Raw genomic sequence first — 267,617 nt, forward strand, 5'->3', positions numbered from 1 at the left:
AATCCTACAGATTGTGTTGCATATTAAATCTTTTCCCTACTGCACCTGGAGTGGGCAGTGTGAGGGAGAACCTGCCAGCCGTGGTCTGTGACCCATCTCCTGTCTGCACAGGCCTGTGAGGGCTGCAGACTTCTCAGGCTCCCGTTTCAGACCTAAATGTTTTTGCACTGTTTAAACTTTAAATCACCACACAAAGGTAAAACTGACTGAATGCCACTGTGTGCCTGTAATTCCTGTCTCCCTAACCATATCTTTATTCATTTCCCGCAGAGCCCATAGGATTGGTAGGCCTTCCTCACACATGGTGGACAAGGACGGGTGTCAGGGGTGTCAGTCAGCAGCCAGAGCTCCTGTTTAGGTGCATATACTGATGGCGTCAGCCACCCTGCCTGTGTTAGTCACTTTGCTTGTCACTGGGATGCAATAAGTAGCACCCACATTTCAGCAGAGGAGAGGGTTAGCTGGGCTCCCACCTTCCTCCAGCTCGGAGGCTCCAAGGCAGGACAGCAAGGAGAGGGGCCTGGGGGAGGAGAGCTGTGCACAGCCAGGGACAGGAAGCAGAGAAGAAAGGAGGGACTGGGGGGCAGAGTGCAGCCCCAGGCTACGCCCACGGTGCCCACCTCTTCTGACCAGGCCCCTACCTAACAGCAGGTCAGCTAGGAGCCCCAGAATCCAGGCCCTCCCACAGCTCCCCCTATGAGCACAGGAGCATTTCTGTTCCCTCTGCCTTCACCCCAATATAGGTCTTCAGGCGCCAGAGAGCACAGAAGAGACCCTCACACCAGAGGCACAGGCGGGGACTGATTTCCAACTTGGCCCTTGTTATTTCCCTGCATTGTCGGGTTGCTTTGTCCTGGCCTTCCTGTGGAAACAGCGGTACCTCCCTTTAGGAACTTAACTGTTTTATGATTCTGGGCCAACATGGCTGCCCGTGTGTTTGTGCAGGGAACACGGGTGAGGTCCTCCCACCACATGTGCAGGGTGTGAGGGAAGGAGAACATTGCTGGATGCTTTTGTCGGCAAGCCAACTGGTCTATAAACAGAAATACTCCCAAACGGAGACATCACTGAAGTCCATTTCTCAGAGTTTCTCTAGGTTAGAAACTGGATCCACATTGCATTCCGGGCGCTAAGACTCTGGTCCCCCCTGTCTTTGTAGTGGTCCCCAAGCCTGTCTCACCTTGTCCTGCACCGCACACACAGCTGCTCTGGGGCCTCCTGACTGCTCACAGTGAGGGGCAGCTCACCTCGGCCTCGGGTGATAATCAAGATCCCTGTTTTAGCTCTAGCCAACACCTCAGGGAAAGTCCTGGGAAAACTGCAGAACTTCTAAGAGTTCCTCTGTCTTTGTTAATTATCTTTCTATGTCCATTAGAAGAAATATCTGTGCTGTTCTAGTCTACCCAATTGTTGGGAATTTTCCTCCAGCTTTTGCCAAACTCACAATGGCAGAGCTGGCCCTGGCCTCAGAAGAGGGTTCAGTCAGCCCCTGAGAGGTAGCTGTTCAGGGGCTTTTCGACAGGGCTGTCTCCTTGTGTCTGCAGCTGCCCTGGGAGTGTAGGATGGAGACCCACAGGTCCACAATGCTTCCTAAGACCAGAGCCAGCCGAGAGACACAGCCTGAGCCAGGCATCCCCAGCCCCAGAGCAGCCCCTGCAGAGCAGGCTTCATACACAGGAACAGCCCTCACCCTCTCCGTTTGGCTCCTGGCTTTCTCAGCCGGTCTCCTCAGAGCACTGTGTGTTTATCACCAAACCCCTGATTGTGGGGCTTCTTGTGAGCTCTGTGCCACTAATGCACCAGGGACCCTGGTGACCACTGTGGCCAGAGTGGACAGTGGGCACAGCTCTCCTCGAGGGGAAAGGCACGATGGGACAGGGGCATTGGCATCTTGTCTTTCTTCTCCCTGGGAGGACTGGAAACTCGCCTACTTGTCCCCAGTTCCCCTTAGGCCCTGAGAACCCATCTCCTGGGTGTGCTGGCTAGGTGACTGCCCGGAGGTCACCTGGAGCGAGATCCTGAATGACATCGTGGCCAAAGGGACGTCGCTTGGATGCCTCCTCCCACAGAATCCCTCCTCCCACAGCCTGACCCTGACAACATCCTGGAAGAAGGCTCAGTGTTTCGGGGCTTGAACATCTGCTCCAGGGTCCCTACACCTTCACCTCGAATGCAGGAACTGGCCTGGTAGACTAATCCCAGCTGCCTCTCTCCACCTTCTCTGGGATTTGCACTGAGAGAAAAGCTCCTAGTTATGCTTTGCAGAAACTGCTACAAATCTCCTTTCAGTTTCTAATTTAAACTAACAAAACAAGCACAGAATTAAGCAAATATTGTTTCTGGAGAGAGAAACTCACATTTTTTGGGTGCAACATCCGGACCTGCTGAAAACATGGGAGCCAAGCTTTGCCATTACTGTTGGACAAGGTTTCCGTATTCTATCTAAGCAGGAAAAGAACTCTAGATACTTCAGTGAAATTTCAGAATCACCACAGGAGACAGGTCACAGGGTCTCCATATCTGAAGTTGGTCTGAGACCAGGAAATTCAGTACTAACCCTTAGCTTGCTTTCTTCAGACAACGCCAACCTGTTAATGGTAATTTTGCACTTGATTATATATTAAGTTTGGCTTCCTGGGTTGTAACAGTGGCAGCCGTTGCGAAGCACATTTTGTGTTAATTGCAAGCCACAAACAAGAAATGCAAGGAAGAAAAATTTTAAACACCAGCTAACAGTTATTTTGAACAACTTGGGCATAGATTAACGCCCTGGGATTTTGGACGGTGAATCCTGTCCAAGTCACTTTCTTGATACTGCAAAAAAAAATAACTGACACTCCCAACTTAAAGGAGAAGAGGCGTTATCTGATTCTCAGCTGCTGGGACAACTGGGCTCAGAGGCCCACAGAGGGGGCTCTGTGTGCCCCCTGTAGCACACTTGCCATCGGTGCACCAGCCTCGGGCCAGGTCATCCCATACCAGGGGACAGCTATCCAGTCCCTGCCGTGATTCTCCACGTGTGCCCGGCATGTGTGTTTTGGGGTCAGCTGGGAGTGCTGCTCTATCCAGTCCTCAGATTCGGGCCCATGGGAAATCCACCACACAGGTGACAGAGGCAGTAGAAGAGGGACATCTGGATGGCTCAGTACTGACCGCTCAGGGCTCAGAGACAGAATTCGTGCAGAGGGCAGGTGAGGCAGCTCCAGCGTCTGCTGAGAAGCCGGAACCTGAGGTGTCTGGTGAGCAGCAGTCTAGTGACTGAAGGGAGCTACAGAGGAAGAGGGGGCCTGGAGATTCAATTCCCGAGGACCCGAGGCTCTGGGAGGGAGACACAGCTCTGTGGAAGGCGGTGAGGGAGCCCTCCGTGGGACCCTGACCAAGGGCAGCAGGGCCCCATCTTCCTGCTGGTCACTGGGTCCCCCCCCATACCCCTCTTCCAGCCTGTCCTGTCCACGCCGTCTTGGTCTCCCCTGTAGCTCTTCCCTCTCATTCCTGTTGTGTCTCCCTCAAAACACTGAACTTCTGTACCATTCAGCATGTGACCAGGATCGTAGGATTGTGGTGGGAATTAAACCAATGATACTTGTGAGACCCCCACTCAGTATGGGCCACGTTCTATCCTGAGAACATGAGAAATATTAGCTGCTCACGGTGGATGGACAACTGACTGCCGTGTGAAATGAAAGTATCTGATCAGACTGTTTCTAGGGACCTTCCCAGCTCTCCTGAGCATTGCAGGTCACAGTGGCTCCATCCTCTCTCAGACCCCGGGGTCAGCCCCGGAGAGTGGCATCCTCTACCTCCTTCCCACATCACTCTGGAGAAACTGAGTCCAGATACTGGCCCAGTGGTTTCAGCCTAGGACTCAGCCCTGCTCACTCTCAGATCCTGCCGGGGTCCAGGGAGTCCCCACTGCTGCTCCCCTCAAGTCAGCACAAAGCTGAGCCCAGGGGAACAACCCTGCGGCTGTCTCCTCACCGTTTGCTCTATTCCCACTGTGTTTTCTCAGGTCCCGTTTCATGCTAACGATAACCACTTCCCGGGGGCGTGTTGTAGCAGCAAAGCGCAGATCCCCGCAGATCTTTTGGGACAGCTGTCATAGGCATCTGGGACTGAAACAAAACAAAAACAAAAGATGAGTTTGTTGAGCTAACTCACGCCACAAATAAGGGACCTGAGGTTTATTCAGTGCTGGTGCCAGAAGGTCTCTACCGCTTTTCTATCATCTGATCAGAGCTGTCGGATGTCCTGAGATGTAAGACATTCTTCTTTCTACCAGCAAGTAAAAGAACCCAAAATTACACCGCAGCCCACATGCCTGCGTGACTACTGAGGGTCTTTTGTGGCCTGGTGCTCCAACTGGTGGAAGAGCGCAGAAGTTCCAGTCCTGCAAGGACACCAGCTTCTTCTGGGTTCTCTGGCAACCACAATAATAATTATGAACCCTTGTGGGCTACAGAGCTGCTCAGGGCACCCCTGTTCCTAGGCACCAAAGAGGAAACCCAAGCATGATGACTGAGTCTTCTTAATAAGCGACGTTATAATTCAGTAGTTCCTTGCAATGCTAGATTTGAAGCTGGCATCATTGTGGGAGCGCTTTTCCTTCCCTCTAGGATTTTGATGGCAGGGACCTATGAATTTGGAGTAGAGGACAGCGCTTAACTAGCTGCTCACCCAGGTAACTACACCGTGTGCTTGTCTGTGGCCTCTCTGTTGTCAGGTCTGACTATGGGAATTAGATGTGGACCTGTTGCAAGCCCTGGCTTTGCAGTGGACCCGAAGCCTGTCTCACCTTCTTGTGCACCACACACCCAGCTGCTCTGGGGCCTCCTGACTTCTCACAGTGAGGGGCAGCTCACCTCAACCTCGGGTGATAATCAAGACCCCCTGTTTCAGCTCTAGTTGACACCTCAGGGAAAGTCCCAGGGAAACTGCAGAATGTCTAAGAGCTCCTCTGCCTATGTTAATTATCTTTCTATGTCCATTAGAAGAAATACCTGTCCTTTCCTAGGCACTCAAATTGTTGGGAATTTCCCCCCTACTTTTGCCAAACTCACAAAGGCACAACTGAGTCTGGGTCCTGCAGAAGACAGCTCAGTCAGCCCTGAGAGATGGCTGTGCGCGGGCTTTTGGACAGGGCTGTCCCTTTGTGTCTGCAGCCGCCCAGGGAGTGCAGGACTGAGACACAGAGGTCCACAGTGCTTTCTAAGACCACAGCCAGCTGAAAGCCCCTGCCTGGGTCAGGCAGTCCACAACCCCAGAGCAGCACCTGCAGAACAAGCGTCAGCCCCGCGTCCTCCCCTCTCCCCTCTGCTTTGCCTCCTCTCTTTCTTGCTCAGTCTCCCCAGAGCACTGTGCTGCTCATCATCAAACCCCCAATCATAAGGTCCCTTGGGAGCTCTGTGCCCAGTGATGCACCAGGGACCCTGGGGACCACTGTGGGCAGAGTGGACAGTGGGCACAGCTTTCCTCGAGAGGAAAAGCACAGTGGGACAGAGGCATTGGCTTCTTCTCTTTCCCCATGGGAAACCTTCTCCCTGGGAGGACTGGAAACTGGCCCACCTGTCCCCAGTTCCCCTTAGGCCCTGAGAACCCATCTCCTGGGTGAACTCCCTAGGCCACCCCCAGAGGTCACCGGGAGGCTCGTCTTCTGTGCTGCATCTGTCTCTGACATCCTCTTAAGCTCTGAGCATCTTGATTTACGAAAGGCTTACTGTTCTTTTCCTGGAAATGTTTCTGTTGACCACAAATGTTGTTCTGGTCTTATATAAATACATGTGGAACAGCAGCATCCAGTGCCCAGGGTCAAAGGCAGAGGCTGCAGAGGTCTTTGCTTTTGTCTCTGACAGGGGGAAAAGTCTCACTGTTCAGAATGGCCTTGAACCCACTACATAGCCCAGGCTGGCCTCAAACTTGTGATCTTCCTGCCTCATCCTCCTGAATGCTGAGAATATAGGCATGCGCCAGCAAGGCAAACATAGCCTAGGTTTTAAAATAAAAAGAAAAGGGAAAGATATGTGTATTTTCTTAGTGACTTTTCTCATTCGTGAGAAAATTTTCTCATTGGTGAGAAAAAATACCCAAAACCCAAAGGAAGAAAGATATAATTGGCTCACAGAGTATAGAGGTTTTGGTCCACAGTCCCCAGGCTCCAAGTCAGGGTGACATGGCAGAGGGAATATAGTTCAGTGACAGAGTATGTGCTTAGCAGGTGTGACGCCCTGGCCTGGATCCCACCACCACCACCACCACCACCACCAAAAAAAAAGACATTTCATAATGACAAGAGAAGCAGCAGGGCAAACAGACACAGTGATTTTTGATGCATGTTCAATAAATAGAGTCTGAGAACACTAGAGCCAAAACGGTAAGACAGAAGAGTAAGTACAAGACTAGGAGGAAAAGAAAAAATAAAATTGGAATTATTATCAATGACAGAAACCAAATAGAGGTAATCCATAACATGAAAAGATTCTTGGAAAACAGCAATATAATGGATACGTCTTTAAATAGCCCTACGATCCCCTACCTTTGTAACCTTGACCGTCTGGGCCAGATGTGATCCGCTGGGGAGCACCGTCCACTCCAGGAGGGGCTGGAAGAATGTGTGGTCTCCGCCCGCCACAGGCCAGTAGTGTCCTGATACACTGGCCAGTGTCCACTGGGAGGAAATCAGCCCCATCCGAGAACCACTGAGGTTGATTCATCCAGATAATACCGAGAAACAAGTTACCGAGATCTGAAATTAAAAGTGGACATAATGAGAAATATCTTTTAAAAAACATTTGAAGGTATTTTGTTTTCCTCCTGCTGATGTAACAAACTACCACACACTTTCAGCCTCAGAAATATACAAATTTATTATCGGACAGTTCTGTCACCAAGAGTCTCACATGGCTGAAGTCATGGTGTCTCGAAGCACACTGCTTTCTGGAGACTCCTTTTCTCTAGTTTCTAGAAGGTTCTCACATCCTTGGTCCTCTTCTCAGTCCAGAATCAGCCAACTTGTGTTCTTGCGGTCACCCATCAGCAGGGACACCTCGCTCTGATTCTCTTTTTCTGCTTTCCTCTTCCGCTTTAAAAAACCTTTGTGACTCAACAGCACCGAATAGTAAATTCAGGATAATCTTCCTACTTTGAAGAAGGATATTATCAGTTTTCATTTCATCTGCAGCTTTCAGGTTCCCTTTGTACTGCAACCTCGCATACTTAACCTTTCTGGGAATTAGCGTGCTGCTGCCTACTGGGGAGTGTGGTATCGTGACTACCTCGAAGAAGAATAAGGAAATATCCACAAAGATGCATGCAGACAAGTTTGAAAATTTAAGTCAAATAGCTTATTCAACAAAAATACTCAAAAATGACCTCCAAAAATGAACTAGCTAAATAACCCTTTACGTCATACATAAATTCGGTCCCCAGTGATGCTCGTGTTGCAAAGGAAATTACAGGCTTAGGTGTGCAGACTGGTGGATTGTTGCGGACTTATGGAAAGAAGCATTTCCTGTCTCACGAAAGCTTGTCTTGCAGAGTTCCAGCTCCCAGCAGAAAGGCTCCTAAGTTTCTAAGTTTTGGTAGAGGATCACAGATCTTGGCCGGAATAGTTTTACATTCATTTTTTTAATTTCTTACCTAAGAAGCAGTGGTAGCTTCCTGATTTTCTAATCTCTAGATGTGTTTTCCTTCTTTTTGATATACTCAGACCACCCAACACCAGCATGGGAGTTGATGTGTAAAATAACTCAAGTGGATCTGTTTTCCAGACTCCATGGCTAATGGTATAGAATTTCAGTGTTTTGAGGCAGCTACGGGAGGGATGGGAGGGAAGAGCTACAGGGGAGACCAAGACGGCGTGGACAGGACAGGCTGGAAGTGAGGCCTGGGGGGGACCCAGTGACCAGCAGGAAGATGGGGCCCTGCTGCCCTTGGTCAGGGTCCCACGGAGGGCTCCCTCACCGCCTTCCACAGAGCTGTGTCTCCCTCCCAGAGCTCGGGTCCTCGGGAATTCAATCTCCAGGCCCCCTCTTCCTCTGCAACTCCCTTTAGTCACTAGACTGCTGCTCACCAGACACCTCAGGTTCCGGCTTCTCAGCAGATGCTGGAGCTGCCTCACCTGCCCTCTGCACTAATTCTGTCTCTGAGTGGGGACGGCAGTCCCAGCTGGAGCCCTGAGCGGTCAGTACTGAGCCATCCAGATGTCCCTCTTCTACTGCCTCTGTCACCTGTGTGGTGGATTTCCCATGGGCTCGAATCTGAGGACTGGATAGAGCAGCACTCCCAGCTGACCCCAAAACACACATGCCGGGCACACGTGGAGAATCACGGCAGGGACTGGATAGCTGTCCCCTGGTATGGGATGACCTGGCCCGAGGCTGGTGCACCTACGGCAAGTGTGCTACAGGGAGCACACAGAGCCACCTCTGTGGGCCTCTGAGCCCAGTTGTCCCAGCAGCTGAGAATCAGATAACGCCTCTTCTCCTTTAAGTTGGGGGTGTCCGTTATTTTTTTCCCAGTATCAAGAAAGTGACTTGGACAAGATTCACCGTCCAAAATCCCAGGGCGTTAATCTATGCCCAAGTTGTTCAAAAGTGTCGATGTCGCTCCCGGCCGGCAGGAAGGACACACGACAAAGTCTGGCAGTGGACAACCTTTTCTTTTATTTTCCTTCTCCGTACAGCCTGCCCTGGGATCGCTCCCAGCCGAAGCCTCCTTTGGTCCGCTCCCCGCGGCTCCTTCTAGGCTTCTACTTCCGGGCTTCTTCTTCCCCCCCAGGGGTGGCACCAGTATATATACGGATACAGTGTCCAATCATGTTAAAGTAAGCAAGGCAAGCTGATTGGCTAACATCATCAGTTGCCAGGCAGACTATATTGTTGAGCGGGTTGCTTACCCGGTAAGCAGGAAACTAACGTGCTCGATGGGAGGGGTAATCTACCTCAGGCTTTACTCTTTACTACAGGCCTCACGTCCGCCAAGTGAGGCGACCGGGCTCGGGGCTGCGGCTCCCAACATCTCCCCCTTTTTTATTTATTTTTATTTTTATTTTTTTTATAAATGTGCGCATCGTAGCCCTTCCTGGACTGGGTGCAGAGGCTTATGCCCTATGCGTAGGCCCACCGTAGGTCCTTGGCTTAGAACCTGGTCGGCCGTCCCATGGTCTGCCAAGGCCCTGAGGCCCTCGTCCTTTTTCTAGGGCCAGGCACAAACTGGACGGAACCTGGATGCACACAAGCTTGCACTCATTTCCTCTCCGTAAAGAAATCCCCTCGGAGAGAAATTTAGACCTGGGCAGCATCTAACAGTCCAGCGGCTTACGTGCAGGATGGGGTAGGGCCTGGCTTAGGTTGAGTCGCACCGGGGGAGTACGCTCTTACCCGTCATTGACTCTCCTACCCAGCTATGTCATAATTTTTTAGAGGAGGAGTGTGGGAAGCTCACCACCTCTAGACTCGGTCGTAGGCTAGGCGAGCGAGCCATGCATATGCCTGAGGATCTTCTTGTCCATTTCGGGCTATCGCTATTTTTATTCATCTTGTTGGTTGGTCTGTGATGGATCTCCGGTAGGGCAGGTCTGATCTTCAGTCGAGGGCTTTATCGCCCGTGTCAGTCTCTCCGGTACCCACAGTGGTTCTCGTCCCGATTCCTGTGGGAAAACACAAACCGCGCCTCGGTTCCAGCTGACCACTGGATCCGGGCCCATCCATTGTCCTGTCAGGACATCTTTCCACTTCACCCACCCTTTATGGTTGGGGGAAGGGTTGCAGTGCTCCACGGCTGGGGAGCAATTATCATTATTTAAATTTAAAAAATTGTGTGTGAATAGTGCCATGGATAATCGTGCCTTTGGGGCCAGGCCTTGGCCTACTCCCCCTTTTTGTTTTTGTAAAATTTCTTTGAGGCTTCTATGAGCCCTCTCAATGATTCCTTGACCTTGGGGATTGTATGGGATACCATGTTTTAATTGAACCTCCATCATTTTGCAGAACTCATTGAAGGCTTTGCCTATATAGGCTGGTCCATTATCAGTTTTTAATATTTTTGGTTTGCCCCATGCGGCCCAAGCCGCCAGGCAATGATTGATCACATTAGACACTTTTTCACCTGTTTCTGCTGTTGCGAATATGACGTGAGAACAGGTGTCTGTGGAAACATGAACATATTTAAGAGTCCCAAACTCCTGTATATGTGTGATGTCCATCTGCCAAACATCACCAGGGATCAAACCTCGAGGGTTTACTCCCATCGGTATGGCAGGTTTGCATGTGGCACAGGAGTCACATAGTCGCACGATATCTCGTGCATCTGCTCTGGAAACATGGAAATGGTTTGCTAGTGTCCTGGCATTGACATGAAACTTATCATGGAAGGCACGGGCTCGCTCGATTGGTGTTAGTAAGGTAAAAATCCATAACGGGCGAGTGGCAGTATCAGCAGCCGCATTCCCCTGTGCCATGGGCCCCGGCAGGGATGTATGTGCTCTTATGTGGGTGGTGAAGACCTTATGGTGTCTGTTCTGGAGCAATGTCTGGATAGACAGGAACAGCCCAGCCACTGTGGAAGTGGATCTAATTAAACCGGCAGTCTCAAGCACTTGCATAGCATTGACCACATACCTAGAATCGGAGACAATATTAATGGCTTCTGAGAACCGTTCAAGAATCATTTTAACGATCTGTAGTTCCACCACCTGAGGCTGATCAGGTTCAAATTGTATGGTAACCGGGGGCTTGCCTAGGATCACATAGGCGCCTATCCCCGTCTTAGAGCCATCTGTGTATATTGTAGTTGCTGGGACTAATGGCTCAGAGGCAGTAACCTTTGGAAAAATTATAGGGTGCTGAGTGACAAATGACAAGATAGGGTCTTTAGGGTATTGATTGTTTATATCCCCATGGAAAACACATCTCAGAATGGCCCATGTATCTATGCAGGCAGCCAGGGTCTTGATCTGGCTGGCGGTATAGGGTACTCGGATGGCTTGTGGTCCTGAGCCAAAATGTTGGACAGCTCTATCATGCGCTTAAAGGGCCAATGAAGCGACTGCCTCCGGGTAATGCTCTATGACTTTTGCAGGTGAGACCTTAGGGTGTATCCACAGTAATGGTCCTTTCTGCCAAATTACTGCTGTGGGCTGTAGACTAGTCTGTAGCAAACAGACATCAAAGGGTCGCCCTGGTTCAATTCTGTGTAAGGTAGCCCCACCTAAGGCTTTTTTCACTCTCTGTAAGGCAGCTCTTGCCTCAGGAGTGAGCCTCCTGTGGGAGGCTATATCTGGGTCTCCCTTTAGAAGGTCGAACAGGGGTTTGAGATCTGAATTTGGTATATGTAAATATGGCCTAATCCAATTAATGTCTCCCAATAGCTTTTGCATGTCATTTAGGGTCCTAACGCCATCCGTCCTAATGGTGACCTTCTGTGGAGAGACTAGCATAGGGGAGATTTTCGCGCCTAAGTAGGTCACCATTTCTCCTCCCTGAATCTTGTCGGGGGCAACATGCAGATTAGCTTGTCTCAGGGCCTCGACCAACTGGCCGAGCATATTATTTAGCATGTCTGGGTCCCTGCCGCTGAGCAAAAGGTCGTCCATGTAATGCACACATCTTATCTTGGGAAAGGATTTCCGTAGGGGGGCCAGTAGGGAATCAAGGTAAATCTGACACATAGTGGGACTGTTGGCCATACCTTGGGGCAGCGTTATCCACTCGTATCTGAGATCAGGGCTTTCTTGGTTAATGGTGGGTAAAGTAAAGGCGAACCTATGAGTGTCCTCTGGATGCAGGGGGATTGAGAAGAAACAGTCTCTAAGATCTATAACATAAACTGGCCAGGATTGAGGGATGGCTGAGAGAGCTGGCAGCCCCCTCTGGACCGCCCCCAGGGACTGCATCTGCGCGTTGACCGCCCTTAGATCATGGAGCAGCCTCCATTTGCCAGACTTTTTCTTAATTATAAAAATGGGGGTGTTCCATGGGGAGGTTGACGGCTTAATGTGTCCTAATCTAAGTTGTGTACTGACTATTTCTGACAAGGCTAATAGCTTCTCCTTAGGCAGGGGCCACTGAGGTACCCAAACCGGATCATTTGACCTCCAGGTGATTTTGATCGAAGTGGGTAGGAGAGCTTCTTCAGCGGCCCCTAAGAAAAACCCAGCCCTTGCCTACCTTTTTTGTTCTCTACTGGTATTGGGGATGTCCGACCCTGTAGGGCATTGCCCAAGCCTTTGCCGGGGGTATATCCCTGGTTCCTGAGTATATCCTTAGCCTGGGGGGAGCAGTTTGACGTAAGCGTGACATCCATCTGAGTGAGGATGTCCCTTCCCCATAGAGACACTGGCAACTGCAACACAAATGGTTGGAAATGGCCCTGATGACCCTCCTCATCGCACCAGAGCAGGGTTGAAGCACTAACCTGAGGAGCTGACACCATCCCCAGGCCCTGCAGCGTGTTATCTGCAGTGTTGGTGGGCCAGTTGGAAGGCCAAACCTTTTTGGAGATAATGGAACGGTCAGCTCCTGTATCTAGGAGCCCTGTTATATTCTTGCCATTGACCTTAAGTGAGAGCATGGGCCTTTTATCAAGTGTCATATGGAGTCCCTCGAAGACTTCCCCTGAGGAACCGAAACCTTGACTTTCTCTAATTTTCTGCTTTGAGGGAAATCTCTTGTGGAGACTGGGGAGCAGCAAGAGCTGCGCTATCTTGTCTCCTTTATTGATTACCATAGTACCCACAAGAGATTGAACCATAATTTTAATGTGTCCTGTGTAGTCTGAGTCTATGACCCCCGGGACTACTATGAGACCCCGAAGGGCCGTGGAGGATCTCCCGATCACCAGACCCACGGAATTTTCGGGTAACGGTCCCTTAAAGGTGGTTTCAACCACTCGAACACCCATATCAGGCACTAATATAAGTCTGGAGGCGACACTGAGGTCCACACCTGCTGACCCAGGGGTGGCCCTTGTTGAAGGCTGCCATCCTGAGCTGTCCTGTCTCTGGGGCGGGGGCCCGCCTGTGAAGGGGGCCCCCTCTGGCCGTTTTTTGGCCCTCTAGCATCTCGTCCACAAATACGGTTGCCCTGAGCATCAAAGACCGACCTACACTCCTCAGCTTTGTGTGGTCCCCTCTTGCATCGCCCACAAACATATGGTTCTTCATTCCTAGGACGAGGCCTAGCATCTGCATTGTTTGGGCAATGACGTTTAATGTGTCCTGGCTCCCCGCAGGCAAAACACCCTTTAGCCTTACATTCCCCTTCTAACCCGCGAGGTCCCCTCTGCTGTACAGCCGCGGCCAGGAGAGCAGCCACTCCCGAGTTGGACAGCGGCCCCCCTATCTCTCTACATATCCTAATCCAGGCGTTGAGGTCCTTGTTCTTATGAGGAGCTATCGCTGCCTTGCACTCCTTTGTACATTGCTCAAAAATCAGCTGCCTTACCAGTGGTCGAGCCACTCCCGGATCAGAAAATATCTTATCGGCAGCATCTTGCATTCGGGCCACAAAGTCAACAAATGGCTCTGTGGTACCCTGAATTATTTTTGAAAGACACAAGGAGGCTGTTCCGGCACCACTTACCTGCTTCCAGGCGCGGAGCCCTATGGCGTTGATTTGTTCATAGACAGCGCCGGGGAACTGAGTCTGATCATCAGCGTGCCGACCTTCTCCCATAAGCATTTCCTTGTTCCACCCCCGGTTTCCCCGACTGGCGTTTCTCTCAGCCTGCTCTGCAGAGAACTCTGCGTACCAGGCTCGCCAATCCAGGTAACTACCCGAGGGCAGACACGCCTTTGCCAGCTGAATCCAGTCCGCGGGGGTGAGGGGCCCAGAAGACAGGTTCTCCAGCATGGCAATGGTGTAAGGCGCAGTTGGCCCAAAGGTTGTAACTGCATTTTTAAGTTCTCTAATCTGCTTTATCTCAAAAGGCTCCCATGCATTACGTCCCTGGCCCATAGCTACTTGTACAGGAAATATCCCGTAGGGGCCACTATCTATCCCAGGTGGTGGATGTACCTCATGAGACAAACGTCCCCCTGCCAAAGCCGCCTGTAAAAATACCGACCCGCCGGTGGCGGAACATAAGACGGCGGCCATGATTGGGCGGAAAATGGGGGCCCGTGCATCACTTCCTGTTCTGGCGAAGGGGAAGGGAGCTCCCGGGCGGCCGCCTCGCGGCGAGGGATCGCCTCCGGGAACAGCCCCCAAGGTGGGGCGGAAGGCTTCGCCTCCCTCTCGCGCCGGGGAGCACTCAGGAGCTCTCTACTCCTCCGCAGACCAAGTTGAGCGGAGCGCAATTCACGGCGCAACGCTGGGAAAGAACCCTGCGACTCCTTATCGAGCGACTTAGGCTCCTGACAGCTGGTCTCTTTGGCCTCCTTGCCATTCAACTTTCCCTCGTCCTCGGAGTCAGACGACTCCGAGGCTAGAGCCCCGTCCTTCTCCTTAGCATCTTTGTTCCCCTTGACGGGCCCCTCTCGGGAGCTCCCCGACTGGGCCTGCTCAAATACCCTGCGTACTTTTGTAAGCTCTTGAGAGCTTTCTCCACAACCACCCTCGCTCTTAGTGTTGCTACCTAGCATGTTTCCCATCTTTTAATATGTTACTCACCGCGTGAGGCTCAAGGAATCCGCGACTTACGTGTGAGCCTGAGGGGAGTCTAAAAGCCCTGTAGGTGCGCGCCACCCAGAGCCCAGGCTTATCCCCAACTCACCTGTCTCGCAGCTCTGTACTGGAGCGTTGTCCGCTGTCACGTCTCGGGGGTGATCAGTCCCCGTGCGGGCCTCCAAATGTCGATGTCGCTCCCGGCCGGCAGGAAGGACACACGACAAAGTCTGGCAGTGGACAACCTTTTCTTTTATTTTCCTTCTCCGTACAGCCTGCCCTGGGATCGCTCCCAGCCGAAGCCTCCTTTGGTCCGCTCCCCGCGGCTCCTTCTAGGCTTCTACTTCCGGGCTTCTTCTTCCCCCCCAGGGGTGGCACCAGTATATATACGGATACAGTGTCCAATCATGTTAAAGTAAGCAAGGCAAGCTGATTGGCTAACATCATCAGTTGCCAGGCAGACTATATTGTTGAGCGGGTTGCTTACCCGGTAAGCAGGAAACTAACGTGCTCGATGGGAGGGGTAATCTACCTCAGGCTTTACTCTTTACTACAGGCCTCACGTCCGCCAAGTGAGGCGACCGGGCTCGGGGCTGCGGCTCCCAACACAAAAGAACTGTTAGCTGGTGTTTAAAATTTTTCTTCCTTGCATTTCTTGTTTGTGGCTTGCAATTTAATACAAAATGTGCTTCTCAACAGCTGCCACTGTTACAACCCAGGAAGCCAAATATATATAATATATTTAATATATATATAATCAAGATCTTAATATATAATCAAGATCTAAATTACCATTAACAGGTTGGCGTTCTCTGAAGAAAGCTAGCTAAGGGTTAGTACTGAATTTCCTGGTCTCAGACCAACTTCAGATATGGAGACCATCTGACCTGTCTCCTGTGGTGATTCTGAAATTTTACTGAAGTATCTAGAGTTGTTTTCCTGCCTAGATAGAATACGGAAACCTTGTCCAACAGTAATGGCAAAGCTTGGCTCCCATGTTTTCAGCAGGACCGGATGTTGCACCCAAAAAATGTGAGTTTCTTTCTCCAGAAACAATATTTGCTTAATTCTGTGCTTCTTTTTTTAGTTTAAATCACAGACTGAAAGAAGATTTGTAGCAGTTTGTGCAAAGCATAATTAGGAGCTTTGCTTTCAGTGATAATCCCAGAGAAGGTGGAGAAGGGCAGCTGGGATTAGTCTACCAGGTCAGATCCTGCATCTGGGATGAAGGTGCGAGTGACCCTGGAGCAAATGTTCACACCCAGAAACACTGAGCCTTCCTCCAGGAAGTGGTCAGGGGCAGGTGATGGGCAGAAGGCTTCTGTTCAGTGGGTGAGGCATCCATGCGACGTCCCCTTGGCTATGGTGTCATTCAGGACCTCGCTCCACACAATGGGGTCCAGATTTTAGCAGCTGCCTCTGCTGTGTGACTGAAAAGACTGCGTGTATTGTCACAGCTGAGTTGCTTTTTATTTTTATTTTATTTTTTGGTACCAGGGATGGAAGACAGGATCTCTTGATTACCATGGAAGTGCTTGAGCCACTGAACTAAATCCCTGGTCCCTCAACTGCTTTTAAACAAAACTTGTGGACCTTTCTGATTTTACTGAGGCATTTGCCTAATTACTCTGCAATTGTGAATGAAAATCTATTAAATTTTTAGCATTTATCAGAATTTTATGAGGATAAATTCTCACTTGGAAGATATCTAATATAGACATGCTTTGAAATTTCATTGTCAGCTTCTGTCTGGGGAGAACTCTCACTCATTAAACTAGAACTGACTTTCTGGCCTCCACCTTCCAGACGTCGGCACAGCTGAGCAAAATTCAGGCCAGAGCTCAGTGACTCTGCCAGTGGACTGGCCTGAGCCTTCCTGTCTTGTCTTTTACTGAAAGAGTGATTTTTAACCTTCAGGCGGGGACTGCCATGGATCCCAGTCTCACATTCAGGTTCCTGGTGAGGCTTGTATCAAAGACCCTGATTGGAGAGCTGCTGGCCTCAGGTTTCAATCTCAAGCTTTGGTTGTGCATTAGTGCAACTGGGACCTGGGAGTCTGCAGGCACTGTCTAAACCTGCCATTACCTCGTATTCCAAGCAGCCCAGAGCCACGCAGGCTCCCACTTTGAGGCCTCCTACCCAGGCCAGAGCATGTACTCCCTGATGAGAACAGAGCCCCAGGCCCCCAAGGCAGAGCCCTCACCCATGGGAACTGAATCCTTCCTGGCCATAGGACTTTCTGAAGCTACAAAACCAGACCTGAGACTCTGACCCAGCTGACTGCAGCCCAGTGCAGCTCTCCTTAGAACTGACCCCTTCTGAGGCTCCAGGATCAGCCAGTCTGAGCACTTTGCCCTGAGCTTCCTGGAGGGAAGTCCTTCCTGTTGGCTCTCACTCTCCTTTGTTAAGGCTGGGGGTGCCCCTTTACCAGCCCCTCAGGCTAAACACCATTGCACTTCTTCCTGGAAATCTGTGCTGATTCCCCCAAGGTTTGTACTGTTATGAATGAAGCAAGGCGTCTGCCCTAACTTGTGATATTAGGAGGAATTTGGGCGGCCTGAAAGGGAGGCAGGAAAAGTCATTCAGAGCAAACAGCCACAGCCCCACTGTGTGAGCTCCAGCTGCACTCTGGCCAAAACAGAACAAGGTCACTGGGAGGGCACAGCGTCCAGAGATGCAGGCAAGGAAATCCTTCTGGTTTGTCACCACCAAAAGGTGCCGATCACTGGCATTTCTGCCGTTTCTAAGGGAACCCAGGATGAAACTGATCTCTGCTAAAACTGTGAGCGCTGTTGGCCTCTGCTGTGAGCACTTTCCCTGAAAGTAATGTGCCCTTGCAGAGAACAGGACACAGCACCAGGCAGCTTAGCTCTGTCCACACACGCAGAGAGCGGGTTCCCTCACACCCAGTCTGTGTCCCCGCATTGGTGGGGCAGGGAGGGTGGAGGAGGCCTCGGCCTGCTCTGTGCCCTGCTGTGTGTGTCAGGGCCCCCAACTCTGGGGACAGCTTGCAGGACTAGGTGGGGCTCATGCACCCTGTCTGGCACTCATAGCTGTCACACGGGGCAGCGTCCCCCAGTGGTCAGAGGACAAAGACCCCATGCAGACTGTTACCATGACAGGAAGAGTGACAGTCCCTGAGCTTTGGGGAGGCCCCTTGGAGTTTTGCTGTGTCCCACGTCACAGGTGTGAGATAAAGAATTGCAGCAAGGTCAGAGCAGCTTCCCTTCTTCTGCCCGCGGGATTCAGCTTTGCCTTACAGACTCCCTGGTGGGTCACCCCTCGCCCCTCTGCTGAGCTTCACTTTCTACATTCCCCAGACTCCCGGCCACCCAGGGTAGAGGAATTCCCAGAAAGGAGACCTCGGGCTGGAATAAAGACAGCCAAGTCCATTTCTGTTTTGGAATCATATTTTATTTTATCAGTGTACATGCGCAGTGTGTGAAGGTTACATTCTTCTTGGGAGGAGGTGCATGGCAGGAGATGTCTTGGTTATTATCCTGCCCACCCCCCTTCCTCCCTGCACCTCCAGATCCCCTCTCCCTGCTTTCGTTACTGTCCTTACTGTTATTTGTACTATTGTCAATCTCATTATGATCCTTTATTTCATATTTACAGCGTACAATGGCTGCATGCATGGTGGGAGGTTAGCTCTGCACAGCACACATCTGAATCTGTTTACATCCCCTTCCCTGCGCCCCAGCTCAGCCCCTGTATCTCAGGCCCCTTCTCATTTGCAAAAGCTCTCTCTGCTGCATTTGTCTTTCTTTTATTTTGCTGTTTATTTGAACTTTGCATGACTCAAACGAGACAAACTGCGGGATTTAAGCTTGTGCGTCCCCTTCACTTCACATTACATTCTCCAGGGGAACCCGTTTCCCTCCCAAGTCTCAGATTGATCTTTCTTTGTTGCCAAATACTATTTTAGCCAATGCACATACCACGTGTTCATTGCATGTCCATCAAAGACACGTGTGGTATCAAGTCTTATTTTTCGCTGTATTTTCCAATGACACACATTTTACTAATCATTTTATAATGTTCCCATTTTGTAGAGAGCATTAACAGGGTGATTGAGAACACAGCCATAAAATCACAGTATATAACCTCGGCTGTGAGTGTCACAAAGTGTTACTGCCTGAGGAAATGGGGACTACCTGGGGACACTTGGAGAGCAGGGGCTGGGGCTGGAGCTCAGAGGCAGAGCCCCTGCCTACCATGCACAAGGCCCTCCCTGGGTTCAGTCCCTGCACCGCAAAGCAAACAAATAAACACACAAACAGAAACTTGGAGATTAGCTGAAGCAGAGGTTGAGATACTCTTGGGTTTTAATAAAAACAGGCCAAAGCATGCAGAAAGCAGGCTGTGGTCAAATCACCTATGCACAGCGTGAGTTACCATGGGAAGCTGTTGCCTGGTCTTGTGGGTCAGAGGTTTCTTCTACCTTAGGGACACTGGAACAGGGCTGATGAGACGAATCTCATCTCTGACTGTAGAAGCCCCGAGGTCCACTTTCCAGTCCATGAGGCCGGGCACAGTGCTTCTACCTCATTCTGTCAGAAGGGAGCACGGAGGGTTTTATGCAACAGGACCTTGGCATCTTGGGCCACTGCATCGAGAATTTTCAATCGTATAGAGTACGCTTTTACGAAGTGCATGGTAGAAGATATAGGACCTCCAGTCACCAAGCAGAACTTTTCAGCACAGTACATGGCCATTGCTGCTTTGCTGTCATCCTGCAGTAGGGCTGAGGAATCCAAGCACCTGAGTTCGCCCTTGATGTCTTGCACAGATGTGTGGAGCTTCTTGGCAATCTCTTCAATGGACTCATCATCCAAACCAAAATATTTTTGGTAAAGCTGCAAGCACTGTTCCTGTTCAGGCAAATCAAAGCCTTTAAAGATAGACCCAAAGGGGATGAAGGCCACAGCTGCCAACTTCAGAGCCTCCAGCCAGATCTTCTCCTTGAGGATACTTCTCTTCAGCTCAATGGAAGCATCCGACAGCGCAGGCAGCATGAGCGCAAAGACCTGGCGCTTGTGAGCAGGAAGCTCCCCCAGCAGCGTCCTCTGCAGACCTGGGAAGTCAAAGCCATGTAGCTCAAAGTTGGAGACCAAGAAGATGGGCGGGTCAGTCACTCCCATGTTCCTGAGGTTAGCCAGGCAGTAGTCTCGGATCTCCTGGAGAACTCTCTCCCTCTGGAAGGACTTGGGCTTGGCTCTCCGCTCATTGTCTAAGTCACAGTCCACCTTGCTTCTAACAAAGTAGAAGTTCTTCCCAGCTTCCTGGATTTTCTGGGCCAGGAGACCATCACTGCAAGTGAAGCGGGAGGAGGAAATGATGATGAAGAAGTCGAATGTGGCAAAGCCCACTGCTTCGAGGTAGGTGTCCGGGGCAAAGGTGGGTGTCCCAGTCCCAGGCAGGTCCCAGAAGGTAACGTTGGGGTATTGTGGATGTTTGTAGGGGGTTTTCTCCATGGTGGTCTCCACAACCCCAACCTCAGCTGCCCCTTCCTCCTCGTGACCAAGGCCCCTGAGGGCATTGATGAAACTGGACTTGCCTGTCCCTGACGCCCCGATCACAGCCACCTCCAGGGCAGCATTTTTAGCCCCACTGAGTATTTCTTCAATTATATCCACTGCAGCCTTTAGGTTGCCCTCACTGAAGGTCGCTTGAATGTTCTTCAGTTTCTCTGGGGAGATGATGCCTCTAGTCACACCAGTTAATTTAAGGTAATGAGACATGAACTCATCAGCCACTTTCTTAAAGTCCTTTTGATATAAATTTTTCAGAACGTCTGAGAGGAAATCACTCATGGCAGCTGTATCTGGAAGGTCTGCAGAAAGGGCGAGAACAGAGTTACAGAAAATGGAGCATCCAGACAGAAAGCTAGGGCTGGCCAAAGAGCAACGCAGGTCTGTGGGATCCCTGAGAGTCTACAATGAGCCCAGTTAATCTCCCTGCATGCTTCTCTGGGTGAGTTTAGTGTCCCTGGCTGCAGGACACCCCCCACACCTCATGTGGCTGGCATCTGTCTCGTAGGAGTCTGTGTGGTTTGTAAGACTGAGTGGCAGCCTGTAAAGGCAGAGAGAGGCATCCTGCACTCCTGACCCTAGGACCACAGCATCTCATACAGCACAGAGGGTGAGGTGATGTGAGCAAGGAAGGATCTTGAGACACTACAGTTTCCTAGGTTATCCTGGTGGGCTCAGTACCTGAGGGATCCTGGTCGGATTTCAGACAGGAGGAACAGAGATAAGAGGAGCGGAGAGAGAAGGAAGTGCTGGTGAGGTGGGAGCCCCGGGGCTGGAGAGAGGCTGGAGCTATGGCTTCAGGGAGCCTGGAGCCTCTGGAGGCCTGGGAAGCGCATGCACCCAGATCCTGCAGGAGCAAGCGTCCTACTGCTACATCTCAGGAACTTGTTCTTGATTACTGACCTCTAGAACAAGAAGAGACTACATTTGTTTTTTAAAAATCACAACACAGAATAATTGCACATACGTATGATTTGCAGGGTGATACTTCTACACATGTGTATAACACCGGTGAGGAGCTCAAAGCAACGAGCATCCACCCATCCACTCAAACACGTACATTGCCTGGCTGGGAAACCCTGAGAATCCTTTTTCCTGGCTGTTTCCGAAGTACCCTAAGTCCTGACTGTCCCCCTCTGTGCTTCTGCACAGCCACGCCACTCCCTGTCAACTGCATTGTCCACAAGAGCGCCCATCTTGTGTCCTGTTCCACCTGGAGCCTGAGGCTCCCTGGACCTCTCATGTTGCTGGCCTGGTCTTGCACTGTTGTCCTCCTGGGCAGCAGTGGGCCTGCAGGGAGGGGGCTGGATGGAAGTCAGGCTGCAGTGTGTCCTGGGGGAGATGCAGGGCGCTGCCCCTCCTGCTTTCCATCTTTGCACCAGAGCCAACAGGAGGTGCTCAGGGATCAACTTTTTTGCTTCTGCATGAATGAAAACGCAGAGATTTGTCTTCCTGGCCCATTTCACCGCGTCATTAGAGCTCATCCAGGGAGCCACACAGGACAGAATTCCATTTTTTCTACAGCTGAGTGGCACACACTGCACATGGAGACCACGTGGTCCTTTGCCATTCACTTGTTTAGGGACATCCACAGCTGACTGCATCCTGCCTCCATCCTCATCTCTGGTTGCTGCTACACCTGAAGCTGTGTTGTTTGAAGTCACGAAGTTTGTTGGCAAGTTGCTATAGCAGCAATGGGAACCAATTCACTGCTATTCTCAGAACTCAGCAGGGAACATTGCAGAGATTCATTCTGCACAAGGAACCCCACAAGCCAGGTCCTTCAGGTACAGAGGACTTCCAGACAGACTGCCACGCTGTGGGAAGTCCAGGCAGGCTGCATCTCCAGCCTAAGGCAGGTGCCCTATTTGAAAATTGAGCTAGACACTCACAGGAATCACTGTGGACCTAATGCACCGGCAGTTGGATTACAGTTTTCCTCACATCACACAGCACTTTCGAGTGGAAATTAGACACAGGACACCAGGTAACCTAGGAACTCAATAGAACCGCCAGCTTCCCACTAAGACCCAGCACAGTTCTTGAACATCAATATTTGACTGAACCAAGGCCACTGCAGCAATGATCAGTGCCCTGCTGTGGGCACTTGTAGTGATCACTGTGGCAAGGAGGTTTGTCTCACATGGCATTGGCTCTAGGTTGAAGAGACATCTTTCCAATATGGAATGTTCAGGGTCTTTTACATCCTCCAGGCCTTCAGGACAGTTTTCAAAGGAAGAAAAATCAGGACTTTGAAATATAAGATGAGCCAGGCATGACAGTGCATACCTCCAAGACCAGCTCTTAGGAGGCTGAGGCAGCAGGACTGCTGCTAGCTCAAGGCCAGCCTGGGCTACAGAGTGAGTTGAAGGCCAGCCTGAACTGCACAGTGAGACCCTTTCTTGATAAGAACAAAAAACCAAACGAACCAAAAAATCCCCAAACAAATAAATAAAAAACCCAAAATACAAAATAAACACATCCTTCCAGGTCATTTATTCTTAGAACCAGGCAGCCGGCCATGCAGCACCTCTGCTCCTGGTCCACTAACACTACTCACAAGAACACAAGTAACACTGTAAGACCCAGCCACCGGGCCTACGTTATCGTAGGACTTCAGTTAGGTGGAAACTTGATTCCTTAAATTTCTTTTTAAATACAGGACTAGATTCCCTGGGACAAGACAGTAACTTGACTGAGTGACAAGAACAAGAAAGACATTCTGCAATAAGTGATCTCCAGACATTCTAAGGTATAGTCCAAGATGCAGTACTGATAAACCTCATCACCATGGAAACAGTGATGGTAATCAGTATGGTCCCCAAAGCTCAGAGCGCTACTGTCCCACATGTATAAAAGGAAACCCAAACTGCCGCCTGTTCCCTGTGGACTGACTCTGTCCCTGCCCTGTTTTCTTTACAATCCATTCAGCCTTTCCTCTCACACACGTTTGGCTGTGTCTTGACCTAACTCTTTCATCAGGACACCGGGACCCAGGAAGCCTCCTGCCCACCAACTAACACAGTCACCGGGGACCGAGGAGTTTTCTCACTCACCAGATGCAAGAGCCTGGCGGGAGAAGAGCAGGTTCAGAGGAGAGAGGCTGAGCACGCAGCAGTGCAGCAGGAGATCCCTGCCCTCCCAGGTCCGCACAGGAGCAGGTGGAGAGCGGAGCTTCTGCTGAGCCTGAACCTGCTTCGCTGCTTGAGGCAGGAGAGTCCCCCGAAGGCCTGTGCCTTTCACCTGGGCACTGCATGCTGGTGTTCCTCATGTATTTATACAGCAAGAAAGTGAAACTACTTTAGCAAAACATTTCTGGTCAGTTAAAGCACTTCCAGGAAAAGGAAAGTAAGCCTTTTGTAATTTCAAGATGCCCAGAGCTTAAGAGGATGTCAGAGACAGGTGTAACTCAGAAGATAAGGCTCCCGGTGACTTCTGCGCAGTCACCTAACCAGCACACCCATGAGATGTGTTCTCAGGGCCTAAGGGGAACTGGGGACAAGTGGGTGAGTTTCCAGTCCTCCCAGGGAGAGGAAAGAGAAGACACCAATGCCTCTGTCCCATTGTGCCTTTCCCCTCGAGGAGAGCTGTGCCCACTGTCTACTCTGGCCACCGTGGTCACCAGCGTTGCTGGTGCATTAGTGGCACAGAGCTCACGAGAAGCCCCACAATCAGGTGTTTGGTGATGAACACACAGTGCTCTGAGGAGACCGGGTGAGAAAGCCAGGACCCAAACAGAGAGGGGGAGGGCTGCTCCTGTGCATGACGCCTGCTCTGCAGGGCTGCTCTGGGGCTTGGGATGCCTGGCCCAGGCTGGGTCTTTCGGCTGGCTCTGGTCTTAGGAAGCATTGTGGACCTGTGGGTCTCCGTCCTGCACTCCCAGGGCAGCTGCAGACACAAGGGGACAGCCCTGTCGAAAAGCCCCTGAACAGCCACCTCTCAGGGGCTGACTGAACCCTCTTCTGAGGCCAGGGCCAGCTCTGCCATTGTGAGTTTGGCAAAAGCAGGAGGAAAATTCCCAACAATTGGACAGTCTAGAAAAGCACAGGTATTTCTTCTAATGGACATAGAAAGATAATTAACAAAGACAGAGGAACTCTTAGAAATTCTGCAGTTTTCCCAGGACTTTCCCTGAGGTGTTGGCTAGAGCTGAAACAGGGGTCTTGATTATCACCCGAGGGCGAGGTGAGCTGCCCCTCACTGTGAGCAGTCAGGAGGCCCCAGAGCAGCTGTGTGTGCGGTGCAGGACAAGGTGAGACAGGCTTGGGGACCACTACAAAGCCAGGGGGACCAGAGTCTTAGTGCCCGGAATGCAATGTGGATCCAGTTTCTAACCTAGAGAAACTCTGAGAAATGGACTACAGTGATGTCTCCGTTTGGGAGTATTTCTGTTTATAGACCAGTTGGCTTGCCGACAAAAGCATCCAGCAATGTTCTGCTTCTGTCACACCCTGCACATGGGGTGAGAGGACCTCACCCGTGTTCCCTGCACAAACACACGGGCAGCCATGTTGGCCCAGAATCATAAAACAGTTAAGTTCCTAAAGGGAGGTACCGCTGTTTCCACAGGAAGGCCAGGACAAAGCAACCCGACAATGCAGGGAAATAACAAGGGCCAAGTTGGAAATCAGTCCCCACCTGTGCCTCCGGTGTGAGGGTGTCTTCTGTGCTCTCTGGCCACTGAAGACCTAGATTGGGGTGAAGGCAGAGGGAGCAGAAATGCTCCTGCGTTCATAGGGGGAGCTGTGGAAGGGCCTGGATTCTGGGGCTCCTAGCTGACCTGCTGTTAGGTAGGGGCCTGGTCAGAAGAGGTGGGCACCGTGGGCATAGCCTGGGGCTGCACTCTGCCCCCCAGTCCCTCCTTTCTTCTCTGCTTCTTGTCCCTGGCTGTGCACAGCTCTCCTCCCCCAGGCCCCTCTCCTTGCTGTCCTGCCTTGGAGCCTGCCAGCTGCAGGAAGGTGGGAGCCCAGCTAACCCTCTCCTCTGCTAAACTGTGGATGCTACTTACTGCATCCCAGTGACAAGCAAAGTGACTAACACAGTGACCTTGTTTGGCCCCGTTGCCAAATTTAAAGTGGCTGAGTGTGTTCGTAGTTGTGTCTGCATCTTCTGTTCTGTTCCTCTGATCCTCAGGTCTATTGTTCTTTTTGCAGTACCATGCTGATTTTACCACAGTAGCTTTGTAGCATAATTTCAAGTCTGGGATTGTGATGCCTCTTGCCTTTCCTTTGTAGCCCAACATTGCCTTTGCTATTTTAGGTCTCTTCTGGTTCCCGATGAATTTTAGATCTGTAAGGTATGCTAATGGTATTTTGATCAGGATTGCATTAGATCTATGTAACAGTTTGGGGACTATGGCCATTTTCACTACGTTGGGTCTTCCTATTCAAGAGCAAAGGATATATTTAGATTTTCTGATATCCCCTTCAATCTCCTTTTTCAGAGTACTACAGTTTTTAGTGTACTGATCTTTTACCTCCTTTGTTGGATTGATTGATAAATGTTTCATTATTTTGGATGCTAATACGAAAGGTGTCATTTTCAGAATTTTTCTCTCCGTGAGTTTGTTGTTTGTGTACAGGCATACTATTGATTTTTGAGTGCTGACTTTGTATCTAGCTACACTGCTGAATTTGATTACTAACTCTAGTAATCTTTTGGTGGAGTTTTTGGGGCCTTCTCTGTAGAGCATCATGTCATCTGCAAATAAGGATAATTCACTGGCTTCCTTTTCTATCTTTGTTCCTTTTACTTCTCTCTTGTCTAGTTGTTCTGGCTAACGCTTCCCAAACTCTATTGCATGGGAGCGGTGGTCGTGGACATCCTTGTTGCAGACGGGCTGGAGTTTGAGATTTCATGTGGCCTTTGCATTTTCACCTCGGGTTAATATTTAGGTCTTTCCAATCCCGCTAGTCTGGACTGTCCACTGCTTGTGATTTAAGGTCCTACTGTGTGGCTGATGTTCACCCACCCACTGTGCCCTGCAGTGCAGGGGCGGTGCAGTCACCTACACTACTCCCGTGGGTGAGTCCTGTGTTCTTTCGAGGCTGACTGGTTGGGAATATTGATGTGAACCAACCCTTAGCTCCTGTTGTTATTGTGGCCTCAGACTGTTCCAGGTCACCGGCCCTCTGTCCATGGTGTATGCTCTTACTGTGCCACAGGGGGTCTTGTAGTCCCTTTTGGGTTCCTCCGGTTGGGGGAGGCCTCCCTGGCACTCGCGCCAGCCCACCTGGGGTTCTCTGTAGGGAAGAAGGGGTTACTCGTGTTCTTGCCACCCTACCGAGCTCAGCCAGGTGGACGGAGAGTTTTCCAAGGCTCCTGCCAACCCACTGAGGTCCTCTTCTTGATGGAGGTGATGGGGACTCACCACACTCTTGCTGGTTCACTGAGGGCCTCTGTGTGGGGGAAACAAATAGCAGAGGCTCCTGCCAGCCTACTGAGGTACTCCAGGTGGTGGAAGGGTTGCTGATGCTCCTGTGGGCTGCTGAGGTCATCCATGTGAGGGGAAAGGTGGCCGAGGCTCCCCCGGCTGCTCAGCGGCATAAGCACCTGCCTTGCAAGCACAAAGTCGTGAGTTCGATCCCCAGTACCAAAAAATAAAAAGTAAAAAAATAAAATACAAGTCCTTCACATCTCTATTGAACACCCGCGTTACACACTGCTGACCTCACCATTTAGGTCGCTTTCCCTTGGGATGGCTGCAGTTCTCTTCAGCAGAGCTCTAGAGGGTCCTGATCTTGAGTGTCACTTCCTGGCTCCAGGGAAGATCCCTCAGCTGCTGGCACGATCCTTCCCCCTGCTAGTACAGACTTTCTAGCTTCCACCACTGACGTTTGGGCCTTCCCAGTGCAGATCCTTGACACAGACTTGCATGCCACCCTGCCATTGTGATAGCCTGGACACCGGAATAAAATCCAAGGAAGCAAGAAATTAAAATTTAGGGAGCAAAGGCTTTATTTTAGGCCAGTCCTGGCGACACAGCCTCCAGGAGCCAATATGGAAGACTGTGTACCTCACAGCTAAAGGATAGGGTTTTTATCTTATAAACAGCTGCTGGTCTCACAATGCAAGGAGCGGGGTGGGTTTGTGGCGCACTACAGACCAGGAACATGGTGATTACATTTCTTGGAAACAGCAAGGTTCAGGTAGGGGTTGGGCTATAAAAGCCGAAAACCACAGGAATGTTGTGAACTTTGACACAGTTTGATAGCATCTGGGCTTCTTGTTATCTCCTGTAATTTCCTTGTGCTTAAACATTTCTTAAGGAACAGCACGTTTTATTGCAGATAGGTGGAAGAGCTAGGCCACAACAGCCATGGGCTCTAGAGCTCCAGTTGGACTCAAGGGGGACACTACTGTGGGATCCAGGTGATCCACTGGATTCTTTGGGTCTCTAGTGTGTGAACAGACCTCCCACACTTTTTAAAAAACTTTTACTTTTTTATTTTAAAGAGAATAAAACAAAACAAGCCAATGACAATGATAATGAATTGCAAAAACAACAGTCACTATATTGCACTGTGTTATCCTCCACATAGTTGCTCAGACTTCCAGACACAGGCATGCAACATTAATCAAACAACATAAGCACGAAGTTGTTTCTTTACTTCAGTTGCTATCATTTCGGACGTCTCGGGTGTGTGTCTTCTAATCTCTTTGTGTCTGTTGTTATAACCTAAGCCCCCCTAATTATCCTAAGGTCTGTTCTAAGGTATAAGCCCACCTGCTGCTTCCCCTCCCCTTCTCCCTTCAAATCTAACTAGGTTAAGTTTTAACTTCCTAAAGGCTATAAAACAAAGGCCTGAGGTAATAGCTCCTGACAACCCAAGTCATCCCTACCCAAAAAGACCTGGTAGCCCGTCACAAATTGTGTTAATTGCATTAGATTGTATTAGATTGTACATTCTTCACAAAAATAGCTTCCTTTGTATCACAGTAATACCTGTAACTTGGCCTTACTGTAAATGTGTGTTTTCCTTTCCCTCTGGGCAAAGGATTGATATGTTAATCAATGCTCTCCTCTGTAAAGAATTGTAAAATCTTACCTAATTGATATGTTAACCATTGTTGCCCTCTACAAATAGAACAGTTGTGGTGCTAAAGTAAAGTAACTAAGGTAGTTAATTGCTGTTAGACCTCTCTATTCTTTGCTAAGAAAAACAAGATTTCTTCTTATCTAAACTTGCTAGTATGCAGGGAGACTTGCAATTGCCATTTCTGCTTTGTAGTGTGTCACGCCCCCATCCCCCTCCTTACATTGTGTGACCAGCAGCTGTTTGTGGATTTACAAGATAAAAAGTCCTGACTTTTAGCTGTGAGGTGCTCATTCTCCAAATTGGCTCCCGGAGACTAGTCACCAGGCCTGGATTTTACCTAATAAAGCCTTTGCTTCTCAAATTTTAATTTCTTGCTTTCTTGGATTTTATACCGGGATCCGAGTTATCACATCTGTGTGTCCTGGACTTGTTCTGGGTGGGCTGGGGGTCTCAGACTGCACCTGCTCCTTAGCCTCACACTTTCCTGTAATCCTCCGAATCAGCAGGTCGCTGAGTTCCCATCGTTTCCTGCAATGGCTGCCTGTCCTTCGATGCAGGGGATTCGGCTGCCTGGCTGGGCTCCTTCCATCCAAAGTTCCTGGGGTGGAAGAGAGGTGCGGGGTGTGGCTTCTCGTGTTGTACTGGGAATATGGTAATCCAAGTATTGTAATTGAAAGAGTTTTGGCCCAGACAGGACACTGTAGCAGATAAAGCCAAGGTGCTCCTATCTCCCCCACCCCTAGGAATTTACCTATGGCACCAAACAAAGACCAATGGGCTACCTGTGCATCCCCAATACCCCCTTGTGTTCCACCCCAAACCGAGACTACTTATGTGCCTCACTCCATGTGTTCAACGGAGAGATCACCAACCTCAGGGGAGATGCCGCACCCCAGCAGATCAGGGGTGTCTCTCCCCGCATTCTCAAAATAAAGGTCTTTTATATTTCATACTTCTTATCATTTTAGCCACCAATGGTCCCCCACAGTTCTATCAGTAATCCGTTTCTTAGTCTTCCTCACAATCCAAAAAGTTATGCTTCTAACCACATTGAAATGTTATTGGAATCCCAGCAAATTAATTCCAACCCACCACCTCCAGTGCAAACCACAGTGAGTGTAAATACACCGAGACAGACTCAAAGCTAAGGGCAACCACGAGGTCCTAAATCCAAGCTTGAGGAAGATACGAAGACCAAGGCCCTGATCCAAAGCCTCTCCCAGAATTTATTTTCTTGTGAAGAAGGCGTGGCCTGAGGATGAGTGACAGTGAGGACTAGGATGGCTGGAACTGCCATGTGAGTAACCCAGCTAGCTAGCTAAGTGGGGAGAAAACCTCTTTGCAAAATGAAGGGAGACTGACTGCACAAGGCTCAGTCTGCTAATTCAATGAAGGTAGCAACTGAATGGTTTTGGAGGCTGTTGCTCAGTTTCTGATATGTAAACATTTGTGCCCTAGGGACTCATAGCCTCTTTACTTTGAGGCTCTAGCCAGGTGACATTCCTGGAGCTGACTGGCTCTGCCATCCTGCTGTGCTTATCTGTTATAGAGAGAGCACTGTGGCAGGAAACGGGAGATGTTTAGAGAGGACAGTACCAGGACCTGGCTAACCTTATTACAATGCTTAGAGCCAGGGGAAGAGAGAAGGAAACACCAGCTCTGTTCATCTCAATGGATGGAAATAAGCCTCAGTACAATCAGTGTGGCAGCAGCTGTGCTGCATTCAAGGGGAGTCCCTCACACTGTCTCCTACTTCTCCTCCAGGCCCCAAGTGGCAGGCTCATGGCACGGGCGGGGCAGGGTTGGCTTCTTCCTGCCTCAGTCCTGTGCATTTGACTCTTGGGGTGAATATTATAAAATAATCCTACAGATTGTGTTGCATATTAAATCTTTTCCCTGCTGCACCTGGAGTAGACAGCATGAAGGAGAACCTGCCAGCTGTGGTCTGTGACCCATCTCCTCTCTGTGTAGGCCTGTGAGGGCTGCAGACTTCTCAGGCACCTGTTTCAGACTTAAATGCCTTTTCACTGTTTAAACTTTAAATCACCACACAAAGGTAAAACTGACTGAATACCACTGTGTGCCTGTAATTCCTGTCTCCCAAACCACAGTGCAGGCGTGACAATAGGCGCTTCATTCTTCATTTCCTGCAGAGCCCATAGGAGTGGCAGGCCTTCCTCACACATGGTGGACAAGGAGGGGTGTCGGGGTGTCAGTCAGCAGCCAGAGCTCCCGGTTACTTGTGTCTACTGAAGGCATCAGCCATCCTGCCTGTATTAGTCACTTTGCTTGTCACTGGGATGCAATAAATAGCACCCACAGTTTAGCAGAGGAGAGGGTTAGCTGGGCTCCCACCTTCCTGCAGCTGGCAGGCTCCAAGTCAGGACAACAAGGAGAGGGGCCTGGTGGAGGAGAGCTGTGCACAGCCAGGGACAGTAAGGAGAGAAGACAGGAGGGACTGGGGGGCAGAGTGCAGCCCCAGGCTACGCCCACGGTGACCATGTCTACTGACCAGGCCCCTACCTAAGAGCAGGTCAGCTAGGAGCCCCAGAATCCAGGCCCTTCCACAGCTCCCCCTATGAACGCAGGAGCATTTCTGCTCCCTCTGCCTTCACCCCAATCTAGGTCTTCAGGCGCCAGAGAGCACAGAAGAGACCCGTACCCCGGAGGCACAGGGGTGTCTTCATTTCTGACTTGGCCCTTGTTATTTCCCTGCGCTTTCTCTCCACTGGCCTTGTCCTGGCCTTCCTGTGGAAACATCTCCGTTTATGAACTTCACTCTTTTGTGATTCTGGGCGAACCTGGCTGCCTGTGTGTTTGTGCAGGGAACACAGATGCGTACTCTCACTCCATGTGCAGAACTTTACTCGATGCTTTTGTTGGCAAATCAACTTGTCTATCAACAGAAATACCCCCAAACAGAAACATCACTGTAGTCCCCTGCTCAGAGTTGCTCTAGGTTGAAACTCTGGATCCACATTGTATTCTGTGCACTAAGACTCTGGTCCTCCCTGGCTTTGCAGTGGTCCCCAAGCCTGTCTCACCTTGTCCTGCACTGCACACACAGCTGCTCTGGGGCCTCCTGACAGCTCACAGTTAGGGGCAGCTCACCTAGCTCTCGGGTGATAATCAAGACCCCTATTTTAGCTCTAGCCAACACCTCTGGGAAAGTCCCAGGAAAACTGCATAATTTCTATGAGTTCTTCTGTTTATGTTAATACCCTTTCTATGTCCACCAGAAGAAATATCTGTGCTTTTCTACACTGTCCAATTGTTGGGAATTTCCCTCCTGCTTTTGCCAAACTCACAATGGCAAAGCTGACTCTGGCCTCAGAAGAGGGTTCAGTCAGCCCCTGAGAGGTGGCTGTTTCACTGCTTTTGGACAAGGCTGTCCCCTTGTGTCTGCAGCTGCCCTGGCAGGGCAGGACTGAGACGCACAAGTCCACAATGCTTCCTAAGATGAGAGGCAGCCGAAAGACCCAGCCTGGGCCAGGCGTCCACAGCCCAGAGCAGCCCTGCAGAGCAGGCGTCACGCACAGGAGCAGCCCTCGCTTCTCTGCTGTCCCTCCTGCTTTCTCACCGGGTCTCCCCAGAGCACTGTGTGTTCATCACCAAACTCCTGATCGTGGTCCTTCTTGGGAGCTCTGTGCCCACTGATGCACCAGGGACCCTGGTGACCATTGAGGGCAGAGTGGAGAGTGGGCACATATACTGGGTGTACTGGCTAGGCAACGCCCCAGAGGTCACCAGGAGACTTGCCTTCTGGGCTGCACTTATCTCTGACATCCTTTTAATCTCTGGGTGTCTTGAAATTACAAAAGGCTTACTTCCTTTTTTTTTTTACTTACTTCCTTTTCCTGGAAGTGCTTTCACTGAGCAGAAATGTTTTGCTGAGGTAGTTTCACTTTCCTGCTGCATAAATCCATGAGGAACACCAGCATGCAGTGCCCAGGTGAAAGGCACAGGCCTTCGGGGGACTCTCCTGCCTGAAGCAGCGAAGCAGGCTTGGCCTCAGCAGAAGCTCCGCTCTCCACCTGCTCCTGTGCGGACCTGGGAGGGCAGGGATCTCCTGCTGCACTGCTGCGTGCTCAGCCTCTCTCCTCTGAACCTGCTCTTCTCCCGCCAGGCTCTTGCATCTGGTGAGTGAGAAAACTCCTCGGTCCCCGGTGACTGTGTTAGTTGGTGGGCAGGAGGCTTCCTGGATCCTGGTGTCCTGATGCAAGAGTTAGGTCAAGACACAGCCAAACGTGTGTGAGAGCAAAGGCAGAATGGATTGTAAACAGGGCAAGGACAGAGTCAGTCCACAGGGAACAGGCAGGCACAAGCTGAGGCGGCAGTTTGGGTTTCCTTTTATACATGTGGGACAGTAGCGCTCTGAGCTTTGGGGACCATACTGATTACCATCGCTGTTTCCATGGTGATGAAGTGTATCACTATTGCATCTTGGACTATACCTTAGAATGTCTGGAGATCACTTATTGCAAAATGTCTTTCTTGTTCTTGTCACTCAGTTAAGTTACTGTCTTGTCCCAGGGAATCTAGTCCTGTATTTTCAAAAGACACTTAAGAAATAAAATTGCCACCTAACTGAAGTCCTGCTGTGATGTAGGCTCAGTGGCTGGGTCTTACAAAGTTCCTCCTGCTGTTGTGCGTAGTGTTAGTAGACTAGGAGCAAAGGTGCTGCATGGCCGGCTGCCTGGTTCTAAGAATAAATGACCTTGAATGATGTGTTTATTTTGTACTTTGGAGGTTTTTCTTTGTTTCACTGGGGTTTTTTGTTTGTTTGTTTGTGTGTCTTTTTATTCTTATCAAGAAAGGATGTCACTGTGCAGGTCAGGCTGGCCTTCAACTCACTCGTAGCCCAGGCTGGCCTTGAGCTAGCAGCAGTCCTCCTGCCTCAGCCTCCTAAATGCTGAGCTTACAGGTGTGCACCACCATGCCTGGTTCATCTTATATTTCAAAATCCTGATTTTCCTGCCTTTGAAAACTGTCCTAAAGGACTGGAGGATGTGAAAGACACTGAACATTCCATATTGGAAAAGATGCCTCTTCATCCCAGATCCAATGCCATGTGAGACAAACCTCCTTGCCACAGTGAATCACTACAAGGGCCCACAGCAGGGCACTGAACATTGCCTGCAGTGGCCTTGATTAAGTCAAATGATGGATCAGAAATGTGCTGAATTTTAGAGGAAAACTTGGGTTCTATTGAGTTCCTAGGTTACCTGGTGTCCTGTGTCAAATTTTCACTCGAAACTCCTGTGTGATGTGAGGAAAACTGACTTTAATCCAGCTGCCTGGTGCATTAGGACCACAGTGATTCCTGTAAGTGTCCAGCTTTCTTCTCAAACGGGCACTTGCCTTGTCCTGGAGACGCAGCCTGCCTGGACTTCCCATGGCATGGCAATCTGACTGGAAGTCATCTGTACCTGTAGACCTGGCTTGTGGGGTTCCTTGTGCAGAATGAATCTCTGCCATGTTCCTTGCTGAGTTCTAAGAAAAGCAGTGAGTTGGTTCCCATTGTTGCTATAGCAACTTGCGAACAAACTTCCTGACTTCAAACAACACAGCTTCAGGCATAGCAGCAGCCAGAGCTGAGGAAGGAGACAGGATGCAGTCAGCTGTGGATGTCCCTCCACAAGTGAATGGCAAAGGACAACGCGGTCTCCATGTGTAGTGGGTGCCACTCAGCTGTGGAAAACAATGGAATTCTGTCCTGTGTGGCTCCGTGGATGAGCTCTGAGGACGCCATGAAATGGGCCAAGAAGACAAATCTGTGCGTTCTCATGTGCAGAAGCTAAAGTTGATCTCAACGAAATAGAGAATTGTTATAACTTGGGCCCCGGTATAAAATCCAAGGAGGCAAGAGACCGAAAATTTAGGTGGCAAAGGCTTTATTTCCAGGCCTGGCGACCAGTCTCCGGGAGGCAGTTTGGAAACTGTGTCCCAGAGACTGAAAGGAGGACTTTAAAAAGAGGCTGGAGGAAAAGGGTGGGGGGAGGAACAAAGAAACCTGCAGAGCCATCAAACTTGTTGACCCGAGTCTGGAAACTGTATTGCTGTCCACTTAGCTCTGACAATCTCGGGAGTTCCTGGTGTTTCTCAAGTTACTCCCATCTTACAGACTGACATTATCTCGGAGTGGCACGTCTGCAGCAATATTTGGAGAAGAAAGTGGGGAAGTTAATTATCCCAGGACAGCTCGTTTTCGCTAGTGGGTGCAAAGAGGTCAAGAGTTACAAGAAGCTGAAACTTAAGTTTTACAAAGATCTGATATCTAACTCACTTGATGCATACAGAACCAAAGGAAAGCACCGATTGGGGTTTGGGCCATAGTATTTCCCGGTAATTTCTTTGAAGCTAAACAGTTCTTAAAATTTGGGGCAGGCTCATTTTATGACAGATCATCACTGGGTTGGGAGGAGGTCACCAGAAACCCAAATTCTTTATGGCCTAGATAGATAGGTGAGGGGAGAGGGAGGCAATAAGGCGCCATACAGAACAGAAAACGGCGGTTATGTGTCAGGGTCAGGGTAAAGGGTTAAACTCATACGCAAATCTCTCTGCACACAAGCAGGTTACTTTAAACAAGTATAAATTAATGGGCCATTCTAGTTTTCTTTAGCTCTTTATCGGAGGATAGAGGCACCTAACAGTGATTAACAACCCTTGTTAGCTTGTTTTAGCACAGCTTCTGTAGTTTGTAGAGGGCAACAATGGTTAACATATCAATTAGGTGAGATTCTTGCAATTCTTTACAGAGGAGAGTATTGCTCAACATATCAATTAGGTCACTTAACATATCAGTTAAGGAAAAAGGATAAAAAAAAACATTTAGTAAGGCACTTTACAGGTTTGCTATAATCCACATATAACGAAGCTATTTTCTTAGAGTACAACAAGAATAAAACCCAGATGCTCCAGGCTGGAAGGAAGAGAGGTGAAAGCCATTGTGTCTCTCAGGTCTCCATGGTGACAAAATCATCAAGACAATGGAGTGCAGAGAGCAAAGCTTCGTGCATCCTGGCTCCAGCCCTGGACCATCCTCCTGCTGCTCTGCGCCTGTGCCGGGCCTCACACTGCCGGGAGCACACGGTACAGATACCTGAGCACCTCCTGTTGGCTCTGGTGCAAAGATGGAAAGCAGGAGGGGCAGCGCCCTGCATCTCCCCCAGGACACACTGCAGCCTGACTTCCATCCAGTCCCACTCCCTGCAGGCCCACTGCTGCCAGGAGGACAACAGTGCAGGACAAGGCCACCAACATGAGGGGTACAGGGAGCCTCAGGGTCCAGGTGGAACAGGACACAGGATGGGCGCTCCTGTGGACAAAGCAGTTGACATGGAGTGGCTGTGCAGTAGCACAGAGGGGAACAATGGGGACTCAGGTTGCCTCAGAAATAGCCACGAGAGAGGATTCCCAGCGAGGCACTGGTACGTGTTAGAGGTGATGGGTGGATGCTCATTGCTTTGAGCTCCTCACCGGCCTTATACACATGTGTAGAAGTATCACCCTGCAAATCATACATATGTGCAATTATTCTCTGTTGTCATTTTTTAAAAATCAACGTAGTCTCTTCTTGTTCTGGAGGTCAGTAATCAAGAACACGTTCCTGAGATGCAGCAGGAAGAGGGCTGGCTCCTGCAGGATCTGGGCGCATGTGCTTCCCAGGCCTCCAGAGGCTCCAGCCTCCCTGAGCCCTTAGCTCCAGCCTCTCTCCGACCCTGGGGCTCCCACCTCACCAGCACTTCCTCCTCTCTCAGGTCGTCTTGTCTCTGTTCCTCCTGTCTGAAATGCCACCAGGATTCCCTCTGACATTCAGCCCCCCCAGATAACCTAGGAATCTGTAGCATCTCAAGATCCTTCCTTGCTCACATCACGTCACCCCCTGTGCGGTGTGAGATGATGTGGTCCTGGATTCTCGAATGCAGGATGCCTCCACCTTTATAGGCTGCCACTCAGCCTTGCAAACCGCCCAGACGCCAGCCACATGAGGGGCTGGGAGGCTCTCCTGCAGCCAGAGACCCTAAACTCATCCGGGGAAGCATGCAGGGAGAATAACCAGGCTCAGTGTAGACTCTCGGGGATCCCATAGCCCTGCGCTGCTCTTTGCCCAGTCCCAGCTTTTGTCTGGATGCTCCACTGTCTGTAACTCTGTTCTCACCCTTTCTGCAGACCTTCCAGATCCAGCAGCCATGTGTGACTTCTTCTCAGATTACCTGAAAAATTTGAAAGAAAAGGACTTTAAGAAACTGACTGATGACTTCATGTCTCACTATGTTAAATTAACTGATAAGACCAAAGGCATCATCTCCCTGGAAAAACTCAAGAGAATTAAAGAGGCCTTCAGTGTGGGGAATCTACAGGCTGTAGTGGATGCAATTCAAGAAATACTAAGTGCAGCAGAAAATGCTGTCCTGGAGGTGGCTGTGATCGGGGAGTCGGGGACAGGCAAGTCCAGTTTCATCAATGCCCTCAGAGGCCTTGGTCATGAGGAAGAGGGGGCGGCAAAGGGTGGGGTTGTGGAGACCACCATGAAGAAAACCCCCTATAAACATCCACAGTACCCCAACGTGACCTTCTGGGACCTGCCTGGGGTGGGGACGCGCACCTTCGCCCCGGACACCTACCTCGAAGCAGTGGGCTTTGCCACATTCGACTTCTTCATCATCATTTCCTCCTCCCGCTTCACCTGCAACGATGCTCTCCTGGCCCGGAAAATCCAGGAAGCTGGGAAGAGCTTCTACTTTGTTAGAAGCAAGGTGGACAGTGATTTATATAACGAGCAGACAGCCAAGCCCCTGTCCTTCCAGAGGGAGAGAGTTCTCCAGGAGATCCAAGACTACTGCCTGGCTAACCTCTGTGACATAGGAGTGCCTGACCCGCGCATCTTCTTGGTCTCCAACTTTCATGTGCATGAGTTTGACTTCCCAGATCTGCAGAGGACGATGCTGGAGGAGCTTCCTGCTCACAAGCGCCACGTCTTTGTGCTCATGCTGCCCGCGCTGTCGGAGGCTTCCATTGAGCTGAAGAGAAGTATACTCAAAGAGATGATCTGGCTGGAGGCTCTGAAGTTGTCAGCTGTGGCCTTCATCCCCTTGGGGTCCATCTTCAAAAGCTTCGATTTGCCTGAACAGGAAGCGTGCTTGCAGCTTTACCGAAAGTATTTTGGTTTGGATGATGAGTCTATTGAAGTGATTGCCAAGAAGCTCCACACATCTGTGCAAGACATCAAGGGATACCTCAGGTGCTTGGATTCCTCAGCCCTACTGCAGGATGCCAGCAAAGCTGCAAAGGCCATATATTGTGCTGCAAAGATCTGCGCAGTGACTGGAGGTCCTATATCTTCTACCATGTACTTCCTGAAGGCCTACTTTATACGCTCGAAAATCCTCGATGCAGTGGCCCAAGATGCTAAGGTCCTGTTGCATAAAACCCTCCGTCCTCCCTTCTGACAGAATGAGGTAGAAGCACTGTGCCTGGCCTCATGGACTGGAAAGTGGACCTCGGGGCTTCTGCTGTCAGGGATGAGGGTCCTGCCCCAGTGTCCCTAAGGTAGAAGAAACCTCTGACCCACAGAGCCAGGCAACAGCTTCCCATGGTAACTCAGGCTGTGCATAGGTGATTTGACCACAGCCTGCCTTCTGCATGCTTTGGTATGTTTTTATTAAAACCCAACAGTATCTCAACCTCTGCTTCAGCTAATCTCCAAGTTTTTGTTTATCTGTTTATTTGTTTGCTTTACGGGGCAGGAACTGAACCCAGGGAGGGCCTTGTGCATGGTAGGCAGGGGCTCTGCCTCTGAGCTCCAGCCCCAGCCCTTGCTCTCCAAGTGTTCCCAAGGAGTCCCAATTTCCTCAGGCAGTAACACTTTGTGACACTCACAGCCGAGGTTATATACTGTCATTTTATGGCTCTGTTCTCAATCACCATGTTAATGCTCTCTACAAAATGGTAACATTTTCAAAAGATTAGTAAAATGTGTGGCATTGGAAAATACAGCCAGAAATAGACTTGATACCACACGTGTCTTTGATGGACATGCAATGAACACGTGGTATGTGCACATAGTGAAATATTATTTGGTAACAAAGAAAGATCAGTCTGGCATTGGGCAGGAAAATGGATTCCCCTGCAGAATGTAATGTGAAGTGAAGGGGACACACAAGCTTAAATCCCGTGGTTTCTCTCATTTGAGTAATGAAAAGTTCAAATAAACAGCAAAATAAAAGAAAGACAAATTCAGCAGAGAGAGCTTTTGCAAATGAAAAGGGGCCTGAGATACAGGGGCTGAGCTGGGGCGCAGGGAAGGGGATGTAAACAGATTCAGATGTGTGCTGTGCACAGCTAACCTCCCACCGTGCATGCGGCCATTGTACGCTGTAAATATGAAATACAGAATAATAATGAGATTGACATTAATACAAGTAACAGTAACCACAGTAAGGAAAGCAGGGAGAGGGGATCTGGAGGTGCAGGGAGGAGGTGGGTGGGCAGGATAATAACCAAGACGTCTCCTGCCATGCACCTCCTCCCAAGAGGAATGTAACCTTCACATACTGTGATGTGCACTGATAAAATAAAATACGATTCTAAAACAGAAATGGACTTGGCTGTCTTTATTCCAGCCCGAGGTCTCCTTTCTGGGAATTCCTCTACGCTGTGTGGCCGGGAGTCTGGGGAATGTATAAAGTGAAGCTCAGCAGAGGGGCGAGGGGTGACCCACCGGGGAGTTTGCAAGGCAAAGCTGAATCCCGTGGGCAGAAGAAGGGAAGCTGCTCTGACCTCGCTCAAATTCTTTATCTCACACCTGTGACGTGGGACACAGCAAAACTCCAAGGGACCTCCCCAAAGCTCAGGGACTGTCACTCTTCCTGTCATGGTAACAGTCTGCATGGGGTCTTTGTCCTCTGACCACTGGGGGACGCTGCCCCGTGTGACAGCTGTGAGTGCCAGGCAGGGTGCATGAGCCCCACCTAGTCCTGCAAGCTGTCCCCAGAGTTGGGGGCCCTGACACACACAGCAGGGCACAGAGCAGGCCGAGGCCTCCTCCACCCTCCCTGCCCACCACTGTGTGGACACAGACTGGGTGTGAGGGAACCCGCTCTCTGCGTGTGTGGACAGAGCTAAGCTGCCTGGTGCTGTGTCCTGTTCCCCGCACGTGCACGTTGCTACCAGGGAGAGAGCTCAGACCAGAGACCAAGAGTGCTCACAGTTTTCGCAGAGATCAGTTTCATCCCGGGTTCCCTTAGAAAGGGTACAAATGCCAATGACCTGCCCCTTTTGGGGGTGAGAGTCGAGAAGGATTTTGTTGCCTGTGTCTCTGGGCGCTGTGTCCTCCAGGTGACCTTGTTCTGTTTTGGCCAGAGTGCAGCTGGAGCTCACACAGTGGGGCTGTGGCTGTTGGCTCTGACTCACTTTTCCTGCCTCCCTTTCAGGCCGCCCAAATTCCTCCTAATATCACAAGTTAGGGCAGACTCCTTGCTTCATTCATAACAGTACAAACTTTGGGGGAATCAGCACAGATTTCCAGGGAGAAGTGCAATGGTGTTTAGCCTGAGGGGCTGGTAAAGGGGCAGCCCCAGCCTTAACAAAGGAGAGTGAGAGCCAAGAGGAAGGACTTCCCTCCAGGAAGCTCAGGGCAAAGTGCTCAGACTGGCTGATCCTGGAGCCTCAGAAGGGATCAGTTCTAAGGAGAGCTGCACTGGGCTGCGGTCAGCTGGGTCAGAGTCTCAGGTCTGGTTTTGTAGCTTCAGAAAGTCCTATGGCCAGGAAGGATTCAGTTCCCATGGGTGAGGGCTCTGCCTTGGGGGCCCGGGGTTCTGTTCTCATCAGGGAGTACATGCTCTGGCCTGGGTAGGAGGCCTCAGCGTGGGAGCCTGTGTGGCTCCGCGCTGCTTGGAATACGAGGTATTGGCAGGTTTAGACAGTGCCTGCAGACTCCCAGGTCCCAGTTGTACTAATGCACCATCAAAGCTTGAGATTGAAACCTGAGGCCAGCAGCTCTCCAATCAGGGTCTTTGATACAAGCGTTACCAGGAACCTGAATGTGAGACTGGGATCCATGGCAGTCCCCGCCTGAAGCTTACAAATCACTGTTTCAGTAAAAGACAAGACAGGAAGGCTCAGGCCAGTCCACTGGCAGAGTCACTGAGTGCTGGCCTTGGACATTTTGCTCAGCTGTGCCAATGTCTGTAAGGTGGAGGCCAGAAAGTCAGTTCTAGTTTAATGAGTGAGAGTTCTCCCCAGACAGAATCTGACAAAGAAATTTCAAAGCATGTCTATATTAGATATTTCCAAGTGAGAATTTATCCTCATAAAATTCTGATAAATGCTAAAAACTTAAGAGATTTTCATATACAATTGCGGAGTAATTAGGCAAATGCCTCAGTAAAATCAGAAAGGTCCACGAGTTTTGTTCAAAAGCAGTTGAGGGACCAGGGATTTAGTTCAGTGGCTCAAGCACTTCCATGGTAATTGAGAGATCCTGTCTTCCATCCCTGGTACCAAAAAATAAAATAAAAAGCACTTTAACTAGGAAAATACATGCAGTCCCTTCAGTCACACAGCACAGTCAGCCACTGAAATCTGGATCCCTGTGTGTGGAGCAAGGTCCTGAATCACACCGTGGCCAAGGGGTCGCCCCATGGACACCTCACGCACTGGACAGAATCCCTCCTCCACTGCCTGCCCCTGACTACATCCTTGAGGAAGGCTCAGTGTTTCTGTGCGTGAACATCTGCTCCAGGGTCCCCCACACCTTCACCCGGGATGCAGGATCTGGCCTGGTAGACTAATCCCAGCTGCCTCCTCCACCTTCTCTGGGATTTGCACAGAGAGCAAAGCTCCTAGTTATGTTTTGTAGAAACTGCTAAAAATCTTCTTTCAGGCTATAATTCAAACTAAAATAATAAGCATGGAGAATTAAGCAAATATTGTTTCTAGAGACAGAAACTTACTTTTTTGGGTGCAACATCCCGTCCTCCTGAAAACATGGGAGCCACGCTTTGCCATTACTGTTGGACAAGGTTTCCATATTCTGTGTAAGCAGGAAAACAACTCTAGATACTTTAGTGAAATTGCAGAAACACCACAGGAGACAGGTCATATGGTCTCCAGATCTGAAGTTGGTCTGAGACCAGGAAATCCAGTACAAACCTTTAGCTTGCTGTCTTCAGACCACACCAACCTTTTGATGCTAATTTGGATCGTGAATATATATTTAGTTCAGCTTCCTGGCTTGTATAGTGGCAGCCATTGTGAAGCACTTTTTGTGTTAAATTGCAAGCCACCAACAGGAAATGCAAGGAAGAGGAATTTTAAACACCAGCTAATCATAGCTTTAGAAGAACTTGAGCAAAGATTAACACCCTGGGATTTTGGATGGTGAATCCTGTCCTAGTCACTTTCTTGATACTGGGAAAAAAAAATAACTGATACCCCTAACTTAAAGGAGGAGGACAGGGATCGAAGACAGAATCTCTTGATTATCATGGAAGAGCTTGAGCAACTGAGCTAAATTCCGGGTCTTTCAACTCATTTTGAACAAAACTCATGGACCTTCCTGATTTTACTGTGGACATTTCCGTAATTACTCCACAATTGTGTGTCAAAATTTTTAAAATTTTTAAAATTTACCAGGATTTTATGAGGATAAATTTTCACTTGGAAGATATCTAATATAGACATGCTTTGTTTTTTCTTTGTCAGTATCTGCCTGGGGAGAACTCTGACTCATTAAAACTAGAACTGACTTTCTGGCCTCCACCCTCCAGACATTGGCACAGCTGAGCAAAATGTCCAAGGCCAGCACTCAGTGACTCTGCCAGTGGACTGGCCTGAGCCTTCCTGTCTTGTCTTTTACTGAAACGGTTGTTGTACTCTAGAATAATAGCTTTATTATATTTCTATCATAGCAATACCTGTAACTTGGCCTTACTGTATATGTGTTTTTCCCTTCCCCCTCTGGGTGACCTAATTGATATGTTAATCAATGCTCTCCTCTGTAAAAAATTGTAAAATCTTACCTAATTGATATGGTAACCATTGTTGCCCTCTACAAATAACAGTTGTGGTGCTAAAGTAAGGTAACTAAGGTTGTAAATTGCTGTTAGACTTCTCTATTCTTTGCTAAGGAAAACAAGATTTCTTCTTATCTAAACTTGCTTGTATGCAGGGAGACTTGCTTGTTAGCACAACCCTTATCTGATCTTGCTCTTCCCAAGACGTGTAATCGCCATTTCTGTTTTGTAGTGCGCCAGACCTCCATCCCCCTCCTTACATTGTGTGACCAGCGGCTGTTTGTGGATTTACAAGATAAAAGCCCTGACTTTTAGCTGTCAGGTGTGCAGTCTCCAAATTGGCTCCCAGAGACTGGTCATCAGGCCTGGCCTAATAAAGCCTTTACTCCCCAAATTTCAGTCTCTTGCTTCCTTGGATACCGGGGTCCAAGTTATCACATTTGGAGGCTCTCCCTGGATGGGAGCAAGACCCCAGACTCATTTATGAACATCTGAAAGTAAGTACTCTGGAGGGTTTGTTTGGGCCATGGTCAATTTGTAATTTTGAGGGGACGCCCTCAATTTAGGAGTGGGAACGTCCCGAGGACAGAGTCAATTGGTTTTTGGTTTTTTGGACAAATTCTGTCTGTTTGTGACTCTGCCCCAGGTGGGGAACCGCTCCGTTGGTTAATTTGTTAATTCCTCCAGATCCCAAAATTTGACCAATTTTTGAGCAAAGGCCATTTTCCTGCAGCTTGTCTTGTCTTGTATCTCTGTGTTTGTGTCCATTTGTTCTAATTGTTCTCCTTTTGGTTACCCCAAATCTAACAGAACATTATCTCCTAGGAACCCCTTCTATGAGCCCAAAATGGACAAAGGGATTTATATATTTATGTTCAGTGTTTTTGTACTTTAAAATTGTTTGCCTGTTTGAATTTGTTACTAACTTAGGGCTTGTTGCCCATTTCTGTTGCAGGATCCATGTGGCTTATTAGATTCAAGGTTCATAATAAGAAAGATGATTTCCTTTAGCTCACCAAACTGTGCACGAAACAACCTTTGTTTGTGTCTTTAATGTTGTAGCACCTTGTTTAATATTTTAGTCCTCAGTTTATTACCTGAAACCTCAGCATGCCTTTTAAAAAAGAGTATTTTTCTTTCTGGTTAAAATGTAAACATATGTGCACATATATGTATATGTATGGTTTTTAAGAATCATATCAACTTTACCAAGTAAAAACCAGGTCATACTGTAATTGAGCCAGTCAAAAGGTTATAGTTTCTTTAAAATACAGCATTTTAATGTGGTAAAAAAGACATAAAATATTTAAATATGTTGTAGACTACTAAAAGGTGACTTCAAGGGTTTTGTTGAGAGTTTTAATGTTGTCTGAGAAGCGAGAGAAAGGTAATTGACTGGTAATAGTAAAAAAGAGGGAAAAAGAAAGTGGTTTGTCTTCAAGTAAAAATGTCTGGCTGTGCCAGAATGTGAAAAGAAGATAAAACTTGGGGTTATAGTGTAAGTTATAAAAAGCTTGAGAAGATGTAAATTTTATTTGTCTTGGTTTATAGTACTGCAAATAACAGGTTTGACAAGAAGTAAATGTGTTCAGAATTTGACAGTATTAGATCAGTTCTGGTCGATTTATTTATAAGATTGGTAATCCTTTGCTGCAAAATGTTTCCATTAATATGAGATTATAGGTGATAATAGAGATAAGATGCAAGTTCTTGCATGTGCTGTGAACATCTGGGAGATTATACGGCACAATTTTGTTACCTGTGAAAAAGCCTCTTTTTGTTAAGTATGTAATTTCAGTAAAATGATGGCCTGCCATGTGGCACCTTGGGACAAAAGGTGGTGTGCCATCCAGATGAAGCCTGCTCTCTGATCCGGAATGCCAAAACCATGTTTTCCTTTTGTCCCACCCCGATTGGACATCCAGAGGTAAGGAGGTTTCCCCAGTATTGCCAGTTGTTCTCTTTGCAACTCAGTCGGCCCCACATGTTAGACAAAAATTACAAAGGTTTGAAAGTTTTGAAAAAATGCCCCTCAGCCAGTTAATAGAGATAGCACAAAAGGTCTTTTAAAACAGGAAAAAAATTACTGTCTACTGGGAAAATTGTCCGGCGTATCTGAGTCGTCACAAACTGACTTAGAGTTAAAATTGTTAAGTAAATAAAAACAGGAGATTCCAAAAGTCTGGGCAGAAGACAACCCTCCAGGGCTAGCAATTAACCAGGTTCCCCTTGTGGTGGAACTGTGGAACTCTTACCCCAAGTACGCCCCATCTGCTTGCGGCAATACCCAATAAGCCTGCAGGCCCAGAAAGAGATTAAAGTGCACATACAGAGGCTAAGAGACAATGGTATTCACATTCCTTGTGTCTCTCCCTGGAACAAGCCATTGATTCCAGTCCAGAAGCCAGGGACAAAATGACTATCGCCCTGTACAGGATCTCAGAGAAGTTAAGATGAGTTCTGACTTTGCACCCAACAGGGCCAAATCCTTACACCCTGCACACCTTACCTCCTCAATCCGGAGAACACCTGGTACTCTGTTCTGGACCTGAAAGCTTTCTTCACTTTGCCTCTTGCTCTGGTAAGTCAACCTCTTTTTTGCCTTCAAATGGACTGACCCAGATACAGGGATAAAAGAACAGCTGACCTGGACATGTTTACCTCAGGGTTACAAGAACTCTGCCACTCTTTTTGATGAAGCGTTAGCAAGAGATCTTTTGGAATTTAGGGAAGAACACCCTGACATAGTGCTCCTCTAGTTCATGGATGACTTGTTAATAGCCTCGACCCCCCCCCACCAGAAGCCTGTAAGCTTGTCGAGAGGCAACTGAGGAACTGTTAAGGACTTTGGTGCAATTGGGCTATAAAGTCTCGGCTGAAAAGGCCTGATTGTGCCATCAGGCTGTGACTTATCTGGGCTACAAATTGTAGGAAAAAAAGAGGACTTTGTCTAAAAAAAGAGTCCAGGCTATATTGCAGATCCCATCCCCAGAAACTAAGAAACAGGTGCGTGAATTTCTGGGAGTTGTTGAATACTGCAGGCTGTGGATTCTAAATTTCACTGAAACAGCTCACCCTCTATTTGACTCCCTTAAGGGAAAAACTCACTGAACTGGACTGATAAATATGAACGGAACTTGCAGCAGCTCAAGTGGGCCTTGACAGAGGCCCCAGCCCTGGGACTCCCTGATGTTACCAAGCCGTTCACCTTGTTCATTAATAAACTCGGGGGCATTGCCAAAGGAGTCCTAACCCAGGACATTGGCCCTTGGAAGAGGCCTATAGCCTATCTTTCCAAAAGGCTCGATCCAGTGACAGGAGGGTGGCTTCCATGCCTAAAAATTCTGGCCGCTGTGGCAATGCTACTAAAAGAGGCTAAGAGACTCACTTTTGGACAGAAGATTTCTGTAGTGACCTTCCACAGTTTAGAGACTCTTATCAAAACCCCTCCCGAAAAATGGCTTTCAAATGCTAGAATTTCACACTATTTGGCCCTGCTCCTAGACCCAGAGTCGGTAGTTTTCAAGACTTCTTCAGCTTTAAACCCAGCCACCCTTATGCCTGACATGGAAGCAGCTTCATCCAGAACGGCAGTTGAGTGGCCGGGGCAGCAGTGACCACCGAAAAGGAGGTACTCTGGGTTAAGCAGTTAGAGCCTGGCACCTCTGCCCAAAAGGTGGAGCTCATTGCTTTGACTGAGGTGCTAAAACTAGCCACGGGAAAGAGGGTAAACATCTATACTGATAGTAGATATGCTTTTGCTACTATACATGTACATGGAGCCATCTATTAGGAGCGAGGTCTCTTAACCTCGGCCAGGGCTAAAATAAAAAATGCTTCACAGATCCTAGACTTGCTGGCAGCCAGATGGTCACCCTGTCTGCGGTGATTTCCTCGGTGGCCCCCTCATAAAGGAGGCTTAAAAATTGACTTTTAGACAAAAACTCTTAATTGTTTCCTCCTATTCGCTGGAGACTATCAAGGCCCCACCAGACCGATGGATGTTTAACTCCCGAGCCATACATTATCAGGCACTATTTCTGGAAACAGCTGCTTCAAACTCCGCTACTTTGCTGCCTGAGGATGACCCCTTGTTGCCTCACCACAACTGTACTGAAGTCATCGATCACCTCACGGGACTTCGACCTGATCTAGCAGATAAGCCACTATCTGGAGTTCAATCCTACTTCTCCGATAGAAGTAGTTACGTGTCTATCAAGGTAAGCGGGTCGCAGGAGCTGCCATTATACACTCTCAGGTTCTATAGGAACAAATCTTAGAGCCAGAGACATCAGCCTAGTGGGCTAAACTCATTGCCACACTGAGGCCTCAAGTTGTCTTTATCAAAAATGGTGTTTATTGTCTTCTGGGGTCAAAAGATTGAAAATGCTCCCCAAATTTGGACTTGTTGGCTGCCATCTAAATGCCAAGGAGAGTGGCTATTATCTGCTGTATAACCCATTGGACAGAAGATGATTTTGTTATACAGGGAAATAATTTGGCAAAGGCCACCTTCCAAAAGATAGCCAGCCAGACAGCCCCAAAATCAGTGGGGATTGAGATAAACTTAACATTACTGCTGATCCCACCTGCTTTCTTTGTCAGAGCCTATTTGCACTTGAAAAGACCAGCATCTGGTAGCTCAACTTCCGAGAGATCCCGGTGGCTAATATCAAGCTAGCCCAGTCTGTGAGCTTCAGATGCCCTCAGTGCCAATTGGTAAATCCAAAAGAACTGCAAGAAATAGAAACCACTGGTTATCGTGGGACTATGCCTAGAAAACACTGGAAAATAGATTTTACAAAAATAAAAGGCCTGAACTTCAAGGATATAAGTGATTACTTATAATGGGTGATACTTTTACTAGATGGGTAAAAGCGTTTTCTACTTAGTCTGAGTCAGCTCTGATAACAGTTTCCCTGATTTGGCCTCCCTTTTTATTCGTGGGGTCCGACAATGGCCTGGCTTTTATAGCCTAGTAACTCAAACTAACCTAAGCTTTGCAGATCAATTAGAAAACTCCATTGGGCTTACCAGCCTTAGAGTTCAGGGGAGGTAAAAAGATAAGTCAGATTTTAAAGACCATAATTACTAATGGCCTTAAAAACTGGTGAAAACTGGGTGAGTCTCTTTCCTTTTCCCCTTTTGCATGTGCAATGCACCCCCCTATGTTGCAGATATTTCCTCTTTTGAGGTTTTATATGAGACCTTCCTCTTATACTTAAAGGTTTCTAAAAAATTAGCTGATTTAACTACTCAATTAGCTGACTTAACCTCCCCCCCCCCCCCGCCAAACTTTTCAGCTAGCTCTGACTTCCATCCACTGGTTATTTCCCTGCTGCCCACTGTGAGCTGGAGAGCCTAGACACCTGGACACCGGTCCTCATCAAGGCACCTCACTGTGAATCTCTTGAGCCACAATGGACTGTCAAAGTAGCCCAAAGCCTGCCTGATTCATTGTTCCCTCTGCAAGCTGGTCCCGGCTTCCAAAGGCAACCAGCCTGAGGATAAGTAACTGTCATTTCTTCCAAGGACTCTTTAAAGCTTAAGATTGCCAAATGTAACTGGTGATCTTGTGTTCTCCTTGTAAAGACCCCGAGGTGGCCTCTGTATGACTTAAAAAAATTGTTACATGTATGATAAAACAGAGTAAATTTAAATGTTGGTTTTCTTTCTCCTTTTGGTTAACAGTTTTAATAATGACAGATGAGAGACCTTTGTTAATCCTCTTATTGGGCCTTATATGGTAAACAAGTTGATAAACTATGTCAAAGATCTTAACAGCTTATGATTTTAAAGACACACACAAGGTAATAAACAGATACCTATGAGTCAATGATTTGACTGACTGACTAAAATCAGTGGGGAATGTTGTACTCTAAAAAAATAGCTTCGTTATATTGGCATCATAGCAATACCTGTAACTTGGCCTTACTGTATATGTGTTTTTCCCTTCCCCCTCTGGGTGACCTAATTGGTTTCCTCTGTAAAAAATTGTAAAATCTTAGCTAATTGATATGGTAACCATTGTTGCCCTCTACAAATAACAGTTGTGTTGCTAAAGTAAGGTAACTAAGGTTGTAAATTGCTGTTAGACTTCTCTATTCTATGCTAAGGAAAACAAGATTTCTTCTTATCTAAACTTCCTTGTTTGCAAGAAAACTTGCTTGTTACCTAAATCTTGCTCTTCCCATGAAATGTAATCGCGCTGTTTCTGTTCTGTAGTGCACGACACCCCTAGTCCCCTAATTACATTGTGTGACCAGCAGCTGTTTGTGGATTTACAAGATAAAAGCCCTGACTTTTAGCTGTCAGGTGCCCAGTCTCCAAATTGGCTCCTGGAGACTCATCACCAGGCCTGGCCTAATAAAGCCATTGCTCCCCAAATTTCAGTCTCTTGCTTCCTTGGATTTTATACTGGGGTCCGAGTTATTACACAGTGATTGTAAGCTTCAGGCAGCAACTGCCATGGATCCCAGTGTCACATTCAGGTTCCTCGTAACGCTTGTATCGAAGACCCTGATCCAAGAGCTGCTGGCCTCAGGTTTCAATCTCAAGCTTGATTGTGCGTTAGTGCAACTGGGACCTGGGAGTTTACAGGCACTGTCTAACCTGCCATCACCTCGTATTCCAAGCAGCGCAGAGCCACTGAGACTCCCAATTTGAGGCCTCCTACCTAGGCCACAGCCTGTACTCTGTGAAGAGAAAACAGCCCCGGCACCCAAGGGAGAGCCCTCACCCATGGGAACTGAATCCTTCCTGGCCATAGGACTTTCTGAAGCTACAAAACCAGACCTGAGACTCTGATCCAGCTGACCTAAGCCCAGTGCAGCTCTCCTTAGAACTGATCCCTTCTGAGGCTCCAGGATCAGCCAGTCTGAGCACTTTGCCCTGAGCTTCCTGGAGGGAAGTCCTTCCTGTTGGCTCTCACTCTCCTTTGTTAAGGCTGGGGCTACACCTTTACCAGCCCCTCAGGCTAAACACCATTGCACTTCTTCCTGAAATCTGTGCTGATTCCCCCAAAGTTTGTACTGTTATCAATGAAGCAAGGCCCCTGCTCTAACTTGTGATATTAGGAGGATTTTGGGCAGCCTGAAAGGGAGGCAGGAAAAGTCATTCAGAGCAAACAGCCACAGCCCCGCTGTGTGAGCTCCAGCTGCACTCTGGCCAAAACAGAACAAGGTCACTGGGAGGACACAGCGTCCAGAGACGCAGGCAACAAAATCCTTCCCCACTGTCACCCCCAAAAGGTGCAGGTCACTGGCATTTGTGCCGTTTCTAAGGGAACCTGGGATGAAACTGATCTCTGCTAAAACTGTGAGCGCTGTTGGCCTCTGGCCTGAGCACTCTCCCTGGTAGTAATGGGCACATGCGTAGAACAGGACACAGCACCAGGCAGCTTAGCTCTGTCCACACACGCAGAGAGCCGGTTCCCTTCTCACCCAGTCTGTGTCCACACAGTGGTGGGCAGGGAGGGTGGAGGAGGCCTCGGCCTGCTCTGTGCCCTGCTGTGTGTGTCAGGGCCCCCAACTCTGGGGACAGCTTGCAGGACTAGGTGGGGCTCATGCACCCTGTCTGGCACTCACAGCTGTCACACGGGGAAGCGTCCCCCAGTGCTCAGAAGACAAAGAGCCCATGCAGACTGTTACCATGACAGGAAGAGTGACAGTCCCTGAGCTTTGGGGAGGCCGCTTGGAGTTTTGCAGTGTCCCATGTCACAGGTGTGAGATAAAGAATTTGAGCGAGGTCAGAGCAGCTTCCCTTCTTCTGCCCACGGGATTCAGCTTTGCCTTGCAAACTCCCTGGTGGGTCACCCCTCGCCCCTCTGCTGAGCTTCACTTTATACATTCCCCAGACTCCCGGCCACACAGCGTAGAGGAATTCCCAGAAAGGAGACCTCGGGCTGGAATAAAGACAGCCAAGTCCATTTCTGTTTTAGAATCGTATTTTATTTTATCAGTGCACATCACAGTATGTGAAGGTTACATTCCTCTTGGGAGGAGGTGCATGGCAGGAGATGTCTTGGTTATTATCCTGCCCACCCCCCTTCCTCCCTGTACCTCCAGATCCCCTCTCCCTGCTTTCCTTACTGTGGTTACTGTTACTTGTACTATTGTCAATCTCATTATGATCCTTTATTTCATGTTACAGCGTACAATGTCTGTATGCACGGTGGGAGGTTAGCTCTGCACAGCACACATCTGAATCTGTTTCCACCCCCTTCCCTGCGCCCCAGCTCAGCCCCTGTATCTCAGGCCCCTTCTTAATTGCAAAAGCTCTCTCTGCTGCATTTGTCTTTCTTTTATTTTGCTCTTTATTTGAACTTTGCAAGACTCAAATGAGAGAAACCGCAGGATTTAAGCTTCTGAGTCCCTTTCACCTCACTTCACATTACATTCTCGGGGAACCCGTTTCTCTACTCAAGTCTCAGATTGATCTTTTTTTGTTGTCAAATAGTATTTCACTATGTGCATGTGTTCATTACATGTGCATCAAAAACACGAGTGTGGTATCAAAGTCTATTTCTGGCTGTATTTTCCAATGACACACATTTTACTAATCATTTTATAATGTTTCCATTTTGTAGAGAGCATTAACAGGGTGATTGAGAACACAGCCATAAAATGACAGTATATAACCTCGGCTGTGAGTGTCACAAAGTGCTACTGCCTGAGGAAATGGGGACTACCTGGGGACACTTGGAGAGCAGGGGCTGGGGCTGGAGCTCAGAGGCAGAGCCCTGCCTACCATGCACAAGGCCCTCTCTGGGTTCAGTCCCTGCACCGCAAAGCAAACAAATAAACACACGAACAAAAACTTGAAGATTAGCTGAAGCAGAGGTTGAGATACTGTTGGCTTTTAATCAAAACAGACTAAAGCATGCAGAAGGCAGGGTGTGGTCAAATCACCTATGCACAGCGTGAGTTACCATGGGAAGCTGTTGCCTGGCTCTGTGGATCAGAGGTTTTTTCTACCTTAGGGACACTGGGGCAGGGCTGCTGGGATGACCCTGATTCCTGACAGTATCAGCCCAGAGGTCCAATTTCCAGTACATGAGGGCAGGCACAGTGCTTCTACCTCATTCTGTCAGAAGGGAGCATGGAGGGTTTTATGCAATAGGACCTTAGCATCTTGGGCCACTGCATCGAGGATTTTCAAGCGTATAAAGTAGGCTTTCCTGATGTGGATGATAGAAGAAAAAGGACCTCCAGTCACTGCACAAAACTTTTCATCAAAGGACTTTGCTTCTGTGCTGTCATCCTGCAGTAGAGCTGAGGAATCCAAGCACCTGAGTTCGCCCTTGATGTCTTGCACAGATGTGTGGAGCTTCTTGGCATTCTCTTCAGTGGACTCATCATCCAAACCAAAGTATTTTTTGTAAAACTTCAAGCACTCTTCCTGTTCAGGCAAATCAAAAACTTTGAAGATGGACCCAAAGGAGATGAAGGCCACAGCGGCCAACTTCACAGAGTCCAGCCATATTATCTGCTTGAGGATAATTCTCTTCAGTTCAATGGAAGCTTCCGACACTGGAGGTATCATCAGCACAAACACCTGGCGCTTGTGAGCAATAAGCTCCTCCAGCATCGTCCTCTGCAGACCTGGAAAGTCAAAGTCATGCAGCTCAAAGTTGGAGACCAAGAAGACGCGCGGGTCCGGGACTCCTATGTTACTGAGGTTAGTCAGGCAGTTGTCTCGGATCTGCTGGAGAACTCTCTCCCTCTGGAAGGACTGGGGCTTGCCTCTCCGCTCACTATATAAATCATTGTCCACCTTGTTTCTCACAAAGTAGAAGTTCTTCCCAGCTTCCTGGATTTTCCGGGCCAGGAGAGCATCATTGCAGGTGAAGCGGGAGGCGGAAATGATGATGAAGAAGTCGAATGTGGCAAAGCCCACTGCTTCGAGGTAAGTGTCCGGGCCGAAGGTGGGTGTCCCAGTCCCAGGCAGGTCCCAGAAGGTCACGTTGGGGTATTGTGGATGTTTATAGGGGGTTTTCTCCCTGGTGGTCTCCACAACCCCAACCTCAGCCGCCCCCTCTTCCTCAGGACCAAGGCCTCTGAGGGCATTGATGAAACTGGACTTGCCTGTCCCCGACTCCCCGATCACAGCCACCTCCAGGGCAGCATTTTCTGCCGCACTGAGTATTTCTTGAATGGCATCCACCGCAGCCTGTAGATTCCCCACAAGGAGGGAGTCTTCAATTCTGTTGAGTTTTTCAGGAGAGATGATGCCTTTGGTCTTATCAAATTTAACATAGTGTGTTAATTTAACATAGTGTGACATGAAGTCATTAGTGAGTTTCAGGAAGTCCTTTTCATTCAAATTGTGCAGGAAGTGTGAGAAGAAGTCACTCATGGCAGCTGGCTCCAATATGTCTGCAAAAAGGGAGAGAACAGAGTTACAGACAGTGGAGCATCCAGACAGAAGCTGGGGCTGAGCAAAGAGCAGCTCATGTCTATGGGACCCCGAGAGTCTACACTGAGTCCGGTTATTCTCCCTGCATGCTTCCCTGGATGAGTTTGGTGTCCCTGGCTGCAGGAGAGCCTCCCCACACCTCATGTGGCTAGCTTCTGTCTCCTGGGAGTCTGGGTGGTTTGTAAGGCTGAGTGGCAGCCTGTAAAGGCAGAGGCGTCCTGCACTCCTGAACCTAGGACCACATCACCTCACACAGCACAGAGGGTGAGGTGATGTGAACAAGGAAGGATCTTGAGATGCTACAGCTTCCTAGGTTATCCGGGTGGGCTCAGTGCCAGAGGGAATCCTGCTGGGATTTCAGATGGGAGGAACAGAGACAAGAGGAGCGGAGAGAGGAGGAAGTACTGGTGGGGTTGGAGCCTCGGGGCTGGAGAGAGGCTGGAGCCAAGGCCTCAGGGACTGAAGCCTCTGGAGACCTTCGAAGCACATGGGCCCAGATCCTGCAGGAGCCAGCCCTCCTCCTGCTGCATCTCAGAAAGTTGTTCTTGATTGCTGACCTCCAGAACGAGAAAAGACAACATTGGTTTTTTAAAAATCACAACACTGAATAATTGCACACATGTATGATTTGCAGGGTGATACTTCTGCACATGTGTATAAGGCCGGTGATCAGGTCAAAGCAATGAGCATCCACAAATCACCTCAAACACGTTCCAGTGCCTGGCTGGGAAACCCCGAGAATCCTCTCTGATGGCTGTTTCTGATGGACCTTGAGTTCCAACAGTCTCCCTCTGTGCTACTGAAGAGCCACCCCACTCCCTGTCAACTGCGTTATCCACAGGAGCGCCCATCCTGTGTCCTGTTCCACCTGGAGCCTGAGGCTCCCTGGACCCCTCATGTTGGTGGCCTTGTCCTGCACTGTTGTCCTCCTGGGCAGTAGTGGGCCTGCAGGGAGGGGGCTGGATGGAAGTCAGGCTGCTGTGTGTCCTGGGGGAGATGCAGGGTGCTGCCCCTCCTCCTTTCCATCTTTGCATCAGAGGCAACATGAGGGGCTCAGGAATCTGCATTATGTGGTCCCCACAGTGAGAGGCCCCGCCACAAGCTCAGAGCAGCAGGCGGATGGGCCAGGGCTGGAGCCAGGATGCAGGAGTCCCCAGGGGGCTTTGCTCTCTGCACTTGGATCTTGATGATTTTGTCACCATGGAGAGCTGAGGGACACACTGGCCCTCCCCTCTCTCCTTCCCAGCCTGGAGCATCTGGGTTTTATTCTTTGTTTCTTTGATATCAACTTTTATCTTCTGCACGAAGGAGAACGCACAGATTTGTCTTCCTGGCCCATCTCATGGCGTCCTCAGAGCTCATCCACGGAGCCACACAGGACAGAATTCCATTGTTTTCTACAGCTGAGTGGCGCCCACTACACATGGAGACTGCGTTGTCCTTTGCCATTCTCTTGTTGAGGGACATCCACATCTGACTGCATCCTGCCTCCATCCTCAGCTCTGGTTGCTGCTACACCTGAAGCTGTGTTGTTCGAAGTCAGGAAGTTTGTTGGCAAGTTGCTATAGCAGCAATGGGAACCAATTCACTGCTTTTCTCAGAACTCAGCAGGGAACATGGCAGAGATTCATTCTGCACAAGGAACCCCACAAGCCAGGTCCTGCAGGTACAGAGGACTTCCAGACAGACTGCCACACCATGGGAAGTCTACGCAGGCTGGGTCTCTAGCACAAGGCAGGTGCCCGTTTGAGAAGAAAGCTGGACACTTACAGGAATCTCTGTGGTCCTAATGCACCAGGCAGCTGGATTAAAGTCAGTTTCCTCACATCACACGGGAGTTTCGAGTGAAAATAGACACAGGACACCAGGTAACCTAGGAACTCAATAGAACCCAAGTTTTCCTCTAAAATTCAGCACATTTCTGATCCATCAATATTTGACTTAATCAAGGCCACTGCAGGCAATGTTCAGTGCCCTGCTGTGGGCCCTTGTAGTGATTCACTGTGGCAAGGAGGTTTGTCTCACATGGCATTGGCTCTGGGATGAAGAGACATCTTTCCAATATGGAATGTTCAGTGTTTTTTACATCCTCCAGTCCTTTAGGACAGTTTTCAAAGGAAGAAAAATCAGGACTTTGAAATATAAGATGAACCAGGCATGGTGGTGCACACCTTTAAGCCCAGCGTTTAGGAGGCTGAGGCAGGAGGACTGCTGCTAGCTCAAGGCCAGCCTGGGCTACGAGTGAGTTGAAGGCCAGCCTGACCTGCACAGTGACATCCTTTCTTGATAAGAATAAAAAGACACACAAAGAAAAAAAAAAAACCAATGAAACAAATAAAAACCTCCAAAGTACAAAAGAAACACATCCTTCAAGGTCATTTATTCTTAAAACCAGGCAGCCAGCCATGCAGCACCTCTGCTCCTGGTCCACTAACACTACCCACAACAACAGGAGGAACTTTATAAGACCCAGCCACTGAACCTACATTACAGTAGGACTTCAGTTAGCTGACAATTTTATTCCTTAAGTTTCTTTTGAAAATATAGGACTAGATTCCCTGAGACAAGAGAGTAACCTGACTGGTGACAAGAACAAAAAAGACATTTTGCAATAAGTGATCAGTAGACATTCTATGGTATAGTACAAGATGCAATACTGATAAACTTCATCACCATGGAAACAGCAATGGTAATCAGTATGGTCCCCAAAGCTCAGAGCGCTACTGTCCCACATGTATAAAAGGAAACCCAAACTGCCGCCTGTTCCCTGTGGACTGACTCTGTCCCTGCCCTGTTTTCTTTACAATCCATTCAGCCTTTCCTCTCACACACGTTTGGCTGTGTCTTGACCTAACTCTTTCATCAGGACACCGGGACCCAGGAAGCCTCCTGCCCACCAACTAACACAGTCACCGGGGACCGAGGAGTTTTCTCACTCACCAGATGCAAGAGCCTGGCGGGAGAAGAGCAGGTTCAGAGGAGAGAGGCTGAGCACGCAGCAGTGCAGCAGGAGATCCCTGCCCTCCCAGGTCCGCACAGGAGCAGGTGGAGAGCGGAGCTTCTGCTGAGCCTGAACCTGCTTCGCTGCTTGAGGCAGGAGAGTCCCCCGAAGGCCTGTGCCTTTCACCTGGGCACTGCATGCTGGTGTTCCTCATGGATTTATGCAGCAGGAAAGTGAAACTACCTCAGCAAAACATTTCTGCTCAGTGAAAGCACTTCCAGAAAAAGGAAGTAAGTAAAAAAAAAAAAAAAAAAAGGAAGTAAGCCTTTTGTAATTTCAAGACACCCAGAGATTAAAAGGATGTCAGAGATAAGTGCAGCCCAGAAGGCAAGTCTCCTGGTGACCTCTGGGGCGTTGCCTAGCCAGTACACCCAGTATATGTGCCCACTCTCCACTCTGCCCTCAATGGTCACCAGGGTCCCTGGTGCATCAGTGGGCACAGAGCTCCCAAGAAGCACCACGATCAGGAGTTTTGTGATGAACACACAGTGCTCTGGGGAGACCCGGTGAGAAAGCAGGAGGGACAGCAGAGAAGCGAGGGCTGCTCCTGTGCGTGACGCCTGCTCTGCAGGGCTGCTCTGGGCTGTGGACGCCTGGCCCAGGCTGGGTCTTTCGGCTGCCTCTCATCTTAGGAAGCATTGTGGACCTGTGGGTCTCCGTCCTGCACTCCCAGGACAGCTGCAGACACAAGAGGACAGCCTTGTCCAAAAGCAGCGAAACAGCCACCTCTCAGGGGCTGACTGAGCCGTCTTCTGAGGCCAGGGCCAGCTTTGCCATTGTGAGTTTGGCAAAAGCAGGAGGAAAATTCCCAACAATTGGACAGTCTAGAAAAGCACAGATATTTCTTCTCATGGCCATAGAAAGAGTATTAACATAAACAGAAGAACTCTTAGAAGTTATGCAGTTTTCCTGGGACTTGCCCTGAGGTGTTGGCTAGAGCTGAAACAGGGGTCTTGATTATCATCCGAGGCCGAGGTGAGCTGCCCCTCACTGTGAGCAGTCAGGAGGCCCCAGAGCAGCTGTGTGTGGTGCAGGAGAAGGTGAGAGGCTTGGGGTACACTGCAAAGCCAGGGAGGACCAGAGTCTTAGCGCCCGGAATGCAATGTGGATCCAGAGTTTCAACCTAGAGCAACTCTGAGCAGGGGACAACAGTGATGTTTCCGTTTGGGGGTATTTCTGTTGATAGACAAGTTGATTTGGCAACAAAAGCTTCGAGTAAAGTTCTGCACATGGAGTGAGAGTATGCATCTGTGTTCCCTGCACAAACACACAGGCAGCCAGGTTCGCCCAGAATCACAAAAGAGTGAAGTTCATAAACGGAGATGTTTCCACAGGAAGGCCAGGACAAGGCCAGTGGAGAGAAAGCGCAGAGAAATAACAAGGGCCAAGTCAGAAATGAAGACACCCCTGTGCCTCCGGGGTACGGGTCTCTTCTGTGCTCTCTGGCGCCTGAAGACCTAGATTGGGGTGAAGGCAGAGGGAACAGAAATGCTCCTGCGCTCATAGGGGGAGCTGTGGAAGGGCCTGGATTCTGGGGCTCCTAGCTGACCTGCTGTTAGGTAGGGGCCTGGTCAGAAGAGGTGGGCACCGTGGGCGTAGCCTGGGGCTAAACTCTTCCCCCCAGTCCCTCCTTTCTTCTCTGCTTCCTGTCCCTGGCTGTGCACAGCTCTCCTCCACCAGGCCCCTCTTCTTGCTGTCCTGCCTTGGAGCCTGCCAGCTGCAGGAAGGTGGGAGTCCAGCTAACCCTCTCCTCTGCTAAACTGTGGGTGCTACTTATTGCATCCCAGTGACAAGCAAAGTGACTAAGACAGGCAGGGTGGCTGATGCCTTCAGTAGACACACCTAACCCGGAGCTCTGGCTGCTGACTGACACCCCGACACCCCTCCTTGTCCACCATGTGTGAGGAAGGCCTGCCACTCCTATGGGCTCTGCGGGAAATGAAGAATGCAGCGACTATTGTCACGCCTGCACTGTGGTTAGGGAGACAGGAATTACAGGCACACAGTGGCATTCAGTCAGTTTTACCTTTGTGTGGTGATTTAAAGTATAAACAGTGAAAAAGCATTTAAGTCTGAAACAGGTGCCTGAGAAGTCTGCAGCCCTCACAGGCCTGTGCAGAGTGGAGATGGGGCACAGACCATGGCGGGCAGGTTCTCCCTCACGCTGCCTACTCCAGGTACAGTAGGGAAAAGATTCAATATGCAACACAATTTGTAGGATTATTTTATAATATTCACCCAAATGTCAAATGCACAGGACTGAGGCAGGAAGAAGCCAACCCTGCCCCGCCCCTGCCGTGAGCCTGCCACTTGGGGCCTGGAGGAGAAGTAGGAGACAGTGTGAGGGACTCCCCTTGAATGCAGGACAGCTGCTGCCACACTGATTGTACTGAGGCTTATTTCCATCTATTGAGATGGAGTTTGCTTCTCTCTTCCAGTGGCTCTAAGCATTGTAATAAGGCTAGCCAGGTCCTGGTACTGTCCTCTCTAAACATCTCCCGTTTCCTGGCACAGTGCTCTCTCTATAACAGATAAGCACAGCAGGATGGCAGAGCCAGTCAGCTCCAGGAATGTCACCTGGCTAGAGCCTCAAAGTACAGAGGCCATGAGTCCCTAGGGCACAAACGTTTACATATCAGAAACTGAAGCAACAGCCTCCAAAACCATTCAGTTGCTACCTTCATTGAATTAGCAGACTGGGCCTTCTGCAGTCAGTCTCCCTGCATTTTGCAAAGAGGTTTTCTACCCACCTAGCTAGCTAGCTGGGTTACTCACATGGCAGTTCCAGCCGTCCTAGTCCTCACTGTCACTCATCCTCAGGCCACCCCTTTTTCACAAGATAATAAGTTCTGGGAGAGGCCTTGGATCAGGCCTTGGTCTTCGTATCTTCATCAATATTGGATTTAGGACCCCTTGGTTGCCCTTACCTTTGGTTTTACACTCACTGTGGGTTGCACTGGAGGTGGTGGGTTGGAATTAATTTGCTGGGATTCCAATAACGTTTCAATGGGGTGACAAGCATAACTTTTTGGATGGTGAGGAAGACTAAGAAAGGGATTACAATATTTGGATTACCATATTCCCAGTTCAACAGGAGAAACCACACCCCGCACCCCTCTTCCACCCCAGGAACTTTGGATGGAAGGGACCCAGGCAGGTAGCCCAATCCCCTGCACTGCAGGACAGGCAGCCGTTGCAGGAAACGATGGGGACTCAGCGACCAGCTGATTCGGAGGAGTACAGGAAAGTGTAGGACTAAGGAGCAGGTACAGTCTCAGACCCCCAGCAGACCCAGAACAAGTCCAGGACACACAGACACAAAAAAGATTAGAAGACACACACCCGACATTTCCGAAATGATAGCAACTGAAGTAAAGAAACTACTTGGTGCTTATGTTGTTTGATTAATGTTGCATGCCTGTGTCTGGTAGTCCGAGCAACTATGTGGAGGAAAACACTGTGCAACATAGTGACTGTTGTTTATTTCCTAATCTTGTTTTTGCAATTCAGTATCATTCTCATTGGCTTGATTTGTTTGCTGTTTTGTTTTAATCTCTTCAAAATAAAAAAGTAAAAGTTTAAAAAAAGTGTGGGAGGTCTGTCCACACACTAGAGACCCAAAGAATCCAGCCAAGCACCTGGATCCCACAGCAATATCCCCCGAAGTCAACTGGAGCCCTAGAGCCCATGGCAGTGCCTCATGCAAGTCTGTGTCAAGGGTCTGCACTGGGAAGGCCCAAAGGTCAGTGGTGGAAGCTAGAAGGTCTGCACCAGCAGGGGGAAGGGTCTGTGCCAGCAGCTGAGGGATCTGCCCTGGAGCCAGGAGGTGACACTCAAGGTCAGGACCCTCTAGAGCTCCACTGAAGAGAACTGCAGCCATCCTCACTGACAGCAGATTCCCAAGCTCTTCCCACAGTGTGAACAGCTGAGTTCCTATCAGGAAAACCAGTGTGACAAACTGCTTCAGGGGGATCACAGCACACCCTCTTACCCTCAGGTTCTTCTCTTATGCTGTTGACAACAATGCTCAAGTGGGCCTTCCACACCCAGCACCATGATGACTGAGTTCAGTTGGGTGTTACCAGGTGCCCACAGTTGCAAAAGCCGGCTTGACTGTCTCTTATGGTTCAGCTCAAGCACGACCCTCTAAATCACTCAGGCACTCTGAGGTGGGGCTTTTGGAAGCTGATTGGCTCACAGGGTGCTGTGGCTGACTTCCTGTTAGGAGGTGGGGCAGGGAGGAAGGGGCGGGTCCCTGGCGGCCTAACCCGGAAGGATTTATCTCTGCCCTGCTTGTCTCTCAGATCTGCTTCCTGGTTGCCAGGAGGTGAGCAGCTTTCCCCTGAAGCCAGCCCTTCCACCATGCAGTTTCTGCACCGTGCCTGCAGAGCATGGATGCAAACCTCCTAAAACTGTGAGCAAGGTGAACCGCTCCTCCTTTGTTCCTGGTGTCAGATATTGTGTCTCAGTGATGAGAAGGTGCCCAAGAAAGCACCCTTCTTTTTAAGTCATGCCTTCTTTTTAAGTCATGTGCTGTCTTGGGACTCTGCAGACTCCCTACCACTTAAGCCTTTTCCAGATGCAGCACCTTGGTCTTGGATCTCCGGAACTGTGAGGGGAATAAGCCCTTGTTCTTTGTAAATCACCCCTTCTGGGCTGTTCAGTTATAGCAAGGGAATGTAGGCTATGCCTGTCTTGCCTAGTTTTACAAAGCTCTGCTGACTGCCAAGCTTGCTGAGGTTACACAGCCAAGTAGGGAATACAGGCATTCCTGCTTTTATGACCAAGTGGCATTTCTGTACCGAGATTGTCAGATGAATTGGTTTTTAAATGAGGAATTGTAAGTAGTATGCACATTGCAGTATTCAGAACAAAAAATAGTCAATGGAAATGTCAATTTGATGACTCTGCTCTTATCTGCATGACTCTCACATGTAGTACTGTAATAAATAACAGCATGACATTACCCTACTGTATAATGCATTGAGTGAAAATGATACCACTGTATTAAAAAGGTGTGCTGTGTAAAAAAGAGATACTGAGGTTCTACAAATAAGGTGCACAACGCTGAATAAAAAGAGAGATGAGTCCTGAGTCTGAGGACAACTTTCCACCTGACCTTTGTTCCGGCGTCATAGCTTGCCCCCTCTCATTCTCAGCAGACGACTGTGTTCTGGGTTCACTGAGAATACAGAAGCGTCAGAACTTTCCTCCATAGCTGCTCCTCCTGCCTGCTTGCGGTGCCTGGGTGTGCTCCCAGCTTTCTGTCTGGGGCTGGAGCTGAGCCATGCTCCTGCTGTTTGGTCTCCTGGCCTTGTGCTCTGGTTCTCAGCACCTTTCATTCACTCTTCAAGAATTTAGCATCTTCTGTTGCTTCTTGACAAGTTTTCCCTGGAAAGGAGCTCCCCCACTTCCCTGAAACCCAACCTTTTTTCAAGCATGCGCAAATGCTCCTCCAATCAGCTGCCAACATGTGGTTTCGCCAGCCTCTTGAACCCCGCCCCCTGTCTAATTACAAATAAAGTCTGAGGTTCTTCCACAAACCTTCCAGAGGGTGCCTGCCTGTCTTCAGTAGGCCACTCGTGCCCTCAATGAAGGCCTTTTTCCTTCTGCTCTCTCTCTCTCTCTCTCTCTCTCTCTCTCTCTCTCTCTCTCTCTCTCTCTCTCTGTCTCTCTGTGTCTATCTCTCTGTTTCTCTGTGTCCCTCTTCCTCCCTCCCCGCTTCCCCGCACTCCCTGCTGGAGTGACAACTGCAACTCACCATTTTCCCTTCCTATTCAGAGGCCATGTATCCAAACTGTGTTGCCAGCCTGCAATAACCACTAAGTCCCGCCAGAGGGCGCCACACTCCCTGCCACCTTAGCAGTGACAGGCCTGAGATCCCAGGGTCCTGGCCTTCTTTGCTTTGGGGCAGTTCCTCCCTCCTTCAGGCATGTGGGGCAGCCCACGCCTTTTTGCCTCGCACCACATTGCCAACATCCACTCCATGTCCCGGGGGGGGGTTTCCTGCTCTCCATCACCATCTTCTGCCCCCTCAGCCCTTCTCCCTCCTGCTCCTCCTCTGCCCCTCTAGTGGCCGTGTTCCCGCCCGCCCATCATGCCCACTCTCTCCTCCCAGCCTCCACCAGGCTGTCTTTGCTTTAATAACTCTCTTTGCTGTCACAGGGATACAGGCTTTATTCCTTTGATTCTTACTTCAGGAGATCTCTGTTGAGTAACGTATAAAAGGTTCCCAGTAATCTATTTATACTCACAAATGTGAAAACTGTAACAGTTATTGTGATTCACATTGGCCAAATACATGTGAGTGCACTCTGATTGGATAAGGTGTGTGTCTGTTAAGCTATTGAGGTTTCTGTGTCCTATCTACACAGATCATCTATATATGTTTCTGTGTTTGTTGTATCCACAAACAGCTGTTCTTTATTTGACCTCAACAATTTTTTCCTTTCCCATTTTTGGATCATTCATTCAACATTTAATATGCGTTATGCGTCCAGAATCATACTTGCACCTAAGTTGCCAGTGGGTTAACCTGATGTTTTAACTGGTTTTGTGAGTTTAATACGTACTGCCAATTATGTCTCATGCCTTGAGAGTCTCTCATTGTTCAAAAACGATGTTAATGGTGGTAACTGGGTTTTTCATAAGTCATCCACATGATAAATATTAAAATTGTTCCAATAATTAACAAAATGCCTTGATGGCAGAAATCCCTGAGGCAGGAGAGAGTTTGGCGCCCGCTGGCGGGCCTTGCTTATTATTGCAGGCTGGCGACAGGGATTGGACAGGTTGCCACTGAAGTGGAAGCAGCCAAGGGGCAAAAATGGGGCAAGAATGTGGTGGAGCGGGATTACTGGGTAGGACTTCAACTGACGAATCAGAAAGCGGCCACCTGGTAACATCTCACCGGCTCTTACTCATTGATCAGCGGCCCCAATGATCTCCATAACCTATGGGGGACGCCCCAACCAGGCCCGGGAGGACCTCTCCTGTTCCTGAGTTTGCGGCTGTTATCACACTGCCTAAAGCACATGCGCAGAATTAGTGACTGTTCAGTAACTCTTCTTGGAAGATGCAGTCATCTTGGTCTGGTTTTGTTTGTTGAAATTTCCTAGAGTTGTAGATACCTGAAGTACTTTCCTGGCCTCTTTAGTAGAAGGGAAATAATAGTGTGCAAATAGTGTAATGACAGGAAATAATTATTTTCCTGCCCCAAATTGAGGTGAATAGAGAATGGGGCAGATTGTGACAAGCCAAGATGTCAGCTGCATAGCTCCTGTTGAGGGTTGCTTTGGGGGTGATTCTATGGTTTGCTCCAAAACTTATGCTGAAATCATGAGATATTGAGAGGTGAGCCCTTTAAGAGCTCACTTAAGCTGTACCCACCCTCTCGAATGGGTTGATCTACCCGTGCTGTCCGTGGATTGGTGGATGGATGGGTTAATGGACTGTCTTAAGAGTGAGCTTTGAGACTAAGGCCAGTCTAGCTCTAACTGTGTTTCCTGCCTTCCCTGCATAGAGCTCTGGGTTTTCTTGAGACTCTGCCCATGATAACAAGGTGGCCCCCCTCGAACTTGGACCAGAATTGTGGGTGCCCCACAGGAAACCTTGTTTTATTTTTAATAACCTATCCAGTCCGTGTTCTCATGCTGTCAGCTGCAGACATGGGCTCAGGTAAATGCTATGGGCTCCGTTTTGTCAAATTCTCTGTATTAAAATTGAGAACTAGGAAATATCCTGAGTTTTAAGTGTTTGATTCATTTTGTTCAAAGTCACAGTGACAAGAAAGGGAGAGCCGCAGGATCGTGCCTGGGCCTCTAGTGTTCCCTTCTGTGGAGCCGCAGGGACCCTGGCAGTCAATGGGAGGCTGATGGGATAACAGGAATAATCTCAGCTTGGCAGGTGGGGTTAGAAAGACAGCTCTGCAGAATGCCCACCTCCCGTCAGTCAGCTGAACCCTGGCGGAGGGACCTCTAGACACAAAGCTGACCGGGAGTGAGGAGACTGACCTGGAGGTTTGATTCAATGAACCCTGCAGAGGCAGCGCTTTCTGGGTTGAGCTGAAGGCGAAATCAGAGAAATCAGGTGCATGGAGTGTTCCATGGGTCACGGCTGGCCTGTGGGAAGCACAAGTGTCATCTCTAGGAGCCAAAGCCAAGAGCAGCCTGTGTCTCTGCCACTGCGCCCATGAAGTGGACTCTGCAAGCCCCTGCCCAAGCCTGGGAGATCCTCAGCCTACAGATAAGAGCGCACACTGCATGACGTTCTGATCGCAGCCTTCTGAGACCAAGCAGAGGCTCCAGTTAGAGCCACACCTGGACTTATGACTCTTAACCTACCCAGTGATAAACGTGTGTCGCTTTCAGCCACTGAGTGTGCGTCAGCTTGTCACTCAGCACTAGAAAGTGAGTGCATTCAGCCCGGTGCTGTGTGCTTCTGAGACTGCATCCAGTCTCTGTTTGTCAGAGTGTAGCACTGATGATGACCGCGACTACCGTGGAAGTGTGGCAGGCGAGCTGCCCGCTGGCCCTGCTGCTGAGAATGACAAGGCCCGAATGTCCGTGTCTGAAGATTCTTAACATCAGCAGGGAGGCAGGGGCACGGAATGCTGAGGTGTGGAGTCCCCTCGGCCCTGGAGACCAGGGGCCGGACGCAGGGCAGCCCTCCAGCTTTGCTCCCCCGGGATCCCCAAGTGCTGTGACCCTGGCCTCGGGGGGCCCCAGACTGAGAGACGGCAAACGATGCCACAGGACGGCGCCCTGCCTGCTGGTCAGTCCAGCTCTCCCTCACGTAGCAATGAAATAGAAATACATTCTCATCTGCCCTCTGCACCCCTGGGGCTCCCCAGTCTCCCAGCAGAGGCTTGTGAAGAAAACCGACTTCTCCAACCTACTGCTTAGAGACCCGAGTGATATCGCGTCTACAGTGTGGGATGAAAATTCAACCCTCAGCTCCGCAGCTAGAATTCGTCTACCAGGTGGCTCAGAATACCCCAAAAACTCAGAGGGAAAGCGCCTGGATGGGTGGTCACCAACAGCCCCCTGGGGCAAACACAGTTTTTTCCTAGGAGGGAGTCCACCTTCATGCTCCACCGAAAAACTTCCCTGAGTAAAATTCCCGAGAACTAAAAGGTAAATAAAGTTTAAATGGAAAAGAGCCAGGGGCGTGTAGCTGGCTGGTAAACTCTGACCTGCCAGCCACAGGGACCTGGATCGCATGCCCGGTACCACAGTAAAGGAGTTAATGAATAAAGAAAACTCAGTAGAACACGAGAATCCTGAAACATGGAAATGTTATGATAAAAACTACAAAGGGACGATTTGAGGTGTGTGGAGCAGGAACATGGAGATCTGGGCAGGCGCAGGGAACTGTGCAGAACGATCAGGGAGATTCGAAAGGAGTGAGCGAACTTCTAGAAAGGGGAAGCAGAACCCACATTTACAGCTCAGAGCTGAGGTCAACAGGAGGTTAGCCGCGGCCAGGAGAGACTCTGTGACTGGGAAGTTAGATCTGGGGAGATAATCAGGACGGAGCCCAGAGAGGCCAGGGGATGGGAAATCTGAGGGGACGTGTAGGAACACGAGAACAGTGTGGAAGGCCCACAGGCACGTGTCGGGGACAGTGAGTTTGTGTCCCTGACCTTCAGAGTGACAGCCTTAGGAGGGAGACCTTCAGGAGAGTGTAGGTCCTGGGGTGGGGCTTCCATTACTGGAACTGGTGTCATAAAAGAAACAGGGGAGCTCACCCTTCTCCACGCTGCTCCCCACCTGAGGACACCCAGGACCACCCTGTGGTCCAGGACGCAGGGCCTTCCCAGGGTGGCACCTGCCGGGCCTGGATCTTCACTTCCTGTCTCCTCTCCTGAGCTGGAGAAGGAGCGCTTGGTGCTTGAGCCGCCTAATCTAGGACAGTTTGTTATGGCAGCCGGTTCCCAGTGAGACAGCAGAGGCTTTTCCTAGAAGGAAAAAACAGAGCACAGCAGAATAAATACGGGAAGAGAGAAGAGCTGGGCATTTTCCAGAAATGGTGAACGTCACCAACCTACAGGTATGTGAATCCCAAGAGGATAAATAAAAGGCCACGCATATCAGGGCACTTTATAAAGAGACTGCAAAACATTAGACATATTAACATTAGCCTCTGTGTGTGTGTGTGTGAGTGTGTGTGTGTGTGTGTGTGTGTGTGTGTGAGTGTGTGTGTTAGGAGGATTAAATTCAAAAGTGTACCAAGAACATTTCAAAAGAAAAACAAAGCATTGTGCAAGGTTGTCAGCTGCAGTTTTTAATAGTGACTGAGGAAGCTGCAAGCTGGAGCAGATGATAACCTTGGAAAAAATGATAACCTCGCTATGCTGACAAAAGATAAAATACTGTTTAAGAAGGCAACGTGCAGTTTTGCACGCCTGTAATCCCAGCTCACAGGAGGCTGAGGCAGGAGGATCTCTGCAAATTCAAGACCGGCCTGAGCTATAAAGTGAGCCCAAAGCCAGCCTGAACTGCATAACGAGACCCTCTCAAAAAAGACAAAATACTCTTTAAGAAAGTATAAAAATGTCTGCAGACAAAGCTGGAGAGACACACGAGAGAAAGTTTTAGGGGCTTGCTTTGCTTTTTTGGGCTGCTGGGGATTGAATCCAGGACCTTTGCACCAGCCCTTTTTGTTTTTTGAGATAAGGTCTTGCTGCCCAGGTTGGCCTTGAAATTACAATCCTCCTGCCTCAGCCTCCCAAAGTGCTGAAATTACAAGCATGTGCCACCACAGCCGGCTGGAAATTTTAAAGAACATGTTCAAACAGAAACTCTGAGATGCAGAAGCAAAGCAAGAGCCAAGAGTGTAACATATGGGGGCAAATCTGGGCTCTAATAACATGTACGGAGCCCAAGGGAAAGCGCCCTAAATGGTGCGTCAGTAGTGTGTAACGCGGGTGTTCAATGGAGATGTGAAGGACTTGTATTTTATTTTTTGGTACTGGGGATCGAACTCAGGACTTCGTGCTTGCAAGGCAGGTGCTTATGCCGCTGAGCTAAGTCCCTGGCATTACTCACGTTTTCTGAAAGGGGAGTAAGGATGGTGCTTAACTTCTCATTAATACTTCACTGATTTACGTGTTAAAATACTAGGCTAACAGCTAGATACCAGAAATAAATAACTTTCAAAATAGCAGAGGATAAAACAATGAGGGAAAAAAGCTACAAACATAAAAGGAGAAAAATCAGCACATTAAGTGGAACATTTAGATGAAAAGAGGAAGGTGGGTGTGAGCGCAAAAATATTACTATAACTGATGGAAACAGAATATTGTCAAAATATCAAAATTAACCGGGTGTGGTGGCACAAGCCCATAATCCCAGCTCTCTGGAGGCTGAGGCAGGAGGGTCACTGTGAGTTCAGGGCCTGGACTGTACAGCAAGACCCTGGCTCAAAAATGGAATGAAAATACTGTTTACAGATGAGATCTAAAACATAAGAACATAGAAAGGTTGGAAGCAAAGAAGACAGAGAAGAGCTACCAGGAAAATGTCCCCCGAAGGCAGCTACCATGATAATATTAATATGAAAAGTCACAGCAGTGCCCTGCTGCCGATAGACTTGGAAAGAAGTATGAAATGTAAATGACCTTTACTTTAAGAATGTGGGGAGAGACCTCCCGACCCACTGGAGAGACCCCCTACCCCGGGGAGAGATTGCCAGACCCCAGAAACTATGCCAGACCCCGGTGGTCTCTCTGCATTTTTAAAATAAAGGTCATTTATATTTCATACTTCTTTCCAATTCTACAGGCGCGATGCACTGAGCATCTACTCCGTGTGAAGCGGTGCCTCAGCCTTTCTGAGCTGCTTCTGAAAGTTTTATTGTAGTTTACATATAATGAAAGGCACAGAATTTCCATACACAGCAGGAGGAGCTTGGAGGGGCGAATACTCTGCACAGCCCCCCAGAACTCTCCTCGGCCGCTCTGCAGGCCAGCACTGCCCTGGCCAGAGGCACAGCAGCCCGTCACCGCCCTGTGCGCTTCTCACCCGGGTCGGTCTCTCCCGGGTAGGCACTCCGTGTTGCGGTAGTGCTGTGTGTATTCGGTTCTTTCCTGCCTCGGCGGTCCTGGAGGCAGAGGGGGAGGAGGGAGCTTGAAGCCAGTGCTGAGGGCTGAGCCAGCATAGCCACCATTCTGTACTTCAGGAGGCCACAGTCCACATGAAGAAGGCTCACAGCTTCACGGCCAACCACAGAAGCCACCGTGACCAAAGAGCCCTGAGGTCCCAGCGAGGGGCCGCAGGAGAAGCTGCAGATTCTCATCCTCGTTACCAAGCGTGGCCTTGAACCTTTGCCCCTGACGCTCAGTTTCCCACGTTTCTGTGGACGAGAGGCAGGGGTCCGCCCCGAACTCTCAGCTCTGTTCTAGTGTGACTGCCTGTCACCCCAGGACCCAGCCTGTCACCTCTGCAGCAGGGAATGCAGCTGATGCAGGAGAGGGAGGACCCTCAGGGCAGGAAGACTTGAGGGATGAGCTTCCTTCTCTTTGGCAAGTCGGAGCCCAGACTGAAGGGCATTTGTTAACAGGTGGCAGAGCTGGAGGTGGCCTTCCTCTGGGCCCTGCTTTTCTGGTGGCAGCAGAAGCCTCTGCACCCCAGGCCCTTGGTTACCACTGTCAGCTGCAGGCCTGGCACTCCCGTGGGGATTTGCCGACATCTCTGACCTGCTTGGTGAGAGGCATCCTGGGCCTGGTCCCCGGGTGGCGCTGTCCCCTGCCCTGCTCACGTGGAAATACCAGTTGGCCAGGACTCATGCCAAGGCTGAGAGGGAGGAAGCTACATGAAGTGGAGAAGGGCTCCCGCGGGGGACAGCAGCTGTCAACACATTTCAGGTGAGATGAGGTAGAGTTTAGGAGAAGCAGGAAGCTTGGGCAGGTCCCCAGCACAATCTTAACTTTAAAATTAGTGCTCTTGTGTAAAAACACGTGCCCCTGGTTAAAGCGGGAATGGTTTTGCCCACGTGTTATGGCTCCTAGCTAAACGTCACCCCAAAGCCTCATTTGGTCACCGGTGGGGGGTTTTGAAGGCAGCTGGCAGGATGTGTGAGTGTGGAGGAGGGCACGATGCGGCATTAGGCATTACGGGTGTGGATAACGGGAGCCCAGCCCGCGTGGCTTGTAGCTGGGTGAATTAAAAGGGAAAGAGGGAAGGCAGGGCGCTGTGCCGTGAGCTGCTTCTCCTCCGCGATGCCCCGCTGCCTCGGGGCCAGCTGCCTGTGGACTGAAACCTCCACACACTGCGAGCCAGCAAACCTTTCTTCCTTTAACTTGGGGGTGTCAGGCATTTTGGCTCACTATGAAAAAAGTAACTAAGACCCCAAAGGATTTATAATAAGAAGCTGTGGTTGGCTCTTCTTGTCTCTAATGAAAGTTTCTTCTTCTGGAGCCACGCTTTTTTCGTTCTTTTAAAAACAAACAAACAAACAAAAAAGGGATAGAAAATATACAGAATTTTTAAAAATAGAAAACACTGATTAATATATTGCATATCATTATCTTGAATGTGGTTGTTCACATGATAACATTTAGACATGATAAAAATGATCACACAGTTAGGCAAGGAAAACACTTCTTTTTGATGAACTAACAGATAAGTTATACAGTCCTCTATCTTGTATATATTTACAGGCACACATATATGTATACATATGTATATATATAGTCGTTTCCCTTCTTTCTTTTCTCCTTTCCCCTATCCCAGTTGCTCTTTTCTTTTGAGAACTTTCTTTCCCTTTCATTTTCACAATATCTACATTTTGGATCTTATTAACTTTTTTTTACCTTACACTAGGTAGACAATGTGCTATTTACACCTGTGAGTCTAATTTATTTCACTTATGAGTGTGGTCTCTAGCTGCATCCATTTACCTCTAAAAGCCCTAAGTTTACCTCCTTTATTGCTGAGTAGTACTCCACTGTATTAAAATTCCACATTTTAAAAAATGTATTCTGTGGTTTATGGGCATTTGGTTTGTTTCCAAGATCTGGTTATTACAAGTTGTGCTGCTATAAACATGGGTGCACATATACCAGTGTGGAATGATGTTTTCAGTTCTTCTGGTAAAATACCTAGACATGCAATAACAGTCAAATAGGCCCTCCAGCCCTAGTGTTTCGAGGACTCTCCACACTGATTTCCACAGTGGCTGTACCAGTCTGCTCTCTCACCTGGAGAAGGGATCCTTTCTCCTCAAAAGCCCAGCAGCATTTGTTATTGGTTGATTTCTTTTTGTTCTCTTTCTTTTTGAGACATGGTCTCACCATGCAGCTCAGGCTGGCCTTGAGCTCACTTTGTAGCCCAGGCTGGTCTTGAGCTTGCAAGGATCCTCTTGCCTCAGCCTCCTGTGCTGGGATTACAGGTGTGAGCCACCACGCCCACCTAGTGGGTTAATTTCTTGGTGATAGTCATTCTTTGTGGAGTGAGATGGAATCTTAGTGTTGTTTTAACTTGCATTTTTAAGATGACCAGTGATGTTGAACATTGATGACCATGATGTTAAACATTTCTTCATATATTTATTGGCCATTTGTATTTCTTCATCTGAGAAGTGAGTGTGTGTCTCAGACGCTCATTTTTGGATTGAGTCTTTGAATCTGGGCGAGCCTGATTTTTTAAAATTCTTTATGTGTTCTAGATATGCCCATTATCTGAGGAACAGTTGGCTAAAACTTTTTTCCCATTCTGTGGGTTTTCTTTTCACTCTTTTGGTGATTTCTTTTGATTTTGTTTTTGTTTTTTTGTACCAGGGATCAAACTCATGGCCTTGCATTTGCCAAGCAGGTACTTACACTGCTGAGCTAAACCCCCAACCTGTTGGTGTTTTCTTTTGATGCGCAAAAGCTTTTTAATAAGATGAGATTCCTGTTGTTGATTCTTTGCAGTATTTCCCATGCAGTTTGCATTTTGCATGAACTCTGTATTTACCCCTATGTCTTCAAAATATCCACCTATCTTGTCTTCCAGTAGACTTGGTGTTTGTATTTTAATTTTAGATCTTTGATCCATTTTGACTTTAGTTTAGTGCATGGTGGTAGACATGGGCCTAGCTTTAGTCTTCGGCCTATTGAAAGCAGTTTTTCCAGTACCACTTATGAAAGAGACTAGCTTTCTTCCAGTGACCGTGTTTGGCCCCGTTGCCAAATGTAAAGTGGCTAAGTGTGTTCGTAGTTGTGTCCGCATCTTCTGTTCTGTTCCTCTGATCCTCAGGTCTATTTTTCTTTTTGCAGTACCATGCTGATTTTACCACAGTAGCTTTGAAGCATAATTTCAAGTCTGGGACTGTGATGCCTCCTGCCTTTCCTTTGTAGCCCAGCATTGCCTTTGCTATTTTAGGTCTCTTCTGGTTCCAGATAAATTTTAGATCTGTAAGGTATGCTGATGGTATTTTGATCAGGATTGCATTAGATCTATGTAACCAGTTTGGGGACTATGGCCATTTTCACTATGTTGGCCCTTCCTATTCAAGAGCAAAGGGTATATTTAGATTTTCTGATAGCTTCTTCAGTCTCCTAGTTTTCAGTGTACTGATCTTTTATCTCCTTTGTTGGATTAATTCATAAGTATTTCATTGTTTTGGATGCTATTGCGAAAGGTGTCATTTCCAGAATTTTTCTTTCCGTGAATTTGTTGTTTGTGTACAGAAATGCTATTGATTTTTGAGTGCTGACTTTGTATCTAGCTACATTGCTGAATTTGCTTACTAACTCTAGTAATCTTTTGGTGGAGTTTTTGGGGCCTTCTCTGTAGAGCATCGTGTCATCTGCAAATAAAGATAATTCACTGGCTTCCTTTTCTATCTTTGTTCCTTTTACTTCTCTCTTGTCCAGTTGTTCTGGCTAACGCTTCCCAAACTCTATTGCATGAGAGCGGTGGTCGTGGACATCCTTGTTGCAGACGGGCTGGAGTTTGAGATTTCATGTGGCCTTTGCATTTTGTCATTTTCACCTCGGGTTAATATTTAGGTCTTTGCAATCCCGCTAGTCTGGACTGTCCACTGCTTGTGATTTAAGGTCCTACTGTGTGGCTGATGTTCACCCACCCGCTGTGCCCTGCAGTGCAGGGGCGGTGCAGTCACCTACACTACTCCCGTGGGTGAGTCCTGTGTTCTTCCGAGGCTGACTAGTTAGGAATATTGATGTGAACCAACCCTTAGCTCCTGTTGTTATTGTGGCCTCAGACTGTCCCAGGTCACCAGCCCTCTGTCCATGGTGTACGCTCCTACTGTGCCACTGGGGGTCTCGTAGTCCCTTTTGGGTTCCTCCGGTTGGGGGAGGCCTCCCTGGCACTGGCACTGGCCCACCTGGGGTTCTCTATAGGGACGAAGGGCTTACTCGTGCTCTTGCCACCCTACCGAGCTCTGCCAGCTGGATGGAGAGTTTTCAGACAGAAAGTCAACAAACAAATAACAAAACTGAATCACACCTGTGAACAAATGGACTTGATAGACATATACAGAGTGTTCCATCCAACAACATCAAAATATACATTCTTCTCAGCAATACATGGGACATTCTCTAAAATAGATCATATACTAGCCCACAGAACATATTTAAATAAATAGAAAAATTGAAATTATCCCATGCATGTTATCAGATCATAGAGCCATGAAACTAGAAATTAATGATAAAAGAAACTGCAAAAATCCCACAAACACATGGAAATTGAATAACACATTCTTGAGCAATCAATGGGTCACAGGGCAAATTAAAGAAGAAATTAAACAATACCTACAAGCAAATGAAAATACAAATACAACCTACCGGAGTCTGTGGGATGCAATGAAAGTTGTCCTCAGAGGAAAATTTATTGCACTGAGTTCCCACATCAGGAAAGCAGAACGAATACAAGTAAATAACCTGATGCTACACCTCAGACCTCTAGAAAAAGCAGAGCAAGTCAATTCCAAAGGAAAGGAATGGAGGAAAATATAAAAATCAGAGCAGAAATTAATGCAATAGAGGCTAAGTAAAGAATCAATGAATCAGAGTTGGTTCTTAGAAAGAATAAATAAAATCGATAAGCCCCTAGTCACCCTTATTTAAAAAAGGGGAAAAAAAAGCTCAAATTCATGCAATAAGGAATGAAAACGGCGAAATCACTACAGACTCTGTACAAATACAGAAGATCATCAAAACCTATTTTGAAAACCTCTACTCTCATAGGTTTGATAACACAGAAGAAATAGATAGATTCCTAGAAACTTATGAAGTACCAAAGCTAGGTCAAGAAGACGTAAAACTGCTGAAAAACCCATTTTCTATTAATGAAATTGGAAATGTAATTAAGTCCTAACGTACAAAGAAGAGCCCAGGCCCAGATGGAATCACTGCAGAATTCTACAAGAAATACAAACAAGACCTAATGCCGACACTCCTCAACCTCTTCAATGAAACCAAAAGGGAAGCAATCCTTCCTAAGTCATTCCTGGAAGCAAATATTATTCTAGTAACAAAACCTGAGAAAGACCCAACTAAAAAAGAGAACTACAGGCCAATCTTCCTAATGAACACAGATGCAAAAATCCTCAATAAAATATTGGCAAATAGGATGCAGCAAATCATCAAGAAGATTATACACCATGACCAAGTGGGGTTCATCCCAGGCATGCAGGGATGGTTCAACATATGTAAATCAATAAATATAATCCACCATATAAATAAACCAAAAGTGAGAATCACATGATCCTTTCTATAGATGCAGAAAAAGCTTTTGATAAGGTCCAACATTTATTCATGATAACCTTACACAAAATTGGAATAGATGGTCTTTATCTCAATATGATAAAGGCCATCTAGGACAATCCAACAGCCAGTATCGTACTAAATGGCCAAAAACTGAAGGCCTTTACCTTAAAATCAGGCACAAGACAAGAATGTCTCTTATTACCACTCCTATTTACTATAGTACTGGAAATACTAGCCAGAGCAATTAGAGTATAGAGAGAAATAAATGGGATAAAGATAGGAAAAGAGGAAGTTAAATTATCATTATTTGTGCATGACATGATACTCTACATAGAAGATCCCCAAAACTCCATTGAAAGACTGCTAGATATAATAAATAAATTCAGCAATGTAGCTGGATACAAAATCAATACTCGAAAATCACTAGCATTCCTATACACAACAACAAAATCACAGAGAGAGAAATAAGAGAAGCCACACCCTTCACACTAGCAACCAAAAAAATGAAATATTTAGGGATGATTCTCACGAAAGAAGTGAAAGATCTATATAGGGAGAATTATAATACACTGAAAAAAATTGCAGAGGATCTCAGAAAATGGAAAGACATCCCTTGCTCACGGATAGGAATAATAAATATTGTGAAAATGGCCATCCTCCCAAAACTATTATACAGATTCAATGCAATCTCAATTAAAATACTATCACATACCTCATAAGTCTAAAGAAATCACTCCTAAAATTCATCTGGAACCAGAAGAGCCCTAGAATAGCAAAGACGGTTCTAAGCAGCAAAGGCAAGGCAGGAGGCATCATATCCTTGATAGAAGTTACACTACAAAGCAATCATAGTAAAATCAACATAGTACTGGAATAAAAACAGAACTGAAGATCAGTGGAATAGATTAAAAGATACAACCACAACTACAAACACACTCAACCACCTTATCTTTGAATTAGGGGCCAAACATGTTCATTGGAAGAAGAATAGTCTCTTTAATAAATGATGTTGGAAAAACTGGCTCTCCATATGCCGAAAACTAAAACTAGACCCATGCCTATCACCATGTACTAAATTAAAATCTAAATGGATCAAAGATCTGAATATTAAAACAGAAACACTAAATCTATTGGAAAACAAATTGGTAAAACCTTGAAGACATAGGGGTAGGTAGAGAATTCATGAAGAGGAATCAAACAGCATGGGAAATACTTCCCAGAATCAATAAATGGGATCACCTCTTATTAAAAAGTTTCTGCACATCAAAAGAAATCTTCAGCATAGTGAAAAGAAAACCCACAAACTGGGAAAAAATGTTAGTGAACTGTCCCTCAGACAAAGGACTTCTGTCTAAAACATATAAAGAATTAAAATCAGACCCCCAAAAGTCAAAGATCCAATCCAAAAATGGGCATCTGAGATGAATACATACTTCTCAGATGAAGAAATATAAATGGCAAATAAATACATGAAAAAATGTTCATCATCATTACTCATTAGAGAAATGCAAATTAAAACCACACTGAGATTTCATCTCACTTCAGAAAGAATGGCCAGGATCAAGAAAACTACCAACAACAAATGCTGGAGAGGCCGTGGGGAAAAAGGAACTCTCCTGCACTGCTGGTGGGAGTGTAGACTGATGCAACCTTTGTGGAGGTCAGTCTAGAGATTTCTCAAAAAGCTGGGATTGGAAGTCCCATTTCTTCCAGCTATTCCACTTCTAGGTATATTCCCAGTAGAACTGAAAAACATCATATCACAGTGATATATGTGCACCCATGTTTATAGCAGCAAATTTTTAATAGCCAGATCTTGGAAACAACATAAGTGTCCATCAGCTGAGGAATGAATAAAAAAGATGTAGTATTTTTATATAACACTTTTCAGAGATGTTTATAAATTAAAAACATTGAGATGTTTATAAATACATGGATGCATCTTGAGACCATACTCATAAGTGAAATAAATCAAACTCACATGTATAAATACTGAATGGTTTCCCTAGTGTCAGAAATGGTAAGAATACATAAAATATGTGATAATCATGAGTCCCCCATTATATTGCTTTGAAGCCTTATAATGTTTTCATTCATTAGTTGGGATGGTTTTATTCTGGGTTGTTTGACTTTATTGTCTGTTATGGTACAAACAGCTATTTTGAAGAAAACAAGACATTATAATAGCTAGCACTGCTTTAATAGCATCTAGTTTTGAAGTCCCATAAGCTTTTGTTCTTCTGTCTCTGTTGGTTTTTCATGTTGTATCTTACTGGATTTTATTATAGGTGATAGTATAAACAATATTTTTTATGAAAAGGAGATAATATAGTAACCATTGTTCGTTTTCTGTTAGTTTGTTGTGAATACCCTGTAATATTTCATTCTCTTGAATGGTTTCACACTGCCTTGTTATGTTTGATACTATAGTATATGAAGGTATACTCCAATATTTCAAGGAAAGAGACACTATGGTAGCTACTGTTATGTCAGGTTGTCTTGTGGTGAAACACTATGTTGCTTAAATTATTCTGTTATTACCTTTTTTATGTCTTCTTTTATCTTAATCTTTTTCTAAATAATAAAAAAAAACAGACACACTGATCCAGGAGTGCTGATCCAGGAGTGTCATTATGTGAAACCCAGCAATACTATTATTCTGTGCTCAGAGTGATTTTAGCCTGCTTGGGTTTGTTCATTCTCAACATAACCGAAGGTATGGAGAACTGTATGTATGTTTAAGTGTATAGGATTGATAACCATATCACTAAGTTTTTGTTGAACGGAACTGGTTGCAGTCGCGCTGTTTGAATCCCCACTTTACATGCTCCACTTCTGTATCTTGAATAACTATTTGTAAGAAGAGAGTATGTAAATATCAACTAGTGATTTCTTACTGTTTATTCTTTTTTTGTAAGTATGTTTTATTTCTACCCATTTTCTGTTTTGTTTAGTCTTTCTTTAAATAAAATTTTAAAAAAAGAATTATAAATGCTCATAGCAAGTAATTACTCAAACCAGCCTCAGAAGTTCCCCGAGTGAGAGCAGAGGCATTGCTCTCTGGAGATTGGTAAAGTGGGGAGAGGCAGGGTGGCCCGTGGCTGTAATCCTAGCTTTCTGGGAGGCTGAGGCAGGCAGATGGCCCGTTCAACTCTAACCTGGGCTGCTTAGTGACTTGGTGAGAGCTTCTCTCAAAATAAAAACTAAGGCAGGAGGCCTGGGGATGTCGCTCAATGTGAAGACCCTGGATTCATCCCTCAGTTCTGGGGATTATATTTGAGCTGAGTATGTGAGTACATATCAGGGCCTGCAGGAACACCTCTGGAGGGATTGAAGGTCTCAAGGTAGTTGCCGGATATTGAAGGCAAAGAAGAGGTAAGTGGGGAATATAATCAGGTGAGATGAGACCATTAAGTGTCACACTTTTTCTTGTCTGTTCTTCTAGAGATTCATTATGCATACAAGCAATAAAACACGCCCCTTCCTTTTTATCCAAAAGCTGTGCTGTGGTTCTGTTCATTTGGCCTACAGTGTAATTCGTGTCTAGTATGTCCGTATTAAGTGTTTATCTGGTTGACTTATCCATTAAAGAAGTGGTTTCTACTATGATTGTATCACATCTATTTCTTCCTTTATATCCATTAGTTCGCTGATGTGCTGAAGTGTTGGCAATTTGGCTTCACATATACACACATATAATTGCTATTATTGATGAGTTACTGTTATTAAATAATGACCTTTGTGTTTTTGGACGCGAGGTCTATTTTTTTCATAACTTTAAAGAAAAATCTGCAAAGCTGGAGATTTAGCTCAGTGGTATAAGCGCCTGCCTGGCAAGTGCAAGGTCATGAGTTCGATCCCCAGTACCAGTAATAGCCAAATCTGCAGAAAGAAAGAGAAGCTTTGATAATGCATACCACTCAAACATACTGCAATGTCATCTCTTTAAAAATCACTTATCCTTTGAGAATACATCGAAAGATCAGTGTGGCTCGACCCCAAATTCTCATTTCCAGTAATAACCATAGATGAGATTCGTTTTCCCGATTATAAAAGCAACATGTGCTCATGAAGCTATGTTACAGAAAACACAGCAAGTGCAGAGATTATGACTGTTTCAAAACCCACCCTCGGGGACTCCGCCCAAGCTCCCCTAGATTGCACAAGTAGGTTCCCACGAACGCGGTCCTTCCTGAAATCGCAGGATTAGGCCGTTAGGTGGTGCTGTGGAGCAGAGAACGGAGTGGCACTGGAGGTGGAGCGCGACACCACGTGACCCCGGTCGGGGCTCCAGTGTCACGTGACAGGGTCCGGAAGCGGCTGCAGGGCAGCCAAAAGGATGGTTAGGACCCCGCGCTGAGCCGACCAGCTGGGGTGTGCGGAGGCTGGACCCGGACCCGGAGCCGGAGTCCAGACGGTGAGTGCCAGCACTGCCCGCTGCCCGCTGCCCGCTGCCAGCGGTGGCCGGCTTGGCGGGTGCCCTGCTCGCCGTCCTCCCAGCGGAGCAGATACTCCGGGGCAGGCTCCCCGGGTTAGCGACCGGACCTGAGCGCGGCAGCGACCTTCCCAGTGACCCGGAGCGGGGCCGGATCCTGGGGCGGCCTCCCTGGACCCAGCGAGTTGGGGAGGCTTCCTGTCCTGTTTGACAGGTGAGGGATCAGCGGATCATTCACACCAGCAGCTCGGGCTTTATGCAAGCTCCGCAAGGGGGCTCGCTCGCTCTCCTGGGCGGGAGAGCCTGCCTCGCCGGCTGCGGGAGCGGTGCCCCAGAATGGCTAAAAATGGGACATCAGGTCTCAGTACAGACCTGCAAGACCCTGGGGAGTCAGGTGGTGCAGCGCCCTCCTCGAACCGCAAGAGAAACCGAGGCCTGGGAGGTGCTGGCTAGGAGCTTGCCCGAGGTCACCCAGAGTGGCTCGAAGCCCGGTGTCCCTGGGATTTAGCAGCTTTTTGCCTTCCCGCCTCCCGAGAGAAACCTGGCTGTGCAAGGCTTCAGCCGGGCTCCTCCTCCCCAGAGTCCTATTTGTTTAGCTCTGCCTTCTCCATGCCTGGGGTTAGATTGGCTCTGGGCGTGGCTCCCTGTTTGTACATGTTTTTTTTTTTTTTTTTTTTTTTTCCTGCAAACTCATCACTCTGTCGACTTGGTTGCTGAATGTCCTGCAATTTTGTGTGTCTTACGAAAAATAGGAAATATGGTTTGGAACATGTCCTTGGCTTGGCTGTGCCACAGGGGAGCCCAGGCATTAACCGGGGAATGGAAAGACCTCTGTTTTATTTTTTCTGTACCTTGGCCGATTTAAATGGATGTTTTGCAATTCTGTGACGCTTGTTGAAATAAGATAGCACGATCTATTGGAAAGAGAGGAGGTGCGGATTCAAGAGATTTTGTTGCCATTTGCCAGTCTTTCAGCCACCTTGGGTGACTCCCGTCCTTTCCTTGGTCCTCAATCTGTACAGTGGTAGGGTGACTCCCCTCGACTCTGATGGTCTCTGCATCGAGGTCTTTTCTTTTTTTATCCAGAGTAATTAATCTTTCTCCCTGTATCCATTAAGTACCAGCTGCAGTGCAACAAGACTTAATCTACTTGTCCAAAAAGTGGTTTCCTGTACTGTTTGACATGAGATTCTCCTCTTCTCTTCTCTGTATTATGTGAAAGCTAAATACTGACAGCCGACTGTAATGTGTCTTTTGCCATCAGGGCCCTTGTTGGATTTTTGTCTAGTTCCTAGTTTCTGGTATTCCTTGGCAAACTTTTCTTTAAAGATGTTCTCAAGAGGCTGTGTGCAGCAGATACTGCTCTAATGACAGTTAAGTTATTGTGCTCTTGTATTTTGGTTGTGTTTTTTAAAATTGCCTGCTCTTGAGTCCTTGCTTTCTCTTTGAACCATGTCACTGCTCGCGTAGCCTTATCTTCCTGGCCGTCAAATCGCTCAGAGCTGTCTTTCCCTGTTTGCAAGCTGTGTGAGCAGGAGGGTTCATTTGCTTTCTGACAGTCCAGAGACCACAACTAGGAACGTCCACAGAAATGCCAGAAAGGAAGTGGTTTTTGGGTGAGCATGAAGACTTTTAAAGAATTGTCTTCTGCAAGAGAACATAGAGGCTGCAGGTGCTGGTCACCATGGTCATAGTCACTGGGTAATTACCTTGGGAGATGCTGCAGATCAAAGAACTGTGTCAGGCAGAAGAGAGCCTGATAGTTTTAAGTTTTCCTCCCTTTGAGGCCCTCTTCACCTTGAAGGCCTCAGTTCTTTACATGTTTCATATCTCAAGGGTCAGGCGCTGAGGGCGTTATTGCTGTTAATGATACATTTCTTCTTCCTCCCTGATCTGAAGGCCGATCCTGCACCTGCTGGGTGAACAGTCTCTTGTTTATGCTTTTGCTGGCCTGGTGCTGATAACCTTCCAGAAGGGTGTTACTGATTAGTACTGCTAACGCTTAGAGCAGCGTTTCATTTTCCCATTAAGAAACCTTCATTGAGGCACAGTCCAGGGCTGGGAAAATCCTGTGCGGTCCTCATATGGCCAGACCTTGTGGAGGTGAGTTCCAAAATGGACATCTGTATAGTAAGTGTGGGGTTCCCGGGATGCGGCCTTCAGTGTGGGGTCCCTGGGATGAAGCCTTCGGACTGTGCCAGAATAGAAACCACAGGTTGCTGTGTTGGTGCTGTGCCCCCTCCAACATATTCCCCAACTCGACACCGGGCCAGCTTTCGGTGACCTTCTTTGGCGGGAAAGTCTTGTCTGTGCTTCTCTTTTCTTCAAAGCCAGGAATCTGCCCTTGTGGGCTCCTGAGATGCTCATGGCTCTCAGGTCACTGTTTCCAAGACAGGGCCCTGGCTCAGCTTCTGGAGTAATAACTGAGAAAGTACTGTAGCGTTTCTATAGTGAACCTCCTGGCTTTCCATCCCTGAATGTCTCTATAGTAATAATCACAGTCATCTCCATTAATGAGGGTCCATAGCCCAGACATCATAGCTAGTATTTATCTCCCTGGCGATATTGTGATGGAAATGTTGTTAATGATATCTTTCAGGTGAGGAAGTCAAGGCAAGAGAGTAACTTGGCTCAGAGTTGTACAGACAACTGCAGTCAAAGTTCCCCCATCCCAGGACTGAGGATTAAATGCAGGATCTTACACTGAGCTGTATCCTCAGTCTTTTTCTATTTTTAAGTTTTGAGATAGCATCTTGCTAAATTTCCCAGGCTGGAGATGAACTCATGGTCCTCCTGCATCAGCCTCCTGAGTATCTGGGATTACAGGCAGGTGTTACCAGGCAGGTGCCCTGCCAACTAGGGTGCCCTTTACTATGCAGAATACTAGCTTCTTAATCATGCCCCAGGCTCTAGGGCCAGTTTTCTTTGGAGACTTTAGAGACTTTAGAGACTTTTTCTTTGGAGACTTTAGGGTAGGTAATGTACAGTGTGGTGGAAAGAACTTTGGACTGGTTTGCTGGAATCTAATTTCCATTTTCCTTTCCCTAGCTGGGACCTGGGACTGACGGTCTCTCTTACCTTTAGTTAGGAAGCTACAGCAGAATCTTCAGAGGTTGATTTAGGTAAAAAGTGAGGTGTTTGCCTTCTCAGCAGCAGCTGGGCAGGAGCTGCTGAGGTCAGCACCGCCCTGGGGCTGGCTGGGGCAGGAGTCTTGATTCCTGGATTGCACGCTGGTGGGTTTGATGGACTCGGTGTGATGCTATTTGGAAACCACTGGTGTAGAAGGCCTGGCTTTCACTTCCTCCCGCAGACCACAGTTCGCCTGCCAGTCTGTGTCCTTGCTTCTGTCTGTAGGATTCCAGCGGTGGGGGAGAGAGCATGTGTGGACTGGACTTCAAAATCCACCTCAGGAGAATTACTTCAAAATAAAGGACAGCACTTTGAGTGTGAGGTATCACCCATGTGTGGCCTCTGGCAGGAGGTGAGGCTTGAGGTGTGCCCATCCTAATGAGATCATATATATATATATATATATATATATATATATATATATACACACATTTTATTGTATTGCTTTGTGTAAACCTGTCTACAGTTAATGTCACCCAAAAAGCTGTTAAAAATAAGATGCTCCTGCAAATGCAGCCTGGAATCAGGTTGGGTCCTGAAATCTCTTAACTTTTTTTCCTTTTCCTTTTAATCTATTTAATTTAATATATTCCAAGATAATATCATTTCAACGTATAAATAGCACAACATTATAAAGGCAAAAGCTATGTTGCAATTTTTTTTTGGTACCAAGTCATTGAAATCCAATGTGGAGGCATCTCAGATGTGATGGACCAGATTTCATGGTACAGCTTTAGAATATTTTAGCATCTCTTGAGTCCTCATCTGCTTTTATTTTGAACAAACTCAGTCATTAAAAAACTAAATTTCTGGAATTTCAGAAGTGTACTTAGCATCTTGTGCTGTCTCTTAATTCTATACCAAAATAAAATAATGATGGGCTTTGGGATGCAGGACTCTTGGGTGGGTCAATTATATTTTTCTGAACTCTGATAGCTGCTTTAAAATGAAAACGGCATTTGAATTTCAGAAAAGAGTTTCTTTCCTTAAAATATCACTACAGAATTCTACTTAAAAATTCCTCACCTCTATACATTTAACATGCGATTGTTTTTCCCCCCAAATTTAGTTTGTGGACACCTTTTCCGTGCTTCATGCAACACATAGTGTTTCCAGCTGCCCACTTTTAGTGCCAGGCTTCGGGTGTATTTTGTAGCCTAAAGAGAAACTCTTCCCTACTGAGGCGGCGTTTGAAAGGCAGTGCGTATAATGAAAAAGAGGGCAGTGCCTCGAGGTTCTCCAGATAGCTGCTGTTTCGGTGCGATTTTGGCTGACTCCTCACAGCACCACCCATCCCCACAGACTTCCTTTGCAGGTTAGTCTTCTGGGTCTGAAGGTTACAGGGATTGTAACGTCATGTAAGTGGACCACATACAACATCGCCTTTGTTCCTGGCCCCCAGGAACCTGAAGGACAAGCTTGTTTCCAACTTTCATGTTTTGCAGCCCTTGTGTTGACAGGTAACAGATCCTAATAAAACCTCCCACAGCACAGAACCAGCAGTTGGGGCAGTAGATTTGGAAACCAGGCTCCATCAAGGGCAGGGTGGCCCTGGAGGCCAGAGCTTCTGGCCTTGGTCACCAGAAGGGGCTGACTGCCCCTCCAGGGTTTAGGTGCCTGCAGGACAGTTCCAGCAAAGGGCTTGTGCTTTGACTTTGCCAGGGGCAAGAAATGCTTTCTCTCCTGGACCTGTCTGTTCCATTTGGACAGCTGCCTGTGGTCAAAGGTCCCTCCTTTTCTGTAGCCAAACAAAGAATTACAATCCTTCATTTCCACCCCAAAGAGCGTCTAATCCATATAATGACCTTTAAGGACAGTTTTTGTGTCTCCTGAATTACTGGGTTGAACCTGATTCTCAGTGCTCCAACCATTCCTCCTTTACTTGTCCCCCCAACCTTGCCGTCCCTCACTGATCCGGCCTAGAGCCCTGGTGCTGTCCTCATCCCTGTTACCTCGTGCTGCCCAGGGCAGAGTGTGGCGCGTGGGTAAACGGACCTGTGCTCACCTCACTGACTCTGTCACTTCCTAATGTAACCTAGGCTTTGACTGAGTGATTTGTATTCAATCTAGAGCAGCACAGAATATTAAAGAGAGGAGACAACTAGATAAGAGAAGAGTTTAATGAGGGGGCACAGAGGGAGTCCACAGAGAAGGCTGTGGGCTCTCTGCAGACAAAGGGCAGGCTCTGCCTGATACAGCCTCTGATGGGGAGAGGGCTCTGGGCACTGATGTGAGCTGATTTATTTCGTGAGAGTGCAGGGGACTGGGTGAACCTTTACATTCCTGGGCTTTGGCAGACTTTGGGGAGGGAGAAGCCATAGGGGCATCTGGGAAGGAGGTGTGCGTTATCAGGACACAGCTTGGAATTGTGGCCATGAGGGTTGTGCTGTCTCTCAGATGGGAGTGGGGGGACCTAACAGGCTTAAGTTTCCTTATTTGACATCTATTGCTATTGGCTTCTTTTAAGCTCATCACTAAACAAAGCCTTTTTTTTTCTTTTTTTCAATTGCCATGTGGTGGCTAAGTCACCTCGTCTATGATGTGCTGTTGCTTATTGCATTTCACACCGTAGATTTCAGGTTTTGCATTTTCTTAGCAACTTGCTCATGTGGGTAAGCTTAGTATTTATATACAGCATAAACAAGACTCTTTGCAGTGTTTGAAATGCATTCAGCTCCGTACTGAATGTGCATCCATGATTTCTTGATCGATGGGAGGAACTGGGCAACTTCAGTAGCATGCACAGCATTCACTTGGGAGATTCTCATCCTCATGATTTTGGTAGTCAGGAGAGACTAGACACTAGCTGCTGTTTGCATGAATGCACCCCTTGGTTCTGGAACATTAGAACTGGAGAGGAGCTGAGAGATACTTTAGTCCACACACTCCACCCCTTCCCCCCACCACACATTTGAAAACTAACATCCTACACGAAGGAAATTGTTCAAAGTTACAAAGCAGACTGGTGATGGAGGCAACCTTAGAACCCAGGCCTGCTGACAAGCATATGTATTAATTTCCTAGCTTCTGCCTGTATAGCAAGAGATTTTCAACTTATTATGTTGATACCTTATAGATTTGTCTTGCTGATTCCCTTCTAAATTTAATTTCCCCCAAGCTGGATGATATCCTTGAATTCCTCTAGAAGCTGAGGAAATGAAACCCTCTCCAGCAGTGAAGCAAGGCAGGATCCCCCTGCTGAGATTCTCAGGTCCTGCTGTGGTGTGAATATGGTTTGTCCTCACACTGGGGCTTGGTGTCCAATGCAATGGTGTTGAGAGGTGGTGGGGTCATGAGGGGTTTGCTTCACCCTCATGAAGGGGTTAATGTAACTTTCAAGAGAATGGGCTGATTATTGTGACAGTGGGTTGTTATGAAGTGATCCCCTTTTATCTCTCTCACCACGTGACCTGTCTTTCTCATGTACCCACTGGCTTTCCATTTTTCTGCAATGCAACCATGGGACCCTCAACAGAGGCCAAGTACATGCTGGTGCCACACTGTTGGACAGTCTTGGACCTTCAGGACAGTGGGCTCTTTTCTTAATGAATTATCCAGGTTCAGGCATTTTGTTATAGCAACAGGAAACAGACTAGGATCGGTTACTTTCTGTCAAGTACTTTCCTTGTAAGATTGTGTGGGGCCTTTCCTATGTTCCAGCTGGTGGGTATCTTAGTTACTTTTGCTTTGCTGGGGCAAAGTACCTGATATCAACAAGTTGAAAGTGGGGAAGGTTTACTTTGGCTCACATTTTGTAGTGGGTTCAGTCCGTAGTCAGCTAGCTCCAAGGCAGAGCAGCATGGCAGAGGAAAAAGAGTTCATGACATGGCAGCGGGAAGCAGGGAGGCATGAAGGAAGGAGGAAGGATGTATGCTGTTCTGGACAGCATCCTCAGGGACCCACCTCTTCTCACCAGACCTCGCTTCCTAACATCACACCCAGGGGAAACCCATCGGTAGACGAATCCAGTATCATATACCTGTGACTCAGTCCCACACACCCATCACCTCCCAAAAGCCCACCTATGAGTGTATGAGACTTTGGGAAACATCTAGATACAAGCCATAACATTCTGCTCTTGCCCCCAAAAGACACATGTGCATCTCTTTATGCAAGATGCATATAATCCATTTCTAAGGTTGCCGAAATCCCTGACAGTTTCAGCCCTGCTGAAAAGTCCAAGTCCAAAGTCTCATGTGAGATTTAGCATTCTTAGCTGTGAGCACCGGTAAGAACGAAGAGAAAGTTAAGCACTTACACTATTCAACTGCACAATAAAAACATTCCAAATCCAAAAGGTACAAATAGGGGGATAGAGATGAATGGCATCAAAGCAAGACCAAAGTTAACAGGCAAGCATTAAATCCCACAGTTGTATGTCCACCCTGCAGGGTCATTTATGGAAAGATGTGAACTGGAAAGGACTTGGGTGGCCCCACTGCTGTGGCGCTACCAGTGGTTGTGTCCCTCATGGCTTCTCTTTCAGACTGGCTTTGCTCAGACGATCCGTATTTCTGGCTTCTCCAGTCTTCTGGGGTCTACCCTGCATTTCCAGCTTCACACTCACAGCTTCACACATTGCCCTCTCAGGGACACACTGCCTGCCCTTTCAGGCCTTTTTCTGAAATTTGGGTAGAATTCTTGCATTCTATCTAAAACCAGCACTGTATGGATGATCCCAGGATCTGCTACCAGCTAGAGCCAGGCTTCCTTCAAGCCAGGGGTTGAAGCCTGGATTGCTGAGCCCTATGAGCCCAATCCTGAGGAACAAATTCCCTAGGCCCTACCATTCTGGACCATGGTGCCTCTCTTCTCAAAGCAAAGTCTTTTGCCTTTGCAGCTTTGACCCTGCAAAGAGTAGAGTCTTGCTGGCTCATGTAATACTTTCAGGCCATCTTTTCTCTTGTCCTGTTGCTTTTCAGGAACCAAGTCCTCCACTGCTCCATCTTTGTAGGCCACAACTTTACCAAAGTTTCTTTACCTAAACAGACTAAAACCTTTTTAAGTCATTTGGTTGGGACATTTGCTCTGATTTTGAAGGTATAGCTGGCTAATGGCCCCCAATGGTAACTGTGTCACTGCCTCAATATTATACTGCCTTGAAATTTCTTCCACTGGATCAATTAGCCTGGTTCCCTTAATCTCAGATTCCTACAATGTCTCTGGACATGAACAAAATGCAGATGAATGTTCTGCCAAACTATTAACACACATGGCTTGGAGTCCAACTTCCAGTGTAGTCCTTGTTCTGAATTGAAACCTCCTGAGCCTGGACTTTCTCAGCTGCACTTCTGTCAGCATTCTGGTCATCCGTGCTCTGACTACAATCTCCCATCAAGCTGTGCTTACAGAATTTATGGCTGCTTCTCCAACTGACATATCTCAAACCTTTTAAACTTTTCCCACAAACCACTTCCAAAGTCTTCAGAATCACCTGATCATGTATCATCCCAGCAACAACCCCACTTCTGGTACCAAAAGCTGTTTTAGTTATTTTCTCATTTCTGAGACAAAGTACCTACTACCCACAAGTTAAAAGGAGGACAGGGTTTTCTTGGGGGCTCACAGTTTATGGAGGTTTCAGTCCACAATCAGCTGGTTCCAAGGCAGAGCAGCATGGCAGAGGAGAAAGAGTTTATGATGTGGCAGCAGGAAGCAGGGAGAGAGAAAGGAAGGAGGAGGGATGTATACTGTTCTGGGTGGCACTCACAGTGACCTAGCTCTTCTCACCAGACCTCATTTCCCAGGATCATACCCAGATAAAACCCATCAGTGGACTAATCTGGTATCATATACCCATGACTCAGTACCACACACCCACATTCCAGTCACCTCCCCAAAGCCACTTATGAGTGCATGAGGTCTTAGGGAACATCTTGAGGCCATAGCAGTGGGTTGGAGTGCAGCTAGTTTTTAATAATTTCCAGGAACTGGCTCTCTTAGCAGAGAGCTGTCCTTTAGCACCTGGTGTTGGGAACTGAGGTGTGCTATGGTTTCAATCTCGAATGACCCCCCAGAGTTTGATGTAGTTAGAGGTAGGGTTTTGGGGAGGTGATTGGATAGTGGGAGTGCTGTGCTCATTGGTAGATTGGTTTATCGATGAGTTCATAGCTGAATGTGCTGTTTGTTAGGAGTTGGGGACTGGGGGAAGAAGTGTGTCCCTGGGGATGGGTCTTTGGAAGGTGCATCTCCTTCCCTGGCTCCCCTTCTCCTCTGCCTTCATGGATTCAGCATCTTTCCTCTTCATTGCCCTTCAGCCAGGCTCTTTCTGCCTTGGAGCCAGTGGAACTGTGAGCGGAATAATCCTACCCTCCTTGTAAGTTGCAGGTGTTGCGTGTTTTGCCCTTGTGATGGGAAAACGGTAATCCAGGGTGCTGGGCAATGATAGTTGGATGTCTGATCTCCTTGTTGGATTTTTGAGACTGCACATCAGGCTCAGGTGAGGTCCACCCACATTCTCCCAAGTGTCAGAATTTTTAGTTCTGATTTTGTTGTCAGCGTACCTTTCCCCTTTGCCGATTGTGTGTCACATCCCTCACAGCTCCCTGTGTTGCTTTCAGGAGCTGTTCCAAGTTCAGACTGAGCAACAGGACATACATTTTCTGCTATGCTGCTCCCTCCCTGCAGCAGGGCAGAGCCTCCATCTTTGGGGCCTGGTTGTTTATGTATAAGGTGAGGGGGTGGAGAGACCTCTGTAGATGATTTTAGCAGCATTCTCCAGGTCTCTGGGGCTTCTACAGCTCCCGGAGGGTTTCTCACCACATGTCTTAGAGCAGCCCTTGTTCCTGCTTTTCTGCAGCAGCATCAGAAGAGACTCCACCCTTACCAACCTTCACCCACACACAACAGGAAGGTTTGCTCCTCTCACCATCTTTTAAAATTGAGCAAACTCATAAAAATTAACAGGAAGATGGTATGGGGAGAAAAAGGGGTGTGAGGCCTTCCCTTCCCTTCGTAAAGATCACTGCTGACAGTCCTGTAAAAGACAGGTTAATAAGTCAAGGAAAACATTTGTTTAATCAAAGTTTTATATGACAGAGACTCCTTCAGAAATGGAGACGCGAGCAAGGCGTGGTGGTGGATGCCTGTAATCCCAGTACTCTGAGAACTGCAAGGCTGAGCCTGGCCTGGGCGGTTTAGAACCTAGTGAGACCTTGTCTCAAAAGTGTAAAAGAGGACCGGGGATGTAGCTCAGTAGGAAGGACCTGAGATTGTCCTGGAAGGGAAGCCCAGCAAGGCCTGAGTATTCAGATCCTTCCTGCCCTCTCTGTCGAGTTCCTTCTTCCTAGCCAGGGATAGACCCTCTGGAGTGAGGGTCTGCACAGGGGAAGGAGAAGAGAGAAAGTGGCCTTTCTAGGTTTGGTGGCAGCCTTGGGGGAAAGGAGAGGAGTTTGAGTATTAGGACCAGCCCTTGGGAAGCCCAGCTGGCCTGGAGTTTGTGCGTATCTTGCATTAGCTCCTCAGAGCGCTGGGATTGTAGACCTGAGTCACAGTGCCCAGCTCCTGACACCTGCTAAAGAGTGCAGGACAAGCCTGGGGTCATGGTAGGAAAGAGGGATCGACACTGGTGTTCCTTGAACCCAGTGGGGAGCTTGAGCAGAATCCAGTGGTCCAGAGGGTAGGCCTCCCACGCTCCCTCCTGCCCACATCCTTTCCTCTCTCTTCTCCCCTCCCCTTCTTCGCTCTCCTCTCTTCCCTCTCCTCCTCTGTTTTAAATGATCCTCAGGCCTGTGTGTGCTACCACAGGCAGCAAGGTCACATGCAATGAGATTTGTTAGTGAAGGCAAAGGAGAAAGAGGGTCCAGTGAGAAATACACATCCTCCGAGAGCTCGCCCTGGGGAAGGCGTGTGACACAGCTACTATTCGAGGTACAGGGAACCAGCTCCATGGAAGGAGTAGTTACCTGTGACAGAAGGAGCAGGAAGACTTCTGGAAGCGTTTGCATCAGCCCTGCCCTCCCTGGCATTGCCTCACCCCCTGTACCATGACAAATTTGAACATTTATGAGTGGGTACGCTCCGGGAGGGGTGGGAGCACAAGCCGAGCAAGCTTGGCCTGCCCCCGTGTACTTTGCACCTCTTGAATTTCCTTTGGTACCAGGCGCTCTGGTTGTACTTAATCCACGGTGTAGCTGGCACAGTGCGAGGCTGTGACTATGGCTGCCCCTGCCCCAGAGTCCACCCGGGGCTTGGAGCTCGAGGCCCCAGCTGCTGCAGGTGATAACGCCGGCCCTGTTCCTGCAGCTGCCATGTCCACGCAGAGGCTCCGGAACGAAGACTACCAGGACTACAGCTCCACTGACGCAAGCCCCGAGGAGAGCCCATCCGAGAGCCTGGGCAACTTCTCACCCGGCACCTACCAGCGTTTCGGGGAAAGCAACACGACGTGAGTAGCTGTGACCTTGTGTCCCCCTTTGTCAGTTCTGCACTTTTTTGTTTGTTTGTTTTTGTTGGGTATCAGGGATTGAACTCACGACCTCGCACTTACCAGGCAGGCACTCATGCTGCTGAGCTAAGTCCCTGGCCCCTTGTCAGTTCTACATGTTCGAGATGAAAGTAAGCAATAAAGAGACAGGGTAAGCCGCAGCGCTGAGTCACCCTGGTGGCCGCCACTCTTTCTTGCTCTTTGCTTCAGTTGTTCCTTGAAGAACGCTGGTGCCTGGACTTAATCTCATCTCAGAACCATGTGTTGTGTGCACTGGATTTCTAAATGCCTCCAAGCCCGGTTGGAAACCTCTTTGGCTGATCCCAGCCCCAGCTCCGCCCCCCCACTTCTGCCCTTTCGCTGAGGAGCCCTTTCCTCTGGCTGCAGAGGGGAGATGGGGGAAATCAGTCCTGAACCTGGACGGTCCAGCAGTTGGTAGAGCAGAGGGGAACACTTTGGTTTCATAGAGAGAGCTTCAGTCTCATCCCTGGAAACTGAAACCTAACACCTCTCTTCGCTGACTTTGGCCCTTTTCGGGCCTTGGTTTACCCAGATGGAAAAACAAATTTGAGAGGCCCAGTCTAAACTGTGCTGTGTGGTGATCACACTTGATTCAGAAGGTTCAGGGGAAGCTTTTCTACTCCCTGGAGTTTCCCTGCTGCTCCTGAACCCCACAGACTGCTGACGTTTCTTGGGATCCCAGAAATGTCTTGGAATCCTGTCCTTTGTAGCTCTTCTGCTTATCTTCAAGCTGAGTTCACCCTTCTGGGGTTCCCTTGTGGGTTGGGGTGCCTTGCCGAAGTGTCCTAGAGTGATGCAGCCCCCTGACCCTCCAAGGGACACGGAAGCTTGTCTTGAAGCCCGCTCTGTAGAAGCTCCTGCCCACGTGCTCTCCAGGGAGGGGCACTGTCTTTTGTGACCTGGAATGGGTGTGAAGAATTGGTCAGCTCCTGAGGACCACAAGCTGCTTTTTGTATACAAAGATTCTGGCTTGGCAGCTTCTTCCCCACGTGGTGTGTGCTTTGGTAGATTTCCCATTTGCAGGCAGTGTTAGCAAAAGATTGCTTCCAGCCAGCTGTCAGCAGTGAGGACCACCCTTCCCCTCTCCCCTTGAACCTCGTCCATGCCCTAAGGGTTCCCCAGGCAGAAGGAGCTCCACGCTTGGCCAGGGTCCTGTGTCAGCTTGTCTCTGGGAAGCTGTTATTGTGAAATAGTCCCTTCAGGCTTCTGTCTCTGTAGTTTCTGTTCCAGTTTTTGCTGCTTCTTATTCTGAGGCGTCAGCTTATCTATGCCTGCAGTAAGAGCTCTAGCTCTCCATTTTTATAGAGACTTGCAAAGTGCAAATCTCACCAGCAGGCGTTCTCAGCATAGGTGCCTGTGGGTTTTGCAATGTGAAGGATGCCTTCTGCGAATCTTTTGTCCACATAGGAAAATAACCAATAGCCAGGTCAAAATTATTTCCCCTCACTTGTTAAGACTTGAGTACATCAGAAGATACTTTCCTTGGGCTTAGATTGGGATATTTTCCCGAGTGTCCTGCTCTGACATTGCCATGTGATGTAGGGACCAGGATGCCCATCTGTAGCTGACACAGACCTCGCAGCCCCACCACAGCTGGTCCAGGTAGCAGGACAGCTCCCTGCAAGATTCGTTACTTCTGTCCAAGGGCACAGGAGCCGCACAAGCGTTTGTGCCCAGAGTGAGTGAGTTAGATTGATTTGGGGACCTTGTTAGCCTGGGTGAACCTCTGATATGGAAGACGTGGCAGGGACAGGTTTTGAGTTGGATTCCTTGGCTTTTTGTGCTTGCCCTACCCTGTTACATAGTTCGCTAAGGAACAGAGTGCCAGGAAATGCCCATTAACCTATCGTGTGTACCTAGGCTACCCATTGGCTCTTCTGGAAGTTAAAGGTTCAGTTCAGACCCCTAATTACAGGGTACAAAGGAGAACTCCTGACATCTCCACTATGATGAACTAGGAAGTGAGACTTTCCTAACATTTGATGTTATCAAGCCGTTGAATTTATTGACAGCAGCCTTGGTTTATACTGTCACGTATATTTTCCTTTTCCATGAGTCATATAATAGCAGCTAGAGATTGTGCCAGGCAGGCTGAGAGCCCAGCTGAGTAGACCTGGCCTTCCCTAGGGGATCTGGAGCAGCCCTCTGCCAAGCGTGGTCTGCAGTCTTTGGGGGCTCAGATCATGCCAACATGTCTAAAGAGCACAGAACCCCTTCAGCGTAGCTCTGACGCATTGGTGACGTTCATGCTGAGGCAACAGACACTGCCAGGTAAACAGCAGGCACCATGGCATGAACCAAGGCAGTGGCCACAGATGGTGCCAGTCCCATGCATTTCCACTGGCACACAGGAGGAAAAGAAAAAAAGCCAATTTCACTCAAGAGTGTTCAAAATAAAGTTAATCAGATCACTAACTTTATTAAATTGCAACCCCTTGGGACAGGTCTCATTACTACACTTAGGACAGAGACTGAAAATACCAACGTGAGTTCTGCAGCAGCTGTCTGGACGGGCTGCTTTATTTCTTTTAATACTATTTTTACTAGAAAAACAATGAACTGGGGCTGGGGATTTAGCTCACCAGCATAAATGCCTGCCTTGCAAGCAGGTAGTCGTGAGTTCGATCCCTGGTACCGATAAAAATGAAAAAAAGACAAAAAAAAAAAAAAAGAAAATAAAAGAAAAACAATGAACTATAGTTCAGTCAGAACTGAGTGGTTGGCGTTTTCTTGGTAATTAAAGAAGGGAATCTGTCCTCGTGGAAAGAAAAGAAAGGGACCTGTCAACTCAAGAAAAATGGTGTAAGCCGGGTGTGGTGGCACACGCCTGTAACCCCAGCACTCAGAGGCTGAGGTTGAGAATTAGAGACCAGCCTGGGCCACAAAGTGAGCTCAAGGCTGACGTGAACGGCATAGCGAGACCCTGTCCCAACAAAAGACAAAAAAAAAAAAAAAAAAAGAAAGAAAGAAAACAAAAAACAGTGTTTGTTGCCCACAGTGAAATTTGAGCTTTCAAGAAAAATTAGAAAAAATGAACAGCAAAAAAGAGAGGACCAGGATAGCTCAGCAGGACAGCGACTGCCTGGCAAATGTGAGGCCCTGAGTTTGGTTCCCAGTACCAAAAAGGAAAATAGTTTAAAAGAAAGAAAGAAAGAAAGAACAATACAACCTCCTTGTATCCCAGCTCTGTGAGCTTGACAGCTTCTCACTGCATAAAACTTTCCAGACGAGACCAGCAGTGATATTAATGAATGTGGTTTTTTCAGTGTTGTATTCTGAGAGATGTTAGCATTTGGAGGATTTGCATAACTCAGGGGACCAATATCCATCCAGTACCCTGAATGTGATGTTAGAGACTGTGCATGGGGGCGAGATCCACCAAAGGGCAGGACCACCAGTGGATGTGAGTGTAATAAAGTCCAAAAAGCTCACGCATTACACATTGCAGCCCAACTCTGAGAAATGATCATGTGTTCATTCCAAAGTTGTGGGAAACAAAAATTCCTGTAACTACTTCCTTACCCAGCCACATGTCTAAATTTTCTGTCTTCAGTTAATCAAGGCATATAAGACGTCAAAAAGACAGTCTCATTTTCACAATTTTCTTTTGAAAATGGAGTTGCTTTTTAAAAATGTTACTTGTATGAGCAGGTAATGAAATTATGAAATCGTTATTTTTAATGAAATGTTTTAAATTTTTCTGCTATAATTTTTAATATCTACCAACAAGATACAGTCTCTATAAACAACAACTATTGGGGGTCCTTCACTTATCAGAGAATAAAGAGATCATGAGACCAAAAAAGTAATAAGCACTACTGAAGGAATATAAACGGAGTTTTGCTGTTTTGCTGGGCTTTTCTCTTCCCTCTTTAGCTGCAAGGGCTCCCGGCCGGCTGCTAGGTTGCTTTTCTGATGCTCACGAAGTCTTGGGTGGTGTCTGCTCAGGACCGTTTTTTGCAAAGAGCTATTTGGATTAGTGGCCTGTTTGTTCTGAGCCAAAGGGAGCCCAGAAGCTGTCCTGGTCAGTTCCCTCACTCTATAGACGAAGCAGCAGCCCCCGGGGAGAACAGGGGTTTGTTGTGTGCGGGTGATGGCAGAGTGGGCCCGGAGGCTCCAGGCGGATGGGTTTGGGGCTGTTTCTTCACCCTTGCACCGAGTGGGTTAACTTCACCAGGCTAGAAGGTGAGTGGGCTCACTGTGCCCTGGTCACTGGCTGCTGCTGATGTCTCTGGACCCTGGGAACCCCCGTTTTTTTCTCGATCTTTCCTGGAAATTTGGAGCAGAGTGGGAAGATAACGAGCTGTTCTTCCTGAGGTCAGAGGACAGGGTAAAATCACTTTCCAAAAGGTGTGGCTAGGTCTTATTAACAGCCTTTATGAGTGACAATTATTACTTGGGAATGTCAGACCTGAAAACCATGTGTTTAAGTGACCGTGTTGAGAGATTCATGTTATTTGTGCAGGAGAATTTCCAGACACTGTCAGGGGCCCAATCCTGGGTGGCTTAGACCGAGTGATGCGTTTGACTTCCTTCCTTTTCCTTTGGAGGTAACAAAGGATGAGAAAAAAAAATACCAAGCCAAGTGTGCTCCTCCACTGCCTCTCCTTAGTGAGCCCCCTCTGCCTTAGCCAAGGGGGATCTCCCCGCATGCTCCCCTTCACTCTGGCCACGCCTCACTTTCTCTCTGGGGTCCTCTCACCTGGCTGCCCTCGTCCCCAGTGGCATCTTCTTCCTCAGCAGTTGCTGTTTGTACCGTGTGTGTCCTGCTGGACCCCACTCGAGTCCGTCTGCCCTACCAGGCTTACCTGGATCCCTTTTCCCTGGGCTCTGTTCCCGGGCTTCTCTCCAGACGTGGTCTTTCCACCATGCGTGGTTGTGAATGTGTTTGCTTATCTTCCGTGGATCATGATTTCCAGAAACTGAGCTGTTCATCTGATTCTTGCCTGTTTCCAGTGCCGCAGTTGATACCTAGTAGAACCGAGTAGATGATAAAGAATTGAATGAGGACGTGTAAGGGGTTGCAGCTTGAGGGAACACCAGTAGAGGCGCGAAAATTTGCCTCAAGTCAGAAGGCTGACCAGGTAACCATTGAGACCATCAGAGATGGCTGCTCCAGTGCCAGGATGAGCCAGCAGTTATTTTTTCCCCCCAGTTCACAATGCAGTGGGGACCTCCAGCCTCTCATGGGCTTTCCCGACTTTTATCTGGGCTTCTCCTCTCCCGCCAGTGTCTGTGCTTCACGTATCCCCTCTTGCTGTTTTTGGGAGTCAGCTTGGTGGTTAGAAGCAGAAGGACACGGTAGAAGGCCTAGAGCCTGCCTGTGCCCTGCTGCCTGGCGCCCGAGAGAGGCCTGGGCACAGCGGGTAAGCATGAGCTCTGGGTGGAATCCTGGTGCAGTGCTTTACCGGGTGTGTGACCTTTGAGCAAGTTGCTTCCTTATGCAGAAAATCAAATCTCATCAATCCAGCGGGAGAATGTGCTAGGCGCTTTGTGTGGTGCTGAGCACTTCCTAAGCCCTCACTTCCACCGTGGTTAACTTGCCTGTGTCTCCTTTCCTTCCGCTTCAGATGGTTCCAGACCTTGATCCACCTGTTAAAGGGCAACATTGGCACAGGACTCCTGGGATTGCCTCTGGCAGTGAAAAATGCAGGCATCTTGGTAAGGGTCTGTACGGTGCAGCAAAGTCTCATGCCAGGTTTTAGGAGGGAGTGTTTTAGTTTTTGATTATTTCACTTAAAACACTATATGTTAGAAAGCTGCTGCTTTTTTTTAAATTCAGCCAAAAAAGCAAACTGGAGCTGTCCATTCCCCTAAAGATGTTTAGTAAGGGCTGTCTGTGAGCCAGGCACTAACAGGCTGTCGGACCAAAGTCCCTGTCCCCTGCCCCCCCAAAAGTCCTTGTCCCCAGGGAGCTTGCTTTGTGGTGGAGAGCACACACTCGAAATGGGCCAGGCAGTTCTGTCGATAATGTGAACTGATGAGCTGACAGATAGCTGCCCATTTTCTCTGTCCCCTAGCCCTGCCCCTCAGTGAGACACGTGACCTCTCCTTAGGATTCATCTAGATGGCCTGCCCAAAGCTGTTCTGGTGCAGATATATGGCTGGTCCTCTGCTAAGTGGCTCTTCCCCCACATCCCTTCTCCCTAGAGCCCCGGGATCTTCAGTCCTGCCAAATGCAGCAGTCTCCGTAGGGACTTGCTTGCATCCCTGTCCCCCTTGGGGCTGCCTCCCTGGAAGCCAGCGAAGTCTGTGTGCACGCCCCCCTCCCAGAGCATGTCTCCATGATCGTGCTTCTCTCCTGTGGGCCAGGGGTCTAGCCCCGGACAGCACTGAGTAGCGTTTTAGTCACCTGTAGGTCGAGTTTCCTTTGGGCTTCCCTCTTAACCCCGCCTGTTTCTGTCTCCTCTCCTTTCTGCAACGCCTGTCCCAGCTGGGTCCCCTCAGCCTGCTGGTGATCGGCATTGTGGCCGTGCACTGCATGGGCCTCCTGGTGAAGTGTGCGCGCCACTTCTGTCACAGGTGAGTGCCCTGATCTGCCCCCCGGGGGACAGGCTGTTACCTTTGGCTTCTTTCCCAGCCCTGGAAGCAGGAATGCACGCAACTTGCGCTCCGTTCTTCTTCCCACGGTGGGAGGATGGCTGCTCAGTATTGAAGCCCAGTGCACATCGCTTAGTAAACTTCCCCAGGTCCAGTGCGTAGAGGCTGCGCTGGAAGTTCATGTGCTTTACAGGGCTCCTGCCACTGAAGTGGTTCTCTAGGTGGTTGTGAAAGGACCTGACCCATGGATCTGGATCTAGCTCTTGGGGTCCTGAGAGCACCACATGGGAGGCTCGGGAGTGGCACCCCCGGGGGCGAGCGGTGAGGAACTGGCCTAGGTCTCAGAGTCTCCGTTAGTTCTGTCACTGTCACTAACTGACACACTCTCCCTTCCTCTGTTTTTTCCCCCCTCCCAGACTGAACAAACCCTTTGTGGACTACGGTGACACCGTGATGTATGGTCTAGAATCCTGCCCCAGCCCCTGGCTCCGGAACCATGCCCACTGGGGAAGGTAACTGGTTTCCTGTTTCCTTTCAGCCGTGGCCTCCCAGAGTGGAGGCCTTCAGATAAGGGTGTGGGGACCAGGGCAGCAGAAGGGAGTGTTGTTTGGGTCAGCTCTGCTGCTGGAGAGCTGTGTGACCTTGGGCCGTGTGTCCCTTTTCTTCTCTGGCCTCAGTTTTGGGGCCTGGCCTAGAAGATCTCCCCTGACCATTCCAGCTTTGACAGTCTGTGGCCAGCGATCATGTGTGATTCCCTCATTTGCCCAGAAAATGTGTTTTATTTTATTGTATTTTTTTTGTGGTACTGGGGACAGAACTCACAACCTTATACTTGCCAGGCAGGGGCATATGCCACTGAGCTAAATCCCCAGCCCCAGCAAATGTATTTTAAACACAGCCTGTAAGTGGACCAACAGTTCTAGGTCGGGAAGAAAGATGGCCTGGGATAAAACAGTCCCACCCTCCCAGAGTTTCTGCCCAGGGTAGAGAGAAGCATCCACAGGTAAGGTCGTCTGTTAGGGGTGGGGAGCGTGAGGGATGGGACAGACATCTGGGGCCTCAGGGGAGGAGCGTCAGCGTTGCTCAGGCCTGGCCCGTGCTCAGGGGAGCACACAGAGAAGGGAGAGCAGGAGTGGGCAGGAGACAGCCTGGGAGCAGTGAGAGTGTCTGTTTCCTCCTCGCAGTGACTTTCCAGATGCCCGCAGGGACCTGCACTACTCTTGTTCCCTATAGCTCCACGTCGAGGACAGATGCCATTGAGGGCTGAATCTTTGTTCTGTTTTGTTCAACTGAACCACTTAAAGCCATGTTCTCTAGAGTGAAGTTCCTTTTGGGGGGTCAGAGAAGAAACGTAGCTTTCGTCTCTGAGTCAGCTTTGTCCTGTGATGCAGATTCTGTCACTGCTTTTTTTTGTACCGGGGATCGAACTCACAGCCTTGCGCTTGCCAGGCAGGCGCTTGTGCCGCTGAGCTACATCCCCGGCCCTCTGTCACTCTTTTGGCAGAGTCCTTTCCTGTTGATTGTGAGAAGCCAGACAGGCAGGTGCCCATTGTGAGTGAGCTGGTTGCTTGTTAATCCTTCCTGCCTCCTCCTCTGCCTGTGCTTCCAGTACCCTCCCTTTTCATAAAATGTGTTCTCATAGGAAAAGCATTTTTTTAACAAGACAGAAGGACATAAAGTTAAGAGTAAACACTTTTACACAGTTACATATGGGTACCCTTTTGGAACTTTCTGTATGTTTGTGAACATTCATATGTTCTGCAATGTTTTTTACGTTGGGAGATTTGCTTTTCCCCCTTATGTGTCTGAGATAGTTTTCTCTATCAGCGCATGTAGATTTAACCGTCTTCCCAGTGCCCCATTGAGGAATGGTCCATGGCTTAACTGCTTTCCTCTGGTGGCCCTGTAGGTTGTTGGCAGCTGTTGTGTAACTGTGCCCTCACCGGAGTTATCCAGGTGCCTTTATTTCTTTGTATTTAGATCGGTTTTGGATACAGGTTAGAGGAAGAGCCTATGAAGATTGTTCTTCTGGGTCTTTTATTTCAGAGTCTCCCTGTGGCTTTAAGAAGCAAAGGCCTGAGATGGGGCAGGTGGGCAGTGGGGAGAGAGGAGGCCAGGGGCTGTGACAATTCCCTGACCTCGTGCTGAGTTCTAGATAGGAAACTGGGAAAGGGACCTCGGGACCACACACGTAGAGCTTCTCTCCTTCCTCCCAGAGCTTCAGGCTGGTGGCGCAGACACAGGTCTTCCCCTTCTGGGACATGCTTGTCCTCGTCCTATTGGGGAGGACCCGTGATGACTTTAAGAGCACTTGGGAAGCACCCGTCTCCCTGCGAGGCCACCATCTGCATTGTGATGATCTTACCTGTTCCCTCCCCTCTCCAGGCGCATAGTGGACTTCTTCCTGATCGTCACCCAGCTGGGATTCTGCTGTGTCTATTTTGTGTTTCTGGCTGACAACTTTAAACAGGTAGGATCCTGATCAAAGAGAAAGAATAACAAGAGATATGTCAAATTTCTAGTTAGGATTCCTGCTAAGCTAATTTTGGTCCCCAGAAGAGTTAAAAGGTTTTAGACTTTATAGACTACAGTTCCTCTTATTTGACTCTCAAGTCTAGAGCACAGAGATACCCCAAAATGTCTTGTCTACCCTTCTGTCTTAGGTGAGATGCGCTCGAACCCGGGTGCTAACGAGAACCGTGGAGCTCTTCAGGGAAGATTCCCAGCCCACGGGTGTCGCAAGCCTTGTTTGTACCCTGGAGCCTTCATCAGGGCTTCTTCCCACCAGACACCATCGGCTTCGTTGGCAGGGTTTTTCTTTCTGCCCTTCGTTCTAGGTGATCGAAGCCGCCAACGGGACCACAAACAACTGCCACATCAACGAGACGGTGATCCTGACACCCACCATGGACTCGAGGCTCTACATGGTCACCTTCCTGCCCTTCCTGGTGCTGCTGGTCTTCATCCGGAACCTCCGGGTGCTGTCCATCTTCTCCCTGCTGGCCAACCTGAGCATGCTGGTCAGCCTGGTCATGATCTACCAGTTCATAGTCCAGGTATGAACCCGAGCCCTCCCTGGCCTGTGAAATACCTGAGAGACAAAACGAGGAAGTGGAATGTAAGCAGTTACCTGTTACCTGCCTGTGGCCTATTTAGATTAAGAGTTCTTAGTGTCAGCACTGTTGAGATTTTGGGCCAGGTAATTTTTTTTTTTTTTTTTTTTTGTAGGCAATAGAGGAAACTATTCCCCAAGTTGTGACAATCTGACATTCCCTAGATGTTGTCCAGTGTCCTGGGGAGATGCCTTTAGTCGCCCGTGTTGCAATCGCTGGTTTTGAATTTTTTGATTCAATTCTCAGTGCATGATTAGTGCACATGATTGGAAAACAGGGGGTGGGGGAAAAATGAAGATCAAAATAGAAATGGATTTTTCTAATCTGTGTTTCCATAAGGTAATTCTTTACCGACTCTAGTTTTGCATTTACTTCTCAAAATTACAAATCAGCTCGTGGTTTGCACCGCTTGCTCAGCCTGGCGAGCGGGTCTGCGGGCCAGTGGGGGAGGGAGGGCATCTGAACATCAGTGAGGGGACCAGGTGTGAGCAGGCCGCGCTGGATGGCTGGGGGAAAGATGATGCACTGCACCAAGATTCAAGAGAAGGAAAAGAAGTAAAGGTAGGCAAATAACAGCATAACGTAAAGGAAAGATACTTATATGTCACTTCCTGTGAACTCACATCAGTTCCTGTTCATTAACGTGCAGACCACACAAAGCTGCTGAATGCCCATCTGTGCGCTGATGGTCTCCTCAGATGCGCCTGCTGTGTGAGTGGCCGGATGGGTCCTAGAGCTCATGGAGACATTGTGTGATTATGGTGTACAGGCAACACATTAAACAAAAATATATTTTTAAAACAATATGTAGAAGTTACCTGTAGAGTTCATTTAAGTGTTTTCTCTGTCGCCAGTGCGTCACAGAACTCTCCGAGTCAGGCGCTGTGGTGCCAACCTGTAATTCCACTGCTCCGAGGCTGAGGCAGGAGGATCAAAAGTGTGAGACCAGCTGGGTGGCTTTGAGACCCTGTGTCAAGATAAAAAGGGCTGGGCTGCCGCGCAGTGTGAGAGCACTTGCTTAGCATGCACGTGGCTCTGAATCCAACCCCCAGTGCCGTGGGAAAAAAATCTCTCCAGGTTGACAAGCCTGGCTCTCCTCACTCTTCAGCTGCTCCCTAGAAACAGAGAACAGATGTGGAGCAGGTCATTTAACCGGACCACCAGTGGGCAGTGGGCTCCTCTCTGCGGCCGCGGAGATGTTTGTCTGAAGGCACAGTTGCGGAGGAGCGTGCACTTCTGCCTGCTTTCCACCGCCCACTGGCGCTCTCCAAGGCCGCCAGCTGCTTTCGTGTCCATGGCCTTCCACGCTGGGCACACCTCTGCTTTTCTACCCCAGCCAACTCTGGCTGCTCAGCCCAGTTAATCGTGATCATCCTGACAGTGAGCACTGCCTCGTTGTTACACAGTGACCCAGTCACTACCAGTGTGGCTCCTGAGGGATCAGCGGGTCCCAGGAAGCAGGGCCTCTGTGCCCTGAGGGAACTGTGTAATGAGTTCAGATTAAATTGTCCCCAGTGGACGTGCGCTGAGGCTTCCTTGCCACGGTTAGTCAGATGGGTGGCAGATACAGACCCTTCTGCAGAGGAGAACTCTGTCTTTTCTCTCCTGTGCCAGAGATAAACCATGTTTGAGAGTTTGTTGCCTAATGCCAAGCTCCTGGCTCCTGTGCGTGTGCCTCATAGGGGGCAGGTCATGGTCCCCCAGCTGAGTAGGTCGCCCCATCTTCATGGCTCGGTTCTGGGCCCAGAGCCTTGCCCACAAGTACGTCTCCTAATTCTGAGATGTGTTTTTGCACAGTTATGCTGATTTCAAAATTAGAATATATTTTCATCTATATGTATAGGTTATGGCATGTTCTTAAAAAGCTTTTTTAGAATTGATAGTGTAGTAGAATTGAGGAGATAACGCTAATAATGAGCTATTTTAATTTGCATGTTTTTTCCTATTTAGTTGGTTAGGTTGTGAATCAGTAGCAGCATTAAGTAGGTAGAGTTTATACATTGCTTCTGTATGTGTATGTGTGTCGTTCTGCAGTTCAGGCCAGCCGTGGGCTCACTTTGTAGCTCAGGCTGGTCTCCAACTTGCAGTGATTCTCCTGCCTCAGCCTCCCGAGTTCTGGGATTATAGGCTTGTACCACCAGGCCCAGCAACACTTTGCTTCTGTTGGTCCCATTCACACAGCGTCCTAGAAGATATGAGTCGTGAAACTCCCTCTCTGAACCCTCAGTCTGATCTGATGTACGAACCTGGACAGGTTCACCCCTCACCCACAGAAACACCTGTTTCCAGGAACTTCCGTTTCATTTGTGACTCAGGAATAATTAGAGGCAATCTCACTCTCGTGTGTCATTGTAGAGGAATAATACCTATTAGTCTGTCTTGGTTCTGGATGCTAAAGTGTGTGTTGTAAATAAACAAGTCTGATTTCTGAGCTGGGCCCCATAAAAAGCATGGCTTTTTCTTGTCCTTTTTTCCTCCCAGAGACTACAGTATAGTTGTTTTAAAGTCTTTTAGAGACTCTTGCCCCAGAGGTTAGTAACAGAGCTCCTTTTGTTCACCTACGGTTATTCCATCACGCTGTTAGAGCATGCCCCATCCATGTCTAAGGACCGGTGCAGAAGCAGTAGTTTTGTTTCCTGAAGTCCAATGTGGAAAGCAGGGCAGCTGCTTCTGGCACTGCTGGGAGGTGGAGCGTAGTGGGAGGAAATTAGACCTGGGGAAGTAATGTTGAAGAGCTGCTGGGACCCCAGCTCCTCCTCCTCCCTCTTTGCTTCCTGGCTGCCATGAGGTGAGCAGCTTTGCTCCCACGTGTGCTCTCACCATGGTTTGCTGCCTCACACCAGGCCCAAAACAACAGAAGCAAACAGCTGTGGACGGAAATCACTGAAACTGAGGTGAAATAAGGCTTTTTCCCTTATTTGTTGTTTGTTTCAGGTATTTTATCTCAGTGACTAATACAATAGTTCAGTCAGTTTTAAGCCAGGCGTGGTGGTGCACCCCTGTAATTCCAGCACTTGGGAGGCCGAGGCGGGAGTATTGTTACAGGTTTGAGACCAGCCTGGGCTACAAAGTGAGCTCAAGACCTGCTTGAATTACATAGTGAGACCCTGTCTCAAAAAGACACACAAAAAAAATCAGTTTTAAAACATGATGTCTTGGTCTGTTTCCTGTTATTGCAACAGAGTAACCACAACTGGACAGTTTATGAAGAAAGGGAGTTTGTTTAACTCATGGTTCTGGAATGTGAAAAGCCTGGATAGTGGTGAGGCCCTCGGCTGCTCCTGGCATGGTGGCAAAGTGGAAGGGCATGCCATTGTGTGTGCAGGAGACCAGACAGGGCACAGCGCACTTTCTAGTGCCCTCACAGTAGCTGACCTAGGTCCCTGAGAGTGAGGACTTATTTATTCCCTGATGAGAATGAGAAAGGAGGCATTCGTGCCTTCAAAGACCTCTCAAAGGGTGCGGTGTGATCACAGTGTCACTCAGGGTCCAGCCTGGGCTTTGGAGGGGACAGGTGCACACAGTGCACTGGGAAAAGCAGTTTTAAAGTCAGTTTTTCCTTTACTCTCCACAGAATGTGTGCACCGGTTTAAAAGCCATTTTCTAGTAGGACTGCAGCTCCTGAACCACTCCTACCCACTGGTCCTTTGCACGTCTGTTGTCAGTAACCACCGTTCAGTGTGAACCAAGCAGTGTCGCGGGCCTGTGGCTCCTTCTGCTGCAGCCCTTCAGCCCTCCTTTGTGCCTGCACTAACAGTTGCTCTCATTCCCCCTTTTTTCTAAGGACTGAACCCAGGGCCAATGCCCTGAGCTGTGCCCCAGCCCTTTTTATTTTGGGACAGGATCTCACTTAAGTTACCTGCACAGGCTTGAAGTTGCAATCGTCCTGCCTCAGGCTCCCAGAGTGCCAGCCTTGCAGGAATGCACCACCATGCCCAGCTACCAGTTGCCTTTTTATTTGTTTATATTTTAATGTTCTTTTTGCTGTGTTTCCCCCAGTGTTTCCCAACACACTTTTCATGTGCTTCTCAATATTTTCCAAATGTGCAGTAATAAGAACTGTAGAAGTAATAAAACCCAAAATGTGTAATTGTCATTGTACAAAAGAAAAGAAAAGAAGGTGCCCTAAAGGTTATAACTGCATATATGTTTGAGTGTATAAGATGGATAACCATATTACTGAGTTTTGTTGGATCATTGAACAAAACTGTTTGCACTCTCACTGTTTGAAAGTCCACTTTATATGCTTTAATTTTGTAACTTGAACAACTATTTCTAAGATGAGAATATGTAATCTATTAACTAGTGATTTCTTACTATTTATATTTTAAATTTTGCATTACTTGTACCCTTTCTCTGTTTTTTTCTTTTTCTCCTTAAATAAAAAAAAATTGGCAGACTGAAAAAAATATATATATTTTCCAAATGTGAAATCTCATTGCCAAGAAAAAAATAAGAAACACAAAGCCTGGCATGGTGGTGCACACCTGTGGTCGCAGCTGCTTGGGAGGCTGAGGCAGGAGGACGTACTTTGAGCCTAGCTTGGGTGACTTAGACTGTGTCTCCAAAAAATAAAAATAAAAATAAAAAAGACTGGGGTTGTAGTTCAGTGGAGAGCATGTCTAATGTGTGAGGCTGTGGTTCAACTCCTTGGACTACAAAACAGAAAGAGAAAGAGAGGAAGGAAGACAGAGAGGGTGAAAAAGGAGCAGAGCTGATCTTAAATTTTACCTGCTCTCCTTCCAGCTTTATTTACACGGGGCGTTTGTGTGCCAGAGCTGGATGATGATGTAAATTTAGCGGTATTTGTTCAATGTGATTTCCTAAGCAGTTTCCCACTTTCTACCTAGTTACCACTGTACCCTTTTAAAACACTATATACTGTTCTGTGATGCACTCAGTGTATGGTTATTTTCTTAGCTTTTGTTTGGGAATATTTAAAATGGAGGTTTTTTTCAGTTTGTCATTTTTAGGCAACTTTCACCATCTTTAGGTATTTTTGTTTGCATCCAATGGTAACAGTCTCTTGTCAGCTGTCGGGGCCTCTCCCTCGCTGGAAGCTTGGAGTTAGGGGAAGGTCTGGCCTCTTTCAGTAGCCCTTCACTTGTCCTGTTCATCTCTTCCAGGGGATCCCGAACCCCAGCAACCTCCCCTTGGTGGCGCCCTGGAAGACCTACCCGCTGTTCTTCGGCACGGCCATTTTCGCCTTCGAAGGCATCGGAGTGGTAAGAGCCGGGCCGCGCTGCGCTCCTGGGACGTGAGCCTGATGGCTGGTGGCTGTCGGGTTAGGGGAGGGAAAGTGCTTTGTCCACCCCGACCGTGGCAGTGTCCCACGGGGTTTGATTTATTAATAGTGTCACTGAGTTTGTTACTGAATCATGAACCAGTGAGTGGATGCCTCTACCCGGAACATGGGTGTGCTGTGCTTTCTCTGTGTAAATAGTATTTCACTCCTGGCCTGGCTTCTCGCCCTCACTGCTGCGACTTCCAAATTCTTTGCCTCCAGGGGGCCTCCGCTCAGCTTCAGTTATTTTGATTTTCACTTGTATTTTTCATAGTGGCTCAGATCGCTTTGATAGAAAGTTCTCTGCTGGCTAGCGGTTCTGAGAATGAGATAACTCTTCTCCTTTCCCGGCATTTCTTTCTCTCCTCATCTGATTTCACTAATACTTTATTTTACTCAAAAAAAAAAAAAAAAATCTGCTGGGTGTGGTCCTAGCACTCAGGAGGCCGAGGCAGGAGGGTTGCCATGAGTTCCAGGCCAGCCTCAGCTGCATAGTGAGACCCTGCCTCAAAAAAACCAAAACAATAGCAACAATAAAACAAAACCCCTAAAACCAAGACAAATTTCTTTTAGTCACATTGCCGAGAAATCAGGTGAGCATCGTCTGCGGGAGGTGTTAAGGCTGTGATTGTTTAGGGGAGGCTCTGCAGGAGATGGCGTCCCAATCCCTGGTCCTCCTGAGGTTTACCTTTCCCCTTGGGCATTCCGGGCACCCCTCGTAGCCTGTGAGGACTGCCTCACCTGACTCACCCTGGGTTTCTGCTCCTGGGTCAGAGGCTGCGTGGGCCCAGGAAGCCAGGACTGGAGCGAAGGGGTGGAGACGGGCGGGGAGGTGCCCGGGACCCTTTGTGAGCGGTGCTGCTCACGCTGGTATCAGTTTTCCCCTGTAGCCGCTGTTCCTGGCTTCATTTCCTCAGCCAAGCTTGGGTGCAGCATCGTTCCGTAAACATTCCTGATGCCTCCAGCCCTGCCTGTCTTTTCCACTGGGAGGACAGACAGCCCTGCTGTTCTGAGTCCTTTCCTAGGGTGAAGTCTGGGTGGAACACCGTCAGCCGGCCTGCTGTCCTGGGCCTGCTGTGGCAGGAGATGTGCCCCTGCCTGTCTGTGGCAGTTCTGGTGGGAAAGACGCTACCCCAGAGCTGAGAAGCTGTTTGTGCTTGCGTGAGGCTCAGCTGAGGCTTGAGATCCTGCAGCCGAGGAAGAGGCAGACACTGCAGACGTGAGGAACTGCAGAGCCTGCCATCCTTCGGTGGCAGTGCCGTGCATGGTGTGGGGTGAGGTGTAGACCACTACTCCTCCCAGCCACGGGCACCGCAGGACAGCACAGAGCCAGCAGGCCGAGTTGACTGTCACTGTGCCGTAGCCGGGCATGTGCTTTCACAGGGGCCATTGCTTTAGCCAGAATTGAAGATGCCCCCGGTGTGACCAAGAGGCAGAGGCATCTGGGAACCAGGCTCAGGGTAGCACCTGAGTGTCCTCTGGCCCTCGGTTAAGTCATGCTGTGACCACCACCTCAGTTTCTGACTTGGAGGTTGAACTCGTCACCACAGGAGGCCACCCCATGGGGGTTGGGGGTGGTTTCGGGGGGACAAGCGTGGCCATCTCTGCTGGCCTGTGTTTCGAATTTTGAGCTGGGTGAGTGGGAGCTGCTGGCTCAGGTTTGGCTGGAGGCCTGCAGTGAGGAGCCGGCTGGTGGGTTGTCACATGTACTGTCCCCCTAGTGACAGGAAGGCAGGGCTGGCCCAGGCCAGGGGCCCTGGGCTCTTGGCCAGCCCCTCCTGACCTCTCAGGGCTTCCTGGTGTGCCAGCCGAGTGCTGGGTCCCTTCTGGTCCTGAGAGTGTCATTTCTGATGCAGTAACTCAGTCTTGTTTGTTAGCCAGTCTAGGAAAGGAAGGTGACCTTTTGGAGGATTCTGGGGCTAAAGAAGTGACTCTTTTTAACCCCTTGACAATACTTCGTAGGCTGTTAATTTTCCTTTCCCTGTGTTTTCTCTCCTCTCTTCTCTCTCTCCCCAAGGTTCTGCCTCTTGAAAACAAAATGAAGGATCCACAGAAATTCCCGCTTATCCTGTACCTGGGCATGGCCATTGTCACCGCCCTCTACATCAGCCTGGGGTCCCTGGGCTACTTGCAGTTCGGAGCCAGTATCCAAGGCAGCATCACCCTCAACCTGCCCAACTGCTGGTATGTGGGAGGGCTGGAAGCGCGGAGCAAGGCTGTCTTAAACAGTGTGGGGGCCGGAGGTGGCGGACCCTTGCTCTTCAGCCAGCCCGCTCCCTTCTCGTGCTGGCCTTGGCTGCCCTGCTCCTGGACGGGCCCCCTGGGGACTCACGCCAGACCCCTGGGCTGATAGCACGTTTCTCCTGGGAAATCCTGAGCCCAGGCGGGCAAAGTCCTCCCCGCTTACCTTAAGCTGTTCCAGATCGCTGGTGAGAGAGGAGGGCAAGGCTGGTAACTTCTGAAGCATCCCTTCCTCAGCGGTCACAGGCAGACGAACAGGTGGCCCACACTGTGGGCGGGGCGCACCGGAAGTCCTTGGTCTCTAAGTGGTGATGATGTCCTGTGGGGCAGCGCTGAGGCATAGCGAAAGGCCTTCTGGAAAGGCAGATGTCAGCTGGGTCTGGTGGCGCATGACTGATCCCAGCTACTTGGGAAGCTAAGGCAAGAGGATGGCAGGTTTATTTACCAGTCTCAGACTCCATCTCAAAATTTAAGAAAACAAAAAACCCAAACGGGCCAGGAATATAGCTCAGTGTGAAATTCCTGGTTCTCATACAAGACAGACAGAAAGACAGATAGAGCTGGTGAAATATCATTGCCCAGCACTGTAAAAATAAAACAAGGAGAGGTGACACAGAGAGGGTGTTGGCTGCAATTCTCTCTGAAGATTAAAGTCTCACCATAGAGAGTGGCTGTTTAGGGAGAGTGAGAAGCTTGTCAGCGTCCAAAGAAATCAAAATAAGGTTTCAGGGCAGCCTGGCTGGTCTGCCCGTGCATGCTGGTCAGTCTTCGGTTGAGGAAGGAGAAGGCTGAGAACGTTTGTAGTCCTCAGTGCGTAGCCCGGGATGCCTCGTCAGCACCTGTGCCGAGGCGGGCCACTCCGAGATGAGGTGACCCTGCCGGCCCATGAGGCTGTGGTAGGACAGGGCTACAGTGCAGTGGGAAGATCCGCTCCTACCTGGGGGTCCTGCCTGGCTGCCATCTCATTCTAGGGAGCCCCTAATCAGACAGGAAGAATAGAAATAGGTGTGTTACATTTAATTGTATTTTTCATTTTGACTTTGAAAGTTTATCTGCCCTGGGGATTAGGACAGACTCCCAGGAGTTCAGCAGGTATGCAGGGAATATTTGGGTTTCGCTGCCCCCAGCAGAGGCAGCCATACTTCTGCCGCCTTATGGTTCCTGCTGAGCTGTGGAGCTCCTGTGTGCGGGTCCTGCGTGCACGCAGAGGGCGCATCCCTCTCCTGTGCTGAGACGAATCGTAGCACCCAGGAGACACGACTGCTACATGCTATGTTCACACGGTAGCACAATGTACAGACAGCTCTGTGTCAGTGCCTGGGTTTTGTGTCATACTTTATTTTTGTCTTTGAGACAGGGTCTTGCTGTGCAGTTCAGGCTGGCCTTGAGCTCATTTTGTAGCCCAAGCTGGTCTTGAACTTAGAAAGTTCATCCTGTCTCAGCCTCCAGAGTGCCCAGCCTTGCACTGCAGTTTTTAAGAGCCACATCGGGACACCATGATTTATTTAGCCGATGCCCCACTTTGTATCGTGTTTTTAATCCCTCCTCCTTCAATACTACTGCAAGTGCAATACTTTGAACCCGTGTTTTTGTGCACATGTGCAAGTGCCCCTGGGAGAGAAATTCCCAGCAGGAGTTGCAGGGTCCAGGACTGCCTGTGAGGGCCGTTCTCCCTACCCTCCACCCGGGGTCTGGGCCGTAGCTGGCTGCTGGAAGCTCCGCCCTCTCTGCAGGCTGTACCAGTCAGTGAAGCTGCTCTACTCCATTGGGATCTTCTTCACCTATGGGCTGCAGTTCTACGTCCCGGCTGAGATCATCGTCCCCTTCTTCGTGTCCCGGTCGCCGGAGAACTGCAGGCTGCTGGTGGAGCTGGTGGTGCGCACCTTGATGGTGTGTCTGACCTGTGAGTGCCGTGTCTCGCTTCCCTCAAAGGCTGCCCAGTGCCCAGGGGTCTCGGGAGGGCGGGTGGGTGGGTAGGTGAACCCCTTCATAGGGGAGGGGAGCCGCCCGTGCAGGGGGGCGGAACCCACACACGCTCCCTTCCCACGAGGCCTGTGCAGGTGGTGAAGCGAGGGCTCTCAGGGCGCGGGGAGGAGACAGAAATGTTTTCTAGGAAATGTTCCTTCACCTAGACGTTTCATTTATCTTTTGTGTCTTATTCCCTTTTCCCCAACCACATGCCCAGGGCTGTGAGTTAAAAAGAATGTCACCTTATTTACTCTTTGTTGAAAACTGATAGAAATTAGTTTAAAAAAAAAATAGCAATTTGTTCTTGTTGCTTCTATGATTTCTTGGATGAGGAAATCCCTGAAAAAAGGGTCCATAATACGTAATTTAAATACTCCAGGAGGTTCACAGTTGTTTTCCACATGAAGTGCTCGATGTATGTATGTATCATTTTGGGCATTCTTACTGTAGGTTTTATTCTTTTGGGGCAAGAACCTCTTGCTTGGTATGTTGAGACTCCCCTGGGAATTTCCTCACTCAGTCCCAGTCCCTTTGGGATAAAGATCGGTCTTTACGATTTCTGTTTGAACCTGAGATGAGTATTTTAGTGAAGGCTGATACAAATGCCCTCTATCATTTGCTCCCAGTCCGGGAAATCAGAAATGACTGTATTGGTTGTCAGCAGGTGAAAGGCAGGAAGGGGCTGCCTGTCCCTCTTACCCTGAGCAGGGTACCAACACTGTCCCCTGGAGAACCTGTTTGGGCCGTTCCGTTCTTAATTTGTACAGTTCCGTTCTTAGTTTGCTTCTAGCATAGTTGGGGGAACCATGGTGTCCTGGGTCTGTGTGTGGGAAGAACTCACCGGAACTAAGGAGGTGAAGGCTCCTGGGACCTCCACAGTTCAGTGTGCAATTTCCTCAGGGTCTCTTGTAGGGTGGGCAAAGGTGGGGATGGGGATGGTGTGGGCATAGCTCAGGACTCCTCCCTGGGGCTCTTATTTGGCCCACAAGGCAGCTAAGTCACGCTCATAGCGACTGGCAAAAGAAAGGAACACGGCATGTTGCTTCTGCAGGACTGTGTTAGTAAGAGAGGGTGTCTGCACTGTAGACTTCGCCTGTGCCAGCTGCTGCTGGTGCTTTGGTTCAGACGTGTGTATGTTCGCTTGTGTGCCACAGCTTCAGGGCCCGAGGGGACAGTGTCCATGTGGACAGCAGCTTGTGTCGCGATTCTAGAATTGAAAGGTGTTGGTAGTTCAAAGAATGTACTGTTCTTCAAAGTGGTTCCTATGGGAAAAGTAGGTCTGTCTAGCCAGCATGCTTCGATTGACCGAGCTTCACCTTCCCCTGCCTGAGGAGTGGTGCTGGGATGTGGGTGCCGGGCCGGACTCTCCTCCCTGCTCTGTTCCCTTTGCCCGCCTGGCTCAGCCTTCTGATGCATGCATTTGCTTATGTCATGCCCCGCAGGAGGCCGAGGTCCCTGCTGCAGCAGACCTCTGGCTGTCTTTAAACACCTCCTAGGCTTTTCCTTCATGGGGCTGGCATTCCCTGCAGTCTCGCCTCCCCTCTGCAGAGTGATGCGCACGAGGCAAGGCTGCTTTTGATCTTCAAGCCCAGGCGGCTGTCTTTCCTTCCTGTGATCTGCTATGACTGCATTAAAGAAGGCAGCCCTTCATCTCTGAGAGCTCCCTGGCCCCTGCTGCCTTCCCTGGAGACTTTGAAAGGATTGTGGCAGTCAGGCGGGGCCTTTCAGGCAGTGTCAGCTGAAATGTATGGGTGTGAGTTCATTTTGTCCTTGCTTCCCTGTTGTTCCAGGTCTTTTGGCACAAGGTCTGTGACAAATCTTTGATACAATGATTATGTTCAGTTACGCTCACGCATCCCAATGGCAGCTTGAGTGATTGCTGTTTCTGCCATTTGTCTTTTCCCCAGCCTTTTCTGTCTCCAAGGGGAACAGGAGGGCTTGGGTCCAGCCTCAGTCCCCCAGCCCTCTTCTTCCAGCTCAGCGCCCTCACTAGTCTCTTCAGCCCTCGGAGATTACTGTAGCCGATGCCGACTTTCTGTTGCTCAAGTTTGGTCGGTTGGAGAACAAAGGAGGGGAAAACATTCAGAGGATGGTGCTCATTGTGCAAGCAAACGGGACGGCTTTCTTTCGGCTCACAGGTGTGCCAATGCGGATGTAGCGGGTTGCCTAATGAGTGGAACTTGTGTAGGAAGAGACCCCAGGAGACGCCAGCCTCCCCGGGGGAGTCAGGAGGTGTCATATAAATACTTCCCACTGGATGCCATGTGGCACTGACCTGTCCTTCATTGGTCCTCAATTCTTGGTGGCATTTGCCGTGTGAAACCTTCTGCATCACATAGGTTTGAGATCAGGAGCCCATCATAGAAAATGTAACGTAAAGCCCTGTCTGCTTTGAGGCCTGTGCAGACCGGAATGCACAGCCTCAGAGCATTCTGAGCAGAGTCAGTGAGAGCAGGACTCTCCACACCGACAGGCTTCTCACCCAGTGATGGCCTCCCAGCTGCAGTGGTCAGAAGGAGCCTCATTAACCACCTGCACGACTCTGGGATGCTTCCCTGGGACCTGCAGGGGCCTCAGATCCCTCACTGTGAAACAGGAAGTACTGTGATCGCTGAGGTTGCCCCGGTGTCCAAGTTCTGGGGCTTGGTTTTAAATTTCTCCATAAAGTATTGCTGTAAGAAAGGAAAGCCCCTGGTACCGATTAAAAAAAGAAAAAAAAAAAAGAAAAAGGGCTGGGGATTTAGCTCAGTGGCATAAGTGCCTGCCTTGCAAGTGTGCGGGTCATGAATTCAATCCCTGGTACTGATAAAAAAGAAAAAGACAAAAATAAAGAAAGAAAGGAAAGCTAATGTAAAGACATTTGGGGCCCAAGCAGTTCTCAGTGCCCCACTGACCTAACAGAGTCATTTTTATTTTGCGTTTTATTTTTGTCTTAACCCTCACTGGCACATTGTAAAAGTATTTGCAGTCATGTGCTATGTGTAACTTTGATCTCATTTTATTTATTAGCACGAATATGTGCATATTCTTTAATATTTGCATGACTGCGTAACATTCCATTGTATTGGTGGACAATAGTTACCTCCTCCTTAATGGACAGCCAGGTTGTTTCTCTGGCTTTTTCCTGTCTGCAACCCTACCAAGTGAATTACATACCTATTCAAGACTGTTACTAATTCCAAAGGCGATAGACATTAGAAAGTAATGGTGTGGGCTCTACCGGCCTTGATCGAAGTGGAAGAGTAGCCAGCGCTCCCCCACATAGAGCAGGGCGGTGAGAGCCCGAGGTTCCTGCACACGTGTGCTTCTTCTTTTGAGGGCTTTGCTCTCCTCCTGTGCATGAGAAGTCAGCTCGTTCCGAGGCCGGGTCCGAAACCACAGACTCCGGCACGGCGGTCATTTCCCTTTCTGAACATGACCGTTTGTCTCCTGATGGCGAATCCTCAGTGTGTCTGGACCCAAAGGGAAGATGTTTCATAACACATGAAAGCCTCGTGACTCAGCATGTGGCCGGCAAAGATGCCCTCAGCCCCCTCCTGCTGCTGCGGGAGGGAATGCACTTCCGTCTTCCCGAGGCCAGTGGGAAGCATTTTGCATGGTGGCGAGATGCATATGCCTGCCGTGGCACCCCGGGGCTGTGAGGCCAGTTTGGTTGGGGCACCATGCCCTTCCCCTTCCCCAGTCATCGTAGCAGGGGGCCCATGCTTCATGCTTTCTCCCCGTTCTCCTCTCCGCTGTCAGGCCTGGCTTAGGGTCCCATCCTGCCATCTGTCCAGCCAGGACAGGAAGAGTCTTTCCTTTCGCAGCCATGGGAGAAGATGTGTTTGGCCCTTTATAAATCTCTGTTAGGGACAGTAGGAATGCTTCCCTCTCGTCGCCTCTGTAGTAAGAACAAGAACAAGTTTTAGATTGCCTGTAAAATACCACGACGTGGAGGATCTCTGTCTGACGTGAGAAAAGATTGTGACCCCGCAGGCTTCTATTTCTGTTTCCAGTGACCTCTTGTCTGGCACAGGGCAGGGCCATCTCTGGCTACACTCGCCTGCTGTTGCCAATTGTGTCTCTGTCCTTCCAGCTTAGCATGAGAGGGTAAGGTGACAGGTCCTCCAGGCTGGCAGGGGCAGGCCGTCCGACTGAGTCCTGCAGGGCTCTGTCCTCTGGGACTGAAGGCCTCCCTTCTCTCCGTGGGCTGGTGTCCCTGCAGATGCCCATGCAGCTGGCCCCTGAGTAATCGCCTGCACTCCCTTTGTGGGCAAAAAGCCGAGTGAGCTGGAGCTGGCTGGTCGGCACAGCCGCGGAAAGGAAGCCAGCACTTCGCCTGCCACTCTTGGGCAGTGCTTGCTGCTTCCCAGCTGCCCCTGAGCTGAGGGAAATACCCCGAACGTGTTCCATGTGACCCCACCTGGACCATGCAGTCTCTTCAGCTTGAGTTGGCTGCGACTTCAGGGGGTTGCTGGGGTCCCGAGTCCCGGTGCCACCTGCTTTCTTTTCTGCTTCTGCTTCTTCTTTCTTTTTTCTTCTTCTTCTTCTTCTTCTTCTTTTTTTTTTTCAAACCTTTCAGGGCAAGTTAAAAGTCTGCGCTTTTTGACTGGTTTCCAAAGGCTTAAATCAGTGCAGATGCTCACAGGAACTGGTGTTAGGCTGATGGAAGAAGGGAGAGATGAAGGCTGTCCCAGGGTGCAGAGCGGGATCTGTGGCACCACGTCCCTGCGCCCCCTTTGCAATCAGGCTGTGAAACCCTTGTCAGTCCCCTTGGGCAGTGCTGGGGCAGGTCTGGGCGGCTCGGTGCTATGTCATCACAGACACTTGTGCTGCATCTCTGGGAAGCTACCAAGTATCCTCTCCCCGCTTCTTCCCGGACAGGAACCTGCTGCCCACCCCCAGGCCCCTGCTCCCCTCCTGCTGCAGGAATCCTGTGCTTTCCAGCTCCTGGGGTCCCTGAGGGCTCTGTCCCAGGGACTTGGGGTCCTGGGTTTAGTCCTGGCTGTGTCCCTCAGCTGTTGACTTTCCTGGGCCTGTGTTTCCCCAGGGACAGGAGTGAGCACGGACAAGGGGACCTGAGCTCCACTGCCCTGCCGAGTAGGTGCTTAGCAGGGCCGTCGGCTGCGCAGTGCCAGTGATTTGCAGTGATGGAAATGTTTCACGTCTGCATTGTACAAGACAGGAACCCCTGGGCACTCGAGGCTGTTGAGACTTGGAGATGTGGTTGGTGTGAGCCAGGAGTCGATCTGATTCTAGTTCATTTAGAGTTTAACAGCTTGGGCTGGGAAATGGCTCACTGGTGCACAGCGCCTGTCTGCTGGGCAAGCCTGAGGTTGTGAGTTCAATACTGATAGTAAAAAACGTAACATAAAGAGCCAGCTGTGGCCAGTAGCTACTATCTTGGGCAGCAGAGCTGCAGAGCAGGCATGAGACGGGAGGCCCTAGTCTGACCTTCCCTGGCAGTGCTCTCAGAGAGTGCGATTGCCATCTGAATGAAGGTGAAGTATTTCTTGTGCCATTTGGTTTCCAAATGCCATCTGAGCCTTTCACCTGGTGCTCAGCCAGAGATCCAGTGACTGATGCAGACAGCAGCGGTGAAATCGGCCTCCTGGGACCGAGGTGTTCCGGCAGCAGCCGGGTGGGGGCGGGGACCTTCCTCAGAGTGACCTGATGACATTTTTGTGCTACAAAATGGACTTAGAACCAAACGCCTATGTAGAATGCAGCTCTCTTGGAGGAATCAGGGGTTACAGGTGTAAGAGAGGCGCTGGGTCGCTGTCTCCACACTCAGAATGGCTGGTTGCAGCCCAGTGTGGGGGAGCAAGGACCATCAGTCTTTATTTGGTGATTCACTAATCACTGTTTTCTCTAGCGAGCAGGTGAACTCGGGCGATGGCATTAACATGCGTTATGTCCCCGCTGTACACAGGGCCCTGCAGATCGTCATGAGTCAGTCATGGCAGCTGCGGAGAGGAGGGGCAGTTGGTCCTCCCTTTAGGCCGACAGGAAAACTGGAGCAAGTGGGTAACGGAACCCACCAGCGCCTGGGTGCAGGAGCCTCATTCCAGTGCCATGGTCCCCACTCAGCCTGTCACGTGGGTCTTTGCTTAGCTGTTGGAAAGATCAGTGACCCTGGAGCAAGGGTGCATGGTGGCCCTGGGCACCGGGCTGAGTGTGGCCTGTGCAGTCTCCTCTTTGCTTTAAATAATGCCATGGGTCTTGCCAGTGGCTGGCAAGGTTGTTTGGAAGCTTGGTGCAGCATGTAGTCCGTCTTCCCTCTCTACTTGGTAGAATCCAGCTGCGAAGCCTCTGCCTGCCCTGACACGGGGAGAGGGGCATCGTTCAGGGCCTCGGCCGTTGGTCTGCCTGTGTGAAAGCGCTCTGTCTAACGGACTGGTCATGGTGTCTTTTCCAGAAGACGGAAGATTTCTCCCCTTGGTTTGACTTGTGACATTTTTGGTGGTCCTGGGGATCTAACCGAGATGTGCTGTTCCCCTGAGCTACATCTCCAGGCCTTTTTATGTTTAATTTTGTGACAAGGTCTCACTAAGTTGCCTAGGCAGGGACTTGAACTTGAGATCCTCCTGCCTCAGCCTCCCTCAGGGCTGAGCTAAGAGCACCCATCCCCTCTCCCTACTCCATGTTTGCTGCTTGTCAGAGAATGAACACTTGCTGAGAAGTGCTCTGCCCTGTCTCCTGCCCACAGCCTCACTTGTTTGGTGGAGACCAGGTCACCCCAGAATGGAATTTGGTTCTTTTCTGTTGGACAGATGAAAGCCATGGTAGCCGGGTGACACTGGTGACTCTGCATCTCATCTGCGGAGTGGGAGGGGGGGCCAGGCTGGGCCCCCGGGTCCTCAGCACTTCGGTTCCATGGGAGGCACAGCTGCGGAGCTGGCGGAGGAGGAGGTGCTCCCTCCCAGCCTCGGCAGATCTGACAGGCCCTGTGCTCTCTCCTCAGGTATCCTGGCCGTGCTCATCCCGCGCCTGGACCTGGTCATCTCCCTGGTGGGCTCCGTGAGCAGCAGTGCCCTGGCCCTCATCATCCCACCGATCCTGGAGGTCACCACCTACGCATCTGAGGGCCTCAGCCCGCTCACCCTCGCCAAGGACGTCCTCATCAGCTTGCTGGGCTTTGTGGGCTTCGTGGTGGGGACATACGAGGCCCTCTCGGAGCTGATCCAGCCCAGCGCGGCCCCCGTCTCCAGCAATTCCACCGGTGCCTTTGCCTCCCGCGCCGGGTACATCCTCTGACGGGGGGCTCCCCAGCGCCCTGGGGAGCGGCTGTCTGGGTCCCATTCTGTCTCTCACCGGGTACCTGGGCTCCGGGGAAACTCGGGCTGCAGGGAGGGTAGGTCCACGGCACGCGGGGCGTCGCCACGCATCCGTACTTCATTCCAACCCGACCTCGTGCCCTGTTCCCCAGGAGCCTCCTCCTGTAGCGTGGCCTCCTGTGTGGGACCCCCGCCCCGAGTTGTCCCCCTCGCACAGCTCACTTTATGTAAACTCTTCAGCACCTCACGTTTTCCCCTTCCCTGGGCCAGACCTGGGTGGGCGTGGGGGCCTCGTCCTCATGCTCCCCAGACCCTGGACGTCGTTGAGTTCTCCCACCTGCCCAACCCTCCAGGGGCGTCCGGACCTACCTCACGGTTGAGAACTGGTCCCCGAAACTGGAGTTTTTAATCTTCCCTCTCCCTCGCTGTCCGTGACCCCTGGGCCACCTCCCCTCTGAGCTCCTCTGGGGTCACTGTTGTGTGCCCTGCCTTGCATTAGTTAGCTTGGACAAGACATGACGTGCTGCCAAAATGGGAAATATTTATATTACCTTATTTAAGACTAGGTTTTTGTTTCCAGGTTCTGAATCAGCCTGGGTTTTTAGGAATCGTTTCTTCCTCAGTAAACTTGGACTAGGCCTCGAGCCTTGACGCAGGAGGCACGTGCAGGTCTCAAAGGCCCCGCACCTGCCACCCTACCTGTCCTTTGCTGTGGTGCTGGGCAGACATCTGCTTGTGGCTGTGGGCGGGAAGCCGAGGTGAGGGTGCCCAGGTGCTGACATTCAGCCGATCCCACACTACGCACAGTACTTGGTCGTTTACAATCAGCGGGGCGAGGGCTGGAAGGGAACCGCAGAACACTAAGTGACCTTCCCCAGTGCCGCTCTGCCTGTAGCAGACACCTCTGGGTCCGCCTGCTGCCCATGGTAGGGAGCAGACTTCAGAGGGTGGAGGGAGATGCCAGCTGGCGCGGGGCTGCTGCCTCCTCTCTCTCAGGCTCACTGCCTCGGGGGGGCCCCCGGGGACTCACCTTCTCCTCGGCACAGTGTGTGTCCCTGTGCACAGCCGAGCAACCCCCAAGTCCCCTGCACCCATCCCAGGCCTTTGCTTGCCCAGAGATAGGATTTGCAAGAATACACCAGGGTTTTGTGTTTGTTTCATCTGCGCTTCGAGGGCGGTGGCTCCGCCTGGCAACCAGCTTTTTCTTTCTCTTCGTGCTTTGTTCCAGAGCCGGCCGGGCTGCCTTCCAGGTAGAGGGTGGGGAAGAAGAGACTCTCGCACCATGGTGACCGCCAGCCTGCCTGGCAGTGCGGTAAGCTAGGAAGCTGTCACCATCCTGTACTTGTGCTCCTCTGGGAGGGTGATCTTCTGCACCCATCTTGTGTGCTTTTGAGGTCTCTTAACAGGTGCTTAGGTGACCAGGGTCCCAGTTGGGATTAGCAAGGCACCGCCCTTACAGGTCTCAGGTTTAGCAGTGACCACAGTGGGCTCAGACATGGTCAGCTCCTGTCCCCAGCCCAGGCTCTGCAGCTGTCTTGTGGTAGCTGCCTGGAGAGTTGCTTTGGGTGTGAAAGGTCCCTCCTGTGGAAGGGGCCAGACTTGTGTCCTGCTGCTGGCTGCTTCAGTGGAGAGGGTGGCTCAGAGGCCCTAGTAGAGATGGATCAGCACAGTGTCTCCTCAGGGGTCCCTTCCCTGTGCGCTGATCTGGTCCCCTGGTGAGGATAAGTAGCAATCTCATCACCAGGTGACAGAGCCTGAGGTCTCTGGAATGCAGGCCTGCATCTGCTGGATGTCCTGAGGCCTAACCTTCTGGTCTGACCCTACTGTCCTGTGTCCCCGTGCAGCCCAGGTTCTGTGAGCCCACAGGGAGCTCCCCCAGAGCTCCTCCCAGTGCTGCCTTAGGGCATCGGATCACAGCTCCCAGCGGGCTTCCTCCATCCATTTCCACTTCCTGCTAGGGTGTGACCTGGCACACTGCCTAGGAACCATCACCACTGACAGGTGACATTACTGCCACCGCACTGCTGTCCCTTCCCCTGCACAGCTTCAGGCCAAATAGCTGTGGCCATGAGTTTGTGTTATCAGTAGTTAAACATTAACCACAAAAAACCTCCCAACTTTTTCTTCTCACATTTCTCCCTTCTCACAATGTAATTTGCCTTTAACACTACACAGTCCGCCTCATCTTTCTTCAAAGTGCAAAATCTCAGTTCGGGTCCATTTCCAGCACTCTCTCCCTGCCCAGCAGGGGCTCTATGTGGGCTTGGTGTTTGTGTCTCTCTGTCTCTTTCTCCATAGCTGGTTGGTGCTAAGGCAGGCCTCAGGGTCAGCACTGCCAGTAGGTGACAGTGCTGCTTCCTCTAGCAGGAGATAGCGGGAGGGGCAGGACGTGGCCCTGGGGAAGGCGGCTTCAAGTGGGCCTTAGAATTCAATTTATGGACCTCTGGGTCCATGGGGAGAAGTACCGTGATACGGGTTGTCTTTAAATCGTGGCCAGTGCTTTCTGACAGATGCTTGGGTGGGGTGGGAGGCGACCTTCCCTGGCGTCAGCCTGTTAGGTTTCTTCCCTTTCCTGTGTACCACTGCACCCTCCCAGCCGGTGGATGTAAGCAGCTCTCACAATAGGTGGTCGGAGGACAGGAGTTTGGAACGAGGGTGGGAAAGGCCTGTCCTTACCTGTGTTCTTTGGTTTAAATCAAGATGACGCTGGGAAAGCTGTTTGCTTTCAGTGCTCCGTAAAATCAGGTGGCTGTGTTACAAACCATCAATGGGTGTGTGGCCGTGAGGGGCAGAGTTGCCATTGGCAGGTCCTGATCCAGGACAGCACCGGGAATGTTGTGTGCCTCACAGACTAATATTCCCAGCGTGGTGCGTTAGAGATGTGGGTGGTGCCAGTGCTCATAGGTGGCATGTCGGGTTGTGCATTAAGCTTTTCTTTTTCAATAAATTAATTTTATTTTTTATTTTTGAGAAGTTGCGGTCTGTGTCATTATTTTCACACTTAAAAACAAAAGGTCACTCGTGCTCATTATCCCAGCAGTGTGCGAGGCTGAGGCAGAAGGATCACAAGTTAAGAGCCCAGCTGGGACAATTTAGCAAGTTAGTGAGACCCTGTTGCAAAAATAAAAAGTTAAAAGAGGGCCAAGGGCATCCAAAGACCCTGGCTGGGGTAAAACCTCAGCACCACAGAAAACTGAAAAAAGTACTGTAATTCAGATTTCTTTGCTAGATCTTTGGTTAAAATATTTCTGGCTTAAGCCAAGAGTTTATACAGGGGCAGGAGTGCAAATGATAGGACTGTCCGTGGAATCAAGAGGTACCAGGAAAAAGCCTGGGGAATGTTTTTCTGCTGTACAACGCTGCTGTCCTCTCCCCTCGAGGTCTTGAGTGGGGATTTTCAGCCCTCTGTGTGTCATAGGTTTGTGGTTACTTTCATGTGTCAGCTGGTTATTCCCAGTTGTCTAGTTATTGTTGAGAAGGTGGTCCCCCGCCCCCCCCCCCACACACAGGGTCTCACTGTGCAGTTCACGGCCAGCCGAAAGTTCAGGCTGGCCGTGAACTTGCAACGATTCCCTTGTCTCAGCCTCCGGATGCTGGGGTTATGGGGTGTGTGCCACCCCACCTGCTGTTGAGAGTTATTTTGGAAATGTGGTTCACATCCACAGTCATTTGCCTTTACATGAAAATTATCCTTCCCACTGTGAACGGGCTTCAGAATCCAACTGGCTGAAAGGCTTTAAACTGCGGTTTCTCTGTGACACAGGAAACCGGGTCTCAGGACTGTAGCATCAGCTCTGCCTGAGGTTCCAGGCTGTCAGTTGCCCTGTGAACTTCAGATTTGCTGTCCCTGCGTCATGGAAGCAGTTCTTTGAAATCTGTTTTGTCTTACACACGCACACACGGAGGCTGGGACTTGCAGAGTGCCATGGCTGTGTCGCTAGGGACCAGCACTTAGACCAGGGCGTTTACCATTGCTGGAGTTGGCTGAAGTGTGCATGACTCTGTGTGTGTGGGGCCCACTTTCGCCCGTCTGCAGCCTTGCGCTCCCTGGACTCGTGTCCCCGCCTGGGCTTTGGGCCTGTCTTCAGGCTTCTGCAGGCTCTGGTTTTTGGTAGAGCAGAAGGGGTCGGGGGAGCACACTCGGCCTCCTCCCCGGCCTCTCTCCCAGGTGCTGATCCTGCGCGCAGCCACGCCAGCCTCACCACGGTGGCCTCCGGCTCAGCCCGCGCCGGCTCTTGCTGCTCCACTGTTGGTCGTGGGGAGGCGCTGCCCGCCGCGTGGCAGGGATCAGGGCGCGTTCCAGGGGCTCCTCCCAGGAGCCGAGCTTTCCGGACGGCATCGCAGCTTTGAAACAGTCACGGTTGACAGGAAAGTACAGAAATGCACGGGAGGTGAGGTCCGTGTCCCCACCTCGTGACACAGTGCGTGGCCCTGGTCGGAATAGGACCTGGAGACTGATGCTGGGGCGCCCCCTACAGGCTGTTCCGGTTTCTGCAGTTACACGCGGACCCGTGTGTGTGTGTGTGTGTGTGTGTGTGTGTGTGTGTCGCTGTGCAGTTGAGTGCAGGTGTAGCTTTGTATGCACTGTAGTCTGACAGCTCCTGGCATCACCATGAGGCTCCTCAAAGCTGCTCCTTTGTACACTAATCTCGCTCTTTGCATCCTGACATTTTGACTTCACAGTGTTCAACGAATGGTGCATAAATTTAATTAGTGAATTATTCTGTTCATAACCTTTTGCAATTGGCTGCCCCGGGAAGCCTTTCAAATGCTGGGATAACAGGCGCGTTCCAGTTCATCCTGCCTAGAGTCAGTATAATTTCAGTTGGTTTAATTTCCTTGGGTTTATCTAAATCATTGCTTGTGTCAGTAGTTCTTTTTTATTGCTAACTAGTGTTCCACGGTACTGTTTTTCCTTTCTGTGAAAGGAAATCTGCAGTTTCTAGATTTGGCAGTTACAGACACAGCTATTGTATATACTTGTTCAAAACTTTCTTCATACAAATAAGTTTGCATTTCATCAGGATAGGCATGCAAAAGTGTAATGGCTGGGCTGTGATGCAGAGTTCCTTTTCAGTTTTGAAAGGAGCTTCCAAACCGTTTTTCCAGAGCAGCTGTCCCGTTCTCCACTTCTGCCGCTGCGTATGAGCGGCTGTTTGCTGTGCAGCCTTCTCAGTGTTTGGTGGTGTCGCTGTTTGCTGTTTTAGCCACTTATCAGATCTTAGGTAGGTTTCGTTGGATCTGTACCTTTAATATTCTTGGGAGCAGCTGTAAATGCAAATGTGCTTTTCTTTCAGGGTCAAATGTTTGGCGGCAGTGTCTGTGTGACCCCTCGGTGCTCGGTAATTATGTGAATTTTGGGGTAGATTTCTTGAGGTTTCCTCAGTGATCCTGGCATCTGCAAGCGAGAGGTTTGTGTTTGCTCCTTCTTTCCTCTTCCCCTCCCTTTGTTAGAGCTTTGAGTGTTCATAGCGTGGTAAGAGGGAGCAGCTTAGGATCACCTCTGGTCCCCAAGAACGCACTCGGCGTGTCACTGAAGTCCCATAAAAGAGGCAGGTTTTTATAACAGCTTCCTGCATTCCTGTGTTATTCTGAATAGGTATTGAATTTTACAGAGGCGGCAAACTTTTTGTCTCCTCTAGTCATAGTTTTTTTTTTTTTTTGCCCCTAGTATGGTTGCTTATATTGATTATTATTATTTTTTAAATATCAAAGTAGCTCTACTTATCTGGAATACATTCTGCTTGTCTAGGGTATAGTATATGTTTTATTTATTTATCTATTTTAGCATAACTCTTATATACATACATATATACATATAATGTTTCAGCTTCTCACACTAGTGAGACAGTACGATGTTTACACATGTGCATCTGATTTATTTCACTTATGAGCATGCTCTCAAGTTGCATCCATTTATTTATGCATATCTCAATGTGATCCTTCTTTATAGCTGAGTAGTATTCCATTGTATAAAAATACCACAACTTTTTTATCCATTTAGGTTGTTTCCAAGATCTGGCTATTACCAATTGTGGTGCTACGAACACGAGTGCACATATATTGCTATGGTATGATGTTTTTAATTCTTTTGGGAAGATATCCAGAAGGGAAACAGCTGGGTCGAATGGGAACTCTCATCCTAGTTTTTTGAGGCATCTCCACACTGGTTTCCACAGTTGTTGCACCAGCCTACACTCCCACCAACAGTATAGTATGTGTTTTAAATATATGGTTAAATTACATTTCATTATTTTATTCTCCCTGACATCTACTCTGTTAGATGTAGAATCCGGAGTGGAGCTGTTTATAAAAAGCAACCCAGTGTGCTGGGCCCCGGCTGTGCCTATGCTGTCTCGCTAGGTACTGAAATCCACTAAGGGAAAGGACCTCCAGCACCCCACTTTGTAAAGCCAGGCATGAGAGTTAAATAACTTACCCAGGCATGTTTCCCAAGTGGCCGGGCCTTTCTGACTCCCCACCTCCGTCTGCCCCTGGAATCTCCTTTCTGCCCCTGCTTCTGTCGCTTCTCACCTCACCTCTGTGGTGGACACAGAATCCCCAAGCCCGGGTGGTCCCGAGGCGTCCACACGGCCTTCTCCCTGCCTGGCTTGGTGATGGCCCCAAGCACTCCGCTGACATCCTGCAGGGCCCCCAGTGCTTTACCCTCGCCTGCCCTCTTCTCCGTGCTGGCTCTGAGGCTCAGCTTCTAGACCCAGAGGTCAGATGGCCGCTCCTCCCTCGCTCCCGCCTTGGCTGGCAGGATGTTCAACCCTGTCCTCCACCACCGGTGCTGCTGGGACCCACTAGCCCACTCTCCTGCCTTGGGTTCCACTGTTGCACCTGCAGGCACCTGCAGATGGAAAGATGCATCTGCATTGCACATGCGCAGGCCTTTCTCCTTTTTCTGTTCCCTAAATAATTTAGTAGACCAGCTGTCTGTCTTAGTGTTTTCGTTCCCTTGAGCACCATAAATGATCTAGCGTGGCTTAACATGTAGGAAGGATGTGTGTAAACCACGCAGCTTTACATGGTGCATCCTTCAGTTTGGACACGCATGAAGCCAGTCCCCTGTGGATCCCGAGGGCCGCTGGGTATGGCCCCTTTCCCTAGATCCTGAGCTGCCGGAGAGCCCCGGTCCTACAGGGGCTCATGTTCTACAGGTGTCGGTTGAGCACTGAATTCGGTGTGGTCTCCTCTAGCAGGGGATGGTGTTCTGGCTGGCAGGGAGTTGCTGTCATGTGCTTACTTTGAATTTGCTTCCATCTAGGCGAGCACTTGCCTGGATTGGCTCTTGAGGACTGATTGGGGAATCCTCGGAAAATTCCCAGACCGAAGTTGTCCGACCCACAGCCTGCTGCTTTGTCCAGTGGGCCAGTGTGTGGCCGTTCCACAGAGGCAGCAGGGAAAGGGCACCCGAGCTGGTCCTCAGAGTCGGTGCCGCGGGCTTTTAGCCAGCACTTGGGTGCTTCCTGTCCGGCAGTTAATCAGTCCCTTTTCCCCAAATCTAGACACACCAGCTCTACAGATGTCACTGCTGTCAGAGCAGTGTTCGTGGCTTGTTCTGAGCTCAGCTGCTGAGTACCGCTTGCTGCTGTGCTCGCCCCTCTGGGGTCCTAAAGCTGGCATTTGTCATGTGAATGTGTGTGGGCACAGCTGGTCAGGCTGACCCCACTTGGAAAGTGAGCCTTGCGACTTCCAGACATTGTGGCCTCATTTAAGTTCTTAATACCGAGCGTTCTGCTCGGTTTCTGTGCCTTGATTTTGCCACCCATAACCAAGGACTTAACGTGGGATCTTTGGAGGATTTGAGGTGAGGCAGAGGGCATGCAGGAGAGGTGGCTGGAGAGGTGCTGGCTGGTGCAGATGAGTGTTCCTCTGGCGGGCTGTGAACTCCACTTGCCATCTCAGACTTGGGATATTTGGAACCAGGTGGTCCAGTGGCTTGGAATGGGAAGAGTTCCCTGAAAGCCTGGGGCCTCCGGGAATTCTGTGCCCAGTATTGAGCTCAGAGAGCCCTCTAGTGGCTGACATGGGAAGGTGCAGGCTCAGAGATGCCTAGAGCAGGGGAATGGCTTGTGTGGGGTGCAGGGTTCAGCCTGGGTGTTGCCTTGCATTCCAGAGCAAAGTGCTGGCTCTGAGCCCCCTCTAGGAGCCCTGAGGTGAGGAGCCTGAGGTGAGGTAGTTCACTATTTTGCAGACCATTTGGGGCGCTGGACAGTTTCTTTTTTAGCTGAATCATTATATATCTTCATATATGTTAGAAAAAAATAGTAATTCTCAAATCCTTTGGTTTATGGATATTATCATTTTAAGGCAAATAAAAATTTTACTTGAGACCATAAATACATTTAAAGGAAAATATTAAGTTGCTACAGTAGAGATGGTATGCTTTCAGGGCAAAACCAACAACAACAAAAAACCATAAAAGTGGTAAAGAAAGCAATAATTTTGTCAACATGAAACTAGATTATTCATAGATTCCCACATGATGCTTTCTGAACCTGTTAACTGCTGGCATTATGTGCTTTCCTAACGGTGGGTGTGCTCTTGTGCTTCAGTGAGCTCTCTACATTTGCAGTTGTTTCTTACAACAAGATTAGCGGACAGCTGTTGTTTACTGTCTTCATTTTACGGAGAGAAATAAACTGAATTAAACTTTGACCAGCGAGCCAAGGGCAGGAGCAGTGGAGAAGTGGGCTTTTCCACAAATGGTGCTGGAACCACCAGAAATCACATAGGAAATTAATCCAGACACAGACCTTGCACACGTCATGAAAATGACCTCAGAATGGATATCAGGCCTCAAGATGAGTTACGCCACAGTGAAGCTCTTAGGAGCTAACATCAGAGAGGCGCTAGATGACCCACGGGGTGGTGGGGATCTCAGACACAACACCAAGGCACTGCCGGGAAGGAAGTAAGGCGGACCAAGATTAAAACTTTCAGTTCTGTAAAAGACTCGGATGAAAAGACATACAGACTAGGAGAAAATGTTTACCAAAAGATCTATTGGATAAAGAATTATTATCCAAAATACCCAAAGAACTCTTAAAATACATCCATGAGAAAACAACCAACCTGATTTTTAAGATGGGCTACTTCACTAAGGATATATAGATTCCCTTCAAATAAAAGATAGACATTGTATTTAGACTAATAAGACACTGCACAAGTCAAGGGCTAAAATCCAGGACAGTGCTATGCTGGTGAGGATATGAATCAAGAACTCCCATTCACTGCTGCCTGAAATGCAAGCTGTACAGATGCCTTAGTGGTTTCCTAGAAAACTAAACATACCCTTACCTTAGGGTCAGTTGTACTTTGTGGTATTCTCCTGAAGGAGTTGAAAACTTAGGTCTGTGCACAGATGTTTAGAGCCGTTTTAGCTGCACTTGCTCAAATTTAGAAATGAGCAAGATACCACCCTAGTTAAGAATAGGTAAACCATGATGCATCTCAACAATAGGTTATTATTTAGGGCTAAAAAGAAATAGGCTATTGAGCCATGAATGGACAGGGAGGGAATTTAAATGCATGTTAGTGAAAAAGAATCGATCTGGAAAGATTACATAAGGTGTGATGCTGCTAGATGACTTTCTGAAGGAGGACTCCGTGGAGATGCTGAGATGGTCAGGTATTAGGGGAGTGTGGTAAATGGGTAGATCGCAGGGGACCTTTAGGGCAGTACAGCAGCTCAGGGTGATACTGCAGTGCTGGATGCATCAGCACACACCTGTCCACACCCGCAGAATGTGCAGCACCAGAACGGACCCCGCTGTAAACTGTGGGCTTTGGATAATGATGTGCGAATCAGTCTGCTGATGAAACCCACTTACCACCGTGATGGGGCATGTGCATAGCCGAGGAGGTTATAGTCCTGTCCTGTTAACCTGGTTTGATTAACCTGTGGTTAGTGGCTGCCGGGCAATCAGACCCTCGGATTTTGCACCTGTAAGGAGTTTGAACCACTGCAGGCAGCTGAGCCAGAGTCAGCATGTTATGGCTGGTGTCTAGACGTCCCCCAAAGCCTCATGCAGTCATAGGTTTCAGACATGCTTGGGTCTAGAGTGTGTGACACTGGGATTGATGGTGCAGTGCCAGGCTCAAGGGTTAAGGGTGTGAGTGCTGCCCACCCAGAGTAGCCTGGGTAAGGTACAAGGGATAGAAAGAGCTGTGGTTGCCCCTTGTTGCTTTGCTGCCTTCTGCCTAGCATGAACTGTTTCTTCTCTGTGACACCATCCTGCCTCGGAGCCAGCAGATTATGGACTGAAACCTCTATACCCTGGGAGCTAAATTAACCTTTCTTCTCTAATTTGTGGGTGTTGGTTATTTGGTCTCAGCAAGAACAGTAGCTAAGACCCTGGAGTATTTTTTTCCTAAACAGTCTCCCCTGCCCACCCTCAGGGCTCGGTTTTGGGTAGGACTCGGGGGTCTGGCTAGCAATTGCAGCAGATATGAGAATCCCCACGCTTGTGACCTCAAAGAACTCATCCGGCTCCCAGATTGCTTCTATCTTGGCTTTAAGGGTTGTGTAACCCTCATGCGGTTCCCCTGATCTGAGCTTAAGGGGGCTAAGTGACACAGTAAATAACAGTAAAAAAGATACTTTATTGTTTAAAAAAAAGTACCAGGCACACATGCCACCACTCGTGCTCACAATCACACACAGCCGCGAGCCACTCACGCTGTATGCTGTCACCCACACCTGTCCTCCCGCGGTCAGCAGCAAGCCTGTGGGCAAGAGTGTCTCATTTCCTTTTCTCCACAGACAGCCCACTTGAAAAGGCAGTGGACCGGGCAGAGGAATGGCCAGGGGAGGGAGTGTTGAGGCTGCCGGAGGCCACGCTGGCTTCTGCCCCCTTCACTCCTGGCTGCATATACCCCACACGTGTACACGCAGACTGCACACAGGCGCCCACATTGACCCTCATGCATGGGGCGGAGTCAGTGCGGGTAATACTTGATTGGCAGGCAGCGGTGCTGGAGGGCAGGAAGGCTGGGGCCCAGCCTGGACAGTCTGCTGGTTGGCTCCCTGCCTTCACTTGCCCTGAATGGGAGTTCCAAGTTCCTTGTGTCTAGAGAAGAGAGATCCCTTTGGGAAAAGTCATCAGACAGCAAGGTTGAAAAGTGCCATAGAATTTTTTTTAACTGAATTATTTCCTTCTTGCCTTTGGCGAAAAGTGCCTGGACTGATGAACCCAGAGTCTCATGGGGTCCAAATTCTTCAACAAAGAAAGGCTGCTCAGAACCCTGGCAGCCCGAGCTGGGAAGCAAGTGGTGTGATTGTAAGAGCTGGAACAACTTTCTCCCATGTGGGGGCAGGAGCTGGACCAGGGGAGACCGAGCCCTGAGGGATGCTTCCTAGGAGCCCTCGATACCCAGCACTGTGCCTGGCTCAGTGCCTGAGACACTGGACAAGTATGCAGGAAACGCATGCACAAGGCGGTCTCTGGTGGCTCCGTACCTGCTCACCTTTCTGCTCCTGGGAGGACCTCGCGCAGGCCCTGGGCAGAAGACCCTCACCTCTGCAGCACAACCTGTGCTGACCTCTCAGGCACAACCCTGTCAGCCTCTGAAAGGGCGCCTCTGGGCAGGGCTGACCTCGTCATCCTGCCTCCTTCCTGGGACCGAGAGATGGCCGTCCACATGACCTGTCTCTGGCCCATCCCAGGGTCACTGCCCTGTGCATCCCTCTCTCCTGGGGCCATGGTGCTGTTTTAGGGGTGCTACCCTCAGCTTTCCTCTACCTCAGGAAGCAGCCGGGGGACAGGAAGAGCACCTTACAAGGGATGGCAGCCTGGCCTGGGTGTGCGGGCTTCTCTCCCTGTCCCGGCCATACTGACATGGGAAGGGGGCGCCAAGGTCTTGGCCCTGCACCTGTCCCCCTCTGAGCGCAGGAAGCTAGAACATGACCTCCTCGCAGCTCCCATAATCGCTCTCCACCAGGTCGGAGCCCTCGTAGTTAGGGGGTGCCCGGGGCTGGGCCCTGCCTGAGGGAGGGCTCCCCTCCCCCGCACAGTCTGCATAGGAGGGCCCAGCCCTGCTGAGACGCATGCTCACCCCCTTGTAGCCCCCCTCAGTCAGGCAGGGCCCGCCTTGCCGGAACTGGGAGTGGTAGTAGCTGATGGCCGTGTACTCGTTGAGGCAGGGGGCAAGCAGGTGCTCCCGGGGACTGGGGGGCTGTGGGGGCATCAGGTCTTCTAGGTTTTGGTTGCTGTAGCGGGGTGGGAGGGGAGCCCTCTTGTTTTCCAGCTCCAGGGGGAAGGGAAAGCCCCCATAGAGACCAGTGGGCTCTGGCATGCCTGCTGGGGCGGGCTGGCGATGAGGCGAGGGTGGCAGAGGCCCCTGAGTAACCTGCGAGTGGTGGGGGTATTCCCAGTGCTCCTTCCTGGAGTAGGAGGGGGGGCGGACTGCAGTGCCTCCAACACCAACACCGGGGTACACTGAAAAGGAAAAGCAGGAGAGGTGAGTGCTGGCTCTGCCTGGGAGCAGTTCCTATGGCTACTCTACATCACTGTGCTTGCCACCATGTCCAGCGAGCAGGCAGGTACGTGGCCCATTCACAGGCACTCGATATATCAAAGCCATTGAGGCAGGTGCAAGATTTAAACCAAAGCCATCCCACCTTGCGAATCTCTGCCACTGACCTGAGAGTGGATGGATAAGGGAGGAAAGTGGGCAGCTCCATGCAGGCCCCCCTGCCCCGCTGGACACCCCGAGAGCTATGGAGAGTTTCATTTCCCAAGGGAAGGAAGCCAGACACACAGTTTACACTTGGAGATTCGATGGCGTCTGTCATGGGCAGGGATGCAGTGAGAAGTGGCTTGGAAGAGACTGTCAGGCAGGGCTCCCTGGTCCTAGACTCGTCTCTGCTAGTGAAAAGCTGGGGGAATTAAAACAAGTCGCTTCATCTTGATGGGTGCCTACTGGCAAATAATGACAAATCTGTCTTGTAACTACGGGAGAATATGCCAGAAAAACAGAAAGTGCTTGACAAATTCATTTGTTTTTGCATCAAAAAGGAGAGTGAAGTTCCCTCCTCTAAGCCAGCCGAGTCTCACTCAAGGTGGTTGCGCCTGCAGACGAGGTGAGCAGAAACTTGGACCACTGTTTCCTTTTCCTCTCCCAGCAAAGCACCAGTGTGCAGACACCCCCACACCCCTTTTTCACCCTAGGGATTGTACTGAGACCTCTGGGCACCTGGCTGTACTGACCCATTTCCTCAGCTGACCAGGTCCTCTTGATGATGGACTCGTGGTCAGAGTGGGAAGTGACCGTCACTGGTGGGAGCCTGGGAGGGACGCTGCAGACCACCGGCCGCTGCTTTGAGCTGGGCCCAAAGGTGACGAGTTCATTCGGACCTGAGGTCTTGCTGGGCTCTGGCTGAGTTAAGTTGTTGCAGGAGCTGGTGCTCAGCGGGTCGAGCTCCATGGCAGGCGTGGCTTGGGTGTCCACACCAACACTCCTGGCCAGGAGGTCTGGGTCCTCCATGGCCACGGGCTTGTGAGGCCTGCAGTGGCGGCAGTAGAAGAGGAGTCCGACCGTGGTGATGATAATGAACAGTATGGCTGCGATGACAATCAGTAGCTCCTGCTGTCCCCAGTCCCCTGTTGTGATCTCAGGGGTGATGAGGCAGTGTCCTTGGGAGCAACCGATCGCCTCCATTTCACACCTACAGAGAGAGAGGTGAGCAGGGGCTGAGTCATACTGTATTTTCCACGTCCTCTCACAGAGTCTGTGATACAGAGACTCACCTCTGGGGCTGCCACTTTCCATCGGATAGATGGGTGGGATGGATGGATAGACAGACAGACAGCTATTATCAAACACATCAACATCAGAACATTGTATCCTTCCCCAGGAAAAGATAGACTTCAAGCCAGGTATGGTGGCTCAAGCCTTTAATCCCAGCACTAGGGAGGCTGAGGCAGGAGGATCGTTGCGAGTTCGAGACCAGCCTAGACTACAAAGTGAGCTCAAGGCCAGCCTGAACTGCACAGCAAGACCCTGTCTCAAAAAAAAAAAAAAAAAAAAAGAAAAGAAAAGAAAAGAAAAAGGATAGGCTTCAGCTGTATTCCCTTCATCACCTTTAGAATCTGGGCGTATTATTTTCCACCAATGAGATCGAGGCAGTGGAGTCTCTCCACCAATGAGGTATTTCCAATTAATGGACACACCCAGTTGTCCAGGGCCCCAGAAACAGGTCAGTGGTCACCTCATGATACTGACCAGGCATCAGTACTACCTGCTGTCCTTCACCAGCTGTCACAGGAGCCCAGCTGGCCTCGTACAGATCAGTCTTGCAGAGCATAAGCTGCTCTGGAAAAGCCCTGCAAACCACAGGACCGCTGAAATCCATTTCAGCTTGGCTTTTCATGGCGGAGGTCTCTTAGGGAAACTTCCGTGGCCAGGTCTACTCACTCTCGAGGGGTACGGTACTGAGAAAGGTTCCCCTACCTTGCCCAAGTCTAAAAACTCTCCCGCCTGAAATTCTACTGCAGTTTATTCTTTTGGGCAGCTTTGTCTGAAAGCTGCTGGCTGCAGATGCGGGGGTTCATTTGTGTCTTCTTCTGCCCTTTGGTCCGGATGATGTCACTGTGTGTTGTCCATTAGGGTCCTGAAGCATGTCTTGAAATCAGGGACTGCGTGGCCTCCAGCCTTGCTCTTTGTGATCAAGATCGTTTTGGCTATTCGGGGTCTTTTGTGCTTCTGTATGAATTCTGAGTTCTGTGAAGAATGTGGTTGGTATTCGGAAGGGAACTGCATTGTCTCTGCAGATCATTTTGAAGAGTATGGAATCTTAGTAATATTCTTCTGGCCTTTCCATCCCATTCCCCTCATGGGAGGTCTTCCCACCTGGGACTGTGTTCTTTTTCTTTCTTTCTTCAGCTTTCTGTAATTTCTAGTGTGTCAAGTCTTCCACTTTAGTTTATTATTAGCCTGGCCCCCTTTTCCCTCTCAGTGGCTATTGTGAATGGCGTTGCTTTCATGATTCGGTATCCTACTATTTTATTGGCTTTATCAGACCTAATTAGTCTTTTGGTGAAATCTAGTTTTTCTTTTTTTTTTTTTTAATCTCTCTTCACTATGCATTTCAGACTGACCTTGAACTCACTTTGTAGCCCAGAGTGGCCTTGAATTTACAGCAATCCTCCTGCCTCAGCCTCCTGAGTGCCGGGATTGTGAGCGAGGACCACCACGCGTGGCCAGTCTAGGTTTTCTATGTATAGAATCATCATCTGCAAACAGGGGTAATCAATAACCTCTTTTTCTATTGGTATGCCTTTTATTCTTTTGTCTTGCCTAATTTTTCTGGTTAAAATATCTAGCACTATATTGGACAAAAGCAGTTTAAGTAGGGATTTGATTTGTTCCTAATATTAGAGGAAATATTTTCAGTTTTTCTACATTTATTGAAATGATAATGATTTTTATTCTTTGTTCTACTTACATGGTGAACTAATGTATTGACGTTTGTATGGTGAATCATGCTTGCAGCTCTGCAGTGAAACCAGCTGGATCATGATACAGGATCTTTTTCACGTGCTGTTTGTTCATCATGGATCCTGGTCTAGATTGTTGTTTGTTTGTTGCTGTGTTCTTGTCAGGTTTTGGTGCCAGGCTGATGCTGACTGTGTAGAATAAGGCCCTCAGTTCTGTGGAATAGTTTAAGGAACATTGCTGCTAGTTCTTTAGATGTTTGGTAAAACTCAGCAGTGAAACCATTTGGCCCTGGGGTTTTCTTTGTCGAAAGGCTTTTAATTATTGATTTAATCTCATTATTTGTTATTAGTCTACTCAAGTTTATTTAATATCATTTTGGTTCAATTTTTGTATGTCATGTGTATTCAGAAATTGTTCTGTTCCTTATAGATTTTTCAATTTGTTAGCATACAGTTTCTCAAAATAACCCATAATGGGCTCGGGATGTAGCTCAGCAGCATAGTGCCTGCCTGGCAAGCATGAGGTCATGAGTTCGAATCCTGATATATTAAAAAAACAAAACCTAATGATCCCTTGTGTTTCTGTAGAATCAGTTGTAATGTTTCCTTTTTCAGCTCTTAATTTTATTTATCTGGATTTTCTCTCTGCCTATCTTTTGGTTAATCTAGTTACAGATTTGTCAGTGTGGCCTATTTTTTCGAAGAACCAACTGTTTGTATCATTGATACCTTTTATTGTTCTTCTAGACACTGTTTCCCTTATTTTGGCTTTTTATCTTTTTCTTTTAACTTTGGGCATGGTTAATTCTTGTTTTTCCAAGACTTTGAGGTTCATTATTAAGTTATTTTAAATCCTTCTTTTTTTTTTTTTCCTGGTACTGGGGATTGAACTCACAACCTCATAGCAGCCAGGCAGCACTGTGCTGCTGAGCTATACCCCCGGCCCAATGCTTCTGTGTTTAAGGAGTCACTTATTGCTATAAACTTTCAATACTGCTTTTGCTGACACCCCCCCCACAAGTTTTGGTATGTTGTTTCCATTTTCATTTGTTTCAAATAATTTTAAAATTTCTCTTTTGATTTCTTAAGTGACCTACTGTTCATTCAAAAGAGGATTATTTATTCTCCACGTACAATTTATAGTTTCTGTTGCTGTGGATTTCCACCTTCACTGCACTGTGATCAGAAAAGACACAAGATAGGATTTCAGTTCCTTCGAACTTGTTAAGACTTGTCTCATGGTCTAATACATGATCTGTTCAAGGTCCACGTGCTAATGAAAATGTGTATTCTGCAGTTGTTGGAGAGAATCTTCTGTAAAGGTCCATGATGTAGTTGAACTCTGGAGCACCTTTGTTGATATTTTGTCTACATTGCTCATTGGAGAGAGTGAGATATTAGTATTTCCCTTTATTGGGATTTATTTTCCCCTTTACATCTAATAGTGTTTTGCTTATAAAATTAGACTCCCTGCTATTAGGTATAGTTTTATAATCACCATATCTTTGTTTTTTAATCCTGAGGATTGAACTAGGGCCTCTGCACTGAGGTACATACCCAGCCTTTTTAATTCTGAAACAAGGTCTGGCTAAGCTGCTAAGTTGCCCAGGCTGGGCTCGAGCTTGCTATCCTGTTGTCTCAGCCTCTCGGAGTGCTGGAATGACAAGTGTGCACCTCCACGCCTGGCCCGCTGCATTTTCGTGATGAATTGATCCTTTGATCACTATGTAGTGACCTTGTCTCCACACAATTTTTACCTTAAAGTCTGTTTGTCAGATACAGCTATAGCTCTTCTTGCCTATTTCCAGATTCCACTTGGCTGAGTTGTTACTTCCCACCCGCTGACTCTAGCTCTCTGCGTGCCTTTATTCATGAGGTGTATTTCTTGCAGGCAGCATCTAGGTCTTGATTTTAATCTGTTCAGCCAGCCTGCACCTCTTAACTGAAGAAGTAAAATCCTTCACGTTCAGAATTCTGGTGAGATATACAGGCCTGTGTCTGTCACTTTATTTTCTTCTGATTGTTTTGAATATTTTCTGCTTGACTTACTCTTACTTACCTTTACAGTCTGATGGTTTGCTGCACTGATAATGTGATTCTCTCCCATGCGTTATTTTGTGTTCTTACAAAGAGACTGAGATTTTCACATGCTGTGATGATGGTAGTTACCTTCCTCCTTCTGAGTATAGGACTCTTAAGCATCTTTCATAAGGCCAGTTTGGCCATGGACTATGTTAGTTTTGCTTATCTTAAAAGGTCTTCAACCTGAAGGATAGATTCTGCAAAGTATAGTAATCTTGATTGAACAGTTATTTTCTTTTGGAACGTGAAATAGTACATTATTCCATACCCTCCTAGCTTGTATGATTTCTACAGAGAAATCTGTTGGTCTAATGGGTTTGTGCTTAAATTTGACTCGGTGACTTCTGTTGCAGATTTTTAAATTCTTTGTCTTGTACTGTTGACAGTTTACTGTTGTGATCAGGAAGTTTTCTGCTACTATTTTACTGACACCTTCAAGTTTTATTTCCCCTGCTATCTCATATGCTGCCATGAGGTAAATATCTGATCTTTTCATGGTGTCCCAAAGACCTCGAATGTTTTCTTTGTTATTTATTCTTTGTTTCTGTCTGAATGAGATACTGCAAAACACCTGTCTTCAAGCTGCAGGATTCCCTGTTCTCCTTGATCCAGTGCACTACTGAGGCTTTCAAGTTAATTTTTTGTTTGTTTGTTTGACTACAGACCTCTTCATTTACAAGATTTCTGATTGGTTCCTTTTAAACTATCTTTGCTCATTTATACCTTGCATTGCTTCACTAATTTCATTTAACTGTATATTCTCGTAGGTTTCAGTGAGCTTTTTAATAACCATTTAAATAATTCTTTATGAAGCATTTCACCCATTTCAATATTTTTGGAATCTGTTACTAGACCATTATGTTTAATTGGTACCTCCACCATGTTTATGGACTGGCCTTCCTAGTAAGTGGCTGCCTTCTGAAGTTACATCTTGGGGTGTCAGTTTCTCATCCAGTGCTGTTTTCTTCAGTCGGAGGCTGTGCGGGAGCTTCTTAGGCTCTGATTAGTGAGCTTGGGCAGAGTGTGTGCACCATATGAGTGTGGTGGGGAGCCCTCTCTCTGCAGGAGCAGGGACCCTCTAGCAGCTCAGGCCAGTGTGGTGTGTACCCTATGTGCTCACTTCTACACAGGGAGCGGTGCCCCCAGTAGGCCGATGGAGATTTCCAGGGCACAGCTGATCCTGACTCTCTTTAAAACTCTCATTTGTATTTGAGTATGTGTATGTTTGCTGGCTGTTACTTGAATTCGTCTCTGGCATGGTTACAGCAGTAGTGGTGAGAAGTCCAGGACGAGGGTCATAGCAGGCACCCTCTTTGGGGCCCTCATACCCAGTCTTGTCAGCAGCCTGTGATGAGATGAGGTGTGGGGGACAGGGCGGCTATGGCAGGAAAAGCTAGCTTATGTTCTTCTTTCCTGCTACTGGGGCCGCGCCTGCCTAGGACTGAGGTAGACACTAGGGGCTCTTCCCCCAATTTTTGTTTGAGTGCCTGCAGGTCACCTAGGGGTGAGAAAATTTCATCTCAGCTGAGGCACTCGCAGGACAGAAAGAAAGAGTGGGATGTGGTTGACTTCAGAAAGTTTCTCTGCCGATCTTTTCAAGCTTTGTTCCTGGGGCAGGACTCCAGCCGGGCCACCTTGGCGTGGCTCAGAACCCTGCCAGTGTGCCTCTACGGAGGCTGGGTTTTTCTGTGCCATGCCTAGCATTGGGACAGCAGTGGGAGGAAATGCGTGGGGGTGGTGGCCCCAGTCCCGACCCATGTGAGACAGCGGTCACCTGGCCATACTGCTCCCTGATTCCCCAGCCTCTGTGAATGGCACCCTGCTCTCCCTCCGTGTGACAACGCCTGCTCCCCACTCTGTAGCACCCTCAGTGGGTTTGTGTCACAGGAACTCTATCACCGAGGCAGCCCCCGCTGAGCCAGGGCAGCAGAAAGTCTCTGGGGTCCCAGAGGGGGGATGCATGTGGCCTCTGACCTCCAAAGCAGTGCAGATGCAAACTGAAGACAGCCCTCGGCACGCGCAGGGATTTCTGGGAGACGGCATGAACTCCTTTTCCAAAGTCGGCAGACTGTGTGGATCACTGACCTCTTAATCTATTTAGGCTGCAAGCACTGTGAAACTTTCCAGTAGCTAGGATCACGGGGATCTGTGCTGACAGTTTGCTGGGTCTCTCTCACCTTTACCCCTGCGAAGCAGAGTCTCCTCGTACTCCGGACATGGAGCCAGGGCAGCAGGTGCCTGTGTGTTTTGTTTTCTTGCTCTGATGCTGTCCCAGGTCACTGGGTTTTACCAGGTTTCTGTGTGCTGGCAGTTGAATTGCACTGTTTTCCCAAAGGTGCCCAGGCCAGGGGCAGCATCTGCATGTTACTTTGGTTCTTCTTTGGGGAGAAGCGAGTGAGTGCTGGGTGCCTGTGCTCAGCAGTGTCCAGTCCTCACCTCCGTGCACTTTGGAGAGATTCCTGGAGAGGCTTCCCCACCTAATGTGAGCCCAAAACATCTCCCAGAGCCTGAAATCTCTCCACAGACAAGTTTCTCCTTGAGGATTCAGTGTTGTGTTTTTTTTCCCAAGTTCCTCTTTGAAAATACAGACCCTGCTTTCTTGAAGTACTGTGCTGTGTCCCCACAGCATGTCTGATGGGTCACACTCCCTGTGGCAGGACAGGGAGCAGGGTGGGAAATGACAGTTCGAGTCCTTCTTCTCATCCGCATGTACGGTAATCTTGGGCAAAGCCTTTGTCTCTCTGCACCTCAGTTTCCCTATTTGTAAAATGGGCGAGTGGATCACATCATTGGCTGCACACAGGCTGATAGCATGGAGATCCCTTGGTAAAAATAAACCCAGGCCCATGTTTGGAGATTTGGATACAGCTGGTCTAGATGGGATCTGGGAAACTATTTTTCACAAGTTTCTCTCATGACTTCTTAAAGGATCCAAACAACAGGATGAGATTCTTGTCAAAATATCTTAACCTCTAGGATTCTAAGATCAATTTCTTTCCCTCACATTGCCCACTGCCAGGCACAGACAGCCTATAGTGCGTTTGAGATCGGGCAGCACCCGTATCAAGCAGATGTATTTTGCCTTGGCCACTTTCTGGAGAGTCACGGGGCAGAGAAAGCACAAATACTTATTTTCAGATTTCAGCAAAGATCGGAACCGAGGAGCTGGTGAGGAGCGTACAGTCCCAGGCCGTGCATCTGACTCAGTAGATTCAGAATAGGGAGTGGGGTATCTTGGGAGGCTGGAGGGGCTACTTCAAAGGACAGGGGTTTGGATACAGGATCAGAGGAGAGGGAAAAGCTAGAGGCCATGTCTCTGCAGTATGCAGTCCCTGGAATCCCAGCGGCATCTCCGGAGACATAGTGCCCCGCCTGAGTGCCGAGTGAAGAGCAGCCTGTCTGGACTTACCGGTCCCCCATGTAGGGGTGCGGGCAGGTGCAGGAAGCGCCTTCAGAGGAGGAGATGCAAGGACCCCCTTCGAGGCAGGGTGTGGAAGTACAGTTCTCGGCGCCTCTGCGTTCATCACAGTGCTTCCCAGAGAACGGAGGGGGACACTCGCAGACATAGCCTAGGAAAGACAGGAGAAGGTGGCGGCTGATGGAGTCACCAGCCAAGCAGGCGGGTGGGACTCGGCCGTGTGGTGGCCATTGTTCTTTATGCAGCCACCTGTGGCCAAATACCAGTGGTGCCCTGCTGAATAGGAACACTTGGTCCCTAGCCTTAACCTACCTACAGGCAAGGAGGGAAAACGGGCATCTGAAGAGTAGCTGGGGACAGAGGAGTTACAGTTACGGTAATAAACACTCACGCACGGTCACTGATCTAAGGGTCTTTGTGATTTAGCTCTTCTGATCCTGAATTCCTTGGTCTAGTAATCAGGTACCTGACATCAGCTGCGGTTCCCTGATCCTCTCTGGGCACAGGACCAGAAGTGGCCAAAGAGGGAGGGAGACACAGAGAATGTGTTCTATTTGCTCAAGGTCACACGGCTAGTAAATGGCAAAACCTGGAATTCAAATCTAGCTACTGGGCTATAATTATCTCCATAATTACGAAGAATTTAGTTTTATTAAAGGGAAACATTGAGGAGAGGGTAGTATAGTCTAGAAGCCCAGGAAATAGTTCATTTGAGACCTGAAAGATGAATGGAAATTAGGAGGAAAGAGAAAGCGGTTCAGGCAGAGGATTGTAAGGGCTCAGAGGAGAGGTTGTGGCGAGTTCAGAAAAGGAAAGGCCGTGAATGTGGCCCGCCCAGTGAGGAATGGGCACAGTGTGAGGTACAGGACAGCCCAGCGCACGGGGCAGCGGGGGCTGTGGGCACTGATTTACACTCCTCAGTAGAGGGGGGCGGGCCACCGGACAGTCCTTACAGGGCAGTGGCGTGCCCAGATCTGTGCTTCACTGAGGTCACTCTGGCTCCTGCAGGAGGTGGGATGTGTGGGGAGAAGCTGGAGAAATGGCAATGGGTCATCAGGGTAAAAGTGAGAAAACGGATGATGTCAGGGTGGGCAGGGGTGTGGGCACCCAGCAGCCTTGGCACAGCTGGTGAGGTAGAGACTGCAGTGGTCACGCTGTGAGCCACCAAGCTCTGGATAATCAAGACACTTCTTTGCGTACTCCAGGCACGTGAGTATGCAAATAGGAAACTCTCACACAGGTTCGTAAAGAGCTATGGATAAGATGGAGATGCCCATGTATGTATGGCTGGGAGGAGGGAAGGGAAAATGTTAGTTCATATGCACCATGGGGGACCGGGCCACAGTTAAAAGCAGTGAGTAAGAATTACTCATGATAGTACGAGCTGATCTGAAAAATCCGTCGCTGGGGCTGGGGCTATCAGCAGCATAAGCACTTGCCTGGCCAGTGCAAGGTCCTGAGTTCAAATGCTGATACCTTAAAAAAAATTGCTAAAGCTGGGTGTGATGGCATAAGTCTGTCGTCCCAGCTCTCTGGGAGGCTCAAGCAGGGATCCACAAATTTGAACCTAGGCTGGGCAACTTAGTGACTTAGGGAGACTGTGTCTCCAAACTTACAAATAAATAGAGGGCTGGGGATATAGCTCAGTGCAAAGCCCCTGGGTTCAATCCCCAGTATTGAAAACAAATAAGTGAACACGTAAAAAGTTACTTATTAATAACACATTCAAGTGTCAAGCTAGTCATATGCATTGTGTAAGGACCCGTTCAGAAACATTAACTGTTCCTGGTGGGGGCCAGAAGGGTGTAAAGGGTGGAGGACAGGTTAAAGGGGGAGAAGAGGTGGCCCAGACCACCAGTGACACTGAGATATGTGATTATATCAGCTCTGGGGACCCGGGGTCTTCTGCAACACCACAAAGACATGAGGAAGAGGAACAGCTCCTGACTCCCCCAGCATAGACCTAGCAGTTCCCACCCTGCTGCCCATAGCCTGGTGAGGGTAAGAGAGGGGTATACGGAGTTGGAAGGCACGAGTGTGCTGCCTGGCTCTGTACCCCGAACTCGCCTCTCCCACTGAGCATCCACCCTTGCCCTATGCAGCCCTTAGAGCCCTGCAGTTCCCTGAGCTGTGACATGGCACTGTGAATGCCTCTTTCTCCTCCTGCCCTCAGGGCCATGGGGAAGGCACTTGCTTTGTCCGCCTGCCAGTGACACGGGATTGCAAGCTCAATGCACCAAGGACCCTGAGGAGTCTGGGGTGAGCTCAGGCTGCCTGCTCTGGCTCTTACCTGCCCCAGGGGTCTGTGAGCACCTCCCACCGTTGAGGCACGGGTTCCGGCTGCAGTGGTCGCCATGCAAACAGCACTGGCTGAGGGCCCGTTTCTCCAGTAAACCTGCAGTCTTTTTGCCGTGGACCAGCAGCTCCAGCCCCTCTCTGTTGACCACAATGGCATCCAGGCAGCCCTCAAAGCCCTGGGAAACGTTGGAGGAAGAATTCGAGAGGACAAGGCCGCCCAGCACAAGGTGTCTTTTAGGCCGCAGAGCCCGGCACTTGTCGGGGACAGCGAGGGAGACGTTGCTCATGCCGTCCACTGACAGGCGAAGGGAGGTATCTGTCTCCTCCACCAGGATGGAGTGCCACTCGTGGTCATTCACGTGGCGCTGGGAGGAAAGGTTTCCATAGAAGCCACCTGGACAGCGGTATTCCAGCTGGGGCACTCCACGGGTCAGCTGCAAAGAAAACCCAAACAGCCATCAGCAAAGCCAGGAAGTCCTCATAAATCTGCCAACCCACTTCCAGTTCAAAGAGGGTTGCTTCCTGGGGACGAGCAGTAGTGTTTGGTGATTTTCAAGGGTGTTCTAGGCATTGCATTCGAGGGACAGAAAACCCCCCAGAGTCTCATTTGGCTTCACACATTGCATGGGACGATCTGAATGACAGTCATCTCCGTTTCAGGGCCGAGGAAACCGAGACCAGAGATGTCTTACTAGTCACGACCCTGTAGTTTGGAGTCTTCGTAGGCCTGTCCAGCTATCAGCTATTAAACCAAGCAGAAGAACCTTGAAAAATGTAAAACAGCCTTACTCTTGTCTCTTATTTAGATGTTAGAAAATGTAATTATTTTTCATAAAAATGTGGCATTTATATTAACATGTAGAGGCTTTCTTGTTAAAGGAGGTCAGAAATATTTTAAAATATTTTAAAATATTTTTAAAACAATGAAAAATAACAGTGCTGACAACCAAAGCCCATATAAGCAAAACTTCCCTCAAATCCTCAGCAATTTTTAAGAATGTGAAAAAGTTGTGAAATTGAGAAATCAGAGGCCTACTCTGGCGTACAACATTTTTGTTCACTCCCAGGAAGCAGGCTCGCCTGGGGCCGAATGCTTTTCTGTTCTCTCTGGGCTCGATCGTTTCCTCTGGGCTAACTCTGAAGGTCTAACCCACTTTCCTGGAAGCTTCCCACTTCCATGTCACCTTTTCTATTTGTCTGGGTGGACCCTAGCTATACCTTTATATAAGAAGGAAACCGTATTATTGCCACTTTCCGCTTAGACAAAGGATTAATGAAAATCAGTGCAACTCCGAGCACTGCGGTTACCTCGGTGGGAGCACAGGTCCATGCGCCTCACCGTCTCTCCTCTCGGTTGTGGCCTGGCTTTCCTGCTCACCCAACGCAAAACCACAATCATCATAAGCACCGCCTTCTCACACGCTCGCCTTCCTGTCTCTTCCTTCCTAGAACTCACACTCGGTTAGCTCCCAGCTCTGGAAAATCCAAGTCTGCCTTATTCTGCAGATGGCCAGAGAAGATGGGCTGCCTTCTGGCTGCCTTTCACTTCATGGCCAGCGGTCTCCAGGGAGCCTTTAATGCCGCCCGGTCACAGCTCTGCCTTAGGACTGTCGTGACCTCTCTCCTCTGACCCGGAGTGTCCTGCCCCATGCTCACTCCTTGCCTGGCCTTCCTACTGCAGCCTCAGTGGCATTTGGGGGCACTCTGCCACCCCATCTCTCCACCGTGGCTGGAGCCAGGATGCCCTAGATCCCCGCCTTGCTCCTCGAAGGCCAGGTTCTCCTGAGTCCTTGCTCTTGCCTACAACTGTTTCATTCATTCTAATCTCCAAATTATAGTCGCCTTGAACTTGATGATCCTCTTTGCAGCAGAATTGCATACACACGCCCCACCTCCACACTACGCTGAAGCCACTGGTGTCAGGGGACTCGGTGGCCTCCGTGATGCCATCGGGAATAAAACCTCTTCCATCTGCCTGGGCTCTGGGCGGCAAATCGCCCGGCTGATCACCACTTCCTCCTGGCGCGTGCTCTTCACGCGTGCACTGTCCTCACACGGGTTTTCCGCCCACTCTCTGGCTGCTTGTTTTTACTCCTTTCTTGGCCCCTCCCTTTGGGCCTGGCCCTTTCATGCTCATGTGTCTCATGGATTTCAATCCAGATGCCCACGTTCCCATCTGCAGCCCAGACCTCACAGCACTGTATGGGTTTGTCCACTTCTGATGGAGGTGTAACACACACGTGTGCAAAACAAGCCACTCCAGCACAGCCTCCCCCTACTCCGTTCGGGGCAACTCCGTCCTTCAGGTTGCTCAGGCCAAGATTTCACTCCTCACGTTCTTGCCTACCTACACGCAGGCTCTGAGAAATGCTGTCAGCGTCACCTGTGACATCTTTCCAGAACCAAACACTGCACCAGTTCCTCTGCCATCACCCTGGTCTCCATTGCTGACCGCTCTCACCCAAACTGCCGCCATCACCTTCTGATTAGATCTGGCTACTCTGGTCATTTTTCCTCTAAAGTCTGTTTTCAACACAGCAGCCACGAGGACCCCTGCCATGGTTTATACCTACATGTCCTGCAAAAGCTGCCTGCATTCCTAGGGAGGGCTTTTGGAAGGTGACTGGATCACTGGGGCATTGTAGCCGACTCTATTAGGAGGTGGCTTCTGGTCAGAAAAGGCAGGACACTGGGGCATGACTTGCAAAGGTTTACCTGCCACCACACCCGCCCCTCTGTGCACCATCCTACCTGGGAGCCAGCTGATTACACAAGGACCGAAACCTCTACAAACTGTGAACCATGCAAGCCTCTCTTCTAAGTTGCAGGTGGCAAGTATTTCGTCCGGCATGGGGAAAGCCACTAAACCAGACCCTTTACAATGCATCCGATTATGTGATTTGCTGCTCAACAAAACCTTCTCATACCTTCCTCTTTGCTCGTTATAGAATCCATAACCCTTCCGTGGCCCACAAGACCTGGATAGATGTGTCCCCATCCCACAATATCTCTGGCCTCAAATCCCACTGCTGCTACCCCTGGCCCCTGCTCTGGAGCCCTGGAGAACTCTGCACTGTTCTGAAACATGCTACAGGCTCTGTCAGAAGGCCTGTGCCTTGCTCTTCTGTCCACTGAGATGTCCTCACTGATGTCCACATCGCTGCCTCTCTCACCCCCTTCAAACTGTTGCCAAAATTGCAACTCCCCTCACCTGGCCCCTCTTAACCTTTTCTTTTGCCTCCTTACCTGTAACACTTGCATTCAAACTAGTCTATGACCTCCCCATTTGTTATGGGTCAGTCTCCCTCCTGTGGAATGAAAAGCTCTATCCCAGACGAGACTAGAACAGCACCTGTCACACAGTATAGATTAGATGCCCATTAAATGTGCTGAATGACTGAACACCTCCCACCCACAGAAGCCAGCTTTCTGTGTCACAGTGGGAGATCAGCCCATGTGACAGAAGTGTTAAAATCAGGCAGGGAGCCGAGACTTCCCACAGGACCTGATGGTGAGCGCTGAAAGACTGCTGAGAGGAAGTTAACTTTTCCTCATGTGGCTTTATGCTAGTCGTGTCACCGTGAGCAGTCCCAATGGTAGCCAACCCTTGGAAAACACCAGCCTTTTACTCAGCAAAGACAGGCACAATGCCAGGGTTGGGTCGACCCAGCCATCTCCGCCTGCCCTCTGGGGCTCCCTCTTATTACCCCACAGAGCCAGCAGCCCAGCACGGGGTTATCAATGGACTGTGGTACGCCTGTCCCATGTCCTGGCCCACTGGTCAGCCCAGGATTCCTGAAAGTGATTTCCTTGCCAGGAGTTGGCTTCTTGGACACATCATGCCCCCTCCAGCCCCTTGCCCTGGTGTGACATGCCCGAGGCAAGAGCGCCTTACCTTCAGGGAGATGGGGGCCGTCTCGTTGGTGAAGAGGAGGACGGCATGTGGCTGGAGCGTTTTCAGAGAGAAATGGATGTGCCAGTTCCGCCCCTCTGCAGGTCTGTACTGCACGTAGCTCTGCCCGTTGAACCGTGTGGCAGTACCTGCAAAAGCCACCAGAGGGATCAGTGCCACAGACTGACTTGTTTCATTCAGTTCTTAGGTGGGGGAGTCTCTTCCAGGGCCGCACAGCTGAAAGACCTGCACACCTCCCCCTGCCCGGGGACCACTGCCCAGTTAGGGGTCAGAACCCATGAGCCTACATCAGAAGAAAGCTAGAGTCGAGCCAGGAATCTAACCAAATGCATGCGTGGAAATCAACATTTCTAACTTACACCTTCCATGTTACAGGATTTCTGACGTCACTCGGGGGAGAGAGAACTGCAGAGGATTTTGCACATGTGCGGGATTTCCTGAGCACCAGGGTTTTTACCTGGTCCTTATATCAACAGGACTCTGTAATCATTAGGTAAGCGCTTCCACAGTGAACAACCCCCCCCTGGAGTTCAGGAATATTCCATGATAAAGGGGGTTGAAACAGATGGTTGGCCCAACTTTCTGTAAAGTCCAGCACCCCCACCTCCTCTTAGCCACTGCTAAAGCACAGGTGCACAGTAAAAGGTCTAAGAATTCACCTCTCCTCTGATTTTTCAAGTGCATCTGATGCTGGGACACGCTTACGTGGATACCCTTAGGAACAGCGAGCTGAGCTCCCTTTGAGAAGTGCTGTGTTAGTTAAGCACTGCCTTCTAGATGTGAGTTCAGCTATCAAATCATGCCTAAACACCCAGAGTTTGCCAGGGAAAGGATGAATAATGCGCCCCAGACACCTGAGGGAAGGAGAACTGTTGAAGAGCAGGAACCAAGGCCAAAAAAGAACAGAAGGGAGACCAGGCAGCCTGCGGCTGCAGGGGCCCAGCATCCAAGGAGCCCACCCACTTGAAGCCTAAAGCTCTCCGACCTGGCGATTCCCGCACAGCAGGGCATTGTTGCACGGGGTGGGGGGCTGAAGATGGGCAAGTCAAGAACCCCCAAATGTGGCTAAATATCAGGATCACCCAGAGAGCTACTTAAAACGCAGAGTCCCAGCTCTTCCTGTCGTGGATCTGGGGCAGTAGGTCTGGGTGGCACCTGGGAATCGGAGTATTAAAAGTCATCCTGGGATGAGTGTAGCTGGAAAAGAACCCGAGCGAGGCTTCTGAGATATGGGTCATCCCCTGGCTTTTTTCTTGGTGCTGGTTCCACAGATTTATCCAGGTCGTGAGAACGATTGAGCTTTACACTCATGGCACATGGATTGATTCTTGGAGTGTCACACTGCATTAAAATACATTTTTCAAACCCTCTCTCAAAGTGATTCTGTTATTCAGTGAGTCTGTCTAGCATTTATCAAAGCACAGCCCTGGGGTCACCTGCTTACAGTTAAATGTCAATTGTAAGATTCACCCAAGAGCTTCTAGAATGTGGAGGGTGCACCCATGAGCAGGCATCTTTAAAACGAAGGTGAGCCTGTACAATGTGGACCTCTAGAATCTCTGCCATCTGCTGCCAAGTGGTCGAGAGAGATCTTTCAGCCGCATCAGCTTTCCCTGAAGCCTGCGAAAGAATTTCCAGAATGCAAACTGGATGGCTCTGTAGAGGGGAGGCTGGGCCGGGGAGAGGGTGATGGTCAGCCGAAGGTGGCATCCCTGCGTTCACCAATGATGAGGCGCTCTAGAGAACTGGTTAGACTCAGTCAGAAAACTGAGTTCCAGGAGAGCTCAGGGAAGTTTCTGGTTAGAACAGGAATTCACATATGGTACCCCACAAAGCATAAGCTCCCCAACTGCAGTTTCAGGTGCAGGTGGGCTAAGACCCTTCTCGGGGAGGTGACTTGTGTGCAGAGCTGACACACAGCAGGCTGGTTATGTCATCCCTGCTCCCCAGTGATGACAGCCACCATCCATCCTGGCCTGACTGTGGGCCGGCTCCCCAGACCAACTCCAGGAGGCAGTGCTAATACTGCCTCTGCTATATAGTTTAAAAACTGGAGCCAGGAGGATTTTGATAACAAATGCAAGGCTACACAGCTAATAAGTCATTAGGCTACGGTCTGAAGCTACACTGAGTCTAGACTGTGAGCTGACATTAGCAGGCTATGGGAATAGCATTAGTAACTTGTGTTTAGCAAGCACTTTCTTCTGTGTCAGGCGCCCTCATCAGCAAGTACCTGGTATTTCATGTTCATTCAACCCCTGTAGCAGCCAAGCCCAGACAGAGGACGTTGAAGCCAGTAAGGGGTAGAGCTGAGATTTGAACCCAAGCAGCCTGATGCCACAGTCTGTGCTCTTTCCTGCAGTGTTAAGCTGCCTGCTGTATTCTCACTGTTATTTGCAGAATTCCCCAAAGTGCCGGAAACCGGGTTATCATCTGATGACTAGATTTTGTGAGGCTGCAGTGATATGCAGCATCTGGCCTCGTTCCACCTTTCCCAGCTCCCCACCGAGCCTCTGCGGGCTTTCTGGGCTCAGGCAGAGCCTGACAGGAGGGCCCACTCCTCACCGTTGCAGGCACAGCTCCTCTCCAGGCGATGCCTCGGCGTGAGGATGCTGAGCCTGGCCGTGCTGTATGTGGGCCCCACCTTGGGGTCCAGGTGCACCGTCTCTTGGCAGGGCTGAGCCTGGCAGCTGGGCCCCTGGCAGGGTACCACAGGCATGGCTGATCTCATCTGAATTCCCACCGAGTGCTCCATCTCCTTGGCTGAGTGAGCGAGGATGGCTGCCAGCTCCTGGAGGTTATAGAAGGTTCCGGAATGCCCCTCCAAGACCAAGAGCACGTCCACCCCGGCTGTGGTGTCAGCAGGCTGGAGGCTGGCCAAGTGGATGTTGGCCCGTCGGATGTCCAGCTTGTTGCTAAGGAACCGCAGCAGGTTCCGCCAGTGGTCGCTCACCAGCTCTTCGGGCGTGAGCTGGTGGAAGCCGAGCCACAGGGCCTGCCGCAGGGCCTCCTGCCCCGCGTGCCACACATGCACGTGGACCCCCGCAGTGGTGGAGAAGGTCCCGTCACTGACCGTGACGTTGAACACATAGCGGCCATGAGGCAGCCCCCGGGCAGCGATGATCTTGCCGTCTGCAGTACCCACCGAGAAGCTGCTGCCCAGGGACCCCTCTGCTGCCAGGCTGTAGGTCAGGGTGTCCTGGGGGTCGCGATCTGTGGCATGGATTTTACCCACCATGCCACCCTGGAACGCCTCCTCCCCAACGGTGATGAAGATCTCCAGAGGGAGGGCGGAGGGTGGGTATCGGCTCTGCTCCGTGACGCGGATGCTGACCCACGTGGAGGACGAGAGTGGAGGGGTGCCACTGTCTGATACCTGTAGGCAGGACCAACACTGCCGTTAGGTGACACAACTGGGGCCCTGGGAGCCCTGGCTGAGGCTGGCTTCTCCGGGGCCCCATCTCTCTGTCCCACATGCCTGACGACAGACTTGGTGCACTGTCACGTCTGAAAAGAAATTTAACTACAAAAGCATATGTGCAATCTATGGATTTTCTGAAGGTGGGAGTTACAGCCCATTTCCACAGGAAAAGGTTCAGTTTTCTCTCGGTCACCTCTCCAGGAGAGACACAAACGTGGACCGTCTTCCTTCTGGAAGCTTCCTTGTCTGTCTCTTCCCTCAACAGTCATCAGAGCCTCTTAGCAAATCCAAGGCACCCCACCCAGCCAAGGAGATTCAAGATTCTCTTTGTCAGTCACCAAATATTTCTCACACACCCCTGCCCAACTCAATACAAAGCCCGCCTCTGTCTTCCTAGGGCACTGTCACGTTCTCTGCTCAGTCGGGGTCTCCACGGTATTCCCTACGGAAATAGCTCGTCCACTAATGCTTGCTGGAGACTGGGCTGATATCAGTCCCAGCAGCAACAGCTAATACTGCTCACAACGTGATGTACCTAACACCAGCTACGACGGTAGCTCATTTATATAACTACTCGTTATAATACGGAGCTAGCAGGAGCTGAGTACAGACCATATGCCAGTGACTTTGACATGCTAGGAACGTGTTTTCCTAGCTCAGCTTTCTTATGAGATGGGGACCATGAAGTCTCCCATTTTACTAAATGCATCAAGCTCAACTCACCCTAGGTCACAGCAAGCACGAGCAGATGCGGCCTGTGCAGATCTGAACTCGGAGTTTGTGGTCAGTTCCTGCTCACTCGCCTGTCTATGCTGCCTCGCCATGGACAGAAGCAGAAACATGGAACAAACCTGAGAGGGTGGTGAGGCCGGCCGTCGCTAGGCACCTGCCTGGGCCCAGCCCGTGGCCTGGGTCTACAGCATAGGAATCAGAAGCTGACCTCCCTCTGCTCCCACGGCAGTCAAGCTCACGCCTTTGGTGCTGGGGATACTCAGCCTCAGTCTGGACTTTCCCTATGAGCTGCTGACTCCCTGCCCACCATTCCATTGACACCTGGACTTTTACCTGCAGGGCATCAGCTATCCCCTCCCTGTGTAAGGGTGGGCAAAGCACAGCCTCGTTTTACCTCCTAAGCCTGCCTCTCCTCACCCCTCCTGAGTGTTCCCAGGGCTCTGTTGGGCATGAGCATCTCCTCTTTATCAGTGCCAGCAGATCGACAATCAATTTGATTGTTCTTTCTTCTGTATACACCCACATCCAGGCCATCACGAACTCCTACCTATTTACAGATAAAAACTGTCCCAAGCCTGCCCGCGCCTTCCATTCTCACCGTCACCAGAGATCTCAGAGCCCCCGAAATAGCTTGGGGGACCCTCAGCACCCTGCCTTGCTGAGTCTCCACAAAGCTTCAGTGTGGCCATCTGGAGATGCGGAGACTGTCCCTGTTTGAAGCCCTTCTTACTTGCTTAGGTTAGAATCCAGAAGTGTCACCAAGGCCTGCAGTGAGGATGCCATATCTCCTCGGCTTTTACCTGTTGTGATCAGTTACCATCAATCATTTTGGTCCTTCATAGGACTGAATGTTTGTGTCTGTCCATGTTGATTTCTTGAAATCCAGCTCCCCATGTGATGCATTTGGAGGGGGGGTGCCTTTGTGAAGGGAACCAGGGCCCATCTAAGAAGAGGCCAGTGGCCAGCTTGCCGTCTTCCTGCCATGCACAGCACAGCAGAGGACCCTTTCCAGAACCTGCCTGTGGTCGCTGTGCAATCTCAGATTTTCAGAATGATGAGAAGCAGATGCCTGCTCTCTAAGCCACGGTCTATAGTATCTGCCTCTGGGAGCCCGAATGGACTAAAGCTGGACCTCTCAGCTCCCTGGTCACAAGCTGTGGACTGTTAGTCACACAGTGCCCACGCCGTGAGACTGCTGTACGCCCTGGCCTCCCTCCAGCTTCCTCCTCACCATCGCTCCCTGCTTCCTCCTGCACCACAGCTCACTTCAAACTCCTCCCCAGCTCGAGACCTTGTTCATCCTTGCTCAGAACAGGCCTGGCCACCCCTCTCCCAGCTGGCTCCCCAAGGCTCCCCTCAAATGTCCCCTGTGTGAAAATCCATGGGGCCCCTATCTAGAGCTTCTTATCACTTCATTTCTGTACTCTAACTTTTAAAGATGTTATTTATCTGTTTATTAGTATCTCGTTGTGTAGCCCAGGCTGGCCTTGAACCCATGGCCGTCCTGCCTCAGCCTCCTGAGGCTCCTGACGGCTGGGATTACAGGTGTGTGCCACCATAGCAGCTGCCTGTTTAGATTCTAACTATGGAAACAAAGCCATGAGGAGGAACCCCACTCCTTTATCCTGGTCTGTTCCTGGCAGACACTCGATAAATACCGTTGAGAGCCTGAACCACTGAATGTAAATGAATGAAGACCACATCATTGTAGTGCAGAAACCCACAATACTAGGGTCTGCTGGACTTGGGACTTCAGAAAGGAATTTGGGGAATGAAATGGGAGAAAAATGTTTGACCACTGTTCTCAGGTAGTTTCCATACAACCCACGCCACACAATCTCATGCACGGGGGCACAGAGTCGCTCACTGAGCCCACGAAGTCCTGTGAGGTAAGGCTCCCAGCGCCTGAGCCCCAGAGTGGGTTCTGGACACACCCGGAGCTGGAGTGGGTCCTTTGCACAGCACAGGCGTTTGGTCTCTGCAGTCAGAGTGCTTGGGTTTGGAGCAGCCTATGTCCGCTACATCTAGAGAATACTATAAGTCTGTCTCTTACTTAACCTGTGTGCCTCAGTTTCCTCATCTGCACAGTGGAACAGTAAGGAGCATGATGAGGATGTAATGCAGGGGTGCATGTCAAGCACCCAGCCCAGCCCGATACTCAAGTGCCCCTTTTCCTAATAACAGAAGCACTGGCTGTGTGTGTCTGTCGTCCCCACTGTCACCACCATAAACCAGGGGCCAGGCACACTCTCACCTCGATCTGCAGCTGGTACTGCTCCTGAGCGGCCCTGCTCAGGCCTGCAGTGGTCACCAGCCACCCTTCTGGAGTCACTCGGAAGGCAGAGCCAGCGTTGCCCTTAGTGATTCTGAAGGAGTACGGAGGGCCGTTCTCCGGCGAGTCGGGGTCGCTGAGGATCAGCTGCAGGACTTGACTGCCGACGGGGGAGTTCTCCTGAGGGCAAGAGGAGTGGGAAGACAGTGCCAAATGAGTGTCCCCGGCCCTCCTCTGTGCATCTTCTGGGACCCCTTAGGGAGGAGGAGTTCTCGGCCCTCTGCCTGCACCCGCCTGGCACCATCTCTGCGTTCTGTCCTGCTGCCTTTTCGAGCTGCTGCCAAGGGCAGTGCTGGGTCTTAGAAACAAAGCTTACTGGGACCGGAAGGGTCCTTAGGGACCAACGGGAAGCCTTTGGTCAACGAGAGGTGACTCTTGAGAGGTCGCAGAGCTGATGCATTGTAATGATAAAATAGTAGCTGGAGCATGTGGGAGGGAGCAACCAGCCACTCACAAGGGGCCTGTTCTTCAGATCACTGTACTCAGTGTCAGGCAACTTTAAAAATGAACAGGTTAACCAAGAAAATATGATGGCCCAAGTATCATTTCAGCCTTTGTTATGAAATGTGGGAATTGAGTGGTTTATCACACCGATGCTTCAGTAACACAGTCTTCCCCACCCACAGAATCTAAGACTGACAGCTGCCCGGCCAACAGACCGCGTTTCTCTCATTCTCATAAAACTTTGCTTTTGTTCAGGCACAGAATGGCAAAATCCTTAGGCCACAGGTGCCCGTCTTATAAGTTTACAGAGGAAAATTAGTCCAAATCCAGTTCCCTGGGCCAGGTTTTGGTGTTCAGAGTGAGGCTATAATCTAGTCCTGACCTTGAGGGAGGTTTATTGAGTGATCTTTCTGAGAACTTTTGTGTGTGTGTGTGTGTGTGTGTGTGTGTGTGTGTGTGTGTGAGAGAGAGAGAGAGAGACGAAAACGGATCCTTCCAAAGAAGTCCCCTTCTGTGTGCCTTTGCAGACCGTCAGGCAAGCATGTGAGTCTAGAGCTGTAGCAGCTCTTTTGCCATGAGGGAGAAGGTGGAGGAATTTCAAAGGCATTAACCCAAAGCGGTGACGTTGCTGCTTACTGAAATAACCGAGTCTGGATGGAACATTCCATCATCTTAAGAAGTCTTTGTCACTTCACAAACTTGTAGTCGTATCAAAAGCATTCTGACTCACATAAAGCTGCTATTAGTGGGACCCCAGGTGACGGGTAGGACCTGAATTCTCTCTTGCCTACTTCCTTGTCTCCCGTACCTCTTAGAGCCTTGACAATTCCTCCACAGAAACACAAGGCTCTCTTCAAATCCCATTGCGAACTGTTGAAAATGACTTAGGACCTAGCAAATCTTCAGGGTTTAAGGCCTGAGGTGACTTGCCATAGCTCTAGCATGTTTTTCAGCCTGTGGAGTAGGTATTATCCCCTTGACAGGGATGTCGTGAGCCCCCGAGGAGCAGAGGGCAGGGAAATGCTTAACACCATCCCTGGTATCTTCTTTCCATAGCTCATAGTCCCCTTCAGCTGCCCGCACCGCCTTCAGGGATCTCAGTGGCAAAGCCACAGCTGCTGTTTACATCGAGGGCTACCCTGAGGAGACCTCCCACTAAGGGGGACAAAGTGGGAGAGAGGCTTTGGGAGCCCGTGGGGCTCAGGCATACCTGGACAGCAGTGCTGTAGTTGAGCTGGAAGAATCTAGGTGGGTTATCATTGACATCAACCACTTGGACATCAATGTCCACGTCCGAGTGCAGAGGGGGCTGCCCGCTGTCTGTGGCCCGCAGTTTCAGGGAATAGCTGGATGTCTGTCACAAGATGCCCAGTGGCAGGTTAGCAGCAAGGCCCCTTGGGTCTGCCCCTTGACTCATTGCTAGTGTTTTTGGATAGATGGGATGGAGATGCCTGCCTGGACCCACCCTCATTGCCCATCCATGGCACTGTACCACTCAGGCTCTGGAGTCCCGAAGAAGTGGGTGTGATTTATAAGTCAGTTACTAGCTCTGGGGTCTTGAGAAGGGGACTACACTTACTCGGGGATAAGGTCAGTACCAGTTTCTTGGGATCATCTGGAGGACCGAATGATGCCATGCATGGTAAGCATTTAGCAAAATGTGCAATGCTCACTAAGTGGTGGTGGTTCCTGGCATGACCCAGTGATCCCTGATGAATGGTGACAAAAGCCTGAGCTCCACCAGGGGATGCTCTGGGCAGGGGTGGGTGCTGGCTACAGTTCATGCTGCAGACCTGTAGCAGGGCCACACCTCTGCTCTGAGGAGCTCACAGGGGACCCTGCCATCCATTCCTTACCTGTTCCCAGTCCAGGGCCTTGGCCACCTGCAGCTCCCCCTTCTTGGGGTGGATGGTGAAGTGTCCGAGCTGATTCCCTCCTACGAGGCTATAGGTGATGGCGCTATTGAGGGGTCCATCCTCGTCAGTCGCTGACACCTGTGGTGGGGGACAGTGATTGTGAATGGAGGCACAGGAGGGACCACAAAGGAACCTTAGCCCCGAGAGTGCAGAGGAACAGATAGGTCTCTGCCCAGGGCTGCCACTGGTGGTCATCCTTGCAAGAAAATCACAAGGAAGGATTTCAGCATGCCACTGTGTTCCATTCATAGAGCAGGGTGCTGGGAGGCTTGGAGGAAAGAGATGGACCAAAATGAATACATCTGTGCGGAACTGGTTTTATGGGTGATTCTAACTCGGGCAAAGTATAATCAGACTCATGAGGGTGCAGAACACACTGATCCATTCCACCTGGGGAAATCAGTACTGGATTTGGGGAGCCCTGAAAGATAAGGAGAGCTCCTGGGAGGGGACAATGTGCACCCAGAGGAGTGACACTGCTGATGTCTGGGGAGAGGGCACGTTCAGGTAGGCGGGGAAAGCAGGAGGAGGGGACAGGAGCTGTGAATGTCGGTGTCCAGAGCCTGGTTTCACTCCTTAGGAAGGGGAACAACTGCATATCTAAGTGCAAAGGCGAGTGATTTGCTGTCTGCCCGTCCCTGTCCTCTACCGTGTCACCCACTGTGACCAGACCCTGGCAGGCCTCTAGGGCCTGGTCTGTCTTCCCTCTTTGCTCTCCTGCAAAGCTTGCCTGTCCCGTGCTATTCTATCAGAACCCAACTGTATCAAAGGGCTCTGGTAGGTCCTGTCCCAAGACATGGTTTGGCTGAGTCATTTCCAATCAGACCCAAAACTATAGCATATTAATTTGATAAGTGAATCTATGGCCACAGATGACCGGGAACAGAGGGAGTGACGTAAGAGCCCACCCAAACCCGGCCCCACAAAGAGTACAGTCGAGGATCCTTACCGTGAGGATGATGTCACCCCTGATGGCATTCTCTAAGACCCTTGCGCTGTACAGGTCCTTGGGGAATCGGGGGTGGTGCTCGTTGACATCAGTGACATTGACCACGATAGTGGTCACGTCGCTGAGGGAGGCAGAGGCCTTCCGGATGCACTCGATGGACAGGAAGTACTTGGGACTTGTCTCAAAGTCCAGGCTCCTATTGACATATAGGATCCCTGAAGGAAAAAAGGGGCCACAGATGCAGCAAGGCAGGGAGCAGGGGTCCCGTGGGGCTATGACAGGTGATGTCCTCCTCTTGTCTCCCTCTTGTAAGGGTCTTTTCTCTTCTCCCTTCATCTCATTGTTTTTTCTTTTACTGTAATTCCTAAAAGCTGTGTTTCCCTCATTTATTTCTGTAACATCTCATTTAAATCTGTGCTGCTAAATTTATGTCCTTAAGATCTATATGGGAGGGATCAGGCTGAATTCAGCATCAATGTTAGCAATAAAAAAACAAAACAAAACAACCAGTCAGCTGAAATCGTCACCCAGGAAGTGTGGTCAGTCTAAGATTGTTGACTTCACCCAGTCACAGCTTTTGATCCAGACATTCTCAGGAAATACAGAGGCTAGAGAGGTGTGTTTTATGACATCATCAGTTTGACTCAGGCCATCCAAACTGTGAAAACTTCAACCAGACACCTGACTCGAAATATTTCATTAAGTACTTGGTGGGGATGTAGGGAGAAGGTCAGTGTCTAAAAGAGGCTGTATATCAACCGATGCACTAGGTAGACACTGGGGGGGGGGGCTGATAAACCAACTTTAAAAACGAATTTATGACTACTCTGAGAAACTGCCTGATTGGGTAATGGCTTATATTAAGGAACTGTTACCTGTTAGGTGTGATAAGGTACTGTGGTTTTGTTTATAAAGGGAGTTGTCATTTAGAGATTCATACTAGTGTATTTATAAGTGACATGATACAATACCTGGATTTGCTTTGAAATTCCTCTAGATATAAAAATGAGGAAGGAGAATACACTCTAGTGTATCCAAAATAACTAAAAGAGTCTGAAGTTTCCCAACACACGGAGATGATAAAGGTTTGAGGAGACAGAAATGCCAGTTATCCTGATCAGGACTCACCTATTGTGGGTCTGTTCTGAATCACTGTGCTGTAGCCCCATAAAGATGAGCAAACTATCACGTGTCAATTCAAAATCCTGAAGAATAAACTAATTCTGGATAGTATTTTTGGACAAGAGGAAGGGAATTGGAGGGATGAATATAAGATGATTTTCACATATGAAAATTCTGAAGCCCAGTATTTTATAAAATTAACATGCACTCATTTAAAAATACATAAAAAATGAACTTCTGGAAATGGAGAAACAGAACAAATCTCAGCAGTGGATGTGAGTGCGGGGCTGAAGAACAGAGATCCAGCCAGACTTGTGTTCCTAACACCTGAACCTGGGCAAACACTATGCTATTCTGATTATTCAATGTTTAAAATCTCCATAATAAAGACTTCTAAGAAACATACTGCTCCTTCTAGGTGGCTGTGTGAGAAGGCAGACAAGCTCTATCTGCAGGGGAGGTTGCTGATGGGGTGACCTGGGCAGCCCGGGCCCCCAGTGAGCCTGCAGGGACCCAAGGCTGCATGGCTAGGACAATTGAGGGGTGTTTGCCCGGTTCTTTCTCTTTCCATGGTCATAAGGGAAAATGCGGGATGCTTGGGTATTTGAGGGGTCAGGAAGAAGGGCAGCAAATCTAAAAGCGGGTGATTGTCCTGAGCTGAGATCTGATCCCAGCTGGCCTGGGCTGACACTAGGAGGCCACCAGCTGTGGGAGGCGGGTGGGTCGCTGAGGATTTGGGACAGGGAGCCCTAGAGGTTGGCCTGGGGGGATTAAGGGAGGCTCCTGCATAGGTGCCTCAGGGTGCAAGGAGGGACCTGGCCACAGGACAGACGCTGAGACTGCAGACAGGCTCAGGGGAGTCCTACCCCGTTTGGTCCCTGCCCGGTGCCGCCTTCCCCTCACCTGTGCGGGTGTCCAGGCGGAACTGGCCTTGCTCGTTGCCGCTGACCATACGGTAACCGGTCTTCTCAGCCCCGGGGCGGGTGAGGGCAGCCAGCGACAGCACCTGAGCACCAGGTGGGGCGTCCTCACGCACCTGCAGGCTGTGCTCAGTGTTGAGGAACACGGGCAGGTAGTCTTCCAGGCCCACTACAGACACCGACACGGTGCCCAGTGTGGACAGTGGCATGGGGACGCCCAGGTCTGAGGCACAGACCGTGAGCTCCAGTACCCCCTGAGGCCTCGCCTGCAGCGGTTTCTCCAGTCGAATCACCCCAGTGGCAGCATCGATGGAAAACTGGCCTTCAGCAGAATCCGTCAGAGAGTAAACCACCTGGGCGTTGGTGCCTGTAGGGAGGACAAGCGCTGAACCCTGGCCCTGCCCACAGCAGGCACAGTGAGCACTGGAGGGCAAAGAGGGGTCCCCCAAAAAGGCCAGTGGTGCAGAGCACAGAGGAAGTGAGGCTCCTTCAAGCCAGGCTTCTTGCCTGGTGCACCCAAGCCCTCAAAAGATAGGTTTTCTTTGGGAGCATGGTGGAGTGTATAAGAGTGTTAGGTGCCCCTTGAATGCAGAACAATTGCTGCAGTATTAATTATATCAAACCTTATTTCCACGTACTGATACATACGGAGCTGGCTATGATACCTCCTTCTCTCTCTAAATGGCTCTGACAATGCAGATAAGGTCAGCTGAGTCCTGATGGGTAATATTTAAAGCCATTCCGACAGTCCCGTTTCCTCGAATAGTGCTCGCTGTAAAAGATCCCAGCGCAGAGGGATGGCAGAGCCACTCAGCTCCAGGAATGTCAGCTGGGTAGGAGCCTCCGAAGTAAGAGATTATGAGTCCCCAGGACACAAAAGTTTACATATCAGAAACTAAAGCAACAGCCTCCTAAATTCTTTCATATGCAAGCCCAGTCAAGTTCTGCAGACTGGTCCTTGAATATTGCAAAGATGCTTTTCTCCGCACCTGGCCAGCCAGCTCAAGTTACTCACCATCCTCACTATGCCTCATCCTCGAGCCTCCCCCTTCTTCACAAGATAAATTCTGGGCGAGGCCTTGGATCAAGCGTTTGTCCTCATATCCTCATTGGGTTGGGCTTAGGACCCCTTGGCTGCCCTTAGTTGTGAATCTGTCTGGGAATCTTTACTCTCACTGTGGGTTGCATCAGAGGTGGTAGTTTGGAATTAACTTGCCGGGATTCCAATAACATCTCAATGGGGTTGCACATATAACTTTTTGGATTGAGAGGAAGGTCAGAAAGGGATTACAATACTTGGGTTACAGTATTCTTTATTTGAGATTACAGTGGTGGAGCAATGTGCCAGCCTATCAGGCCACCTGAAAATGATGAGTGGCCTCAGGGTTAGGGTCCAGTGTCAGTTTATACATGAAAAGCGAGTGAGATATAACCACTTCTAGTGAGTTCTTTGCTTGTGATAGAATGGTTCTGTGTCTTGGTTATGCTGTTGTTTACACAAATTCATGGATAATATTACACAGAACCACACACAAACACTACATGTGTATAATATAAACCCATGCTGCACATAAACAATACAGACACACCCATTTCCATGACTACATGGAAAATGTAGTGGCCCTGGAATAGGGCTCAATCCAGCTAATAGTACTTTTTGTGAGATTTTAGAAATATTTATTTATGTATTAGGTTGTATAGAACTTCATGTACAACCAGCACTTTTTGATTAGCAGTATTGTCCAGTGCCAATTTCCTGGTTTCCCTGCACTATAGCTGGGGAATCTGGGTGAAGTATGCTCTCTCAATACCATTTTTTAAATTTCCTCTGAATCTATAATCATGTCGAAATTAAAAAGTTAAGAAAACAAACACAGCCGTGGGAAGTTCTTAGTACATCAGAGTGTTTCTGCGGTTTTGGTTCAGATTCCTACTATTTTCCTGGGCTATGAAGCAATTAGGTTATATAGAGCCCACAGTGTGTGAAAAATACCAGAGTTTAATGCTCAGCTATGAAACCATCACCCAGTGGGATACGTGGAAACCCTGAGCCTAAGGCCTTGTGGTGGAACAGAGGCAGGAACTGCCTAGGAGAAGCGTTAGTTTATACCTGTTAAATGCACATACCATGCAGCTAGCTGGTTTATGCATTTTTACAGGGAGAGCGTGAGTTTTCAAGCAACAGGGAGATGCAGGTGGAATATTTGAGTAGGATATTTGAGCTGCGACACACTGAAGATTAATGGTAAACTAATGCAAGGCCAGAGACTGTGTTCTAAAAGGCAGGTAGGCTTTGGACTCCCTTTTCCTTGTAGAAAGGGAGGCTTGGGGCAGGAACAAGGAGTCATCGCCTCTGGCGACAGAAGCACCATGGGAAGTTATGGGGTTAGAAGAGCTAAGGACTCTTCTAACAGAAGACTGAGACCTGGACCAACAGACATCAGGTCAGAAAAAAATGGCACTTGATAATTGTCTGAGAAACGTTGGAAGGAAGGGGCTGCTTAGGAATGGGGAGCTTTCGGTCCCTGGATCTGCAAAAGTCGTGGTCAGCTGACTTTTGTAAATGTTTGTAGCCATTAGGCAGACAGGTAGTTGAAATGGCTAATGGTCACTCCGGCTCCGCTGTATTCTGGTCCTGTCTTAGAAACCCAACTCTGCACCTTAGACAAGTCTGTCCACCAGCACCTGTTATTCCCACACCTTAGCGAGGCCCAGCCACCCGGCCTTTGCACTCACCCTTCCTAGGACCCCGCATTCCTCCAAAATCTCTGTCTTCAATACCAAGCTAAAGTGCATTGCCTCTAGAAGTCTTCAATTTACTTGATATTTAAAAGGCAGAATTAAAAAAAAAATAAGGTATTGCTATGTAGTTCAGGCTGGCCTGGACTCACTATGCAGCCTAGGCTGGCCTCAGACCTGAGGCAATCCTCCTGCCTCAGGCTCCTGTGTGCTGGGATTGCAGGTATGTACAAGCACCAGGCCAAAAGGCAAAATGTTTGACGCTGCTTTTGTCATGGTTGTCATCATGTCATTGTTATCATGATCTGCATCATCCTATGTTAATCTGATGACTTTGACCCCAAGGTCATTATTTTAGTCTATTTGAATTATAAAATTTGATCTGGGAAAGTGGGACTGCAATAGAATATTTCACAATGGCAGGTGGTGCGATTGGTACAATCAGGAACAAACACCTTTGATGAATCCCATGTGCTTTATGGATGGGATTTGATGAATCCCATGTGTGATTGTACCCCCTTCCCAAGTTTGCATATTGGAAACTGAATCCTCAAATTCTTATGCTAATGCTACTCGGAAGTGGGGCCCTTGGTAGATAACTGGAATTAGATGAGGCGATGAGGTCACTGGTGGCTTTAGAGACCCAAGGTGGCACAGGTGCTCTGTCTCTTCACGTGACACCCTCTGCTGCATTACGATGCAGCCAGCAGGTCCTGGCCAGAGGCGGAACAGATGTCACCACCATGCTTGACTCTCCAGCCTCCAAAACTGTGCCAAATAAACTTCTAGTGTTTATCAGCTATCTAGGCAGAGGTACTCAGCAGATGACAGGCTAAGACACCTTCTATGTTTTAAAAGCGACAGAACTAACCCCCATGAAAATAAGGTCATTAAAATTAAAACACAAAATGTTGAAAATAGTTCTACTTCACTGCCCAGAGATTAAACACAGAATAGGCTTACTGGAATTAGTGTCAAAAATTTCTTTTGAGGGCTCAATTAATTAAAGCTGGATAATTCTGGTTAAACGTGTGTATTCAAAATGCCTAGAGATTCAATGACCAGATTGAAAGTTCTCTGGATCTAAGTGGCTTGGGAAGAACAATGAGGTTGAAACACCCTATACCTGCCTCAAAACGTGGCTCAAGTCACCTGTCACACCGTACCAGGTCTCCTGCCATGCACAGACACTTTCCACTCTCAAGCATGCACACACTCGAGGTGGAGGCACAGTCCTTACTAGGGCCAGAGAGGCCAGAGAGCCGGATCCTCATCAAAGTGAGCGGAAGGCAGAAGGGCAGACTCGAGCGCTGGTCCTTGTACTCACCTTGGTCAGGATCCCGGGCGAACACCACAGCCACAGGGGTCTTGACCGTGGTGTTGTCAAAGATGGCCACAGCACAGTGACTGGGGAAGAACCGGGGGGCATTGTCATTCACATCTTCCACATGGAGGGTCACGTCTGCCTGGCACGATCGGCCCCCTCCGTCTGTCGCCTTTGCGACCAGGCTGTACATGTCCTTCCTTTCTCGGTCCAGGGCTGTGAGTGTGGTCAGCTCTCCTGGTGGAGAAATAACAGGAGCTGAGCTTTCTCTGTGGGAAGTCACCCCAGCAGGTGGCCCCTGAGAGCCACAGGGGAGAATCCGGGCCTTGCAGAGGCCAGGGAGCGTACACAGTGGTCAGGAGAGCTACTCCGCCTGTGTCACCTGACACCCACCTGTTTCCTCCTCCTTCCATCCACAGCCACCACTGTCAGCCAGAAACCAATAGACACCTTCAAAGTCAATTAGGCATTTATAATATATAAAATGTGTTTGTCTTTTGGCCAGTAACTTCACTTCTTAGAATAACCTGAAGATTAAAATACACATATAAGGATATTCTCTGTGGCAATGTTTGTAAGAGCAATGTACTGAAATCTTCTTCTGTGTCTTTCAAATAGGGATAAAAATGAAGTATACTGTGACTTGGCCACATAGTAAAGTATTATGCAACTAGAAATAAATCATGACAGAACCTTATTCCAGCCTTGGTAATATCTGCAACATACTTATCGGTGAATAAGAAAGGCAAGTTTCAAAGTAGTAGTCTGTTTTCACGAAACAGTGAGATTTTGGAGATGTATGGAATAAATCTCTGTGTCTTTGTCTTGGGTGGAGGGCTTATCGTGAGACTTGTCAGGTTCTGTGGAACACACACCTACATTGTTCAGATTTGGCACAGTGAGCATGTTGCATTTGCATATTTTCAAATACCGCCCGTTTATTTTTCTTTCAAGTCCTCCTCGATGATCCTGCAGCTGAGCAAACAGCAGCAGAGAGAGATTAGGTAACCTTTGGAGCCGCTCTGCATACCATGCCAGGGTCCGGAAACAGAGCAAAGTCCTGTCTGTCCCGGGACACCCCTCTCCCTGGCCACCGCCCTGCGCTGGAATCTCCGAATCATCTTCTGAGCTACTGGGTTCCACCAAGCGTCAGCAGCCGGTCCCTCTGACCCCGACCCTCCTTACTGCCCATCCCCGCTGCTGCTGTTGGATCCCACCCTAGGGGGCTGGTGGCTCTTCAAAAGGAGGCGCCTCCACCACCCGGCCTGCCAGGCTGCGCGTGGCCTGCCCTAGAGGGGCCTCTTTGTCCCATGGTCTGCTTTGTCACCTAGCTTGTAATGACATCCACCACGGACTCTTCTTAAGGCCCAGCCTGGGCTAGGGCTCCGCGTGCTTTTGGTGCTTGTGCACCTTACAAAAGTCCTATGAACATGCAATGTTCTGTCCTTGACCACAGCACAAGATGGCATTTGGTCCCCATAGGACCCCCTCCTCTCCCCCAGCCCCACCCCTCCCCCAACCCTGTTCTCTGCCACTAGTTTCTGGCTCTGTCTAACCTTTCCCCCAGATGGAGGTCCTTCAATGCCTGTCCAACGGCCTCAACCCAGTTAATGCCTCGTTTTCACACAAGACCAAGGTCTCCCATCTCAGCAGTCTACTGACTATATCCCAGCACCTACAGCAAGGACAAGGACGTTGGGGGCAGCACAGTGCCAACGTACATTTGTTTGTTCAACACGTTTGCTGGCAGATGGACAGATGGGTTGGTGATTTTTGTTCCTGCTCCAAAGACCCCACCATGGCACCTGGCACTGGGCATTCAGCAAATAAGCTCTTAGCTTGACTCTACAACCCAGGAAAGCCCACCTGTGTGGGGATCCATCTTGAATTCATGTGCCCCAGGGCCATGCAGAGAATATGTGATCTGAGCGTTGGTGTCGGTGTCCAAGTCTGTGGCTGAAACTTTCAAAATGAAGTGTCCGGGAGACACATCTTCTCGGACTCTGCCAGTATAGAGAAGCTGGAGATGGAAAGACAAAAAGGAGATTGCAGAAGTTACGCTTCGATCCCGGGGAGAGGGGGAGGGACAGAGACCGAGGCAGCAACAGAGAGACTACAAGAACACAGATGGACAGAGACAGAGAGAAGCAGAGAGAGGGCGGGAGGGGCAGAGGGAAGGAAACATGCACAAGGAAAACAGAGGTTACAGCTGCAAAAGGGAGGGCCAGAGAGTAGGTCCAAAAGGCAGGACAATGAGGGAGAAGTCCAGCACCCAAGAGCCTGCTCTGCGATGGGCTCTGGACAAGGTGGGCGGGCTAGGCTGACACCAGGGCTCCCCAGAAGGTCAGACCAAGCCACTCCAGGCCACATCCCCTGCTTTTGGGTGAGGCCCAGCTGTCACCTCTCTGCCCGTGTACAGGATTGATTGGTGACCAGGACCGCAGTGGCCCTGGGACCTCCCTACCCTCCCTCTACAGCTGTCATCACTATATAATGTGTGCATGGGGCCACAGGGGACAGGCTGGGGTCTCTGAGAATTCAGAATCCAAAGTCCCAAGTGTCCTGGTCTCTGCCACAGCAAGGTCAAGCAAGCGTGGTCCCCGGTGCGCTCTGGGTGGAAGCTTCCAGCCTGGCGGGCCCTCCGGGGCCTCTGTTCTCCAGCTCTAGAGATGCCGTCAGCCCCGCTGGGAAGGCCAGCGTGAGCCTGGTCCTGGCTTTGCCACGGAGATGACAGAGGTGGCAGGATGGTTGAGGGAATGAGAGGGAATGAGGGCAGCCACCTCTCTCGCCACTCAAAATGTGCTCCTCGGGAATCCCCAAAAGACTTTGCATGCACACTGATGACCCGGCTCTCTCTCTCTCTTCCTCTTGTGCTTTTGTGTGACAGAGTGTAGAGAAGCAGAGCAGGGAAGGTGACAGGACCACGCATTCATGTGTGTTGCAAGGGAACTGTCTACGAGTGTGCACAAATAAACGGATGTCTGGATGGAAATCCATGCATAAGAAGTCATATTTTATAAAATAAAAATGTCAACAGTGTAACTTGGTCTAAAAACTTTGCAGTAATACAAATCCCTCCAAAGTTCAAAATGACTTTCCTGGGGTTTAAAACTATATTTAAAGGTAAAGGTCTGTAGCAATGACTATTAGGTGATGGCCTCTAAAAACACAGGTCATCTCCTGCTCACCTCTCTCCAGCCTCATGTCTCGTGCATGTCCCTCGCATGTCCCTCTCAACATTTTTTTCCCTGGGAAATTTGGGGCAATAGGGAGCCACACCAGCAAAGGAGCATCAGGGCTTCGCCAAGCAAGTGGGGCAGACATGAGGGTGCCTGTTACTTCTGCATGAGTTTCGCAGAGAAAACTTTGTATGCAGTGTGTGGGGGGAGATGTGGGCCGGGATTCCTAAAGAGCTTTGCGTAGACCTATGCGGGAGGAAGAGGACTTGCCTATAATGCTTGAGCACCAGGCTGACGCCCACTGGGGAGAAACAAGGACAGGTGAGGTCAACAGCGGGCAGCCTAGGGGCTGCCCCTGGTCCTCCTCCCTGCAGCTCCTTGGGCACTTTCCCTGCCTGCCTTTCCCTCCCCACCACCCTGGTTTTCCATCATCCCATCTCACCTGTGGGCACTGAGGGCTGTTATCATTGACGTCCAGGACAAAGATCTCTACGGGGACCGATGTCTGGAATTTGCCATCCGAGGCCGTAATTCTGAGCAAGTACTTGGCCATGTACTCTCGGTCCAAGGTCTTCCTCGAGGAGATCCTCCATTCGTCCCCGACTTGGCTGATGGCGAACTGGCCCAGGGGGTCTCCCTCTGAAAAGATCGGGCACAGCTTTCAGAAATCGAGGAACAGGAACAACCTAGACTTTGCCTAATAGGCAGCTGCCCGCCTGACACTTCTTTTAGGACTTCTAAGAAAGGAAAAAAGAATTCTTCTCTTAACTAGGAACTCACAGTTCTCCACAAAGTCAGTTTTGGGGACTTATGAAGACTCTTCTGACTTTTTTTTTAGGGTCTCCTGTTAAACCATCAGTGCAGGAAGCACCACATCAAAATATGTGGGGTACAGGGGCAGGATTTTTATTTTTGGAGGCCTAGGAGGTCCCGGGGAAAGTTACAGGTAAACACATTTCCCTCCTATCCCAGACAAATCTGATTACTACAGCTATTCAGCACGGAGGTTTTATTACACAACTGTTGCTGCAGAGCACACGGAAGTCAGGGATAAGTCACCCTTCCCTGGCTCCAGTCACTGGCAAGTGTGTGGGAAGACAGACCCTCACTCTGGGATTCAAAGATTCCAGGGCTGCAAGATTCAGCTATTCCAAAAGTTGACTGTATATTGCTACTTATTATTCTCTTATTCTGAGATGTTACGACTGGTTAGATTTTCAAGTGTCTGACATTACAAGGTGATAAGGTTCTACTTTAAGGTTCTGTTTTTCTAAGATTTTTTTTTTTCTGGTACTGGGGATTGAACTCACAACCTCATGCTTGCCAGGCAGGTGCTTGTGCCACTGAGCTATATCCCCAGCCCTGAGGTTTCATGATTCATGGAGCTCTGATCCTGTCTCCAGATTCTTGGAACTTCAGACTCATGATTTCTCTACTGGACACCTTTAGTAGCAGAAGGAGCCATTTTTATGAGAATTCAATATTGCACCAGAAATGGGAAGAAAAGACACTCTGACCAGGCCTGTAATTCCAGTGCTCAGGAGGCTGAGGCAGGAGGATTGCCATGAGTTCGAGGACAACCTGGGTAATCAATTCAAGGCTGGCCAGAACCATATATCAAGATTCTGACTCAAAAAATAAATTTCAAAAAAAGCCACTCTGGGTGGGTAACGAAACCACCGCTTGGCTGGCTTATCAGGCATTTAGTTTCACAGTATGTATCCACTGAGGAAAGGAGCTTGTAGGGCATAGTTTTTAATCACAGCTTTGCCCCAAATTCAGAATGAGGCCTTGGTTGAGTTTCTCTCCTGATCTGGGCCAGGGCTTTCCTGTGACATGCTAGAGTCGTATTTGAGGGAGGCTGTCATTTCAACACACAGGTCCTGTGACTGACAAAAAATACTTTTCCATCATCCCCCACTGTCCCTGGAAGGTCATGACTCTATCAAGAGGTATCTGGCAGAATTTTCATGGATCACACAACCATTTCCATCCCCTAGAAGATAGCTGACAGTCAAGAGTCTGACCCTTATTTCACCTAAAATGGTGAGAGACTTTCTGTGCAAATACTTTCTCAGTCGAGGGCATCTTTGCTGAGGATGCGTCCTCAGCATCCTCCTGTTATATCTCACTACCACCCCTGGGAGAATGGCAACAGGCTGCCCTACAGAAGGGGCAGTGGAGGTCCTACAGCTAATGGCTTTATTCCCCGCCCCCAATATACTCTGCTAAAAAGTGGCAGAGCTAAGATTTAAGTCCATGTCTTAGATCCACCTCTTCAATCCATCTCTTACTGGGTTTTTTAAAAATGCATCCCAGTGCTTCCATTCCCTGACAGGTGTCCTTACCTGTGATGTAGCAGGTGACCTGTCTGTTCTGCTCAGAGATGTCAGCATCCAGGGTCCTCAGAGTGGTCACAAGCTCGCCAGGCTCACTGTTCTCAACCACAGATCCTCTGTAGTCTTCGGAGGTGAATCGAGGAGCATTGTCATTTTCATCCGTAATGGAGACCTCAACCAGCGCCTGGGAAGACAGCTGGATGGTCTGTCCATGGTCAAAGGCCACCACATGAAAGCGGTAGGTCTGGTGGGTCTCACAGTCCAGCTCCTTGAGAGTGGTGATCCAGCCACTCTCGCTGTCAATGGCGAAGAGCTCGTGGACACTGCTGCCTGGCTCTGCTGACAGCCTGTAGCTCACTTGGCCATCATTCCCGGTGTCCTGGTCATTGGCAGTCACCTGAATGACTGTCGTCCCCCCTGGCATATTCTCAGTGAGGAAAGCTTTATATGGATCAGCCTCAAAGACTGGCCTGTTATCATTGACATCCTTCACTTGGATGTGGACTGAGACCAAGGCCACCAACTCTGTATCCTCGTGGGGACAGTGTGCCATCAGATCAATCTGGTACCATTTGGTGGACTCATGGTCCAGAGCCTTCCTCACTTTTAGGACTCCTGTGTCATGGTCCAAGGAGAAGACGCCATCCCTGTTACTCTCCGGTGTTGTGCCCTGCACTAGACTGTAGATGACCGGGTCTTGAGCTGCCACTGCTTTAACCACCCCAACCTCGGACCCCACTGGAAGGTCTTCGGATGCAGGGAATGTATACAGAGGCTCAGAAAACTTGGGCAAGGAAACTTCATTGGAGACCACCTGAAGTTGTACTGGCACCTGCGAATCCCAGTGAGGGGGGCCACCATCTTGGGCTTTGACTTTGAAGCGAAGGGTCTTGTTTTCCAATCCCACCAGGCTCTCTTTCACCTTGACCACCCCAGTGATTTCATTGACATCAATGAGATCATCCGCCAAGTCCTCCACTGGGTCTACTGAGTAGGTGACATCTGCGTTCCGACCCTCATCTGCATCATAAGCCAGCACCTGGATGACCGGGAAGTCTTTGCTGACATTCGATGGGACGGACAGAGTGTACCTAGAGGCTTTGAATTGTGGGGCATTGTCATTTTCGTCCGTGAGGATGATCTTTACAATGCAGAAGGCCACTTTTCCTCCTCCATCCCGAGCCATGACCTTAATAGCAATGACTCTTTCTGTTGAATTTTCCCGGTCCAGTTTTTGCAGGGTGGTGATCTGGCCATTGGGATTTATGGAGAACTTTTCACCTGCCAGTTTATTAATGATAGTGTAATCCACAGTGCCATAGGGGCCACTGTCTTTATCTATGGCCAGCAATTCAATTACCTTCGTTCCCTCCTTTGCATTCTCTGCTAATTCTGCCTCATAAATGTGCTGCTGGAATTCTGGGCTATACTTGTTGGCGTTTGTGGTGTTGATATACACAGGCACAGTTGCTTGGAAGACCCCGTCCGAAGCACCCACCCTCAAATTGTAGGAAGAGTCCAGCTGCTTTTTGCAAAGGTTGAGCATAGAAATTATTCCTGATGATTTGTTAATGGAGAAGTGACGGTCCTGATTGCCAGAAAGGATCAGGTACTCCAGGCGGGAGGTGTCTCTGCTGTCAGGGTCAAGGGCTTGGACTTTAAGAACCAGGTGTCCACAGGTTGCTAGCTCACTGACGTTGGCTTCATACTGAGGTTGTCTGAACTCGGGGGGATTGTCGTTGATGTCAGACACATTGACAATCACAAGGGTCTCTCCAGTGAGCGGAGGATTTCCTCTGTCCGTGGCCCTGACTTTCACATGGAAGTGTCGTTGGGCTTCGTAATCCAGTTCTTGGAGTGTGACCATCTCTCCTGTGCTCCCATTAATCTGGAAGAACTTGGAAGCGTCTGAGCCATCCTCCACGATCTCATAGGACACATCACGGTTGTGTCCCGAGTCTTGGTCGGAAGCCAAGAGTTGGATCACAGGGGTCTGAGCGGGCAAGCCTTCCGAGACTGCCGTGGTGTACACCAACTGGGAAAAAGTGGGAGGGTTATCATTGACATCCTCTACGAAGACTTCCACCGTGGCTTCCGAAAATGACCCCAGAGCTGTGTCTGTGGCTCTGACTGTGAATATGTGTCTGGTCTTGGACTCATAGTCCAAAGGTCCTGTCACGGTGAGAACGCCCGTCTTGAAGTCAGTGGTGAAGAGCGGCAAAGACTCCTCCTCCACGATGTTGTAGATGAGCCTGAGTCCCTCGGGACTCCGGGCCTGGGTGTGGAGGATGGGGGTGTAGAGTGTGATGTTCTCAGGCACTCGGACCCTGTAGTAAGGACTCTGAAACAGCGGGTTGGATTTATTCCTCACGGTGACAAGCACTTCTGCCTCCGTCTGGAGGGATGGTGTTCCTCCATCGAGAGCCACAACTTTGAGGCGATATTTATTTAAAGCCTGATAATCAAAGGGTTTCTTGAGTGATATATCCCCAACATAGGGGTCAATGCGGAAATACGTGTAATCCTCTGTAAATGCATACGTGACCGTGCCACTGGCTCCCAAGTCCCTGTCAGTAGCAGACACCTGAAAGAGGACGTCCCCTGGCTCTGTGCCGTCTTGAACGATTGTGTAGTAGGGCAGATGCTTGAACTCAGGGGGGTTATCATTGACGTCCTCAACGGACACTCTGACCACAGCCTGGGCCACGCGCGGAGGAGCCCGATTGTCCCTCACTTCCACCACCACCTCGTGAACGTCCTGCTGCTCTCTGTCCAGCGCCACCCCCCTTGTCTGCAGCACACCCGCTGACCTGACCACATGAAACAAATCTGTGCCGTTTAAGAGAGCGTAGGAAAGGGTGTCATTCAGATGATGGCCGTGGGCACCAAGAATCACCAGTGCCTTTCTGTCTGGCAAATTCTCCTTCACCTTCGTCCTGTACACCTCCTGATCAAACTGCAAACTTTTGTCAAGGACTTGGGTCAGAGAAATTTTTACCAGTGCAGTATCTTGATACAGGCCATCCGAAGCCCTAATGGTGAGCTTCCTAGAGGCTCCCAGAGCAGCAGGATTTAGCACAGATATGCACCCAGTGACCGGGTCAATGGCGACGGCGTCATCCGTGTTGCCGGTTTTGATGCTGTAGGTGACCTCGGAATCTTCATCGCTGGCCCGCACGGTGAGAAGCTCCATCCCGAAATGAATGGGTCCCACGACTGCTGCTTCATATATCTGCTCTGCGAACCTGGGAGGAGAATCATTCACGTCTCTGACATAGATGATGACCTTGGCAGGCCTGGGAGCGAATAAGATGGGGCTCCCTTGGTCATGGACATAGACGTTGAACTGGAAAAGGGGCCTGCTCTCATAATCGATCTCAGATAAAACAGTGAGCGTTCCCATACTAGGGTCTATTTTGAAAAACTTTGAGGCCTCTGGATCCAAGATTTTGTAGATCAGCAAGGCGTTTGCTTCCTGGTCCTTGTCAGAGGCGCGAACCACAAAGGGGCTGCTGTCCTCGCCCACGATCATGCTGTACAGAGGAGCTGCCTCGCTAATCTGGCCCACGAACGTTGAGTTTAAGAACATGGGTGCATTGTCATTGTCATCAATGATGTCCACGAGCACCACGATGTCGGTAAATGCTCCCGCCATGCTGCTGCCTCGGATTTTCAACTGGTACGATGAGATTTTCTCATGGTCCAAGTTCTTCTGGGTGGAAATGAGGCCAGAATATGAGTTCATGGAGAACACGCCATCCTTGTTTCCCTCTCTTAGCTCATAGGTGACTTCGGAAGGGCTTGTGGCGGAGACGAGGAGGATTGGGGAGCCAACAGGGATGGATTCGGGGACTTCCACGAAGTACTCAGTGTTGGAGAAGATGGGGGCGCTGCTGGCTGAGGGATAGACATGAACGACCACTGTAGCCAGGTCATGCTTCCGTGGGGACCCGTGGTCTTCCGCCTTCACCATCAGAGTGTGCCGGATGTGGTTTGCCTGATTGAGTTTCCGGGCTACAGTGATGATGCCTTGCAGAACGTCGATGCTGAAAAAATCCTCGCTGTTCCCTGGAACAGAAGGTGAGACAAACTGAAATTTACCATGCTCTCAAGAGAAACCAGCTAGGCTTTCTAGACCAACAAAGAGGCTATTGCAAAAGTGGGACGGGGCAAAGTCTGCATTCTATGCCACTCTAGATTTAGTGTGATAATGAGTACTGAGTAGATATCTACTTTATATGAGTCTACTATGGAGCACGTAGTAGGTGCTTCATAAATAACAGCTTCAGTTGCTACTAAATCTCGGAGACAGAGCATAAGCTACAAACTAAAACTGAAATAGATCTTTGAAGGCTGGAAAGGAGACCTGTACTTTGTAAGAAAAGCACGTCACCCATTTTTGGGGTCACTTTTGTAGGAAAAGCTTTAGTAAGTTTCCATCACATTAGAGAGCATTTTAGCCGTCATTTACATAGTTTGATAATAGCTTTGTTTATTTGGTTATATATTTAAAAGATGAAACTATAAATATGGAATCATAAACTCTCAAAACAGACAAAGGGTTCATAAACTACTTTATCTGTTCCCTCTGTGTCTCTGGAGGGGAAGCCCCTTGCTGGTCTTAAGAGCCTGAGAGGGAGGGCTGGATGGAACACCCAGAGCCTGACACTTCCATATCCATGCCTTTCTTCCAGTCCCCTGCTTTCTTCTCTCTCTCTTCCTCCCTCCCTTTCTGCCTCCCCCCCCTCTCATTTTATACCAGAGATTCACAGTGACACCCCCAGCCCTTTTTATTTTGAGACAGGGTCTTGCAAAGTTACTAATTTCCCAAGCTAGTTTTGAATTCACAGTCCTCTTGCCTCAGCCTCCCAGAGAGCTGGGATTATGGCTATGTGCCACCACACCCAGATCACACCTACATTTTTAAAATGTAAAGCATTGGCACATTGCCTTAGTAATTTTTTTTTTTTTTTTTTTTTGTACGGGGATCAAGTTCATGACCTAGCACTTGCCAGGCAGGCACTTATGCCACTGAGCTAAATCCCCGGCCCAACCTTAATAATTTCTGAATGCCCAGCCACTGCCTTAACTTTTATTATATCAATTACTGGATATTTCCCTTTGAGTGGATTTACTCTTAAAATCGATACATATTTTTAAAAGACAATTTTATATTGCTACTTTAAAAAATTATCACATACCATCAATCAGAAGCTAGCATAAAAACAAATCAATGAAAAAAATCTAGGTACAATTTAAAGTATGTGAGCCTGAGACCTACCTTCTTTCTCTGATAAAAACAAAGAATAGCAAGTGTCGGAGAAGACCAAAGGGTTTCTGGTACTGACTGAGGCTTTGTCTTTGCTTTGATCAGGAAGCCTGAATAAGAATCAAAAGCAAATACGTTCTCCAGGCTCCCTCACCTAATTCAATGCTGTATCCGAGAGAAACACCCGGATCAGTTTGCTGCCCAGAGGAAGTATAGGTCTTATCCTTAGGGAGACATTTTTCACCCCCTTGTTCACAGGGTGTGATTATTTTACGATTTCTGTGCCAAAGCAGGCAGCTGACCTTCGTTATAAGACTTTCAACCTGACTCTCCCACTTGCTATTTCTTTTTTGCAGCAAACTAGGGCCTCCCACTGAACTGTACCCCGGTTCTGTTTGTTATTTTTAGACAGGGTCTTGCTAAATCGCACAGGCTGGGCTGAAATGTTTGATCTTCCTGCTTCAGTCAGCCTCCCGGAGTGCTGGGAGGCAGGGATTGAGGTGTGCATCACACTCAGCTGTGACTCGGACAGATGCTAAGCTCTGTCAGAGAGCACAGTTCATACACGCAGATTTAGAGTGGTCCCATAAACAGAAGCTATATCATTACCGCAATATAACTCTAATTCTAACTTCTTTCTTATGTTATACTGCTGAAAGAGGAAAAAACCAGAGCACAAAATTGTATGTCCACTGGAATCTCAGGACCGTGAAAGATGCTGGGAAAAGATGAGAGGGAAGGACATGGAATTACTATTTTTGGGTGGTAACAATTACGACTACATGTTAGGTTCCTCGTTATACATTTCTGTATAAAGTCATGCTTTCAAAAATGAACAAGAGGTGCTTCTACAGTCAGAAAAATATTTTGAAAGTAATTATCTATAAAATAAAGCCATTGTCTCCATGAGTGGGGCTGTCAGTGAGATGAAATAAAATGAGCTGACTTCATAAATCAGAAAGGATAAATAATTAGCGTATTACAATTTGTGTTCCTCTTCTTCAGGGATGAATAGACTGCTGTCATATGGTAACCATTTCTTCCAAAAAGATTACGTAAAAACTCTGATTTCTTTAGGATGCCTGCTGTGAGGGCAGTGAGCAAGTCATACTCATCTTTGTCCCTCTGTAACATCTAACTTTAATAATTCATCATGTGCAATTAATATCACTTAATAATTATCTTTAATCTCTATTAACTGCACATGGTCAACTATTAAAACCATCATAATAATGCACTGGACACTGGGTATTATTATTTTGTTACATTGACTATAATTATCATTAGTGATATTAAGTAATATTGTATTTTATAGTTTATAATATGCATTAACATACATTTTTTCTTTGAATTTTTACAACTTTCTAGGAAAGGTCATTTCCATGTCAGAGAGGAAGAAAACCATGTAACAGGTAGCCAGGCGTTATGTGGCCTTATCAGAAAATTAGGACACTGCTGACCCCATGCTGTACTCCTAATATTTATTTGCCCATTCTTTCTAATGAATATGCAGAAGGCTAACACATTTTGAAGTGTTACCTGGGCATCATAAGCATCTCCTGCATGCATGGTCATTGGTGATTTATATCATATGTATGTAAATTCTCCCATAACTTGAACATTGTGTCCCTTACTGTTATTACCACCTTTGGAAGTGTGCTAATTTAGGTCCTGATGGCTCCAGGGAAAGCTCTAGAACTCCTTGTCATTTGCCAAAGCTGAGAGAGCCTGGTACTTGATGAATTTGCAGAGTCAAGCTTCTAGTGATTTTGCTTATCGCCAAAGCAGTTACCCCATCTCCTGACCGCATGGCCAGGCCTCTCACCTTTCAGGAGAGAGTAGTGGACCTCAGCATTGGCTCCCCGATCAGCATCCACAGCTTGGACCTGTAGCAGCTCTGCGCCTGGGGCGATGGTGTCAGGAACTCTCGCCTCGTAATGGAGCTGGGTGAAGCGTGGTGGGTGGATATTTCCGTCCTTCACATGAACAGTCACCCACACAAAGTTCCTCTTGATGGGCATCTCTTGGTCTCGGACCTGTGGGTGCAAGGGGTAAACGAGAAGCAGCAAATGGAAAAGCAGGAGGAGGCAGATAAAGGCCAATGAGATTGAATGCCAATGAAAGCACACCCAGCATTAGCTCTGTGTATTCCTTTAAACCTGGCTTCATATTTTATGCTTGTTTTTCTTTTTATAAATAAATATATCAGATGAAGATTATTAGGTGTAGATCTTTTAATGACTGATCCTACATTAGGAGAAAAGATGTATTATGGTTGGGATCCAGTGTATCACCCCAAAGTCTTGTTATTTGGAAGGCTTGGTTGCCCATGGGATTTTTGGGAAGTGATTGATCCATGAAGGCTCTAACTCAAGCAGTCAGTGACTGAGATGTCATCTGATGGCATTATTGGGGAGGGATGGCACCTGGAGGGGGGCTTAGCTAAGAGAGTGGTTCGTGAGGTGCAGCCCTGAGCACACTGCATTGCCCTGGCCCCTTACTCTTCAGGTCTCTTCCTCTTTCTGCATCCTGCTCACCGTCTGGTGAGCATGTTTCCTCCATCACTCAATCGATCCTGCCTTGGTGTTTTTGTCTTTCCAGGCTTTAAAGACCATGAACTGAAACTTCTAAAAACCATGAGCCAAAATAAACCTTTCCCCTTTAAGTTGATTTATGTCGGGTATTTTGTCACAGCGACAGAAAGCTAACCCAGGCAGCAAAGTAGTAGTTTCTAGATTAGGCCTCAGAGAATATTAGTTCTTCATGATGCTATGCAGGAAAAAAATTCCGTGGTCAGGTAAATTTGGAGATCACTAAACTAAACGAAGTTTTTTTTTTTTTTCCAGTAGGATTTCTGAGAGTCTTCAACATACATTGACGTGCCCAGAGGATGGTAAATTAGCTTACGAGAGCCCTGACCCGAGACAGGGCACCAGACCCTAATTCTGGTGTCACTGTACCACAACAAACAAGCATCTCTTTCTCTTGAGCATAGGTTTAGAGAAGTGGGTGGGCTCAGGGCTGGAACAACTGAAGTCTGCAGGGTATAAAATGTAAGCTTTCACTCTCAAGTACAAACGCAGGCACAGGACTCAGAGAGTAAGTCCTCCTTGCTTGATCCTAATGCTTTTGCTGAGCGGGTCTCCATCCCTTCTAGCTCCAACACTATGTGAATCCACAGGGAGCGGGGGAAGCTCTGTTGGGACATGTTTTGGGGGAGTGTAGAGAAAACCAAAGCTAACAGGGATTTCCATGGCAGCCACCCTATCTGCCAGCACTTCAGGCACCCTTTCTGGAAGAAGCCTCTGGCCAGCTGTGAAGTGTCACCGCTCTGACCTGTGTCTAGCACTATGGGCACTGAGGGTAAGCCCACCCAGCCCCAGGCTCCCAGATCGCTTACCATAACTGTCAGCGTGTGCTGCGAGGGCCCTGAGCCCAGGTCCAACTTTCCCACAGTCACCAGGACACCAGTGCTTGGGTCCAGCTGGAAGAGGCTGGCGCTTCCCAGGTCCTGGCTGCCCTGTATGGTGTAGATGAGGCCTTTGCCCTTGTCTTCATCTGTGGCCTGGACACGAAGAAGCTCGACCCCAGGCAGGGTATCCTGGGGGACTCTGACCTCATAATGAGGCTCCAGAAACTGAGGCCGGTGGTGGTTAACATTGGCGATCAGGAAGATGTAGACCTGAAGGGACAGTGAAAGAGAGGTAGGCAGTAGACCACATGGGCTGTGTCTGTCTGCATCTACCTGCCGTCCATGCCTGGCACAGTACCTGGTACACACCAGCCACTCTAACTGCATAAACATTTATTGAAGGAATTACAGGATCTCCAAATCACACGGCTTTTAAGCACCATGCTGTCTAGTAGTTTTCAAAGTGAGACATTTTGTTACCAAGCCTTTTCTTCAAATGAAATGTTATATCAAAACCCAACACAGAAGACAGATAAAACTCTAGCTGAAGCCAGAATAGAAATATAGTGGCTGGTTACCTGACTCCCATTCTTTACACCCATGGTCACCCCTGTGGCATTTTATCTGTAGCCCAAATGCCTGTTGAGACTAATCCTCTCATTTTATGGAAATCTACAGTGGGAGCAAAAATGCTCTCACGGTCACAGAGATAGAGTGTGTATTGGCAGCTGGAAATTGATTCCAGATTCAGTGTCTTTGGGGTATACCACATCCACAGGTAGTCTGCACAGCCTCCTTCCAGCCAGAGGCAGAGGGCTCCCATGTCCTTTCAACTCAGGGGCTACCAACGGAGGTCTCTAACCTGGGTGGCAATGATATGGAACCCGTCTGTCACTTCCACAGTCAAATTATAGCTGGATCTTGTCCTTGTATCAAGAGGCCTGGCGATGACAATACTGCCTGTGGTCTTCTCAATGTCAAAGTCCATGTTCTTGTCCCCATCTAGAGCAGGCATGGGAGAGAGAACACACAACCACAGTGACTTGGGCAGTAGATTTATAGAACATGGTAGATAGTGACTTTTATGGGACAGTGGGCATGGAAGAAAGAAGCTGAATCAGAGATTCTAAGACTGTGCACAGATGTGTGCACCTGAGTGATGGGCAGACTTATCTGTAGACTTTTTTCTGCCTCTGAGATTCAGATTCAGGAGCAAGAGAGCCCTGCATGACTTCTTATCAAAATATGCAAACAACCTATAACCATTCTATACCCAGACATAGAAGAAAATGACAGTAACTGGGTTCAGTAAGAAGAAATTGATCTGACAGCCATTGCGGGAACCCTGGTAAGCCATGCAACAGGAGAAGGCCTGCCTTCCGCCCCTCTGCCATCACGGGAGCCTTGTTCAGAGGAACCCAGTTTCCTGGCCCATTCGCCTGCACTGTGAATGGGCAGCAACATAGGAAGTTCTCAGGACCCAGCAACCGGCTTGTCCCAAAGAACCCAGGAAAATGACAAGATGAAGGAGCAAAGGGTAATCTCAGACCCCTCCGCCCACCCTGAACAAGTCCAGGATACTTGACGTAGAATAAGTTGGAAGTCACACATCAGAGATTTCTGAGATGATAGCAATTGAAGTAAAGAAACAAACCTATGAGTCTGGAAAGGAAATCAGATCAGAATTAATCTCTCAGGTAAAGAAAGAAATGACAACCATAAGGAAGAACTGCTGAACACACCTAAAGAAGACACAGACTTAAAAAAAAATAGAGGAGCATAGGGAAATGATGGAAACCTTGAATGAACAGTATAGGAAAGAATTAGAATGCATGAAACAGATTCAAAGAGGTATCCAGGAAATTAAAAATTCCACTGAAAGCTATAAAAACTGCTTGAATGGAACTGAAGATAGACTTTCAGTCCTTGAAGACAGGCAGTTAGCAATCATGAAAGGAGAGATCTCTTAAAAATAACAAGGAACCAAAAAATAACAATTTAACAGCTGAAAGATGATGCATATGTATATATATATATATATATATATATATATATATATATGTATGTATGTATATGACTGATAGGTGTCAGTGAAAAAGCAGGAGGCAACACAGATAACATTGAAAGACTATTTGCAGAAGCTGAAAATTTCCCAAGCATGGGGAAAGAACCTGACATACAGATAAGTGAGGCATATAGAATGCCAAACAGCCACAACCAAAATAAATCTATACCCAGACATACAATAATCAAGATCCCAGAAATTCAGCGCAAGAATAGAATATTAAAAGCTGTTAGAGAAAAGAAACAGATCAACTATGAAGGAAAGCCCATCACCACAGATTTCTCAACAGAAACCATCAAGTCAGGAAGAGCTTGGAGTGAAATATGAAGTCCTGAAGAAAAAGAAAAAACAAAACAGCTTCCAACACAGATTGATGTACCCTGCAAAACTATGTTTAAAATTAATGGAGAAATAAGATACTCCCATGACAAAGAACAACTGAAGAAACTCATGGCCACCAAACCAACCCGATAAAGAGCACTGAGAGATATTCTAGAAAGAGATAAAAATGACCACAGTTCCAAGAACACAACAGAAAGAAACCACCAAGCAGGACAAGTAATTATACAGAGGGGGAAAGCAGAGAACCAACAGCAGGAAAATAACATGACGACGATAAGACAAAACGTATCAGTTATACACATCAATGTAAATGGCCTCAACTCACCAATCAAAAGAAGCAGACTGGCAGAGTGCATCAAGGAACAAAATCAAACAACATGCTGTATACAAGAAACACATTTAACTCAAAAGGCAACGGAACGGAAGAGAAGATGCAGACAACTGCAAACACACTCGGTCACATTTTCTTTAACAAAAGGGCCAAACATGTTCACTGGCAGACAGCCTCTTTAATAAATGTCACTGGAAAACCTGGCTTTCCACACGCCAAAGACTGAAACTAGACCCAGGTCTATCATCATGCACTAAACTAAAATCAAAATGGATCAAAGATCTAAATATTAAAGCAGAAACACTAAATCTTCTGGAAGACAAAGTAGGTAGAAATCTTTAAGACATGGGGTGGGCAGGGAATTCATGAACAAAAACCAAACTGTGTGGGAAATACTTCAAAGAATCAGCAAACGAATCTCATCTATTAAAAAGTTATTGCACATCAAAGAAATCCCCAACAGTGTGAAAAGAAAGCCCACAAACTGAGAAAGAATTTTAGCCAACTGCCCCTCAGATAAAGGACTTATACCTAGAACACATAAAGAATTTTTTAACAAATCAGGCCCCCAAAATTCAAAGATCCAATCCAAAAATGGTCATCTGAGATGAATACACACTTCTCAGATGAAAAAATACAAATGAAAATATATGAAAAGATGCTCAACATCATTGGTCAATCAAGAAATACAAATTAAAATAATGCTGAGATTCCATCTCATGCCAGAAAGAATGGCTATCATCAAAAAATCAACCAGTAACAAATGCTGGCGGGGCTGGGGTAGGGGAGGAGCCCTTCTCCACTGTTGGTGGGAATACAGACTGGTGCAACCACTGTGGAAAATGATATGGAGATTCCTCAAAAAACTAGGATTAGAGGCTCCCAACCCAGCTATTACCCTTCTGGGTATTTTCTCAGAAGAATCAAGATCATCATGCCACAGCGATATAGGTACATCCATGTTTATAGCAGCACAATTTGTAAGAGCTAAATCTTGGAAACCACTCAAATGCCCATCAACTGAGGAATGGCTAAAGACTTTTATAGGGTGATGGTTGCAACTAGAAATTATACTCATAAGCAAAATAAATCAGACTCACAAGTGTAAACATTGTATCGTCTCCCTAGTGTAAGAATCTGAAAGAGTAAATAAAATCCAAAATATCGTGAAAGGAAGAAGCTGCTCAAAATGAAAGAACAATTGGGATGGGGGAGAGGAAAAAATAAGAAGGGGGGAATATATATATACACATGCATACACACATATATGATAACTAGGATAATTGTACTACTAATTCTAATAGTTCACGACAGGAACAATCAGTGCCTATATTGTTTGATCATTTTTGCGTGTCTATATCTGGTAATCTGAGCAACTATTTTGAAGATAATATACAACATAATAACCATTGTTAATTTCCTATCATCTTGTTTTGAAATCCTAAATTATTTTAGTTATTATTTTATTCTCTTTAAAAAAGAAATTGATCTGAAAAGAAGAAGAAATTGATCTAATAAATAATAGGAATTCAGAGTATAGAAAAGGATGAAGCTATTTACATGTCTCCTGAATAGAATTCGCTTTAGTGTCATGGGAATATGTCACATCTAGAACACAGAGCCAGGGGTGGAGGTGCACACTGTAATCCAGCACTCTGGGAGCCCGAGGCAGGAAAATCAAAGCTTCAAGCCCAAACTGGGGAACTTAAGTGACTTAGTGAGTCCCAGTCTCAAAATAGAAAATGAAAAAAAAAAAAAAAAGCCTGGAGATATAGGTCAGTGGGATGGCCCTGAGTTTACTCCCAATACCATGAAAAAGAAAAGAAAAGGAAAAAAACTCTCTATAATTTATATACTTATGTTAATACATAATATATAAATTATAAAACAATATTTCAATATAACATTACATGTATATAGATTATAAACATATTTTGTATATTATGTTTTATCTATTATATATAATAGACTATATAGTATATAAATATAAAATATTTTCATATAACCCAACATGTGTATGTATGGGTACATAAGTGAAAAGAAACTGCAAACTGTAACACTATCTTCTGGGGCACCCATTTGGGACCCCTCCTGTCTCTCCAGAGTTATTCCTATTCCCCATTCCTTTTCTCTGATAAATTTTTCTACTTTTTTTTTGTATTGGGGATCGAACTCAAGACCTCATGCTTGCCAGGCAGGCACTTATGTCATTGAGCTCGATCATGGCCCCAATTTTTCTACTCTTAACCTCTTTTGTTCCTTAGAACTCATTCTTGGACTTTGGGGAATGTAAACTCGGCATATCTGACACCTAGCATTTCCCCTGCATCACTGTATTTAAATAAAATTTGCAAAAGCCACCAGAAAAAAAATGACTCTTTCTGCTGAGGGTAGTCTCATAAAAAAGAGAAGATCATCTTCAGGTGACTGGACTTCAGGTAATTTTTGTTTCTTCGCTGCATGCATTTGTATTTCTAAATATCCTACAGCATACCAGCATTAATTATATAGGAAAGAAAACAGACAATTAAAAGAGCAGGAATCACAACTCGAAGTAAGGCCAGGCGACAAAGACCTGGGCCCAGGGCATAGCCTAACCCATCCCTGATGCCTGCTGGAAAACTGCGGTAGGATTCCGTGGATCACAGGGGTGCTGAAACTCTTACAGATCTTTTAGCTTGAAATCCTTGATGGATTTCAGAGTTGATACATCCTCTAAATCTGCGTGCAAGCTTACCCTCGTGGGTGTCCCCACGCGTGTGCAACGTTCTTAGAATAGGCCCTAAGCATTTGCGCAGCTCCCAAAGGGCTCTAGGCCCCTCTGAGGTCCTTCACAAATGCTGATGTTGGAGCGGTTGGCAATGTTAGCGGAGCCCGCACCCAAGCACCTCTTAGAATGAGAGTGAGCACGGGGCAGGGTCAGGGGCTGGGGCGGGGACCCCACGGCAGGGGGCGCCCTGCAGGAAGCTGCTTGTTAGCATCACAAGCTACAAAGTTCACTGTCCCCAGACTAGAAGGTACTGCTTACTGATCAGTGTGTACCCACACATGTGAGGACATCCTGAGTTCAATCCTGAGCATCCCCCCACCCCAAAAGGAGAGTAGGTACTTCTCCCTCATCCTCAGTAGGGAACCTGGGACCAGCACACTGAGCTGTCCAGCAGCATGACCTTAAGGGTGGACAGAAAGGCGGTTCTGTGAGGACTGGAGCAGGGCCTCGTCAGGTCTCACCTGTGATGCGGAACCAGAAGAGGCCGGGCCGGCCCTCGACACTGATGACCCCCACCATGTGGTTCACGGGGTCTGTCTCCATGACGGTGAAGCTGTAGTGGGGCTCATCGAAGGCCAGTGGTATGGACGACGGCCGGGGCTGGGGGATCCATTCGATGTGCAGCCGGACGCTGGAGGAGAGGGGCGGCTGCCCGCTGTCTGTGGCCTTGATCTAGAAAGAGCCCAACACCAGAACTGAGCCGTCACTGAGCCCGTGTCCCCTTCACTCATTCATTTACTCAGCGCCCACTGGAGGGCGTGGGGGGCACAGCAGTGAGCAAAACATAACCTGAGCCTCGCCCTGCTGCTGAGCGAATAATGAGAGAGACCACCAACACAAGGCTTACTGGGCACTGGTTCCCAGCATGGCCTGTACATAATGAGCTGTGGTTAAAAAATACAGTGTGTGTGTGTTTATATGGTGAATACGTACATACATGCTTATTAGATTATTACGGTAAGACCCATGGCCGTTAATCCTCTTCAGAACGGCCCTCTTGCTTTGAACGGACTGGCCATTCTTGCCACTTTCTGCAGCAGCTCTGGAAGTCCTTCGTGAGTATCCTGAGCCGCAATGTTGTAGCTGCCTCCACGTCCCGAGTCAGTTCAGAATGTTTACCTTCCACAGTTATTGTGACATTAAGCAAGAGCCAGAGGTGCAGTGCCAGGGCCCATGAAGAAGGCGGATGAGGACCCGCCGGCATGCTCTGATAAGCCTGCGTTTCTGACTCATGGCCGTTTCTGACTCACTGCGTGTGGCAGCAGTATTCACGGTAGCTGTGATCACATTTCGTAAAGACACTCACAAAAGAGGATTTCCAGAACTGCTTCGGAAAACGGCAGGAGCAGTGGGATGAGTGTGTTTGAGGTGAGACAGGGCGTTCTAGGGGGGATTAATTGCAAAATGTCTTTCTCTGTACTTTAAAAAACATTTAAACATTTACCTCAAGTGTATGTGCTGTACATTAACCATAAACACATAAATCTAGAATTCATTGAGTTTTCAGTATTATCCGGCCTTGCTCCTAGAGCTTTATGTGTAGCATCTAATTCAGTTTTCACAGCAGCCCTGGGAGGGATACTATGATCACCTCCCTGTTACCAGGGCAGACTGGGGCTCGACCTGAGGAGTCCACCCACCTGATAATGTACCAGGGCATCAGCAAGGCTGAACTTGAATTCAGGTTGTCTGGCATGAGAACCCGTGACTTAAGCATTGGCTACACTGGCTTCCTCAAAGAAAAGTGTCCTTATCCCAAGTACACAGATACCATAAGACTCAAAAGAGTTAAATGACTCGTTTGAGATCAAGCAGTATAAAATGGCAGTGCCAGGGTCAACACCTAGGCACATCTTGATGCCAACACCCATCTGTGTTTCTTTCATGAAATCCTTTTCTATAAGAAAAGAGGGTCAGGCGTGGTGTCACTCTGGGAGGCAGAGGCAGGAGGATTCAAAGTTTGAGCCCAGCCCGGGAAACTTAACAACTTAGCTTGTTCCAAAATAAAGAGTGTGTTTTTTAAAAAAGGGCTGCAGATACAGCTGTGTGTGAAGGCACTGGGTTCAATCCCCACCATCACCACCGCCAAGATAAAGACAAACCAAACAGAAGGCTTCCCAGGCCCTTCCTGCCCTCAAAGAGAAAGGCCCAGAGTCTGATCCTTTGGTTAAAGGCAAGACTCCCGGTTTTCCCGAGCAAGGCCAAGAGAGGAGCACACTTCCACTGAGCCTGGCTGCCTCCCTCCTCCTGTACCCTGACAACAGGAAGTCCTAGCCAGCAGTGCCCCTCCCAGCCCTGGCCCCACTGTCCGCTCACCGTTAGGATGTTGTACTCCCCAGCTGTAAAGGTGCTGCTGGATGACACCACACCTGTGACCGGATCGATGCTGAAGCCCTCCTCATCACTCTCCTCGATGCTGTACGTGACACTGCCATTGAGACCGTCATCTGGGTCTGAAGCCACCAGCCTGTACACAGCCCCAGGGGACGCTGGGCTGGGCCTCTCTGGAAGGCGGACATTGAAGAGCTTGTGGGAAAACGTAGGTGCGTTGTCATTGATGTCCAAGATGCATACCACCACCCTGGAGGTGGACCTGAGGGACGGCTCCCCGTTGTCCAGCACCGTCACCTGAGGACAGAATTGGACATGAGCACCCAGTAGCCAAGTGCAAAGTAATGACTAGGTGCCATCACCCACCACACCTGACCACTACTGACAGCATACAAATATTGGTCTGTTTGTTCTTTGGTATTTGTGTATTCATCTTATTATCTCACCTACTTGGATTTCAGCTTCTTAGGAATCTCGCCACAGGAAAGCCAAGAAGAACAGAGCAAAGGTCTAGAGAGAACCGAAGAAATCCAGGCCAGAGTCTCCAGCCCAAGAGCTGATTGTTTTTGTCAGGAAGGCCCAGGGCCACTTCTTAGATACTATTTGTTTTTTATTTGCTTGTAATTCCCAGCAGCTTTGTTCTCTGCTTCCCTGGACTACTCAGGGTTAGAATGGGTTTCTACAGAGATGGGTAGAACTTCAGAGCCAGACACCCAGCCCAAGGCTTGAAATGAAATCCAGAGTGAGAGAAAAGGCCCCAAGGAATTTCAAGACCAGGAGCTCTGTTGTGTAGGGAGCCACTGTAAAAATATTTTAGTGTTTAAAGATAAAGGTCTGTTACAGGATTTGGAACAGTGCTTCAGTCTCAAGGCCTAGAAGGCTGTTTATTTGTTGCTTACTAATAATATCATTTCGTTACAGAAGGAAGGAAATGGGCCAAGGAATATGCATCTCTCCCTCCAATGCCTTTAAGACTAAAATAGATGTCCGCTCATCAGCTGGAGGGGAAGAATAGGTAGATTTCCACCCAGCATCCTTCTCTTCTGATTTAATGGCCTCTACGCCACAGACTGAAGCACCTCATTGGAATGGGCCCCTGGACACCTACGTGACTTTAAAGGTAAAAGAGAAAGAGCACAGACATAGAAGACAAAGGTTGTTATTCTGGCTCTGCTGCTGACCTAGTGCTTAACTTTGAATAATTCTCAGGGGATGGACTAGAAAGCAGATCCAAGCAACACATAGCACACACATTCTACCCCACATTCCTGCACTCATGTCAGGCATTACTAATCAATGCACAGCGTTCTGCCCAGCCTGGATATCATTTCAGATTCTTTCCATTTTCAGTGCTGCAGAGCAGCCCAGACCTGACAGTCTTCACCACCAACCATAGCAAGGCTGAGCTCAAGTATACCTTCCTTTCTGAGCCCAGTTCTCTGCTCAGCCATAGGCTGGAGGTATGTGTATAGCTTCTCCACTCCACAAACCATCTGCAGCTTAGCCTCAGGAAGCTTTCAAGAGAATCCAGTGACCAAGCTCCCCAGCTTTCTCACCTCCAGGATATGCTCATCCTTGCTCTCTCGGTCCAGCTGTCGGGCCGTGGAAAGGAGACCTGGGGGAGAGATGGTAGGAGGGAGACATGAAGCAAGGACTCCCAAGGGCTACATCATTGGACTGAGCTCAGGATGGCACTCAAATCCCCGATGAGAATTCTTCTGGTCTTTAGCGAACAAGTATGTTAAGGGGAAGTGGAACATGGGAGAGGGAAGGGAAAGTGAGAAGGTGGGAGAGGACAACAGAGATACTAGCTAAAATTTCCACTTACATCCAGGTTTCACCATTAGACAGGGGCGATGGATCAACAACTCAGCAACCTACCCAATGAGCTCACTCCAATGGGTAGATTAAAGCCTACCCAATCAGATGCCTGCTTAATCAGATTCTCACCCAGTCAGAATCCTACCCAATCAGATGGCTGCCCAATCAGATGTTCTCCCAATCAGATGCCTGTCCAATCAGATGCCTACCAAGCAGATGTTCTCCTTGGCCAATTAGCACAGATTAACCCCCAACCCTCCTAGTGGACTACAGACAGATGGCTGGGCTATTTCATGAGAATCAATTCTGGAACTTCTGGGAGGAAAAGCTATAGAAAAGCCTCTTTTGCATACCAGGTATGCTGAGTAGGTATTGTGAGACCTGTGTGCAAGGTCCTGAGAAGACCCTTTACTCAGAGAAGAGGAGGCAGGGGCAGAACCTACATTGCTCTGTGTGAACCCTGGCTGGAGCTGCGCCTGCAGCACTCATGTCTGGGCTTTGAGAAGGTAAGGAGAGCAGCGTCCAGTGTCACCTCAGCCAGTGTGGACTGGGTTTCTTTCTTTCCTACCTGAAGATGACGAGTCAATTCTGAGACTGGCTGTTGGGCAGGGCAGAGTGAGGGCTCACAGTAGAGTTGGGGGATCAATTCCGGTCTCTGGAATTTCAAGGCCTCCATTCCAACAAGGCACCATTGTCTGACTCAGCCCCTTGCCTTCCCTTTCTAAGGCACTGCAAACTCTCAAATCCAGCCTTGAGTTCCTTTTAGGGAAACCACTCATGCCCTCGGTGCCTCACCTTGACTCAGTTTTTTCCTCCTTTTCTAAGGTCCTCCGACCTCAGACTTCTTTTATAAAAGTTGAACTGGGTGAACCCAAGGTCCTCTGGCTTTAAGTTCTGAACTTTCATTCCACTCTTGAGTAATTTATTCTAAGGAGTTAAAGGCAGAAATCTGGGATGATGAGCACACACACATGTTCAATGCAATTGTACTTTTAAAAATAATCAAGTATGAGGGGCTGGGGATTTAGCTCAGCAGCATAAGTGCCTGCCTTGGAAGCACATGGTTGTGAGTTTGATCCCCAGTACAAAAAAAAAAGAAAGAAAGAAAGAAAAGAAAAGAAATAATCAAGTATGAACCACAGGAAGGAAGAAGACCTGAACTGTATGTAAAAAGAAAGAGTGTGCAACTATTTTGAATGCACTTTTCTGGAGAAGTGGAAATGCTGTGCACAACCTACTGAGCAAAAAAGTAGCTTGTCTGGAGTTATAACTGAGACCATAATCCGAGACCTTAGTCCTGGAGAAGTCATGTGGTAGCTTTTTCCTCTGCCATTGTTTATTGTTCACCTAGGTCTTAGAACCAGCTATCTCCATGACCAGCAAGATGCGGGCTCCTCACAGATCGTCTGTAAATTGGGAAAGTTGGACTCGATGATTTGTAAACCTACTTTGAACTTGCCCAAGCCACAGGGGCTCCAAACTATGACAACAAAGGAGAGATGATGCCAGTCCTCTTTAAGAGTCAGGGAGCTCCACGCTGAGGTTATGAGGGACTCAGAATGTCATCCTAACCCCTCAATCTGGACAGTCATACCTGGGTATAATGAAAGGTCTGCTCCAAAGGCGAGCAGAGCTGAGTAGGGGTCAGTGGACCCTCTGAGAGCTCTCGGTAACTTTACTGGTCTTGTTCAGTGGATGAGATGATGGAGACAGTGGAAATAAGTATGCAGATGAAGCTCAGTGGAGGGACTGGTGGCCCCAGGTGGGAGGCAGTGTGGGAAAAGGGGTTCAGAGCAGGGAGGAGCCTCCTTGATGGAAGAGCAAGTCCCCTGTAGGAGCATGGTACTGCCTTGTGCAGTAGAGCACATCAGCCAGGTTTTTCCTCCTCAGTGGAGGGAGGAAGAGGGAGGGACTGTAGAAGGGGCCTGGGCAGCCCCACATTGGGCGCCCTTCTAGTCACAGGTCGAAGCCTAGTGGTAATGAGAGACGCCTTCCTCGGGCTCTAGTGGGGTACTGTTCTAGGTCACCCACCCAGCTTATCCCCCAAGTGGAAGAGCTTAGGCCTGAGAACCCTCAGACAGAGAGCAAGAGCCAGGAGGTCTTGGGAGATTTCCACGTGGCTCTGCCCATGCCTTTCCTCTCTAGCCGTTTCCTCTCTCCCTATCCTGTGTACCTCTCGCTGTGTATTTTCTCTGTGCATGTCTCTCACCATCCCCTCTCTTCCTTCAATATTTCCTCTCCCCCTTCTCCTGTGTCTAAATCTGTCTCTTGTCCTTCTGCCCTTCCCCTACCCCACATGCCTCCCCTACATTTAAGGGCCTGTGTTCCTGGGGTCATGACCCTGCGGCCTCCTGAGCTGTTGGCCCCTTGTTACCCTTATCTCCCTCTCTGGCATCAGTGTCCTCATTCCCAGGGAGTGTCCATGATAACGGGATACAGCAGAGCCACCCACAATAAGACGAGGCATCCAAAGCCCTTCTTCCCTCTCCTGGCATGAGGCGGTACTCAGTTGGTTTAGCTGTTATCACTTTTCTCCAGCAAACACACGTTTCTCCATCACCCCATCTCAGGCCCATCTTTGACCCTTTCCTTCCTCCCCTTCCTCATGTAGTTGTTTTTCAAGAGCTCCTGATTCCACCACTGCTGGATCCCCATTCCTTTTTCTCTGCTCACCTTGGCCCACCACAGTCCAGGTCTTGCCCCAGTTACCTTTCCCTCTTTGTCTGCTTCTTTCTCCTCCTTCAGCACCGTAGAACCAATGCTCACTGAGCTCGTGCATACCCAGGCTGCCTTTAAGCTCCTTCTGTATCTCTACATATCAGCCTCATGAGCCTCCCAGTGGCCTGGAAGGCAGCTATGATCATCTCCATTTACTGGTGATCAAATTCAGGCCCTGAGCAGTGCTGATTTGAATGTGCTCCCCAGAAGTTCCCACAGTGGAAGCTGAATCCTCAGATTCACATCTGAATCTTATTTGGAAGTAGAGCCTTTGGGAGATACATAGAGTTAGATGAAGTTATGTCTCCATGGTGGCATTTGTGGCTCTATAAGGAGGACCAGAGACTCAAGGTAGTACCTTGCTTGGGCTCAGCAGGTGTTGACCTCCACCATGCTGTGATGCACCAACGTCCTGCTCAGACATCAGCACTGTGCTCTTGGACTCCCAGCCTCCAGAATTGTGGGCCAAATAAACCTCACTTATAATAAGTTACCCAGTCTGTGGTCTTCAGTTACAGCAACATGACATGGGCTGAGACACTTTCTGAAATAATTTTCCCAAGACCTCACCATGTGTAAATTGTGGAATGAGAAACACACCTCAGAACACTGACCTGCTTGCTCTATCAAGGTCCTATCTTCCTCCCCGCCAACCACAGTCCAGCACATTTTCCTCACCATGTCCCCTCCCAGACTGTGACCTGACAAATCCACCCTGGTCTTCAGCTCCACACAACCAGCCCTGTTCCGAGAAGCCTCTGCGGATCTCTGACATAGGGAGCTTTCTCCTCTCCGAGCAGCCGTGGGACCACATCTGTACATGTTTTACTGAGTTATGTTCTTTTGCACTGGCTCCATCCTATGTCTATCTAAATACTCATGCTCCTGGTGGACAGAGTTCTCCAAGAACACAGCTGTGGTGTACTGCTCAGTCTCCCTTCCACAGCCTGTTTAAAACCCTGTGAGACAGACACGTTTAAAGATTTGCTACGTGCGGTCAGTGAACATACCCAGAGCTTAGTAGATTTTGACATCTAGGGCACATGGGTAATTAATGGAGTAATCACACAAATAAAATAGGCCGTATCACCAGGGTTACAGAAAGGGACAAAGGGATGGCAGGAAGCATGTTACACTGTCGGTGAACACTTCTCAAAGGAAAGGACAGCGGGGCTGGGATCTGAAGGAAGGAGGGAAGCCCAGCAGCCCAAAGGAGAGAAGAGGCTCCCAATGGCAAAGCCCCTGTGTTGAGCCCAGTTATGGACTAGAGCAGCCATGTGGCTGGAACCCAGGGGTGCGCTGTGACAGGAACAAGATGAAGCCAGAGGGCCCAGCGGGGCCAGTCCACCTTGTCTGGGACATGGCAAACTATAGGTTTGTTTGAAGGACACAAAGACACCATCCACGCTACCCCACTAAGGAGTGGGGCAGCACACTGGCAGAGATGAGGGACAAGGGCAAAGCCTTCACAGTTGATAGATTTTTTCTTAAGAAGGCTCAGGTTAGTGGGCGGGGTGGCGCAGGCCTGTAATCCCAGCACTTGGGAGGCTGAGGTTGGAGGATTGCTATGAGTTCGAGGCCAGCCCGGACTGCATGGCGAGACACTATCAAAAAGACAGGGGAAAAAAAAAGCAAATGCTAACAAAAAAGCTCTTCCTCCCCTCAGCAAGAACATTAGGAATGTCTCTGCCATCAAGGGCATTTTGCCAGACTTGCTGTCAGGGAACTGTTGATAGTAAACAGAACAGGGATTTGGAAGAAGTTGAGAAGTTAATGCCCTAGGTGAGAGAGATCCAGCTCTTCTGAAGAGACGGACAGAGCAGCTGCAGGTAGAGAGCCAGCTCAGGCCTGTTTTCCAGGGAAAAGTGCCCTCCAAGACTAACCCATGCCCCGAGGCAAAAGGTTAACAGGAAGCTATCCCAAAAATGTCACTGGCGCAGACATTTGGACCCTGTAGGACCCAGCCATTGTCCGTCCCTCCCAATCGCTTTGGTTTTAAGTGCCAGGGAGAAGTCCACTGAGGATTCGCCCTTTCCCCTTCCTCCTGTCTTGACAGGGTTCTGTCCTTCTGGAACAAGAGTGAAGGATGGATAAGATACTGTGTTCTTGGGGAAAAATGTCAGCCTGCTCTGTGACAGGATCGCAGTTTATCCCCTGGGAGACAGGTGTCTTGGAGAACTGCACAGCACTGTTCTCAGTGCCGGCAGGAGGCAGGTAGGTGGCACACATGGGGCAGCAGGCTGGGAATAAGACGCCAGGAGCATCAAGGCTGTGCGGGACCCCAGGATGTGTGCCCACCTGCACAGGGAGCCTCCGACAGCCCCTGGCATATTGTGGGACTACGAAGACTGTGTGACCGCATAGTTTCCTGTTTTTAAAGAACGATCAGGAATCTGGAGTGCACTGTAGGATTTGCCAATGTTTAAATGCTGGCCATAACTTGAAAAGCCAGTTTAAAGCTGTCACAAGTCAAGCGGAACACCTGTGGGTGACACCTGCCTCCCTGCTGCCCAGCCCGGGCCTTTGGATTCCTCTAATCCACCTTCCACCTGCCCTGGGCCAAGCACAGTCGTGAGAGGGCTGGCTGACTCGGTGGAAGGGGTCCCTGTTCTCACCACCTGGCAGCAGGGCTGAAATGGTCTGGCTCAGCCGGCCAGCCAAGTTTGGGACTCTGGTTTGGGACTCCGAGGAGGGGGTGAGTTTGGGAGTATTAGGGTGTTTGAGTCCCGCCTCAGCCTTTGGACAACTAAAGCAAGAAACTCCAAAGCAAGAAAGCGGGAGAGAGTTGCTTCTCATTTTCGCAGAAGCGGTCTTTGTAGAAAAGTGTCTCCAACTTTGTTGCTCGTGGGAACCCCCTGCGTGTCTTGTCAAAACACAGATTGCCGGGCCCACCCTCAGGACCCTGGTTCGCAGGTCTAGGGCAGGGCCTGAGAATCTGAATTTCCAAATGTTCTTGGGCATCGCTGAGGGTGCTCTGACCACACTTGGTAGAGTTGCCCGCTCACTCGACTCTCTGGTTCCTTACCCGTGAGAGGATGAAGAGTGAAGACACCCACGTGGTTCCCAGCGGTGATGTTGAAAGTCAGCTTCCCTCTGGAGCTGGGGTCTGGGTCCCTGGCATCCAGCTGCAGCACAGAGGTACCCAGGGGTGCATTCTCCACAATGCAGGGGTAGAACACAGGTCTGGACATCCGGGGCGGGTTGTCATTGACATCTGTGATCTCAATGTAGACTTCAGTGACAGATGAGAGGGGCACAGAACCCCTGTCCACGGCCAGCACAGTCAACCAGTAGTAGGGTATGGATTCTCGGTCCAGAGGTGCCTGGGTCTGAATCATTCCTGGGGCAGTGAATCACAAACCCAAATTACTTCAGGGCCAGGGCGGCTTTAGAAGCCACCTAGCTGACATCACCTGAGCTATACTGTAGAAAGGTGATGAACAGGTAATCCACAAAGAAGGGACTAGCTGTCCATATGATACGGGACAACTGAGAATTAAGGGCCGTATTGCACAATGTCCTAGTCTATGTGGGGCAGAAGACGGCACGGTGGCCCTCCTTTCCTCTGGACCACGTCCACCCCAGTTCCAGGGACTTCCGGACATCCTGTCACTGAGAGTTCCTGCTGGTTGTCCTGAAACCCTTTTCCTCATCAGTTAAGTCCTGGTAGAGCCTCAGCTTCAGAATCAGGGATTTGGCCAATACATTTCTTTTCCTTCCTGTCACCCTCATGATTTTAGGGGCTCAGCTTCATTCTTAGCTCGCTCGTTCCACAGTTGCCTAGTTTGCACCAGCTCTGGGCCAGAGCTTGGAGGTCTGGTGGGAGGCAGGGGTGGCCTGCACCCTAAGCTCTCACGGGCCTCCCAGCTGGCAGGGGCTGAGTGAGGGGGAAGGGAGGAGCATGTCGGAGATGACACAGGGAAACTGAGGCCCTGAGAGGGAGCCTGGCTTGGCCAAGATTATATAACTCAGCAAGTAAGGGAAAGAACTGGGTTTGTAACTGACTGAATCTAATGCCTTTCACCCCATCCCCAGGGCCTTTACTTAGAATAAATCCCCCTAGATTGCCGCCTCCTGGAAGGCACTCCCTGTCTCCACACACTCCGGGCCTGCCCCAAGGGCAATTTGGGGATACTACAATCACAAGAATGTACCTTATCTGGCTGGGATACAGCTCAGTGGTAGGGTACCTGCTAGGCCTGTGTGAGGCCTTGAACCCCAATCCTGCACACACTCAAAAGTGTATGTTATTCTTTGACACAGTGACTTCATTTTAAAATTTTTTCCTACAAAGCCAGGCATCGCAATGCACACCTGTAATGCCCAGCACTTAGGAGATTGAGGCAGGAGGATCCCTGTCAGTTTGAGGCCAGCCTGGGTTATGTAAGTGAGTTCGACTGCATTATATAAGTGAGATCCTGTCTAAAAAGAAAAAAGAGTTTTCCTACAGAGACTCATGCATATAAATGACGATATATGTTGTAGAACTATACCATAGAATATAAAGATAATTAAAAGGACAAGAAGATGTCCTAATCTTACATTATGTGAAAAAGTAAGTTTCACAAGTAACGTCTATTGTGTTCCCATAATAAGATGAATAGTGAAATGTACTGGATTCAAGGTAAAGACATTTAGAAGGTTATATCTGGAGAGATAGATGGGACACAGACGAACATTTATCTTTTATTTGTGGCTATATAAAGACGTATAACCATCAAGCATTGCTTTCCTGAGTAGAACGTGTGCGTGTCTGTGTGAAGACGGGCCTCTCCCGAAGATGAATTTACAATAAAGGCACAGGAAGGAGAACCCGTGTTCTGCTTTCCCTGGCTGCCTGCAGCCTACTTTCTTCCAGAACCCCCCCCGATTTCCCTGCATCCCTTCCCTCCCACCCCACCCCGGCCTCTCCCTCCCAACCTCAGCCCAGTACCTGTGTCTGGGTCGATACTGAAGGCTGCCAGGCCAGTGCCGGCCCGGAGGAAGTACTGGATCTCCCCGTCCGAGCCATTGTCATCGTCCTGGGCCATCACTTGCATCACCTGAGTTCCCGGGGGGCTGTTCTCCTGCACCTGGCCCTGGTACACAAAAGAGGCAAAGCGAGGAGGGTGGAGATTCTCGTTCACGTCCAAGACGATCACCTCCACGTGGCAGAGGGTCCTGCGGGCCAGGGGCTTCCCACTGTCACTGACCCACAGGCTCAGGTTGTACCCAGCCCGCCTCTCAAAGTCCAGCTCTTTCTCCAGACTCAGTGCCCCCGTCATCGGGTCCACACGGAAGGTTCCATGGATGTCATCCGATAAGACGTACTGCACTTCCCCTGCAGGGCCCAGGTCGGGATCAGAGGCATCCAGAAATGTCACGATCGTCCCCAGGGGGAGGTCCTCCGGCACCTTCAGGCTGCTGAGCTCTGTGATGCACCGGGGAGGGTTATCATTGGCATCTGCTAATGTGATTATCAAGTCAGTGACAGAGAAGAGCTGGTGGCCCTTCTTGGGCTGATCCCTGGCCTCTACCTTGAGTACGTACTGAGGTTCTGCTTCTCGGTCCAGATGTCCAGTGACGACCAGTTCCCCGGTGAGAGGGTGAAGGGAGAACTTCTCGGTGGGGCTTAGCAAGGTGTAGCGGACTCTGCCGTTGTCCTCTGAGTCTTCGTCTTCTGTTTTTAACTCCGCGATGGTGGTTCCCACCTCTGTGTCCTCCGAGATAGTCAGCTGGTACCCGCCAGGAGGGAATCTGGGCGCGTTGTCATTCCAGTCTTTGACATTCACTGCCAGCAGCTTCCAGGAGGACTTCTGGGGGGTCCCCAGGTCATACACTGTTATATTGAGGAGGTAGAAACTGGTGGTTTCGTAATCCAAGGGAGCGGCCACCATGAGCAGCCCTGTGTCCAGCTCAATGTCAAAGCAGCCGTCCTCATTGCCGTCGGTGATCACATAGACCAGCTGGCCATTAAAGCCAGCATCAGGGTCAGCGGCTGCCAGGCGGGCCAGGGAGGTGTTGACGGGGACACGCTCGAGGACGTCGATGGACTGAGGGAAGTGGTCTGTAAACTGGGGGGCATGGTGATTGATCTGATACGTGGTGAGTGACATGAATTCCTCATCACTGGACTCCTGGTCCTGGAGTCCAACCGAGTGGAGGACGGTCTTGGTGAAATGGGTCAGTACCCCTGTTTTAGCACAGGTGACAGGAGATGCAAAAAGGGGGTCCTTCACCACAGTGACATTCAGTGTTGTGGGCGAAGCATAGTTTTGGCCATCTGAAGCTGTGATTTTCAGAGAATAGCTGGTGGGTTGACCAGCACTAAGGTTTATGAAAGAGCGTTTGAGGGCTATCACCCCCGAGAAATGATTCAGATCGAAATACCCTAGTTCGTTGCCTGACACAATCTCGTATTTTAGGTTCTGGAGCTCATCCACATCTATGGCCGAGAAGGTCATCACTGACCTCCCTACTGGCCAGTCCTGGCGAATAGACACAGTGCAGTTGACTTCCTCAAACATTGGCCTGTTGTCATTCAGATTCTTGAGCCTGAGAGAAACAGACACTTCCTTCTCCTGGCGAAAAGGGGTTCCCCAGTCTGAGGCCCGTACTCGGAACATGTAAATTCTTCTCATGAGCTCATAGTCCATGGGTTTGGAGGTGGAGATGACCCCCGAGAAAGGGTCAATAGAAAATGGCACAGCTTTGGGGGCAATGATGGAGTAGGTGATGTATCCGTTCTCCCCGGGGTCCTGATCTGTGGCTGTGACCGTTAAAACGCTGGTGCCTGGAGGAATGTTTTCATCCAAGGTGCCGTCGTAAGAAGACCTGTTAAAGATGGGGGCGTGGTTGTTACAGTCCACGATGTCAACGATCACCACGGCAGAGGCCAGGCCAGGGGAGGTTCTAACGTAAAGCTGGTAGCGGGCCCGGTCACGGAAGTCCAGGAGCTTTGCAGTGGTGATCAACCCAGTGCGAGCGTGAAGTTTAAACCCCACGCTCTCTGAGGATGGCTTTAGAACATACTGCAGCTTGGGAATGGCTGGTGTGACCTTCACCAGGACCACTCGACTGCCAGGAGGGGAAAACTCACTGAGCTGCACTCTATAGACGGGCTTCTCAAACTTGAGAGAAGCCAGTGGGGAAGGGGGAAGGTGAAAGCCCCTGATCTGGGAATGGAGGGAAGGTCTGCTCCCACTCCTGGCCTGCAGGCTGAGGTTGAACCCATGAAGATACTCCAGCCAGTTGATGTCTTTGACGGACACCAAACTGAACTCATTGCTCCGGGCATAGGACTTGGTGGCTTTGAAATGCTTTCCGGGGTCACCACCCACAACCTCCAGTGAGTCCACTTCGGACCCTGAACCGTTGGCATCTACCACCACCGTGGCATACGTGGCATCTTCACTACTGCCTGCCGGGGTCACCACCACGGAGACAATGGCCGGGGGCTTCTTGGGCGCAGGCTCCACGTGGATAGTGAGGGCGGCTAAGTTGCCGAACCCATTTCCCTCGGAGATTTTTCGCATGCGGTCCACAGCCAGCACCTGAAGTTCGTACTTTCCCCGCCAGGTGACGTTGAGCTTCCCAGCTACGGTCACCACACCGCTGGTGGGGTGGATGGCGAAGATGTCGGATCTTGTGTTAAAGGCGTAATAGAACTCGGCGTTCTGGCCCAGGTCGGCGTCAGTGGCGGTCACCTTACAGATGGGGCTCTTCAGAGGCATGTCCTCCGAGATGGTGACTCTGTACGAAGGTGGGGAGAAGAGGGGCTTCAGGTCATTCTGGTCCAGGATGCGGACCACCACGCGGGTCAGGGCTTCCAACTCCAGGGTCTTCTCTGTGGCTTGGATGATGAGGGTGTAGCTGTCTTGAACCTCCCTGTTGAGAAGCGCCGTGTTGCTGCTCTTCGTCCTGATTCTCAGAAAGCAGAAGTCCCCTACCACATACTCCTCTGTCTTAAAGACGTTGACCACGTCCCCCGAGATGATCCGGTAGCGCACTGTCCACTGCGGCTGGGTGAGGTACATGCCCATTTTCACTGTGCTCTCCACATAGGTCTTGGGGGCAGAGTTCTCATAGATGGTGGCGTTGTAAAGGGAGTGTGTAAAGCGCCAAGCCGAGGAGAGGTCAGTTCCTTCTAGAGGCTTCTCGCAGGTCACAGGACAGAGTAACCACACGGCCAGACCCAGCAAGGCAACGGTCATGGTGAAGAGGACTCCTGGCAAAACAGAGCGTGTACAGTTAGGGAGGAAATGGTCCCCACAGCCTTGGCTCTTGACTGGAGGGCATTTTTGCCATCTGGGGATGCTTGGCAAAGTCTGAAGACACTATTGTCTGCTCCAGTTGAAGGGGTGGGTGTCTGGTACGCAGAACTGGGGGTGCTGCTAAACTGCAATTCACAGGACAGGAGTGTCCGGCCCCAAATGTCAGCAGTGCCGACTGGCCTCCCTGCTCCTCTCTGTGACCCATCCTGCACAGATAGAGCCTGATTCAGGTGCATTCTGAGCTCAGAACATAGACCATTTGCAAAGCCCTCTCCAAAGCACCCGACTCATACAGCACAGGGCTGTTCACTTACTCTTTTACCTAAAAGCTCTCTGTAGCTACCCCGGGATGGTAAACAGTCCCAGTTCGTAGCCAGGAACCCGAGCTGAGCAATATTCTCAGTGTCCTTCCTATAGGGCCCCTCCATCAGGGACGAGCTGTCACTGGATTGAGTCCACACAGATGGGAAGGGAAGGCGGCTGGGGCCCCAGGTTTGACATCAGGCTGCCTGGTTCTCAGTTCAAGCTCCACCGAGGGCTAGGAGGTGCCTCTCAAGACAACCTCTATGGCTTTTGATTCACCTGTCAAATAGAGGTAAGAACACTACCCATGTCGCAGAGTTGTGAAAATTAAAAGAGCAGGGAATGATGCACACATCTGTTAATTCCAGCAGTCAGGAGGCTGAGGCAGGAAGATGACCATGAGTTGGAGGCTGGCCTGTGCTCCATCGTGAGTTCAAAGCCAGCCTGGACTACATAGCAAGACCCTATCTCAAAGAAACTCCAAAATTTTTTTTAAATTAAAAAGTAAAAATATCAAAGGAAATAATGTGCTGGTGTACAGTCAGTTGTACTATTAACCATTATTAGTAAAAGGTGAGGCTCTCAAAAGGAATAAATCCACTCTCCTTGGGTCGCAGGCTCACGTCCCCGTCCTGTCCTCCTGTCCTGCTACCCACCCCTTTAATCATAGGGGGGCAGAGGTGGCTCCCGGACTCCTGGAGTGGTGAGGACTGAGCTTACCCCATTCCTCAGCACAGCTGGGGAGGGGGAGAGAGCAGCGGGTGGGATGAGACTCACCCCAGGCCCAGCTGAGAACTGGTCCTTGGAAACCAGTTCCTGCAGAACAATTCACAAGAGCATGCTTTGCGGCTCTGACACTTTCTGCTGTCCTCTGTCCCTGTTGTTTTCCACGGAGACCCTCCCTACGTCCTGCCTGGGCCCTGAAGCGTGAGGCTCCTGGGGTCGAGACTGGGCGCCCCGAGGCTCCAGGCTGCTGTCTGACCCTCCCAGGCTCCAGGCTGCTGTCTGACCCTCCGGGGAGCCTCTGTTCCTAGGAACCTCGCTGTGCCTGCCAGGCCTGGGGAGCATTCCTGGACAAAACAGGCCTGACTTGTTTTTCTGGTTGTCTTGCTCTTCAAAGGCAAGGAAGAGGTTAATCTTCCAGGGCAAAGAGAAGCGGAGAGGCTGGGCGCCAAATTCTCCCAGAGTCCTGAGGAAACTGGGCCCAGGGCTCCAAAAGCCCCTGCTGGTGGCGTCCGCAGGCGGGAGGCGGGAATGCAAAAGTCCACCTAACTAGGCACCCTAAAGATGCCCCGTCCTGCAGCTTCCCCACCACCACCCAGGGTGCCCCAAGCCCCGCCACCTTGGCTGGAGGCAGATGTCCACATTTGGGGTCCAAAACCCAGCATCCGAAAGAGCTGTCTCGTATTACCCACTCTGCCTGGCTTCCCCGCCCTCCCACCTCTGAACTACCCCTGCAGGCACGGGGAGCCAGCCCCAGGCAAATGCCACACTCAGCCTGCCTGACACCACCTGCACCAGCCCTGGGAGACCATGGACCATTTACTCTGGAAGTCAAGTCCTGGGCGCGGGGCAAGGGGTCCTTACCCCAGTCCCGGGTGTGTGCTCCGCGGCGCAGAAAGCCAGGGGTGCATGCTGCCTGCCCTGCCTGCTGTGCACAAAGCTTCCTGTTCCCCAGGTCAGGCCAGCACGGGGCAGGTCCCGACAAGACGCACGACACGGCTGCAACTGGCGCCAGGCTGAGGAGCGGAGTGGAGCCAGGGAGTCAGAGCCGCTAAGAGGAGCTGCAGGGAGGGATCGGGGCCAGGGTCTCCCTGCAGGGGAGGAGGTGCAGAACGAATGTACCTTGGGGCGGTCCTGGAGGCTCCTGGCCAGTGCAGGGTGCAGGGGCTGAGCCACTGACCCAGATGTGACACCGTGTCCCCACACTGGTCTCGGCACTTGGTTTGGGTGAATGGGGCGCAGAGGCATGTTGGGCACCTGCTCCAGCCTCCCAGTCTATAGCATCCAGGGCTATGCTTTTGTAACACCTTGTGAAAATAGAAATCCATTCATATCCTTTGCTTGCTCAAAATTTCCCAGTGGCTTCCCATAAGGTTTAGGTTAAATCTAAGCTCTTTGTCATAGCCTAAAAGGCCTGGCGCCATCTGAGCCCTACGGAGTCTCCTGCAATACCTCCCTGCACTCTCTCCATTGGTCACAGCACTGCTGTACAGCCCCCTTCCCCTCGGCTCAGCAGGGAGCTGCCTCAGGGCCTTTGCACTTGCTCTCTACCCAAGGTAGTAACTTAGCAAGGCCCCGTTTCAAAATAAAAAATAAATACACACATAAGCAAATGGGCTGAGGTGGGGTGTAGCTCAGTGTGAAAGGCTGCAGTTTAATCCTCAGACTGGAAATGACATAATATGTTGGAAAGTTTTCATTATTCACAGATTCAACAGTCAAGTATGAGCCAGCTGCTGAAAAGCAGCTGTTGAGTGAGTGTGTAGCTCATGCGTTACCTCCTGACCCTAGTCTGAAGCAGCTTTCCTGCCCTGACCACCTTGTTGCTTCAGTCCATTTTCTTGGCATTTGTCACCACCCCACATGTTCTTGTTTAATAACTGTCACTTGCTGCTGGGCTCCAGGAAGACCAGAGCTGTGCGTGTTTTATTCCTGGTCCGATCCCCAGTGCTTAGGTCAGTGCTTGGTACAACCCAGGCACAGTACATTCTAGTTGCAAAGAGGAAGGTTCTGGCCTCAGGAGCTGCGGACACAGAGTGCAGATTCCAAGGGCCTTTAGAGGTCACCTCTCCACTTCTGAGGCTAGAAAATGAAGTCCCACGGAAAGAAAGGGGACTCAGCCGACGTCACAGCATGAGCATCAGTCTGAGGTGCTTTCCCCTTGTACTCAGGGGAAGGAGAGAGGCTTGGTCACCTAGGCATCCCCTGCAGGGCTCCAGGCCCGGCGCCATCTGATTTGCTGGTTGTAGAACTCTGGTCAGTTACTCAGCTCTCTGGACCGCGGTTCCTTTGTCTGGTAGGATGGGGCTATGGCTCTCACGGGGTTTTCTGAATACTATGAATAAAGTCACGCATATTAGTATGCTTGCCACAGTGCCCTGTACAGATTAGTCCTTTTTAGTTTTTAGCACCGAGGCACTCCCTGGAGCAGGTCCACCCTGTGCTCTGCGCAGCAGGAAGCTGCCCACATTTGGTCGAGTCCAAGCTTGCTGGCCCTGCTACGGGCTGCTCGGGCAGGTGCTTGTTTGGAGCTCCCTGGCTCCCAGGCCCAGACAGAGCTCTACCTGGGGGTGAAAGTGAACCCTGTAAGGGAACACGTGTCCATTCCTAGTGTGCACAGCCATCGGAGGCAGCGGGGTGAGGGAGGGTCGGCACCCTGGCCATTGTGTGGCCTTGGACAGCAGCTTACCACCTCTGACCTCTAGTTCCCTGCTTTCAGACCATCAGAGAACAGTCAGTGCACATAAGTGCTGAGCACAGTACTTACCCGCAGCTGGCTGACACATGAGCGCTGGGTGTGGGTAAGGAGAGCTACAAGCACATAATGCCATTCTGAGGACTGAACCCAAGGCCTTCACACCGAGCCACATCCCCAACCCCTTTATTTATGCATTTATTCATTTATTATTTTTAGACAAGGTTTGGCCAAGTCTCTAAGTTCCCTAGGATGGGCTCGAACTTGCAAACCTCCCGCCTCAGCCTCCCAAAGTGCTAGGATTATAGGAATGCACCACTACGTCCAGTTCCCAGTTTGTTCTTATTCAGCCTGATTTCCTGCCACTAGGTGCCTCTAAACTTTGAGGAGGCCATGACTTGATTTGCCTACTGTTTGGTGCTCCCTGCCACCTTCTGCAAACCTTCACTCTGACATTCAGAAACTCGTAGATTACAACATCCACGTTTCTCTCCAGCTCACTGACAGGTGTTTGCACATAGCTGCGTGGCACGGCACTGAGAGAGCTTCCCACCTTACCCACATCAGCCACCTGGGGTGTGGCTGGTTCCCTGTTCCAGGGGGATCCAGAGTCTGAGGGCACCAGTGAAGGATGCTTTAGTCTAGGTGGAAGTTTGTCCTTGCGGGGAGATGTGCAGGTTCTAATGTCCTGTGCATGCCAGAATGTCTCTATCAGACTATAAATGAACTCTCAAAAGGTCAGAAAAGAGTCCCAGGTGCACAGATCCTGGCCACACATCTGTCAGTGCTCGCTCAGTGCGGTCAGATCCCTGCTGAGCTCTCAGGAGACCTGGACCTGGGGTCACTCATTCTCTGGGTGGCCTTGATCTAGCAAGTCACCCACACTCTGCAGACCTCTTTCAAACTCATCTGCAAATGATGTGAGTGGCTGTTGGGGGTTAAGGGCAGGAAGGCTTCGGTGACTCCAAACCCCTATATTGCTTCTGGGGCAGAAACTGTTTCCTAATGGAACTTGTAGAAGACAATCTGGGCACTTCTCTTTGAATTGCAGAACAATTGCTTCTGCATTAGTTAATGTGAGTCGTATTTCCATGTACTGATAGGTTCAGAGCTGGCTGTGCCATTTCCTTCTAACTTCAACTGACTCTAATCGATGTAAACAAGGCTGGCTGAGGTGCTGATATGCAACCCTTAGGACCAGCCGACACTTTCCTGCTTCCTCACACCATGTTCCCTGCAAAATGGTTGAACACAGAGAGATGGCAGAGCCAGATAGCTCCAGGAATGACATTTGGGTACGAGCCTCAAAATAAGAGGCCATGCCTTTCCGGGGCACAAAAGTTTATGTATCAGAAAATGAAGCAACAGCCTCCTAAATTCATTCATATGCCATCCCAACTGAGTTACGCAGCCTGGTCTTTCTGCAGACCCTTCTCCCTGCAGATTGCTCTCCCCCTGGCCAACACAGTTCACCTCACTCACATGATTCCCGCCATCCCCACTGTCACTCATCCTAGAGCCACCTCCTTCTTAACGAGATAATAAATTCTGGGAGAGGCCTTGGTTCGAGGCCTTTGTTCTGTGCACCCACATCAGAATTGCTTGGCTGCCCGTAACTTTGAGTCTGTCTTGGTGTCTTTACTCTCACTGTGGGTTGCATTGGAGGTGTAGATTGGAATGAACTCACTGGAATTCCAGTAACATTTCTATGGGATTACAAATGTAACTCTCCGCATTGTGAAGGATACTGAAAAAGAGATTACAATACTTGGATGACAATGGAACTGTGCCTGGAAACCATCTATAAACGCACAGCAGGCGAGAGCCGTAGAAGCTGGGGTGAACTCGGGGTCCTGCCCACTGGCTTGTGCTTCAGCCCCTGGGGAGCACAGGTTTGAAAACCAGCTGACAGACCTCTGGGAACCTTCAGATCCAGCAGGCTGAGGCTCGGCTATCAGCGCTCTGGGCCCTCAAGTGAGAACTTGTAAGACTCAGGGCCCATGTGCTATGCCTGTGGCCCACTGCGAGCTGCGCCTATGATGGACCATGCATGAGTTTCAGGCACTGTCAACCTCAGGAGTCTAGACCTGCATCCTGAATTCTAATCCTCCCATGACGTGGAACTTGAAAGACTTCAAAACTAAAATAAACTTCTGCTAAGGAAGCTCCTATGGACTGATTGTTTCTGACAAGGGAACCCCTCTTCCTCTGTCCCAGAAGTACTGCAGCGCAATAGTGGAGGATCTATCCCACCAGGCCCAGTACCTTTCCTTTCCTCAGGGGTATCATGGATAATCATTAGCAATGTGCTTCTGGGAAGTATGGCTGTCCTCGTGTTCCCATTTCTCAGATAAGGAAAACTGAGGCTCTTCTGGCGTCAGCCAAGGCCACCTGGAAAGACTGTCCCTGTACTGAACAGCCAGTCTGCCTACTTGAACATGGGTGCTCTGGATTCCCTGGCAACAGAAAAACCAAGAAGATGAAATATTTTTTTAAAAAAAAAACTTTGGAAAGCCTTTTAGAAAAGAGTGAGCCTCTAGATTCCTTGCCCTGGGCTGGGAAATATCTTCCCTTTCCCCCAAATTCAAATGTGAAATTACAAGGACTTTGGATGCCACCAATAAACACATTCCAACTCCCATCTCTACCCACTTTGTTCTGGGTGTTCAGCGCTAGGCCTGGCTTTCAACATAAAATCCTAAATACTGAATAGTCTTGCAAAAGCTTGAAGTGAGTGAGTGTGTGTGTGCGTGCGTGCGTGCGTGCGTGCGTGTGTGTGTGTGTGTGTGTATAAGTAACATTAGGAGGGCTTGAGCCTTTGAACCAGAATAAAAACTGTAAGTGCAAGATTAGTGACATTCAGGGGCTGAGGATTTAGCTCAGCAGCATAAGCGCCTGCCTTGCAAACAGGCAGTCGTGGGTTCGATCCCCGGTACCAATAAAAAGGAAAAAGACAAAAAAAAAAAAAAAGATTAGTGACATTCCAGAGATCTGCTAATCAAGAAGCCTTAGCCACTGAGATAATTTTTCTCCTTACTCATAGGGAGCCTCAGAAGGTTTTGGAGGAGAAACAGGACCAGAACAAGACCACATTTGGGAAGAGGACTCTGACCTCAGACTCAAAGAGGGTCTTTTCTCACTTTAAGATTTTCTCTCTGGGGCTAAGTAGGCTTGAACTCAAGCTCTACTGATTTAAGCCAAATGGAATTAACTGAGGCAGGGAGGCTTCCTTCAATTTCACAAAACTGGGACTCGATTCACTCCTTGGTGTATAGGCAGCCACTGTGGGTTCTCACGCAATGAAAACAGCTCAAAGAGGTACATTTGGGCAAGAGAGGAGCCAGTGACTGAAGCCCATTGATGGGCTGCGTGACCTTGGGCTTCAGCTTACCTGTCTGTGAAATAGCTACTCCTCCCTCCCTCCCAGGGCAGCAGACAAGGCAAATAATATGACAAGCGAGAGCCCCAGAGGAAGGCCTTACCGGGACCAGGAAAACGGCAGCGTGACCCAGCAGCGGGGACCATAAAAGCCAGTGGGAGGAGCCCCCAAAGCTAAAATGCCCAGAGCCCTCAAAGGTCAAAACATACTCATTTAAAGGAAGCCAAGGTTCCCAGGCACTTAGGTTTGGGAGAGGAACAGATATGTAGGTGAAAAGAAAGTGTTTTCTTGCCCTGCCTCTGCCGTCAAAGCCATTCCTTCACCCAGTACATATTAGAACATTCTAGAACAGAGAAAAATATGAGGGTCCTGGTCTTACAGGAGTCTAGTGGAAGGGAAGGGACATTTACTACAGCAGGTGATAAGAACTGACATGAAGGAAAGTCCTGTGGAACAAGGAACAGAGCGTTAGCAGGGAAATGTTACTTGTCTTAAAGAGCAGCCTAGGAAGTGTCCTCTGACAAGGTGATGCATTAGCAGAAAGCTGACCAAGACGAAGAAGAGCCACACAGCTGTCCTAGGAAGAAAGTTCTAGGCAGAAGAAAAACGGAGAGGCCCTCAGAAAGAGCAAGCAGCCTTGTGATGAGCTCAAGGGCACAAGGGAAGAGGACTTCCGGGTGACCCGACAGGCGGCCCAAGGCCTCAGGTCCGAGGAAAGGACTTCCGTAAAATGGGATGCCACACAGGCACAGAAGGAGAGCCAAGATGTTTGATGAGCTGTCTTAAAACCGTTCAACAGCGCCCTGCTGATACACTGACTCCAGTGACGTTTGTCCACCTTTAATATACTGTCTTGTTGTTGGCTAGTTCATTAGCTGTTAACATAGAAACACTGGGCCCTAATTACAGTGTGTCTTTCAGGAGCTGGAAGGCATAGCTTCTGCCCTGACAGGCTGCCAGTTGGCTGGAATGAAGCAGCAGTTGCCTGTATGGACCCCACAGATGTTCTTCCCACTGAGTTTGTCCTTCCAGCCTGGCACTGAGTTCCGCCACCATCACCAAGATCAGTTTGCTCATAGGAGAGAAGTGTGCTGGCAGCTACATCCATGCTAACTGCGAAGAACACAGAGTCCGGGATGGCCACACGTTTGCTCCCCAGAACCATCAAACCCACCTGGCTGTGTGGGCACTCAGGTTCCCTGATGTCTTGATGCTCCCCAAGGCTCAGAGCACACAAGAGGCAGACCTGACGTCTCCTCTTCTTGGGGTTGTCTATGTGGATCCATGAGCTTTGCACTGGAGCTGAAACTCCCCAAGCTAGAGGGAATCCAGGACGAGAGGACCTGGGTCAGGGGAGGAGTGGAAAATTCTGCAGTTACCAAATCTAGCCCCACTTTTGGGGGAGCACTTTAGAGGGATTTGTAAGATCAAAACCAGCTCTAGTTCAGCAGAATGACTGGTATTTACCAATGGGAAGATTTCCAGAAAGAGCTGGGGTATAGTTTAGGATGCCCAGAGGAAAGGAGCTCTGCAGTGGATCAGGGCACAGATGTAACCTCAGCGCTACGGATGGCAAATAGGGACACTCAGTTCTTTCCTGCCAACACCTCTGAGTAGCCCGTGGGAAGGCAAGAGGTGTGGGCATGGGGGGCCGTCTCCATGGTTTGGGGACAGGTCTTTGGGAAAGAGGAAGGCTGTCCCCTGAAATCATGGTTAATTCAAAAGAACTGGAAAACTTCTTTCATGAAGAGCACAGAATAACATGCAAAGGCCATGCTATGGTTCATGTCTCCCCATAGCCTCACGTGCTCCTATGCAGGGCTTTGGGGAGGTGGTTGGACTGTGGGGAGTGTGATACTCATCAGTGGGTTAGTCCACAAGACGAGTCCATAGCTAAAGGTGATGTTGGGAGGTGTTTTGGTTACTTTTCTATCATTGCTGGGACAAAATATCCAACACCCAGAAGAAGGAAGGAAAGCTCAGTTTGCGGAGGTTTTGGTCCATAATCAGCTGGCTCCAAGGCAGGGTGGCATGGCACAGGGGCAACACTTCAAGGCAGCAGTGAGCAAAAGAGCCAGAGCAAACGGGAGCCAGAGAAAGCCTCTTTTCCTCCCTTATATTGTAAGCAGGCTATTCCACCCCCCGCCATCCCGCCCCTGCCCAGGGTGGATATAGCACTCACACCACCTCTATGCCCTCCTCTTGACAGGCTGGGGATATTTACAAAGTAAGAAAGGATCCTGGCTCCTTGCTTAGTCTCTTAGTTAAATTTCTAAACTTGTCAAGCTGACACGATGTATCAGCTGTAACAGGAGGTGAAGTCTGTTTCTAGGAGGTGGGTCACTTGGGGGGTACAGCCTGGAAGTGTCCATTCCCTCCCTCCAGCCTTGATATCTCTCTGCTTCCTGCTGCCCAGCCATAGACTGTGTGTCCTCTGCAGTGCCCCTCTGCAATGCTGCCCCTGCTTTGGAGCCAGCTGACCATGGACTGAAACCTCCACAAACTGGAAACTAAAACAAACCTTTGTTCCCTTAATACGTAATTAGGTAATGTGTCCCAACAATGAGAAAGTAACTAAAATAGGTCAAAACACCCTCCTTGAATGGGCCTCACGGAGCAGGGCATTTCCTATCCTGTAGATCTTCTCTTTGACTCACTGGAACTCTGCACAAGGGGAAGTTCTCAGACATATAAACACATCTCAGTCTGGGTGATCTCACATAACTTAACATCTAAGTATGTTTTTCATCATCTTTAAAAAAGGAGATTCTTAAAACCATAGTGGGATACCCACTAATATGGCATATATCAAAAAGATAAGAGAATATAAAGATAGAAATAGAAATCCTTGCACATTGCTGCTGGGAATGTAGATTAGTACAGCCACTGAACTGTGGAAACCAGTATGGCGGTTCCTTTAAAACAACCATGTAATCCAGCAACCCCAGTCACCAATGTATGTCCCGGAAATACATCCAAAGGAAATGAATCTGTTAAGGAGCTACCTGCTGCCCCATGTATATTTCAGCATTGTTCACAATAGCCAGGATACAGAAACCACTTGCCCTCCAATGGATGAGTGGGTAAAGGAAATACGATCTGTACACACAGTGGATACATGCCGCAGTAAAGAAGGAAATCTCCCCGTCTGTGATGACATGAATGGAAGTGGGGTACATTCCTCTAAGTGCGATACAGTGGGAACAGAAGCCAAAAGTGGTCTGATCTCACGCTCGTGGAGGAACTTAAGTAGCAGCCGAGACTACAGCCGAGCTGATGGGGGGCTTGGTTTGGAGAAGCAGGAAACAGTGGACACAAAATTTCAAACTGAGGAATAAGTTCAGGAGCTCCATCCTACAACCTAGCACACACTGTATTAATAGGGAGGTACCGGCCTGAAACTTCCTGAGTTTACCTGTTTACCACAAAGAAACGGTATGTGAGTTAACGGATCTGTTAAACAGATTAAATGCCAGAATGTACACAATCATCAAAACGTCATATTACATTCCATAAATAAACTATGTGTTATTTATTGATGTATGAAATATTTGCAAATTTTATCAATTTTTAAAAAGAAGTAATTTCTTCTAAGAAAATAGATGGAAACTGAACCCAGTCTGGTAATTGTTCTGAAGCTTGGACCTGATGATTCGTATCAAATATTTAGCACATGCATGGCACACAGTGATTGCTAAATAAATACTATGGCTTGCTGTTTTAAAACTGTCATTAAGAGACTGTTAATGAGCTGCAATTGTGACAAATTGAGTGGGATCCCAGAGCCCCAAGTCCTCATTACTACTTTCTTTTGCTTTCTGTGGCATCTCTGTGACATTCCCAGGTCTCCTTCGGGCACTGTTTGTTTATTTTAAAGAGAATAAAATAAAGCAACATAAAACAGAACAAAACCAATCAAAACAAACCAGTGTAAGTGACAAAGGACTTCAAAACAATAGGAAACAACCATGATTACCATAATGCCTCCTTGCCCGCTTCAAAATAGCTGCAGATACCGTCAGACATAGTAAAAATCAAAACAGGACAGAATAGAACCAATAAAAACAAAACAATGAATGCAATAAAGGACTTCAGAGCAAGACAATAGTAAATCCAAAGTATATCTTACTATCTTTGAAATAGCTACGCATGCCATCAGATACAACAAAATCAAACAAAATAAAACAGAGTAAAACCCAACCCAACAAAACAATGAAAAAGATACAGGACTTCAAAACAAGATCGTAGGGAGTTAACAATGGCTACCACCCTCAGAAGGAGATCCCCCAGGTGCCACACTGCGGGCAGTGATTGTCTGAATAGTGCAGTCAGTGAAAGGCCAAACACCACAAGTGTCAAATTGCCTTTCCTCTCAATAGCTGCTATCATGGCCTGTTTCTCTGGATCAGCCAGTTGCTTAGGAGGTGGAGGACGGTGGGGGGCGTTTGCCCTTCCCGTTTCCCAGCCTGCACTGGAAGGAGCTGGGGTCTGGCTGTGCCCCAGCACTGGCAGGAGCCCACACATGGCACTGGCTCACAGGGAGGACTTGCTTCTTGTTGACTTCTTGTTCTCTTCCCCTGAAGTCTGCAAATGATGCTGACTTATGGCAAAATCCTGGGGTCTGGCCGTCCCCCCCACCCCTGGCATCGGCCCCCTCGTGGCTCTGGTTCAGGGCACCATTTTAAAACTACTGTGCAGAGCTGGGGGTGCGGCTCCTGATAGAGCACCTTGCCTTGAATACAGGAGGCCCTGGATTCCATCCCACACCACACAAAAACAAATAAAAATGTTAAAAAACATTTTATGTCTAATCTGTGCTTTGTGAAGGTGAATTACTACACAGAGAAGGGGAGAGATGGCTCTAAATTACATCCATGTTGGTAGCAGAGCTGAACCAGAGCCCAGGCTCTGATCCAGGGCTCTTTGCATTCACTGAGCCGCCACCTGCAGCCCCATCTTTTCTCCCAAGGTGAGGGCCCCTGGAACCCACTGTGCACATCCTCGTCCCATGTGTTAGCAGGACAGCAGGGGGAAGGAAGCCAGCTCCAGAGCCAGACCAGCCCTCAGTCCTTCCCTGCTTGCCTGAGGCTCCAGGCTTAACCTATCGGTGCCTCAGTCTCCCTCTTCAAAAGGCAGCAGGGACACTTCCTTCCCTGGAAGATTTAAGGGCATGATCGTAGCAAGCACTGGCCCAGGGCCAGCAGGCAGAGAGTAGCTGATGGACTGTCACATGACTGCTGCTCCGAGAATGTGCGGAATGCAGGAATGCTCCTGTGTGTGTGCACTGGCCCTCGCCGGAGGCGGGGAGCCCTTTGTGGGAACTCCTCCTCCTCCTCCTCCTACACACACACACACACACACACACACACACACACGCACACACACGGATCTTTGTGACACTCCTCTCCTGCCGATGCTTTGTGACAAGGCTCAAGCAGCCAGTTGAGCAACATGAAAGAAGGAGGTGTGAACTTTGATCTCTTCCCAAGGTGAAGAGGGGGCAGAAGGGGTAATGAGATGCTCAGGAGGAGCAGGACAGAAGGCAGACTATGTCCTGGTCACCTTTAACAACAGAGATCTCCATATCTTTAGTCTTCTGCCACCGACAGGTTGGGCTGATTTCTCTGGTTCCCAGTGATGTCATCTGTACAGTGGGGTCACTCAGCACAAGTCCCCTCGGTGTCCAGCACACAGAAAGCTGCCTGCCTAAGTGCCCTTGGGCCCTTTGGCCACCTGAAGTGCATGCTGCTCCTTTCTCTTGGCCCTGAGAAGTGACAGGGACAGAAGCTTCTCCTTGTTCCTTGTCCATGAGGACATCAGCCGTGTGTGGCAACACCTGGCTGGGTCTGTCTCTAAGCTGGACACCCCTGGCTTGCGTGAGCAAGCTGCCCTGTATTTGCTCAGGTTGTGCGTGACCCTAAGCAAATCTTGGGACCGTGGTCTTTTCATCCATAAACTAGAGAATGAATTCCTCAGTGGTGAGGATCAAGACAAGGCGATGTGCACCAACTGCCAGGCACCGTGTCTGGCACAGGAGCCTCACGAGGCTCCTGCTGCTATGAAAAGGACTCAGAGTAGAGACCCAGTCCCTTGGCAGGGTGCCCTGGAGAAGGTCCCGGGCAAACTCCTTTCATTTCCTTGGGCCTTCACTGGTCCATTCACCTGGGAAATAGGACTAACAGATGCCTGCTGAACTAACCCTCCACTGAGCTGTCCTCTAAGGATGCAAGGCTTTGGGAGGATGGAATACTCAGGGGTGCGGGTCACCGCTGACGTTTACTGAACATTTAGTGTGCGCTAGGTTTTTTGGTAAGCACTGGTCACACACGGCCTCTCCAAGTGGGCAAACAGCAACCCTGTAATTATCCTCATTTTGTCGATGATATAAATGAGACTCAGAGCAATTACTAATGTTATGGTTGGAATCCAACATGTCCATCCACAGGCTCCTTGTGTTGAAAGCTTGTCTGCCAGCTGATGGGCTTTGGGGAAGTGATTGAATCACAATTAATCCCAGTTGGATGAGGCAGGTCACCAGGAGTGTGGCTTTGTCCCCTTCCTTTTCCAGTCTGTCTGTCTGTCTCTCCCTCCACACACATATACAGCCTTCCACCAGGATGTTTGCACTGCCTCTTCCACAGGCCTAAAGCAGAGGAAACACCTGACCATGGACTGAAATCTCTGGAACCATAAGCCAAAATAATTCCTTCCTCCTTGAAGGTGTTTATCTAGGTATTTGTCACAGGAACATCAGAAAGCTAACACACCTAACTTCCAAGACAGCACAGCCAGGCAAGAGTTCAAACTCGGATCATCCACGGGTTGGGAAGAACAACCAGGAAGACAGAGGCCACGTGACCCCCTGCACACAGCAGTAAACAGATTCTCAGCACAGGCTCCCTTCCAGGCCTCTGCTCCCATTCCCTGTAGTCTTACCTGGCCCAGCCATCCATCTGCCCTGCCCCTCTGAGCCTAACAGCCTAGGACAGTAGCAGTGAACCCATAGCACATATGTTACTTGTTTTTCTTTTAAGATGAAAGATGTTAGAGTTGTTTTTATTTTGTTTTTGTTTGTTTTCTAGACTAAAACCTCAGCATTCAGGTTAAATTGCAGAGCTGGCACTTTGGATAAAGAGTTTGGGGTTGTAGTTTCAGCACTTGGTCTCTAAAAATACATATTGTCACTGACCCAGGACAAAGCTAGGCAGGTGGGCAGGTCACGGAAGGAGGGCAGTGGCCTTCCAGAAGTAGGACGAGACCAGGAATTCTGCTGCCTCAGTCCTGCTGCTGAGCTGAGCTGGACGCATTTGACTGCCGGGCCAGCGGCCCAGAGGGGTCAGAGGTGATTTGGATGCAGTTGGTGGCTCAGCCTCTGGGTTTCACAATCAAGCCCTGTGGGCTCTGCCCACACTTACTCCTGTGTGTGGTAACCGCTCTGCTCTGCCATGGGCAGTCCCAGAAGCCAACAGATGGCTGGGCCTCTGCTCTTGTCGGCAGAGCTGGCCCTTGAGTGGAGCCAGCCACTCCCGCCACTAGGAATCCCCTCAGGGAATGGGAGTAGGGGTGAAATATAAACACTCCCGGCCCCACCCCACATCTATGGAATCAAAACTCTTTGCAGTGGGGCTCAGGAAAAGATGCTGAACAAGGCTCGATGGGTGATTTTGGGATCTGCCTTTGGCATCTGCCGAACAAGGTAACCATCTCTTTCTTAGGAGCTTACATCCTAGCCTCCCTTCCGAGTTGAAATCCTTCACAGGGCCCTGCCTGGGGAGAGAGGAGGGGGAACCTTAGAGAAACACTGCTATCTTCAAGATTCTCCAGTGTCAGTGTGCTGAAAATCAAGGCCTCGCCCTCCAGCAGCAGTGACTCAGTAGGACCGCCCAGAGCCTGAGTGAGCTCACATGTTCCCTTGCAGGTAGGTGCCCCTCTGACCACTCTGGAGGACTCTTTGGCCACAGGGCAGAGCAGACACAGGTTTATCTTTAAAATCAACTGGAGAAGCGGAAGACAGCCCTGATTCCCGTGTCTGCACGTCAGAGTCTGCAGGTGTCACCGGCCCTCAGTGCCTCAACCCAGCTGCTGCTTGCCCTGAGCACAGGTCTGTCTACCTCCCAGGCCGAGACCCAGCTCTGCGACCCGGGGTCTACTTGCAATAGAAACAACCCTGAAAACAGAGGGCTTTCACCCCAGGCACAGCCACAAGCAGGCATGACCTGACAGAAGTGTGCACATGTGTGCACCCAGGCGTTCCTCACATATGGTAAATGCAACCCAAGAGCCCGTCAAGAGCAGAATGCGTGTAGGAAGTTCTGGTGTGGTCAGAGAATGGAAATTTAACTACAGTACAGGTGAATCCAATCACATTATATGGGGGAAAAATTATACATAAAAGAGTGCATCTGAGAATATGAAGCTTTAACTAGGCGAAACGGATACATGGATTAGACTAGGACAGAGTGATCCTCATGGAGTGAAGGTAGTTAGTGATCAGCGGGGACGCGGTGCCTGGGATAGTGTCGTGTCCTGGTCACTGCTCTCCAAGCTGGCTAGCTTCTAGAAACTGTATTGAGCTGCACCTTTACGACTGGTGCAGCTTTTCTGTCACTGATAAGAGGGTTTAAAGAAGGCTAATTAAAATAATAAACATATTTGAATAATGAACACATTCTGATGATTTGCAAACTGAAGCGGATTTCACAGCATGGGATCCTGGACTCTCCTGTCCCAAGAACCAGGAAAGAAATGGTTCTCAAAATTGAGAAGCCCAGGACTCACACAGGCATCCCAGGCAGTGGGAAGCCCTGCCCCGAGGTGCCCCTGCCCTGATGCCCTTCCTTAGGGGACCACAAGGATGGGGTGAGCTCACTTCCCTGGGTGCCCATGCTGAACCGAGCTCCAGTTTCTTGGGGTTTGCTCTGTACACGTTTCCTGTCCCGGGAGCAGTTTGGAGTTCATTTTCTTATTTAATCCCCTGGAAGAGCTTTGAGGGGAGTAAGGTTCATTTCTGTGTTACTGATGGGACTACAGAGGCCAGGCTGTGTCCCAGGCCCTGCTGCTCACTAGTGGTGGCTCAGCAGGACTCTTCTCTCTTTCTCTGTCTGTCTGTCTGTCTGTCTGTCTGTCTCTCTCTCTCTCTTTCTCTCTCTCTCTTTCTCCATGTGATTGCACCCACCAAACTCAACACTGCCCTGGCTCCTGATGGCTCTCCCCAAGAATCGAAGCGCTGACCCAGCACTTGGACAGCACCTCCCCTGGGAGTCTTAGAAGCCTTCAACAGTTAAGGTTGCACACAAAAGCCTAAGGGTCAGCAAAGCCCAGTGCCAGTAAGTACAGTGTGCAGAGGGCAGATTGGAACGTGGTCTGTCCTTCACAAATGCAGGCTCTGGACAGCAGAGCAATGGTGCCCAGACCCACCTGGGTGGTACCTGCAATCCAACCCCCTACCCCGCAACTTGTGAATACAGCTGTCCAGGACCCATTGGCTTCCTGTTTTGATATCACAGACTTAGGCTGGGCCTGAGGAATTTGTGTTTTTTATATCAGCCTCAGACATTTGGGAAACTTGGCTAAATTAGGGTCTTATAGAAATACGATGGTGAGAAAAAAGCAATTTAAAGGTAAAGTTTAATTTAGTGACTTCCAAACTGATTCACAGGACCTCTCTACCGGGCAGAGCTCTAACAGGGATACTCAGCCCTGAAAGAAGAGGCGGAGCCATCCTCAGAGACAAAAAGGACTGGCTGCTGGGGACAGCTGAGCATCTCAGCGGGGCTGGGTCCCCATGACGCCTGGGGCCCCTGGAGGCTTCCATGTCTGTGTTTTGCTCTGGTTCCCGGTTAGTCACTGTGTTAATTCACTTTATAGAAGTTCATCTGCTGGAATTGGCAGTTCATTCATTCTGCTTGTGAATGTTTACAAAGAGAGAATTAAAAGGTCGTGCTGACCCGCTGTCAGACACCACTGCAAACACGGGGTGAAGAGCGTGCCAAGGACCCCAGAGTGTTCCTCTCTCCATATGCTGCCAAGAGTCTGAGGTTCTGGGGTTTGAATTTTAGGAGACGCTGTAGTTTTCTGAGTTGATTTCCCAGGACTTCAGAGCTCCCAGAAGTCTAACAGTGCTACCACCCGGTGAGCTCTTAGTATGAGATACAGAAGCTTGAATGCTCCACACGGAAAAACTCGTACCCCTCCAGAAGTGACACAAGGTGTCCAGGGTCACCAAGTTGGAAAGCAGTGAGAACACACTGGACGCTTGAGCCCCCTGGCTTTGGAGCTCCTATGCGCCATGCAGACACCAAGCCCTCTCGCTTCTCCAGCTAAACTTCCAAGTGTGCAAAATGACAGACTTCTCACCCGGAAGCCTTGCGTTCCTCAGGAGGACCGAGGTGGAGCATGCTGTGGGGACAGGCGGCAGCTTGAGACAAGGCACGTGAGCACACGCGGCCAGCGCGCACATACATGCCAACGTTACCCCACGGCTGGCGTGTAGCATCCTGCTCCTCAGGAGCCCGGGCCAACTGCCATGGGCACCGGAGCTGAACAGGAGACTTCTCCACAGGGCTTCCCGCCCCCAGGGGGAGGAGAGCTGTGCTTTCCGGCCCTTCCTGTCTCAGGAACAGAAAAAGAAGGGGAGGGGAGGGATGTCTCCTGCAGTTCCACCCTGGAAAATGTCCAGGTCTCCTCCTTTCCAGAGGAGATGGGTTTTGGAGGATAATCTGTGAGTGACCTGGAGAATCACCCACTGTCACCAGCCCATGCGTGCGGTGACAGCAAGATGGCTTCCCATCCAGCCTGACCCTCTCCTTAGAGTCACTCCCAGACGCAGCCTCCTCCACCACCCTCTCCTGTTTGATATGTCCAAGTCATTTCCCCTCAGGATAAAGTCCTTATGTTTTCAAGATAAATGTGGGAATATTTTCTAATGCAGCCCTCTCCATGGGACTTGCTTCAGAGTGGGGAAAGTTTACAGGGAAAGGTTGGTGGAGTACAGATGAAACCTAATTGTGGAAGCGGGTGACCAGGGTCCTCCCCGTTACCTGGCTTTTGCGTAGCCTGTCATTCCCCAGGTAGGTTGCATTTTTATAAAAGAGCCCCGCCCATCGTCCTGCACACAGGCCTCCCAAGACCTGCTCATCCTGCTCTCTGACCAGGCTCCAACGCTTGTCTGCTGCTTTCTTGTCTTCTAACCCATGTAACTGCGCATAAACCATTTTTTCTCTGGGAATCTGAAAATCAGTCTCTGTCTTCCTGCAACACAACTTGACTCTGCAATCTTCCTGCCTCAGCCTACCAAGCGCTGGGATAGCAGATGTGTGCCACCGTGCCCGGCTCCTAATTTACTTTCCCTCTTATTTACCCCCTCAAAACTGATGTTCAGTGTCAGTTCTCCAACTTTGTATTTTTCACCTACCCCAAACTATCCAAGCATCCGTGGTGAGTCCGTCTCCACCAACTGTGAATTTGGGGGGTACTGACATACCACGAATGCTCCCTGAAGCATCTACTGAACCAAGTGTCTGTGAAGAGAGTAAAAGCTGTGTGACTTAGAGGAAGTGGCTTAACTGATCTGTGTCCTGTTTCGCCACTGAAAGTAATGAAACACAAAGAGACGGCAGAAGGTGATGGGAGTGCGAGAAGCGGCCAGGCCAGCGATGTGCACACAGAGGGGCTCGGTCAGCCAGAGCGCTCTGTGCCCCCTTTCAACTCAGCAGGAAGTGCTCGCTGACCTAGGACATCACCACCCACCCGCCGTGCGCCTCCAGGCAGGGCATTCTTAACCTGTGGCTGTAAAACAGGGCCCCAGGGGACTTCGAGGGCCAGTCCAGTTGGACAGTGAGAAACGTCTACTGACTTGGGGACAAGAGTGAAGGAGCCATGCGTGTGCGTGTGCACACATGTGTGTTCCTGGGTGTCGGGAAGGATCTGATCGAGGAGGTCACCTCATCGTCCAGGGTTCACCTCCCTGCTGATCCCAAACAAAAGAAGCAGAAACACTGTACTGGGCTAGGCAGACTGAGGTGGAGGTGGGTGCAGAGATGCGGGTCTCAGGCCTGGTTCTCACTCGCTGCAGGACCTCGGCCGAGTTACCAGCTCTGCCCAGCGAGGCCTGCGCTGCCGCCTGGCTGGTCCAGTGCCTCTAACACAGCTTCCCTAAGCAGCAGTTCTCATCTGTGAATTAATTAGGGCTCGAGCAACATCGTTCACTCAGCAGGTGCATGAGGGGCTTCCTTTATGTGCCATGCGCTGCACTGGACACAGAAAGACAGACCTCAGCACCTCCCTCAGTGGGAGAGACAGCATCTGAGGGAACACACAGGTCATGAACGGTGGACTCACGGCCAGCCTTAGCAGAGAACACGTTCAGAGAGGAAAATCATCCCAAGAGGAGAGAGGCGGCCCATGAACCGAGCGCCACAAATGTAAGAATTACACGCCGGGTGTCTCAAGCCCGGCCTTGAATGCATTATGCCATTTAGCTCCCACATCGGTTCTGAGAAAGGAACTCAGGTTGTAAGAGAGATTGGGGAGAGGGTGCAGGGGGACCACACGGGGCCCCGCTCACGGACAGGTGTGGTGGGGCTGGGCCCTGCCCATGCAAACACAGCCATGCCCCTGCGGAGGGGTAGGGAGCATCCAGGTCCCTCTGAGTCCTTAGGGACTAGACCTTAGGGACTAGAGCAGGAGGAGGTGCCACAGACCTTCATTCATTGTGCTTCTGCCTCCGTATGCCGGGGAGGAAACTGAGGCAGAAGGAGCTGGGGCACGGGGCACTTGCCATCTCACCCCCTCAGGCTGGCCCACATCATGGGCCCGAAATCCTCCTGCAAGGAGTCTGGCAGGTGCGCCACGCAGAGCCCTGAAGGGCACCCACAAATGCCTCCTGAGGTGGGGGACATTGAGTCTCTCAACCCTTCCCTTCTGTGTACCCAACAGGGCTGTTGGGGTGAACCCCTTTAGAACCCGTCTTAGCAGGCATCCAACACCTTTCCCGTGTATGCGGAAAAACCGTCCCATATCCTGTGAGTCACAAACGCACCATGAACGAATTCTCTTTCCACACTGCCACATGGCTGGCTGCGAAAAGCTGGACCATGCAAACTCAGCCAGACCCCAAATACAGAAAGCATTTGAAGAACTCAAGCCACAGTGACCATCGTGGTGACGTCCACAGAGGGCACGTTCATTAACCTGACCAGTGTCCACTCCAGCCTGCTAAACGAGGCTGGAGCAGGAGCAGCGCTCAGCTCCTGAGTGTTTCTCTATCTACCCAGTGGAGAACGCACTGGGGACATGCACAGTCACTGCTCCCTCTATCCCAGCCCAGACATCAGCCCCCGACCATGGCTGGGGACAGAGGTGGCTTTTGGAGCTCTCTGCGAACCTCAGCGAGGCTCTGCTGTTCCCACACTAGGTAGGGCTGACAGTGCTGTCCCTTCGGGCGGGCGGAGGGCTGAACTCTGACCCTGAAGTCCTGCTCAGCTTCCCCTCCAGCTCTGCTGCCTCCAAAGATACCATCAGATTCCTGCTTCCCTGCCCCAGCCCGAGTCACAGCCACCTGAGGTGGCTCTGGGCCACAGCGTTTCTCAGCCCTGGTGACTATGGGTGTCCCCACTGTACAGTCAGGAAAGCCGAGGATCTAATCCGGAGCCTCTAAAGGACTGCAGGGAGCCCCAGCTGGCCAGGTGAGCTGGCTGACCCTCGCTTAGCAGTTGTGTCTGTGATAGGGCTCCTGAGCCCCCGGACATACACAAGAAGTCACCCTGGCATGCCCCCTCAAACTGTGAAGGAAAATCTCCCCCAGACTCCATGGAGTTTCATCCCCAGAAAGAACAAGCAGATTTGATTCTCCCAGAGACAAGAGTCCAGCTTTCCACACGTGCAACGTGACCTTCCTCCTCACTGAGGTCAAAGTCCCAGTCTTGTCTGCCCCTGAGCCCCAGCCCTGACTCCCAGCTCCCCGGCTCAGGCTCTGCATACCTAGGGGAGCCGGGCCCAGGTGCCCCACCATGCCCCCTCCGCAGCTACCCCAGCTGCCCTGGCCAGCCGGCTGGCTCCCAGTTCCTTCTCCACTTCTCAGGAATTCCCCAAGGCTGGTCAGCGCTGGAACCAGGCACACAAATAGATTCGCTTTGCAACCCCTGGCCCTGGGCTTCCATGCTTCAAGAGTTCTTACCTGGGCCCTTGGGCAGGGGAGGCTGCCCTGGAGCGGAGTGGGCGGCTGGGGTGGAGCTCGCAGCCCAGGCAGGCGCTGGGGAGCTGCAGAGCAGCTGAGCAGGAAGGCGCTAGGCTCAGCCCAGCCCTAGAGGCTGCTGAGAAGTTGAAGTAGGTGTGTCCCAGGCAGGAGGAGGAGGAGAAGGGAGGTGGGAGAGCTCGGGCAGATCATCGCCTCCTGCCAGCTCGCAGGCGCACTGAGAGGGAGAGCAGGAGCCAACTGGTCTGTGGCCCAGAGCTCACGGTGGGGAATCGAGTCACGGAAAATGACAGCCGGAGGGAGCTGAGAAATCGGACCCCTCTCCCCATCCCTTCACGATTTCACGGAGGGGTAAACTGAGGCTGCAGATAGAGAGTACGCCCAAGGTCATACAGAGACAACCAGAAATTGGCATGGGTCACCCAGGCCAGCAGTGTCCCTGCTCCTCCTCCACACCCAGACCTGATGCTGCCAACCGCACCCATGTCCCCCCCAGCTCCCGCTGCACCTGGCCTTGGCCCTGGCCCTGCTGTGACCACCCACCAGCTCTGCCACTGTGGGCGACTCCCTGAAGCTGAGTCTCAGTTTCCTCTTTTCACAAAAATCACAGCCGGCGGGCCGGGCGTTAAGCTCAGTGGCACAAACACCTACTTGGCAATCATGAGGTCATGAGTTCGATTCCCGCTACAAAAAAAAAATCACAGCCAATAATAGCTCTTTCCTTTCAGGCTGGTTATGGAGAAGAAATAAAATAAAAGCTGATAAAAGGCATTTAGCTGACCACGTCCTCACAAAAGTCCTTCCAGTTATAAGGCGAAGTGACCCAACCTCTCCAAGCTCAAACTTCTGCATGGATACAATGGCACGGCAAGAACCCCAGCTTTGAGAGAGAGACCTCAGTGCAGGACAGAGCATGGCACCCGGCAACCCAGCGGTGAGCCAGAGGGACAGGAGACATCTCAGCTTTGAAGGGTTTTATGGGGGCACCCCCTGCTCTGGTTCCCCCAGATGATTCATCCCCTGCCCGCCTTTTAATCATAGAACACGTCCAGCGTCCATTTGTTTTGTACACTCAGACACAGGGGACGGAGAGGAGCATGAGAAAGTTCCTGCCCTGCAGAGGTAAAACATGTCCACAGCCCTCTGGTCGGGGTCCTCCATGCGCCCCACTCTGGAAGCCCCTCGGCAGCCTTGCTTGTAAATCAGTACATGTCTAGTTACAGGGTGCTTATTACCTCTCCCTGCAGACGCAGGAATTTTACCTGGAATTCGATGGAGCAGCAGCCCTTGACCTTGGGTAAGGGGCAAGGATTCTTCAGGCCTCCTTCAGGACTGTTATTCTTATAAGCTTGTGTGACCCAAGGCAAATGACTTCAGTTTGTCAAATCTGTTCCCTCACTTATGAAATGTGGTCACAAAGGTGCAGAGGTGAGACAAAATTCATTCCTGGAAGAACCCTGACCCAACCCCGGGGAGGACCGCAGATGCCAAGGGGGCCGTGCAGGGGTGCTGTGCACCGCCCGGGGGTCCCCGACAGGGTGGAAGTCTCCAAGGCCCCCTCCTCGGGCTGCGTAGGCCCTGGATGAAAGGCCTGGGGTTTACGGTGTGAGGAGAACGCCTGTGATCCTCCGTGGTGGAAAGGTTGCCCTGGGCGATTATTCACTTGGCTGATCGCCACCCAGGGCTCCAGGTCTAGTGTAGTTAGGGATTAACCAGAGGGACGGAGGCTGGAGGGTGGCAAAGCTACCCCCAAAAGCCCTTTGACTAGTCATGTGCGGAGCGTCTGGCAGCCGCCTTCCTTCAGGGCCCCCCATCCAAGCCCAAGTGGGGCTCCAGCCTGTCGGGTGCAAGGAGGAAGAGGATGGGATGGAGAGCAGCACCCCACAAGCTGCCAGCATCCATCCCTGCCCCTCCCTCTGCTCCCGCTCCCTGTTCCTCTCCGAGCCACACCAGGTCCTGCTCGCTGCTGGCCTCGGGACCATCCCCGGCTCTTCTGGTCTACAGTCCCTGTTCACTGAGGTGGCACACTCCTGATGGTGTCCAGCACGCACGGGAACTCCTCAGCCCTATGCCCAGCTTCCCAAGCAGCTCGACTTCCCTCTCTTCCTGCTGAGAGGGTTTCGGTCCATCCTGGGATAGTGCCTGAGCCACCTGCCCTCTGAGCACCCTGACTGAGCCCCGACCAGAGCAAGAAGCAACCACAGCAGTACGGGCTGGGTTCCCCATCGGGCCCTGGACTCCACCGTCGTCTGCACGATGAACTGCACCGCATGGACTGTGCGTTTTATCAGTCTCCAGTCTTCGGACGTGATTGAAGTTCAGAAAGTTTTCACTCCTTAGACGAAGCTGACACACCAGCCCTGCGCTGTCTGAACTCCCTAACTGCTGGGCACCACGGCCTGAGTCCCTCTCTCTTCCCCAGAGCCCCCTGGCCGCAACATTCCTGTGACCCTCGGCTCTGTGTGTGGCTCCCTCCTCCACCTGACTCCTGCGCCACTCTGTTAACCTCTCCAGGGACTGCGTAGGCCCTGGACAGGCCTTAGTGGTGTCTCCCAGGGAGCTTCAGAAATCCTGGTGCTCAGGCCCCGCCCTGGACCCACTGAATCCCTGGGGGTGGCACCTGGACTTCCCTTTCTCCTAGCACAGGGGAGGCATGGAGTTGATTCTCCCCGGGTCCTGACCCTCTGCTGGACTCCCAGGTCCTCCTCTCAATGAAGCAAATGTTGGACTCTGGCCATCACATCCAGTGCTGCTATTCTGAAGTTCTCAGCGCTTCAAGGGGATGTTGCAGGGTTCTAAAGAAAGACCTAGTGCTAGAGGTAGAACTCGAGGGTTGGAGGTCTTGCCTAGTGTGCTCTAGGCCGTGAGTTTGATCCCAGCACTGCAAAAAAAGGAAGAAAGGAAGGAAGGAAGGCAGGCAGGCGGGCAGGCGGACAGATGAGGAAAGCCTATCTCTTCTTCCCTCCCTGCCTTCCACCCCCTCGGTTATTTTCTCCCAAACAACACAGCCACATTCACCGCACAGGCAGAGACGTAAACTCTCAGCATAGGGCAGATTTCAAGGTACCCGTCCGTCTGGAAGCACAGATAATATTATTTTAGTGCTTAACCAACTGGACCCCTCTGACTGCTCCTCGGGTAGGCTGAGGGCTCAGGCTCATGCAGTGAAAAATCAGACACACTCTCAGGGTTGGCTGACCAACCATCGGGTTCATCCAGGCTGGGGGGAGGTTCCCCACGAGGCAGGTGAGGGTGGGTGACTGTCGTGGAGGGGTGGCCGCCTGACTGTGTGGCATGCATGGCATGCACAGGGCAGATGCTACCTGAGCTGGTCCAGGATCAGGAGGAGACTCAGCCCCTTGAGGACCCCTGGCTGAGGGACTGGTCACCCCAAGGCAGTGTGTTCAGTGGATGTGACATGCAAACTGTCTGTTCTGGGGCTGGGGACTCTGTGGAGATGATTACAGCCTGAAGACCTGCAGGGCCCGTCAGCAGGAACAGGAGCAGGAGCAGAGGCCCAACTGCCAAAGGGGCCGGATGCCTTTAAGGAAGATGAAGTCATCGGGGCCCAGCCCACCTGGCAGGAGGAGGGAGAAGCAGAAGGTGGCAGGCAGGTGGGCTGTGGGGGCCAGGCAGGGACGTCAGCTCTGCTGCTGACAGACGGGACCCAGCAGGAGTGGGAAGGGCCAGCCCTGGCATTGCCTGGGGGGCCCGGGAATGTAATCAAACACTCAGCAGACCCGCTGGCCATGGGCATCTGGGCACCACGAGGCCTTCCAGCTCATCCTGACCCCCGGCCGGCACTTCTGACAGGCTCCTGCCAGGATGGGTGAGGGCCCTTGTCACCTGCCACCGATGCAGCCTGCAGTCCGCTACTGGGCCAGAGCTGCTGGGCAGGACAGGGTGGGGCTGGACTCTGAGATGAGCATTACGGACCCAGGCTGGTGCAGGGCTGAGTTCGGGTCACTCCGACAAGCAGCCTGCAAGGTGGCACAACCTGCAGGATGCTATCTGCGCCCCACCTGTCCTCAGTCTGATGAGGCCTTGGCCCAGAACACAAGCACCCTCCCATGTCCCTCTTCCCCTGCCACAGCCTGCACGTCTAACATCATCTCCCGTTCTTCCCCACTGCAAAGTCACAGCAGTGGTAACTGTAGCCATCCTAACAACCTGTCATGGCCCATTAAGGACTAGCCTGCCTCAGTCACTGTCCTCTTCTTTTGTTTTGTTTTTTGAGACAGGATCTCGCTATGAAGTTCAGGCTGGCCTTGAACTCATATGGAGCCCAGGCTGGTCTCGAACTCATGGCAGCTCTCCTGTCTCACCCTCCTGAGTGCTGGGATTGAAGGTGTGCACCACCCCACCTGGCTCATTTAGTCACTTTTCTCATCACGGAGACACCACACCCAATCCCCACCACTTACAGAAAGAGGTTTATTTTGGCTCATAGTTTCAGACCATGTTTAGTGGGTTCAAGTGTAGAAAATGGCACGATAGAAGGGCCTGGGCTGAGGAAAACCTGCTCACATCACGGTGAGCAGGAAGCAGAGTGAGAAGGAAGGAACCAGGGAGGGAATGGACCCTTCCAGGTGCCTCCCTCTTCCCCCAAGACCCACCTCCTCACACAGTCAGCTACCATGTGCCAGGACCCAGTCATCTTCCAGGGCACAGGAGACATCTGGGGGACATTCTTGACTGAAACCATAACCTAGAATATGCATTATCTCATTCTGTCTTTGGGTCGCTCCCCTGGAGAGGCATCTTACCACCACTGTCCTTCAGCAGAGGAAAGAACCGAGGTTCAGAGGGGTTTTAGTTACTTGGATAAGATCCTGCACGCTCAACCAACAGAGCTAGGGTTTGACTGACGTTTACATTATGCCTCAACCAAATCACAGGGCGTGGATGCATGGACATGTCACATGCAGTTTTAGAAACACACTGTCTTAGTTACTTTTTACTCATCGCTGAGACAAAATACCTTATGCTCAAAGTTGGGAAAGGAAACGTTTATTTCTTACAGTTTTTGGAGGTTTCAGTCCATACTCAGTTGGCTCCAAGGCAGGCTGGCATGTTGGGGCCACAGTTCATGGCGGCTGCAAACAGCAAGCCAGAAACCGGCAAGAGAGAGAAAGAGACATCTTCTACCAGCCATTACACTGTATGCTGGCTCCATCGCTAGGTGGGTATAGTGCTGACACACCCAATCCAAACTCTAGACAATGAACCAATCACAAATGCACAATGCAAACACATGAGGCCTGGGGGCCACCAACCTAAATCATGACATTCCATCCCTGGCCCTCAGGACTCATGTACATCCTATATACAAAAGACATTTAGTCCATCTCCAAGAGGTGCCAAAGTCTAAACAGTTTCAGCATTGCTGAAAAGTCCCAAGTCTCCTTCAAGATCTATGGCAAACTCTTAACTATAACCCACTGTACAAATGAAACAAGGTTAAACATTTCTGAAATGCAAAGGCACAAGATAAACATTACCATTCCGAAAGTTACAAACAGGAGAATATAAAGCATTGGAAACAAAACAAGTCCAACATTCAGCAGGACAAACATTAAGTCCTAGAGTTTCATGCTCAGCATTTGAAGCAATCTGGTTGCAAGCTCCAAAAGGCTTGGGTGATTCCACCCCCAGGGCACTTCCAAGGATTTCAGCTCCTGCAGCTTCTCTCTTAAACCCTCTCTGCTCACTTTTTGCAGCTTTCCTTGGATGATCCACGTTCCTGGCTTTTCCAAACTTCTGGGGTCTCCACTGCACCTTTGGCTTCACACTTACATCTTTATAAATTGCCCTCTCAGGGGCACACTGCTTGGCCTCCCAGGCCCTTTGCAATCGAGGTGGAAGCCGTCTTACCCTCAGAATTTGTGCATTTTCCACCTAAAATCAGCACCATCTGGATGCCACCAAGGTCTGCTGCTAGCTGGAGCAGCAGCCAAGCTTTTTTCTCTCTTAGTTGTAGGGGTCAGTTGCCTGGATTGGTGGGCTCTGTGAACCTAATTGTGAGGAAAAGCTTTTCTATGTTGTCAGCATTCTGGAAACTCATGTGGCCTCCATCACTAACCATGACAGACACCTATTATGATTTAGCTCTCAAATGCCCCATAAAGGCTCATATGTTCAGAGGTGGAGATGAGGGAGGGTTACTGGATCATTGGGTCACAATACATATCAGTGGAGCTGGGTGTGGGCACACACCTATAATTCCAGGACTCAGGAGGCTGAGGCAGGAGGATTGCTGTGAGTTCAAGACCAGCCAAGGCTACATAGAGAGACCTTGTCCCAAGACAAAACAAAACAAAACAGGAGGTAGGGTCTGGTCGGAAGTGAGCCACAGGGCGCTGTGACCTGGGAGGCTGTATTCTGTCCCCAGTCCCTTTTCTTTCACTGGCTCCTTCTTTGCTTTCTCTGCTTCCAGGTTGCTGTGACGTAAGCTGTTTTCCTCTGCCATTTCCTTCTACCACGACCTTTCTGCCTCGGGGCCATTCCACCATGGACTGAAGCCTCTGAACTGTGAGCCCAAATAACCCTTTTCCACTTTAAGATGTGCACATCAGAGATTTGTGTCCGATTATTAAAAGGGTGACTCATTCCACTCCATACTTATTTTAATGGTCTGCAGTCTCTGTAACTTTTAATAAATTGTTCCACATTTTCCTTTTATACTGAATTCTAGTTCTGCAAATCAGCCAATACACTGCCCCACAGATATGTTCTGGCACCCTGAGTTTGCATGTTGCCTGTGCCGGGTCACCTCCCACCCACACCCACCAGCTCTCCACAAGGGCACCTGCTCAGGACGATGCCTGGATTTCCCCCACCAGCCACTCCCACGTCTGCTGGGCGATTCTGTGCCCAGCCGGGGCACACATTTCCCTGCTCTGGTCTCAGGGGTCAAGGCAGGATGCTGCCATGTGTTCTCATTGCCCTGGCTGTGCTGGCCAGCAGCTGACCAGGAGAAGCTGGACAGACCTGGACGCCCACCCAGCTTTGCCATCTCTGAGACACCCGAGAAGCAGCTTCTGTGAGCAGCAGTTTCCTTATCTGTCGAGTGGAAGAAATCAGGGCTCTTATCTTGCAAGAGGTGTTGTGAGGGTTAATCAGGTGATGAATAAATAAAACACTAAACATCATGCCGGCAGCAGAAAGCAGGCAGGCAGGCGGGCAGGCAGGCAGCACTCAGGTGTCTGACCCACCTGGATTTCCCGGGGCTCCTTGCACAATGCCAGTGAAACGCTGCAGGTAGAGAGGGTTTGCAGATGAAGGCTGCTCTGGAAGTGCCAAGATGCCACCCATGGGACACTACTATACCGGGGACAATCGAGGCTCCCGGGCCGTCTGGGCCTGCCTGTCACCTCCTAGCAGCAGGGGCAGAGGCTGGGTCTCTCGTGGAGAAGGATTACTTCCTGCGTGGGTACCTGCACTCTCCTCACGGACCAGCCTCAGGGGCCAACTGCACCGAGTGGGCCAGTCCCAGCAAGGGGACGACCAAGGACAGGGCAGCGGGAAAAAGTCAGACAGGCAATGCTTGTCTCGCCTCTGCCCCTTTCTCACCCCACTGCCGACACTGAACCTGCTCTCCGAAGGCTCCTCTTGGCCTGACTGAGGCTGCACGGTCTCAGCCCCTCACACTCTGACTCTCTGTTTTCCACAACACCACCCTCTCTCTCTCTCTCTCTGCTTTCCTTAGAAGTTCCTTTCTCCTCTCAGTCTCCATGAGAAAGAGCATTGTTCTAGGCTCAACATTCTGGGGTCAGGGTCTTTCTCAGTCTCTATCAAGCTGTGTGTTCTTAGGAAAGTTCCTTACCCTCTCTGATCCTCAAATTACTCTTCTAAACAATGAAGGGCTGGACTAGAACAATTCTTCTCAAAGTGCAGCTGGTGGATCATCTCCATAGAAACACCGAGAACTGTGCTAAAATGCAGATTCTGGGTCCACCAACCCAATCAAATATGTGGAAAAAAATTAGAGAAATGTTTAATTTACATATGTGTAAATACTACATGACACCTTTTCCTGATGAAATAAAATAACTGGGCTAAGTCTGAAGTCTTCTCTGCGGCCACCATCAGCAATGCTTTCTCCAGGTGCAGCTGATACAGCGTGTTGGCCCGTCACCTCGATAGACATCACCCTCCTACACAGACGACCACAGGAAACAGATGCAGGTTGGCTTGGTTCGTCAGGAGAGGACAGCACAATAGGTGTTTGCGTGTCAGCCTAGAACTTTCTCACTCAGCGTGTCTCAGGGCCTGCTCAGGGCACGCACTGCAGTCCGCCCAGGTGGGAAGCTCCTCAGGTCGCCCCAGGTTGGCAGCCCCAGGTTAGAACAACCAGCATCTCTGACCTGTGGTTTACAGAATGGTCCGGAGCATCGGGGTACTTCCCAGGAACCAGCTAACTGGAATGACCCTGGCCCTCGCCCACAGACACCAGCTGCACAGAAATCCACTAGGACAGATGCAGCTCCTGACCACAGCTGGGATGCCCACCTCGGGGCCGCTCCCTGGCCAACCCTGCCCACCCCGACACAACCCAGGGAGCAAGGGCTGACTCAGGCTCTCCCTGCCTCCTGGGGTGGGGTCTGCCTGGCTTGATTCAGCGAGTCAGCCCCTGGGGATCTTCAAGCCCACACTATCCAGCGCAGTGGGGAACTGGGGAACTACCTGGGTCGTCAGGATGACTTTCCCTTTGCTGTCATCAAGACCGTCGCAGCTGTGGGACATCACGCTGGCCCCTGGCCTGCGCTGGGCCTCCCACTCCTCGTCTGTAAAATAAGGTCACTCTCCCTAACCTCTACACGTAGCAAGAAAACTTATCAAGCATATTTATGCAAGGTTTGTTGAATGAATGAAAGTTGTAAAGTTCCTTCCAACTCCTAAGGGCTGTGAATTCGAGTCTACCAGCAGGGACAGAATGCTTACCATGGGCATAGCACTCGCCCAGGAACTACTGATAGAGAACCAAGATCCTGGGACAGACACGGTGCATGCCCTTAGGGTACACTTTAGTTGACAGTCCAGGCATATTCCCTAGGCAGGAGTGGAGCCAGGTTGTGCCAGTCAAAGGAGGACAAAGTGGTTTCAAAGTGGTTTACCCAAAATCTCACACTGCCGGCCTGTGGTGCCATTGAGAGGTGGTGGAACCTTTAAGAGCTGGAGCCTAGTGGGAGGAAGTCTCTCTTTGCTTCCCGCCCTCCCTGAGGTGAGTAGCTGTGATCCACCACGTCCTCCCTGCCCTGATGTTCCCCTTGCAACAGGACCAGAAACAGCACAGCCAACTCTCCCTGGGCTGAAACCCTGAAACCACGAGCCAAGATAAACCTTTCCTTCTGTGAAGCAGTTTTCCAGGTATTTTGTCATAGCAGCAGAAAACTGAATAACACAAAGGACCAGGGATCCTCTTACAAGCAGTCAGGGAGGACTGTAAACGAAGAAAGCTCACAGAGTACCTTTAAAGTTTAAGGAGAAGTGTAGCCGGGCGTGGTGGCTCACGCCTGTAATCCCAGCACTTGGGAGGCTGAGGCAGGAGGATTGTTGGGAGTTCAAGACCAGCCTGGGCTACAAAGTGAGTTTAAGGCCAGCCTGAACTGCATAGAGACCCTGTCTCAAAAAGACAAAAATAAAATAAAATAATAAAGTTTAAGGAGAAGAAAGCAGCACCTAGATGTACACTGGTGACTTGTTTAAATTCCAGGGATAAAGAAAAACTTTTCCAGGTACCCACACAGAGAAAGCGGTTACCTATAAAGAGGCAAAAAGTCAGACTGACCTCAGATGTTTCTCTTGCAATTCTAAATACCGGAAGACAATGCAACAATATCCACAGAGACATAAGGGAAAACAATTTTGAATTACACACCTGCCAAGTTAGCCCTTGGGATGAAGGCAACTGGAGGTCATTCTCAGATACCAAGGGGTTAAGAAAGTGTATCGACCAGCAACCTCCTCTGAAAATTTTGCTGAATGATTTACTGAAGCCAACAGAAAATTTACAAAGACTAGGGAGGTAATCGTATGAAAGATCTGATGGTTAAAACTAGTTAAGACGCATAAAGTCTAAAATTGTTACTTATAGGGTAATAAACCTAAATGCAAAATAGATTTGTAAGCTAGATCTAAAATTTTCAGCTTATGTGGTTAAACTGCCAGCAGGCATGCCAAATATTCCATGGATTGGGCATTTAAATACTGCTTTATTTGTAACACACAATGCAAAGACGCATGTCGTGAAGCCAAATGTACATTGCATGAAAGGGCAAATACAGTGAAGACATTCTAAATGTTAACCTGAAAATGGTACAATTTTATTTTCTTTAAAAAAATAAGCCTAGCAAGTCATAATATTAATTTAATAATGTATGGAGAAAATTTCCTAAGCACTGGTTGGAGAGGGCTGCATTTATTTGAAATGCTGATTGGGAAAACTGGTAATTACTGCACCAGATGATAGTTTGTATAAGTCAACTTGTCATTGAGTTGTAGACAAAAATAGATTATGTACATTTCAAGCTTCTGGAATTGAAAACAAATGAGAAAACAAGAAAAAGTAGCAAAACCAAAATACAAAAGAGAATGTGTTAAAATTTGCATAGAAGATTTGACAGAGATAAAGGTGAATTATATTCAAAAGTGGTTATATTCCCAATTAATAAGATATAAATTGATATTAAAAATCCATCTCTGCCTGGCATGGTGGTACATTCCCGTAATTCCTGTATTTGAGAGGCTGAGGCAGGAGGATCACCATGAGTTCCAGACCAACTTGGGCTACAAAGTGAGCTCAAGGCCAGCCTGAAATGCAGAGCGAGACCCTGTCTCAAAAGACAAAAAGAAAAAATCAGCTCTGTCCCAAGTTACTTGCGTTTGAATAAAACAACAGTTAAAAGTATCTAAAGATAATAGAAAATCTTATGTCATAGAAATGGAGAATAACATTTTTAGTAGGCAGAAATAAGGATATTACGAGAAATTTCACATTTAAGAGACTATGTGGCAATCATATGTGAGATTTTTTTCAATGTCTTGATATGGATGCTAGTTTTACTGTTGAAAACTGGTATATATATATAAACCTACTTAAATTTAGTGATTTTGGGCCAGGGATTTAGCTCAGTGGTGCAGCACCTGCTTGGCAAGCCTGAGGCCCTGAGTTCAATTCCAGTACAATAAATAAATAAAATTAGTGATTTTATATAATTAAGACTCACTGAGTAATCCTTCAAATAAGGTGAATACACATAACAACAACAAAAGCAAGCATTCAGAGAAGGATGGGGGTCAGGAGAGAGGCAAGCAGAGACAGTGGTCACAGAGGCTAAGGGTCCTGCAAACGGGCCAGAAGGTGCTGGGCAAGGTCCGTGGTTGTCAGGGAAAACGAGGGGCGTAGAGGTGGCAGGCACTGAAAACCTCAGCCCAAAAAGAACAGACAGCTTGCTATGGAGACCAAGGCATCACAAATGACCACACAGAAGTAGATGCATGTATTAAACAAAGGAAAAAATAGAATGGATTGCTGAAAGTTAGCAGGGCATGGGTGGGGGGGTGTATACAGATAAGACAGCGGGCAGGAAGATGGATGGACTCGTAAGCTTCTTCTCTGAGCACTGGCTCTAACTCAGGTGTCCAAGGTTAAATTGGGGCTCTCTGCTTTCTGAGCCTCTCCAGCCTTATGATTGTGTAGGGTTTGGGCTGAATAATAAGCTACTGCTGGCTGCTGTTCTTCAGTCAATGCAATATGCTTATGAAAAAGAAAGTTTGACATTGATAATCACATGCTCCCAGCTGCCAGCTATGAAACTGTCCTACTCACAACATGGTGGACTCCCAACATAGTGGATTTCCAACATGGCAGCATGGTGGGCATCTCCATCTGGCCCAGATGCTACGGTGACATTTCCAATGACCTTGAACTCATTATGATCTCATTATCATAATTAAAACCACACATCCACTGGTACCATGACAGAGCCAACTACATCCCAATTAGGGAAGAAAAGGTGTGTATTGACTCTTAGAGACCCCCCTATCCCCAATGAAAACCCTGATGACAGCATGGATCCCACACCCCTCAAACCCAGCCCTAGCAAAGCCCCAGCCCCTTCCCCATGCAGTACCCATGGAATAAGACATCCTGCCCACTCCCAGAACTGGGTGGGGTTGGGGGTATTTGTGGACTGTATTCAGTAGGAAGAAAACCTGCAGATTTGTTACCATGGCCACTCAGGGAATTAGGAGAATCAACTAGCAGGTGGGTGAAAGCTGCCTGCAACGATCAGACAGTGGTCACAAACAGCTGACAGGACTTCTCGGTCCTCCGTGCACAGAAACAGGAGACACAAGAGATTGAAAGCTGGTGCATGAAAAGGGGTTGATACGGAAGAAGATTGAGGGGTTGGAATTCATTTTTCTCAACAATAGTCTTACTCCGTGGAATAACGATTGGGGAAATGGAGGCAGGGCAGTAGGGGGCTCCTAAAGTCTTAGAGTGAGTAAAGTAGTTTATTCACTTTTGTTGCACGGTGCAAAACAGGCCACCGAGCCCCAGGCCGCACCGTCCAACAGTGAAACACAGCTTTGGCTTCTGTCTTCAGAATCACTGTGACAGACAGCTTCTAGAGCAGTCAACCTGGGGGCCACCCAGATGCCTGCTGACAAAGCAGATTCTGGGGTTCCTCCTCTGAGTCTAAATCAGGATATTTTGATGTGCTCAGATTGAGGTTAACCTGCCTGTCATCTTGTGCACAAGAATTGTTCGATAAATATGTTTGTTCTGCAGATTTTCCTGGCCTGCATTCACTGGTTGGTGCCTGGCAGGGTCCGTGCTTGGATTCAGCACTCCTGTGCCAATTCCAGAGCCCTTGCCAGAGTCTCCTGCCCAGAGGCAAAGGCATATGCCAGATGACCTCTCCACGGCCCCAGGCCCCAAGATTTCAGATTCCTCAGCAGCTGGCAGACACAGGCTGCTCAAATTGCCTGAAGATTTCTACCTAAGCCTTCATCCGGCTTTCATCGGGCTGCAGCAGAGATCTTTCCAGAACCCAGGTAGGAGGGAAGCCCTTGCAGAGAGAAGGGATTCTTCTCACTGGGTCCACTTGGCTGCTGCCCTGGTGGGGGCCACACTAATACCTTGCTGACGTCCAGGCACAGAGTTACAGAGGCTGTGAGGGTCACGCAGAGCTACTCATTACCCGCAGAAACCCTGCTTACCGCTTGCTGGTGTCACCCGTGGTGCTTTACAGAGTCTCGTTACCTGAACTCATGCACCCGAGATTCTGGGTTAATTGTCAAATTTCAGTGTCTGTGCGTAAAGTTTTATCGATGCACAGCCACACTTGTTCACTGTCATGTTTATTATTTACGGTATACTATCAGAGTTGAGTAGTTTTTACAGAGACAGTTGAGCTTGAAATATCTATAGTGTGGTTCTTCACAGAAAAAGTGTTCTGACCTCTGCCCTCACTTCCTATTCCCCAGCAGTGTTGTGTTTTACCTTCTCACACTCAGCTGTCTGGGTGGTATAACACTGTGCCCTGTCTAAGGCTCTTCACTGAGATTACATCAGGGGCCAGCTTTGTATGGTTGAGGTGTGGCAGGGTGTTCTCTGCCTTAGAGGTTGGGGGTGAAGGAGATTGAAGGAACAGAAGAAACATGGTTTCTAAGCTTTGGATATAGATTTGGAAGACCTGGATGAGGATGTCTACACTCAAATGCCAAAGGAGGTAAAGATTTCCTCTCTTAATTGCCCCTGCATATGGAACTTCTGAGCCCTCAATCAGTGGACCTGGAAGAAGAATCAGAGAGATTTTGATACACCCATCCACCTCCATCCATCTACCTACTCATCCACCCATTCACCCACCCAGCCATCCACCCATCCATCGATCTACTCACCCATCCATTACCCATCCACCCATCCATTCACCCATTCACCCATCCATTGACCCAGTCCATCTCATCCATCCATCCACCTACTCATCCACCCATTCACCCGCCCAGCCATCCATCCATCCATTGATCTACTCACCCATCCATTACCCATCCACCCATCCATTACCCATCCACCCATCCATTCACCCATTCACCCATCCATTGATCCAATCCATCTCATCCATCCGTCCACCTACTCATCCACCCATTCACCCACCCAGCCATCCACCCATCCACCCATCCACCCATCTATCCACCCATTTGTCCATCCATCCATCTACCCATTCACCCATCCATTGACCCACCCCATCCATCCATCCACCTCCATTCATTCCCACTCCTCACCCATCCACCCACCCAAGCATTCAACCACCCACCCATCCATCCTTTCAGCCATTCACCCACCTATCCATCAGTCCACTCACTCACCCACTCATCCACCCATCCACCCACCTATCCACCCTCACACCCATTGATCTACTTACTCAGCCATCCATCTATCCACCCATCAGTCTTCCCTTCACTTTATCCCTGTGTTCAGCACTGTGCTAGGCCAGCCTGGGGATTAAGATGTGTTCTCTATTCCCAAGGAACACATATGTTAACGGGCAAGAGAGATGTCACAAGAAAGAGTTATATTTCAGCATTAACATCATTATATGGAGAACCGAGTAGGGGCCTGAAAAAGACACTAACTCTAATTCTTTAATTTTGCAGCTGAAAGAAAAGAAAATGAGGTGAACCAGAAAGGATAAAAAACTCTTGCACACTGCAAGTTTAGAAACAGAGCTGGAAATGGAATCCTTTCTCAACTCCCATTTCTGTACAGTCCACCCTCCGGTTCCTTCATTCACTCACTCATCAACAATTATCAAACCCCTACCAGATGCCAAGTGCTGATCCAGGAACTGGGCACAGGATCAGGACCAAGACAGACACACTTCCCGCCTACCAGAGCTGCGTGGCGGGGAGGAGATGGAAAACAAACACAGTGGGAAATAAAGCAACTGAACACCTTAAGGGACCCACGTGCTCAGAGGAAAGCGAAGCAGAGAGAGGGCTGGGGTGGCTCAGGGCTGCTTTAGCAGGGCAGTCAGATGTCGCCGAGGTCATGTGTCAGGGCCTTTGGAAGGTAACTGGGCGGAGAAGAGTAATCTGTCCCTCGGTTCCTGGATTCACTGCTTATCAAGGCGTAGCTTTGTTACAAGAACTAGCTCTCTGGCATGCCTGTTCCACTTTACCATGTTCGTGCTGCAAAGTGGCCCTCGGTAGATTCAAGCAGACGCCAGCAAACGGGCTTTTGGATTTCTCAGCCTCCAGATCCTTGAGCTGAGGAAGCTTCTGCTCTTCACTGAAAGAGTTTTTGGTGTGGTTAGAAGACAGAATATAAAGTAAAGTGGCCTTTATTTTAAGAATGCAGAGAGAGACTCCATGACCTCCAGGGTCTGGCTTTCTCTCTGCTGGACACGCGATGTGGGGGGATACAGATAGCTTAGGTTTGGGGTGGAGCCTAAGGGGCATCACTGATGCACAGGTAGCCCACTGGAATTCACTTCTCACCACAGGTAAATTGCTTAGGATCGAAGAAGGTGACCTTTCGCCACCCAGCGCTGCTCCCTTTAGGGCAAAATCCTTTCATTCCTGTCTTTTTATTATTAGGAAAAAGGGAGAAGTTTTTCTTTTTTTTTAACTGCTGCCTGCTAAAAGGGGGCGCTGTACTGGGGTTTAGGAGGGTCGACGGGATGATGGCTGATGCCCATGTAGAAGCTGGTGCCAGGTGTTTTAACCAGGACAATTTTATCACTGGTGAATGCCTGCATGCTAGACTGGAAAAAACAAAGAGAGAAGGTGCTATGAGGAGGCAGACCACTGTCATATTTAAGGACCCAGGTGAGGTAGAAGGAAAGGTGCCTTTGATTTAGATATGTCATTTTATCAGGACTATGTTGAAGTAGAATCATTGCCACGGTGAGGTAGAATTCTGAAAAACAAGTGTGGGGTCAGGAGGAGGGAAGTTATGAGAGGTGACCATTCCCCCATCTGAAAGGGTAAAAGTTAAGAGGGTAGGTAGGGCTTGTCTCTGGTATGCATGATGTGGGAGTCTTTAGGAAAGACTGTCAGGAGTCCTGCTGTAAAAAGGATAATTAATAGAATGTAAGAAATTAGGAACCAAATTGGATAACAAAACACTCATAAACCACCCAGTCTTGGGTATTGTGTTACTGCAGCAGGAGGTGGACTGAGACATCGGCGAAGCCGCTCTTGCAACTGACCCAGAGAGGAGCCTCCTCCTATGCCGCCTCCCTGCTGAGCAGAGGGAACCACGAACCAGACAGGGCCTGGCATTGTTTAGCTCAGGTGTCCGTCCTGCTTTGTGGCCTATTCGGTGTCAGCCGCTGCCCTAAAGTGAAGCGCCTTGGGAGGAGGAGGCGGACAGGCAGGTGGACCTTGTGCACCCTTGACCTCCGAGGTCCCGAAGACCCTGGGGACCTGAGGAGGGGCAGGGGTGGGAGAAGATGGAGAGGGGAGAAGGGATTATCCCCAGGCACACTGAGTAGATGAGATTCCGCAGGGTGCCAGTCAGTTACCCAAAGTACGCGCCTCCCCCTAATTGCACCATTAACTCATTATAGGCTTATGCCGGGGTGGGGAATGAGGGAGCACGGCCTAGGGGTTCTGGCAGCCACACAATCTCCTCTGAGGCAGCACAGGGACCTGGGGGACCCCAACAGAGGCAGGAACGGCCAGGCTGGGAGTCAGGGAGTCGGAGTGACCACGTGGCTGGGTGAGACACCCCACCCATGGTATGCATGAGGAAGAAGAGGCTCAGAACTGTGACATCAAGCCATGAGTCTAAGGAGGGGCCTCGGAAGCCCAGAGAGGGGCTTCAGGGCTGCTTCGGGGAGGGGCCAGCATGAGGTACACAGGACCAACAGAATGGGTCTTCACTCTTCAGCCAGAATGGCTCCACTTGGATCTCTGCCACCCTAGGCCTCCTCCTGAGGAGTGAAGCCCCAGGCCACCCAGGTCACCCACGGTTCCGGGTGAATCACCCACACAGACACGCGTGTGCGTGGCATCTGCGTCTCCCACTCTTGCCTTGCAGGTGAAAACCAAACCCCGGCAGGGCAGTTCAATCACTGCCCTTCGTCAGAGCTGGAGGCAGGCGCTTGCAGTGGGGCTCTGATTGTCGCTCCCAGCCCTTGATGAAGGGTACAGAGGGCCCCTGCCAGGAGATGGGCTGACACCATGGCCTCGTGGCCTCAGCGTCTCGAGGGTTACTGCGGGCTGTGACATACAGGTGACGCTCTCTATGATCTGGGCTGATAGGAAACAGACAGTGTCAGCTCTGCCCGTGATTATTAGTGACCTCAGGGCCTCTGAATCCTGACCCTACAGTGTCCGAGAGGGACTGGTAGGTGATCCCTGATGCTCTTCCAGCCCCGCTTGCCTCCTTCCCAAAGAGAAGGAGGCAACCCTGCCAGGCGGGGGGTTCCGGCCAGCAAAGTCATTTTTGCTAGTTTTTAGGAAAGGGGGAACAGAAAGATGGGCCAGGAAGGGGACTAGAAAAGCACAACAGGGAAAAGACAGAAGTCGAAGGTGACAAATTCCTTCCCCTGAGTCCTGGGCCAGCTGCTCTTGACCTCATGGTAACTCCTTAACTCAAAAACCCTAAGAAATCCAACCCAACCCTTCCTGTGTAGTGTTCAGCTGACTACATTGGTTGTTGAATATTTTGTTTCAACAAAATGTAAACTTTGTAATGAAACAAACCTGTGTGTTCTACCTTTTTATTTTTTTCCAGAATGGTGAATTTAGTTTTGAAATTCTTTGTGGATGACCTAATTACATGCTTAAAGTTAAAAGTGAAATTGTAATAAAGCAGATAACCTCATCCCTTTATACTGTGAAATTTTTCTTTTCTTACTCAATGGTTTTTTGTCATGTACATGGTAGGTTTTTGTTATGTTCTTTCTTTTAAGAAGGAATTGATCTTGAAATAAATACATAAGCTCTGGATGCAAATGGAAAAAAGGAATTAATGTTGATACTAAAAACCATGATTTGTACACCTTAAGAATAAAAGGCCGGGCATGGTGGCACATGCCTGTAATCCCAGCACCCTGGGAGGCTGAGGTAGGAGACTGCAAGCCCAAGCCCACACTGAAGTGATTTGGCAAGACCTCGTCTCAAAAGCAAAAGGAAAACGGGCAAGTGGTGGGGTGCGGCTCAGGGAAACACCTCTGGGTTCAACCTGCTGTACCACAGGAAATAAAAAAATAGAACAAAATGGGTGGATTTTTGTAAAGGCCAGGGAGGTTTAAAGGCTCGTTTTATTCCATGTAAGGGTGCATCCTTGCACCAGGACAGAGAACTCTCTAGTTACCAACAGGGTGCAGTGAATGGGCAGTGTGTGCCCAAGCACCTCACCAAACAGCCTCCCACAGGGAGCAAACACCGTTTCCAGTGAGAAAGCTGAGGCACAGGGGAGTCAATGAACTCACCCAGTCCCACAGCAAAAAGGAAACAGCTGCAAATCATAGGAAACCTTGGGGTGCCAGGTCCCCACCCTCCTCAACACTATGGCACCTGGTCTGTGTGTTTATTTAACAGCTCTGTAGAGGAATAATCTACACATCATAAACTCTCCCATTCAAGGTGTCCATGTCAATGGCTTCATGTAGATTCTGATTGCAGAATCAGGCCATCATTTCCACAATCTAATTTTAGAACATGGCTCACACCTGTAATCCCAGCACAGGAGAGGCTGAGGCAGGAGGATTGCTGAGAGTTTGGGATCAGCCTGGGCTGCAAAGTGAGCTCAAGGCCAGCCTGAACTACAGAGTGAGACCCTGTCTCAAAAAGACAAAACAAAACCACAAACAAACAAAATTTTAAAACATGTTCGTCACCCCCCAAAAAAGAAACCTCGTGTGCATTAGGGTCCTGCCCAACTTCTATCCCTTGTGCCCTGCCCTAGGCAACCACAAAGCTCTTCTTCACAGGCAGATTTGATTCATATATACAGGACCCGTTTGGTGATTGGCTTCTTTCACTGAGCTTAATGTTTCTGAGGTTCATCCTTGCTACAATACGGTATCAGTGCTTCCTTTACTTTTATGACTGAATAAAATTCGATTGGTCGAATGCACACCATTTTAAAAAAAACACACCATCTGGTTGGTCCACGCATCACTTATAAACACTAGGGTCTTCTTTATTGTTGTGGAATGTTGTGGAATGGAGTTGTGGAAATGATGCAGCTATTAGGATTTGTGAGTGAGCTTGTCTCCTTCCGTCCGTCCTTCCTTTCCTGCCTTGCTCTTTTTTTTTTTTTTTTTTTTTTTTTTTGTCTTTTTCCTTTTTATCGGTACTGGGGATCGAACTCACGACTGCCTGCTTTCAAGGCAGATGCTTATGCTGCTGAGCTAAACCCCCAGCCTTGCCTTAATTCTCTTGGGTGGAATGGCTGAGTCACAGCCTACCTCTGTCTCTAACATTTTGAAGAATTGCCAAGTGGTTTCCCAAACAGCTGCACCGTTTTGCATTCCCACCAGCTGTGGAAGAAGGTTCCAATCTCTCCACCTCATTGCCAGGATTTCTCATTATCTGTCTCTTTGTCATAGCCACCCTAGGGGTGAGAGGCAGTTATCACATCCTGAGGATGATTCGCACTTTGCTAATGACCAGGACTTGCTAAGGGTCCTTTCAAGTGCTCATTTGCCTTTCTTCTTTGGAGAAATATTTATCCCAATCCCGGGCATCAAACTCACAACCCTGTGCTTGCAAGGCAGGTGCTCATGCCACTGAGCTAAATCCCCAGCTCTTTGCCAATTTTTAATGGGGTTCTTAGTTTCTCTGTTGTGGAGTTGTAAGGGTTCTGTTTATATTCCGTACATAAAGCCCATTCTGTGGATTGTTTCTTCACTTGCTTGATGGTGACTTTTAAAATGCAAAAACTTTTAATTGGTCCATTTTCCTTTTATTGCTTAACCTCTATGTGTTATATCTAAGGAATCATTGCCTAACTCAAGGTGCCAAGGTTGCCACTATGTTTTCTTTTTTGTTTGTTTGTTTGTGGGTTTCTTTTTTTTTCTTGGTACTGGGGATTGAACTCATGATTTTGAGTTTGCCAAGCTGGGACTTATGCCACTGAGCATAACTACTATGTTTTCTTGGAAGAGTTTGTAACTCATTAATTTACTTATTTTTAGTAAATTTGAATTAGTTCAAATTTTTGGATATGGTATGATATAAAGGTCTGAATCCATTCTGTCTCTCTCTGTCTCTGTCTCTCTGTACTGAGAATCAAACTCAGGACCTTAGGCTTGTCAGGCAGGTGCTTATGCTGCTGAGCTATATCCTTGGTCCCCATTTTTTTCATCTGCATATCAAGTTGTCCCCATACAACTTATTGAAAAGTCTATTCTTTTTTTCTTTTTTTATCGGTACCAGGGATCGAACTCACAACTGCCTGCTTGCAAGGTAGGCGCTTATGCCGCTGAGCTAAATCCCCAGCCCTCGAAAAGACTGTTCTTTCCCATTGCATTTGCTTGACGCCCTTGTCAAAATCAGTTGACCACAGTGTCAGGGTTTCTGAGCTCTCCACTTTATCCATTGGCCTGTAGGTTTATTCTTAGGTTGCTATCTCAATACCTAGACTGGAGAAGCTTTGTTGTTAGTTTTTGAAACCAGAAAGTTTGTGTCCTCTAGCTTCATGCTTCGTCAAGACTGCTTTGGTTTTTCTGAGCCCTCTGTGTTCCCACCTGAATTTTTAAATTAGCTTGTAAAATTCTTCAGGACCAGGTCTTTCGTTTAAAATGTTCCTGTCTTCGTGTGATGGTGCACACATAATTCTGCACTCAGAGGCTGAGTCCGGAGGATTGTCAGGAAGGAGCTCAAGGATAGCTCGGCCTGTGCAGCGAGTTTAGGGCCAGCTTGGTGAGACTCAGACTCAGAAAAAACTTGCTTCTCTTATAAAATAAGGTGTGAGGAGAGGATAACAGACTGTCACTCTGTCTGTCTCTCTCTCTCTGGGGGAAAAAAGCCATCCTGTGTTGAATGGCAGGAAATTTTATTCATCTATGAAACACTCAGTTAAGTGGGGAAACACTGAAGCACATGCCAGACCACGCTGAAGAGGGGATGGACGCAGGCAGAGACGGAATTGAGTGGAGTGTTGAGGGGTCTCCGGGACGCAGCTTGTAATAGATATACCTCAGAGGGTCGTGGGCTGGGCCAAGGAGAGCCTGCCTTGTGAAAGACCCAGGTGAGCCCTGGGAAAGAAGCCACCCCCAGCGATGGCAGTGAGGTTCAGCCCCAGGCAGGGGCAGCCCACAGGCGGGCACTTAGCCCTGGGTAGGACTGACCGAGCACCCAGTGTGAATGAAGCATTTCACCTGTGGCGTCTCATTTAATGCTCACCGTGTTCTTGGGACTTCACATTGTAATTGTTTAATTTCCAGGACAGCGTGGAGCCACGTTTAAAAACATTTCCCGGAGCCACGTTTAAAAAGAGGTAAACAGAAATGGGTGGGATTCATTTTTGGGAAGTATTTTTGCTTTACTCAACAGATCCACAAGGTATTATATGATCCACATCTAAACATTAGTGAGATATTCTTTATTCTCAGTGTATCCTTAAAATCCAGTGCATGAGTTTAGACCTCGAATACATCTTGATTCAAATGCTAAATCACCATTGTATATACTTGAATTGTGTTTAGATGTCACAAAATTTATAGTTGAAAATGTAGCCGCACATTCCCGGGTTATTACAAGTACCCTTCAAGGTGACTCGAGGGCCAAGGATATAGCTCAGCTGCTCAGCACCTGCCTGGCAAGCGCAAGGTCCTGAATTCGACTCCCAGCACCAAAAAAAAGTGAATCAGGTATCAGTTTCTAAACTTAAATTACTTACAATTAAATGAAATTTAAACTCTAGTTCTTCTGTTTTTCTTGTCAGATTGCAGATGCTTGGTGACCGTGGATGGTCAATGGCTGTTGTGTAGACTATGCACCCAGACCACACTTCTGTCAGAGTCACGAGGGCAGCGTCACGGTTGGCTTGGTGACCACCGAAACCCTCACATTATAAAGGGTGGAGTGGTGTCACATTTATTTACTAACGCACAAATGGAGGACCCGATGAACTCACTGGGCCAGTGAGGAACAAATAGTTCCTATCTGTCATCCTGACTCGGTAGAGAGCTCAGATTCAGGAAAAAAGCATAAGTAGACAAATGTCTACAGCTAGTAATCGGCGTGGAGAGGAGACAGAGCCAGCTCTGACTCATTCCACAATCTACTGGCCACAAGGAGCATATGTGGGCATGGGAAAGAAAGACCAAGCCTGGGCCTCTGAGCCAAGAATCACCAGGCGACTCCGGTGCTCCGCCAGCCCTCCTCAGTCCCGCGCTCACCCCCTGCCCACCCTGACCTGCTGTGCCAGCTTCCCCCTGGCCAAGTCCCAGGGATGCTCGGGAGCTCAGAGCGTGAGAGGGAGGCAGAGCCAGGTGGTACCGTGGAACTTGGTGACAGCTGGCCGCGGCAAGGACGAGAGCAGAGTCCCAGGCACAAGAAACAGGCACAGACAGAGCCCTCGTCTTCTTATGAAGTCTGACCTCATATCTGATCACAGGTTCTGGGACCGGCCCCAAGGTAAAATGAGACACCAAAGGGAAACTTTACCTTCGGTCACAGGACTTCAGAGTTGGAAAGAGCTGGAGAAATCCTCTCATGCAAAACATTCATTTTTTAGGCAGGAAGGTGGAGCCCAAAATGGCAAGGTTCCTTGCAAGGTTGCACAGGGAGCTCTTAGAAAAGAAAAGGAAAGGGGGAAAAAAAAGGCCACATATCTGCTTTCCTATTGCTAATGGTGCCAGGACTTCTTTTCTCTAAATGACACTAGGTTAGGGTTCCCATTCACCTCCCACCAATCAAAATATTGACCCTCATGTGCTCCAGGGAATTAGCCACAGTGCTAGAAATTTCAGCCGGTTGCCCTTGAAGTTTTATGGACAGTTCTCTGCCTGAGATATTTGTCCTCTTTTGATCTTTTCTACTCCATCCTGTAGTCTCTGCCTGAACAAATAACACACGCCCTCCAAGGCCAAGTTCAAACACCACTGGCTCCATAAGCTGCCTCCTGTCCCGCTAAACCCGGCCCTCGCCTCATGCCTTCCTTAGCCAGGTTTTCTGTGGTGTCGGTCAAATAGTACAGACGACTGGAGGCTCCAGGAGACCGCAGGAGGCTTGCAAAGCTCATGCATGCACAAGCTTCAGGAGAAGCTCCAGGAACCAAAACTGGAAAGAAAGTTTGAGGCCTGAGGGGAGAACAGGGAGCTCGTAAGGAGCTGAAAAACGAGGCCGTGACAGCCCTGCTCTATCTGCCCCCACCAGAAGTCAGGAAACCTGTTACAGGGACATTTCATTCAGGGCTGCGTTTCACGCCACTTTCACAAGGAATGAAGTGCTCCAAGCCCTGCAAGAAAACAGCACCTACCCAGAGTACTGCATCCTGCAAAATTATCTTCAAAATTTATCCTTGACAAAGGTGCCTGACACATCCATAGGAAGGAAGAGTCTCTTTAACCAACAGTGCTGGGAAAACTGGCTCTGCATACACCAAAAGGTAAAACTGGACCCACGTCTTTCACTATGCACTAAGATAAATTCAGGATGGACCAAAGATCTTAATATTAAAACAGAAACATTAAATCTGCTGGAAGACAGAGTAGGTAAAACTCTTGAAGGCACTGGTATAGGCCAAGACTATGAACGATACCCTGATTGCACAGGAACTATCACAAAGAATCAACTACTGGGATCTCAGCCTACTAAAAAGCTTTTGTACAGGGGGCTGGGGATTTAGCTCAGAGGCATAAGTGCCTGCCTTGCAAGCAGGCAGTTGTGAGTTCGATCCCCGGTACCGATAAAAAGAAAAAAGACAAAAAAAAAAAAAAAAAAAAAAAAAAAAAAAAAAAAAAAAAAAAAAGCTTTTGTACAGCAAGAGAAATCACCAGCAGAATGAAAAGACAATGCTCAACGTGGGAGAAAATGTTTGCCAACTGTTCCTCAGACAAAGGATCACTATTGAGCACATATAAAGTGCTCAAAACAGTCAGTCCTTCCAGACTCAAAGACCCAAAATGGGCACCCGAGGTGAATACACACTTCTCAGATGATGAAGAAATATGAACAGCAAACAAATACGTGAGAAAACGTTCAACATCACTGGTCATTTGAGAGATGCATATTAACCAACACCGAGATTCTACCTCAGCCCAGAAAAATGGCTATCATCAAGAAATCAAGCAATAACAAATGCTGGAGGGGCTGTGGGGAAAAAGGAACCCTTCTCCAACTGTTGGCGGAAGTACAGACTGGTGCTACCACTGTGGAAATCAGTGTGAAGGTTCCTCAAAAAACTAGGACTAGAGGGCCTAGGGATTTAGCTTAGCAGGCCCAAGTGCCTGCCTGGTGAGTCTGAAATTGTGAGTTCAATTCCCGGTACCAAAACAAAACAAACAGGACCCATTCGATCCAGTTATTCCTCTTCTGAGTATCTTCCAAAACAATTAAAAACATCATACCACAGCATTATATGTACTCCCATATTTATAGCTAGACCTTGGAAATGACCTAAATAAAAAAGATGTGATATTATTATACAGTGAAGTACTACTTGGCCATCAAGAAGGGTAACTGGAGACTTTTATAGGTAAATGGATATAACTTGAGACCATACTTGTAAGTGAAATAAATGAGACACACATGTAAACATTGTATTGTCTCACTAGTATGAGAAGCTGAAGTATATGCATATGATATGAATATTAAAAATAGTTAAGACAGTTATACTACTGATTTCTCCAAGTTCACTGAAGAGAGATTTGTGCTGTGTTCAGACAACTGAATGCAGGTGTCATGTGCTCTGGGTGAATGATTTGGGGATGACAATGCCCAATGTATGTACCACTGTTATCCCCACTGATGTTTTGAAACTTTGTTTTAATTCTTGTTTGTTTTCTCCCCACTCCCTTTGAAATAAAATGGATTTTTAACTAAAAATTTATGCTACTTGGCTGGAGATTTAGCTCAGCAGCATAAGTGCCTGCTTGGCAAGCATGAGGACATGAGCTCGATCCTTGGTACCAAAAAACCCAAACAAAACAAAACAAAAAACCAAAAACTTTATGGTGAAATGAGAACATTTCTCTACAAGGACACCTTCGGAGATATATTAATACCTCATCGACACTCCAAAAACTTACTGGAGCCAGGGATTTAGCTCAGTGGCATAAGTGTCTGCTTGGCAAGCCTGAGGTCGTGAGTTCAATCCCCAGTACCAAAAAAAAAAACCAAACACACAAAGAAAAAATAGTGAAGACTCTCCTTGACAAAGACAACAAAGCCAAAAAGCTAGATAGAATGAATGTCAACCAAGGCGAATTGTTAAACAAAAATGGGGAAATTAAGGCACCAATAACAGAAAAAGTATGCAAGGACAGGAGTAATTCAGCGCCTTTCAGTAATAACTATCAACGTAAATGGTCTCATTGCCCCAAATAGAAGACATGGATTGGCAGACTGGATATGAAAATAAAATCTAATAGTCTGTTGCATTCAAAAAACTCATCGAATCCAAACAGAAATTCAGAGACTCAATGCTGATGCCTGGAACCAAGAGCCCCAAAGCAAGCAGGGCTTGGGGTGGGGGGTGACCCCAATCCGAGCTGAACAGACAGAGGGCCCTCTGGAGAAGCCAGGACATCTTACAACCCACAAGCCCTAGAGCGAGGTGGAGAACTGACACCCTGGACTCCAGGTCTGCAGACCCGGGGAGAAACCACTCATTCGAAAATACAGAGGCGGGCATCCCGGTGGCACAGTGGTGAGCGCAGCAGAATTCAGCCTCGCTGGGATCTGGAATCCAGACACTGCAGACAGACAAACAAACAACATGGGAGGAAATAAAAGAGAAGCAGATCTCCAAGAGCCGGAAAGGGACTGACAGGAACGTGAGACGTCACAGAGCAGTGTGTGAGGTGGCCCCCTAAACACTCTCTAAAAACTCTCCTGGGCTCTCGGCCTGTGGCTCACAGGGAGGGCAGCCCAGTTCTGCAGACTCAGGGTGGGTACTGGCGCCTCTAAGGAGAAATGGCAGAGGTAGCGTGGGCTGGCAGCTCCGACTGCAGGAGGAGTGCATAGAGGTGACCTGCAGGGACAGCGAGGGTTTTACTCTGAGGGGACGCCCCTGTGGATCAGGTAGACAACATCAACACAATCAACAAACAGACATCAGAGCTGCACTAAAGCTTCCCACAAATGGACTTGATGAATAGCTGTAAAGTGCTCCCCCAACTGCAGAGTACACATATTCTGACGCAGTCATGGGGCTCCTCTCCATAGACCCCACACTGGCCCACAAAGCAAGCTTAAGTAAGTGCAAAAGAATCAGCATTATCCCATGCATATTATCAGATCATAGGCAATGAAACTGGAAATCAATGGCAGAAGAAATCAGTGGCCATAGAAATGCACGGAAAATAAGCAACACTCCCCTAAATAATCAGTGGATCACAGAAGAAATCTCACAGTTCGTACAATAAAATGATAATGCCAATAAAACATAACAGAACCCATGGGACACGACGAAAGCAGTCCCAAGAGGAACGTTTATACCTGTGACTGCCACGGCACAAAATCAGGGCAGGCCCAAATCAATAACCTAATGGTAACCCTCAAAGGTCCTAAAAAACCAAGCATGATCCAAATTCAAACCTAGTACAAGGAAGAAAATCATACAGAGCAGAGCAGAAATTAATGACATTGAGACCAAAAAAAAAAAAAAAAAAAAAAAAGAAAACAATGAATTGAAGAGCTAGACAAGTGAATATTACTCCCCAAAGGAAAGAAAAGGCCAAAATCGATACAATTAGAAATGAAAAAGGTGAAACCACAATGGACACTGCTGAAAGCCAGAAAATCACTGGTCATGACCTTGAGAACTGCACTCTAAGAAAATGGAGAATGCAGAAGAAATGGATAGATTCCTGCAGACACCTGAACTGCCAAAGCTAAACCAAGAAGATACAGAAACCCCAAATACTCCAATATCAAGCAACAAAACTGAAGAATAAGAAACGACAAAGAAAAGCCCAAATCCTGATAGATTTATTGCAAAATTCGATAACCCCCCTCCAAAAATAAAAAAAAAAAACCTCATCTTTATGGAACATTTAATACCCGTACTCCTCGAGCTCTTTAATGATATCTAAAGGGAAGGACCTTTCCCAAAGTCATCCCTGGAAGCCAGCATTACCCCGATTCCAATACCAGGCAAAGATCCAAGGAGAAAGAGAATCTTGCTGTTGGTGGGAATGTAAACTAGTACGCTCACTATGCAATCAGTATGGAGATTCTCAGAAAACCTAAAAACAGAAATTCCATTTGACCCAGCTCTTTCTCTTGCAAGTATCACTTCCCCCAAAAGCTAAGGACATCATATTACAGGGACACATGTAATGCTCAGTGTCATGGTTTCTGTCTGGAGGTGCCCCCAAGCTTCATGCATCGGTAGGTGAGGCTTGGAAAGATGACCGGATCACGGGGTGTAATACTCATTGGTGGATCCTTCCACTGGTGAATTTATAGCTCAGTGTGATTTGGGAGGTGGAGCCTGGTTGGAGGAGGTGGGCCCCTGGAGATGTGGCCTGGAAGGGAGATCGCCTTCCTTCTCCTTTGATCCTGCTCTCTGCTGCCCACTGCCATGCATGTCATGAGCTTTTCTCCTCTCCTCTACTGCCCCGCCTTGGAGCCAGCTGACTGTGGATGAAACATCTACAAACTGTGAGCCAAAACAAAACTTTCCTCTTTAGAACTGTGGGTGTCCAGCATTGTGTCTCAGCACTGAGAAAGAACCTATGACACCCATGTTCGTAGCAGCCAATTCAGGAAGCTAAATCTTGGACGTGACCTATGTGCCCATCAACAGCTGAATGAATAAAGAAAATGTGAGATTATAATGTTAAGTGGAATGAATCAGACACACAGCTTTAGTATCAAATGGTCTGTTTTATATGAGAAACACAAAGTATAAGTAAATTAAAGAACAAAATAAAAAGATAGATAAAAGCAAACAGGGAGCTAGATCTTTTACAAATGAGAACAAGATCAAGAGATGGAAGGGGGAGGGGAAGGGGATATTTAAAAAGAATTAAGGTGTGTTGTGTACATGTACCAACTACCCACAGCGAATGTAACCATGTACCACAAACATGAACTAATAAAAGAGAATCAAATAAAAAGAGCTGGGGAAACTCCAGAAGTCCCCAAATTGAGTGGCATACCCCCTTTTCTGAAGGAGGTTGGGGCAGACAGGGTCACCCAAAATCCGACCCAGTGAGGTGCCGGCCTAATTCCTCTCTAGGTCCCGCCACAGCGCTAAGGCTTCAGTTTTCCACAGAGTAAGAAGTGGGGACTGTCTCATGAGTCAGACAGAAAAACTGAGGCTTGCCAAGGTGACTGTGTCTGAGGTCACACAGCCAGAAAGTCCCAGAGTCTTGACATCCGGAAAGCCGACCCCAGAGCCTACATTCCTACCCGGTGGAACCAGGCCAGTGCTCTGACATGCAGCCTCATGCCTTCTCCACTACAGTAAAAGTTCAGCCCGCTGTGCACCTTCGGGGAGGGTGCCCCAGGACTGACTTCAGGGCCAAGAACACAAATGGGGGCCTCCGTGCGTGGCTCCAGGCCACCTTGGAATTAGCCCTCTCGTGCCACCAGACCCCATCCACACCCCTCACACCTCCAAGCAAGCAGCCTTGCCCCTCTTCTGGTCCCCTCTGTGGCAGGCAGCCTGCCCGAGGATGAAAGGCTCTTGGCAGAGACTGGGGGCACTGAACTCTTAGGTTCCCCAAATATAATCCAGAAATGGGGGTCACAGGCTTGGATAAGTCATCCCCTGTTGCCAGAGGCTTCTCACCCCGCAGGGACAGTACAGGTGGAAGAGGGGCTGGACAGGCCCCAGTAGCTCCAAGCCAGGGGGGGGTCCTCATTGCAGACAGCCCTGGGGTTACCACTGGCCCCCAGAAGCCTGCTTCCCAGCAGGGTTAACACTGCACGTTCCCTGAGCAGCTGTGCAGATGCGGCCCACACTAAGCCTCTCCCTTGAGCCCTCACCCAACAGTGACTTCCCCTCCACCACCAAGTCACCCAACCTCCACCTCGGGCTGTGCCCTGACTTGCACAAACCCCAGGCCTCCGCAAGGCGCGAGGCCAGGTGAGTCAGAACTCGGGGCGCTGGGCCCTGGGAGACTGCCGCGCTGGGTCCGAGGGAGCAAATCAGGCAGGAGGGGCTCAGGTCCTGGGTCCCCCCTCCAGGCAGTGCATTTGAGTGGTGGCGGAGCATGGGGAGGGGCCCGGACGCCCTTGGTGGGGAGGCATCAGGCAGCAGGAAAGAAACTGGTCTTTTCCAGTATATGTAGACGCCACCCTGCAGGGACAGATACTGCCCACAGGACAGACAGACGCTCACCACGTATGTGTGGAGTGCATACCTCAGAGACACCCCACACACAAACCAGCTTTCAGGGATGGGTTAGAAGCCCCTAAGGGGAGGCCCAGGGTGGGAGCAAGTCCTCTGCCTCTATGGGCCTCAGTTTCCCTACCTGTTAGAAGAGCAGTGTGACTGCCCACCTCAGACCCTGTACGACTTCTGCTCCCCGCTCGGGCAGCAGGCAGAGGCCCAGGCAGGGGTCATTCCTGGGGTCTCGTGCTGTCTCCTCTGCCACGAGTGCTCGTTGGTAACCTCCAGGCATCATAATTAACATCACCTTCGCTAAAGCCAGGCTTGGTGACATTTATAGGCTTGGGAAGAGAACGCCTTAGGAAAAGGCGATGAAAACCACTGTCTTCTAACACCTTGGCCTTCTGCAAGCTTCTGAGAACTGAGTTTTCCAGGGAGCAGGGCTGGGGAGAGGTCCTTGGAAGGTGTTGTTGGTGATGGCGCTCAGCTTTTCTCTACCATCTCAGGGTCTCTTCCCTGGCTTTCAAGGATTCTTCCCTGCTGTCCCAAACAAGAGCCAAGCACAAGTTTGCCTTTCCTTGGTGAGTCCGGGCCATAATAAAAGTGGCAGTGACTGAATCCGATCTTAATACCGTGTTGTTTCTTGGCCGTGCTATACTTTGAATGTTCCCCTAAAAGTTCACCTGTTGGAACAAATCGTGCATTTCAAAATAACTAGTAGTGAGGATTCTGAATGATCCCAGCTCAAGGAAATTATATTTGGAGCTGATTACCCTGATATGATCCTTCTACATTATATACCTGTATTAAAATATCACATTGTGCCCCATGTATGTGAACAATGATTATGGCTCAATTAAAATTTTAAAGTCTGTGTGTTGCCAACCTAATACCCAAATCCATGTTAATGGTATTTGGGAGTGGGGCTCCTGGGAGGTAATTAGATTAGGAGAGGTTGTGGGGCAGGGCGGAGTTCCCATAATGCATCAGCGGCTCTATAGGAGGAGGAGAGCTTGCTCTTTGTTGCCATGTGGTGCCCTCTGCCAAGTTACCACACAGCAAGGAGCTCCTCCTTAGGTGCTGGCGCCACGCTCTTACACTGCTCAGCCCTGGGACTAAACAAACCTTTCTTCTTTATAAGTGATCTGGTGTCATGTTGTTTGTTATGGCAACAGAACCTGCACTAAGATAAGCATTGAGGACACATTGAGTTATTCACCCCTCACTGAAAAAACCCAGGCTTTTCTGTGTGTCAGTGTTTTCTCTCTTCTTTGACAGTGATTTCAGGGGTCCTCGTCACCACTGGACAACAGTGACTGTTGGATATCTTCAGGTCTGCATCTCAGATTGAATGAATTCTTTCTGGGCAAGGTGCTGTCCAGCAGAGGTCTTGCTGGGACCACAGAAGGCTTCTGGTCTGTAGCACTTGTTGGCTGTGTGACCCTGAGAAAGATCTTTCTGTGACTTAGTTCTCTGATCCATAAAATGAGACTAATAATAACTGCCTGATAGTTATTACAACTAACCCTAAGGTTATGTGCAATTAAAGCATTTATCATACTGGCTGGCAGCAGTAGTCAGTCAATAAGTGATATTTGCTTCAGTCCTCAGTGTTAGTCTTGTCTGAATTTTGGATCAGGGGTGTTGTTAGATAGGCACCTGCATTCTTTATGACTGAAATGACTCATTTCCGGGGAATGCTTTGAACTCCAAATAGCAGAAGGTCTCACTAACAGTGACTTAAATAAGTATTTTAAAAGTATATGGCAGGAAACACACAGGCAAACCGCTGTTGACATTTTTTCAGTGGCTCAGTGATGTTAGGAAGAGTGTCACTACAATGCCTTTGGCTTCTGCCTCAGGGTCACGATATGGCCACTGCAGCTCCAGATATCACATTCACTTCCAAGGCAGGATGAGGGAGATAGGCTGATATTCCCCTGAGGTTTTACAATCTGGAAGTAGGTCACACGGCCATCACCAGGCATAAGAGATATTAAAACATAAGAAACAGGGTGTGATGATGGACTTAAACTACCATCGTATCTCTCCTGAGACTTAGCACTGTCTTTCCCTGCCTTCTTTCCATCTCAGGGTTCTGTTGTTGGTGAGAGAAACAAATATTGTTGAACTGCAGTTATATTTGGATCCGGGTGTCCCCCAAAGGCTCCTTGCTGAAGGCTTGGTCCTCAGCCTGTGGCATTACTGCGAGGTGGTGGACTCCGCAGGAGATTAGGCCAGTGGGAGGAAGCTACATCACACAGGACAGAGGCAGGGGCGCTCTGGCCCCTCCTTTCTCTTGCTTTGCTCCCCAGCTCCACGAGCTAAGCAGCTTCATTCCCCCAATACACACACCCCCTTTGCTGCAGGCCCAAAGACAGGGACCCTGGCCGCGGACTGCCCTCTGAATGTGAGACAGAGAAAGCCTTTCTGGCCAGTGCGAGTGTTGTCAGGAGGGTTAAATGCAGATGTCTGGTACTCTGAGTAATTGATCTGAAGATAACAATGCACAACATGTATACCACTGTTACCACTTAATTGTGTTTTGAAAAATTTTTTTCTCTTTAAAATAAAAATAGAAAACTATGCAGATCAGGGCAGATGAAGGTCTCAGGTATATGAGCTCACTGTCAAAAACGATCCTACCCTCCACAAACTGATAAAAAAAGAGCAACCCTTTCTTCCTCATAAGCCATTTACTTACGGCTTTGTAACTCCGATACATCCAATAACAGTTTTTTGGCCTTAATTTGGAAATTTTGATTACAACTGTCAGAAATCCAAATAAGACTGACTTAAGCATAAACACATAAATGGATACATAAGGACAGAGCACGAAGGAAGAAGACAATAACAGAAGTAAAATTGGCTCATCTCCCTGAAAAGTTCAAGAACGGTTTGGAAATAAATCTGAGGCCAAATGGTCGAAGGACGCTGTCAGGAGACGCCCTCCTGTGGCTTTTGGCTTTTTCTTTGCATTTGCTGACATTACCAGGAAGGTTTTCCTGATGGTCCCTGGGAGCTCTAAGCTCACGTGCCCCAGGCTCTGGTACAGCTGGAGTGAGCCTTCTCTTCCTGCCAACATGAGAAAAAATATCCCAGGATGGGCGCTGATTGGCTGTGGTTGGGTCCAAATCCATTCCTGAGCCAATCACCGTAACTACGGGGAATTCAGTGCTTGATTGGCAAAGGTTTCATACCCAACTCTGAAGCACAGGCCAGGTCAGCTTCCCCCAAGCCAGTGCTTAAACCTGAAGGCCAGGGTGACATGGACCCCTCATGAACATCAGAACAGGACCAGAGGAAAACAGAATATAAGACTTTGCAGCTTTTGAGGTTCTTGATTCCACCCAGACATGAATAAATCAGGAAACACAGAATCTGGCCTCAGTTTGCAGTGAGAAAAATGGTCACGGAGAGGTAAAATGACAGGGTCAGAGGCACTCAGCCTAAAGCGTTTAGGGTAAATCTCCACCTCTGAATTCTTGGCAGCTCTCTGAACTACACCTGACACAGACAACTGCTCAACCTGGGGACTATCCAGGAGTCTTGGGCCCAGTCACACTAGGCAGAGCTATGATAACCCACTGGTTCCACTCGTGCTGTACAAAGCACCTTCACCTCTGCTGCTTTTTACATTCTCGAGGAGGGCAGCCCAAAAATTGGTCCTTCTACTGAATGGATAGGAGAAGGCTGAGAAGCCGTGAACCAACCAGCTCAGAAAGCCACAGAAGATAGGTCAGCCCAGAGGAGTGACCACTGGTAAAGGCTGTCATTTCTCCAGCACCCACTGTGTACCCTGCCGGGCACGATATCCTTCATCTCCTCACACCACTGTGGGAAAGACACTAGGAACACTACCATGTTATATACACAGAGCTCAGGCTCAGAAAGGTTAAACAACTCTTCCAGGACTCACAGGAAATTGGGGCTTAAGGCCAGGCCTGCTCAAAAAACTGAGCTCTGAAATCAAGGGGTTCTGTCAGAGCTGGGTTCTTAGGACAGACCTGCCTGCTGCAATCGGAGGATCTGGGAGGCTGTTCTTTGGGGCCCCTGGGGTTCCTGATGCAGGCAGGGACAGTGTGCGGTGTGTGGAAGGCAGCCTGAGGAGCCAGTCTCCCTCCCTGCCTGGCTGACAGCTGTAATCACACCTTCTCTGCTCCTGGTCAATCTGTTCATGACAGTTTCCATCCAAAGAACCATCCCCAAACTCCAAAGATCAGCCCAGGAGAAAGGTTGACCCCGGGGAATGGGGAAACCTGCCTTTGAATTTCTCCTTCACTTTCTGAGTGAACCTGAGAACTGTTTCCTGCCAGAGCCTCAGTTTCCCTATCTGGAAAGGAGCCCCGTTGGACTCCGTGATCTCTGAAGGTGAGTCTTGCTCCAGCTTGACTGCGTCTCAGGTTCCAAGATCTCCTCACCCCTTGTGGTAGCTTCAGATTTCTTGCCTGGGGGTAGAGCAGGGCAAGTTGCTACAGTTCCATCCCCTCTGCTCAGCCCCATGCTCCACGCCCCATGGTGCAGGCTTGCCTCACCCCAGCTAGCTAAGCAAACCCCTGAGAACAAAGGCGGGACGGGACTTGAAGAGGGAGGGGCTGGGTGAAGCTCCTTCCCTGTTCACTGGCTTTAACCCCTTCCACTCTGCCGCCCCCGGCAGGCAGGCTGGGGCGGCGGGGCTTGGCAACTGTGGCCTTCCAGGAACTGCTCTACCTCGGTGGCCAGTGTTCCACAAAGGAATCTTCCCAGGAAGCAGCCACAGGGGAAGACACCTTCTGTCCTCAGGGAGTCACGGCCAGAAAAGAGCCCCACTCTGTCATTTTGCCAGTTAGCAAGCCTCGGAGTGCAGATGCAGAGGAACTTAGCTAAGCTTCCCAGGGAGGAGCCTGGGTTAGCAAGACAGGACACCAGACACGGAAGAATGAATGTGTTCAATCCAGGAACCAACCAGAGACTCCTTACCTAGTGCTGCCTCTGTAGATAGCGCCTTTTGGGATTCTTAAATGAAAATTCCCATCCCCGAATTAGAAGCCGATTGTTGAGGCCTGTCCATAAATTCCTCATTTGAACCTGCAGTGACTAATTCTGTCAGTACTGTGGGATCAAACCTACCATGGCTATTAAAAATTTAATAGCAAGCCCCAGTGCCCTGGGGCTGGGCTTTCTTATTAGCCCCAGAACAGGGCGAAGCCTGCACAGTCAGCGTGCTGGGCCAGGCAGGAGCTGCTTCCTTGAGAAAATCTCCTGCAGGACCTTCTGCTCCAGCGCACCCTGGACTTTGTGACCAAGGGATCTTTCTCCTGCACAGGCCCTAATCATGGCCAAGGTGGGGGTCCCCAGCCAGGAGAAGCCCTTAACATTTGCCACACACAGCTGACATTCTATCCTTAGTGGAAACACACAGGTCCCCCAAAGGCCTCAGTGAGAGTGGGGTGACCCACAAGGGAGTGGCTTGGGGAGAACTCTTGGTGAATTTTAAACAGTATGCATAATTATCAATCTGGGCAACAACTTTGAAATCAGGGCCCTGTGCTGCTGTAGCCTGGGAGGACGTTGCGATTTGGGCAGAGGATGCTGGGTGACCTGAGCGCAGCAGCAGACGATACAGAAAAACATGCATCAGCACAGAAACTGGCAGTGCTGTGCGCTGTCTGTGTGCACAGCCTCCCGGCCTGCCCGTGGGGTCCCTGAGGGAGCTCCACGCTCCAGGGACAACTCAGGGACTCTTGGGAATGCGCTCTGCACCTGGCCCTGTGCTAAGCCCTGAGAGTGAAGTGACAAATGCAGTGCCCATCTTCCAGGACAGCGACAGGTGAGAAACACAGAGGTTTCTGGGTGTGGTGGTGCACACCTGTCATCCCAGCACTCAGGAGGCTGAGGCAAGAGGATTGCTGTGAGTTCAGGACCAGCCTGGGCTACAAAGTAAGCTAAAGACTGGCTTGAACTGCATAGCAAGACCCTGTCTCAAAAGGACAAAAGAAAAGAAAAGAAATGCAGAGGTAACCCTGTTGTCATTTCAGAACATCCAGCGCTGAGATCTTTGGCAAACTAGCACCCTACGGGATCCCCAAGTGACGCTGGTCATTGACCAGACCTGGCTAATGGTACCGTGTGCCTCCCCTTCCCCCACAAGTGTGTCCAAAGTCTCCCGAGAAACCTATGCCTGACCTGCACCCTCCTTCCAGCCCGTGTGCCCGCCAAGCAGCCAGGACCTTTCCCCTGGACGCCTGCCCTCTTGCTGTAAAGGGCAAAGCCCCCAGGGCTTCCCGGCCCTGGGCCATGAGGAGACCTTGGCCTCGGTCCCCAGGGCAGGGCCAGCAAGCGTCCTCCTCTGCCCGATTACACACAGGCCTTCAGTTCTCCTGAGGAGGTGACGCCAACACCCTCGTCCTTTTCTCAGGGCCCTGCAAAGTGCTGCTCCTTCTTGGATCTTAGGTCCCCCGCTTGCCGAGAGACAGGTCTTAACAGAAGTTACCTCAAAGCTCTCCAGACCTCCCTCAGCAAAACCCCACCACCCATTTTCCTCACAGACCTGACTTTTAGCTACACAGCACTCACCAATCCCAGAAGTTACCTTAGTTTTGTGTGTGTTGGTGTCACTGTGGCCTCTGGGGACACTGTCTCACTCCTTTACCGCAATCCACCCGGCACCCACAGCCCAGGGCTCCGTAGGGTTTCCAAAATCTCTGCGATCTCCTTAAAAGGTTAGCGTAGTGCTCAGATAGAAATGTCCATTTGGAGAAGAATGGAGAGCTTGGGTGAATCTGCCCATTCATCAAATGGGTAAGTGGAGATTCAAAGAGACCAGAGTTTCCCAAAGTGACCCAACCACTCTGTTTATCATATAAACAGACACAGGCAGCAGCAGGAGATAGATGTGGGGTAGGAGCAACGTCAAGGGCAGAGGCAGTATCTTCCCGAGTAGTGGGTAAGTGGGACTAGACAGGAGTGAGGTTGCCCTGACTAGGCAGGCACAGCTTCGACTCTACGCCCTGGGAAAAATTACTCAGCCACCCCAAGGCCAGTGCGCAGAGCCGCAGGTCCCCGGAGACCCACTGGGCATGCGCGCTCGGAGCCCAAGGTGCAGGGCGGGCGCTGAGCGAGTCCCAGGGGACCTGCGTGCCCAGCCCTCAAAGGCAGCAGCTGCGCCCCTCGCCCCTCGGGGCCCCAGAACACGGTACCCAGAGCCGGCCCGTTAGCGCGGTCTCGGGCCCGCCGCTGCTCACCACGTGCCACACTGCTGCTCGGTTAGCGCCTCTGCATCAAGCTTTGGGCCAAGGAAGCGTGCACAGAGGCTGGTTAGTGAGGAGCAAGCAGCCCCTGGTACCGTAATTACACCTGGGCTCTGTGCCCCAACATCTAAGCCAGGAGCGAGGTGCTGAGGCGAGAGAGAACACGGGTCGCCTAAGCTGTGGCGCCCCAGATGCCTTCCACCCAGCCAGCCTGCTCCCTGCTCAGATGCTGCTGTCTGCTGGGTTCTGTCTCCCCTCCTTTCAGAGTTCCCTTTTTTCGGTGGTAAAGTGACCCCATGTGCCAGGCTCCAAGTACTGAGATTAGTTAAACACAGCCAAGCCTCTGCTCTGGTGGAACTGACATTTTAAAACCAAATCACCCACAGGTAGATCGATGGGCATACAGGGTGCCAGGCAGTGATGCCCGAAGAGCGCTAGGGGGCAGGGGATCAAGTGGCAGCCAATCTCTGGTGAGAGGGCCCCTCGCAGGCACGGGCGGTGTGGCCGGAGCAGAATGAGCCAGCCAGCCAGGATGTTTCAGGACTCTTTGGGGTAATGCAGCTCTAGGGCAGGGTGGGGACAGCTTCCAGTTAGGGCCAGGTTCCAGGTAGGGAGAACAGCACGTGAGAGGCCTCAGGAAAGAGACAAGTGCTTTCTGTGTTTCAAAGCATTTCACCTTATTTGACCTTCAGAGCAAGGTTGTCAGCAGAAGCAGACAGATGGCCTTTTGCTTCTGACAACTGAGCCCCTCCCACCCCAGCTCAGGAAATGCCCCTCGGTTCCGCAGGGATCACAAGGGTCCGCTGGATGCAGGACCAAATCTGGGGTCGGAGCTGCCCTTTCGGGTGGGAGCAGAGGCTCGGTCCTCTGCCACTGTGAGCTTCCAGAACAGCCTGCACCCTTAGGTCACCTCTGACAGGGTTAAAGGGCTGAAGGCTGAGGGGAGGGCAGCTGAATCGCCCAGCGTGCTATGGAATCATCAGTGGAGTCCTGCACCGTAGAGATGTAACGCATCCCCAGAGCACTGTGGTCCTGTCTGCATTGGTTGTAACTTAATATTTCTGGGCTGAAACCCTTCTGAAATGCACACCCTTCAGAAGGCTCCTACAGGTCTCCACAGAGTTCCAGAGAGAGAAAGAGAGAGAGAGAGAGAGAGAGAGAGAGAGAGAGAGAGAGAGAGACCTAAACACCAACCAAAAGAGCAAGCCAGAAATGCCACCCAGGAGGGCAGATCCGATTACCAGGGACCTCACAGTGACTCTGCAAAACCCTTCCTGACAGTTTTCTCCAGATCCTGCCCTGGTGTGGTCTTGGATTCCAAGCCGCCGATGCCAACTAACGGAATTGCTGATGTCACTGCTGCCATGGTCACGTTCATGCTTCAGCTTCCTGTTGTCACCACATCCCGTGAAAGGTGCTGGGTAATTTGGCACCAAACATGAAGGGAACGCTTGTGAACATTTTGCATGACACATAGCAGTGTAGAAAACAAAATATATTTTGCGGGGGTTCAGTGGGGGCCCACTCAAGTGGTGGGAGGGGCATTTTAGATGCTGTCAGGAAGGATTGTTGATGGAGAAAGATAAACTGAACTGGGTGCTGTGGTGCACACCTGTAATCCCAGCACTTGGGAGGTGAGGCAGGAGGGTCATTGCAAGTTAGAGACCAGCCTGGGCTATAATGTGGGCTCAAGGCCAAGGCCAGCCTGAACTGCACAGTGAGACTCTGTCTCAAAAAGAAAAAGAAGAAGGAGGAGGAGGAGGAGAAGGAGAAGGAGAAAAAAGAAGAAAGAAGAAAGAAAGAGAGAAAGAAAGAAAGAAAGAAAGAAAGAAAGAAAGAAAGAAAGAAAGAAAGAAAGAAAGAAAAGCTGGGCTGGGGGTGTTGCTTAGTTGTAGCTCAGATTTGAACCCCAGTACTACAAAAAGGTGGGGGGATGAGGAGAGGTAATCACTCACAGAAAGCTGTGGGAAAAGGATCAAAAAAAGATTTAAAATGTAAACTCCCTTAGAGGCTGAGGCAGGAAGGTCTCTGTGAGTTTGAAGCCAGCCTGGGCTACATAGTGAGATCAAAGCTATCCTGAACTACATAGCGAGACTCTGTCTCAAAAAAAAACACCCTAAAACTAAAATAAAACAAAATACAATAAAGTAAAATGTAACCCCCAACCAAGAGGTGGAGAGAGGATGGAGAGAGGGGAATGGAGTAAAAAGAATTGACACACGGTGTACACGCAACACCTCCTTACCATCCGTGTAATCATTATGTGCTGGGAACACGTAGTGACAGGATTTTTAAAAAATAAAGATATAAATAAAACAAAGTTTAAGCCTCCCCACCCTATGAACCCCAAGGAGCAATGCCTAGAAGCACAGGCGGTGTTTGCTGACCACTTCTTACCCAGGCCGCTCCCTATGGCACAGCGCAGGATGCTGTGACTTAACAGCATTAGGGACCCTGCCCGCCATGGCAGGCCTGTGCCCTCAGCCGTCCACTGTGTCACAAGCCTGCGGAACAGCTCCGCTCCTGGGCCTGCAGGGCCACGCACATGTTTTGGTCTCAGATCCACTTTCCACCCTGACCTCACTAGAAATGGAAGAAGCCGGCACGCAGCTCAGCTCAGCGGCACAGCACCGGCCTGGCAAGCAGGCGGTCATGAGGTCCATTCCTGGCATAAAAAAAGGAAAGGAAGAAAGAAAGGAGTGAAAAGCACATTTTAAATACGTACATAGGAATTTGTATTTAAAATAAATATATCGTGTGTTCACAAAAAAAAAAATCCCATGAAAAATATTTTCCATCAAAAAATTTAGGAACCGGGTGGCTCCAGTTCCCACTGTCACAAACCTCTCCCCCACTCTCCTGCTCCCTCCCAGCTGTGGTGTCACAAGCCGTGCGCCTGGAAAGCTGCACGGAGCTCACACCTGGAGCAGGAGCAGACCCTTAGGAGCAGGTGCTTAGCACCGGCCACCGGCCTGACTGGGTCGCTGACATCTGTTATGGGATGGCCAAAGCTGACCTGCTGGGAACTTTGCACTCAACCTTGAAGCTCTGGATCTAGACATTCTTGCTGAGAGACCACGGGCAGTAATAATACCCGTCTTCACCAGGGTCTGCTGAAGATACCAGGACATCACGGCGGACCTCAGAGGGGCAGCTCAGAGAATCAGCAGGCAGGTGTTCGAGGAAGCGTTCATGGAGACCTGGGTCACTGGGGAGCGGTGATTTCACGTGGAAGGACTTTGCAGCCCTTCCTGGGCCGGGGGCACTCCCTGTCCCTGGTAAATAGTTCCGAGGTCAAATGAAGGAGGCCCTGGGCTACCCGCCACCTACTATAGCCATTCACTGCTTTGCCAAGCCGAGTCTCCATCCTCTTGGTCTCCTCTGTTTCCATAGCTACCGTGCCAGGGACGTAACAGGGGCTCCATCGATATTCAGAAAGCCTCTGCTTTGTTTTATGAATAAAACAGCTCTGATGAGGTCCCCTGTTCCCACTCACAGACCCTCGGCTTCCGCCCTGCACAGGCCTCCTGCAGAGAAGGTGGCGTGGGAAGGTAGCATCTCCACTCCCGTGTCCCTGCCATGACAGGAAGGAGAGGGCCAGGTGGCAGGACCAGGCCTGCAGCAGCTGCCTGCAGCCCAGAACAAAGTGGGGTTAACGAGAGCAAATTACAGGGGCCTCTGCAAAGCAAGGGCCTTTGATGGCCGTGGGGCACGGGCTGCACGGGACTTGAGCTCTTCCCTACCCCTGCTCTCCTGTCCAGGCCTAGGAGCAAGCTGGCACAGGATGGCAGTCATTGTGGAAAAAGAATAGGAAAGCTTTTTATGCATTCTGTACAAAGGTCTCTATAGCATAGCTTTAAGAAGTAGAAGTGCAGGACCATAAACATCGAAAACCACCGTTTGTGTCAGGTAGAATGGCGCACACCCAGCATCCCAGCACTCAGGAGGCTGAGGCAGGAGGATCGCTGTGAGTTCGAGGTCAGCCTGAGTGATAAAGTGAGTTCAATCCAGCCTGAGCTGCAGTGTGAGATGCTGAGGTAGAGAACTGTCTCAAAAACACAAAAACCAAAAAATGAAAAAACAGAAAACTACTTGTGTTAAAGGGAGAGAGAATCGATACACAATTTTTTACACCAACACACAATGTCTGAAAGGGAGGGACCAGCAGCACAAAGACCCCGGCACTGACTCCAGGGACAGGAGGGGACCTCCATGAGCGTTTGCACCTTTTGCCTGAATTACCCATTTTGGAGATAGAGCACAACTGAAATTTCAAAGAATACGAGAAAGGGACTCAGGGGCAGGGCAGAAGGGAAATGAGGACCAGAAAGCTGCGGTTTATAAATTCCCCCTTGGCTTTTGCCTCCATATCCTTTTGAGGTTGTTAGGATCACTGTCCAAGCCACAGAAAGGCCCAGTGACCTTTTCCAGGTCATCCAGCTAGCAGGTGGTAGAGCTGTGATTTAAAATACCTGACTCAAAGCTCTGAACCATTATGTTAGCGTTTGCATAAGAGTTTGTTCAATCCTCCAGATTGCCTTTGGAGAGGGTGATGGTTTTCGCCCTTATACGAGATGTGATTGAAAAATACAGTGTGTGTTTAAATAGATTGGTTACAGTAAGAGACTCACGGCCACTATTCCCCTCCCTTTGAACACACTTACCGTCCTTCTTACCACCTTCGGGAGCAGTCCTGGAGTCAGTCCTCTTCTGTGAGTGGCTTTAGCGGTGGCATTGTGACTGCCTTGATGTCCTAAATCAATTCAAAATGTTCACCTCTCGTGATCCTTTTAGCTCTGCGGGAGAGCGGGAAGTCACAGTGGTGCCCCCTACAGTGACGGAGGTGCTGCAGAAGACGTCAAGGAGGCTGGCTAAGTGTGAGGGAGACAAAGGGGTGCTCTGGGGAATGAATGCAACGTGTCTTTTACTGCAATGGACTTTGAACATTCAGTGTCTTTGATCACCCATGTGAACAAGAAAGTAAAGGCCCAGAGAGATGATGCGACCGGTCTGAGGGAAAACAGTCCCTAGAGAGGACGCGTGAATACTCAGGTCTGCCGTTCACCAGCAGCTACTCCCTTCACGTCAGAGGTCCTGCAGCTCAGGCTACAGGCCTCTGGCTTATCCAGCGGGAGGAGCTGTCCCGCTCTCCTGGGAGGCTGTTGCTGGGCTCCTTCCCCCAGGCAGCTCTTATGGCATCCTGGCTGAGGCGTCTGCTTCCCTCTTCCAGGGCTCGCTGAGAGCCGTAAGCTGCGCATTATTCCTGAAATGCAGGACACAGTGGAGAGCAGGGCGGGTGAGGGGTGGGTGGATGGATGCACGGATGGACAGATGAATATCTTCAGAACGCAGAGGCAAGATCATTCTGACTCTAAATTAACGCTTCTCAGAGAAGAGAGCTTTGAACCAAGCGAGAAAGGACTGGTGAGGAGAAGAGTGCAGAGAGCAACGAGGCTCCTGGGGGAGGCCTGAGGGTACCCTGCACCATGGCACCCGCAGGGAAGGCCGAGGGACGTGGCAAGGCCCATCAGTGAGCTGCCGGGGCACCAGAGGGCTGCAGAGAGGCCAAGAAAGAGGTCGGCTGGAGCCAGGCTGCAGCGGGCTGGGAAGCCAGGCGGCAGCATCCCTGCTCCTCCACCCCGTGGGCAGTGTGGCAGCCGGGAGAGGTGAGCTGCCCGCCTGTGCACCCAGCCAGACTCGCCCTCCACACCCCAAGCGCACCCTAAACTACCCTGATTGCCAAGAAATCCTCTGGCTCTGGGTTCAAGTCCCAGCTCTTCCAGGAATCATGAGGCTGGGGTTAATCCCTGCCCCTCTCCTCCAGGTCCCACCTCCTGGTGCTCCAGGAAGTCACTTTCACATGGGAAACAATGGAAGGATGCCACCCAGGAGGACCTCCCAGCGGTGACCCAAGCCTCACTCCGCAAAGGCCAGGGCAGGCAGGGAGCCTGTGTGGGACCCGGAGGCAGCTGGGAGGCGGGCCTCTGCCCAAAGCCAGAGTTGGTGCTGGGGGATGGAGATTGGCCCTACCCCGAGGAGGCTGTGACTTCCTGCTCGGCAGTCAGAGCCCCTCTGCATCCTGGACCCACTTCTATTCCTGTCTCCCACCTCGTACGATCCAGAGGCTCCCCACTGCCCTCCGAACAAGCCAGGGAGGAGATTCAGCCCTCGAGAACATTAAGGGAAATAACACGCATGTCCTGCACTCAGCAGGGAACCTGGCCCAAGGTGGCTTCTTGGTAAACTTGAGCTTTCTTACTGTTTTTGCTGCATTCGGGGAACAACCAGGGTATCTGGCCTTGGGCATCCTAGCCTCACTGCCCGGGGATAGCCCCAGAGCAGGACTCAGATGACCGTTTGGGAGACACAGCAAAGAGGGGCTGAGGAGAGAGAAAAACAGGACACCTCCCTCCCCACCCACACAAAGACGCCAAGCTTCTGATGAACTCACTCCCTTTGAGGTGGACGTGGTGACTCAAGCAAGCCAATGCCTGTGTCAAAACAGGTGAGGTGGCACACACCTGTAACCCCAGCACCCAGGAGGCAGAAACAGGAGGGTCACTGAGAGTCTGAAGTCAGCCTGGGATACAGAGTCAGACCCTGCCTCAAAACAAACAAACAAATGAGCAAAAACCCAAAAAGCTGAAACTTCAGGATCTCAGGTAGGACTGCTCACAGTGGGTTCCCGTCCTGCTCCCCACGTCAGGCTCTATGGGTGGCACGCATGGCACCTGGCTTCAGCCACAGCCCAACTTTCCATGGAAGTTTGAGGAGGAGCCATCAGGAAAGACAGAGGACCTGGTGTCTTCGGACCGTCAGCTGCAAACCCGAGGCTCCAGCTGCCCTGCCCAGGCCGCTGGGATGGAGGGAAGGGCCAGGTGTGTGGCCTGAGGCTGTAGAAGAGAGCTCCAGAGACTGTCAGAGTGCAAAATCCAGTGAGAAAAATTCCCCAGATATGGCTTCTCAGACTTCCCTAGATTTTCAAGTTGTATGTGTTTCCTATGGTATTAGAAAAAAAAATAGCATATATTAAAAGCCAATCTTGGGTTGGCCCGAAACTCGAAACACATAATCTTCAGACTTGGCTGACCCTGCCATTAACACCCTCTGTGATGTTTGAACAAGCCACCCTCTCTCGGGCCTCAGTTTCCCCAGTACGCAGTAGGCAGGATTTCCTTCCTGTTCTGATCATCAGTATGTGTAAAACCAGTGCCATCACTAGGGCATAGAATTACAGATGGCTTTTGCCATCTGCTTGCCATTTCCCTGTTTTCAACGAAAAATGTTCTAGCTGGTGCACAGTGGTGTACATTGGTAGTCCTAGCTACTCAGGAAGCTGAGGCAGGAGCATCTCTTGAGCCTAGGCGTCAGCCTGGGCAACATAGAATGACCCAATGTTAAAAAAGTTTTTGACCTAGCACTTTTTAAAAAGAGTTCAACAGTAATGTGGTCACAACCTGCTTTAGATAACTTATTTTTTATTTTTGGTACTGGGGATTGAACTCATGACTTCGTGCCTCCCAGGCAGGTGCTTGTGCACTGAGCTAAATCCCTGGCCCACCTTTATATAATATTTTAATCCTGGGACAAAATCACCCTCTCTCTTCCCTACTGGAAAGCAAGCCTCATACCCAGGTGACACAAAGGAAAAGACTAAAACCAAGGCACCCTACACTTCAGCAGTCACCTTGTGAATCCCCTGCATAATTCAGATCCCACAAATTCAAAACCATGGAATTCCAGAATGCCAAGCAGATCACAAAGAGCACCTGAAAAAAGAAAATGACCACCTGGTCCTCAGTCCCCTCTCCAACACAGTGGAGTCTCCCTCAGGACAGAGGAGAAGGGCAGTGAAAGGATTTTGCCCCAGATGGGACACTGTAGCCGGTGGGAGCCTGGGAGGCGGAACCAGGTCTTAAGGTCACCTTTCCTCTCCCTAAGCAATTTACCTGTGGTGCCAAATGCATACATAAGCTACATGTATGCCCCCACTCCACGTGTCTGGCAGAGAGAATGCCAGACCCAGAGGATCATGCAGTCTCTCTCCACATTCTTAAAATAAAGGCCACTTTTATTTTATACTGCTTATCTTTTTAGCCGTGCCAAAAATTCTGTCAGATGGTTCCCTTCCGCACCGAAAATTCTATCAGGAAGGAGCCCAATGTCACACAGGTCCTAGTCCAAGAAGGTCTCAGATACCCTTATAGTCTGTAACTCTAAATCTTACTGTAAAGCACTCCATAAACCTTTTACCCGATTCACCACTGTCTTAGTTACTTTTCTTGATGCTGAGACAACACACACCTGACACCCAGAGTGAAGGCGGGAAAGGCTTACTCAGCTCACGGTTTGTAGAGGTTTCAGTCCATCATCAGCTGGCTCCCCTCCCCCCAGGGCAGGGCAGCGTCTCCGAGGAGAAACAGTTCAGAGCAGGAAGAAGGCAGCAAAGCAAGCAACGGGCAAGCACACCCCTGGGCGTTCTGTCCCTTCGGTTTTATCCAGCTCACCCCGACAGGCAGCACTCACACCCTTAATCCTAGTGTCCTGGAGCCCAGCATCACACTCAAGATCCCGCCACCTCTGAAGAAGCCCCAGCCATGACCACAGGAGGCTTTGTGGGGACATCTAGATGCAAACCATCACAACCACTTTTCACATCTGACCCTGTGTTGGTGACCACCCTTTCCTCTCCCATACAGGTCCACACGCCTGCTTTCATGGAAGTCAAAGACAGCGTCTCTATTCTTTGATGTCTGTTTCCTAAAGCAGGAACAGTCCCTCCCCTCAAAAAGGAGCAATTCCTTCCGTAACCATTGTACAATGGTCAAAATCAGGGATCACAGCTATGACGTAGTGTCACCTGTAATCCATAGTGCACATTCTGACTTCCCCCCACCATCCAAATAATGGACCAGCACCTCGCCCTGCCCCACCCCCAGCTCAGAAGCAGTGTTGATCTGTATCCATCGCCCCTGGCCTGGGCACTTCCCTCTCCCCCTCCCTCTCCCCCTCCCTCTATCTCTATCTCTATCTCTATCTCTATCTCTATCTCTGTCTCTGTCTCTGTCTCTGTCTCTGTCTCTGTCTCTATCTCTATCTCTGTCTCTATCTTGCAGCATGATGATGTCTCCTTGCTTTGGCCCCAGCCCCTGCCTGACCACCCCTCAGCACCTCTCTTGCTCCTGACTTCCGCTTTCCAGCTCACCCAGACCCCATGCCCAGAGCTGCTGTTGGGAGGAGCAACAAAGCCTGAGCACACAGGGGGGCACTCCAGCCTCTGTCTCTGCACACCCAGGCTTGCACACAGGGCACACCCGCGGCCATGGCCCCCAGCTTCCCCGTCCTCTAAAGACAAGTAGGGCACAGGACCCCTCACCCCAGGATGCTTCAGTTAGGAGCATCCCTACCTGGGAAAGGGAAGACGGACCCAGGCTGTGTCATTGGCAGCTCCAGGCTGACACTGTCTCTGACATCATCTGTCATTTCTGCTTCTTTTGTGGTTTTCTCCCTAGAAATTTCTATAGAAACATCCTCTGTCTGAGTGGTGGTTACATGAGTGTGTACAGGTGTAAAAATTCATCCCTCTGAATTTCATAGATGCTTCTCTTCACTCTGTATCTCAATCAGGTCATGTGTGTGTGTGCACACATGCGTGTGTGCATGGGTGTGTGTGGGTCAAGAATCCATAGTTCAAACACAACATAGTGGAGTCAGGCTGTGAGAGCAAAAAGGAAGCATTGTGCCTGATTTTGCCTCACCCGGCTGGGGTAGTTGAGGCCTGATACTTTGTAGACACTAAATAAATACTATTGAGTAAACAGATGAATTAATGCAATGCTGTGATTATATTCTTTAACATGAAACATGGTTATAATATCCTGCTAAAAGGAGTAAACAGATGGTAGAATAGCAGGTAAGAATGATCTCATTTTTATGAGTCATGTTCTTTTTAACACTTAGTCCAGAAGAAAATATCAACATCCTAATAAAGGTTGCTTGAGTGGAAAAATAAAGAATTGTTTTTATCCTTTGTACTTAAAAAAAATTTTTTTTGTCTTTTTGAGACAAAAAAAAATTTTTTTTGTCTTTTTGAGACAGAGATTCACTATGCAGGTCAGGCTGGCCTTGAACTCACTCTGTAGCCCAGGCTGGCCTTGAATAATCAGCAATCCTCCTGCCTCAGCCTCCCAAGTGCTGGGATTACAGGCATGTGCCACCATGTCTGGCTTAGAAATATTTTTCATAACAAATATAAACTGTTTGGGTGAAAAAAGCAAGTATTATCCTGAAAAGTTATCGATAAAAATCTCCACAGAAACAGGGCTAGGGCTGGATCACTCCAGGACTGATTTATGTGTCTAAAGAGGGATGATCGTACCCACGGTTTCCCAAGCTTATCTGACCAGACACCTATTATAGTTCCAGTGTTGAATATTGTAATCTCTTATAACATTGTAATCTCTGATCTTGTCCTCCTCATGGTTCAGAAAGCTTATACATATAATCCCATTGAAATTACTGGAATCCCAGCAAGTTAATTCCAATCTACCACCACCAATGCAACCCACAGTGAGAGTACAGACACGAAGACATATTCAAAGTTACAGGCAGCCACGGGGGCCCTGAGCCCAGTCCAGGTGAGGAAACACAGGACAAAGGCCTTGATCCAACACCTCACCCAGAATTTATTGTCTCATGAAGAAGGGAGTGGCCTGAGGGTGAGTGATGGTGAGATTAGCAGGAATTACGTGAGTACTGCAGCTGGGCTGGACCGGCAGGGAGCAAGCACCGCTGCAGTCTGCAGGGAGAAAGATATGCAAAAAGACCGATCTGCATAACTCAACTGAGGTAGCATTTGAATGATTTAGGAAGCTGTTGCTTCAGTTTCTGATATGTAAACTTTGTGCCTGAGAAGTCCTAGCCTCTTATGTTGTGACTGGGACCCAACTGACGCTCCTGGAGCTACGTGGCTCTGCCATCCCACTGCGCTCAGCCAGCTCAGCCATTTACATGGAACACAGTGCAGGAAACAGGAAGCTCTCTGCTGGCTTCAAGGACTGCATATCAGTACCTCGGCCGGCCTCATTTACATTGTTTAGAGCCAACTGAAAGGAGAAAGAAATGGCGTAGGCAGCTCTGTACATATCAGTGCATGCAGGATTTGGTTTAACTAATGTTGAAGCAATTGTTCTGCATTCAAGGGGAGTCACCTAGGTCATCTCCTACAGACACCCTCTGGGGAAATGATGTCCTTCCTAAAGAGAAAAACCTAGGAGAAAAACGAAGTCCCCAGTAATTACATGAGACCGTACATCAGCCTGGGGCTGCTGCATCCAAACCCTTCACACGTGACAAAAGCAAATCTTCTTAGGATGCTGAGGTTATCCGGCCTTTCGGCAGGGCTGCTTTAATCAGTGCCGGCTTCGCACAGAGCTGGATGCTCCGGAAATGGTCAAAGACTGAACTACGCTGTTACTTTGAGAGCTCCACAGGTGCCAGGATCCCTCACCCCAGAAGGTGCTGCTCTAATGCTTCCTCGTGGGGCTCCTGAGGTGGCCCTGGACACACAGCAATCCCTCTGCTCCCCAGGAGCCAGCCCAGTGAGTTAGAGATAGAATTGAGCTCCGGGGCCTGGAAGAATCCCCAGGCTGGGCACAGCAGAACCCAAGTGTGCAAGGACTTGGTGGAGAGTTACAGCTGCAGCTTCTCAGCTCAAGTGGGGAGGCTCCTACCGAGGGACGAAAACTACAGGATCTCACAGCAGTAAGCGAAATATGAAGATGGCACTCACTGTCCGACAGAATGCCAATTCCCCTCCCCTGCAGCCTCTGGCCTCTCCCCGAGCATCACTACTTCCCTGAGTGGCTCAGAAGAAGCTCTTCCTTAGGTTTCTGCCTTTGACCCTGGTCTGTCCTCGAGGACTGCACAAGACAGTCATCCTTGCACAATTTCTCATGAGAAAATGTTTCTCCTTCATTTGCGGAATCATAAAAATAGCTACCAGGAAAGTGGTATTTACTGCGCTAGACACTTCACTCACCCCACCACATTTTACATTCACGATGGTACCGTGATACAGGGATCAGTGCTGTACCCACTTTAGAGCTGAAGACCTTAAATCTTAGGAGAAGTGAAGAAACTTACCCAAGATTGCTCAGCCAGTAAGTGGCAAAGCTGAGATACAACATGCAGACTTTTCATGCTCTAAAATCCCTGACAGTCACTACCGCCATCTCCCCCTCCTGTACACACTCACGCACAAGCACTAACACATCTGGGGTGGATGAACTAATGGGCAACTTGTAACACCCAGCTGAACTGAGTCAGCGTGGTGCTGGGTGTGGAAGGCCCCCCTGAGGACTGTTGCCAGCAGCATATAAGCAGAACAGGAGGGGAACAGAATGCTGGTGATCCTCCTGGAGAAGCTTGTCATGCTGGCTTCCTGATATGAGCTCAGCTGTTACCACTGGAGGAGCTCGGGTCCTTGCTGTCACTGAGGAGGGCTGCATTTTTTGGGGAGAAGCTGGGTCTTTACCTGAGACTCACTTCCTGGCTCCGGTACAGACTCCTTAGCTGCTGGCACAGATCCTTCATCCCACTGGTGCAGGCTTTCTAGCTCCCACCACCGACCTTTGGGCCTTCCCAGTGCAGATCTTTGACACTGACTTGCATGAGACATTGTCATGGGCTCTGGGTCTTCAGCTGGACTCATGCAGGACATTACCATGGGATCCAGGCCCTCAGCTGGATTCTTTGGGTCTCAGTGTGGACAGATTTCCTGCACTCTTTTGCATTTGACTCTTTGGGTGAATATTGTAAAATAACCCTATAAACTATGTGTCCTGTTGTAAGTCTTTTCTCTTGTAAACTCGGACTACGACAACCCCATACTGAGCCTTCTCCAGTGATATCCACAGTGCAAACTGCGTGGTGTTACAGTGAAAATTCCCACATGGTTCCGGGCAGTGGGAGAGGGCAGGACCTTCTACGCCACGCCCATCTCCGTTCCCCAGATTGCTGTCTGGACATTCCCACTGTAGACCACAGGTCCTCAGTCCGCTGGGCTCTCCTCCCCTCACCCCAGAAGACTCCGAAGGTCCCATCAACCAGTGTCCCTACCCAACCACGACCTCAGGCAGGTAATCCAGACTCGGCTCGCTTTCTTTACCCTGCTGGTTTGGCAGCAGGACTGGTGCCATGAGAGACTGTCCCTTGAACTCACCACAGCCGAAGAGAATCTTTCTCTGCAAGGTCAGTAGGAGCTTTAGGAAAAGGAAACTCCCCTCACCCTGTGGGTTAGTAAATGAAAGGACAGAACCCTGAAGGGGTGAGGCCACTGTGTCAGCTTCCTGCTGCTGCAGGGGTAGATCACCCCACCGCAGAGGTTCCCTGTTTGCCACCTGACAGCTCTGGAGGTCAGGAGTATTAACATGAAGGGACGGCAAGGCTGTGCCCTGCTGGGAGCCATTCTGCTGCTATGGTTTGGATTGTGTGCCCCAAAGGCTTGGCCTGAACTTGAGGTGCTATGGGGAGGCAGTAGAATCTTCAAGAGGTGGCACCTCGCTAGAACTCCCCAGTCATACTGAGCTGTGCACTGGGACGCTGGCCCTTCTCCTCTCCTTGCTTCCTGGCCACCATGAAGTGAGCAGCCTACCAACAACGTCCTGCCGTAATACTCTGCTTCGCCACAGGCCGAAGGCCACAGAGCCAAACAACCATAAACTAAAGCCTCTGAAATCGTGAGTCAAAATAAACCTTTCTTCTTTGTAATTTGATGGTCTCAAGTATTTTGTCACAGTAACAGAAAGTTGACTAATACCATGGGAGACTGTATTTCTTTGATTTCCCCGGCTTCTAGAAGCCACCTACATTCTAGGTTCATGGCTACCTCCAACCTCTTCAAAGCCAGCAGGCTGTCTGTCTTTCTTGCCTCTGCTTCTGTCATCATATGTTCTATTCTGACCCTTCTGCCCCTGTCATAAGGATGCTTTCACTTCTGGGTTCGTCTGAATGACTCAGATGCTAATCTCTTCCTGCTAACCTCAGGATCCTGAACTAAAGCCCTTTTGTCCTGGAACGTAACACATTGTGGGTTGGGCATTAGGACTGTACATCTTTGGACCGGTTAGTCAGCTTGCCACAGCCATCCGCGTGGTGGACACTCATCCATCAGAAAGAGCAGGGCTGACGGTCCAGCTCCCTTGGAAGGGAACCTCTGTAATTGCTGGTTGCCTGGACCTGTGAATTCTCATTTGCTTAAGCTAATTTGATCTTGGTCTGCATCATTTACACCCAATTAACTCTAGCTACTGGTTGGGATTTCCCTAAGCAGCTTGGCTTTTCAAGGGCAGGTTCTCTGCCACAGCGACCATAAATTCAAAACCAACACCTTAGCGCGCGCACACACACACACACACACTCACACGTTTGAAGAGTAACAGGTCTGAACAGAGAAACTGGAGTTATTTGGGGAGCTCGAGCGGTCTAGGGGAAGTCAGCACTGGAGGAGCAGGGGTCCTGGGTAGAATCTGAGCCCTGGTGGGATGCAGCTCAGGAAACCCCACAGCTGCCTCGGTTCCCCTTCTTCATCCATCCAGAGGATTTCCTGGCTGGCACTAGTGTGTGTCCCGCTCTAACCTTCTAGAATGTTCCCAGAGGCCTTCGTGCTGGCAGCACCCGGGTTGCTCTGTTTCTATCACACCAAAAGATGGAGGGTGTGCAAAGGAGTAAGCAGCCTTCCCCATCTCCTCCTCACGCAGCTTCTGCCAGGGCAGCAACAACTGGAGAAAGCCAAGATGGGCAGGGAAAGAAGCAGCTCTCTGCTCCAGCTGCTCCACCCCCACACACACACACCTACACACACACACACACGTCCCACAGAGCTCGTCCACCATGCAGCCACAAGCTCCTTGACTAATTCACAGACCAAGCAAGAGAACACTTGGGGTTTACTTGGTAGGTTTTCTATTTCTAGAAGTTTTTTTCAATAACACCTTAAAGAATATTAAGAATAAAATCTTGTATTTTATTTTTTACTTTTTTTTGGAAAGCAAGCCATCAGGTGACCAGGTCTCCTAGGAGCCTCCTTGTTAAGCTTCAGGAGAGGTGAGTTTGGGGTGCAGAAATCAGTCAGAGCTAGGCCCAGCCCAGCTGCATTTCACCTTCCAGCACCTCCCAGAAAGATGAGTTCCCTGGGAGAGGTGACCGCGGCATTTCAAGTCTGTTTGTAATGCAAGTAGCAGCAGAGTTTTGAACTTTGTCCTCTTGGATGGTCACCTTCCCTGCTGGAGCTTAGCTGACCACACCATGAAAGCACTGGCGCTGGGTGAGGAACCAGTGGCAGGTGACACAGGCGGACACGGGCACTAGAGGAGCTGCGATGCTTTGCTTCTGGGACTGGCTACCCAGATGTGCTCGCTCTGGGAATGTTCAGTGAGTTGTCTGTTTATTGCTCGTGTACCCTTCTGTAGGTGTGTTTTCTTCAACAAAAATTATAAAAAGGATAGGAAGCAGGGCGTGGTGGCGCACGCCTGTAATCCCAATGCTTGGGAGGCTGAAGCAGGAGGATAAAAAAAATGGGAAAAGAACTGGATTTGAACAAAAAAGAAAGAAAGTTGGATGTGAATTGGTCACTGCTGGAACAGAGAATCAAGGGTCCGTGACTCCTGCACCCCTGCATATGTGTTTAAAATGCCCCGGATTAAAGATTCAAATCAGAGCGCTGCTAGCTGTCACATTTGTCCCTGACTGTCCAAGGGTGCAGGAGAAAGGACCAGGGAAATCTACAAGTCATGCGCTTCAAAGCAGAAAAAGGAAAACCAGCCCAACACAGCTAAAACAGAGCTATCAGAAAACAAGGAAAAATCACACTTTGTCCTGGACACGGTTGCTTTGTCTGGACCTGGTTTCAGGTGGCGTCTGGTATGGAGCACAGGAAATGAACTGAGTGCTTGAAGACATGGCTGTTTATTTAAGTTGTCCATAAGAACAATTT

At 49.5% G+C, this 267,617-nt stretch overlaps 5 protein-coding genes and 2 long non-coding RNA genes across 14 annotated transcripts; 4 read left to right on the plus strand and 3 right to left on the minus strand.

Annotated features, from left to right (window-relative positions):
* Positions 1-17,989: 17,989 nt before the first annotated feature.
* Positions 17,990-23,405, minus strand: LOC100714179 (interferon-gamma-inducible GTPase 10). The gene is made up of 2 exons (XM_023562748.2): positions 23,188-23,405; positions 17,990-20,433 (listed from the first exon to the last, which is right to left on the minus strand). Exon 2 carries the CDS (start codon positions 20,411-20,413, stop codon positions 19,154-19,156), a length of 1,260 nt encoding a protein of 419 aa, XP_023418516.2. The 5' UTR covers positions 20,414-20,433; positions 23,188-23,405; the 3' UTR covers positions 17,990-19,153.
* Positions 23,406-31,756: 8,351 nt separating this feature from the next.
* LOC100714455 (interferon-gamma-inducible GTPase 10-like) lies at positions 31,757-38,774 on the plus strand. Of its 2 annotated transcripts, XM_063230669.1 has the most exons (3): positions 31,757-32,309; positions 35,134-35,265; positions 36,346-38,774. In XM_063230669.1, the coding sequence occupies exons 2-3, from the start codon at positions 35,163-35,165 to the stop codon at positions 37,623-37,625; spliced, it is 1,383 nt and encodes a 460-aa protein (XP_063086739.1). In that variant the 5' UTR covers positions 31,757-32,309; positions 35,134-35,162; the 3' UTR covers positions 37,626-38,774. The 2 variants fall into 2 exon arrangements, with proteins under 2 accessions (XP_063086739.1, XP_005001324.2); XM_005001267.4 differs by lacking the exon at positions 35,134-35,265 and having other exon boundaries at positions 31,782-32,309.
* A 3,296-nt stretch (positions 38,775-42,070) lies between these two features.
* LOC134471589 (uncharacterized) lies at positions 42,071-48,578 on the plus strand. 2 transcript variants are annotated; one of them, XR_010041055.1, is made up of 4 exons: positions 42,071-42,688; positions 43,977-44,118; positions 44,671-44,772; positions 45,288-48,578. It is a non-coding gene; the product is annotated as an uncharacterized LOC134471589 (long non-coding RNA). The 2 variants fall into 2 exon arrangements; XR_010041054.1 differs by having other exon boundaries at positions 42,071-44,118.
* Positions 48,579-50,118: 1,540 nt separating this feature from the next.
* LOC134471588 (interferon-gamma-inducible GTPase 10-like) lies at positions 50,119-55,823 on the minus strand. The gene is made up of 2 exons (XM_063230670.1): positions 55,548-55,823; positions 50,119-52,567 (listed from the first exon to the last, which is right to left on the minus strand). Exon 2 carries the CDS (start codon positions 52,545-52,547, stop codon positions 51,279-51,281), a length of 1,269 nt encoding a protein of 422 aa, XP_063086740.1. The 5' UTR covers positions 52,548-52,567; positions 55,548-55,823; the 3' UTR covers positions 50,119-51,278.
* Positions 55,824-77,606: 21,783 nt separating this feature from the next.
* Positions 77,607-118,709, plus strand: LOC100714734 (proton-coupled amino acid transporter 1). Of its 4 annotated transcripts, none has more exons than XM_003464516.5 (11): positions 77,607-77,741; positions 89,133-89,274; positions 94,905-94,995; positions 95,768-95,856; positions 96,291-96,386; positions 98,260-98,344; positions 98,712-98,930; positions 104,114-104,212; positions 106,289-106,455; positions 108,246-108,415; positions 115,424-118,709. In XM_003464516.5, the coding sequence occupies exons 2-11, from the start codon at positions 89,138-89,140 to the stop codon at positions 115,714-115,716; spliced, it is 1,446 nt and encodes a 481-aa protein (XP_003464564.1). In that variant the 5' UTR covers positions 77,607-77,741; positions 89,133-89,137; the 3' UTR covers positions 115,717-118,709. The 4 variants fall into 4 exon arrangements, with proteins under 4 accessions (XP_003464564.1, XP_005001325.1, XP_063086741.1 ...); XM_005001268.4 differs by having other exon boundaries at positions 77,622-77,973; XM_063230671.1 differs by lacking the exon at positions 77,607-77,741 and adding an exon at positions 79,726-79,862.
* Positions 118,710-120,570: 1,861 nt separating this feature from the next.
* On the plus strand, positions 120,571-124,400 carry LOC134471590 (uncharacterized). Its single transcript, XR_010041056.1, has 2 exons — positions 120,571-121,147; positions 121,741-124,400. It is a non-coding gene; the product is annotated as an uncharacterized LOC134471590 (long non-coding RNA).
* Positions 124,401-126,327: 1,927 nt separating this feature from the next.
* Fat2 (FAT atypical cadherin 2) lies at positions 126,328-215,032 on the minus strand. Of its 3 annotated transcripts, none has more exons than XM_063230673.1 (25): positions 214,898-215,032; positions 190,303-193,575; positions 188,395-188,709; positions 182,387-182,445; positions 180,816-181,127; positions 178,961-179,171; positions 173,854-173,993; positions 172,980-173,261; positions 171,405-171,615; positions 164,320-168,378; positions 162,414-162,610; positions 160,659-160,812; positions 158,796-159,029; positions 154,713-155,096; positions 152,688-152,902; positions 151,679-151,816; positions 151,033-151,176; positions 149,301-149,498; positions 145,459-146,269; positions 142,876-143,021; positions 138,973-139,414; positions 136,674-136,833; positions 128,954-129,249; positions 127,790-128,182; positions 126,328-127,725 (listed from the first exon to the last, which is right to left on the minus strand). In XM_063230673.1, the coding sequence occupies exons 2-25, from the start codon at positions 193,559-193,561 to the stop codon at positions 127,520-127,522; spliced, it is 12,966 nt and encodes a 4,321-aa protein (XP_063086743.1). In that variant the 5' UTR covers positions 193,562-193,575; positions 214,898-215,032; the 3' UTR covers positions 126,328-127,519. The 3 variants fall into 3 exon arrangements, with proteins under 3 accessions (XP_063086743.1, XP_063086742.1, XP_003464523.3); XM_063230672.1 differs by having other exon boundaries at positions 128,954-129,411; XM_003464475.4 differs by having other exon boundaries at positions 126,328-128,182; positions 128,954-129,411.
* Between the last annotated feature and the right edge of the window lie 52,585 nt (positions 215,033-267,617).

The sequence above is a fragment of the Cavia porcellus genome, unplaced genomic scaffold, assembly GCF_034190915.1.
Source record: "Cavia porcellus strain 051 isolate PalLab524CR breed Dunkin Hartley unplaced genomic scaffold, mCavPor4.1 scaffold_19, whole genome shotgun sequence".
In the NCBI taxonomy this organism is placed as follows: Eukaryota; Metazoa; Chordata; class Mammalia; order Rodentia; family Caviidae; genus Cavia; species Cavia porcellus.

Excerpts from the sequence above, each read along its gene's own strand:
- LOC100714179 (XM_023562748.2), bottom strand. The coding sequence starts at position 20,413 with ATGAGTGATTTCCTCTCAGACGTTCTGAAAAATTTATATCAAAAGGAC.
- LOC100714455 (XM_063230669.1), top strand. The coding sequence starts at position 35,163 with ATGGAGTGCAGAGAGCAAAGCTTCGTGCATCCTGGCTCCAGCCCTGGA. Across the intron at positions 35,266-36,345 it reads CACACTGCCGGGAGCACACG|ACCTTCCAGATCCAGCAGCC; the intron begins GTACAGATACCT and ends CCCTTTCTGCAG.
- LOC134471588 (XM_063230670.1), bottom strand. The coding sequence starts at position 52,547 with ATGAGTGACTTCTTCTCACACTTCCTGCACAATTTGAATGAAAAGGAC.
- LOC100714734 (XM_063230671.1), top strand. Across the intron at positions 89,275-94,904 it reads TTCGGGGAAAGCAACACGAC|ATGGTTCCAGACCTTGATCC; the intron begins GTGAGTAGCTGT and ends CTTCCGCTTCAG. Across the intron at positions 104,213-106,288 it reads CCTTCGAAGGCATCGGAGTG|GTTCTGCCTCTTGAAAACAA; the intron begins GTAAGAGCCGGG and ends TCTCTCCCCAAG.
- Fat2 (XM_063230672.1), bottom strand. The coding sequence starts at position 193,561 with ATGACCGTTGCCTTGCTGGGTCTGGCCGTGTGGTTACTCTGTCCTGTG. Across the intron at positions 171,616-172,979 it reads AGCACACGCTGACAGTTATG|GTCCGAGACCAAGAGATGCC; the intron begins GTAAGCGATCTG and ends TTGCACCCACAG. Across the intron at positions 128,183-128,953 it reads CTGGTCAGCTGAGGAAATGG|TGTACCCCGGTGTTGGTGTT; the intron begins GTCAGTACAGCC and ends TTTCCTTTTCAG.